Consider the following 248816-nt stretch of genomic DNA (forward strand, 5'->3'; position numbering starts at 1 on the left):
GATGCCCGGCACCAGGTCCAAGGTCAACAGCCGGAACCGGACAAACTCTCTTATAGATATCAATGAGTATGACGCCAAACAGACACCATCTGTAGGCTTCTGTAGAAGGTTGGACTGGTAAATTGGCATCCTGCAGCTTGCCTCTGGTACCCAGGCGCCAAACGTGCCCACCCGGCCGATAGAGGTTTCGCAGTGTGGGGCCCCTGGCTGAGGAACCGATCGGGTGTTGAGTGGCGGAATCTCGGTATTCAAGACTCTCTGCTTGACTGTATATGGGGGGGCATTTGTGCAGGACTAGAAATGGGCATTAATCCGGGACGGGCGGGATGACCTGAAGGCATTGCCGACCGAGAACAGCCTCAGGTGAGACTGTGCAGTCAACTTGAGCTTGCATGTGTGAGCCCTCGGTCTCATCCCCCAACTCAACCTTGATTCACTCGGCCTGCCAGTGGTGGAATCGGCCTTTGTTAGAGTTCAGTCGTCTCATTTGGAAGGGACCAAGATCTTCAGGTCCGTGCCTGCCTGGCAGCTTCCAGGCCGGCGGGCCATCTGTTAGTGACGAGAGTGTGCTCGCCACCTTAATCATGCACGACTGTACCCAAGACCCTATCATCCCCAGATTGGAGCTGCCGCGTGAGGGGCAAACCCTGTTGACAGAGAATTGTGCCTGCTCTTTGTAGTGAGCAGTAGCAGCTGCTGCAGCAGTAGCTGGGGCCGCTCGAGTTCTGGGCGCCTGGAGCGTCGGATCGTCAACCTTCCTCCCGTGATTGAATGACATTGATTTTTTTGCACCCAACTCCTCACCTGGACGAGTCCATCAACACACGACGCAACCCATATCATCCATCGCACAGGTCACCTCCCCTTCCACCCTCACAAGACATCAAAGAGGCTCCCTCTCTTTCATCCAAACTTCTTTCTACGACTCAGATTCCCTCGACCAACCCTAACTCTGGACCCCTCCACCTCCTCCACTGGTGTCCACCATCTCCAACCCTAATCCGCCCAAATTGTTTTGTCACCATTTCTCGAAGCTAGACCAAAGGTCCAGCGCTGTCGGCGAATTCACTTTTGTCCTTCCAACTGAGGATCTACAAGTGAAAAAACATACGGCCCCCTCCCCTCCAGCCTCTGCCCATAGACAGGTATGTCTTCAGTCCTTCACTTCCCTCGCCGCCTGGCAGAACGGCCTTAAGCTAAACTCCACCTGTCCACCCCAGTTTCCTGCCGCACGGTTTCTCCCTGCCCAAGCCGACATCCAGATTTTAGCGGCGCAAAATACACCCAGGACAACTCGAATTCTACGCCCCTCCTGAGCGCCACATATATCCTCCTAGACACAGTCCTACCAACAGAGCACGATGGCAACAAACGGCAACACAAACCACCAGGAGCAATGGCGGGAGTCTGGCGGCGCCCCCTCCGACGCCCCCTCTACTTCTAACGCCGCCGACAGCACCCCATCAAAGGATGAGGTTGGCTGGTACTTCGTCCAACAATACTACACCACCCTGAGCAAGAACCCAGACAAGCTTCACGTGAGTGCAGAGAAAGGGATGCCACCACCTATACGCGGTCCTGCTAACAGTCGCGTAGCTCTTTTACAACAAGCGGTCCCAATTCGTCCAAGGTCTCGAGGCTGAGCTCTCTCCCGTCGCAGTCGGCCGACAGGTCAGTTACCAACCAACCCTGGCTTGCTACCCTTGAAATGGAGGTGGTGACAGTTTGCTAATCTCACTCACTCGCTCAGGCTATCTCGGAGCGCATCAAGGAGCTTGACTTCCACGACTGCAAGGTCCGAGTTTCCAACGTCGACTCTCAAGCCTCATACGACAACATCGTTATCCAGGTCATCGGTGAGATCTGCAACAAGTCCGGCGAGCCCAAGAAGTTTGTCCAGACTTTTGTGCTCGCTCAGCAACCCGCCGGATACTTCCTGCTCAACGACATCCTTCGATATGTGAACGAGGGAGAGGAGGAGGCTACCGAGGGTGCTGTCTCCGAGTCCGCCCCTGCTGTCGAGATGGAAGCCCCCCAGGAGCCTGCTGCTGTTACCGAATCAGCTGCTGCTGCTGCCGCCGCACCAGAGCCCGAGAAGGCCCAAGTGGAGCAGCCTGCTGAGCCCAGCCACGCCACCCTCGATGCTGAGGTCGTTGACAAGAAGCTCGAGGAAGCCAGCTCCACTGCCAAGGACACTCCTTCCACTACCGCGGCCGAGACCCCTGTCGAGGCTGCTCCAGCCGTCGAGGAGGCTCCCGCCAAGACTGAGGAGGCTCAGACCAGTGCGGACCCCGAGAAGACAGCGCAAGAGATCGCCGAAGAGGAAGCGAAGAAGCCAGAGCTCCCTAAGGACCCGAGCCCCACGCCGGCCCCAGCGCGTGCCCCAGCCCCAGAGCCGGAGAAGCCCAAGGGACCTCCCAAGCCCATGTCCTGGGCTAGCCGCGCTGCCGCCGCCGTCGGAGTCCCCGTCAAGCCTGTCGTCCCGCTCCCCAAAGCAGCCCCTGCCGCTGCCGCGCCCGCCCAGCAGCGATCTGCTGCTGCTGCTCCTCCGGCCCAGCCCAAGGCCAGTGCTGCTCCTGCCCAGGCCAGCGAGAACACAGCTCAGCCCGCCGACAAGGATGCTGCTAGTGAGTGGCGGACCGCAGGCGCCGACTCCAAGAGACAGAGCCGACAGCAATCTACCTCTACCCCTCCCGCCGAAAAGGAAGGCACGCTGGCCTATGTCAAGTTCGTGACGGAGAAGGTGAAGGAGGATGACCTGAGGGCTGCTCTTGGCAGCTACGGCGAGATGGTCTACTTCGATATCAACCGCTCCAAGGTATGTTCTGTTGAGCCCCCCACACTACTAAAAGTCTTGAGCTAACTCTCGTCCAGAACTGTGCATTCGTCGAGTACTCTGCCGCGGGTGGCTATCAGGCCGCCATTGGCGCGAGCCCGATCACCGTGAACGGCGAGAACATTGTCGTCGAGCCCCGTCGTCCCAAGGCCGGTGCCTACGGTGGCGCCAACTACAACCAGAACCGGGGCAGCATCTCCGGACGCGGACGCGGCTTTGAGGGCCAGCGATCTGGCAGCCAGGGAGGCGGACGTGGTGGGTACCCCTCTCGGGGCCGAGGCGGCGCTGCCCGTGGGCGTGGCGGCCCCCAAGCCACCAACGCGTGAGGAAGGAAGACCAGCAGATGCCGTGAACCCACTCGTGCCAGCTTTGCGGGAGTGGAGGACCAGCAGAAGGCCTTGACGGCAATTTCATAGAGTATTCCAGGGAGTCTTGGGAGTTCCTTTCTTGGTCGGACGGTGTATCGGTGGTTGCGTAACGTCTTGCTTGCTGAACCGGCGCATCGCGATATCTGCATCCCAAGAGAAAAGTTTCCACGTGGTGTTTTCCTTGCTGCGGAATTTTGTACAGTTGACCGGGCCACAAGCGACAGGGAATCTGGCGGACATGGGGGTCCGCGATTGCGGGTCAGATTCCTCATTCCACATTTTGCATGATCATCAGGGGTGAACGCTGTATATGTAACAAGGCGGGGGACGAATATACATGATCAACGATGGGATTGTGGTAGGCGATGCCACAGGAAGGAAGGAAGGAAAAGGCCAGGGGAGAAGCGAGGTGACGGCGGGAGGTGATGGTGAGAATGTAATGATAAACCCACGAGGACGTGTATACCATTTAACGGAGGAAAAAAGACAGAGAGTCATAGCCAGTCATCAATTGCCTTGGAACTGACCCCATAAGCGACATGCCTCGTGAGTGTCATGTAGTTTCTCTGTTGGAAGCCTGGCTCAGGAATGTCATGGTACGCTAACCGGCTCTTCACAAGTATTGAATCTCGATTCAGTCTGACTCTGGGTGTCGAGAGAGTCTGAATAGCCATGTAAGGTATGTCAAGTTTTGGAAGATCCCTGGATCTTGGTCTTCACTGAGCCGTGGAAACAATGGGTGCCCCGGCTGGCAGCGCGAAGAGAGTGACAGATATCATCTGTCAGCCGGGAGAAACGAGACTGCAGGACGATCCATCAACTGGGGCTTTCAAAGTCGAAGGGCCTTCCGATTCCCAGAATTACCAACTTGAATGGCAAGCACATCAACCCCATGAAGTTTCTCCGATCTAAAATCTATGGCTTGGGTTTCAGCAACTCATGGATATTGTTTGATGATCGGTCGCTGGATGTCTTGCTAGAGCGTCGTGTGCCGGGCCCGTTGCGCAGCGAGCCAGCTTACAACAGGGTACATCTCACACTTTGACAGCCTCACCAACTTGTTGTCGTCGCACCCGAGGAGGCTTTTTCTCGGCTGACGGAAAAATATACTGGAAACTTTTCTACACAGCCGTACCGGTGTCCACACACCGCTCTATTATCGCGGACGCCCTCTCTGTTCACGTATAAGTGCAGCAAGTACCGATACAGTAAGCATCTCATCGCAGCCTGCGGCAGACGAGAAATGCACGGCCGAAGGAAGGCGGCACGGGAAAATTGTTCAGAGCAGACATGTCTCATCGACGAGGCCGACGAGAATGATCCAGACGTGCATCGTATGTATTTACGGCGGCGCAAGGCACGAACCACGGCCCATGGGCGAATCGGGCAGCCAATGCGGGCCACGATAAGCCGGACCTGCACCTACCTTTCTTTACTCGTCATCTCCCCAGCGACCCGCCAGCTGACCATATACTCCTTCCTAAAAAGTGCTGGCACGCCGGACTGAGCAAGGTAGCATGAACCTCAGCAGAGAAGGGATACGCGGGTGATTCCCAATGACGATTGGACTCTTCTGATCGGGCCGGCTATTAATTTCCAAGAAAACCTCGCGCGCGCCCTTGCCTCGAGGGCGTTCGTTATAGCCGGCGGAAACCGTGCGACGGTTTTGACTGGTTGCAACCCCTTTGCGATTGTCGACAAGAAAACGTGGGAGGGCCCATAGGACAGAGATGATAATAAAAACGAACCCCGTCGTCCTTGTGTTGTACTGCTGCTGCTGCTCCACCATTGCAGGCCAGCAGGGAAAGAAGCATTTGCCAAGTGGTCAGGTCGGCGCGGCGCGGCTCACGACTGTGCGGGCCTCGCAACCTGTTGCCCGGTTCAGCTCTAGCACGGGTACATGGTTTGAGGCACAGTAAGCCCGCCCTGCCGCCCATCTCGTTCTCTCCGCCCTTCCAGATGAGTTCCAGAAGATTACGAGAATTGTTCTTTCGCCACCTCTGCTGACGATCCCGGGGGGCGGGGGGGGGGCCAAGACCACTCTACTCGAGGCTGATCGCGTGCTGCGTCGGTCCCGCAGCCAGTCAGACGGCCGGATGGCGCAAGCAGGCTGATATTACACGGCATTGCCCCTTCAGCATGGCTGGGCCGATCAGTGATGGTCGGGGCCGCGCGAGCTTGTGAGACCAGACCTACTAACAGGAACGTCTCCGATGGTTGTTTGCATTGGGAGGAGGAGGACGGGCGGGAGGGGGAGAAGCACCACGACGACCAGGCCAGACAGGGCAGAAGCCGGTTGGCCGCTCCGGAGGGGCAGCACGCAATCCAAAGCCCGTCGCCCCAATACCGCACGGCTGATATAGGGTAGCTAATAAATACCCAGGCCGAGCCAGGCTTGCAAGGCAGGGCCCAGAGGAGGCTGCCCCGCGACATCTGCCCGGCCGTGGTTAAGCACCTACCGTTCCTGGCTAGGCTGCAGGTGGTCAGGAGGGGGGTGAGGACCACCAATATGGACGGGTGCTAGGCCAGAGAAGGAGGGTCGCGTCTCCGAGGACCTTTATGTCTGCTGCGCTGTCTGCTTCTGGGGTTCGTGTCGCCGCCGCTGTGCATCGTGATTCGGCTCTTGCTTCCCGTGGGTAATTCCGTCCCTGCCGGCGTGTGCTGCTGCTCATCTCGAGAGGCCGAATATGGCCCTGCTAATCAGCGTCGAGCCCTCGACCCTCCCTGCACCGCCTCGGATTAATGCTCGAGCTACTGAGGCCAGAGACGGGCTGTCTCGATATATTGAAGTGTAGATCATGATATACTATACAAGAGAAAAGAAAAGATACAAACGCCGGCTTTTGGACGAGGTCTGCAATTTGTAATCGGGCAGGTGCCGCCCCGGGCGTTGCTCAATGTAACGTGTTAGTGAGACTATTCCCAGGTTCCCGTGCCCCCAGCGGAACTGAAGGGCACCTTGGCCCAATAGACTAACAGTTCTGGAACAAGCACCGCGCAGCGCCAGAAGGGAGACATCCTAGCCCCGTTACCAAGTAGCAAAGGTACCTGCCTACACTGGTCCAGGCAGCTCACTCCCGTCCCATGTAGACTACGGATCACGTAGGGTCACGAACAGGGGTCGCGACGGACATGGAGCCGGGATTGTCACTCGCCCGCCTCCAGGGCCATGATGCATGGCATGGCATGGGATGCTTCCACACTCTCACATTCTCACCCTCACCCTCACCCTCACCCTCACTCACACCTCTTGAGCACTCCTTTTTCTCCCCCGTCTCCGCCGCTTCCACGTCGCTTCCCTACTTTTTGCTTCTTGCCCTGTCTTGTCCTGCCATCTCCTGCACCTCACTTTCTCTTGGCTCCCTGCCGCCCCCGCTGGAGCTAGTCGGTGACTTTCCCTCCCACGATCTCTTGTCCTCGTGCAGCCCAGCCCGTCACTTGCGGGAGCCCGCCCGCATCACTTGGCTCTGCTCCATGGCATTGCAGCCTGCATTCAGTTCTCATTGCTGATCATATACTTGCGAAACATTCTTGGCCTTGGAGGCAGATATCGTCGACAGTATTACGGTGCAACCCTGATTCACTAGGGGACAACATTCGATTATTCCGGGAGGACTCGAGGCAGACAGGCAAAGCTTGTCCCGAGGCTTGGAAACGCGGAGGCCAAGGCTGCAAGAGAGGCCACCCCCCCCCCCCCAGGTCCGACCCTCTCTTGTCAGAGGCGAACATGTAGGGTTGCCACTCGGGAGAGCAGGAGCAGGAAGACCAGCCAGGCGAGCGCCATTTTGACGCCTTCGCGGCCAAGACGGAGGAGGGTGGGAAGCAAATCGCCGTCCGAGTCGCCGCGCACCGAGCACCGGCGACACCACCCGGAGATGGACCCAAGTGGTGCGGACGAGGATGATGCCTCAGCAGCCACATTCTTCAACCATGCGGTGGAGCTGGCGCCCATCGACAACCGGCCGGCCAAGGTGCGGCGGCTGTCCATGGAGGAGGACTACCTGTACGAGCAGGTCATGACCTTTGCCCAGCCGCCCAGCCCGCCGGCCTACCACGTCGCCACGCACGGCACGTACCAGGGCCCGTCGCGCAAGGGCAGGGAGGCCGTCCTGGGCGGCGAGGGCTCCCCGGCCGAGGACGAGGACGTGCTGCCGCGCTACTACTGCGACGTGCACATGGAGAACGTCTTCCAGATGAAGATGGAGATCGAGGACGCCGTAAAGAGGGCCGAGTACAGGAACTGGCGCACCATGTTCGTCGTCCTGCACGGCACCGCCCTGCACATCTACGGCGCAAAGGACAAGGGCTGGAGCTGGAGCAAGAGCAGGATGCACGGCCCGGACGTCAAGCCCGACAACCCGCCGTGGCTGAGGAAGGGCGCCCTGGAGCGGAGCTACAGCCTGCAGCACGCCGACGTGGGGATCGCGGCTGATTATCACAAGTATGTTGCGTGGCTGGCTGACATCTCCTGAATATTCGCTTGAGCAGCCTCACTAACGCGCAGCACGCAGACGTCGCTATGTTATCCGTATAAGGGCAGAGACCGACCAGTTCCTCATCTCGTGCGTGGAGCTCGAGACATTCGTCAAGTGGCTCGAGTGCCTCTTCGCCGCCATAGACGTGGCGGCCCCCATCGACGAGCGGGACTTCCCACGGGACCAGAGCATCCCCCGGATCCAGCGGCTGCGGTGGCTCCGCGGGCAGTACTCCGCGCAGGCCACCAGCAACGGCGGCAGCTTTCAGCAGCTGACGGAGTCGCTGGTCTCGATGCCGGAGTCCCATATCGACACGGCCATGCCCGTAGACCCTCCCGCGGACGTCGAGATGTCGCCAGGCGGGCCCCCGGGGGTGGACCTGACCAACGACGCGGCAGCCATCGCCCCCTGGGACTACATCCCTCACAACCCCACACCCAACCCCCGGCAGAGCACCGTGCCCGCCCGGCGGCTGTCGGTGTCGTCGTACCACAACGAGGGCGTCGAGCCCGAGACGGGCAAGTGGCGGCCGCGGCACCTCTGGACGTCGACGCACGACATGGTCTACGCCAAGCTCTGCTACGCCGTCTTGCTCTTCAAGAGCCCGCGCAAGTCCAACTTTGTCATCTTCAAGGGCCAGAGGTGGCACATCGACTGGTCCACGGGCCAGATGTCGCGTATGCAGCCGCCGTCGTACGGGGAGCCCGAGTTCTGGGGGCCTTGGCAGGTCATACACGCGGAGAATCCGCGTTTGTGATCCTTCCTTGCTCACATGTGCCGCAATGGCTTGTGCTTGCTCGGTCGAATGCCTCATCTACTTCTTCTTCATCATCAGCTGGAACATGACATTATCATGGGAGCGAAAAGGGCTGCATCTGTTGCACTTACTGCATTGAGAGGCCATCTTGGCCAGGCGTTCAGAAACGACCAGATGCGTTGTTATTATACCACAATATACCTCCACTTTTGCATTTGGGAAAACAGGATAGCATTGGAGGCATAGTCAGAGAGTGCGTGAGAGGAAGTGTGAGTCAGAGGGGGAAAGTTATCATACGTTTTGAAGCGAGCATTCTAGCAGTACCCCCAGGAAGCTTCCAGCATCTGGCATTGCTGCTTCTAATAAGGGATGTTGACGTTCTGTACATAGGGTTGATAGTCGCGACTTGAAATTGGTATCATATTGCATCCTGCTTGCTATTCCTGATGGTTCTCTTTCCACCAGGATGAGAAACGCCTCCAACGCCTGGTATCTCCGTCGTAATCGTGACACTCATAAGAAGATGCAATTCCAAAAGCAGCCTGCCACGCCGTGCCCGTTCATGGACACCCGTAGTCCTGCGATGAACAGAGAGAATAGTGACTGTCCTGCCATCATGGCCATCCTCGGATCGCCGCACCTCACACATCCGTCATCTCGGCCTCCACAGTCCTCGACTCCCTCGCCAGCTCCTCGGCCGGCACCTCGTCCAAAAGAGCCGCGGCGCCGTCCACGTCGGCCAGCGCCCGCTCCAGCGCCCCCAGCTCATCCACCTCAGCCCGCTGCCTCTGGATCTCCCCCCACAGCGCGACGTTGGCGGCCTGCGTGTTCTGCAGCTTGGCGTTCATCTGGCTCTGCTGGCTCGCCAGGTGCGGCGCGAGGTGGGCAGCGAGGATCGCGTCCGCGGGCAGCAGGTGCGGCGGCGTGGGCTGCTTCCTGGCGTTCTCGTCGTCGTCCTCGCCCTCCCCGGCGGCCCTCTCCTTCCCCTTGCCCTTGCCCTTCCTCCTCGCCGCCGCCTGCGCCTGCGCCCGCCGCCGCCGCTCCGCGTCCGACACCAGGGCCTCGAGCTCGTTCAGCTTGGGCACGACGCTGTACCGCGCCTGCACGCGGCCGAACTCCTGGTTGCACAGGTCCGCGAACCGGTCCACCATGGCGCGCTGCACCTGGCCCAGGACCCCGGGGGCCTGGGCCGCCACCGTCGGGTAGCAGGACGCGAAGTTTTCGGGCGAGATCTTGGTCAGGGTGTGGTTCAGCGCGAGGCCGAACATCTCCTGGAAGCGCTGCGCGCGCGGCCCGGGCGTCGCCGCCGTGTGCCGGGACGGTAGGGGCGGTGAGGCCGGCGCACCCGGTTCTGCGCCATCTGGGGATGATTGCGGTGGTACTTGAGAGGATTCCGGCTGGGGCTGGGTGTTTTCGCCGTTCTCGTCGGCCGGCGTCGAGGTGTTGTCCTCGGCTGGAGGTTGTGATGACCGGCCTTCGGTGGCCATGGTGTCTGTGTGGTTTGGCTCGAGGCGATGGATGCTGTGCTGTTACAGTTCCATTTGGATGTGATCTATCACAGATTGCTAGATGCAGTCGAATGCCGCCGGCTCTCCTACGTCCAAGTAATCAAGGTTGAGAGGAAGTGCGATGTCAAGGCCGAGGGGAGCGGACGCGTTGACGCGTTCCTTACCAAAAGTCGGCATTACGTAATATGCGAGCACATGCAGCAACGAGGTCTCCTGCAGAGAAGGTCTTGAGATTCAACGGACTACCGTGCTGATAATTACATTTGGATAAAGCACAACAAACCAACCAATTGGCAGCACTCTCCTCTCTGCTTTGAGGGCTACCCGTTCACATTCTTCCGGAGATTCGGTCCATTTGTCTTCGGCAATACCCAGCCATCATGTCGCATAGTACGTCCACCCTCCCCAGCCTCGTCTTGGTCCAACACCCCAGTCTAACAACGCAGGCAAAAGGAACACCTCCCGGCCCGTCTTCACCGCGCATGAGCGGGCGATGGCCAAGTCGGCCTGGAGCTCCTCATCCGCCCGTTTGAACAGGGACTCGTTCCTCCCGTTCGGCTCTTGTTCGTTGTGCCTCGAGTCCGCTGTCGACCCCGTGGCCTGTTCCTACGGCGACATATTCTGCCGCGAGTGCGCGCTGAACAACATTCTCGCGCAAAAGAAGGAAATAAAGAGGCTCGAGAAGGCCCGGGAACAAGAGGACAGAGTCGCCGCGGATTCAAAGGCACGGCAGGACGAGGAGGCGCAAGCAAGAGCTGTCAAGGAGTTCGAACTGACCCAGGCCGGTTTCGACGTCGCTGGAAGCAGGGCCGAAAGTAGCTCAGATGTCAGCTCGTCGAGAGAGGCGAAGAGCGGAGACAAACGGAAGTTCTCGCTGGATGAGGACGAGGTGCTGCGCAACGCCGAGGATGACCGAGCGAAGGCACGGAAGAAGATCGAGGATGAAAAGAGCGCCAAGCCCTCGCTCCCCTCGTTCTGGGTCCCCTCAGTAACGCCAATGTCAAACACAAAAGACAAGCTGCACGAAGTCAAGAAGAAGGCCAAGACGACGCCCATCTGCCCGTCATCCCAGGAGAACAGTCCCCACCCGTACTCGTTGCACACGCTGGTGACGATCAACTTCACCGAGGAGGAGTCCAAGGAGACCAAGACCAAGACCAGGATCTGCCCGTCTTGCAAGAAGGGCCTGACGAATTCCTCGAAAGCGATGCTCGCCAAGCCTTGTGGACATGTGCTCTGCAAGGCGTGCGCCAGCCAGTTTATGAAGCCGTCAGGCCATGATCCGCACGCCGACCCGGCAGATGCGAAGCACGCAAATGCGGTGAGGTGTTATGTCTGCGATGAGGATGTCACGGAGAGGCCGGCCAAAAAGGGAGGCGACAAGAAGGAAAAGGACAAGATCCGACCAGGCGTGGTCGAGCTCAAGAGTGACGGAACAGGATTCTCGGCCGGTGGCACGAACGAGGTCAAGAGAAGCGGAAATGCGTTCCAATGCTAAGAGGGACCTGTTTGGCCAGCTTAAGACGAGGTTCACCGCATAAGATCTTGGGTGCGTCCGACGGCATGAAAGCCGCTTCAGCAGGCCCCAATATCTATATTAGGAGTGTAGATGAGCCGGGATACCGAAAATTTCCAGTCAGAAATGCCATGGATTCAATCTTTGGCTTTATTTTTACAGTGTTGGTTCGACAAACTGGCGGAGCTATTTCGTCACAATCAATTTCTGTGTGCGCTCCAACAGGCCCAAAACAAGAGTTCCATCTTTGATCCTCGCGAACCTCTCAGCAAGCTGGATATTCCCCAGCATCTTCAGGTCCTCCCTAGACCGCCGCCGAAGCAGGGCCTGCGCGGTGGGCGAGCTGCGAATCCTAGCCAGGACGAAGAAATACAGCTGAACAATCAACTTGTGCACGATCTCCTTCGATAACATCGTCGTCCCGTGGTTAAAGAACGCCTTGAGCAACTCCCCGCTGATACCGTCGTAAAGCGCCGGGGCTCCTTCGGTCCTCCCTATGTGTAAGACCGTCCCGAAAATGGTGTCATCGGCCAATCTGTGGATACGTCCGGCGAGCGCCTGGGCTTTGCTTTCGACCTTGCCGACATTCTGTTCGACCACGAGCATATCTTCCTCTCCCGCCTCGGTCGAGGCCTCCTTCTTCTCCTCCTCCAGCTCCGGCCTCGGGCTCTCCGGCGCGGAGACCTGCACCCTCGCCTTGGCGATTTGGAAGGGATACGTCACCGCAGTCGCGATGACCTTGCTCAGCGCCGCGACCAAAAACGTAGCACCATTGGACTCGCCCTCCCGGCCCCTGTCGACCAGCGCCTTCTTGAGCGCGTGCTGCAGGTAGAACGTGATGCTCGGGTTGAGCGTCAGCACGAGCGTGGCGCTGTAACCCGCCCACAGTCCTAGCACGCCCTTCTCTGCCCGGATGACGTGCAAGATCTCCGCGAACGACAGGCCGCGCCCGGCCTGGCTCGTCCCGTCGGCGGCACCGGTGTCGCCTTCGTCGGTTATGAGCGACGCCGTCTGCTTCCGCGTGACCACGTTGCCGATCGGCGTCGTGAACAGCCGCGCGCACGCGCCGGCCGCGGCACCCACGGCGAGCTCCTCCCAGGCGGCCAGGCGCCTGCTGTTCCCTTGTGACCTCTTTGTGCGGAACCAGTTGTACTATATAGTATTCGGATCAGTAATCGAAGCACCAAGGGAAGAATTTTACGTGAACATATTAATGCCACATGCTCTTTGCGCCTGGCACTGGCTGCAGCATCCTAGCAGAGGAATGGAAGCAAGCCCACAGCAAGGTAGCACCCAAAATGGTCGACTTATACATCGCAAGTGTGATGGGGACTTACGAAAAGGAAGAACAAGAAGCTATCTGCCACGCCCTTGAAGATGTCTGACCCCAGGCCGGCGTAGAATGCCTTCAACCCGCCCTCGCGCTCGTAGATGCGCGATATAGCGTCCGTGATGCCCGCATACTGCTCCGAGGGCGAGATGGTGCCGTCCTTGCGCAACTGTCGCTGCACCTTCAGCCGCGTGTTGACGAGGTCGAGCGGGTACGTGGCGGTCGTGGAGATGGCCGTCCCGGTCGCGCCGGATACGGCGTGGCCGATGGCCGGGAGGAACTGGTCTGCTGGCATCTTGTGTTGATTGTGTCTGAATGGGAGAGCGTGTGAGTGTGTCCGTGTGTCTGTGTGACCCGAGGTTATCGTCGACCTGGATCAAGAGATACCACGCATAGCCCAGCTCAGTGAAAAGAAGAGGAAATACGAGGGTTGCAGTGAGAATTAGATTACTCCGCCCGTTTGGATATACAAGACCCCAGCGGCATGAACACCCTTGAGTTTAATTCAAATCAGATATGAGGGTATGGTTCTCCCGGACAAAAAAAGGTGTGTACCCAGGTCGACATTGAAAGTCGGATGGATCCTCAAAACGGAAAGAGGGCCCAGCCAGCACATCAATCACCACACGCAACGCAGGTTGGCCGGCCGTCTCCCCAGTGCCGACGTCATCCTCCGTAACTAGCCCACTGCCCCCGGATTTGCACCCGGGCGGACGGGGCCAACCCCCCTGCTCTACCCCACAGTCTCGACCAGACTTCGGGCTGTCGAATCCACTGGCTCGGGAACCCACTGGCACCCCATGCCCCCAAAGACACGCAGGAGGGCCCCTCCCCTCCTGTCGTGGAGAAGCTCAGCTAGGCCCTGGATGGATGCCCGTGAATCTCGAATTTGAGAGTCGATCGCTGCGGAGGTCTCTCGGCAAGTGCGGCGAGAACACCTCCTTCATCTTGGGTGCCTTGTGCCACGAAGCATAAGGTTTGTCAAAGGAGGGGCGAGGTGGAGCACGTCTGGGCCGACTCTGGCGGCTGCCTTGTTATTGTCATCTCGGGTCGGACCCCAAGTTTATGCCATATTGTACCTAGCTTCACGGTGGTATCGTGAACATACCCTCCACCTAAAGCGGAGTATCGCCCGCCCTCCCTAGCTTGACATGATGCCCTGTCCTGGGTAAAATAATTACGAGTACAAAATCGAAACCTCCAACGCCTTGCGAAGTATTTTGTGTTATGACAAGTTTCCTGCCTCCACCTCTTGGCTAGACCACCCCAACTCCGACCGAAAATGCATTGGTAAGGGGGGTAGCTCGATCGTCTATGCCTTTCCTAGAGTCCTGTCCAAGGGCGAAGAGGCCACCGGCCTTTGGTAGACAGCAGTAACAAATAATTTCTCATGTCTTCGGTTGAGAGGCGCATGGGGTGGGAGCGTAAGCCACAAACCAATGCTCCTGTGCCAAGCTGTCTTCATGCGAAGTGTGATGGCTCTTCGGTGCTCGCAGAGGCTCCCAGAAAGTCTCACACATGGAGAGACATGGCTCGTGCTTCCCCAGCCTCTCATTCTTCTGCATCTGTACTGCTGAATGCGTGTGGGACGCCCACAGTTATGCTCGAGCAAGTCGCAGGAGGCTCATCAGGGGCAACCCTGACGACTTCGGCACCGGGACAGCGACGTACCATATGCTGTCTCGCATTGTCCTTGCGTGAATACTTCTTGCCGCAGCCGGTGCACTTGAATGGCTTCTTTCCCAAATGTTCGCCATCCATGTGGCGCTGTAAAAGGTACTTCTGTTTGAAGGACTCTTGGCAAATGTCGCAAGTGAAGTCCTCCGAGGCTGTTCGGGGAGGCTTGCCGACTTTTTTCCCGCCTCTCAGCCTTGGACTGTGCTCCTCTGGTGTTACCTGAGCCTCCTAGGCCGGACCACCAACGGATACTTGTCTCTGAGCCTGCATTGGTGCGAAGGTCGCGCTGCCTGGCATGTTTGGGACATCATCTTCCTCCTCACCGGGAGCGTCCTCTTGGTCTAATACAGGCATGACAGGAATTGGAGGGCGGTGACCTGTGTGACCCGGCGGCAGGCGTTGAGCCCCGTAGCCACTGACTTTGAAGATGTTCTTGCGCCCACCGTCGGTGGCGGCTGCGAGCTGTTGTTGCAGCCGGTTAATTTGATACTCGCGCCGGATGGTGTTGAACACCGGCTGGGCCACAACAGGCTGTGGGTTCCATTTGGCGAGAGCGGCCATGACAGCCGCCGTTTCTTCGTCACTGTCAACAGGGCCAGCGTTGGGGTCGTCGTCTTCCTCGATCGGGGCGTTCGCGTCGAGAGCAGCCTCTGGAGATATTTGTTAGCATCGAACTTGGTGGAGTAAAGAGCGGACCCACTCTGTTGTCGAGCCTGATTCTTCTTCTGATATGCTGCCAGGAGCATGTCATATGGCAAGGACCGCCCCGCGACAGCTCTTTTTGCTCCCATACTGTGAGATTTGCATGTCAAAGATCTGGCACAAGGTTGTCCGTTTGGCAGAATCACACCGCATTGCCGCTCGACGTCGACCGGACCTGCACAAGAGTACATCAGTTAGCAGCGTTCTCAATCTCGAGCTCTCAGGCCGAGAGTGTTCTGTTAGGGGGTGTCATGGTCGGTGGGTCGGCCATGTCGAATCCATCGTAGATGTCCGAACATCCAGAGAGCGCTGAAGAGAACCCGCATGCATATAGACTCACCTTTGGGTTTTGTCTTGGGCTTAGGCTCGTCCTTCTTCTTCTTTTGTTTCGGGCCCTTATCCGCCTCGCCCTCAGCCTTCCTCTTCTTGCCCGAAGGACCGCCTTCTCCCGTCTTCTTGCCGGCGACCTTCTTGGTTGTTTTACCAGGGACCTTCTCCCCATCGTCGTCGTCATCGCCGCTGTCGCCGTCTGCGCCGAGCGTGATTCCCTCTTCTTCTGCCCTGCGCTCTCGTTCCTCTCTCAGCGCGGCCTCCTTCGCGCGCTCTCTGGCCTCTCGTGCGGCCTTTTTCCGGTTTGCCTTCTCCTTCTTGATCTTCAGACAGCCGTTTATGTGTTCAACAGCAGTCGTCATGAGAATGCTCTTCTTGCACCACTTGCACGATGTCAAGGCCGGGGCATCGACCATGGGATAGCCCTTGGTGAAGGTTTCGCGGGGAAGTTCATCGAGTTCGTGGAACGGTTCGCTCGGTGATAGCGCGGTGTTGGCCGTGGCGTTGGCGCTTGCCTTGCTCTTCTTGTCTGTGTATGCATCGTATTAGGGAATGCGCAAGCAGGAGATGGGATGATGTCTCTCATCAACCCGAGCATAGTGGAGTTTCCATACCTTCAAGCACATTGCCATCCTGGCTGCCACCATCCTTCAGCTTGGGAATCTTCTCCTTCAGCTTGAAGCCTCCAAATTTGCCCTTGCCCGTGTTCTTCTTGGACGCGACCTTGATGGTGGCCTCATCATCTGTTAAAGTAACATGAATCAGCAAAGTGTCATTCCAGTTGCGACGCGGCTGTGACGCCTCCCTCACCTTTCCGATCCTCAGCCATGGCGACTTCGAGGGGCTGGCCCCTTTACGCTCGAGGAGCGAGTAGCACAGGTCCCGCCAGCGTTGCGTGATGGTTATGACAGGCACGGCCGGGTTCTGGGAAGGTTCCAACGGCGGACAGCTGCGTGGCTCAATCGCTACGTCGAGGAAGCTTGGGCTCGGGCCGCGGCGTCTCGATTTGATGGGGGTCAACGGCTGAATCGAAATGGCCTCAAGATGCAAGGCTGACCGGGAGGTTACCGATGCCGTGGTGGAAGAATCCAAAAAGAACGGGCCTGGAGGGGCCAGATTGGATGGCGATGAGATGTCGCAAGTCGTCCTCGATGATGAATCGCAGGTGGTCGCGACGGTCCAAGAGTGGTTAGGATGATGCAGGTGGGCCTGGGGGAGAAACCCATGCATCGGAGCCTGGACCGAGACTCCACTACTGGGGTAGACACATATGCACCGATAACAGAAAGACTTATGCAACTAAGAAGAGCTATTCTGTTGGAGGAAATATCAAACTGCGTTTATGTCAGCGTCCTGCCTTCCCAAATCTCGTCTCAACTCACGAGCAGCTATTCAGGCACTTGGCGAAGGAGCTGTCCAGTCAAACTGGAAATATATCATTAATACGCTGAATCTTTGCTAAACATCATGAGCCCACCCCAGGCCTCCTGTCCACCAGACCATTTCTCCCTGTTCCCGTCCAAGAAATACACGTATTGCGCTCGATGAAGGGACCACGCCATCTCTCAGCCACCTGCGCCCATTGCTAGCTATGAGGGGGAAACAGAGTGGATGGGAGATCGCGTGGGCATCGAAGCTCAACTGTGTGATACTATGCAATGCGCAACGCTGTACAGTGCACGAACGACCCAACGTCCTGCTCTGCGTGAGTCTGGAGCTTGCAAGGCTGTTAGATACTAGAACGGGAGCAAAACTCGATTGCGAGTGTGAGGCAGTCATGGCCGCTTGCATGTAGTGATCCTGCCAGAGAGCTGGCTGCACCATTTGCCTCAGCGCCTTCCAACGCCGGGCGATCTAGCAACGGCTACAGGACTCCGTCTGGCCCCAGAAGCGCCCTTGCCTCCGGCGCTAAGGCGAGCGCCTCAGCAATCGCAGTGTTTGTGCCGTTCGGGTAGCTGCCGAAGTGGGCATAAATGAAAGTCTGGGTTTCGGCAGCGGGGGGCTGTCAAACCCTTCATCTGATTCCGATCGGCACCGGCAGCAAAGAGCAGGAGCCTGCTAACCGCTGCCTATCTTCTTCACAGATGCCGTAGAATTTGGGTAATCTCGAGGACCAAGCTCAACTGGCCCATCCTAGTAGTTCTCGTAGCCTTGTGACGGAACACCCTGCGATGGCACTTGCGTATAGGCCCTAGCTTGCGCCTGTGCTTGCATCGCCCGTTGCTGCTGCTGGTGCTGCTGGACTATCAGGTCGCTGAACCAGTGGTGCTGGAGGGCGTCTGCGGCGCTGATTCGGAGCTCTGGGCGCAGCTGGAGCATCTTCTGCAGCAGGTCGATTCCTGCGGCGTCGATCATCGGCAGGATCTGGCGGAGGTCCTGAGTGGCGTACATCTGGAAGTTTGGCTTGTATTCGGGGAACTGAGTGATTCCAGGCCATGTACGCTCCGTTGGCGTGCCCATGATCCTGAAAATCCTTGTGATCTGATCCTCGTTGGTCGTGCCTGGGAACAACGGCCGGCCCGTGTACATCTCCGCCATGATACATCCAGCAGACCAGATGTCGATGCTGGTGTTGTATGTCCGGCTTCCCAGAAGGACGTCGGGGGCTCGATACCACAGTGTGACAACCTCGTTGCTGAAGGTGTTGACTGGGATTCCGAATGCTCTGGCCAGACCGAAATCACCCAGCTTCAGCTGACCCTTACTGTTGATGAGCAGGTTCTGAGGCTTGAGGTCCCTGTGCAGCACCCTGTTCTTGTGGCAGAAATCAATACCCTTCAGCAGCTGGTACATGAAGGACTTGATGAGCATGGGCTGCAGGGCTCCACGATCGCCCTTGGTATCCATGTACTTCTTCAAATCGCCATCCATGTAATCAAACACCAACATAAGCTTGTTCTCCGTGTGGATCACATCGTGTAGCGCGACAATGTTCTCGTGTTTGAGCTCCTTCATAAGCGAGATCTCGCGGATGGCGGTGCTGGGTGTACCTTCCTCGGAATCAAGGTGAATCTCCTTGAGCGCGACGAATTCGCCGGTTTGTCGGTTGCGCCCTTTGAAGACCTGTTGAAGATCGGGTCAGGATGCTGTTTGGAGGCCGGGCGCTTGTGGCATTCGGGTTCATGGACTTACAGTGGCGTATGTTCCCTCTCCAAGCTTCTCCAACTGCTGGAACGACGAGAGATGGCGTTTGCCGTCCATACTAGCTGTCGTTGATGACGCTCGGTCGATAACGAAACGGGGCTTGGGTTCGGGCTGAGGTCGAGATGTAAATCTTGGGTCGAACAGGACGCTGCCGACAGTCTCTATCCCGCGCGAGCGATTCGGAAATGCTGTCACAGGGGGGGAGCTGTTAGACGCCGTGATTGCGGCGACGAGAAAACCGGCAGGATCTGCTTGCCTGGTAGCCAAATATGTTCCAGCTGGACCGTCGGGCTCGATTGCAAGGTGTGGAAAAGGATAGATCGTGACGAGTGTAAGAGGAAGTGGCGGCTGTTGTAGAAGTGGGCAGAGCTCCCTTGGGTGGGCTGAGGCTACCTTGCGCTCTCCGATGCTATTCTTGGGCAGGCATCCTGGTCCAAGCCCGGCCCAGGCCAGTCATCCCGCCCTCCAGCTCTAAGCCCGCCCACCTTGGGGCCTGGCCAGCCAGAGCTCTGGCCCGCTTGAGCTCTGGCCCGCTTGTACTCCGTAAATCCCCTGCACTACAATCAACTTGGCATTGAACAGCGAAATGCATTATGCCGTATCACGTTATTTCGATGGCTTACTGTTTCTTATTGAGCACAGTCTCGTGCATTCAGACGAGCCTGTTGAAAGTTGCTATTCGGATACTGACGGCCTCGAGGAATTTGTTGCTCACGCAATCTCTCTTCTTACATTTGTCAATTATCTGTGCCTCGATGGGAAACCGTGATGGGGGGCATATGTGGTCGCAAGTATGAAGTGCACTTGACTGGGTGCTGTCAGCCGCGTCGGTGCCCGACATTGACTGCGGGAATATCACAAACGTGAGACATTTCACCTGAAGAAACGAAAGTCAAGCACGGTTATTGAAAGTGGACTTAATCCAAGTCAATTCTGGGTATCGCATATGATGATGCCGAAATGCCCCTTTTTCTTATTAATCCCGAACGCCATTTCCCCCACTGCGGCCGAATGCGATGGAATTCCTGGGCATGCAGACTCCAACCCATTGCTGAACGCCGCCCGGCCATGCTCAAAGCAAGAAAAGGTGCTCACTCCTTCTTCTCGTTCTCGTCGTCCTCCTTGTCGCTGGCGTACTTGGTGCCCTCCTCCTTCTCACGCATCCAACGCTCCATCAGCGTGCCAGGACCGCTTCTAGCGGGACTAGGGAGACTGGCTCTGTAGCTCTTAGCGTTGGAGGGGTCGGGTCCGCTTCGTCCGTTGACACTACCGACGAAGAAGGGACGGGCATCCTCAGACTTCGCAATCTTCTCCATCAGCTTCTGGTCCTTGACCGCCGCCATGATGATGGGCTTTCCTCCGTACGAGCCGATAGACATCTTGGGGACGCTTCCCTGGGGCATGGTGGGCACCTTGGGAGGGATGTCCGTGGGCTTCTTGATGGCCATGCCGATGGGAGGCGAGGCCTGGATGGGAGCATTCGGCTTGAACTGGGCCTCGCGCTCATCCGACTCGTCATCGGACTTCTCATCCGCCTTGTCGCCCTCCTCAGGCTCCTCAGGCTCCTCCTCGGCCGGCTCGGGCAGATGCTTCTGGGGAGAGCCGCGGGCGGAGATCGCCTCCTCGAGGGTCTCGTCGTCCTCGCCAGCCTCCAGCTTGAACATGTCGTCCTCATCGTCGTCCTCAGCGGGCTCGACTCGCTTGGCAGAGGCGACCTTGGAAGAGCTGCCCTCGGGGGTCACGGGCTTGGTGTTGGTGGTCGGGATGGACTTGCGTCCAGAGCCTGCAGGCTCAGGCGGGTTGCGCTGAGCAGAGACAGGGTCGGTGGCCTTGGGAGCCTGGGAGTCGGTCGCCCGAAGTCTCTTCTTAAAATCCTTCTTTGATATTATCATAAGGGGATCATCGTCGTCCGAGGACTCATCATCCGCCGCCTGAACGCTCTCAACCACGGTGTCATGCTTCGCATGGCCACCACCCTCCTTCACATCACCCTGGCCTCGTCCGCCACTCTCGGGCTTGATGTGCATAGGAAGCTGCTTAGGAGCCATTTCGTCGCGATCCTCTGCATTCAATGTTGGAACTGTGGATGTCTTTTTGCTGCTCTTATCAGCATCGGCATCAGAAGCTGGATCTTCAGATCCAGGGTTTACGACGGTCCACGTGGTTGGATCATCCAATGGCTCCTTTGAAAGTGCGCGCAGAGCTTGGGATGAGGAAACCTTCCTTGGTGGGGGATCGTCCTCGCCGTCGGTGTCTCCCAATGATGTAACAGGGAGTGCGGCGTTGGCGAGAGCTGTTGAGTTTTCTGAGCTGGCACTGACCACCTCTGCAAGGGCCGTGGTGGATGCCTGGGGCGATGAAGACGGCAAAACCTCCTGGCCTTGGACCTCAAATCGCACACGTCGAGTTTCTCGCGGGCTATCAGGCCCCCTTGATGATGCGGCGGAGGAGCGTCGCAGGGCGCTTTTTCGGATCCTGGCACTGCTGGAGTCGCTTGTTATTGACTCAATGGATGCGTCAGTTGCACGACGCAGTAGACTTGGCCTGGGCCGGTGCTGAGGGCTCTCGGAAGTTTGAGTGCCTTCTGAGGTTGGGGTGGGTTCCGGGACGGCGGTGTCGTCTGGGGTCTGAGGAGCCTCGGAAGTCTGGGTGCCTTCTGAGGTCTGGGTGTTTCTAACGGCGAGCTTGTCGTCGATGTTAGATGTTGGGTCTGCACCGGGTGAGGTGGGTGGTGAGTGGATGGGGCGATCAGCGCTGTCGAGAAGTGGGAGGTATGTGGGGGTAAACAGGCCCTGGAATTCCAATTCGCGCTCGTGGGTGCTTCGATGAGGTTCCTTGGGAGTCCCCGAGGTGTGAGGAAGAATTGGCGGCGGGGAGCCCTTGTTGTGCCAGGAAAAATCATAGGATTCTGTGGGTGACTGCAAGGGCGACATGTGGCCACGATGGCTTCCAGGAGGGAACAGGCGAGGGTAGTTGACCAGAGACTTGTTCACAGCCTGCGAGACTTCGTAGGCAACTTCTTCCGGAACATTCTGGAGCTGCTCCCCCGAGAAGCGATTGAACTCGGCTGCCATCTGCAGCCTATACACAGCAACACGATTGTCCAGCTCGGCGAGCTTGGCCTGGGCCTCCGCGATTAGTTTCGCGGTATCGTCGAGCTCCATTGTGACGCGACAATTGTGTGCATCGAATGACTTATGAATGGCCCCGGAAATCACACAGCATTGACACACGGTTCCTTTGTAGATCAACACACGCGTGACTGCAAGGACTGCTGGTTAAAGGTATGTGGTAGTGGCCATGTCGCCGGTGGAAGAGGAGGTGGTGGTTGTCACACGGCGTCTCGGTCTGCCAAGGTGAGAGGCTGGTGAAAAGTGAGGTTCGAGCCGGGGTTTAGCTTTTGGGGTGACGGCGTCGTAACGAAACGCACCTCAACAACGGGACTCTGCAAGTAATTTACCAGGGTGTGGTCAAGCTCTGGGCCTGGCCTAGGCCTGCCATCCTTGGAAGTGGGGACGCAGCCCGGAAAACCCAATGGGCATGCAAACCCGCCACCACCAGGTGCAAGGACACAAACTCAGCACGAGGCCAAGGGCCAGTGTGGGGGAGGCTCAAGCCCCGAAGGGTGCTCTTGTCTCACTCACACTCGCACCCCAGCGCCGCCGCTTGCAGCATGAACTAGCCCCCATGGTGCCAATCTCTGGACAAAGGAAAATCAAGACATCCCTGACCTGGCATATCTCTGACCATCTGCATCTCATCTCACTGGGCTGGCTCATCTCACTGCTTATCTCATTTCATCTCATGTGGCTTGTGCCCTTCTCGTGTTATGTCATCTGGTCTCTAGTCTCACGAGAACCACCCCGAGCTTAATCAGCCCGGGCCCACAATACGGTGCCGGCCACCCCCGCCCCCAAATTGGTTGATCATGGGCGTGATGCGAAACCCTGGCAACGGAGCATCGTCGGAGGCTCGGGCGATAAGGGGAGCTGGCTCCGAGTCAGGAGTCAGCTTCCTCCGGCGCCGACCTTATTCACCCAGCACGTGCCCCGGAAGCCATGGGATGAACCAGGCTGGTACGGGTCATTTGACCTCGCCGTGTCGCCGCTTTCAATGCGCATTGCCCCTTCCACCGACTTTCCTCATCTCTTTAGGCACCCGCCGTCAGGCATCGTCACTTAAGCCCCAATTCAGTCAATAATCTGTCTTCTGACCGGGCAACTGACGGGTATGGCCGAGCAAGTGCAGCCGTGCCTAAGCGCCCACTGCTAAGCGCGTACAGCTGAGCCTACGAGGCGACTCTCGGATATCGACGCCTCGCTCCTTGGTCAACTCGCTACCTCGTGTCGTGGCTGACGCCCTCGAGCGGCTGATGAGCACCCTTCATTTGTGACAATCATCGGCTCTGAGGAAACCTATTCGAGTCGTCAGCAAAGTCCAAGTCGAATACAACGGAGACGAGGATGTCATGCCAGCGTAGCAGTGTTGGCTTGCACCAACATGTCCTGTCGTGCTCAAAACGGGCTATCCCGCGGAGGGAAGCGAGTCTCGCACTCGGAAGAGAAACTGGAGAGAAGCATAGGGCATGCAGCAGACCAGTTCTGGGAAGGCGACAGTTTCGGTACAGAAGGCCATACTCACTTGTATGAGTATCAAGGTGACAAGGAGTCGAGGGATTCCGGGCATTCTTGGGGAGGTGGATATCAAGTCACTCAGCATGGAAATCCGTTCCAGGAGGACCACCAACCGTGGCATACTCCGGCTAGACTTGGTCAATTTGCAATCATTCCCGTATCCAACATCTGTGGGACCCAGTAAGACTTTCCTATAGATACCCTCCCGTAGGATAACATCCCATAGGATAACCTCCCATGGGACAACCTCTTATGGGATAACCTCTTATAGGATAACCTCCTGTGGGATAACCTCCCGTGGGATAACCTCCTGTGGGATAATTTCCTTCGGGATACCTTCCTCTGGGATACTTCGACTGTTGGTATACCTTCTTATGGGCTGCTTTTGTCTGCGCGGACCTAGAGTGGTTGAGCCTGGGCTGTGTTGTGCTGGACTCTGATGCGGGACCTTTATGAGTAGATTATGTCACAGTTATATTGCGAAGGCCGGCTTGAGTGTTTGGGATGGGGGAATGAGGTATCAATTCGTTTCTCACCATACACTCCACGCTAATCAGATACCATCTCATTTGTGCTCATATCAAAGGCAGTGCGAAAAGCGCTGGTTCCTTTGGGGGCTACTCCTTTCCTATGCCTCCATTTGGGCCCCTTGAAAACGCCGTGCTATGATCAATCCATGCCACCGTTCCCTCAAAATGCTCGCCAGATCGCTCCAGCCCTTGGGGTATCACTCTCGTCGTCATCGCGGTTCATCCTCCTGATCCAAGCCGTCTCCTGCATGAGGGCGTCCCGCTCGATCTGCTCCATCAAATCCAGCTCAGCAAGCATGCCATGCACCTGACTCCGGCACCCAGACAGAAGTCTCGCCAGGCTGGATGATTTCTGATCTCCGCCCTGGTCATCATCAATCACTCCACTCTCAAGCTGTCCCAGCTGCCTACGCCAGGAGTCCAGCTTCCTCGCCATCGACGATACCTCGTCCTTCCAGGCCGGATCCAACTCACTCACAAAACCGACCTCGTCGTCTTCCATGAGAGCGCCCAGCCCGCCGGCAAGCCGTCGCGCCTCCACAGCTCGTCTCGTCTGGTCGACCCACTTCTCGAACTTCCTCACGGCGCGCGTATATCGCCCATTCGGCTCACCAAGGCTCCAGACGCCTGAGAGAATAGTGTCTAGCACCTGAATCTTGCCATCCAGCCCCTTGCCGCCGCCCCATTCCATCAGCGCAGCCAAGTTCCGAGCCTCCTCGACCTCGGCCTCCTCCCTGCTAACCTCGTCGTCCCTCCGAGCCAGCTCGGCGAACCTCTGCCCCAGCCTCTGCCTCGCGCTCGCATGCCAGGAGGAAGTCACGGCATCCGCATCGCGGTGGAGAAGGTGCAGCTGCAGCAGCTCGGTCTGCAGCTTGGCCGTTTCGGAGGAGATGGCGATGTTGGCCGGGAGTTTCGACGGCGAGGGGGGCGCGAGGTAGGACGACGTCAGGGGTTTCGGCGCGAGGTTGCGAGCGGGGCTGTAGTGCTGTTGGAGGGTGTTGAAGGCGGGCTTGAGACGCGGCGCGTCGCCTGGCGCGGTGGGCTTGACGGATCTGGCCGCATTTGTAGATGTTGCCCTGCTCAGGGCTGACGCGTTAGATGCTGGTACGGACGCTTGGCGTAGATGGGTCGATCGCGCAACCGTTGTGTTGGACCGGCCTATTGGCCTCTTGCCCGCAGTGGTCGCTGTAGTGGTCGTCGTAGAACTCGAGGCTACCGACCCAGCTGAAGGCGGCCGTGGTGGGCGGAGGACGGTCGCAGAATTCAGCGCGGTCGCGGATGACTTTGCGCGTATGTGTGTGGTTGTGCGCGGCGATGCTGTCCTTGCCGGGGAGGGTGATGACGTTGTCGTCGGTGGTGTCGCCCTCAAGGGAGAGGGACGCGAGGGAGAGGGCCGGGAGGGCGTGGTAGGCGACGGTTCGGCCGAGGCTGTCGCAGGCTTGGAGGGGGTGGAAATCGATTTCGTGGGTGGACGGATCAGCCTGCTTGTCGCAATGGGAGCTGGCCGGGCCTTCTTTGATGGCTCTGGTTGATCGGGGGCGGCAGCAGCCTGTGTCGTTGGCTTCCTGGCGGCGATGCTGTCGGATCGGCCGAATATGCCTGAAGTCGGTCTGCTCTTGGTCCCTGCAGCAGCAGCCGCCGGGATGCCGCTCGCCTTGCCGGCGGTGCCAGCGCGTGTTCGAGTCGCTATTGAAGAGGCACCAGGGGGCTTTGGAAGCCTGCTCGGGGACGTGTTCCTGGCTGCGCCAGCCGAGGAGGTTGAGGCCGCGGCGACATTGGTGGTGTTGACGACGTTGTTGGGGGTTTCGTCCTTCCTCAGGGCCCTGCTGAGGCCTGCAGTGGGCTGTCGCAGCGACCGCGAGCGGTTGAGTGCTGGAGCCGACGAGGAAGACGACATGTCTCCTTCATACAGTCAACTGCCAAAGGGTGATGTCCGTGTCCCACCTTAGTAACGTCCCTTGACCGCGCTCATACGTTTTGTTTTGATTTGATTCGGTCAAGTCGCACAGACGTGGCCGGCTCCTGAACAGCAACCGGGGGTCGCTCCCGGAGTTGCCAAGAGCTCAACCCGCCAAGCGGCCGCCCAGCGACAGGGTACAGGGTACAGGGGTCCAGACCTGGTATTAGTCGTCCTCCAACGACGGCATATTCCAGTCCTCAGAATACTCGCGACACAGCTGGCAGCACTTATCTACCGTCGTCTCCATACTGACCGTGGATATTCATGTCGATCGATGCCGCGTTTTATACCCCGTTTTCGTTTCGGGCTCCAGTTTTGAGAGCCGCAGGCTTGTGTCCAGCTCCCATGGCGACCACGCAACACCTACCGACGCCTGCCAGATATTGTGTTTGGCCAGCTTCAGGCTCGTGCATGCTCCCACTGATTGTTTTCGCATATAATTCTGGAAGGTCTTCATTACCGGGGATAGTGTTGATCCGGCTGGTCTGGGCCATGATAACCCACTCGGTGTGCCCGTCCCTGGTATGGTGGATGCCGCAAGACTCCAAGCCACTAACCATCTACCCGTGTGAATATCATCGCATCAAACAGCTTCAAGACACAGCTTCAAGACACAGCTTCAAAATTTGCTGAAACACGGCATAACATCATCTATATCATTTTCTTTGAGCCACGGCTTTGGGACAGGCTTTGGCAGACACTGCCTGTCTTATCCTTTGCATACCAGGAACATGATCCTGGATTTCTTGGTCTCTGGCCACGAATAGCGCGATCTGCCTTGAACGACGACATATTGGCAGTAACGGTGAAAAAGAAGAATTGAAACACACCTAGTATCAGGCACGCAAGGGGAACCACTGCTGTGCTTGCCACGCGGCGATATGACGCAACAAATTCAGGTCGCGCTCGACCATTACATTGACGGATAGAGGCTGACGAGCGCACACACGATGCCTTTTTCATCAGAAGACACCAATGGATTCTCCCATGCAACTCAAGAGTTTATCCCAGAGAACATCATCTCAGAGGAGGTATTCCCTCACGTGATGGTCTCAGTGTGTGCAGAAGCATCATCTACAGGCGCCTGGATGTTTTCGATAATCACAACCTCACGCCCGGCGTTGTCGTGTCCAACCAACTCAGCCTTGCACGTGTGCAGGGATCAAGGGCATGGAAGAGTGCGATTGATTAGAAATCATTGGCAACGACTGGGTGTGTCGGGCTTGTAAAGTAACCACTTACCGGCTGGTATTATCTTCGTGACGGTGGTCTGAGCAATATTTTGGACCGGCGCACTCGTGCCAGCGACTCCGTCGATAGCGTTTTTCTCAGCCTAGGAAACGAGCAGTTCGGTCCACGCTGGTATGAATGTCATAGAAACATGGTATCCCGATCTTCATGTACAGAAAGCCACAATCGAGACCACGTAGGGCTTCGAAGCGAAGATCCCTGACGAGATGGTAAAAGAGATGATGACGAGGGAGAAACAGCCCCAAAGTTCGACATGGAACTCGATCCATGGAAAATAAGCTTCCCAGACTGGTGAAGCGGCGGGCAAGCCTTAGCCCGACTTTTTCCCCCTCAAAGATTCATTCCTGCAACATCCAACAGCACGGTCAGCATCATGCCTTTTATGCAAGTGTGAGCCGGCCCGGCGATGCAAGCTGAGTACCACTTACAAAGGGATAATTCTCCAGTGGATGTTTTCCACCAATAATAAATATACTGCGAACCAGTCCTGGCTTACGCCGTGGAGGACAGGGCGACTGCTCAGGCGATCAGGCTCAAGACTGGCCGGACTGCCACAGAGATCGTATGGTATCGTTGTAGGTTTGACGACCCACGCGCCTTTATTCTGTGATTACTTCTATCAACAGGCCTTATTCGCAACAACGTGTTCAGGATATCGTGTCTGTGCAAACAGGCATGCCGCGGGCCTGGTTGGGAAGAGGGCGGTGTGGTGGCCTGGTCAGTCACTGTCAGGAAACCTCGCAAAGCTACACTTTCTGAGCCGCGCAATTCTGGTCTTTCTTGATCGTGGTTGGTCTCAAAATGATAGAAGCATTTTCGTGTTACTTTTGAGGTGTCTCCGAGTCATCTGGAGGTGGCATTCGGCGCGATGGGTAGACAGGACCTAGGTAGTTCGGCCAGTGAACCACTGGGAAGGACGCGGTCACCGTTTTGGATGGGCACAACAGCGTCATGTTGGAGTATGATTAGAGAACCTCCACCCTTCGAATTCATGAACGGATCTCTTGATTTTGGAGACATCGACGACACAGATGAAGAGTGAATGATGCCTTCTCTGACGATAGGTTAAAGCACCAGATGGCGGAATGTTCAGTCCCTCAGACATCAGCTGGGGTTTTCCAATGGCTCAGATGTCTGCGGCTACCCCAGCTGACAAGCCCCTCCATGCCATTGTAACTGCTATGGCTTGGTCCTGGTTCGTTAGAGGGCAATCCCTCAGTTGACGTCGTTGTTCGGGTACTGTTACACCCGGCCCTGTCAGGCTGCTGGACAGCTGACACTTTATAAACCGGAATGGACTGTTTTGGACTGAACCCATGCTGTAAATCCCGTCCCTAGCCGCATTATTTGGTTCCTTGGATCTCGCGGTGTGTTATGGCCGGAAATCCCGGAGCAGTCGCTCCACAAACCATGGCTCGTTGTCAACTTGATTCGGCGGGAACGAGGAGTTGCTTTACTTTCTCCTTTACTTGTGTGGGTTTCTCTTATCACTTCAGTACTCTGAATTCGCACAAATAACATTCCAGCGCGGACAGGTGTCATACTCTGCTGAAGCAGCTTACTCCCGGAAACGTTGAGCAACGGTAGGAAACACAAGGACGCATTGATACTACTGTGTGATCCCCTGAATCTCTACCACGTCAGTGCTGTTCCGCTTCTGGTAGGTATGATACTCAGCCCTCCTGATGCCTATTGTCGGTCGTATAGCTGTAACACTTTGCTTCTCAGTCCGGGTTCAGCTTGCAAGTGCACAGCATTGTCACAGGACCATGATGGTAAGGATTGCTCGACCGTACTGGGTTGACCGTATCCACGAGCCAGATTTTCCACGTGATGCATAATTATTTTGTGTGATAGCAACCCTCGTAAGGCGCACGCAAGCAACGTAGTCGACCAAGTGGCAAGTTCTCGACGAGCCTGGGCCTCGTTTCAACCAAGTTCGGTCCGCAATCATGCGGTATTGCTGGAAAGTGGGTGTGGTCTCGTTTTTAATCTATGTACATGTGCTTCTTAAGCAATACACATCCAGTCCCTTCACATAGTAAAAACGCTTAAACACCCAGTATTGAAAAAAAAAAATATCAATAATAATAAGTTTTAAATATAATTATAGCTTAGGGCTAAGAAAATAATAATAAACTTATAGTAATTATATAAATAAGGCTAGTAAAAACCGCTTTTTGTGAGTGGGCGTATGGGTGAAGGACCCCATTGACTGCACGCATTTACTGAGGCTCTGGGCCCCACACCCCTCAGGCATAAAACCCCTGCCTTGCGATTTCCGTAAGACTTCTTCCTTACATAGAAGGTAGCGCCGTCTTAATCTGAATTAACGTATTGAGGATAGCTGCCTTGTCTCTATATTCCCTCTCGTGACACTTTTAGCGGCGCTATAAATTAAAAAGTTAAATAATTAATTATATAATACAAATCAAAATAATCTTTATAAAATATAATTATCCCATAAATATAATCTTAATTAAAAACTTAATTTCTTTTTATTTTTATTAATATATATTTTATATAACTTTTTAAAAAAACCCTTATTAAATAAATTATTATTATAATTAATATTTAACCTTAAAGCTATTAATTCTAATAAAAGTTAAAATAAAAATTTAATTTCCTTTAAAAAAAAACTTTTATAAATATATTATAAAACTCTTAAGTAAGAATTAAGATAATATTTACAATAAAATAAATAATATAAAGAAATATAATAATGTTATATTTTTTTATTATTTTTATTATTAATAGTAAAATAATCCTTTAAAAAATTCAAAGATATTTAAAAATAAAAGTAAAAAGAGGGATTGCAATATTCCTTCGTTAAAAAAGAATAAGGATATATTTAAAGCTATATGCGACTTTATGCATAAGCTTAGGGCTAAGGGATAGTCGGAAAGCTAAGCAGATAGCAGACAGACCAATGGACAGTTGATTTAAAAAACACAGTGTGGCCGAAGCCATTGCTGGAAAGGGGCAGCTGGGGATCGGAACCATGTTCGGTCCCTCGGGCATGTGAGAACGTCCAGGGCTCCTGTACGATGCATTGGCCCAACAGCATGCCTAGGTAGCTTGGTTGCACGGTCCAGGGTCTAACGCCTCCATGGGTAGTCAGCCAGGACTCAACGTTGATCAGGTCATTGTCAGCAAGCCGAGCCTAGACGACGCCAGGACTAACCAGGGTAGCCATGATTTCTCCCGAGCGCGGATCATGCCGCATGATCTGTGCAGGCACTAGGCGAACGCTGAGAGTCTCATCACATATCGATTTTGCGCAGGTGCAGGTGCAGGTGCCGGAGCTTGTCGTGGGTTTCCTAAGTCCGCGAATGTCAGGGCTTGATCGACCACTAGATCACATGGCTCACGACACCCATCAATGAAATGCGTGAACAGGAGACCTAAGGAGAGGCTGGAGAAAGGAGGCGTACGGGTCACTGGATATGGTTGAGCTTGCCTGTAGCCTGCGCCTCTCGATTTGGGCGGAGCTTGGGGAACTACCAGGGGGGTTCTGTGGCGCTACTGTCAGTTTGGAGGGCATTTCAGCCGTTTTTCGTTTTCTGGGTTTCTCTATGGCAAATAATCCAGCACATTCGCATGAGGTACCTCAAGACTGTGCAGGAGCTTCATAGACTAGATAACACCCAGGTGAGATTGAAGGCAGGTGGACGAATTCAATCCTATGGGTAAATACACAGCTCGTGTGAATCCTGAAACTTCGGGCAAAAAGACATGTATGAACACTGTAATTAACGTATAAAAAAAAAGTACAGATTATCCCTGTAACATGTACGATACCCTGACGGAGGTTCTGGCGAGGTGGTCTTCGCAGTGGAAGGTAATCGATCAACTCCAAGAAAACGGCATCTGGGTCCCTTTAAAGGCGTCCCCGCTGTATATGCCCGTAGTCAGCCGCAACTACAATCTTTGTACCCGAATAGTTCAAAAGGACACGGTCCAGACTCGAGTGATATGGTCAAGGGACCAACGTGGACCGGTTCCAACCTGAAGATCACTCTTATGCAATAGCTTCCAGATAATGTTTCGCTCCTGGAGGCAGCTGTTTCCTGACTGTGTGGTTCTTCCTGTTGCGTCTGGGTGGCTGACCTCATCGAGGGAAAACATGGCCTCCGCACCATCACCAATGGCCAGCAATGACGAGTAGTCAAGCTGTTCGGCTTGATTGCCAGATGGAGTACTGACAGCCGCCACTGTTCTTGATCAAAAGCCGACATGTAGGGTGGGCAGATCATTGCGTTCATCTCATGCATCAGAATCGGCTAGGTTAGCGTCAGTATTGTCGATCATGGTCTCGAACCAAACATTGCATGGAAGATCGTCAAATTGTAGCGTCGAAGAATGTTCTCAGAACAATGAGCATCGTTCGAGACAGCGGTGTCGAGGCTTTTGACCAGGGTGAGTAGCATACGCAACCCCAAATGCCCCTTGGAATTCCGGGGCCCGTGTTCCAGGCGAAGAAGTGTACCCGGCCTCCAGATGTCCAGTTGAGCCAACAGGGTGGGAACATCCCTAGGTCTTTGGTACCCCGGTGATGCAGTCGTGAAACTAGCTCAATAGTCTGTCGAAAGTCTCAGGCAGGTCTTTGTCCACGAGGCTCGAAGTATCTGCCAAGACGGCCGGTAAGCAGCACGCAACGTAGGTGGGAGTGGATGGGCAGGCGAGCAAAGTTTCAGCCGAAGAATCCATGACAACAAGGTCTACTTCCATTGCCTTGCAAACAAGCTTAAATCGAGCGGCATCAGAAGAGTCGAAGAAGCATAAAGATGTGGGGAGAATATGTACCACACGAGTGCTAACCGAGAGCTAACCGTCTGATCTGCTCGCCTCGTGTTAGGTTTATAACTGTATGCAGGCTTGAATCTTTGACTGGTATTTCGCCAAGCAGACAGGCCAACATTGCGACCCAAACAATGGGAGGCAGTTGAGTCAAAACAGTTTTAAAGCTTGGGCGACCAACAAACCAAGCGTTGCCTGGTATTCGGAACATGGGAACATGGGAGAAACCTGGCACAGGCTGAAGGTCGACGGTTGGACCGCTGTTTCGGCTTTGCCTAAATACAGGGAAATCCGGATGGCTGCTGGCGTATTACTGAACCAGACGAGAACCTTGCTTTACTTGCTGTACAATTCCAGGAGTCCCACCGTTGAGCCCGGGGATAACGTCGAACCCTAGCAGTCCAAATGAGATTGCGGCCTCACGTGGCGCACGCAAAGGTCGGCGCGGGTAAGATTCCACGCACAGAGGTAGCGCTGGTTGACCCGACTGACACGGTACGGTAAATGGCTGGCCGGCTTGGTGATCACATTACCACTGATCAACCCTAGCGATTGCGTCGGCTCGTGATCGGGGAAGTGTCGTCTCGGGATTCAGCTGGGCAGGGCTGTGATCCAGGAATCCGGTCGTTGTGAATCGGGCCACGGCTCGTACGCTTCATGATGCCGCCTTGAGCGGGTATCTGATGTGGGGATTCGTCTGCAACCGTCGGCTTTGAACACTGCACTGACCGGCCAGATGAAGATGGCTCGTGTTGGTGAATAGAAGTGGTACTAGTTGGGTGCGCTGCATTATGTATGCTTCACGTGTATTCCCGCATGCAATCATATGTGCTCGGTGGTGAGCCACGACGGTCAGTGGATCCCAGGCATTATTGAGCCTCGGCGGGTGCCACAGTACCACAGTATCTAGATGGCGGTGGATAGCAAATCTCAGATCGGCCGTGCTGCCGACCGATGTTGCGTGGCCTGCGAGACACTCGCGACTGCAACGGTGGGGTTTCGCCACCTTCCTGTCACAGTCACCTCGAAACTACTGTGTAGGTTCTAAGCTTGGCTGGCCACAGGATCTGGTCCCGGGCTGAGGCACGGCCGATCATGGCCCAGACCGGGTGTGAAGGTTGCTGTCGAGCCCGATCGATGACGGGCAGGTGAGTGCAGCGCAGTGCGGTGCAGTGCAGTGCAGTGCAGGACACAAGAAGAGATGGAGTCTGGGCTGTCTGGAAAGGTGGCAGGGTGGACGGCAATCATTCAGAGGTGGGATGGATGGATGGATGGATGGCAGCATACTTCAACAAGTACTGCTAGCAGCATGGATGGCCAGATGGAGTAATTCGGCCAAGTGTGGGCCGGTGGGTCCTTCCCACGGGGCAGTTGGCCCAAGCTCCAGTCGGGAACCCCCCCCCCGGGTCATTCTTGGTAGACACGGTAGGGTATACCTACCTAGTAATACGTGGACTACGTCGACGTTGGCCTGTCACTCTAGACGTCACGTCTGATTTGACACGCAATGGTCCAAAAATTCAGACGGCAGACACATTTCCACCCATACTTCAGGTACCTGGGTCTATTTGCCCGTCTCTCGTCTGTCGTCTGTCGTCTCTCGATATGCTGTTCGATTCTAGCCACGCCTGCCAGCCGTCTTGACATAGGATGCTGTGCCGACAAATTCCCTGCACATGTAACCTCCTAATCTGCACCCCAATGTCCTCTCGGCAAATCGCGTCATTATGCCTATCAAGACAAGGCCACAAGACTGGGGCCGGATGGGCATGGCATGGCCTGCTCCAACTCCAGCTGTCGGCCCTGCCACTGTCTCCTCCGCTCGGCCATCAGACGTCTGCGTGTGTCAGCTAGAGCGCCTCGACGACCAGCATGCGGCCATCCATGCGCTCCTAGGTGCAGACGCAACCACCCTGCTGCAACGCTGACAGGCCGGGCTCAGACCCAAAATTCCGGGTAACCAGAGCACAACGTTCCTGGCCCTGCGCCTTGTGCGCTACGACCGACCGTGGCTGCAGCACCGGTGTTTGCTCCCAGCGAAGCCTCCCTCCGTCTGCCGCCTCCACCTTCCCTCCAAGTCCTGCACTCTCGACTCCCAAAGTCCTGACAGGCTCCGGCCGCCCTTCACTTGGTTACCAGGATGTCGACACCCGTTCCACAATCATGGCCTGCCCACAGGCACATGGAAGCCTGCAGGAGGACGACCGGCTGTCCCGCATCTGTATGTGTCCCGTGATATGCTCTGCGGTCAGGCCATTCCGCGACTCGGAGGGCGGGCTGGAGGCGTTCGAAGTCTGATACGTGACAACCTTGACAGTCCGCAGACCGGAATGGACCGAGGGCTGTCACCTGCTTGTGCACTTTGTCAGACTGAACACTTGCCCGAGACCTGGTTTCTGGGACACCTCTATCGGGCTGACCGGCTCATCGTCGTTGACATCACCGTTGCCATCAGTGAAACGGAAGCAGAACGAAGCGGCAGGTCTACTTCCCTCGGAAACGCAGGCAGCTGCCCAACGTCTCGGTCCCATACTCAGCGCAAATCATCGCATTGGATGGGACCATCGAGTTGAGCCCCATCTTGAGCAATATTACAGTTCCAGCTCGACCATATCGCGGAGAGCATCTCATTCCAAAGATGTATCAGCGTGCACGAGATCTTCGTGTCAAAGCCTCACATGGCTGGCAATGGGCAACCTCTACTGGCCGTAGATGAAGCTTTCTATCAGGAGGGACGGATCCCGGCCCAAGACTCGATTCTTGGCTCGAAACAAGAGCCCAACAGTATAGCAGGGATGCCCTCTGCAGTCAAACTGGCCATACTGAATATTTAAATGAGGTATTTACGTAGGGCAATAATTTGTGAACAGGCTCAAAGCCGGCGCGGGACGAAGGTTGACAGCCGAGCCCCTGACAAAGGTGGTAGGACCCGGAACGTGTGGCTTGCTCGTCTTCTGCCAACGACATGCTTGTCGCTACAACCTCACTGGTGGGTCGAAACCGACGTGCTTCAAGCGGCTTCAGATCCTTAATGCTTTCGAAATTGCACTGTGGCAGACAGGGTGTACTCCGAAACGTGCCGACGTAATACTAGACCTGTCAGCTACTACGACCGCAGAGAGAAGCAAGCTGCCCACGCCACGTGGCTGGAAAGACGAAGACGCACGCGCCGGGTTTCCTACGTTCACCAAGGACTCTGCTCGCTTCAAAACCAGTGCACGTGTTGGATTGGTGAATTGGTGGGCTCGAGACTCGAGACAACTGTTCACTCTCTGAACCAAACCTGCCAAGACTTTGGCCATATGCAAAGAGCTGTGCTCGGGATGAATTGGGGGGTGCTACCTGGGAACGCAGCACTCGACTCCCACTTGGCTTGGATGCAGGTCGCCGAGCTTGCTCAATCTGTCCCATCAGAGAAGCGTTGGCCAGTTCTCACAAGCACACCCTGGTTGCCCGGTACATGGAACGCATAGAAGCTGCAGCTCTGCATGGCATCCTAGTTTGAATCGACGGCAAAGCGAGGAACCGGCAACCCCCCCTTGACCAATACTCCATATTGACCTCCCAGCACACGGCGAACAATTCTTTACAAAAGAAGTGGATGCAGAACAACGAGTAGTGCCTTTGCGTTATACACTTTTATTCACCTTGGGCGGTTGTGCTGCACCTGGACGTTGGACATCAGCGACTGCCATGACCACAACTTTCTCCCTGTTTCTTGTGCGCTCATTAGTGCTTCGGAGGTGATGGGGGATAGTCTATCGGCCAGCGCCTAAGTAAAGGTGGACGTTGCAGGAAGTCCATCCAACTTAAACTCTGTTGTTGGTTACTTTCTATAACACACGCGGTAAGTACCGTTCCATGAGGGACCCTTGTATACCCGAGGTGTGCCATCTCCTGCAGTCTAGCAAACATGCATGTCAATCTTTCCCTAAAGTCGAGCCTGCAGGTCGCCAGATATCAAGACCGTCCCCACTACTGCGCACCTCTGCCTCGAGGCTCGCTGTTTTCCCCCTTCATTCTTTGCAACGACAGCACACCGATGACCTTCCTAGCTGGCCTTGTCTGTATTCCGTTCCACCGGTCGCAGCTTGCAAAGACCAGTCGACCCAAAACAACAACACGCATTGGCTCATATTGTCTGCTCAGCTCCACCGCTCCTGCGCCTAACCGTTTGCTTGTACCACTGTAACCAGCGATCGCAGCTTGGGCTTCTCGGTCAGGGCCAGGGAAGCTGTGCACGATCACACATTCATTCTGCTCTCCGATCTCCGAGACTCTCTGCCTGGAACAGACAACCACTGGCTTGTCGCTGCAGATTCTATGAGGCCGATAGCTGGAGCGTCTTGGTCCAGGTCTTGTGCAAATTCCTACAGGAGCGAAACGAGGTTACACACTACTTCCTCTGCACGCTACATGTGCTACGAGTGATCCAGTGTGAGTGTACACGCACGTCTGTCTTTGCTCTTGGCTCCGCTTGCTAATCGCTCAACGACTAGCTCCCCCATAAAAGCCTCCCACGGCCCTTCGAGGTCCAATGTCTGCGGTTGCCGGTGCTCGGATTACACCACATGATCTTGACATCAATATGGTGGAAACCATGACCAGCCCCTGGAACCAATGGCCTGCGTCTGGCATGCCTAAGCCAGGCTTTTACTCTGACTTCAAGCCAACGAGTCCTAGTGACCGGCGTGTAGCTCGGATAGCGACCTCGCCCAGTTTTGCCCTCAGCAACCCACCGCTGCAACATTCTGCTTCATCGCTCGCGCCCCGCAGGGAGTCATTCCATAGCAGCCACGCGAGCACTCCCTCGCCTCTGGAGTGGCCGTCACCAACCTTTTTACCCAGCTACAATTTCTCCCGCTCACTGGGCACCGCGCCGAGAGGTCCTCAATATGATGTTCACTCCTCCCCGACGCAGCATAGTTCCTTGGTCAGCGAGAGCTCTGAGAGCGCCTTGCCTGGAGTTTCTAGGATACAAGATGTGTGCCCAGTTCCAGGAACAGCTGGTAACTATGTCCCAGCGAGTTTCCCACGATCTTTGGATCACGACGCGGCGGCCAGTCGGGTGGAAGCCGTGACACCGAGCACGAGACCGACCTGGCCAACGCAAGCTCCTCAAGTCCCTGGTTCCTCGGTCAGCGAGTCGCAGACGCCTCGGCAGCAATCGAAGAGCGTGACCGTACGCTCGCTGCTGAACGACGATAGAATGTCCTCAGAGCTCAAGTACGATCTATGCCTACGGCAGCAGCCCGCGAACGCGCGGTCGTGTGGACTGGGCGACAGGGACAGACGGGTCGTCGACCCACCTCCGATCCTGCAGCTGAGGATCGACGCTCCGTGGCTCTCACGTCAGGAAATCAGCCGCAAACTGAGGACACCGTCCTACGTTGTTCACTGCTCGATATGGAGCCCGGACGGGGAGGAGGACATGTCAGGGATGCCTGACGACTATACAAGACAGAAACGATTGATGGGCAACCTCGTCGCATCTCCATTTGTTGGGTTTGACGAGCGCGGCGACGAAGGTTGCTTTTTCTGTTTCCCGGACATCTCATGCCGCACTCCCGGGAGGTACAGGCTCAAGTTCGTGCTTGTCGTCCTAGAGTGGCCCCTGCGGCCGAACGCGAAGTCGATGATCAGAGCCGAGCTACTTTCCGACGTCTTCCAGACGTACAGCGCCAAGGAGTTCCCCGGCATGTTGGAGTCGTCCGCACTCGCCAAGGCCTTGAAGCATCAAGGCTGTAACATACCCACCAAGAAGGGGAATGATAAGACCGGCAAGCGGGACGACAGCGAGGAGAACTCGGGCGGGGAAGACTCCCCTCGCAAGCGAGCAAGGAACGACAGCCTGTGAGAACGCCCTGTTCACTCCTTCGCCCAGCTTGAGTTGTCGCTCATAGGCGGACTTTCAGCAGGATTCGGTGCCGGCTGTGATGCGTTCCTGGTGGACATTATGGGCGGACCTCAGCTTGTCCGTTATCCTTTCTGATGATCACTTCTCTGACTCTCTTTCTTCTCGATATAATATTGGTTTTTCTTTTGTCTAATATCTGGGCCGAGGCACCTCCGTGCGAGACCGACCGAAGCACACGAGCGCAAACCTCCCCTCATAATGGATATCTGCGTGGGGAGGGCTACGATTGGGTGCGCTGCTTGCGCGAACAAGGACAAAAAGGGTATAAAGGGGGCTAGTGGCGTTTGCTGCGTTCTGAGTACAGTGTGACCGCAAGCAATGCGCTGTTACATAGTGGGAATTGGACAAGCTTCGTCTTGTTACGACACTTGTCGGGTAGGCTTATCTGTTATGGCGTTGGAACCGGATTGGGGGTTACTGGGCGAGGTCTAGATGCTCGCATACATGTCAAGGGCGCCCACACTAGATTCGCCTTCAGAACAAAGCACGCGGGTGTTGCACGATGATGAATAGGGAAAGTTTTGGTACGATTTTACGACCGGAGGTTGCTCCACTGGGAGGTCAGCGTGTCGGTTTAAGTTCACCCAGCCATTTGGCTTCGAGGCCCAGGGGCTCTTCCAGGCCCGAGGATACTCTTGAGACGGGGCAGCAGCAACCCGCGGCCCGTACTCAGGGTTGGAATTTCGTGGCCGCTATAGCTTCTTTCGGATGTGATGGCAGATATCACCGAAAATGGCATTCCTTGCGCCCCGACCATCAAGAACGCCATGAAAGCTTGAGAGGCCGGCCAAGATCGCCACTTGACCAATGCTGTAGGCAAAGCAGGTCTGCACATTTGGGGATAGGTGGAAAACCCTAAAGGTATAACGCTGAGGGTCGTGCTCGCTGAGAGGTCCGGACGAAGATGGCCACCCGCCAAGGCAGTCTCAACAAGAGACGTCACACTGGGTGTGGCGATCAGACGAGCATCATTCTCTCCTGGCCAACGCCAGTCCGACACGAGGAGAGGGGGGGAAAACCTGACAACAACATCGCGTCTGGATTCCCCGCGAATATGAACGCGTATTCCTAGCTCCTTGTTTCCAATACCCTGTTTGTTTCGTATCTGTTCTGGACCTAGGGCCATCCGGCCACCCACCATCGCGTGCGTGTGTGATGGGGGGCCCTCGTTGACAGGTCCAAGGCTGAATACTTTGCTGTGTTGGTGTGGGTGGTGTGAAACGGCCCGGCACCGTGCCGAATGGCACTCCCCGGGTTCCGGCCAGCCCTCCCTCCCCCCTCCCCCATCCCCCATCCCCCATGCCATCACATGAAATAAATTCTCCGGCCAAATCTGACTTTTCCGTGTCACCCTAACCGTGCCCTTGGTTGGCGCGATAATCTAGGTTTACTAACTCTGCGCACCCCGGCACACCCCGGCCCAGAATGTCCCCTGTTGGTTGCTTCTGGCCCTGCACGTCACCGCCGGACCGGGTTTCCGCCGGGAGGGGCTGCAGGGAACCCTGCTGAGCTTAATCCTGCGCCGCCTGGACGAGATCGGACGAGATCGGACGACACTTGCGAGGCCCCCAGGTTTTATCCCCGTGTCGATGGGTTGGGGAGGGGGCGGGGGGCACGACCATGTCCAGCATGTTCTTGTCCTTGTTCCTCGGTCCAAAAGGGGCGGGTGAGTGCTTTGCAGTATGACCGAGCCCCAGGTAGAATGAGACGTCTGAATCTGACGACGGCTTGGTGTTCGAGGTTGAGACCACGTCGACGTGGAGGAAGACAACTTGGCCATAAACCTCCGGAACCAAGGACCCTGGGGTACCACACAGCCTCGGACCGTGGTAGACGCGAGCAGCATGCGGGCCAGCGGTTCAACCGATTACCAAAGATCACGCACCACGTCTTGGGAGAAACCGGGACCGTGCCTATCCTGCTGCCCCCAAGGACCTGTTTCTAGGCTCGCCTCTTGTTACCACTCAGATGCTCTAGGCCCGGGGAGCCGGGCTTTGGATGGGTCATTACCATGGCTGCCCTGCCTCGTCCTCTCGCCCAGTGACCCCCCCGGGTGAATCAGTCCCAGATTGGATGGTCTTCGGCACGGTATTCGGTGTGTTTGCCCTGTCCGAGCTCTTCCGTCGTCGTCGACGTTGGATCTGCAGGCCGCAGGAACGCTGCTGTATGTGAGGGCTGAGGTATCGAATATACGGCCATCATCCCAACATACACAAAAAATGAAGGACCAGGTCTTATTCACTAATGTCACATGCAGTGAACCGCCGCGGGTTGGGGTCATCTCCATGGTCATGAAGCGGCAGTACCCAAGATCACTCGTAAGGGAGCTGGCCTCGAGTTTGGTCACGATGCTGATCAGTGGAGTAGCCCCGGTGTCAATACTGCCGTCGTCGAACTTCAGAGCTTACGCTATGACTGCCTGGGGTGATCCCGTGGGAGGTTATCCCACACAAGGCTGTGCAACAGGCGCTGATCCCAAGGAGGTTGGCCCACAGGAGGTTATCCCATAGGAGGCTGGCCCATAGGAGATTAGCCTACAGGTTATCCTACAGAAGGAGAAGGTCATCCTATCTGAGTCCTCCCACTGGCAATGTACTAAATAGGCAAGGTTATGATATCCCCGGCAGTACCTAGGCAAAGAAGAGAATTATGATTATAGAAATGCCTCATCGCATTTACTTTGTAAGAATGAGGCCATAGCTAAAAGTAATTCGCAGCTATACCATGTCACCACAGCACCGGCGGCTATCAAATGGGAAAGCATTGGAATCATGGCTTCATCTCCTGGAGATTGGCCAGCACGGCTTTTGAGCAGTGTTATACAAGCAGCCGTCACTGTACAGCATAACTAAAATGTAAACCAAGCAGTATTCTCAAAATTACCATGGGTGCCGTGGTATCTCTGGTATTTCTCGCATCACCGGTGTAGCAGAGCTACCAGCCACACAGAACGCGTGGATCCACAGCTACCAAGGTTCCATGGCTCCACGTACCCACGTACTGGATCCGTACACGCTCCTCATGGGAGAGCTTCACGTAAGATGGTGCTATAACGTGAATTGATATGCGTGAGGCTATCATCGCTCGTTCTTCATGGTTCTTCTATGTACTCTTGCGTACCTTCACGAGTTTTCGGTGTCCCTACGGAGTGTATGTCAGGACAGATGAGTACTCTGTCAGAGCCACTCCACGAAAGACGTTCCTAAGAACTGCCTATTCTTCATCCTCGTTCTGGATTGACTTCAGGTCTTCCCCGTCAGCAAGTCGGAACCACTCCTGGCACATCATCTCCCGGTCCGCCCTGTCCTTGTCCGCCAGCCCCTGCCTCTCCGCCGCCATCTTCTCGAGCACCCCCATCTCCCGGCACGCCTCCTGCACGCCCGATATGGCTGCCTTGAGCAGGTACGTCCTCCTTTCGGGCGAGTCTCGCGGCCCGTCCATGAGGCACGAGAGGTTCCAGAAGCCCTGCGGGTTGTCGAGCTCGAGTGCCGCCACACGATACAGGTCTCTCGCTTCCTTGGTGCGGTTCTGCTTCTGCAGGATCTTGGCCTGCTCCAGCGTCCAGGTGACCTCCCATTCCCACCTCGGTTCTCGCGGCTCAGGGAGGGTCACGTAGTCTGGGTCGGCCCCTTCCTCGATGCTGAAGCTTCGACTGTCGCTGGCTTTCGACGGTGCGCCGGACTTATCCTTCGCCTCCCAGGCCCTCTCTGCTCTGCGAAATGAATCCAAAGCCAGCCTATCATGGCTCTGAGTCCCTTGTTTTGCAAGAATCATGCCCTGTAGGGTAAGTGCATCGGGGTCTGTGCCCCTCTTGAGTAGTTTTTGGAAGCGAACATCCGCGTCGATGAACATCTTGGACGCGGCTGCCTTCTTCTGCATGGCTGCGGGCACGCTGGAGAAGATGCGCACAAGGGTCAGCGTCGAAGGGTCATATCCCAGCTCCGAGGCCGACCGCAGCATATGAGTGCCGAGCCTCCACCGCGCAGCAGAGTTGTCAGAGATCAGAAGGATTCCCACCCAGTGCAGGAGGGAGACAGGCAAACCGAAATCTGGAGCGTGTCAGTTAGGATGGACGTTTTGGAGGAGAAAGCAGTCTCGAGAGATGTTGTGGAAGACCACAACCGTGACACTGTGCAAGCAGATTATCGCGTCTGAATCGGACTGGGCCTACCTGTCTCGAGTCTTGGTCGCCAGGAGCTCTCATGCTGTGTGGCTGCAGACACGTAACTCTGAGCGGCTTCCATACACTGTAGAGGAGTGAGGTGCTTGGCACCTATGCCTTCGATGCTGTTTGTCCAGTCCTTGATAGGTGGCACATCGGATGTTGAGAATATCCATCTTGGAGCCTCATCGCCCTTTGCCGATAACCTTGGAGATGCCGACGGAGAAGGGGACGGGCGGGCTGGTGGGCGGGCCGGACGGACCCTTTGGGCAAAGCGACGGTTGCTTAGGTTATGTACAGGCTGAGGCAAGAGCATATATGCCGGTCGAAGAGGCTTATGATGTGAAATTGTACAAGGAGAGGCGAATGAGAGTAACAACCTCCTGGCCGATTGGCCGGGAGTGACGATTGAGCTCATGGGCTCATAGGCTCGGATTTGAGTGAGAGTCGGAGGTCGTGCCCAAACTCCTCGTCATTAGAAGTAGTATCCACGGAGACTGAATAGAGTGAGCACAAGTGTGGGTACCCTGCAGATGCTCGATTTCCAGAAATGCCGGTGGTGAAGCCCATCTCAGTCTGTTCCACTCATTGAGACCTCGCACACAATAAGAGGACTGGTCGTCAGACCCGGCTGGCCGTGGTGCAGACAGGCCAGGCGAGTGAAGTGGGTCGGCGCGGCAGCCACACTGATAGACCAATCAAACGTGCAGTAGCACGGCCGTTATCGATAAGGACCCTGGCAGAAAAGTTGGATGGGTTCCAATCTCATCACACCCCCCAAACTCACTCTACAACCAAAACACACTGACTGATCCAACAAGCATTCACCGCGTGTGATCCGAGACAATATAAGACCAAGCATATTCTAACTCCTGTGGACTGCCGGAATCTCTCATTGAAAGGTCAAGATGGCCCCCAAAAAGGCCACAGCCAAGTCGCCAAAACCCAAAGCCACACCAAAACGCCTGGCCAAACCAGAGCTCGTGGTCTCATCAGGCGCAAGCTCAAATTACGACGATGTGCCGGATCCGGATGCGGAGGCAGCACAGGACGAAGTAGGGTCGGGCGAAGACTCCGGGCCAGAGCCAGAAGCGGTGACACCAGCAAGGAAGGGCGGGAAGCGGAAGGCAGCCGACGAGGGCGGAGACGAGAGCCCCGGCGCCAAGAAGCCCAAGGTGTCGTCCTCCGTCAAGATCTCCGAGTCCGTGACGGAGTCGGGCGGGAAGAAGAAGCACGCGCATAGGAGCGTCAAGGTCGAGATCCCTGTTTCGACGACGCCGGCGACGAAACCTGCCGGGAAGCACATCGTCTTCAACGACGACGACGGGCCCGCCGAGTTCTTCACGCCGCAGGAAGCCCCGGCCCAGGAGCTGTTGGACGCGCAACTCTCCGAGGCCGACCGGGGAGGCGGAGCGGATGGCGGTGAGGAGGACGAGGGGAGCGACAGTGACGATGATGCACCGGAGGCCGTCTCAACGCACGCGGCGGCAGCACAGGCTGCGAAGTCCGCCCAGGCGGCCACAAAAGCCGCAGAGAAGTAAGCCAAATATCGTGACGGCGCACAGTGTCAGGCTCAAGACGTTTTGCTGACGCACATGAACTAGACAATTAGAGCTCCAGAAGCGCAAGCGACAGGAGCGCGACGCCCGCCTCAAGCAGCAGGCCGAGACGCGCAAGAAGAACCAGGCCGTGTCTGACAAGGAGGCCGCAGCAGCAGCAGAGGCAGAGGCCTCCCCGGAGCCAGCACAGCCTGCCCCAGGCCGGCGCGACCACCTGCCCAGCGTGTCAGCGGCGCCGACGCGCAAGCGGCTGGACAAGCGGTCGCTGCCCGACGTGCTACCGGACGACTTCCTCGAGGCGGCCTCGGACGACGACAAAAATGACGACGGCTCCGACCAGGACGACGAGGCCGCCGCGCGGAGGCCGAAGAAGCCCAAGTTCAACACCGTCATGAGGCAGGTGGCCAAGGCCGAGTCGCGGCGGCCGCAGGACCAGCGCGTCGGGTCGACCGTGTACCGCGTCGCGGGTCCCCGTGACGACAACCCGAGCCTCGCGCCCAAGCTGGGCAAGTCCTCGCGGAACGCCAAGGAGCTGCTGCTGCGGAGGCAGCGGCCGGCGGCGCGGAGGGGCGGGTTTCTGGTGAAGAAGCGGAGGTAGTACGTGACGGGGCAGGTGGGGTTTTATGGATTAATTGCCATACAATGGGATGGTCGCCTTTCCCAAAGCAAAGTCGATGTACCGCATCATGAACTCGTCCAGCAGCATCTCTGTGTGTTTGTGCAGTCAAGCATATAGGACAAGGAGGACCCACCTGGTGTTGAAAGCTAGCCAGCAGCTCCCAGACATGCTTCCGGTCATACAACGTGGACAGGACCCATGAGGAGGGGGTTATGCAAGCCCTAGCTGCCGACTGCAGAGAAGCGCGTGCCTATGTTCCGGGCTCTGTGAGAACACGTCAAAGACCTGGCCAGGAGACATCGTTCGCCTGCGGGACGAAATTCTGGGAATCCCAGCTGACCGCATATCCTGGTAACAGCGCGTATTCCAGGAGGGGCCGCGTTAAAATAATGACCTAGGTTGGCTGCGACGAAGTGGTGCAACCTGACGAAAGGCCAAGGAAAGGTACGGTTCTGCGCCGTTGACGGCACAGTTCCTGGTCCAGCATACACCGAAGTAGAAGAATTCAAGTCAAACATGCGGCCATTGACCAAACAAATGAGCCACAAGCCATTCTTGGAGTCCGTTTATCATGAACATATCCATTCTGATATATCTCCTGATTATCAATAAAACATGTAAGTATACGTAGCAATATGGCATGTCCCGAAGAACATCAATATGTGCAGTAAAGACCGTACCCAGAAATACGACTGGGTAGGTAACGAGTAAAGCCTAAGAGTGGTCATTTTCCAAAACGCCATGTCCGTGCAAGGTGACCAGAGCCATGGTCTACCCAAACAGCCCAGTATCAATCCGTCCCGAAATTCGTCAGGCCTTCTGAAAACCCAACACGAGCCCAGCCCAAAAGCCCGAGCCTTTTATTTCTCTCACCCAAAGCCGAGAGCCGACCCAGAATCGAAACGCCGTCCAAGAGCTGGACATCCCCTCAGCCCCAACCGCCAAAGTGACGAAGTTCGCAAAAGAATAGAATATAAACAGTAACAGGCGTAGTATGAGGGGTATCAAATCGCTTATATATCCAGTTGTAGTCGTTAAGTAAATCGAATGGATGGCAGACATGCCAATATAAATGAAGTAAAGAGCCGTGACGACCGAAACAGGGGGTGCGGTCATGTTATCATAGGAGCCAACTTGCCGCCATGATCAAGATCGACGAGGGAAGCAGCCATGACGGCCCTCGGCTGAAAGTCGACAACCCGGCGCTGGACACTATGGCCTCAGGCATCGTCGTGTTTGCAAAATTTGGGCCGCATAAAGTGTTGACCTGGTCGGCAGCCGAATCATAGGTATTGGCGATTGGCTGCCTTCGGTTTGCCGTGGCAACCTGATAGATGGCCATCGTGTCCTGTAGACACGAGGCGCAGATGGGCACAGTGCCGCCCGGGAGAGTCGAGTTCAAAGGCAAATAATAGAAATATGTGTCTGTCGGGTTCGTTGCATTTGTCACCGCGTTCCCAAAACAGTAGACAGCCGTGTCCGGGTCCTTCAGGCAGGTGGCGCTGTACACAACTTGGTAAGAGATGAGACCCAGGTAGGCCTCCTTGATCGTCGGATTGTTCGCTTCATAATCAGCGCCACAATTGCTGGAGTCGGTCAAGTTTTTAGCCACTCTTGCAAGGTAGTCGGTGCAGCGAGTGACGTTTGCTTCACACGCATGATCGAGCACTGTCGATATGCTGACAAGCGACTTCTCAGCCTCAAAGAAGGACTGTGAGCTCTGTGGATCAAGTTGTCAGTATGGAGCACTTGGGCTGATAAATCATCGAGAGCGTGACTGAAGCCTTACCTGGAGCATCAGGGAAACCGGATAGCATTCTTGCAGCTCAGGATCGGCAAGCATGCTGTCGAAAAAGGTCGGACAGCTGCTTGAGGTGAAGTTGCTTGATATGCCGCCGTCAAAAGGGCTCGGCAATGGGCTAGCCGAGGTCGTCGAGGTGGCAGTTGCTGACGGTGATATTGTGATCTCGAAGGTGGTGGTGACAGAAGGCGCGGCCGTAGCCCTCCTCCTGAGCTCATTCTCCGCGGGGTCCATCATCGTCCAGCTTCCCTGGTCCAAGACTGGTATGTGCGTGTCCAGCAAGAGTGACTCAGCTAGATATGGAGCCCGTGTCGGCTCTGGCAACTCGTCGATGGTAGTATAGGCCAGCGCAGGCGAGGCGAGCGACAGCACAAGACACAAGGCCGTGGGCCATTGTATCCGTGGTCTGTGATGCCGGGCTGTGGATGAAGCCGCCGCGTTGGCGGCAGCAAGGTGTTCAACGAGAGGACTGTTGAAGATAGCCATGGTTATATCGTGGCTGCACAACACATTTGATTCATGTGAAACATAATCCGGTAACACAAGGGGCCCCGAGGTTCCTCAATGAGTGACTGGTGACCGGCAGAGAGGTCACGTAGGGAGGTGGGTGGAGGATCGCCGTCGGAACGCTGATCTTGGTGGTAAGAGTGGACGATCGTCGCGCGGATGCCCGAATCTGCTCCTTTTCACCTCGTGGCGCGGGATCGGCCCATGCCCTTTTAACGTAGGCGCAAGGGAGTGATAGCACCCAGATAGGGCCGGGAACGAAGACGGCTAGCAGGCTGGCCAAGGTAGGAAAAAAGGGAAGGGAGGGAAAGGCTAATCTTAAGAAGCGTGGCAGGGCGAGGTGGCAGTGGGACAGGATTTATCAAGTCAACCAGTGCGGCGGGCTTGCTCGAGGGCCAGAATAGCTTAGGCGCGGACGGGTAAAATTAAGTCGGTTCCCGTAGAGCGGAAGGCCAAGCCAATAAGACACGCCAGGGCCAGGGCCTACTTGTAGACGAAGAGAAGGGTGCCGTGGTGTAATCTGCACAGTCAGGCAGGCAGCTTGCGCAAGATGCTGGAAAGCTAGTGAGATGAAGCTGGGAAGAAGCGTCTTGTTTGCAGCGAGAAGAAGGGCGAGGCGCGGGTGAACAACTGCGGGGGCGTCAGAGGGAGGCCTGAGGTCGAGTCTGAGGTCGAGGTTCTGACTGAGCAAAAGCCTGGGATGGTGGGTAGAAGCAAGCGTCGTCGATGTCGGACCGTTGAAAGGTTGGGAGAACCTTGACTGTAGGATTCGTCTGGGAGATAAATTTGGAGCGGACGAGCGTGAGGCGTGCACACCTGGCTGGGGCCGGCTCCCAAAATCGGCCGTCGACGACGCGAAGAGGCTCGAAGTGGAAGAGGATGGCTCCTAGCCTGGCCTGGACCGGGGAGAGCACGACGAATACGGACGGGGTCAGACCTTGTTGCTATTACGGGACCCAGAGAAAGACTTGTCGAAGTGGTCGACAACAGGCTGTTGTTGGTGGGGATGGGGAATTAGCAGTACGGAAACAAGAGGAAACAAAACAAGAGAAAAGCCAACAAGCTCAAGGACACGAAGAGACAGGGCAGGGCAATCAGGGAATCGACTGGGAGGGACCCCGGAAGGGGAAGGTGTGTGCGTGCAGGGTACTTCTAGGGGAAGGAACAGGCTGGGACTGGAATGAACAGGCTCGTTTTCTCTGTTGGGGGGGGGGGGGGGGGTGGACCTGCCCGTGTTGGAGACGGAATGCGTGTGTGCATGTAGATACGTACCTCTATACAGACAGTGCTGTCCGTGGCGGTGGGAGGAGTGGGTGTGGGTTGGGTCTCTCTCTCTGTGGGTGAGGGTGTGGGTGCCCCTGCGGGTGGGGGGGTGAGCGCCTGACCCTGGACCTGGCCCAGGCCGAGCTTGGCCATGGATGAACAGGTGTGAACAATCCGAGCTTCGAGGCCTGGGCGACCTTGGAAGGTGGGGCCCGGCAGAGATGGGGTGAGAGCGCGGGATTATTAGAGTGCATCACAGAATTCAATAACTCGTCAAGCCATTCCACTTCCAGAGCGCTGGCATTGGGCAGATGGGCTGAGATACTCGCAGACCGCCGCCGCCTTCTACTATAGTACACTATTTGGTAGGTATGTGTTAAGGTACGTACCTCACCACGGTATCATTACCGTCATGTACCCATGTACCACAGCAGACGGTTGACCAGTTGACCAGTTGGACGCCCAAGACGTTGCAGGAAAAAAGAAAATGGTTGCGTAACGCGTGGTCGGGTGGATGGATTGGCGGACGGCGGATGGCCCACCAACCAGCGAGCACCAGCACCAGCATCAGCACCAGCACTGCAGCTCCAGCAGTCGCGTGAGTGAGTGCGTGAGCGGGCAAAGGGTGTGAGTGCGTGTGAGTGAGTGAGACGATTGCCGATCTCTGCAAGAAATATGCACAGAACAGAGACTGTCGATCGATTCTTCTAGACCTCCAAAGCCACTTCATTCCTCTGCCGAACGAGCACCAGATGTCTGGGAAAGGACCCCACAAACCTTCCAATCCAGTCACGTCGTCTGTCGCCTGTTGCTGTTGGCTGCCCAGGCGGCCCGTCTCTGGGGCCAAGCCCACCCGCCCGCCGGTTGTTGGCTTTTCCCTTCCTTGCACATAGCAGGTGACAGGTGCTGCGTGCAGCCCTGTGTATAATAATAAATTTTTTAACAATGGTACCTAGGTAGTCTCACCGCAGGATCCAGGCACTGACAAGTCCTGACAGGCCCGATCGGTTCCCCAGTTGCCGCCAGGCTCATTTCGGCATGGCGAACGGATTCGGCCCCGTGTCCGGATTTTCCATCCCATCTCTCCACACCAGCACCCTCCGGATCGACGAGCCGAGATCGTCCACCGAGGCCGGTCCACGCCAGAGCCTGCGAGAGCTTGCCCGACAACCCTGACACCCTGGCGCCCCTGGCTCAAGCCTGGGTCCTCAGGTCCTGCAGCTCCTGCTTGCTTGCTCAGCCACATGGTCCCTTGGGCGATGGGGGGGCCCCCAATCACCGCGCCTGGAAATTGCATTCCCAAGCTCCAGCCAGCCGTGCAGACACATTGAAAGGAAAACTGACTCATCACACAGCCTGCTTTGGCTGGTATTCCAGAAGGGTTTTGAGGCCTCGTCCCGCGCTCAAGTGCCAATGTGTGGCCCCCTGAGCACTGCAGGCCCAAATGGTAATAAACGGGAGTGCAGGGACCGTCGTCGCACGGCAACTGTTTTTCTTTCTTTGTAATCTGACCCAAGGCCCCCGGGCCGCCGGGCTGAGACTTCATTAACGAGGGATCCCAGGAAGCTCAGGAACCGCCGCCGCCCATCCTTACACCACCTCGACATTTGTGCCACCGGGGCCTATGCAGCCTCATCCGAAAGTGGGCGCTTGTGTGTCCTGTGCCTGCGCCTGTGCCTGCGCCTGTGCCTGTCGATGTTTATTACCGTCTTTGCTTGCTTTGCTTATTATTCGGCCTGCCCTGTCAGATTGCCTCCACGCCGTCCTCTCGCAGCCCTGTCTCACTCGAAGGAACGCACGCCGCCTCTGCGGAAATCCTCCAGATCAATAGTGGTCTTGTCGGGTCTGGGCCCTGAGGGCGGGCCTTTGACTAACTGCTGACCTACCTATATCTATGTTTGTTGCCAGTCGTGGGCTGTGGAAGAGGTCGACATCATCATGAGGCCACGCCTCTCGATCGTAGGCCTGGCGGACACGACCAAGCTCCACACAGACGGGCGCCACGGAGTCTCGAGCATTGGGTTTGCACGTGGTGAATTGTGTGTATGTGTGCATGTGCAAGCTCGTCACCGGTAACTCACGCCTCAGTGCTCGCCCGGGTGGCACTCGCCAACGAGATGTCCTGATTTGCTGCCGCGCCCGATCTCCCAGGCAAGGGAGCCAGCCGAACAAAACAGCAAGACCATGGAGCCGGGCCTGCCGGGGCGCACCCCACACAGAGCCCACGATCGAAGTGAGTGAGTGTGTGATCGGGAGGTAAGGCAATCGCCCGTCTCGGACACATGAAATCTCAGGCCGTCCCCCCATAGCACCGCATGCGCGACCAGTCTCACTCTGATGCGAGACAACCAGGTATTGTTTCCTCGGAAGGGACCGAGGGCGCGGGCGAGGGCGCGCTCTCAAGGTTCCACATATCAGGACCTTGGATAACGATGCCTTAATGGGGTAGATCGCAAAACCTGGATGGATGAACGACTCGTGTTCATGGTACTGCGCTGGATCTCGTAGCGTGCGATGAATTCTGATGAGAATCTGACCTAAACATCCTTACCCTTGGGACAGCCTGCTGGGAAAGACCTGCCGTTGTATTACTTCTCGTGGGATAGTCTGCCGTGGGATAGTCTGCCGTGGGATAGTCTGCCGTGGGATAGTCTGCCGTGGGATAGTCTGCCGTGGGATAGTCTGCCGTGGGATAGTCTGCCGTGGAACATCGACCTCTCTCTTGAACGGTGACTTCTTTTGGAACAAGCTCCCGTGTTTTGTGAGATGATCACTCGTAGGATAACCTCCCAGGCATGTATCATAGAATTGCCCGTTATAGGTCCACAGTCAGCGCATGAACCTACCACCAACAAGCTCATACGCTCCTGCCATGCATTTTGCTCTAGGTTATCTCCAATAGTGTAAACCTTCACTCTTCAACGAGATACCGTCCCCCCGGCATCTCTCCCGGGAGAGCGGCTGTCTTTCCGGAGGAACGCGACAGCATCACGGAGCATCTCATCATACTTTCCGCAACAGACATCGTCATGACGAAATGCACTAAGCTTTTGAATAGAGTTGCTTATCTACCTCCAATGCCATCCGGTATCGAGACGAGACGAGTGAAATGCAACCACCGCATATCAATCCCCAACGCCATCTCTATGCTTGAGTCTTTGACCTGAGGTCACCCATATACCATGCAGAAACAGACAAATATGCCTCCGCTTACACAAAAACCAAATGCCAACTCCCTTTTTATGATGGGGTGTGCAGGCCCCTGCACCAGGGTCCACCTGATAAACACATGAACGTGAAACTGAGAATCATACGCATAGTCTTCGGAAATGCTGGACATCATGCGGGGGGGGGGGGGAATCAAACAAGACACGGCATGCCCGGTAAAAAAGGGATATCGTCACCCCCAAGCACACTCAGCTCTTCTCCAAGCTCTGCAGCCGCACCAGCTCGGCGTACCTCCCGTTGGCGCGCATGAGGTCCTGGTGCGTGCCCTCCTCGACGACGACGCCCTTCTCAAACACATAGATGCAGTCCGCCTTGGCGATGGTCGACAGCCTGTGCGCGACGGCGATGGTCGTTCGGCCCTTGGCGGCGCGGTCCAGCGCCGCCTGCACGACGTGCTCCGACTCCGAGTCGAGCGCCGACGTCGCCTCGTCCAACAACAAAATCTTGGGGTCGCGGATGAGCGCCCGCGCGATGGCGAGCCGCTGCTTCTGCCCGCCGGAGAGCAGCGTGCCCTTGGAGCCCACGAGCGTGCCGAAGCCGTCGGGAAGCGACATGACGAACTCGTAGATGTTGGCCTCGCGGCACACCGCCTCCACCTGCGCGTCCGTGATGCTGTCCGGGTCCGTCGCCCCCAGCAGGATGTTCTCGCGGATCGTCCCCGCGTACAGCGTCGGCTCCTGGCTCACCAGCGCGATGAAGGACCGGTAGTCGTTGACGTTAAGCGACGAGATCTCGCGCCCGTCCACAAAGACGCCGCCCGCGAGAGGGTTGTAGAACCGCTCCAGCAGCGCGATGGTCGTGCTCTTGCCGCACCCGCTGGGCCCCACGAGCGCGATGTACTGCCCGGGCTGGACCTGGAGGTTCAGGCCCCTGAGGACGGGCACGTCGGGCCGGGTGGGATACCGGAAGTGGACGTCCCGGAACTCGATGGTGCCCTGGATGCTGTCCTTCTCGGTGCGGGACACCCTGTCGCCGTCCTCGGACCAGGTGTCGATCTGGGGCTTCCGATCCGCGAGCTTCTTCAGCTCGCCGGTGGCGTGCTGGGCCTTGCCCATGTCCGGGGCGAAGGAGAAGATGGTACCCGCAGACTGCGCACCGAAGGTGACCTGTGAGAAGACCAGGAAGAACTGGAAGAGCGAGTACTCGCGCTTGGCGATCAGAGTTCCACCGTACCAGAATCCCAGCGCGAAGCACAGGAACATGAATGACTGGCTGGCAGCGTACAGGGACGAGGACCTCAGCACCGACTTCGTGCTGGTCTTCAGCTGGCTAGCGATACTCTCACGGTACTTGGCCAGCACATCTTCCTCACGGGTCAGCGACGCGACAGTCCTGATGGCCGTGACAGCCTCGGAGGCGTAGCTGGCGGACGACGCGTAGGCCCTCTTGGACCGGGTTTGGAATCGTGACAGCATCCAGACACGAAGGAAGCCACAGGCGAGCAGGACAGGCACCGTTGAGATGCAGACAAGGGCCAGCTTCCAGCCGATGGCGAGCGCGACGACGATGCAGGTGACGAGGGTCGAGACGGTCATGAGGATGGTCCCGAGGGTGGCACCGGAAAGTCCTGCCATGTGTGTGGTCTCCGTGCTAAGGAAGGAAGTGAGAGCGCCTGCGGTGTTCTCGTCGCGGTCGAAGAACTCGACGTCCTGGCGCAGCATGGTCCTGAAAGCCCTGTCGCGTGCTCTGTGGATCATCCGCTCTGAGCCAAGAGCGAAGATGACGCCCTGAACCGAGAAACAGATGAGCATGGCCAGACCCAGCATCAGATACATCAAGCACCAAAAGTGGGCGCTGGACTTGATCCCCGGGATGGTCTGAGCATTGACGGGCACACTCAGCTCCGTAATAATGTTGGCAAATATCAGGGACATGACCGGATTGCCACCTCCGGAGAGCGCGGCGAAGATGAGACCGACAACCATCAGTTTCCACTCTTCCCTGTTGAAAGAAGCAATGGTCTTGATGAGTGTCCACACAGAGTACTTGTTCTGTTCCTCGGGCTTGCGTCCCTGGAGGGCAACGCTCGAAAGGGACTTGGACGTGGCCTGGCGATTAAGCCTCGAGGCGACGTTCGCGTCATCGGGATCAGCTTCATAGCCTTCACCCTCGACGGCCGTCTCCCCGTTCGATACCTCCTTCTTAACAGGCCCGTTCTCGTGGTCGGATGATCCATCTTCATCGTCGGTCTCTTCGACCCTCGCGATCTCCTGCGCAGTGACTAGCGCGTAGTATGCACCCCTGTTTTGCGAGGAGGTCATTGTGGTTGCCCTGCTCGACTATACGCCCTTGGCTCATGACGACGATATTGTGAGCGTCTCGAATGGTGGACAGACGGTGAGCGATGGCAATGGTGGTTCGACCTTCCGCGGCCTGTTCCAGAGCCGCTTGCACGACACCTTCACTGCGAGAGTCCACTGGGTAGAGAAGGTCAGCATCATTCAGACAGGCCGGCAAGTGAGATAGAATTCCCTGATCCAGATAGACTTACAAGCTGATGTCGCCTCATCCAGTAGCAATATCTTTGGATCGGACACGATGGCTCTTGAAATGGCGATTCTCTGTTTCTGGCCGCCCGAAAGCAGGAAACCACGCTCGCCAACATTGGTCTGGTAGCCCTCAGGAAGGGCGGTGATGAAATCGTGGGCATACGCTTTCACAGCAGCAGCCTCGATAAGTTCCTTCTGCCTCTCAGGGCTTTCGTGCTCGTGCTTGGTACCGACCAGACCATGGCGGATGTTCTCGTAGATGGTGGTGCCGAACAGCGTCGGCTCCTGGCTGACAAGCGAGATCTGCTGCCGCAACCACCGCAGGTTGAGGTTCGAGGTGTCGTGGCCATCCAGATACACCTTGCCCTGGACCGGGGTGTAGAAGCGCTCGATCAGACCGACGATCGTCGACTTGCCGGATCCTGATGCCCCCACGAGGGCAGTGGTCTTGCCGGCAGGTATCTCGAGGGTCACGTCGTCCATGACTACGACATCGGGGCGGGACGGGTAGACCATCTTGACGTTCTCGAGCCTGATGCTTCCATCCACCTTCTCCAGCTTCTCTCCCTCGGTAGATGAGCTATCCAGGGCTGAAGCACGGTCGATCGTCGTGTAGATCTTTGCGGCGGCACCAAGGGCTGTCGTGAAAGCCTGCACATTGGGCGTGACGTTGCCCAGCGCGAACGAGCCGATCATGACGGCCATGGCGATCGTCAGGACCTTTTGCAGGGGAATGACCCCGTCAACCAGGTAATTGGATCCCATCCAGAAGGCCAGACCATAACTCCAGTTCATCACGAGCATGAGGAACCCGATCATGATAGCAATGGCACTCTTCAGGCGGATGCCGTAGAACTCGGCCTTGATCAGGTGGGTGTCATACAGCTTAGCCAGCCTGTCCTGTGTCCCGAAGGCCACGGCGTTGCGGACGGAGCTGAGAGTCTCTTCGGCAACGGTACCGCCGAGCGCGTAGGAGTTGATGTCTAGTACCTGTTAATCACCTGCTACGGATCCTGAAGTGACATATTCTGGAACATTCCAGAATATGCCGGTCGGGGATCCGTGAAAGGACAAGAGGGGCTTACTCTTTTTGGAGAACTTGACGATAAACTGCGCACCACTGCCCATGATGCACACAATGGCCACAACGACCGAGATGAGGATCAATGTCAGCTTCCAGTACATGACGAATCCGATGATGAAGGCGGCGAGGAAGGACGCCAGGGCGGCCAGGGTCAGGGAGATCTTCTCGCTGATGCCGTCCTGGATCAGGTTGGTGTCGGCTGTGATGCGGGTAACGACCTCGCCGGAGCCAAGGTTGTCGAAGAAGCCAATGTTCTGTCTCAGGCAGCTCTCGAGGTAGTGCTCCCGGATCTTGCCAGCGATGTGCTCGCCGGTGTAGATATACACAACGGTGGCCACATAGGTCGTGACGAACTCGCCGATGCCCAGGTAGACGAAGATGAGGACGAGGTCGGTCATGCCGCCCATGAACTCGTCGTAGGTCTTGGTGCCGTTGAAGAAGCCGGCAAAGGTGCCTTGGAGGGAGCCGAATATAACCGTCATGGCAGGTAGAATGGCGCCGGAGGCGATTGCGCAGATGGACCCAACAACAAGAAGCATGAGATCGACCCGTGTTGCATATCGATACAGCGTGGCCATGCCCATCTTGACATCCGGGGTCTCGACCTGGCGCCGCAGGATTTCGGCCTGCTCCGGGGGCATGCCCTCGTAGGGATCTGCCTTTTTCTCACCCTGGGGCTTGATGACCTTGGAATCCAGCTTCTGCAGGTCGACACGGTCCTCACTGTCGCTCCCTGGTGTTTTGTCGGACAACTTTTCTGGGTCCGTCTTCGTTGTGTCTGGCCTGGCCTCCTTGTCATCCACTGGTGTTTGGTTGCGACTACTGGACGATTCGCTGCCTCCAGTATTAGGCCGGTTGTTGGGCGTTTCCTCGGCCATGATGGCTTGGCTGCGTGCTAGGCGCACAGCAGGTGAGTGTGAAGGCCCGCAAGGTCTCGGTTAGTGCCAAGAAAGCCCCCGTTGTGTATCGTGAGGGTGGTGGTGAATTGGGTGAGCCGGCGACAGTCAGTATTTTGCGCCCGCTGTATTGACGAGTTGGCTCAGCCTTGGGTCCGTCCTCTGTGGGGTGACATCCAATTCAGCGAGCAGAAAAGAAGAAAGGAAGGCGAACGAACACAATTAGCACTTGAGGCGAGAGTGCAGGTCACGCTCAAGGTATTGAGAATAAGAAGGTGGATGGGTAGGCAGACGGACGACTAGGCTGGAAGCGGCAGGGGGGGCGACTGGGGCGAGGAAATATGTACAAAGTCCCGCACGGGAGAGGCAGATACCGAATTCTAGCTGCACAACTCTGACCTGGCCCATCCAGAGTCAGGTAAGGGTCAATTGCAAGCCTGCCTGCACTGACCTGTACACGAATAAGAGGGCGACGGGGGTGGAGGTCTGCAGGCTGGCATCAGACCATTCACCAGTCGAGGGCGGACTTCGCACTTTGTCAGTCCGAAATGTAGGCCTGTGGGCCCCACCCACCCCTGTCCCAGGCCCTGTCGGCTGCCCTTCTAGAATTACTGCGGTGCCTTCTGACTCCACTGCTGACCCGGTTTCCCTCGCATTCGCTGCAGAAGTAAACAGCCATGGCTGCTGATTCATCCTGAGCACGGCAAAGAGTCACCGGCTTGGGCTGCTGCAGGTCTGTGGCGTAAGCTGATGGGTGAGGTCCGGGCGAACATGGGACTCGGCGTTCCGGTTTTGGTGGATTCGGCGTTCCGACTTTGGTGATGACCTCCTCCTCGACGATGACCTCCCGTGGCTTAACCGCCTGCAGGATGATTCACCCCGAATCACCTTGCCCCGTTCGCAGTTGCAGCCGCAGGGTGTTGCACTCCTCTGCATCTCACCGTTCAAACAGGAACCCCACGGTGTCGCCATGGAAAAAGTCGGTGGACGCGCGGATGGGGAGAAGTGGAAGGATTTTAGTGCCGTGCCTTGGGCTACGTACACTAGTCGACTCCGGTGGTGGTCAACGGCTGCCGTTTCTGTCTCGCCGTTGGGCAGCCCATGGCCACGGTATTCGGATGTCGCCTGGCGGGTCCCGGAAGGCTGCCACATTTCATCTCATCTCCGACGCAGACACGGCTACGAACGCCGACCTGCTGCTTGTCCAGAGAGGCCATGTGTGGAATGAATCAGGATAATTGCGATCGCTAGTCCGCCGTCATGAAGGGCAGGTGCGCTCAAGTAGTCACATGTGCAGCTTGCCTCCCATCGAGCGAGCGCAGAGCAAATTGTCTTTCATCTACAACTTCCGCACTCGTCGTCGCCGCCATCGTCGACGAAGGCCAGCTCCAAGAGCAGGGTCGCCCCTTTACGCGCATTCGCATGCACTGACCTTATGTTTGGCCGCCCAGGATCCACTTTGACGGCCGTGAACAGACCCACACGTCTGCAGGATCCCGACCATGCAGCCATGCAACAATAGTACTTACCCGACGTAATATCTCGAGCCGAGTACGCAAAAAAGATCTGGTACATTGGGCGCGGTCGGAGTTCGGATGTCCAGCCAGCCCCCCAATCCCGTGGCCCAAACCTAGAGATTGCCTCCTTAAAACACTTGCGAATTCTCCTCGGGGTGTCGACAGAGACCGAAACTACACTTTTCAGCAGCGATAGACACGTTTCAAAAACAATCCACGGCCATGGGCAAAATCCGGGAGCGCGAGAGGATGACTGTGTCGACAATGCAGCCACGGAAGCTTACATCTGGTGCGACAGTTCGGAATTTACAGAGACCATGTAAGATGATTCATCCCGGGCAACGAGTACGACGAAGGGTGCGCGCGTAAGACGGGCATCGCCTGGCCCGACCCTGTGGCTTGTTGTCTGACAGCAGTCTCACAAAGAAAAGAACCCCGTGAGAGAGGTATCGCAGTCTTAATCAGCTCATTACCACCATGCATTCATCATTATTCTGCGGAGCTTCTGATGCCGTATTTCTATCCGTAAAGAGAGCGTTACTGTGAACGAGCCTGGCCATATGAACACAAGTTTGAAGGTAAAGGATAAGAGGCTTTTATTACTGGGTGTAGTTCCTTAATCAACATTTGATAACGTTGCAAACGATATCTTCTCTATGTATAATCTAAGTTACTGTACTATCGGGACTGCAGTGGTATAGATCGATAAATAGACGAGAATGGGAGTTAGCATGTGTGAGAATCATGTCATAATAACCGGCTGGATCTAGAGAAGAAAGAAGGGGAATTCTTTGGCTTGCGGATCTCAGTCGAACTTGCGGTCATCTCAGGTGACATAAGGGTTGGCAGCAATCCAAGATGCACCGCATTCAATGATTACGAGCCTGATGAAGCTCAGGTTTCATCCAAAACAAAACATTGGTATTTCGGACCAACACTCGTTTCTACCTACCTAGTGCCAAGATACTTCTGCATCAGCAAGTGGTCTTTCTACTCAAGAATGCTTGGGAGACCGTTATACCTCAATCCACCAGCCTGCCGTCGACCCGAATTGTAACAGTGAGGGCCTTGACCAAGTTTGTCAACCGACAATCGCCGTGACATATCAACCCGCGACCACCACTAATACCATCGAGCCAAGGTAAGATTCTCAACGATCGTCTAATAGAGAACAGATATTCGCACCTGCAAGAACGGAAAGTACACCGGTACATCATCAGCACTAAACCAATACCCATACCCAATTCACACACCCAGCACCCACGCACCTAGTACTTACACACCTAGCACCTACACACCCAGAACCCATATACCTAGCACCCACATACCTAATACTTATATACTTAATACCCTATTAAGTACATAAATTATATATATATATATATATTAAGTATGTAAGTATTAGGTATACAGGTATTAGGTGTAGAATTATATGAATAGGCTTAGGTGATGAGCTCTAATTAGGTATAGCTGTGGCAAAAGTGATATATTGGTGTACCATCCGTTTTTACAGGTGCAAATACCCGTTCTCGTCTAATATGTGATCGTCCAACGCCCAGTAGTGAATGGACACAACCAGCCATGCCCTCACCAACGCAAGGAAGACTGCCACCGACCAATGCAGTCTTATCAGAGGTCCCAGGAGCTCTGCTAAAAAACCGGGATCGGTCCCGCGCCCGGACCAGAATTCCGATCGGACTATAAAGCGGACGCACCCAAGGATGATGGAGAGACCCGGGAGGTAATAAAGCTGTCGTTCTAACTCGCCGAATATTTTCTAGGGATCTTCGATCCGGGCTTCCAATGCCTGCGGGCGTGTGGGAGATGAGAACATGCGGAAGCTTGTCGTTGATGGCTGCTCATGCAACTGCAGCTTCTCGAGCGTCCAGGTCCCGATGCGCTGGGCGGCAGAGGTGACCGGGAGGGTGAGTTTCAGGAGCGTTTTTTGTAAAAAAAAAAAATCCATGACTGATACCGGCGCCTATAAATCTGACGTATTTTTGTCTGGTTTGTTGGCCTTTTTGCGGGCGAGGCCGTGCGATTTGGGGGGGGGGGGGGTGGTTTGAGGCGAACAAGGACGTGTCGCCGGTAGCTGACTTAGACGACTTTGTGTGAGACCAGTTGAAGTAGCTCTGTAGCGGTGGCAGATTGCGGGACGACTTGCTCGCTGGATACCCAGGTCAGTACCTATGTTGCATCTAAAACTGAACCACCGCCATTAAATTTGGAAAAAGATTCATGAGTACGACTAGAGAGAAGGACGGAGCATCGCACGCTCTGGTCCTGGAACCTTGACCTTATGACCGTCCTAGGAGGTCAGACCATCTTTGAGGGAGGTATCGTCCTCGTTGATAATGAAGTCTTGTTGTCAGATTAACCAAAGTTCGAAGGTGCGACTCAAGGTGCCCCTGTCACCGCTGCGGGTGTGCTTCCTTAATCGACACAAGATTTCGTCAGAACTCTGTCCAAAGCATCCTTACCTCCACCCTGCACAGTGCCATGCCACTTGTACCGCCAGACGCACGAGTCAGAACACGGAGACAACATATCATAACAATCGCGCGAACTCAGTGTGTAAGCAAAATATAGTTGTTCTTCTTACTACCCTAGAGACAAACCTTCGTACCGCCAGATGCATTCATCCAGTACCCCCCAGATCGAAGTGATCGTGCGGTGGGTGGCCCAGATTCCGCCCAGAGGTTCAAGGTTCGGGTGGAAGCTCTCGAAATTGGGTGACTGGCGGAGATAGCGCACCTCAGAGTATCGTGGCCACTTCCGTAGCAATCTGGTTACTGGTGAGCGCGAAGTCGTCCGTGGCATGAAAGGTGAGCTGGAGCACCCTCTATTTAAATTCGTGGCTGCACGCTGTCATCACAGGGATACACAAAATCAGCGCTGCAGCCAAGCAAGGGTCCCCCGCATACGTCACTCACACTCACCTGGAGCTTTCTCAGCCTCGTCACTGTCCTGGTGGCGTCCGTCTGGGTTCCCAGCTTTGCGAGAACTGTCCTTTTCTCATCCAGCCGAGTCTAGACCAGGACTCCGACCCGGAAAGAGGGTTTGGATTTTGCGACTTTGATCATCTCCGTCTTTTCGACGACAATACTGTAGTAGAAGGTGAACCTCAGGCCGACATTGTATCCAGCATACCTGGAGCTTTACATCGACCTTGAACACCACAAGCATCCCGCCATGCACGCCCTCATCTCCCTCTTGGCGGCCCTCGCCCTCCTGGCCACCTCGGCAGATGCCAAGGCCAAGCCCCGCGACGCCATCCTGCTCTCACAGGTGAGTCCCCAGGTCCAGCAGCCAGGTGCTCTCCGGCGCGCGCAAGGTCGACGCGTCGCCGCCACCACCAATGCCTTACTCACATCCACCGCCTCAGGTCGAATCCCTCACCCTCCGCGCAGACCGGCAGACCAGCCACCGCCGCGTCCCCGCCGTCCCGCAGCTCAAGTGCGTGTCCTCCAAGGGCATCTGCTCAAAGTACCAGATCGACGTGCTTCGCTGCGAGAACAAGGGCTCCGGCTACGACAGCGAGGACATCCAGTGGAGCTGCACCGCCTCGCTCCCGCCAGAGCTGAAGCTCGGGTCCACGGATGTGGTGCGTAACGACAAACCACCTTCTCCTTCATGAGCGAAGGGGCCCTGTGTGAAACTGACGAGAGGAAATTTAGATCTGCGAGGGATACGCCTCCCCGGACGACCCGTACGTCCTGAAGGGCAGCTGCGCCGTGGAGTACCGCATGGCCCTCACTCGCGAGGGCGAGGAGAAGTGGCCTGACCTGGGCGGTGGCGGAGGAGGATACGGCAGCGACGGCGGGGCAGGCCTGGTGGGCTGGGTTTTCTGGGTCATCTTCTTCTCTGTCCTGGCGTTTATCGTCTACAATGCCTTCGTCAACGCCCAAAGAGGCGGCGGCAATGGTCCCCGGCCGAGACAGAACAACGGTGGCGGTTACTGGGGAGGAGGAGGGGGAGGTGGTGGCGGTGACGATTTTGGGAACGACGACCCGCCGCCACCTTACCCCGGCACGAACAACAGCGGGAAGCCCAGGCGCTCAGGAGGAAGCAGTACACAGCGAGGAAACAACGCACAACAGGGTTGGCGGCCGGATTTCTGGAGTGCTGCCGGAGGAGCAGCAGCTGGAGCAGCGGCGGCGTATGGTGCTGGGAGGATGGGTAGGAACAACAACAACAACACCCGCGGGAATGGAGTCGGTTACGGTGGAGGGAACTACGGGAGCACCTGGGGCAGTGGAGGAGGGAGCCCGTCGAGGTCCGGGTCGTCAGGGTCAAGCAGCGGTTCCGGCGTGAGCAGTTCTCGCCACGAGAGCACGGGCTTCGGCTCGACAAGTCGTCGCTAGGTCGCTTGTGTGTTTACTAAGTTGTCAATTGAGTTCAGCGCATGAGCACCCACCCCGATGGAGCTCGACATCCTCACGACCGAAATCTGACTGCGTGCTGTTACGGGCTTCCAGAGACATGATTGCCCAGGGGCCAAGTTTTGAGAACGCCAACGGGAGGTGACCTTGTTAATTAGTCTATGTGCAAATGCATGGCGACATGCAAAACCGCGAGCGCCTCGGAGCATCTAGCAGGATCTCGCCGTCCGATATCCATCTACGTACCCTGAACAGTAGGTCTCCGACTCGGAACGCCTCGTGGTTTCTGCTCCTTTGCCTTCTCCTGGGTATTGTTTCTCTGTACAATAGGGCCTCATCAATCCAAACATCGCGTGTTACTCGTGCCAGTCGCAAATGTACAGCGCAGCTTCGAATTAAAAAGCCACAGCAAAGCCTGTGACGCATCCATGCCTGAGTCGTCATCGCTCAAGTCAGATAGATGGGCATGATATCAGGCCTATCATATGGCTTGCTGCAGTTGGGGCATTTTCTCAGCCGGTTGGTGAGACGTGCCTCCGCGCATTCTTTGCAAAAGATGTGGTTGCAGGTCCTGAGCATGGAGTTCTTCGGGTTCAGCTGGCAAATGGAACAGAGAGCGATTTGCTACGACGCATGTCAGTAATTGACCAAAGATAGGACAGTCGTCGTGGGGCACCTACTCTCAAATCATTCAGCTCGCTTGAAGACTTGCCGAAAGCTTTCTTCTTCCACGTCTCCACGTCCTTTTCGGCATGCTCAAGCCGCACCTTGAGCCTTTCGGACTCCGTCTCGTGGTTGTTCGCCTTTTCCTTCTCTGCGACAGCCACTACGTCCTTTGACTTGACCAAATTCTGCAGCTCGGTGATTTGTGACTTGACGCTGTCGGCCCGTCGGATAGCTTCGGCGCTTGAAACCTTGAGACCTCGACTCTCCTCAAGAACGGCCACATTCGACTGCTTCAGATCCGTGAGTTGCTTCTCCAGATTGCTGATCAGTGTGCGCGCCTGTGTATCATGTTCCTTGAGCGCCGCGATGATCTCGGAGCTCTTGCCGTTTTGCTGCCGAAGGGTTCTTATCTCGTTGTTGCGTATGTCCGCATCTTTCCGGGCGGCAAAATACTTCTGATCGGCCTTGCTCTTCTCCTGTATGAGAACCGCCATCCGCTCCTCCGTCAAGTGCTGATCCATGACCTTCTTTTTAGAAATACCCATGGAACGCTTGTATGCCTTCTCCATAGATGGCAATTCCTGGTTGATCGACTGGAAGTCCTTCTCCAACTTCAGGAACTTCTCCCGCAACTCCTCCACAGTGATCGATTCGAGGTCGGGGCGAGGCTCGGAAGCGGGCGCATCCGAGCTTGGGCGAAGGCGTTCAAGCTCCATTTCCAGCGCAGCAATACGGTCCTCTTTGGCGCCTACCAACTCCTTGAAATTCTCCAAAGATGTTCGTTCCTGCTCCTGCTGGGCCTGGCGGATGCCCTTGTCGGCAAGGAGTTCGTCTCTCTGCGACCTAACACGAGTAAGATCCGTTTCCCTGGTTTGAATTTGCTCTTCAAGATCTGCCGTAACGTTCTGCGCCTCGCGTTCTAGCTGACTGCGAAAGGATGTCCTTTCGGCCTGTAACTTCTCAGCTTCGTGACGCAGCTGCTTGTTGGTGGCCTCCAGATCGTTGACTCGTTTGATGAGATCCTCGTTCTGAGATTTGAAAACTTTGAAGACGTCCGTTCGCACGAACTCTTCATCCGTAACGCTTTCACGCTTGATTTTCAATGTTGAGTTCTCATCCTTGAGCGCCTTGATCTCGGAGATTGCCGACTCCAACTGCTCTTTTTGCTTGGCCATCGTAACAACAGCCTCTTGGTATTTGATGTGCAGATTCTCGTCATGACCGTTGCTGTCGCCTGTGTCGTCGCCATTTTCTGCCGTGGCGGGTACGGCCCGGCTTGTGGAAGAAGCAAGGGCTTGTTGCTCAAGCTTCTGAACTTGTGCGCTTTTGGCGCGATCTAACTTCTTCTCGGCTTTGACAACGCGTAGCATGGCCGCATCCAGATTTGCAGAGAGCTCCTCCTTCTTATGGGCGAGGCTTTCTAACTGCACCTTGTACTCCTTTTGCTCAGCCAAAAGAGATTTGATCTTGGACTCCATTTCAGCAATCTCGGGCTTAACATCACCCCGCTGGGTGGCCAGCCGGTTGAAGAGGGTTTCTAGGATTGACTTGATTGCCTTGCCGTTCTCGGCCAGGTGTCTCTGGAAAAGCTGAACATCTTGGGAGCCAAGTCCGATCGATGGGGACAAATCTGTGAAATATTCCAGTTACGAGGGCACCGGAGGAGGGAAGAGGCTGGTGGGCTTACCGTGGGTTTCGAATTTGTCGGTGAACATGCCTTCGGCGACCAGCTCAACCTCTTGCAATAGCTTCAACGTGTTAGCTGCGCGCAACGGTGGCGGGGTTTGAAGTGCATCTCACCTGCAGCCACCATGCATCGATGGTCCTGAGATGGATATCATAGTGTTCGTACTGCTTCCCAAGCTCCTCGAGACGGGCCTCTAGTTGTGATTTCTCTCTCTTGTACTCGAGCATCTGCCGATATATTGCATCTTTTTGAAATGCCTGGGAGCCCAACAGTCAGCATGTATCCCTTCGATAGCGTCGAGCGGATGGGGAGTGTAGCGACCATTCAGGATGGGGTGGGAGAGGATGCCAGCGGATGGTTGAAGGGCATTTAAGAACCTGAGCGCTCGGCATGCTGCAGCCAGCAAGCCATGCATTAGCACTGAACGAGTGGGCAAATCCTCATGGTATGTTGAACCCTGAGAGACAGATACCGAAGATCAAAAGCCTCCATCCGTGTTTGTAGTGTTGTGCGGCGTGTTTGAGAAGGGCTTTCTTTGGTCACGATGATGAGAGGGGCGGGGGTTGGTGTTGTTGTGATGGATGAACAGAGACCAACGTCACTCACCTCGATCCAAGCCTCGTCCTTCATGTCAAGGGCTTCATCACGAGACTTGCTGCTGCCATTGACCTGATGTCGTTTGCTAGGAGGAGCGAGGTCATCGGCATTGCGGTTGGCAGGTCTCTTCCTGTCTTCCATCTTGACGACGGGAGACGCAGGGAGAATGGCCGAGGGAGAAGTGGCAACAGGCATGAGAGACGTCGGTGAGCAGCAGGCTGCAGGCTAGGGAAGGGCGCGCTGCAGGAAATCAGGTGTTGACTGAAGATAAAGAAGGCATGGACTCCAGATGGATCCTAGAGCCAGGTGATGCCCTGGGTCGAGTGCTTGTTGTGATGGTCATCAAAGGGGGCGTGGAAGGCGGGTGTTGGTGGTGGTCGGGTCGAAGTTGAGGACATTGATTAAAGATGGAGTTTTCACGAGTCACCAAGTGCCAGTAGTCCCGTCTGTTGCAGGTGCAGAGGCGTGTCGGAATGGCGCTAGGGGAGAGGGGGCTAGCACCGATCGAGGGCGAGCCTGCCGCCTGCCACTAAAACTTGCTGTTAGTCAATCAGCCGGTCCATCTACGCTCATCTACGTTTTCGATCCCAACCTGCATTGCCAACCTCGAGCTTTTTACGACCTCCCCTGACTTGGCTCCCACGCCGCGCTTCCTCTACGAGTACCTGATTGACTGCAATGACGAGGCAGCCACCCGACACAAGCGCACAGAGAAGCCTGCACGACGGAGGCTAAGGAAAGAACCGCAGGATGAGTTCGATGCTGAAGAAAGGCGCGGGCGCCTTCAAGCCCAAGGCGCCGATTGCGAGAAGACGACCTGCCCCAGCCGCGCCTGCACCTGTCACTGCTACGGAACCACAGAAAGAGCCACCGTCAGTCGAGGAGACTGCCCCTGATACCACCCGTGACGCCGCGAGCTCGTCTACCGCTGTCGAGTCGAGACTCGAGAGACACCAAGCCAACCCACCTTACCGAACGCTCCGCCCGTGGTGCCCTCGCCATCCAGTGAGCCTCCTGCTTCTACGACGCGCACCAGAAGAACTAGGAGCCCTGAAGCCAGACGCGTCGCAACCGCGACGAAGGGTCTTGCGGTAGCTGAGCCGCAGGTTTCTGCTATCCCCACCACCGTGGAAGCTACGCGCCCCGCCCCAAACGACGCGTCCCACTCAGAACCTTTGGCTCAGGCAGCGGCGACTACCACAGCCCTCCCGGGGCAGACCGAGGATGGATCTGCTCCTACACAAGACCCGTCAGACGCCCCGAGGCCCACTTCTGCGCAAGGAGACGCGGCGGCGGCGGCGGCGAGGACCAAGACGACCTCGCGCAAAGGAGGCCCTTCCGCGCTCAAACCAGCTCGGTCCACACCTGCGAAGAAGGCTAAATCCACCGCCGAGCTCACCGTGCCGTCTCCCGCCCCCACTCCAGAGGTTGCGTCGACACCTTCTGCAAGTACCTCAGCGGCACCATCACTTGACAACGGTGAGGGATCCTCAACGACGTCCACAGCCAAGACTAGGAAACCAGCCGCAAGGCAACCCAGGAAGCGAAAGGCACCTACGGTAACAGCGGAGAGCGAGGCGGATGCTGGCACAGAGACCGCAGGGCCACCTAAGAAGAAGAGGGCGCCACGAAAAAAGAAAACTGCTGCGAATGGCGAAGAAAGCGCAACCCAGGCAAGGGGTGCTGGGAATGATGAGGCTGTGGTACCCAAGAAGCGAGCGCCAAGAAAAAAGAAGACGACAGCCCCAGCTGGCAACGATGAGGGTGGAGGGGAAGCTAATGGGGTGACCCCCGCGGAGACTGAAGGCGAAGAAACGGAGAGGACCAAGAAGGCCCGACGAAAGCGATCCGTGACGCCCGAGGATGCAGAGCAGCAAAAGGTCGATCATGAGCAGATGGTCATGAGCGAGCTGACGAGGGACCTGAGGATTGGCGCCAAATTCAGCAAGTACGATGAGCTGCGCGAGAGGATCCGCAAGAAGCGCGCACGCCAGCGACTCATCAAGCTGGGAAAACTCCAGCCAGGCGAGGAGATGCCGGACGAGCACACGTCCGAGTCCGGGACGCCGGCCCCGGACGCCGCCAAGAAGCCCGCGCAGGCGCCACCGCGGCTAATTGTGGAGGAGGCACCGGCCGACTCGGTCCCACAGCTCGAGATCGTGGACGGGCACATCCGGATCAACGAGGCCTCTATGCAGTACGACCGGCACGCGGCGGCGGACCAGGCGCGCGGCGTGGTGTTCGAGCAGGAGGAGGACGACTTCACGACCCCCGTGACGCAGCGGACGTACATGAGGCGGCAGCCGCAGGGCAACTTCTGGACCGACGCGGAGACGATCAAGTTCTACCACGGGCTGCGCATGTTCGGCACCGACTTCAACATGATCTCCAAGATGTTCGGCGGTGCCAAGAACCGCCGGCAGGTCAAGCTCAAGTTCAACCGCGAGGAGCGGGCCAACCCCGTCGCCGTCAACAGGTGCATCATCGGCGAGAAGGACGTCCCCATGGACCTCGAGGCCGTCGACGGCGCCGACGCCCTCGAGGACTCCCAGGCCATCACCGACGAGCTCGCCCGCCTCAAGGCCGAGCAGGAGGCCGAGACCAGGAGGCAGGAGGAGGAGGAGGCCGCCACCAACCGCCGCAAGAAGGACGAGCTCTTTGGCAGGAGGAAGGGCGACAAGGTCCCGCCGCGCGACCACGACGCGCACGACGGCGGCCTCGCGGGCGACCCGTTCGGCGGTGCCGCCAAACACGACAACCACCCCGGCGGCGCGGACCTCAACCCCGGCGCCCAGTACGGGGTCGGCACCGACCCGGACGTCATCGACGAGACGGACCTGCCCTCTGCGACGACCGCGCGAGGCAGGACGCGCGGCGGAGGCAGAGCCCGCAAGGCGCCCCAGACGTTTGCGGGCGGCATCGGTGGCTGAGCGAGCGGGGCCTGTGTTTATTCTGGGATTTTCTTTCTTCTCCTCACGGCGTACATGCGTGCATAAACTGCGGACTGGTTGATACCCCCCGCTCTCCCGTCATTTCTCTGGAAGGCGTCGACTAAAGGAAAAGGCTTTGCGTTTGTTTATCATTGAGACAAGGGTTCGGGCATGGCTGGTTTATTCAGGTCAGGGCACTATGCAAAGAACGGGCTGAACGCCTCAAGGCGTGGGAGAAGGTAACTGCTGGTCAAGTGTGGTTCGTTTTTAAAGTCTGCAGTCAGGCTTGCCAAGCCTTTTGGAAGTCAAAAGGATTGGCAATTTTGGAATCACAAATGATCCGAGTCTTTCCGTGTTTTATTTCCGCCGACTACCACAAAAAAAGTAACGTGATCACAGCCTTCCTCATCCTTGCTGCCGACCGTCGCCTCACATTGTGCGAGGCCCTCCCACTCAGTGTGCTAACGGTTCGAGGGCTTGAGCAAATCATCGTAGATTTGCATTCTGTAGTGACAACTGTGAGCAAGCAGGCGCGTGGGTAGGCACCATTTAGGCCCATGGGATCAGGCCCATCATTGCGATACTGCTCCTCCTTTCTTGTCGAAGGATCTGCTTCCCATACTGTAATTTCGCGGAGAGCCATTGCTCCCAACTATCAGCTCGCAAAGCTCACAACGCCATCGGTGCCCAAATTGCTCCAGCTTATCTAGCCTCATTCCAAGAACCAATCCAGGACCAGAAAATTCGCCAAATGGTTGAAGCCGATTACTGGGCATTAGGTGGCTCGTCATCATCAGGCTGGTCGAACAGGAAGTTGGCAGCGAGCTCCTCGTTCTTGTCACAGGCGAAATAAGCCTGGATGGCCTGGTCGCGGTCAAAGCCCAGGCGGCAGAGCTGTCTCTTGTTAGTCTCAAATGTTCAGACAGAGAAGAAAACCGGGGAATACGCACTCGCTCAATGGCGTCCCGCTCCTCCTCAGTCACGGCAATAGCCTGAGCTCCAGGAGGCAGGGGCGCATCGTCGTCAGCGTCCTCGCCGAGCAAGCTGAGGAACTGCTCGGGGTTCTGGGCTATCAGCTGGGCGAGCTGAGGGTTGCTAGCGCCAAGCTGTTGCAGGATAGGCTCCAGCATTTGAGGCTGCTGTTGGACGACTTGGCGAAGCTGTTGGAACTGGGGGTTGTGTCGCAGGAAGTCCAGGTTGCCGAGTCCTTGCCCGCCAGCAGCCGCGGCGGCGACGGCGGCAGCGGCTCCCGCCCCGGCAGCGGCGCCAGCCCCACGGGCACCAGCCCCGCCAGGGCCACCTCGTCCCTGTTGTGCGGCCAGGTCGAAAAGATTCACACTGTCATCACCACCTCCGGCAGCCGGAGCTGCGGCAGGGGCAGAGGGCGCGGCAGGCTGGGCGGCTGGTGCGGGCTGCTGCTCTTGTTGCAGGTTTTCTGGGATTCCCTGTGATCTCGTCAGCCACATGTATCCATCACTTGGTTGCATACCTTGTGCTCACGTTCAAGAGGTACTCGACGGCACGATCTGGGTTGTTGAAAGCGGCGCGCATGGCAGCATCGATTTGGGACCGCTCGAAACCCATTGCCTCCATGTTCGCGATGGCCTCGGCACGCTGACCGCCCAAGGCTAAGGCGTTGGGGTCGTTGTAGGCGGCTTCAGAGCCCCGCGCCGCAGGAGTAGGCGTGGCAGGTGCGGCGGCAGCCGGGGCAGAAGTCGTCGCGGCCGGGGCGGCCGGTGGTGCTGGCGTGGAAGATTGAGCAGCTGGGGCGGGTGTCGCGGGGACATTGGAAGAAGATGATGCGGCGGCGGCGGCGGCAGGTTTGGGCTCAGCTTTGGGCTGTAAATTGTCAGCGCCCGAACCTTGTCACAGTGGCTGGCAAATGTGGCGATAGGTGAGGTTTACCTTGTTCACCACGCAGACGACGAATCCTTTCTCTTCGATCTTGTAGGACTCGACGGTGTCCTCATCCTTCAAGATTTTGCCTATCACCTGGTCAACGAGGTGGTTGCGCCGGAAATGGTAGCCAGGGTTTCACAAACCGGCGTGAATCAGCTTCTGCAGCTTGGGCTCCCATCCCTTCTCCTCCGAGATCTTTTGCTTGACAGTGGAGATCTAGATTGTATTCTGGTCAGTTTCGCTCGAGCTCGGTCGCATTGGCAGGGGCGGCGCGCTCGCCGTGGCTGGCCAGAGAGACGCGGGCTGCAGCCTGGAGCAGAATGGCGGCGTACCAGATCAGAGGGTTCGCATTCGATGACGAACTTCTGCTGCTTCAGGTCCTACGGGGTAGACGAAAGTGTCAGTAGGCATTGCCCGAAGAGAGAGGAAACTGTGTGGTTGGATCAATGCGAGCATGTCGTGGAGGTTGGGACATGTCGATTCGCAAAAGTAGAGCTCTACCCGCCGGGCTGGGCACCTGACGCACCTTGAAAGTGACCTTCATGGTGGGCAAGAGTATATCCGGTGTAGACTGCTCTCTGTGGAGGATGCGCGATGATGTCTGTTGATGAGAGAGGGCCCAGAATAGCAGGTCCTACTGGGCAGGCGAGGGTTGGAGGTTGGGAAAGGAAGGTGGACGGGTGGATGATGTCGAGGTTGAGGTCGAGTTGGGGTCCGCCCAAGTCGAAGCCTGTCAGTGGGGGTGGGGTTAGCTGAGCAGCTTGAGAGCGGGCGAGGGAGGCAAGGTCAGCGGCTGGCAGCAAGAGGTCGGGCAATGTGGGGCAGGCTAGCGTGGCTCATGGATGCCTTGAGGTCAGTCAGTCTGTCAGTCCGTCCGCCTCTAGCCTCTTTATCTCGGCGTGTCGGCGCAGCCTAGGTATCCGCCACCCAAGAGCTCTACCTCCACTGGCACCTACTCATAGAGGAGAAGGCCAACGTAGCTTCTCATGTTTTCATCCCAACACGAGACCTGTCGAGCTTGTCCCATGTTTCCCGTCAGCGTATCAGCAGGGTTGTGTCACGGATGTGGGCACCAGATGTTTCTCTGTGGTTCTTGATTGATGTTTCTTTGTTTTCTGTGTCTTCGTCCAGCTTGTTCCAACTGAACCTCAAGCTCATCATGACTTGCACATAGTTCTGACATCTACTCTTCACACGACACCCAGTCTCACTCCCCTCTCCTCCATCTTCATCTCTCCTCTTCCTCCGGCCCCTCCTCCTCCTCTGCACCACCCAAGGTGCTCCAGACATTGTCTCCTCTGAAGGTGTATAAACGCCTCGCTAAAAGAAGTTGAAAAGAAATTTGGTATCAAGATGTTTTTGTATATCCCGCCACCTTCCCAGCCAGGTAGCCTTGCCCCACAGACCCATATGTACTCTCTTTTGTTTGTTGCCCCCACTTCCCTGTTGGTGAACCCGACTGCCCACGGGGCCGTCTCTAATAAACCAGCCCATTGAAACATTATGATAAGGAAAGTTGTGCGTCGATCATGACGCGTGTGATAGATGCCGGATCATACAGCTGTGAAGCGAGGCTGTGTGGCTTTACCAAGCCTCCAGAGCAGCTAGCCCCGGACCGGAAGGGCCTTCTCTGCTCTGCGTCTTCCGTGTTTGGTATGCATGCAGGCTCGTGCTGGATCCGGCGTTGAGGATATAATCAGGGATTGGCGGCGTGACGTTTCGTTCCGGTGCCTCGCCCGCGTCTCCTGAGTCCTCGGACTTGCTGCCGTCGCTTGCCATGCTGAAGCTCTTGTTCGCGTCGCCAAATGTGTCGAACGAGCCTGTCCTTGTCAGCGGGCTCGAGGCCACCGGCAGGCTGTCGCTTCGCATGCGGCTCAAGCTGCGGATGGACTGGCGGTCGGAGATTAAGAGGCCGGCTTGAGGTGCCGCGATGACCACGGTCCCGGGACTTGCCAGTGGTGGCGGGGTCGGCGAATCCGAGCGGAATAGTGGATGGATGTGCGACTCGCTGGCCGACGCCTGTTGAGTAAAGGCCCGCTGTGGCGGCGCCGGGGGTTGAGTGCGCGTGGATGCCGGGCTGAAGCTGCGGCTACGCCTTCTCAGGCGAGGAGGCTCGAGGTCCAGTGGAGTCCCGGGGCTCGGACTCCGACTGGTGGTGGGACTGGCCGGAATCGTCTCCAGGAATCGACCTGGGGTAGCAGGTGACGACGATTCAAGTACGGTCTGGCGGTTCTGTGGGTCGACAGACGATGTATCCCACGAGTCGAAGCTCTCCCCGACGCCACGTTCCGCTGAGCCGCTGGATTCAATGGATTCGAGAGATGGAGCACGGCGTTGGCTGCGTTGGCTCCTTTGACTGCGGAGGCTCCGGCTGCCGGACAACAGCCTCGTCTTTGAAGAAATCGGGCGTACGACGTTGGTCAATGACGAAGCCATAGACGAGATTGTTCCTGTGGCGGAGAACCCGCCGCTGGATGATGGGGGACTTTTGGAGTCGATGGAGACGTTTCGCGTGGCGGACTCGGCCGGGCTCGTTCTCGAATATGGCACAGTTTTCACCCGGCTTGAAGGCGAACGGCGACCAATTTCCAACATGCTGGGCGAGTCTTGCTGGCCCTCCTCTTGCGTGCGATCAGCGATAAAACGTACGACCAGGAAAAGTAGCTGGGCCACAAAGGACAACACCAGCAGTGCGGCCGCTCCACCGAGGAATCCCAACGTGCTGTCTCCGAGTGCTGCGCTGCTGGACAGGGAGATAAGTGTTGCGATTGTCAGTGCAGCCGCGACGACGCAGAGAACAACACAGGAGCCAAACACAAGTCCGTTGACTGTCCTTGAGTTGTCTTTCTTGTTAGAAATGAAGAGGATCCACGATAACAGGGCCAGCACCGCCGACTCCAAAAGGGATGATATTATCGCAGTGATCCGGGTTGGTGATGTGGGGTTCGAGCGAGGTAGTGCGAGGATAATGTGAAGGATCAACAAGATCAACGAGGCTGTCACGGCGACAGCCCCGAGCACGGCTGAGGCTAATGGGCGAGGCATGCTCATAACGTTGATCTTGGTTTTGGATTCATACGTCACAAGTGACGAGTGTTGTGCGTGCCAGGGTCTGAGACAGTCTGGTCGTGGCCAGGCTGTAAGACACACGCGACGGGCCGAGGTGGCGACCAAGCGAGAACGAGTGTGGTGGGTGATCCGTAGATCTTGCGGCAAAATAGGTAAACGAGTGGACGAAGGTCGATCGGCCTCACAGAAGCCAGAACCAAGCAAAACCAGGCGGAGCCTCAAGAACAAGAGCCCAGCTTGTTCTTATTATTGTCCCGTCAGCAAGTGCTGCGCCCCAAGTTCCAGAACAGAACCCAGATCGTCCCCCTGAAGATCGCCCCTCGGCGCCGGGTGGGTAAGGGCGCACCGTGGGTGCCGAAGGCTCAAGCAAAAGGTCGGAAATGATTTTTGGTGGAGACTGCGAGCCGGGGTGCCAGAGGGCGGACGCGAGGTCAAAGGCCGCCTAACAGGTTCTAGAAACCGACCAGGCAGTTCAGTGGGCCTGTTATTGTGGGTATTCGAGACTGGCGATGACGGCACCGAAGCGATGAGGCTGGAGGATGTTGGCAGGTGTTGGCAATGTTTTCCGGAAGTTTGATCAACGTGACGATATGATGCGGGTGTGGGCAGCCCAGCCGAGTTCATCACCGTAGTCTTGGACTAACAGTGTGGGAGGCAAAAAAAACACCACTTCCAAACCGTGGGCAGAAGATCCACTCCTTCAAGGTATGCCCTCAGATGGGTGGAGAGAAGCCACCAAGGAGTGATTGAGGGTTGAATCAAACTCAACAAAGAGATTTGTACTGTGTAAGGAGTAATAACACAGGCCAAAGACGAAGGTTATGATGTGTATGAGACGAGTAGCAAACAAGGTTCTCGCCTCGGGGTGGGCTAGGTCTCGACAACGGGCCGCGTGAGAGTCCGCGTCTTTGAGTTCGCACGACCAGACCAGAAGTTCGGTACGGAAGGGGGTTATGGTACAAACGCACAGCTTTGCAAGGAATCCAAGGAGGAGAGGAGCCAAAACAGAGTTGTGAGGAGATGACGAGGGGGTGCGATGGGGACTGTATATGGGTCTGCGGGCGCTGGGCTCTGAATGCCGGGGTTGGCCCCAGTGCAACGGCAGCACCGGGGAAGGACGCGTTCTGTCGCGTGTGGATCAAGGATGCAGCTGAAAATGTCCGTTCTCTTTTGTTGTGCTGCAACGACAAGGGTATCCGGTGGGGAAGCCGAGCCTTCCAGGGCTAGGCAGGTCGGGCGGGCCTGGGTTTCGCGTGGTGGTCGTTGCCAAGCATGTGGGAATTCTCCGTTTTGGCCAGCCGCTGCTCACCCTCATCAGAGCCAGACAGACTTGCTTCTCTTTCACCTGACCAATCTCGCCTTGCTGTCCCCAGATATTGCTGTCGCGTCGATAATTTATAGATCACGGCCGATGCCCGGCGATTGATGTGGTCGCCCTGAAAAAGTCGGCGGTGCCGCTTCCGTCGATATTGGTGCTCCAGATTTCTGGTGTGTATCAAAAGTCCTGTGATGAGAGCTGTCCGGACGGTGTTGTTGGTCGCTTAATGGGGTCCTTCTGAGCTTCTGAGGGGTAGGATAGTACAGGAATAGGGATCGAGTGTGGACTTTTCGGCCCTTGTATATGAAATGGAGCTGGCCGGGGACCAGAGAGCCTCTGCAGCAGTTGTTGCTGAGCCTGCCTGTCCGTTCTCTTCCTTGATCGATCGTCCTCATCGCATGGTGACCCTTGACTTGGGACTAAATACCCTGACAAGCCATCGCGTGCGACCCTCGCATGTGGTGCGATATCAGGAGCCGTGGTACTGCGTATCGCCTGCGAGTGAGTGAAGGCAACCGAGTAGATTTGAGGAGGCTTCAGGCAGGCAGGCAGGCCAATAGACCGCTTGTCCCCTGCCCAACAAGGTCCAGTGCTGCGAGGTGGACTGACTTTTGCTGACCGCGCGGTATGTGACCTTGGAGTTTAGCTTTGCGGCAACCTTTTTTCCCTCTGCAGTCCGCACATTGTGGCTCACTCCGGTGGCTGGGTGACCCATGTGACAGTAGCGTTAAAAGCCGATGTTATTGACGATGCCGTTGTTTCCAGGTCGCTAACAAGAGGAGGAGCTGCTCGCCCCGGATCCTGTAAACAAATGCATTGACGGCTCCCACCAGCTGGCCCAATCAGGGGTGCTGCTGTTGTGTCTAAGCACGGCCGGCAAACCGAAAACGACGCGGTCGAAGCGAATTGGCTCTTGGAGACTATCATACACCAAGCGAGGCATGTCTTGCGCATGTAACTGGCCTCCGACATGGTGGCAAGTTGTGAGCGAGGACCCTTGCTGGAGGCAGATTGCTCTGGTGTCTGGCATCGTGATCTATCTCGGCGCATGGCACCCAGCCATATGCAGGTACAGCCGCTCTCTGTGCGTGCCCACTCTCAACTCACTGATGTTGGGCTGGGTTGCTGTGGGCGGGAAAAGTCTTCCGAACTCAGTCCATGCTCAGGGTTGTATTCCAACCCCGGCTGGTGTCGTTTCAACGTTTCTCGACCAGGAGCGTCAACATGTGCGGATCTGTCCCCGGTGGCCAAAGCTGTGCCAGGCTGGAGGGCACTGACGAGAGCCACTGGACATAACAAGAGCCGCTGGCAACTTTTGCGGACGTCGGGCGCAATCGGCAGCGCAATTGACTCTTTCTGTCTGGGCTTGGGGCTCGCAAGCCTCGTCCGGCCAGTGGATTCGTCTGTGCAGGCCCGAGATTTTACTGTGAGGGCTCATCCGGCGCCGGGGGCCCCCAGCGTGGTCATTCATGCAGGCTGGACACGCGAGATTTGTCGCAGGCACTCAATTTCAAGCTGTTGACCGGCCGATTACTAAAGGGGAGAGCATCGATTTGGATTGGTGCCCCCACCTGTCATTTGTCAGATCCCTGGGATCTGTGTGAGTGCTTCGGTAATCGTGCCCTTCCTCCCTGTCGGAGGAGCCTCGAGAAAGGCTGAGCGGTCCCTCTCGTTACAGACTCTCAGTACCGTCGCGGTGTGCACGGGCGAGAAGACAATTACCGCGTCAAAACGTTGTTTCTGGGTCCTGCCGTCCTTTTTCATGGCCCAGGCGAAGTCCATTAGCAACGTCGGTCGTCGTGGGTCCATGTCATCGATGCCTGAGCCTCAGGAGAGCAGCGAGTCCCAGCATTTCTTGGGTTGGGCCTGCCGGGCTAAAACATCGTGTCCACATGGGCAGGCGACTGACCACCCTGGACGAACCTCAGCAGTTCGAGGACTGACGGTGGAGCTATCTGCTCATGTCCTCAGAGCTCACAGCTGCCAGTCCGACGGATCTCGCTCGCTCATCACTGGCAGTTGCAGTGTGCGCGAGTGAACCTTGTCCCTGAGGCAAGCCGTGAGGGCCAAGAAAGTTTCCCCGTTCTAGGCCCAAACGGCGGGGCAGGGTCACGACTGATTGACAAGTGTGCCGGTTTATGGTTATGTCAGTGCTAATATATGTCATTTCCATACCCTGCGAACTGTTGCGAGGGTTTTGCCCGCCCCTGATACCGGTCCTCAGGGAAGACGAGCTCCATCAACCAGGAAGGCAGGCGGGCACTTGGTAATAATGACTGGGAACAGCGATGCACAGCAAGGTGCTGCCATTGGCTGGCTGGGCTGTGCTCTCGCTTGGGAGCACTGCAGTGGTCTCGCGAGATGGTGGCCTGGCGGCAGACCAGGAGAGCTCTTTATTAGGTTCAGGTCTTGGGATGCGAGGCGGGGCCGCGGCTGCACTGGGCCGGGATCCAGGCCTCGCTGCAAGTTGGAATGTCGTCAGCAATGGAGCTGCCGGCCCCGGTGACAGCCTGGACTGACTCTGGTTGAAGTGGCTGGGCGGGCGCGCGGGCGGACGGGACGCAACGGCTCCTTCGGGGCCCCAGTCTTGCCAGCACGGTAAGCGTCTCGCTAATTACTGGTTAGGCAGAGTGCCCAGTCTCCATATCCAGTGCGCCTGTGAGCCTGCCTGGCTTGCCAACCACCGAGTGCTCGCACTGGAATACGAGTAGATGTGACTGCTGAGCTGTCCAGTCCCCACTCGTGATCCCGCCTGGCACTGGGCTCGCCCTTTGTGCATTGTGGAATGCCGTGCTGGATGGAAATTTGATGTCATGGTGACAACCTTGGACTGTCAGGGCGGGTGAGGTGAACCTTGATAGACGAGCCAGCCGGATGGCCCCCTCGATCTCGGCGAGTCAGCGGGACCCTTGTCGTGCCCGTACCTGCATGACAGGGCGGGGAGAGTTGGAGAGTCGAGCTGCAGGTACGATGCGGCAATGTTGGGTACATGCACGTGTGCCGTGGCACACACCAAGTACAGACGTACTGTACCGCATCGTGCAGGTGCTGCTTGCGCATCCTGCTGCGCATCCTGCTGCGTGGTCGGTAGCACCGCAGCATTGCGGCCAAGGGACCTACGTGATCCCTACGTGATGGGAATAGAGCTGTGGCTGACTCAACAGAGTTGTCGGTTCCATCGAGCAGCGGAAACATCGCCGGTCGTCATCTCAACCGTCTGCCTCTGCCAAGACCAAACACCGATTCACGACCGATTCACCGGGTCGCGGGAAATGCACTGACTGCACTGCCGTCAGGTTGCGGGAATTAAATACGGCATTTTATTTTCGCAGCACTTATACATAGTAAACCTGCCGTGGGGCCTATACTGTACCGTAGGGGGTTATACAAGCACACAGACGAACTAGTATCCAGGTTTTGTCATCTGCTGGCGGGGCTTGCTGCAGCCAAGTTGACAATTTTTTTTTTTTTTTTTTTTCTCTCGTCTCGCTGCATCTTGTGCGGGAATTTTGCTGCCAGCCAACCTCCAGACCCAACTTCAGGCTCTGAGGGAAAGGCTGATGACGCCGGCGTGCTGCACATGCAATGCACTGCATATGCAGAAGCATGCAGAAACTGTCAAATGTACTGTGCTGTCGAAGGTTGGGAAAAGGCTCAGTCTCCTCCGGAACCCGCTCCAATCAATCAGGACAGGGTTGGCCCACCCACACCATGTGCCAGTCCAGAATTAATGAAGCACTCGAACGTATCCGACTTTCCAAAACTCAATGCCCAGAGCCAGACGAGGTCTACCTTGCCACTTTTACACGCAGCAACTGCATCGGGTCTGCTGGTGTGAGAGCTGTTCCCTTCTCCACAGTTCGCAAGGATCTCAAACCTTGGCTACTTTCTGCAGGTCAACTTCCTTGGGACAATCTCTGGTGTGCACTGTCATAGAAACCTCTTGCAGGCAATATGCCTCATTGGAGAGTGCTTTCCAGAGGACCATAGGATAAGCCAGTGTAGATTACCCTCCCATGGATTGAACTGAGGGACAACCTCCTCGAGGGGATGATCTCCTATGGGATGACCTCCCGTGGGATAACCTCCTGTGGGGATTACCTCCTGGTCTTATGGGCTAACATCCTATAGGATAATCTCTCATGGGGGATAACCTCCTGTGGGATACCCTTTTGTGGTGTAACCTGCTGTGGACAAGCTCTGATATACTTGATGCGTATTCAGTATGGTCTCAATATTTCGCCTGTTATATACAATGTCCCACTCCACAACCCCTTAAATATACTCACTCCTATCCGACCACCCAGGCTGCAACGCACTCCAATCCCTCGAGTACCCATAATCAGTCTGGTACAGCCCGTAGCTGACGAGCTTCACCTCGTCGAGGCGGGCGCCGTCGTCCGTCTGCGCCCAGATGCTGACCGCGATCGAGTTGGACCCCTGGTTGTTGATGATCCCCGGCGGCACGGGGAAGACGGTCTGCGGGCCTATGTGGGGCTCGTACTTGCCATACTGGTACCCGTTGATCCAGAACATGACTCTGGCGACGGTCCCGGCGGGCGAGGAGAGCGACAGCCCCAGGGGCGCGTCCAGGTCGTCCTCGATGTCCAGCGTGAAGTTGGAGACGTAGAAGCGGATGCCTGAGGTGCTCAGCCCGTCGAACGGCGTCGAGTCATCCCAGGTGCCTACTGAGGAGGAGTATGACGACGCGGGCGAGAAGCCCGGAAGATGCCAGCCCAGTCGTTCACCGTATAGACCGCCCTCGTTCATCGGCCCCCGGATGGCGTCGATGTTTGCGCTGCCGCCTGCGTTGCCTTGGATCTTCCAGAGGGTGAATCCCGTGTCCGTCGTCGTCGTGCCTGGCAGCAGCTGAGCGCCGAGGATACCTCGCGGGTTCTCTACGCCCTTAGCCGTCGAGGTCTGGTCGTGCCCGTGGTAATCTACGACGACAGTCAAGACATTGCTCCCATTGCTCTTTTGGAGCGCAGACAGCGGGAGGTCGAGGACCTGTGTCGTGGTCGGGAGCGAGGCATTGCCAGGGTCGCCGCCGATCAGGACGCCGTTCAGCCAGGCATTCCAGCCAAACGCTAGACCACCACTCGCGCTGATGTTGACGGACGTAAAGTTTGACCCGGAGAAGTATCCACGGTAGAGCTTCGCGCCGGTATAGTACCCATAATCAGAGGAGAAGAGCACGGGAAGAGTGTACGCCTTGATAGGGGACAGAGTAGAGGTCTTGTTGCAGATAACCCAGGCGGAATCGTCGAAGTCGGGTTGCGCTTCGGGAAGGGAATCCGCCGAGGTCCACGATTCGAGAGGAGGCAGTGAGACTGAGCGCGCTTCGGTGCCAGGGATTTCCGCAGTATAAGTGCCGTAGGCTGTCTTGCTTGCGCTGAGCTCTTTGCCGTTCCAAACGATGCTTGTGATCGGTGTTGCGCCAACGAGCGCCTCGAGTGTAGTAGCTACATCATTGTCGCCCGATATGTGGAGGGCGCCGTCACTGATCGATGCGCTTCTGACGAGATATGGCCCCAAAACAAAGACCTTGTCGCTGGGCGAGCGGTATACCTCAGCGGCAGTTGATGGGGCCCAGAACGTCCACGCCGTCGGTTGGTCAAGGAGGTAGACCAGCACGCCGTTCGAGAATTTGACGAATGTCGACCCTGATCCTTGAACGTACGTGAAAGTCTGACCGGCTGTTGTGCTGTTCGAAGAGCGGAAGGCAGAACTACCGTGTACATCGTATGTGAGGCTTGGCTCGCCCTTGAGGGCGAATTGGCCAGTCTGTCCCTCCTTGAGATAGAACACTATGGCATCGGCTTCATCGATTGTAGCCCAGGTTGCGACATCAGCCGAGGAATACAGCAGGGTATGATCACCGAAGGCATAGTCCGTGACAAGGATTCGACTCTGCCTGCCAAGCAACGAGACGTCTGGTACTGTGACTGATCCGGAGCTCGTGTTCAATGTGGCAGAGAACGTCACATTCGCTGTGGACTGAGTACTGCTCTGCTGGGTAACGGTGAAGGTAGCACCGGAGTCAGGGTTCCGAAGCACCCAAGTGAAAATATCGCTTGATGAGACCTATCTCGGGTCAGCCTAGTGTCGAGCTTTGGGAGACCAGATTGTACTTACTTGATATCCAGTGCCATTGCCCACCATCTCCGTCTTGAGGAGGTCCGGAGAAGAGCTCGAGAAAAGGTTCACCAACTTTGTCTGGAACAGCTTGTCCCATTGTTGACGAGTTTCCCGGATCGGTGCGCTGAGTAGATTTGGTTAATGCCCAGTGTACCTATATAAGAAGCGGATGAGCTGACCTATAATCGTAGCTAGTATAAACGACCGGTGCAGCCGAATGACCCCAGTTGGTGCCACCGTAGGTCATGTAGATGTTCTGCAGGGTGACTCTTTGGCCGATATTATTCTTGTAGCTGAACGGGGCAGTCAGTCACCGGGATCGCCTCATTCAGATCAACTCGAACAGTCGCGAAAGAGGGATTCCAACATACTAGACATCTGGGAAGGCCGGAGAATGCTCGGATGTGCACGTGTCATAGAAAGAGCCACTGCCCCAAGCACTAAACCATCCTCCTTGGAATTCTGGCATAAACTCGGGCTGAGTGTAGCTATAATTCTGGAACCCTGTGGATATAGTCAGCCCCATTCCCGTGGTGACAAAGTAGGAAACCGGTCTGTTTCAGCTTACATTGGTAGTATGTGCGTACTACCTTGAATCCGGTAGAAGGATTTGTGCAGGATTGTCCACCTGGGTAGGAATCTAAGCCGTAGACATTGACAGCCCCTCCGACGTCCTGATAATCTGTGCTCCACGACTGTCCTCTCATGCCCTTCTCGTTGGACGTGAAAGGAACGACAATGCCGGCGGCGCGGAAGGCCCTTTTCAGCTGTTCCATGTAAATCACAAGTGTGTTGTCCGCCGAATGGACAGACTCCGTCAGCTCGTTCTCAACCTGTGTGAGGATCACAGGACCGCCATTGGTGATCTGGTTAGCCGCAATTATCGACCCAATCTCTTGCACCCAAGGGATCCAAGCCTGATGATACGTCTCGTCGCTCGTCCTCAGGTTGCCCAGACTCCCATCAGAGCCCCACAGGGCCAGGCCGCCCCCCGAGGTTTCAGCGTTGGAATAGGGACTAATGCATGTTAGTCCGATGCTACAGGGCCGAAAGTGACGGTTCTTGAGGGTCCTTCGAGTGATGGCACGGCAACGGAGTAGTGCAGTGTCGTACTCACCCGGGGCGGGCAACAACCCAGAGACCTGCCTCCTTCGCGTAGCCGAACAGCTGCTGAATGTCCTTTCCTGGGCTTTCGAAGTCGAATACTCCCTTGGAAGCAGAGTGGTAAGACCAGAAGAAGTATATGCTCACGGTGTTGAAGCCGTTAGCCTTCAGCCGGTGAAAGATGTCCAGCCAGAGCTCTGGGACGGGCAACCGCTGGTAATGGAACTCTGCCGAGTTGATGTACACTCTCGTGCCGTTGACTGACAGGCTGTATGAGTCCCAAGAAACGAGGTCGGTCAGGCCGTTGTCAGTAGAAATGACGCTGGATACCCAACCCAGAAGGGTGGTGATGAGGAGAAGCGGCCGCATCTTGCACGACACCCCACGATCGAGGGGAATGCTGGCATTAACGACAGGTAGATGTGTCTAGACGGTAGGCATCCTGGGCTGGCCGCATTTTTGTTTTTAAGAAAATGGCGCTTCATCGTATATAACCACATACACCATGGTCAAATGGTGCGATCTTCAACCGCCATGAGAAAGTCTCATGATCCGCATGGTGGTTCCTCGGTTACATCGCCTCTCGGAGGAGTTACCGAAGGCGTTGTATTCCCAGCAATCAAAAGCCAAGCCTGCTCGCTTTTTGTGGCCCTGGCCATGTCTACCACGAGCCCGGCAGCCTCTTTGGGGTAGGCTAGGTAGGGTCAATTTGGAACTCCTGGTTGAAATGGAGAAAGAGCGAGTAAGCGAGGCAAATTGCACTTGTGACGGAGGCGTCTCGATGCATTGTTACGCCGAATGAGCGGATGGTCAGTCGTTGTATGGGGTCGGCCGCCGCTGGGCCGAGCCGTCGAGGGGATGTTGCAGGGATCTCGAAGCTTCGTGCAGGCGCCATGTTCAACAGGAACAGGCTTAGAACCTACCTATGAAATAGTGTGTTCATGAAATTCTATTCGGAGGATGTGAACCAAGGGCAGATGAGATTACCCTGCAGGAGAGTATACATTCGAAGGTCCTGTCGAAAGGGGATCTCCCATGAGCCTTCCCCACATGATATCCCAGTGTTTTGCCCCAGGGATCGTCCCATGGTAGCAGGTTGACGTACAAGAGGTTAACCCATGAGATATCGTCCCATAGAAGGTGATCCCATAGGAGTACGCCGTGTAGGAGGGTATCCCATAGTAGGTTATGCCATCGGCGGTTATCCTAATGGCCTGAGAGATTGCCCGATTGAAGGCTACTGACCTGGGTATGGTGTCACGTAGGGCATCCCACAGGGGGCCGTACTCTTGGTTGGGACTCACTGGCAGCAGTCTGACAGAATGTCGCCACACCACGTTGTACTTTGTGATTGTAGAGAAAGCTAACGAGGTTGATGAAGAACTATATGCCCTGCAGTGACATATGCCTGATCTTGCATGTGATACACCATGTTTGGTCCAAGACCCAACGGCGGATGCGGCTTCCAAGCGCAGCCGCACGAAATACCCACCTGCAAAATCAAAACGGATTCTACACGACCTCCCACGATAAAGGCAAGAAGTGACCTTGCAGCGCCACCAAAGACATACGTGAATAAGCACTCGTAGACTTCAGACCTGTTCTGTTCGCGTCATACAAAACATGTGAAAATTATTACTGTTGGTAGTGTCCCCCGGCAATGAGCTGTCCTTGAGCGCCATTCGCTGCATGCAACCACACCACAGCTCTAGCCGGGCGGCGGGCGACTGGCGAATCGCCTCACTCGGAGGGCTGCTGACCACGGAGCAAAGGCAAAGCAGCGCTTTAGTCTCCGGGCCTATCACGACACTTCCTGACAGGCCACAGAAGAGTCTTGTCCACTCGAGTCAACACTGTCTGGGTGCATACTCCGTCTTGGCTCTCGACAGTTGGGAGATACTAAGCGCTGGCGAACAGCATTAGACAGACCTCTGTGTCTCTCGCCGCACGTCTTGGTAGGCGAGAAATACCGGGCCCTCTTCCTTCATCCAATATTTGCATCTCACACATAATCACTATCCCCGCGGTGGGTTGGTGGACGCATGCATAGGAGCCGGCCGGCCATTTCCGTGAGGTTCTGTCATTCTTGTGCATGTCTTGTGAAGACCAACCGATTTCCCCCGTTCTTATCGAAACAGCAGCCTTACATAGTCCCAGTCATGCTCCTGTCAAGCTGAGTACCAGAAAGACCGATGCCGTCTGTAGGTCCCGTCCCATTCCTCGGAATGTTCTGTGTTGCACACGTACAAAATGAATACAAGTAGCCAACCGCCGAGTCCCTTACGCCAAAAATAAAATCGTCCGTCCGTTCAACACCCCTGAGCCCATGTCCGATACAGAAACTCCACTGTGCCCGTGTTGATCCCCGCCCCGGCCGTGAAATGACAACTGCAAATGCGATATGGACTGCCTGCCTCCAATTGACCTCTCTTGCTGCTGCAGTAATGACTCCGAAGAATGCAAAGATTTGCTGCACACCAGTGAGTGCTGTATATCATGTGTATTTTCACCGGGTTGAAGCCCAGCCCGGCAGACGCAGTGGTTGATGGAGGAAGAATGGAATCCTTTCCGGATCCGAATGGAGCCCAAAGTGACCGAGAAACGCCAGGGGTATCGTCTAAGTCGATAGAAATCGAGGGCAATCTCAGGACCTCAGCGAGGTGCCTGCGACTCCAAACACGAGGTTGTCTGGGTAAGGCGAGTGGCCTATCATGAGGCCTCGAGAGAAACCCCAGCATCCGGTAGTGTTCATAAGAAAGGACCGTACCCAGTTCTGTCCCGATCTAGGAACAATCGACTGGGACTCCCTCGTGTTTCATGCTGAACTCTTGGTGGCGTATTGCCGATTTCCCTGCAACCAGTGCCCGAATGGCGAGTCGTGCGTGGCGAGCCCGACGCACGCCGAGACCATCAAACACCATTTCCAACGAATTACGCCGAATTCGTCACTGGCGGTGCGTCGCGAACCGCAGGCCGCACCAAAGACGTAGGTGAACCGCTGTGCGGCTCCCTCGGCGGGTCGGGTGTGACGAGATTGCCAATGGACGGCGACTTTTCCGATTTCGTTTGCTCCGTGTAGTGTTTTGGAATGCTTCGTGCCATCTCTCCAGCAGCTCCCGTGTTCCCTCCCCCCGTGGATCTCGAATCTGCGGGTCGAGTGGCAGTCTGGTATGCCGTCCTCGTACTTGCATGGCTCGTGACAGGCGTAGTAACCGTAGCTGGCGATATTGCTGGCTTCGGGCTAATAGGAACTGGAGTGCTGGTCGGATAATTGGCGGAATTTGCCCGTGCCTGCGCTTCTTTCTCCGCCTTGGACGGTCTGCCTCGTTTCCGCACGGTGGGATTCGACTGGAAAACACCATAACTATTAGAGGGAGATTTAGATTGAAAGACACCGTATCCTTCCGCGGTCGGCTGTTTGGAATCCGACGAAGGCCGTGGTTGAATTGCGCGTGAAGTTGCGACGGGTTGGTGAAGCTGGGACGGCTGCGGCTGAGGCTGAGGCAGAGGCAGCGGCTGAGGAAGAGGAGGCGGTCGCGGTTGATATTGTATGGGAGTCATCGAAGCTACTCGTTTGGGTACGTGCTCGCTGAAGTCGCTCACAGATTTTCTCTTCAAGTTTGGGAGGCTGGGAAGTTGCAGTTCCCTGTCTAGCAATTGCGATGCCGCGCGCATGCACTGGTGCATGTTCCGGCCTGTGGCAGAGAAGGTTAGGAGTGAATGCACAGTTAGCACACAAGAATCGACCTGCTCACCTCCAGGCAGCTGCATTGCGAACCAGTCAGCCTGCAAATTGTACGTTTCTGAGGAGCAGCGCCGTTAGCATTGTCGCACATCGCGAAGCCGACTGTCAGACCAGACCGGGAGCAGCGGACTCACTGATGAACTCGACAAGCTGGCCAGTCTCAACCTGGCTGGCCTTGATGTATTCGGCGAGCACAAAGCGCTGCAAGACATTATCAGACTTGGGCGCATGACAAGAATGTTGGGGCGCACGAGTGTGTACCTTCTCGTCCTCAGTGAAGGCATCCATCATGCAAGAACCTATGTGTGGTCACAACGAGCGAGTGACATTTCAGGTGGAAGGAGAGTCGGTTGGGGAAGGCCCGCAGTGGCAGGAGGGCGTGGATATCACAGGCAGGAGTGCAAGGCAGCTCTCAGAGAGGGCGGAAGATGTTGGCCGGGCAAGCGGTGGAGCACAGAGAGAGGAAGGAACCGGCACGACATGTAATTGTCGTACTGCCCCCAGAACGAGACCGCCGAATAAGAACGAGTGATTGGCGAGGGGCTTGAGAAACGAAGTCGACTAGAGAGAATGCGCCCCCTTGAGCAGTGGGACAGGTAGGCGCGAGCAGGCGAGCAAGCGCGCGTCTGATCAGAGTGCCGTCGGAGGAGAGGTGGGAGAACCTAGAGGAGCCGCTGCAGCGAGCTGGGCAAATGCAGAAGCATGAGCCGAGATTTGGTTACACAGAGCTGCGGTTGGACCCCTGCTGTCGCTACCTGTGTGCCTGGCTGGGCCCGGGTCGTGGAAAAAAGCTTTCCTGGGTCTTGCTGGCGCTGTGGTCCGTCCGCGTCGCGGGAGGGAGGAGGGTGCCGTGCCTGTGTTGGACTGTCTGGCCTGGTCTGGTCCTGGTCTGTTTTGTGCCGTGCTCTGCCGTGCCGTGTCCCGTGGTCTGCGGGTCTGTGGTCTGTGTTCGAGATAATACTATGTTTCTAGGCAGTCCTCAAAACTGCAACTGCAGATGGTGGGCGTGCGAGGAAGAGAAATAGACGAGGCTGACCTGGGTGGCCGGATGCCCAGGTACCTGGGTACATATGACTGGAAAAGGCAGCAGCAGCAAGGCGTGGGCAATCACCCTGCTGCAGTGCAGGGGCAATACGGCATGCGCCCTGCCTGAGACTTTGAGTACCGTGCCCAGCAGGGAGAGGCGGCGCGAGAGACAGTGAGTCCGGCCAATATGGGCTGTCTACTATCTTCGAGCGCAGGCCAGTCGGGTTGGGTCGTTCGCTCACTGAGTGACTCAGTCCCGGTTGGGTTGGGAGGCCGCTCAGGAGGGGTGTTGTGATTGAATGAAATGCTCGTGAGTCGTAAGAGCAGACAGAGTGAGAGATGCCCACGGGTGGCGTGAAATGAGATGTGGGCTGGAGTGGGTGTGCGATGATTGTTCGGTGCAAGGATCGCGAGCGATTGTCCTCGAGCTCGGCGGTGTGAATCTCGAATGTTGCACAAATTGTCCAGCAAAGAGATGAGCCGGGATCTTCATCATTCGCGAGGACGCCCAGGTCCAATTTGGGCAATTTCCCCAAATCCAGAAGGAAGGAAACGAGACGAGGCGAGGCGACAAGACACACGAGCCAGGACGCTCGGTCCAGCCTTTTCCTTGCTTCGCGGACGGAGATAAAAAGACAGCGTCCAGGGGGTGTGTGTTCGGGTGGTCGAGGCTGAGATCGTCGCCCCGGTCTCCAGTCCCCTTGTCTCTCCCTGCTGGTAGCCATCATCATCACCTCAACTTTCTCCCGTTGTCTCTAATCGCCAGCATCTCGGTCGTGACCCTCATCCATGACACGATACCGACCCGGATTGGGACTGAGATCAAAATCGAAATCGGAGCCAGGCATGCAGCTAAGGCCCGGCCCTGCTGCACGAGATCTAATGCGGTATCAGGGCTCGAGATGCTCTCCCTCTGCCTTGGCTGCAAGCACGTCGCATCCGTGCTGGCACGCATCGCCGACTGCAGATTGTTGCGTCCCGCAGGCCAATGGGCTCCGTCCCAGCCTACCCGCGGGTGCACCTGATACCCCCTTCACCAGCACTCACCGTCTCAGACGTCTGGCCTTTGCGGTGCCCATGTTAGCTGAAAAGTCATCACACAACCACACTGCTCACCACCCGGCACTAGGAGTCCAAGGTGACGAGGAGCCAAGCTGAGAGTCATCTTGAAGGTTGCCCAAATTGGGAATGGCAACTCACAAAGACAGACATGCGGCGGTCGCCTTGCAGCGTCTCACGGCCCAATCAGACCCTCTGCCTCAGACAAGGCCGTCTTTCGTAAGCCAGGGACGGTGGGACAGCATCTCGCTCTGCCTACCGCCTACCGTGTCGCAGCATCTCAGTGGTTGTCTCTCGCAGGCGACGCAGACGACACTCGCCAATGAGAGCCGCCAGGCCGGCCGTCGACGACCATGGCTGCTTGAGCACAAGCCAGCAGTTCCTGTGGTAGGACTGAGCCGCATGCATGGGGCTCGACTTCGAACAAAGAAGTTGACTCTGGGCTCTGCACTCTGCAAATGAAGTGCTTCTCGCTGGGGGCCGGTCGAATGTGGGAACACGCCGGGTTGATATGTTTTATCCTCGATGCTCACCGCTCCGTTCTCCCGACCAAGCTTCTCCACTCTACATCCGACCGGTCAAGTGGTCTGCACAATGCGTTGGCATTGTACCGGCCACGACAGAAGCTTCCGTTCGACTGTCTCGTCCGGCGGTCCAGCCAACGTACCGTCTCTGCATGTCTGTTGTGCCGGCCATCCTCCAGCCGCCACGTCAGTGTACTTGCTTTTGCCCCCGCGGAGCTTGCAAACACTATCTCCCAGCCCACGCTCTCGATGGTAACAAACACGGGCACGCTATATCCCTACTGCTACCGTCACTGATCACGAGCATCACTAGACTGCGTCATGGTACAGAATTCTCCATGATAGTGGATACGCTGAATCAGGCCAGTTTCCAAGGTATTCATTCTCATTGTCTGGTCCCTCTGTGCAGGTCTCTGCACGCCACCAGCAGATCCTGTAAGGTCCAGCCATCATCTCTCTGCCTGCAGGGCCAGTAATCTACAGGGTAGTTGGCTCAAGGGCTTTTACAATTGATGTGTTTTACTGCTACCAAAAGTCTGCAGACTAAATGTTGGCCCTCTGAGAGGGGATACCTGTTTACTGTCTTGGACTGACACTGATTGCTCCAGTGTCCCTCTGATGGAACACTCAAAGAAGCTTGTCAGTCATGTCGCAGGTGCTCCCAGGCCGCCATGCCACAATGTGTTAGATTTTGATACTAGGTCATGCTGTATGTACTCTATGCTTCTCTCATCTGGAGTGGGCCTTGATCATTCTACCTAGCACTGCGTGAGTCCTTTCTTGCATTTGCAATTCAAGATCTGGCCAATTCGGATTCATGTGCTGGAATCGCTGGCAGAGGTGTGTCCTTGTCAACAGCTGCCCTCGGCAGGCAGGCAATGCATTGACTGTCAATTATGAGGGCTTCATGTTCGTGAGGTTATTCAACACGCATCACTGAATCAATTGAGTCGACTAAGGCTGGATTGAGATGGGCTTCGGGATTGTGGGCTACCCAGATCTCCTGGTCCTGACCCCCCTCCCCATGCCCCTCCGCACTTTTTTTTTCACGCTATTCGCTATTCACGCCAACCGGGGCAGTCGGGGCGGCACACTTGTGTCCGGCAGGCACGGATTTGGGGTCCTGCCGCAACATCGACGAGCGAATGCAGGGATCCTTGGATGCTTTAGGAGTGGTGATCTTCTGCGACCTGCGCCAGTCACAGGCGCCCTAAACCCTTCCACCATCCAGACCGCACCCTCTTGCGACCAACAGACCAAAACCAGAGTTGCGATCAGAACCATCAGCGACGGCCTGCAAGGCACAGAGCTGGATCGAGGACACATAACCGTAGTCGAAGAGAGGTTCTGAAGCCAGAACCTGCCATGTCGAAGATACTGGGCCACCAAGTCCGATAGCGAACCCTGCCGTCTCGTCTCTGGTCTCTGCTTAGCCTCGATCTTTCCCTTTCCCTTCCCACTTCCACTTCTGCGCTTCTCGCCTTCGCAATTCGCCCTCGGCCTCCGGTCCTGCTCTCTTCTTTCTGCATCGCGCGTACGCCCACACGTCTATGGACACCGCCAGCATTGATCGAGCCGCCCTTACACCCTCACACCCGTCCCCTTGCCACATTAATCTCGGTCCCAGTCGAATTTGCATACTACTGTAGGACTCCCAGGGCTCGCCCGCGCACGCAGGATGGATGAGGAGGAGCGCAAGGCGGATGCGTCTCCAGCCATCAAGATGGAGGACGGCTTTCGAGAGAATGTGACGGCCCTCAAGGCACGGCGCAGTGCTTCCACCTCACCCAACGAGTCGAAGCCCTCGAGATCTTCGAGTCTGTCGCCAGGAGCAAAGGCAGACAACGAGAGCACCTCAACACCCGAAAACGACCCTGCGCCCAAACTCTCGAGAAAATCGTCCTCCAAAGCTGTCTCGCGCACACCGCTCCTCTTCGGCCACCTTCAAGATGTCACGGAAGAGTCCATGACGTCCTTCCAGGTCATTCCCGACTGCCTGTACGGCTCGAAGAACATGGGATCATCAGAACACGATGCTTTGGATTGTGATTGCGCTGAAGAATGGCGTAAGTCCCCCAAACCAAACCTGCGCAGCTGCCCACTCCCCTATTTGGGCCTTGGTTTTTTGACCTCTGAACAGAGAATGGCCACAATCACGCCTGCGGGGAAGACTCCGACTGTATCAATCGAGCGACCAAGATGGAGTGCGTTGACGGCGACTGCAACTGTGGCTCCGGCTGCCAGAATCAGCGTTTCCAGCGCCGACAGTTCGCAAATGTCTCCGTCATCAAGACCGAGAAGAAGGGCTTCGGCCTCCGGGCAAATGTTGACCTGCAGCCCAATGATTTCGTGTTTGAGTACATCGGCGAAGTCATCAATGAGCCGACTTTCAGACGACGGATGATGCAGTATGACAACGAAGGCATCAAGCACTTTTATTTCATGTCACTGACGAGGACCGAATTTGTTGATGCCACCAAAAAGGGCAACCTGGGTCGGTTCTGCAATCACTCCTGCAACCCAAACTGCTATGTGGACAAGTGGGTGGTTGGCGAAAAATTGCGCATGGGCATTTTTACAGGCCGTGCAGTGAAGGCCGGCGAGGAGCTCGTCTTCAACTACAACGTGGACCGCTATGGCGCTGACCCGCAGCCCTGCTACTGTGGTGAGCCAAATTGCACAGGGTTCATCGGCGGCAAGACCCAGACAGAGCGTGCCACCAAATTGCCCCTTGCGACCATTGAGGCACTCGGTATCGACGATAGCGACAGCTGGGACACCGCTGTTGCTAAGAAACCCCGCAAGAAGAAGCCCACCGAGGACGAGGAAGAGTACGTCAATAGCGTGCAGCTTCGCGGCCTCGATGAGAATGGTGTCACCAAGGTCATGGCCGCCCTGATGCAATGCAAGGAAAAATGGATTGCCGTCAAATTGCTCCAGCGCATCCAGAACGCCGACGACGACCGGGTCCGCAACAGGGTTGTGCAGATGCACGGTTACCAGATCCTCAAAACCACGCTCAACGCCTTCAAAGACGACCACAACATTGTTCTCCAGATTCTGGACATCCTCTACAAATTCCCTCGATTGACCAAGAACAAGATTTCCGATTCCAACATTGAGGCAGTGGTCGAGAGTCTCACCGCGTCGGAGCATGAGGAGGTGGCGGCCGAGTCGAAGCGCCTCATGGAAGAGTGGAGCAAATTGGAGACGGCTTACCGGATTCCTCGAAGGAAATTTGACCCCGCTGCCCAGCCCGCCAACTCTTTCGAGGAACGCCGAAAGCACGACCACAAGGAAGAGACACCATCAAAGCCGGTCATCGCGCCCGGTGTCGTGATTCCAAAGGGCCCGAAGAGCAACATCCCTCAGCGAAATGCAGCATATTTTGTCCCGCGGCCCCGGCGGGTATTCCCCACCGGCAACGCCCTGCCGCAAGGTTGGTTCATGGCCAAAGACCCCGAGGGGAAGGTGTATTACTACTCCCAGGGCGGAACCGTAACCTGGCAACGCCCGACTGTGCCGGCGCATGCGGCCAAGGTACCATCCAAGCAGCAACAGGACCAGAAGGCCGTCATGGACATCATTGAAAACCTGAGCAAGGAGCCTACGCCTAAACCCTCTGCGTCCCTGACCCCACAGCGACAGAGCACTCCCGTTCCAGATGCCAAGAAGGAGAAGTGGCGTTCTCTGCCGGTCGAAAAGCAGATGAGGATCTACGAGAACACGGTATGTCCAGCACCCCACTGCCCTGACCACTCTGTCGGCTGACACGCAGTGAAGCTCTTCCCGCACGTCAAACATGTCTTGGATAAGTTCCGCCACAAGTTACCCAAAGAGGAACTGAAGAGGTTCGCCAAAGACGTCAGCAAGAAGCTGGTGTCTTCAGACTACAAGAACAACCGCGTAGCAGACCCCACCACCATCAGTGAAAAACAGGAGAAGAAGATCCGGAAATATGTTAAAGACTTCCTTGATCGTGCAGTACAGAAGTACCAGGAGCACGAGAAGCGGAAGGCCGAGCGTGCAGCGGGACCGAGTCACGGAAAGTCGAAGGAGCCGAACAACGAAGCCATCGCGTCTGTTGAGACGCCAGGGACCATCGGACCCACTGGTGACGAACCTACCGCCCTGAGTGACGCAGAAGACGGCGCGACAGGTTCTCCAGAGCGCAAGCGAAAGCGAGACGAAGATGATCTCCTGGATGCTAGCCTCACTCCTGACGAGACACCGTCCATGAAGCGTCTGAAGGACGAAGAGACGACCGAGGAACCCAGCCCGCCACCTCCGCCCCCGCCCCCGGAGGAGGCGATGGATGTTGACATGACCCCGACTCAGGCAGCAGAATTCTCACGCGAGCAGGAGCAGGCCCAGCGGCTTGCCGACGAGGCTGAGCAGGATAGGGTCCGCCAGGAAGAGGACCTGCAGCGTGAGAACGAGGAAGCGGAGAAGTGGTTTGAGCTGGAGCAGAAGAGCCAGAAGGTGGCTGCCACTAACGGGGCCTCGACTGAAGATGCCAGCATGAACGGGACATCGCCAGCCGTAGAGGGTGGCGATGCTTCCCATGAGGAAGCCATAAAGCGTGAAAATGAGGGGCTAAAGCAACTGGTTTTGGGGCAGTAATGACAGCTGGTGGGTCCCCACACGAATGAGGGACGGGCAAAAGGGAGGATAGCACACGCGCACAAGAGAGCTGTCCACTTGCTTTCCCCTGGTTGGTTCTAGAGACGTCGATCCTGAGATGCTCTGGGACACCAGTCAAGAGGGACTGTACGATCGCAATCTCATTTCTTTGCAGCAGCAGCATTATTAGGCTCGTTTGTTATTCAACACGGAAGAGCTGCTCGGACCCGACGCTGTTGTATATACGCCGGTCACATTGTGCAAGAAGGAACACAAACGGGCTGTGTCCACATAGGGGGGGGGTGGCAGGGGCGGCAGCTGTGAACGAGTTTTGGACGGTCGGGGGATCAGCCGTCTTGTTCTACGGAGTTATAATGGAAGTCATGATACCAGCGCATCTGCATTTGGAGACGGCGTGCCTTGAGGGGATTTTGCACTTTTGGGGACCGGCGTTTCGGGGGAGGGGGCAAGGGGAGATTGGCCGAAGGGGGGGTTGAAGGACACCCGCTCTCTCTCTTGGATTCGGGAGGGCGACAGGGGAACGAAGGGCGTTGGGCGGGTGCCTCAGCCATGTCGAGACAGACGACCGATGGAACAAGAGAGTGGCGCACAGGCGCTGCTACGGCAAGAGGCCAGGCCTTGGAAGAGGGGACTGGGAAGCTTTCAAGCAGCTCGACTCCTGCAGAAGATGGCATGGACCTGCGGAACCCCGAGGGGCGAGCTTGCGATCGGGAATAGAAGACCAGGGCAAGTGGGATTAAGGGGGTCTGGGGGGGGGGTGTGATCTACGCGGCGCCTCCTGGTCCCAGCAGACCCCCTCCTAAAGCCGCTTCCCCCATGCCATCAAATCCTCATTCGAGGCTTTTCCAAAGCCCAACAAAAATAATCAATTACAGATCATATTCTGCAAGCTATTTCTCATTTGCTCGCAGAGGCTATTGGGGCGATGATACATCCTGTCTGAGTGCCACAACCATCTCGAAACTCATTGGTTGGTTCATAGACTCGGAAGCCAGTGAAAGACCGGCTGCCTATGTTCAGTTCTAAGAGACCACCGAGGCATCTCGAGGGACTCCAATATGCAGTGCAGAAGACCTACATCTGAGGAGATCTCTTATGGCCTCTTAGTCTATACTCACTGCCGAGTGCCTCTGTTGAGCTTGTAAACCCGGCAAGGCCTAGTATGTCATATTTTGCAATGAGTATTTATCCCATGGCCGTCTGCATAGTGGAAGATTTGATTGAAGGTTGTCATTCAAGCTACATGCCTGGGTGCCCACCATTTCTGCAAGGAGAGTATGCTGGTCCCCCACAGCTACCAGTTGGTCCTACAGTGACACAATGACCCTGTATTGCTCATACAAGTCCCAGTAACCTGCGAGGTATGCTGTAAGATGCACTTTAAAGTAATTCGGCTGCCGTGTAAGACGGGTATCGTCGGCGGCTCGGACAACCTCAATCCCAGGAGTCCACCCCCACCGGGAAGGTCCGGGCTCAACAACGCAACGGACCATCTATCAATCTATCTCTTCCATTCCACCCTCATGACTCCGTCACTTCTCGCCTGTCTCCTTCTCTCTCTCTCTCTCTCTCTCTCTCTCTCGCGCGCGCGCAGATTTCCCAGTCAGGCTACGTACACCCCAACTCCGGCATGACGGGCCCCTCGAACGAGAATGTAGCCCCGGAGGCGGAGGCGCCCGTACTGTGGAGGCACCCCAGCCCCTTCGACACGCAGCTGGCCCGGTTCATGCGCCACGTGAGCCGCAAGTACGACCTCAAGCTGGAGACGTACCCCATGCTGTACCAGTGGTCCATCGACAACGTCGCCGAGTTCTGGGGCGAGGTGTGGGCGATCTGCGGCGTCACCTCGTCGCGCCCGTTCGACGCCGTGCTGCCGCTGCCGGGCGCCGGCGCGGGGCCGGAGGCTGCGGCGGCGGCCATGTTCCCGCGGCCCGACTTCTTCTCGGGCGCGCGCCTTAACTTTGCCGAGAACCTGCTGTTCCCTGCCGGCGTGGAGGTTGACCCCTGGGGTGTGGCTGTCATTACTGCCACGGAGCGGCCCGGCGACGTCGTCGAGACCACGTGGGCGGAGCTGAGAGAGGCGGCGCGCCGGTGTGCCGGGGCCCTGCGCGCGGCTGGGCTGAAGCAGGGCGATGTCGTGGCCGGCTACGTGTCGAACCACGTCCAGGCCTTGGTCGCCATGCTGGCCTCGGCATCGCTGGGGGCTGTTTGGTCCGGAATTAGCCCTGATAACGGGGTGTCGGCTGTGCTGGACCGGCTGGCGCAGCTCGGGCCGAGGGTGCTCTTCGCGGACGACGGCATGGTCTACAACGGCAAGGAGTGGTCGAGCACGGCCAAGACCGAGGAGATCGTGGGCGAGCTCAAGAAGAAGGGGCTCGAGCTGGTCGTCGTCGTCAGGAACCTCCCCGGCGCGGACCTCGGGCTCGACGGCCTCAGGGGAAAGGTCGCCCGCGTGGACGAGTACGAGAACTTCCTGGGCGGCTCGCCGGACGAGGAGCTCCGCTTCGAGCAGCTGCCGCCGTCGCACCCGCTGTACATCCTCTTCTCCTCGGGCACGACCGGTCTGCCCAAGGCCATCATCCACACGGCCGCGGGGACGCTCATCCAGCACAAGAAGGAGCACTTCCTCCACTGCTCCGTCTCGCGCGCCTCGCGGATGCTCTACTACACCACCACGAGCTGGATGATGTGGCACTGGAGCGTGTCCGCCCTCGCCGTCGGCGCCTCCCTCGTCCTGTACTCGGGCTCCCCGTTCCGGCCGCACGGGCACCTGTCCCTGCCCAGGCTCCTCTCCGAGCTCGGGGTCACGCACTTCGGCACCTCCGCCGCGTACCTGGTGGCCCTGGAGGCGAGCAACGTCCGGCCCGTCGACGACAGCTCCCTGGACCTCAGCCGCCTCGAGGCCATCTACTCGACCGCGTCGCCCCTGCCGCCCTCGACCTTCAGCTTCGTCTACGAGGCGTTTCCCAAGTCGATTAACCTGGGGTCCATCACTGGCGGCACCGACATCATCTCGCTTTTCGGCACCCCCTGCCCGCTGGTGCCCGTCCGTGTCGGCGAAATCCAGTGTGCCGGGCTGGGGATGGCGATTCAGGTTGTGGACAGCAGCTCGGCGGCCGACGACCCCAGGCCCGTGGACCCTCCCGGTGCGCCTGGTGACCTCGTCTGCGTGAAGCCGTTCCCGTGCCAGCCGCTGACTTTCTACGGTGATAACGGCGACGAGAAGTACCGCGCTGCATAGTATGTCATATTTCTCCCGCCTATACACCATTTAGCTTATACACACTGGCTGCGGGTATATGAATGAGCTAACATTCCGCAGTTTTGAACGATTCCCAGGACTATGGCATCACGGAGACTTTGTCCAAATCACTTCAAATGGCGGCCGTAAGCATACAATGTCCCTGTCCTACCCCTATGAAATGGCCCTAGACCCACGAGACCGGATACCCTTACCAGATAACTAACACAAGTCCCCCGCAAAAACAGTAAAGATGCTCGGCAGGAGCGACGGCGTCCTCAAGCCCGCGGGCGTCCGCTTCGGCTCGGCCGAGATCTACAACATTCTGACTCGCTTCTTCGCGTCCGAGATCGAGGACGCAGTCTGCATCGGGCGGCGGCGGCCCGAGATCGACGCGGACGAGACCGTGTGCCTGTTCGTGGTGATGGCCCCCGGTAAGAAGTTCACGAAGGGCGAGACGGACGCGCGCGTCCGCGACGTGGTTCGGCGCCAGCTCAGCCCGCGCCACGTCCCCGCCGTTGTCGAGGAGTGCGGCCCCGCTGGCGTGCCAAAGACCGGCAACGGCAAGAAGATCGAGGTCGCTGTCAAGCAGATCCTCTCTGGGATGGAGGTCAAGACGAATGCCAGCGTTGCGAATCCGGAGGCGCTGGCGTGGTTTAAGACTTGGGCGGAGGAGCATCCTTGATCAAATTTACTTCCGTCCGGTAGTGAATTTAAAACGGACAGGCGCTGATTACAAGGAACGCTTTCTTAAAATAAAAATAAAAAAAGGTGCGGCGAAGCTAAAAGAAGCATAGTTATGGTTAAGATTCTGTTGGTATTCATGTCTAGATGCTAGATGCCTCAGGGTCTGTTCTGCCCAAGCATACAGTACATCGCATATGGCACTTGCGACAAGGCATTGTGCGTGTGCACACACGCCACACAACTACCAGGTCCTTCCCAAAGTCATCCCAAGTTGACACCTGAACGCCGCAGATGCTCTAATATATAAGATTTACGCAAGAAACTGAAAACTCTACTCACGGTCTAGCCGCTTGGCCCCGCGCCTCCATTGCCGCTTCCCCGTCCCCGGCTGTCGTCGAGCAGCAGATGGGGCTTGATATAGTCCTCGTCCAACTGCCTGAAGAGAGCAGAGGGGTCATCCGAGGTGAGCAGCTGCCTGATCGCGCCCGCCGCTGATTTGGCCCCTTCCGTCAAAGTGGCAGACCTTTCCCGCGTTCCCGAAAGCACTGGTTGAGTGGCTGCTGAGCTCTCACCGGCTGGGACGCTGGTTGGTGGTACGGGGCTCGCCCGCCGCTTTGGAGCGGCAGGCGGCAGGTCGGAGATGTCGACGTCGCTGCCCAGGTCAGAGTCTGTGACGCTGGCAGAGTTACTGCCGAGCAGTTCAGACTGCTCAGGGTCCGGGAAGTTGGCCCTGGACCCCTTCCGGCTTATGCTCGACGGCCGGTCGAGCCCATGTGGGCTTCGGTGGCCGGATGACCAGCTGTGAGGATCGCTGCTGCCGTTGCGCCTCCCATTCGAGGAGGCATCCACCCGACCAAGAGACAAGGTCGAGTCCGTTCGTCGCGGTATATATCCGATCCCGGTGCCCGAGCGCTTGTAGTAGCTGCCACCACCGATGGCCTCGATGTCAAACTCGTCATCCGAGTCGATCTCTTCCACCACACCAGTGCGAATATTCAAGATTTCCAGCATTCGAGCTGTTGTGCCTCCGAAGATGATCACCGTCAACACCACGACCACCAGGACAGTGGCCTTCAACGCAAACCTGTCGTTTCCGGTGATGAGGGCCGCCAGGGCAACTCCCACGGCACCTCGCAATCCAGCCCAAAACAGCATAGCCTGATAATTGTAGGGTAGCTCGTCCGGCTGGTCCATGATCCCACGGCGTCGGGCCTTGTAGCGGATAAACCAATTGATGGCGCGTGACAAGGGAAATACGGCCACCCATCTCGCTGCACACACGGCCAAGACGGTGACAATGGTGAGCAGGGGCTTAAACTCAAGGTCCTCTCCGGTGAAGAGGGACAGGCCTAGGTAAATGAAGATGAAGTTCTCTGACAGTTGCGCCAGGACCTGGAATAGATACTTGGTCGTGAGCTGAGTCCTTCGTGACATGTTGAAGTAGGCGTAGTGCTTCAGAGTGATGCCGCAGAAGAGCAGAGAGACGATTCCTGACATCTTGATGGCCTGAGAGAAGATAAGTCGAATAGGCGATCAAGACGATCAGACAGCTCTCGATCTTGGGAAATCTCCGGACATAGGTGTACTTCAGACACAGCGCAGCACCGATTCCGACAATAACGCCGATAGCCAAGCTGCCGAAGAAGTCGAACAGGAAAGTCCCGATACCGAAGAAGAGGCTTGCCAGCCCGGACTTCTCGGCGGCGCCGTTCTTTGATTTCTGGGCGGCTTCGAATATGACGATCGCAATGGCGTCATTGAGGATTGATTCGCCAAATATGATGGTGTAGAGCTTGGGGTCGACCTTGTAAGAGGTGAAGATGGCGAGGATGGTGACAGGATCCGTAGCAGACAGCGTTGCGCCCACCGCAATGGCATCCGTCCACCCCATGTTCAAACCATCGAGAGGAACCCGTGTATACAGCCAGAGAATAACACCGATGACCAAAGCGGAGAGGAATGTGCCGGCGAAGGCGAAGGTCAAGATGGTTCCAATGTTCCGGAAGAAGTTGGCTTGGTGTAGCTCGTAGCCGGAGGAGAGGATGATGGGCGGCAGGAGCAGGTTGAAGAAGATCTGGTAGTCGAAGCTGACGAGGTTCTGTAGGTTCTCACCACCGGCGACGCGCAGGGTCAACCCGACGACCATACCTGGCCAGTTGTCAGCAACGGGTCCAACATGCATGGGAGGTCGGAGAGGGGGGCGCGGGACGAACCAGCAAAGATGGAAGCGACAGTCTCGTGGATGGCAGTGACCTTCCTCTGCTGGAGCATGTAGCTGGTGAACAGTGCCACTATGAGCAGGACGATGAGGATGAAGAGGGCCCACGAGGCGTAGATCTCCTTCTGGGAGGCGTCTTCGCCGTCCGGGTCGGCATCTTCAGCCGCGCGCCGAGCGATGTCGACGGCGGGGCCGAGGACGTCGGCCAGCATGATCACGATCCAGGCGGGGTCAAGTCAGAGAGAAGGGCGGCGGCAGCGTGAGGGCGAGTCGGAGGAGTGATCAGGAAGTGTTCATGAGAGGCGGCGAAAAGGTGGCGGGCGCCGCATTCGATAGGTGGTTCAGGGAGGTTGAAGGCGAGGGATGAGCGGGAGCGGGAGGGAGCTGAAGCTCCGTATGGGAGTAGCTGAGGGTGAAGCTTGTGTAAGGTCAAGCTCTCGCGAAGGGAGGTCGAGTGCCACAAGGCTAGGCTTTCTCCAGGAAGTGCCAAGACCTGTATCGCAGTATCGCGGCTGCTAGTGTCGTGGGGCTCGATGTGATGCGATGGACGCCCAGCTGGTCTAGAAGAGTTGGTAGTACTTAGTATGTCAGAGCTGCCTATTCTGGGACGCAATCGGGACCGATGCCACCTGTACTTCTGTCCTCTCGGTCCTGTCCGGAGCTTGCTGGGAGGGTAGACCCAGACCAAGGTGATTCGCTGGTGCTACGCAGCAGGTTACGTCGATAGTGTCCAAGTGGAGACTCGGTGGCCTGGTTAGCAAGGGATACGTAATGCTTCACGTGATAACCTACGGGCCTGTTTGATGAGATCTGAACTGTTGCTAACATTGCGCAGGACCGTACGGGACCCACGTGCCACGACCACATATCCAGCTTGTGGAACTGGACTGAAGCTGAGGAAAGACAGTTCTCGGTTGGCTTCGTTTCCACCTGCATCTAGCTCTCAGGCATTGGGAGTGAAAATCGACTGGCCGGCCGGCCGTGGTGCAGGCAGGCCAAGCTCGGATTATATAGTAGGCTGACCACCAGTCACATTCACTTGTACACCTGATCACATGCGAGTGTCACCCAGGCATCATGTTTGCTAGGCTGAACTGCAGGACGGAGGGCCTACCATCGAATTCATTACGTACATTTAGACTACGCTGTGCAGCTACCGAGAGAGAATTCGACAACAGTTGTGGGGACCTGCCGAGATAGGTAAGGAATGAGGTTAGATGGAAACCTGGGGTAAACAGGGACGATTCTGGAATCGACCGCCCAGAGCTCTGCCGGGCCGTGTTGGGTGGGGAAACGGGGGACGTGGGACAACGGAGAACGGAGAACGGAGAAGGGAGTAGCCTACTGTACTGCATCACCGAGGATTAGACTACCCAGACTACCTGGAGTACCTGCAGGTGCTACTCGCGTGGCCGCCCCAGGTGGGCTCTGACGTCTGCTGCCCAGCCAGGCACGCCTCATCAGCTACTAATAATGTCCGTCTGCTGAACTTCTCTTACGTTCCTACCCAGTAGTGCCCGTCCTATTCGTGGTGCCTGACACATCGCAGCTCTGGACCCTGGGAGTCTCGTGGCATCCTCTGACTTGACCTGTCTGGTCGCATGATGGCCCGCCGTCCCGAGCTGAACCTAATCCGCAACGCAACCTTAACCTCTCGACATCACTCCACACCATCCACCAACGTCTTTCCTTTGAACCTCATCTCGTCCTCTTGGACAATATCCTATACTCCCACCCCCTTCATGGATATCATATAGAAACCTGGCAGAACACCCGATCCTCCTCCTTCCAAGGCCTGGTGGTAGCACACCCTTTTGGCGCACCAACCTTGTCGTCGACTCAATTCCACTCGTTCGGCGGCACAGCCGGAAGTGCGCATCTCCCCAGGCGCAAGCAATCTGGCGATTCAGCCCATAGTTGAGCCCGACATCCCGGCCCGTTCCACGACGCTTGTCACGCATGACTTCGTCATTTGCCGAGTCTTCGACTAGAGGTCGCCCCTCCGCCGAGGCCGACGGTCCCAACACCTCCTCCGCGAGCAGTCAAGGTCCCACGACACCCACCCACAGCAGCTCCTCCCTCGACGGCCCCGACCGTAAGGACAACCCCGGCGGCGTAAACGAGCAATCACCCCTCCTCTCCCCCGAGCTGGACGGCAGCGATGGGGGCAGTGAACGGCATGGCTTTCTTGGGCGACACACCTCGGCCCCTGAGCCCGACGAGTTCCAGTCTACAAAGAGCCTGTGGTATCTGCTTGTCTTGACCATTAGCATAGGTGGACTGCAAATCGCGTGGTCGGTTGAGCTCTCCAACGGCTCTCCTTACCTGTTGTCCCTTGGCCTGAGCAAGTCGCTCATGGCGCTGGTATGGATTGCTGGGCCGCTGTCCGGCACTCTGGTGCAGCCGTACGTGGGCATGCTGAGCGACAACTGCAGGGTGTCGTGGGGAAAGCGGAAGCCTTTCATGCTCGGCGGGGCTGCCGCCACAATTGTTTCTCTGATGATCCTGTCCTGGACCAAAGACATGGTCGTCGGTTTTTTGAGCCTCTTCGGGGCTGACCCGGCATCTGAGGGCGTCAAGGTGACCACCATAGTTTTTGCCGTGATTTGGGTCTACATCCTCGACTTCGCTATCAACACAGGTGAGTGGGAACTTCGCGTGCTGCTACTGCTGACGCCCAGTCCGTACCACTGATGCAAAAACCTCGTAGTCCAAGCTGCAATCAGGGCATTCATCGTCGACTGCTGCCCGGCTCATCAGCAAGAGGCTGCCAACTCAATGGCAAGTAGGCTGACTGGGGTCGGGAATATCATTGGCTATATCGCTGGATACGTCAACCTGCCCCAGATCACATGGTGGCTAGGAAATACCCAGTTCAAGGACCTCTGTGCCATAGCCAGTCTAGCCCTAGGATCAACGGTGCTTATGAGCTGTCTGCTCATCAAAGAGAGGAACCCGCAGCTCGACGAGCCCAACGCGAGGAACCGCAAGCAGGCCGGTGTTTTCTCGTTCTTCATCAGCCTTTTTGCGTCCATGAAGAGGCTACCGCCGCAGATCAAGAAGGTCTGTGTCGTACAATTCTGCGCGTGGGTCGGCTTCTTTCCCATGCTATTCTACACGTCGTCCTACATTGGTGAGATATATGTCCAGCCGTTTCTCGAGGAAAACCCGAACATGACGCCCGAGGAGATCGACGAGCTATATGAGAAGGCAACAAGAGTCGGGACGTTTGCGCTATTAATTTTCTCAATTACCAGCCTGCTCACAAATGTCTTTTTGCCATTCTTCATCGCACCGACATACGACAGCCAGCCCATTGGAGAAGCGCCCGGCGAGGGCCCGGTCACCACTCTCCGGGATCATGGTCAAGAGAAGAAGTCATGGACGGATCGCTTGGTCATACCTGGCTTGACGCTCCGTCGTGCTTGGCTGCTCTCTCAGCTGCTCTTCATGGGCAGCATGCTCTGCGCTGTCCTCGTCCGAACCGTGCCGGCAGCCACAGTGCTCGTTGGCTTGGTTGGAATTACCTGGGCTCTGACGCTGTGGGCTCCATGGGCAATCATCAGCGCAGAAATCAGCCGGAGGGATGCCCTTCTTCGCCAGAAAAGAAGAGCTTTCTCGCCACCAGAAGGCGCAGGCTCTTCCTCTAATGCGGCCCCCGGATTTGACGGGTATACCTCCGATCAAGATCACAAACTAGACGGTTCCGAAGACGAAGCCGACCAGGCGGGCGTGATCCTCGGCATTCACAACATGGCCATCGCCGCCGCAGATTATCGCGACGGTCGGCTCGAGCCTTATCTTCAAGATATTCCAGAAGCCTCGGGGGACGCCTGGCGACCACTCGATCGCCATCGTGATGGCTATAGGCGGCGTCGCGGTGGGCGCTTCGGCGTGGTTTATCCACCTCATTAAGGACGAGCCGGCCGGCCTGCCTCTTGATGACGCTGCATCGGACGCAGAGGAAGGCAGCATGTCCCCGCCTGGCTCGCCGAGTGCAAGACGCGGACCTTACGACAGAGTGCGCAGCACCGAGCCACTTCCACGAGCTAGTCTGGAAAGGGCGACGTTAATGAGAAACAAGAGCTTCTCCGGGATGGATTATGCTTAGTCTGCTGTTCACAGCCGTTATCCTTCTGAGAGCGAGCGAGATTGTGCAGCTGGAGGAACCGAGTCGAGCGTTTCGCTTCACAGTGTATCATATGGCCATGGTGTTGGTTGAGTCTTCCGTTGGATTTCGGTTGATCAAGAAGAGACCTGTTTTGATACGGAGAGCTTGGATAGGTTTGTCTTATTGAATTGTTGGTGTTGACGTTACAGTATTAGATGCATCCTATAGCCTATTCAGAAGACTGAGCACAGGCCGACACAGGCGCGTAACCAACGCACCAGATAGGCAAGTCTCACGCAGTGACACACAGGCTGAAAAAGAACGCAGACATAAGCGCGTCCTGTGCAGAAGATAACGCCCGTGTGCAGTCACGCGTTGACGACAGCATCGCCTTATTGCTACCTATACTGAGTCCTGAGCTCGCGTGCTAAACCACCACAAGCAGCACAACAACAATGGCTGAATGTGCGATCTCTAGCCGTCGTAGTCGTGCTCACCCTACACAGTCTTTGTACGAGAGCCGTGTTGGGTCGGTAGTACCGCACGCTGACGTTCAACATCTCATGGATTGGCGGAAGAGCCCCGACACGGCTGTCGAAGCGTTTTTCAACAAAGCTGCGCGCTATTGCGCAACAAGCGCCTGCATAATCGCAATCTTCGGGATTGGGTATTTCCATCTGTTTCTTCAGAAACTGCACAGCTTGCTCCGATAGCCCAACACAACAGTGCATTCTTCATCTGCTCTCCTCGCTTTTCTTTCGCCTTGGTATTAGTGTCGCGGATTTCTCTTCACGGCAAGTGAGGGTCTGTCCTTTGAGTACAGCCCACATGGATCCATCCCCAAGGCTTGTCAGGTGCTCAACGCTGTCGAGGCACATGAGACCCGTCTACATAACCCATCCAGCATTGCCTTACATATGTATCTTATAAATATTCTTCTCACTTACTATACCAACGAGAATCAGCCACTCGCCAAACTTTTGGGATCTATGCGAGCCGTATGCGGCCACGATCCAAAGACTTCGGCTTGTGCCGATGTGCAAATTACATGTGACGGGCGCGAGCACGCCAGCAGGCGTGAAATATAGGACAGTGGCCTTGGCGAGGAACTTTGTTTCATGTTTAGACTCAAGATCGCAGAAGCGCTGATTCAGGACAATTGCTCTCTAAGTCCCAATGCCGGAGTCGTAGCGGGATCGGTACTTCGGCCCCCTGACCTGAGGCTAAAATGTTACTTTCCGCCGACTTACACCAGGGTAAGGCCCACTTCGAACATCCCTCTGCAGATCTCCAAGACAACGGAACGTCCACTCCGCAGTCAGTACATTTTGCACCCGGGCTCCGTAGCCAGGGGTAATTGAATCCACGTAACCCCTGAGGGGCCCCAAATCGAGAATTCGTGGATTAGGTTCCGAACGGCCATGCCGTTGATCAGTATACTTTCTGGGTGGTAATTTTGGGTCATGGGGCCCCCCCCCCTATTCGACCCGGGGCGGCGGGACGGGCAGCCAGCCCACCCGACGAGCAGCCCGAGTGAGGTGATGGCGTCTCTCTGGGGTTGCTCAAATAAAAGACTGCCTGTCCCCCAGGCCCTGTCATCGCTGCCGGAGACTGCTTGGACGCCATTGAATCTCACCAGCCGTCAAGATGCAACTCACCAGCTTCCTCCTCGCCAGTCTGGCCTCCGTCTCCCAGGCCGCCGTCATCTGGTAAGTTGTTCTCGCACTCTTGTCCGATTTAGCATATCGCAACATACAACACGCTATATTTGAGCATTGTATAAGTCTACAAATTTTTGGTTGCGCGTGTCCGAAGCCACTCTGAGGTCCGGGATCCGATAGACAGGTCACGACACACTAACAAGGAAAATAGGGACGGCAGATTCAACGACCTGGAGACTGCTAGCGACCTCAATGACTGTAGGCTATCCTCCTTGCCTTTAATCTCCTAGCCGAGACATATCCAATGCTCGGATGGGATGTCAAGAGGGACTGCTCATACTGATCTTTGATAGGGTCATGGAGCAACCAAGTCGGGCCCTACCAATACTACATCCACGGCTCCGGGACCGTAGATAAATACATAGCCCTCTCGGCCGACTACGTGAACCCGGCCGACACCTCGTCCAAGCAGGGCGCCAAGTTCACCCTCGACAGCACGGCGTACTGGAACGGCCAGAACATGCGGCGGATCGAGCTCATCCCGCAGACGACGGCGCCCATCAACCAGGGCAAGGTGTGGTACCACTTCACCATCTCGCGCAAGGAGGCCAACGCGCCGAGCCAGTTCCGCGAGCACCAGATCAACTTCTTCGAGAGCCACTTCACCGAGCTCAAGTCGGGCTGGATCAGCGGCGAGGCCGGCACCAGCAACCCCAAGCTGCAGTGGATGGTCAGCCAGCAGAGCAAGTGGAGCGTCGACGAGTGGCAGCCTGATGTCTTTTACAACTTTGCCTACGAGATCGTGAGTCTACCTCACCCTTCCCTCTCCTGACTTGGTGGTGGTCGCCCACATCCTCCCCAATGGCGCCCTGGCTGACTCTTGCTGCTGCTGTTAGGACTTCTCCGCCAACACCGTCGGACTCTGGCACTCCACCGGGGCTGACGACCTGACCCAGGTTGTTGCGCCGGTGTCAGCTTCCACCTCGTCAAATGGTGCTGACTGGCACTTGGGTGTCCTTGAGCTGCCGCGCGATGGATATCCTGACGCAAACGAGGACTTCTACTTCTCTGGTGTATACATCGAGTCCGGCTCTATCACTAAGACTGTTGCAGGCCCGGCTTAGACTATGTAGAGTAGCTGGGATGGATCATAACCTTTACGGTCTATTCCGGAAAGGAATCCAGAGCACTGTACATACTGTCTTGCCAAATAAATTTGTCAATATAAGGTCAAAGATTAAAAAGCTGCTGGGATAGTGTACTTTGCCAGAACAGTACGATCGTCACGCCGCTGAACTTTGGATTACCAACAATAACCGACGGTCGAGTGAAGTTAAAAAAGGAGACGAAGTGTGACATCCGTGCCAACTGACCATTGCAGATGGCCATTCCAGAATAGCAGCGAAGCCAAGCCAACACTGACTGTCGTAAGAAGAGAATTATCCAAAACAAAGAAGGAAGGTTGAAGGGTCCAAGCAAGAAACAATCACACACACCCTCTTGGCTACTGTTTGGCCCGCTATGCCCACTTCCCACAGGCGCATCAACCGCGCCAGTCTCAGGCAAGCCGCATCCGATCGCTGCCTGGCCGAAGGGGTGTAACAGCCGGCACGGGCGAGCCACCATCATCAGTCGTCACCTGCGTATTCTGAGTGTATACAGTCTTGGTACACAGTCCGATGGTCGTGAACACCTCGCCCGGGGTTACGATGCCGAAAGAATTGGTACCCGAGATGCCATCCCAGCGCATGCAGCTACACAGATGGTCTTCAGCATTTGCTAGCCACTGACGGGCGTGTTCAAGTGGGAAGGAAGGGCCATGAGGGAAAAGGGGGTGGGGGCGAATGAGAGAGTCACTCACTATGAGGTCCCGTCGTTGGAGCACCACGAATCGTCGCAGCGGACGCTGGTCGAAGTTGCAGGCGGGGCAGTGAGCGTCAGGGTGAACGGCGCCGTGACCGAGTTCGTGACCTCGTCGCCCAAGCTTGGTGGGAGGTTCTCTGAAAGCGTCGGCGCCGCTGGGGCCAGCTCCTCGGAGCTTGGGGCCAAGGCCTCTGAAAAGTGCGTGCCATCATGTGACGACATGATCTGTGTTAGGGCACGTTAGCAGGTGTAGTGGAAGAATAATACGGGAGGCAGGTGTGAGGCAAGCCGGGGCACTTGTGTCACGCGACTCTTCCGTAGTACCCACGGCCCGGAGCGACGTTATTCAAAACAAAACAAAAAAGGAGGGGGGGGGGGACGGTGTACACGTACGAAGGTAACAGTGCTTGATATTGGTGCGCTGAACCCGGTCGTGAGCGTCCGGAGAGTCGAGGGATGTCGATGGCGATTAGTGGTAGTGGACGAGGAAGAAGACAGGTCGGACGAGCTAACGGGAGGGAGCGACTCCGAAGAGGACGGCGGACCAGCTGGCTCGGTGAGTGACTCAGAAGGGATCGGTGCGGTAGACGTCACAGGCGCTGGTGGAGCTGCCAGGGAGGAGGAGGAAGAGTCTACAGACGACGTGGGAGTGGGAGTCGATTCCTCTGAAGAAGCCAATGAAGTTATGGGCGGAGCACCCGACACAGCTGAGGTGCTAGAGGGAGACGGGGAGGCCGATGTGCTCGAGTTAGCCGGACTTGGGGCCTCAGACGAGCTCGAGGAGGCTGTAGTCGTTGCAGCGGTGGCCGAGGATGGTGGTGCCTCTGGTGAGCCCATCGGGGGGCTGGTGAGAGTCTCCGAGGAGGACGAAGCCTCCGTCGTCCCCTCTGGGTTGTCAGGATCCCTCGTGACCGTAACCCAGTCCGTTACGGAAACGGTGCTCCTCTTGGCGAGTTGGATCTTGGACGCTCCGCTATCTGTCGAGTAGACGATATGGGGAATATGGGTGACAGTTGTGGTTGTGAAAGTCGTGCTCGTGCTGGTCCAACTTTCCGACTTGAAATTCAGCCAGGTTGAGTACCCAGGGGTGGTGTAGAGGTGCTCGACGAAGACGACAGTACTGACGGAAATCAAGGCATCCGTAGGCGTGTCGTCTATCGTCTCCCAGGTGGTGGTGGTGGATGTCCATTTGCCTAGTGGCTGCAGGTCCTCGTTATCCAGTTTGGCGACATCATCGTCTCGGCCGCCCCACAACCTAGCCAAGGTTGCCGGGGCCAGCGCCATCACTGTAAGTAGTAATTCGAGCTTCATGGCGAGTGACAGGTTGTTTACTACTGTGATTTTGGTGTGATGAAGTCAGCCTCGCGACGAGAAAGACGTAGGCTGGAGACTCGACGCCAGTGCTGAAGGCAAAGGGCACTCAAAGAGGTCGTCGGGTGCTCGAAGAAGGAATGGTATTTCCCCCTGTGATAGGATGAGGAGCCCAAAGGAAACCACGAGTCTTGATGAGAAGATTTTCAGTCGGGTGGGAAGTCAAGAGGACGGGACAGGAGTCAACGGAGCTCGAAGGGCTTGCGTGTTGCCTTTTAAAATTTCCGAGTCGGACATATCGACAGTGCCTATAACTTGTCCCATCCACTGAAATTCTCCTATTTCCATCGAGAAGCATGCTGAGTCCATTTCTTTCCGTGCATGTGCCGTCTTGCCAGATGCCCCTTGGTTGACGGCTTCTGAAGACCTGGTGCATGGACAGCAGAGTTGTTTGATAGCACAAACCGGGATATGCAGTTTCCCTTTCCCAGGGAACACAGGGAGGGGTGTCAACGCGAGATCGGGGAACACACCCACGGCGGATTGTCGTCTGCTGTACGGCCTGATATACCAAAGGAGTAAGGACGGATGTCACCAAGACAGCGGCCATGAACAAGAAAAGAAAGAGGAGGCATGCCATGCCCACAACACCGCCTTGAGCCTCAGCCTCACTTGTGGCCAATACAACAGGGTATGCAGCGAAGGGTGCCGAACGCGACATAGATCCCCGTAGAAGGGCATCACAGAGAAATTATCCCACAGATATAATACCACGGCAGGTTACCCCACAGGAGGTTATCCTATAGGAAATTGTCTCGCAGTAGGTAGGACTCTTGCCCTGACCATAATTCTCCGATGACGTGAGCCGCCCCGCGTCCCTTGCCAGACGAAACCATCTTGTCATATCGAAAGGGGTATATCACTGGAGCAAAGCCGCATTCGAAGACTGTCAATGACAAAGGTACAAGAACTGTTGCTGCAGTCAGAAGTGCCTCTTATTTGAAGTTCGGCTCACACGACTGCACGAGATCCAATCCTGAAGTCGGACATCGGGATCGAGACGCACAAGATGATTTCTCCTTTCGGGTGAGTTCAATTCGGTGTAATGGAATGGCTCGTCAGTTCCTGGGCAACATCTCCTTGATCTCATAGGGACACCATCTTCTCCCACAAGGCAGAGAACCGATCACTCCCTGCGCGGGCCCGCATCTGACGACAGTGATGACCTGTTGTCGGTAACGAGGCCGACGTAAGCCATACACAAGGTCCAAAGATTAGTCGAGCTGGGGGCACTCGTGTAAGGCGAGGAGCGTCGAACAACAGTTGTGTGGTGACAGAGAGGCCATCCGGAATCGAACCTCGACAATAACAAAAGTCTGACAAAGGGTCACCAGATCGGCCGGTAATCGTGTTCGTGCTAGATTAGAATCTGATGGCCCGCGGGAGAGGATGGGCAACCAGTGAAGTCCATGCTCGGTTCCACATCACCCCGACGTCAGCCTGACTGTGTCGGTAGATCTGCCAAGTCAGTGTTGGACAACATTCTGGTACCCTTCAGAGTCAACAGCAGTGGCCTTCCAGGCCACAGCAGAGACATCGCCATAGTCTTCCACCATAAAGGAATGAACGCCAATATTTGCATTAGGCCTCGGATAAGTCTCGGTAGACATCGCAGCATACTGTTGGCTGTACCTCGCCGCGGCCGAGAGAACCCACATCTTGAGCGGTAGGCCGACGAAGTCGTACGCGATGCGGAGGGCGTACGAGATCCTGTATGGGCCCATGATGCCCCTCCCAACAGACTCGGTAGCCCGAAGGATGTTTCGCGCAAGCTCTTGGTTCTGCTCGTCATACCGACCTTCTTGGCCGTCTTCGTAACACTGGTTCAACGCCTCCTGAAGGATCAGCATCGTCGCCCAGTAGCTGGTTTCTACTGACCCAACCCAAGGATTTGAGAACTCGAGGACGGTGCTGAACGGGGAGGTCGAGTCCGCGGAGGGTACCTCGACGGGCTGTGCGATTGCGCCCCCAGATATCGCCATCTCGTGCCAGGCACAGCATTCAGAGCGTAACGAGCCTGCCTGCTCCGCAAGCAGTTTGACTCGGCTGGGATCGGGCGTGATACCGTGACGCCTCTCTTCGCGAATGCTGTAACCCCAGCTCAGAACCAGTGGCATCTTGGCCAGCAAGGTAAAGTACCCATCTTGATGTCTCACCCAGGGCGGGGTTGGGATACGTGTAAGCTCCAAAGCCTCCTGAGCCCCATTCCCCTCTTCGTCCACGAGGGGTTCAGACAGCCGTGACGAGAGGTTCTGCCACTTTGGCTGGGCGAGGAAGCAGTCCTGGCCAGAAAAGAGACTCTGCATGATCATCAGGGGCCGGAAACAACTCAGCGAAGCCCTCTCGAACCGTGTGGAGAAGGAGCTGGATCCGCGTGCTTGAACGAGCTTGGACACGCCGGCAGCATGCATCATCCAGCTGAGAGGGTTCGTGGTGCCCGCGAACAGCTCGAACAGGCAGCACAGCATTGTCGCGGCCAGCGTCTCGGCTGACTTCCAAGCGACAGGGTGGTTGAGGGCGTGCTGGAGGCCGACCAGCGACCGGCCGTAGACATCACGGCTCCTGCTGACCTGGGCTTGGTCCCCCTTCGCCTTGCCAACCATCTGGAGCAGGTATGCGGACATAGCCATGTCGAGAGGCTGCGATCTGCCGAGATAGTTGATGAGTGAGGAGAACCAAGGGGCGCTGAAGGTCATCTCCTCGCGCGAGTAGATGTTGAAGAGCTCGCCGATTATATTGTGGATGAAGGGGACGGGTGATCCATGCAGTGACCCTGGGATCTGGCTGTGAAGAGGCCCCTGGAGACCGAGACTTGCTGCTCTTTGGCCCCGATCTCGCCAGGCTGGCAATTGGAGCGTATCATTACTTGTACTCGTCGACCTCGGCGGTGAATTTGACGATGAACCAGGCTGAGTTGCAGAGCCCTTTGGCAGGTCCTGGCCTCTTGAGCGGACAGCATGCTTTACAGAGACGAACTTGCGACCTTTCTCATACCCTGGGCACTCCGCTCCATACTTAATGCAGTTTCCACAGACTGTGAAGATAGTTAGCTTCGAGAGTCTTTTGAGCAAGTAAGAATGGAATGTACAGGGGCCCTACATGGGAGGTTCTGGTCACATTTCACCCGCCTCTTGACGCACAATGCGCAACCCTTACTGCGAGGCACTCCGACCATAGCTGTTGATCTTTCGTTAAATCTTCACACCTGGAAGACCACATACCATGTAACGTCGCTATCAGTTTTCTTTTCTTTTCTCACGACCACGGCTTGCCTCTATGACAATCAGCATTTGAGATCCTATAGGTAACACGTCACGAGGCTGAGGAGCTAAGCCACCCTAAGCAGTAAGCCGGCGTGTTTCCCATTGGGTCGATCTTCAATATCCTGTGGGACACTCCTCCATATCCGATAAAATAGCCTCCTGTGGGAAAACCCCCTGTATAGTATGGGATACCTCACTCTGGGATAGCATATGATAGGGGATAGACAGGCTAGAAGGACGCCCAGGTTCTCGGTGGGTATACAGTATCATCATGCTGGATATGAAGTCAGAACTGCTTCCATCAACTATGTCTTACCCTTGAAGAGCCGAGCTAGGGTTTGACGCCCTGCCGCGCCCCTGGCCTTTGTTTTTGAAGGATGCAAATTACGGGAATCCAACGTCTCTCAATATTTCCGCTCCCGCAGCATCCGGAGGGGTGGGAGAAGCCGGCCTGTCCAGCCGGGGTTCAGAATCCGGGCCGCTGCCAGATTACGAACACACCAAGACGAGAGTCGGTCGCCTTACCAACGGCCCACTTGAAACACACTGCATGTGCCCTACCTGTTTAGGCTGGATAGCACATGTCTGCCCTCCCATACCAATCTAGTTGTGCATGGACAGGCTTTCTTGTGACCGACACCTGGCGCTATGTAGGATACGGAACTTACTGTGTTGACACACCTCATTCCGATGGCCTGCAGGCCGAAACGCTCATGTGAGCAAAGTAGGCGAGCAACTTTCGGATCTTTTGACTTTTCTGGCACGATAAGGAATTCCTCGTATTGCACCCGTTGGCTCGGGACAGTGCCCCATTCAACAACGGGCGCCTCGAGTGCGGATTGGACGGCGCCGGAAGCTCGGCCGCGCCGCCTAGGAGTAGCTGCATTCCGCGTACACATCCCACCACACACACATGCAGGTTAGTCGTAACCGGGGCAAGAGGAGAGAGAGAGTTAGTTTTCTGTGTGTGTCCACCCAGTAACCAGCCTCTTAGGACCGTCTTCGGTCTGGCCTCCTCTGGTCCGTCCCAAGTGTCCGGTACGGCGAGTACCAGGTTCCCAGCCAGTTTCGAGGATTTTGCTGAGGCGCTTAGGCAGGAAGCCGTGTCTCGGTATAGAGTGTCAGCGTCCTTTTTTGGCTGCCGGCCGTGGGCGCTCATCACAGGTGTCACTGCCCCAGGTAGACTACTCGCTGGTAGAATGACATGACGACGCCACCTCCACCCCGTGCGTGCACCAGCGACAGACATCAACTGCAATGCGTCCTGCGACAGTCACGGATCGACGGAGGCCGCGTAGCATGCTCGGCACACAAGAGTATAGTACCCAAGCCGGCAGCCAGGCAGGCAGCCAGGCAGGCCTCGCTGTGCGACGGGCGATGTCGGCGCGACCGCTGAGTACAGAAGGGAAACGCAGCCACCGCCTTTTGTTGCAACGTTTTCATGGTCGGGGGTCTCAGATCGGTTGTTGACGCCTGCCAGCCACAGAAGTGGCGATCAGCCACTGGCACCGTCGCGTGTGGTCACACAGATCTCGCGTAGCTCCGCGAAGAATGAATGAAGTGGGATGGGGGTCCGGACCTGGCGATCCTCAGGCTGAGCGATAATAGCTGGTAGTAGGGCAGTGAGGCGGCACGGTGGGGAGTAGTCCAGTAGTCTAGTATGCGGACCTGAAGATCATCTGAGCTGGGCCACTGCCCGAACAGCAAAGCTGACGAGGAGGGCTGCTAGTCTTCTCGCACACACGCACACTGACGCTGAGGCGGTAGCACAGCGACCCTCCTTCAATACACGTGTCGATGGTGTGACCGTGCGGACGTGGGGTGACGACGCCCAAATATCTCCGACTGGCTGCAGCGTGTTGATCTCTCATCCCTCGTCAGACGAAGTCTCAGTCCTGCATCGAGAACTCCCAGGCCGGAATAGAGGGAGCGGGGGCTAGCTCGTCGTACATGGAGCACCTGCGACCGATTGTGATGGTGGGGTCGAGGCTTGATGAGCAGGTAGGGGGCCCTAATCGCAGAAGCGAGCAGTCGTGTAACCCCTCAGGTGCAGCTGGTTGCCTTGGGGACTTGTTCCGAGGGTTCGCGTCGGATGGCGGCATCATAGGGCAGAGGGTCTCCTTGGACAGGCAGAGCCGGTTGACCGAACACCAGATACAACTATAGCGTCTCTGGGAGTGGGGATGTCCATTTGTATAACACTGGACTCTGATGAGAACTCGCAATTGGCCCTCAGTGAGAAGCTGCGTGTTTCCCACGGAAGCATGCGAAGGGTGAATCCAGGGCCGGCAAACCATCGCCGACTGTTCGGGACAGGGAGACCCGATAGCGCAGAATGGAGTGGGCTTTTCTTCCGTCCGATGTCCGGAAGAGCACGGCCGAGCCGGCGCGCCCCTTAGGGCCTTGGTGCCAGAGCAGACATGCAGCTCCATGGACCCGCCTAGAGTGTTGGGCGTGCAGATTGCGACCGGATATGCAGTGCAAATGAAGCTCTGACCGAGCGTCACCACCAGGCACCGCAGCCTATCAGGCGGTGGCCACATCTTGGGTCAATCTCTAGGCGTGTGCTCCTCGACGAGAGTCGGTGACAGCTGCAATGTCGAGGGCGGCACGTTGATAGGCCGCCATGTGCCGACATTACAACATGATGTTGCTGTCTCGTCGCCGACCTGCCCCAGGGGCAAGGGAGGCTGGCCGCTGCGAGCGATTCCGAGGTCGACCCCGCGCCTGCGAATTCCCAATCTCGGCTCCTCATTGCTCAATTAATGGCACCTCTAGGGTTGCATGCAGGTGATGAGTATGACGCGAAGGAATTTGGCCGCGGCTCATCCCAACGGCGCCCCAACTTGGGGACAATTGCAAAGCTGCTGCCGAACCTATTTTCGTACTCATCTCAAACCTTCCCTTGGGTCGGTCTCGGCTCGGTGCACATTCTCCGGCCAGGCGTTGCTCCTGGGAAAAGAGGATTGACCCGGATTAGACTCTGATCCAACGCCGTGGACATGGACCGCCTGCCGATATCAGCCAAGTGCTTGGTATTTATGTGAGCAGGCTGATGTGTGCGTGGTATGGAACAATGCCTCCGTGGCCTTTGAGATCCGGGCATCCCAGGCGTTATTGGCACTGCTGTATAGCACTATAAATTAAACATATGGCGTCTAGCAGGCCGGCAGCGATAGCCCTGCCGGCCTGGCTCAGCTTGGACACAGAGGACCGAGATCTAAGATCGACCCGCACCCCCCTCTGACCCTCCGAAGTCCCTTGCCAGGGCGGGAAGCGGAATGATCGGGGGTTTCGGCTCCATTCCAGGCGAGATTGATGGCGGAAGTTGTAGACAAACCTATGTTTGAAGCCCTCAGTGTGAGAGGGTGCTGCTCGGTTGCTCGCCTGGATCCTTGAGCGGACCGTGTGCCGGCGGGCGACGGGGCGCATTGGAACAATAAAAAGACGGCAATGGCGGTTGTGGTCGCAAAACAAGCCGGAGCAGCCCTGGAGGCCGAAAGTTAATTTGATACTGATTGGCATTTCCAGTATCGCGATTGTCATTTCTCCATCCCGCCGTAGTCTGTTTGAGGTCTTGGTCCTTTCATGTACAATGTGCAGGCTCGCAATTTCGAGCAATAACACCTGTTAGTTATGTGTGATGCAGCATTGGAAGCCATGCGCTGGAAATATTTCCGCGTATACAACAGCCTGGGTGCTGTCTAGGAAGACCTAGATGTGTAGTCCGCTAGTCCAGGGGCCGTGGGTGATAGGGCGGGTACACTGCGCCATGTCTACCTAGGTACGCCCGGGTACCACGCGGCAGTACTGCCTGGCTGCCTGTTTGGAAATCTTACGATGGCGAGGGGGACCCCTGACTGCTAACTCCAGACCATCACCTAGGCGGATTTGGTTTGATTGACTTGACGCGGCGCGCGACGCGGGAGGAATGGGTCTGTGGGGATGGACGGGCGGATGGTGGACACCAGCGAACACTGGACAGTGGACAGTGGGAGGAGACGCTCCTCTGTTGCGAGGCTGCGGGCATTGGCCAATCTTCCCGTACCAGCACGGCGGTGCTCGCATGCGATCGATCAATCCGTGTGTGTGTGTGTGTGTGTGTGTGTGGCCCTGCCTCAGTCTCGAGTCTGGCCAGTCTCGGGTCTCCAGTCTCCAGTCTCAAGGGTCCAGTGTCCATTGTCAGGCGTCGAGTGTCGTCATGTCCAGCCGGGACCCAGGCCAGAACTTGGAGGGCCAGCCTCGTTTCCTCGTGTGCTCTTGGCCTCGAAATAGACGACCACCACCCAGGCTTGTTTTTTGTCTTTCCTTTTGCTGCTCACCGACTGCCGCCTGGCACCTGCACGTCTGGCAAAATAGGGGCGGCTCAACTCAGATGACAGGACAAAGGGCCACTTTACTCCATACCACCAGGCTGTGGGGAATTATTTGCCTGCGATAATGATCAGATTACCAGATTGCCTACCAATACGAGGCTCCCTGCCCGCATCCTGACGGCGCGGGCCCCCTATCCAGATCCAGGATCCCTGTACAGATCACCGGAATGCAAACAGGAAGTTGGCAGATACCGCCGCTCCTCGAGGTTGACGTGCGCGCATTGTCACAAGCCCGCAAGCCTCACCACCTTTCATTTGCCACCCCGCCTGCACTGCACTGCTGCGAGGCTCCCGGTTTTGCGGGTCTCCGGAGCGATGATCTGAGGGGTGGGGAGGGAGTCATGAGGGTGCAGCTCGCGGGTTACTTTGGCCCGTTGAGGAGCGGTAAGTGAGCGAGGCCGAGGGACAATGGGCCGGAGACGAGGCGCCGCCGAGGTGGTCAGGGTCCCATCAGAAGTGTCGATAGCGGCGGACGAGGGAACGAGATGGTAGGGGACTCATTACGCAGTCCGTCAATTCAGGCAGGTGAATCTCCGGCTCCGCGCCTGCTCCCGGAAAGCGGTCTGATCGCTGTGGTGATGTAGACCCTGTACTATGTGTACTGTATGTATGTATGTATGTATGTCTGTCTGTACTCCGTACTGGAGGGCTGGCGAGCTGGCCCGCTGGTGAGGGCTTTATCGCCGCGACAGGGAAGGGAGTGTGGATTGAGGATGATCAAGCGGGGTCGCCAGAAGAGAGGCTGTCGCCAGTCTCGTCTTGTCTCGTCCCGTCTCGTCTTGTCTCCCGTGCGGCAGTCTCCTATCGCACAGGCGCAGAGAAATTGGCAGACCACGATGAAAATCTACTAGGCAACGTCGTCAAGGAAGGCTTGTGAGATGGTGGTGGACGTGCCTGGCTTGGACGTGGCTGCGTGCAACAGACACAGAGGCTGCGAAGCGTGCTGTCTTGTACTCTGCTGTGTGCGGCGCACGCAGTACTCGGCGTACTGCTTTGCTGCTGGGTACTGTGGTACGCACGGAGGAGTGCTTGTCGAGCTTGCAGGGACAGCCTTGCTTAGCGCGGACGGATTCAATGCCACCAGCCAGAGTGCCCAATCACAGCCGGCACTCAATCTCCCATTCGCCCCCCCCCAATCCCATCCCTCTTGGGGTCGCACCCCCGATCAACAACACCTGCGAACCTCTTGTCGCAGGCCGGGCGTAAAACTGAGTGAGTGTGAGTGTGAGCGTGCAGGTGTGGTGGGTTGGTGTTGTGGTTCCTCTAGGAAAGGAACCCTTGGTGGGTGTATTGCCCCTTTTCGGACTGTGTTGCATTCTGGACACACAATCTTGTCTGGTCCTGCGGCCTTGTGACGGAGACAAGAGACGTGTGTGTGCGTGCGTGTGCGTGCGTGCGTGCGTACATGTACTACAGATACCACAATGTCCTGGTGGGCATGGAGGGAGAGATGGGTGCGGATTACACCCAGCAGGGCAGGCCACACAGATAGAACACAGTGTCAGTCCGTAACCATCGTCATTCCTGAACAGAGCAGGCAGGCAGGCAGAGCGAAAAAAAGGGCAGCAGGAAACAGAAAAGGGACAGACCACGCAATGCAATGCACAACATGCTCCAGGAACATGCCACGGTCGGCCGGATTCCCACTGTCACAAATTGGAGCTGCTCATCAATTTACAGTTGCTTTAGCTGGTTTTGGAGTAGCATCTGCTTGTAGGCGTGAGCGCTAAGCCTCGCCCCCCCTTGGACCCCTGGAGGAGAGAAAAAGACTGGATGGACTGCGGATCATGGACTGTGGACGGTGCATTGTGAACTGGACGCGTGCGAGATCATCTAGAGACTGGGAGAGCAGCGCCGCAGAGGGACACACAGAGAGAGGGAGAGGGAGAGTCAGAAGAAGAGATACACGCAGAGAGGTGTGCACAGGAGGTGCAATGTGGAGTAGGGTCCCTTCCTACTGCCCACGTACCTGGGTGGTAGGGTACCTGAGTAGACTCCCAAACTCCCCCAGACGGCCAACTGAGATGACAGAGCTCCTCACAGTTTGGTTGGCTCAACGAAAAGGGTTGCTCTGCGTCGGGCCCCAGTTTGCCCATGCACCCGTTCCTGCTGTTGCCCCTGTTCCTTGCACCTGCTCGTCTTTTCCATGCAGATTTGTCTGCTTTGTACAGCAGCTGCTCTTTCTCGTTCTGGTCCTGGCTCCTCTCAGGGCTCCTGGCTCCTGGCCTCTTTTTCTCCCCTCGCCGACCTCCTTCCACCCATTCCACCTCCTTCTGTACAACACGATACGACACGACACGACAGGTCACTGTGAAGACACCCTCGTCCCGTCTTCTTCCTTGTTGTACTCCCTTCCCTTCATCACCGCCTCTTTTGTCTTTTGTCCTTCTCTCTCTCTTCCTTGTTTTTTTCTTGTGTCTTTCTCCGGTCCAACCTCCGCCCGGCCCAATTTTGTTTCTGGAGACCCGAGTCGAAACCTCTCGCTCCTCCTCACCACCCCTTGCTCGGCTCCTCCTGGCAACTCCAGCACGGCATCACGATCGCGAAGCACCACGCCGCCATCAACAACAAAAACACCACGAGCCCATCGACTGTCCCAACTCGCCTGCTACCGCCTCCGTCTGCCACCCTCTCAGCTCCAATCCAGTACGATTCGCTCGGGAGGCAACTTCCTTTTTGTCTGCGTCGTCTTTGTGTGTGTTATTACAGAGCATCTCTTGCATTGTCTTCACTCCGCCTGCTGCGAGCCCGTCACGTCCGTCTGCTTGGCCCGTTTGTGCCTCGCCTCGCATTTTCTCCAACCAAAGCGTGCATCTCGCGCCAATCTGCCCCCTCAAGAGCGCCCGAGCGGACCTACCACTCCAGCCAATTTCACCACCAGCGACCTTCACTCTCGTGCTCGGACCTTCTCAAGCCCACGACGCTTCTGATCTAACAGAGGCTCCTCATGTCCTCGCCTTAGCCAGCCATCACCGGGTACACGCCTGGGACTCTTGATCCGACATTCAATTGTCCAGCCTTACCTGTGTAGAGAGGTCCTCTGATCTCACAACCTTCCACAGAGTTCACGGTGACAGTGATCTTCAGTTGAAGGCCGTCTACCTTCTCGCACCCAATTTGCTGCAGGCATCCATACACATCACTTCCCCAACTGTCGTTTGCAGTAGCCCTCCTCCACGCCATTTATTTCCCACCTTGCCACCTTGGGGACACCCAATCTCTCTGGCGTCAACGAATTGGCAAGTCTCCGGCCCTTCACCATCGAATACCTCAGGCCTGCCTACTGGGGCCCCCGCATCCCTTGATTTGACGTTACTCATGCTCTGTTCAGGCTCGTCAGGAACTTTGAGGCTAATAGATTAGACTGCAGGAAGCTTGTGCTTGCGAGCCTTGCTCGGGCGGGAAAGGACCTACGCCGATAGACCTTCTACCTTGCTCGACAGCTTTCGATAGGCGTCTCAAGATCGACATCGCGAGAAGACAATGGCCGCGTTGGTTCAAGCGTATCCTCAGCAAACCAGTACCGTTCCAATGATTCAGACAAGGACCGGGTCTAATTCGAGCATGATGCCCCCTCAATCTCAGACGAACCAGCAATACGCCGGTGCTCAACAACAAAGGAACAACTACCACGGAGTAGCTGGAGGTGTCACTGGTCCAGTGGCTTATAGGGGAGCTTCCGCCCCAATTCAGCCGTACTCTTTCACGGCCACCCCAAGCCTCACTCCGAACGGACAGTGGCAGCACTATTCAGCTTATCGGGCCTCGTCTTCCCCCTCTGTTCCGACAATGCAGAGCCTCGATCCGAATACTTCCACGGGGCGGTCACGGCACGCCGCGAATGCTTCCATGCCCAACCTGCCCAACTCGGCGTTAAATGTTGCCTCGATTGGGTCTCGCGATGACTCCGTGATACCTGTGTCTGGTACCAGAAGGGTCAGTCCCGGCCCTCGGCCGCAGTCCGCATTTCTCTCCAATTCCTCAAATCAGTTGTCCTTGGGGTCAACAGCAGCCGCAAAAAGCCAACCCGACCGATATCGACGAAGCGCGGCTCAACGGTCGCCGGAGTCAGGTGCAACACAGGGCTCAGCGACTCCTTCAGGCTCAGGAATGGCGTCTGTTAACCACTTGTACACTCAGCCAAGCCCCAACAAGGAAAGGCGGCCCAGCCCTTCGAACTTGAGCCGGCCGAGCAGTTTCTACGCGAAGGTACCAGGCTCCGTGGATGATATGCAACTCTATAGGCATCATGAGGATTCAAGAAGAATTCGCCGTCGCAGCATGCCCGCTTTGGATACTACCGACCTGCCCAAAACCCCGCAACCAGCGGATCCCAAGCGATCGGAAGATCCATCTGCGGAGCGCTCAGCTGCCAGGGCTAGCAACGATAAAGACCTGATCAAGACTGCGAGGTTGGTGACCATCAGCAGCCCCGTGGCGGGTGCGAAGAACGGTAGCTCTGATAGTCTTGTCTCGAGCCGGAGCAGCAATTCTCGACCCTCTTCGGTGAGTGTCTCCATATGATCCCACCCCCTGAAACACACGATCCAATCACAATGTCTATGCAGGGCCGGGCCCTTGAAGTTTCCACATGCTGACGACTGATGTATCCAGTCTGCCCACCGTAACAACGTTCCGACCCCGACCGGAAACCCCGCCCAGCTCTCTGAGTCCTCAGACCAAAGCTCCACGAACCCAGACTCTCCCAAGCTTGTCAACATCCCACCTAGGAGCTCATCCTCCGATGCTGCCAAGCGGATTGCCAATCCGTCGCCGCTATCAAAGCCGGTGACAATGGAAACCGAGAAGGGATCCAAGGGATCGAAGGGCTCCGCAGCTGCCACCACCAAGCCAGAGGCCCAAACTGGTGCTGCCGAGCCGTCGTCGAGCACTGGGTTTGATAGCCCTGCTGTCAAGCAACTGGCTGCCATCAACCAGAAAGGGGGCAAACTGAAGAGCAAGACCTCGAGACTCCGCCGAGCCTTGTCCTTTGGAAGTGCTGCTGAGCTGAGGCGGGCCGGGGCCGGGGATGCGGGCAAGGACAACGGCGGGTCCTCGGAGGCGACGACAACGCAGCAGAACCCACCTGCTGATGGACTCGACGCGGAGCAGGCCCGCATCGCTGAACTACAGGAGGCGGCGGGCATCGGCAGTAATATCTATGCTGGCTCGAGGCTATTCTCGGGCTCCACTGATAACCTGTCGATTTCCTCCACGGCCTCGTCGGCATCGATCATGATCCGAAAGATGGGACGTGGGATGAAGAAAGGCGGACGCTCCCTGGCTGGCCTGTTTCGGCCGAAGTCCACCATCGGTGTACCCACAGCGGAAATGCCGGAAGGGAGCCAGGCCGCCGTGACCATGGTGACGGTTGAGGCGGAAAGGGAACGTGTCAACGTCAACCCTGATCCAAATCCCAACAACGGCGGCGGTACTGGTTTTCCACGCCTGGAGCGAAATTCCATGGACGCCACCAATGCCGCCGATGGGATGACTCCCGAGAGAGCCGGCAGTTCAGGAACAGACAACTCCAATTCGCGGAAGAGCATCGTCGGTGGGGACAGGGAGCGAGCCGAAGTGCTGGCCGCTGTACGGAAAGGCATTCTGAAACGTAGGCTACTCTATACCGGCTATATGAAGTCATTCAATGCTAACAAAAAACCTAGACAACGGCGCTTCCACTCCTTCGCCCCGAGTCGAGAGGGGTCCCCTCTTTGATTTGCCTGCGGTCCCTCACGTCGCCGACTCTCCAAACTCGAGTGCTCCTAGCACCCCCAATGACGAAGCCAATCACAACCGGAGTGGGTCCGTCACAATTGGCAGCGAGGACTACTTCATGACAGCCCTACGGCTGCGTCAAGAGACCAGAAGCGCTCCAGGCACACCGCAAGGTGGGCAGAGTAAGCGGAACGCGACGTTCAGCCCTCGTATTGTCTTCCACGACACATGGCCAAGCCAGGAGTACGACCGTCGCTCTGAGATTGCAACGTGCAACCGCCTCACACCCATGCTAGCGCAGCAGATCAAGGAGGAGCTCAACAACTTCAAGATGGTACGTTGCACGCGATGACCAGTTGTCATGTGACCAGGTGCTAACGTAAGATTGCAGGAGATGGAAGTGCATGAGAGCTCCAAGATCTACACGCACTTCTTCTGACAATGATAGTTTCCGATGGAATGTTTACCTGCTGGTCATCCGTGGCAAGCAGGCACCCAAACCCCATCGTGTATTGGCAATCTTTTCAACGGCGTTTCGGGACAAGCATTCAAGTAAGGTGTCAGGGCGTTAATCTTGGGACCAGAGCCTGCGGCAATCAGTAGACGATTCTCGACAAAAGGACGACTGAATTAATCTCGAAAAGGCCGTCTGCGGCTGGACACCACCTCAACTCTCGGACGGGCTGGGTGCACGAGGGGGCCAAGGCGAGACCGGCCTGGAGGCCACCCTCGGTCGGCCTCATGACGGCAGGGCTGATGGACTGAAGATGGAGGAGATTGGGGCCAGCAAGAGCCACGGAGGTATCAAACATATTTAATTACTGGGAGGCCTCTGAGAGGTGATCAAAGTGCTTCTTGATTCGGGCCATATTGCATCATTTGTTTTGTTTTGTTTTCCCTCTGTCTATCTTTTGCGTGCACATGGACCGAAATGTGGGAGAAGAGCGATTCGTGCGAAAAGTCACAAGCATTCAAGGAAAGGGTTGTGTTAGCAGACGAGGCAGGCGGGATTTTTCGGTTGAGGTCTCATTACATTTCCTATCACTCAGCGGAGCCTAGATAGACCGAAAGCAACCCCGGAAGCACCTTTTCAAGCCGAGCATTTGACTCTCTCTGTGCGGGGACGACAAGACACCAACCGAAGGCTCGATGCCGTATCGACAGCCTGCATGTTGACAGTAGACTGAAGACAGGACTGGACTCTCTGGAAGCAGCATTTCATTACCAACATATTTCACATGCAAACAGACGACGGATGCAAGCTAGTATGAGAAATACTTTGCCCTGCGATGTTTAACGTGCATGACATGAGTTTCAAGATGATTACGTGCAGACAAGGCATGGGAAACTTTCGGCTTATGCACGATATGTAGTAGGGACGTAGCGACATGGACGAGGCTGGGAGCGAGCAATGTTATTACTCCAGACTGGATACCTAGACCTGGAGTGCAGTACGTGGCAGGAAGGATGTTGGGGAACATGCATGGCCTACTGCCACCCATTTGTGTGGTTGCCAACGGCGGCCAGCCCTTGCTGGGATTTAGCAGCGGACCACAGTCCGAGGGACATCAAGGTACTTGGATCTCGACCAGTCCCAAGTTCTTGACCTCTTATCCCTGTCAATTCGATGGCCCCTGCACGCAAGGCTGAAGTCGCGCCCGACTAACTTGGGAAAAAAATGAAAAAGAAAAAAAAAAATGGTCCCATTTCTCGACCTGACCGGTCGGCTCAGCCTTGCACACACGCAATTTCTCAACGTCCTCTTCGCGAGTGCGAGCGCACATATTCAGAGTCAATTACCGGCCCCCTAACCAGTCTGGCGGTCTTCGCTGGGCGACTTGGGCCGCGGGTGCCTCCGTTGTCGAGTGCCCCACGCAGAGCGTTTGCGAGCGGGTTTGCGACGGCGAAGATCGCGACAATGGCCGGGGACATAGCTGCTGCTGTTGCAGACCCGGCAGTGCGGCCGGCCAAGCTGCATGGTCGCGCATTCTACGAGAGCATCGGGAGCCCCAGGTACATCGTGGCCCCCATGGTGGACCAGTCCGAGTTCGCCTGGAGAATGCTGTCACGATCCTTCCTCCCCGAGTCCGAACGGCGCAGCATCCTCGCATACTCGCCCATGCTCCACGCCCGCCTCTTCATGGACGGCCAGAAGTACCGCGACTCTCATTTCCAGCCCACGCGATCGTCCAAGTCCCAGATCACCTCCAAGCCGCACGCAGGTGCCGCGACCGGCAGCAGCGATTCCGACGATAAGCCGTACCTGGACGGGAACCCGGCCATCGACCGACCCCTCTTTGTGCAGTTCTGCGCCAACGACCCCGAAGCCCTCCTCTCCGCGGCGAAGCTCGTCGCGCCGCACTGCGACGCCGTGGACCTCAACCTCGGCTGCCCACAGGGCATCGCGCGCAAGGGGCACTACGGCGCGTTCTTGCAGGAGGACCAGGAGCTCATACACACCATGATCAAGACGCTGCATGAGAACCTGTCCATCCCCGTGACAGCCAAGATACGCATTCTGGAGACCAAGGAAGCGACGCTGGCGTACGCCAGGAACGTCCTAAGCGCGGGGGCCAGCATCCTGACGGTGCATGGGCGCAGGAGGGAGCAGAAGGGCCACATGACGGGCGTCGCGGACTGGGAGTACATCAGAAACCTCCGCGAGAACCTGCCGCCCGAGACGGTCATCTTCGCCAACGGCAACATGCTGCAGCACGGGGACCTGCGGCGGTGCCTGGACGCCACCGGCGCCGACGGCGTCATGGCCGCCGAGGGAAACCTGAGCGACCCGGCGCTGTTCGCAACGCCGCCGCCGCCGGGCGAGGAGACGAGGGAGTACTGGCGCGGCACGGACGGCCGCGGCGGGTTCCGGGTCGACGCCATCATGCGCCGGTACCTGGATATCATGTACCGGTACGTTCTGGAGCAGGATCCTCCGGCGAGGCTGCCGCTGTTCGTGCCCGGGGATGACGAGTCCTGGCTTCGGGAGCTCCAGAAACGGGATGAGAAGAACGCAACTGAGGCGGAGGAGCCCGCGCGGAAGAAGCGGAGGAAGGACGGCGGCGGCGGAGCCAAGGTCACGTCCATCACGGCCGGCCCCAACTTCGTCGGCATGCAACCGCACCTGTTCCACCTCCTCCGGCACTTCGTCACGAGGCACCACGACGTGCGCGACGCGCTGGCCAAGTCGAGGCTGGGCGACATGGCGGTGTACGAGGGCATCCTGGCCATGGTCGAGAGGAAGGTCGCCGAGGGCCTGCTCGAGTACGAGCGCACGGGCGGCAAGAGCGTCGAGGACGATGGACGGAACGGCGCCTATGAGAAGGGGTCGCGGGACGCCGACGCCGCTGTGGAACAAGCCGTCAAGGGCAACGGCGAGGCCAAGACTGATGCCGAGGACGTCGTCATTGACGACCCGGACAGCTCGGTTGCCACCGTGAAGAGGTGCAAGCGGCCGTGGTGGGTAGCCCAACCCATCGTGAGGCCCCTCCCGGCTGAGGCGCTGGCGAAGGGCGCGATATCGCTCGGGAAGAAGGATAAGAAGGACGCCAAGAAGAAGGCGGACGCCGAGGGACCGCCTGATGCTGTTGCTCCTGCCATCAAAGCGGACGAGAATGGCACTGCCGGACAGGTGGCAGAGTCCCTGGAGAAGACCACGGACTTCCCCGAAAGCAACCTGGTTTCTGGATAGGGTTTGGACATATAAGGCATACCCAGGGATCACGATTGAACGCAGGCGGGACATGTTTGAATGTCCATGGACCGACAGGGCGCTCCACAAATATACCCACGGCATGCGCACGTGGAATGGCCTGCGCCTTGCAAAGGACTAGTTGGGACCACGCCGCCCGATTCCCGGACCGCAGATGGGGGTCCAACCATGGCTCAACTCTTGTCGGCTGCAGCTTATGATCTGAACGGCATGTGTTGCGCTCGGGCCGGATCCGTGAAGGCGGAGAGCGTTGTCGTAACGCCCATCGGGACTGGGGATCATCACACCTTGTTTACGCATGAGACCCAGCTAGGGCAAAAGGGATGCAGTACGGTCGTGCCGGCACTTGGTCGGTCACACGTGCTTGCAGAAGGCCGACGTGCTGTTCACGTCGACGCCGCCACTCACAGCTGGCGATGGTGCTCTGCATGTTGAGCGTCGGCTCAACCGCCTTCCATATCGTTGCCCGGCTAAGACGGCCCCCAGTGGGCCGCCGTTGTCAGTTCCAGTCATGGACGGAGGGGCCGTCTGAACCGCAAGCACATGTATATTGCGCGGGCACTTGGAACAGAAAATTTCTATGTAGTGTTGATGACGGGTATTATTATACACCTCATGATACCATCTCACAGTTTCCCCGAGTTCTCTGCAACAAGCAACAATACAATGTTCAACGGTCGTAGCTTCGTGAATCATTCTCTCGTGCTCATGATAGTCATCACCTCGTTCAGCCCATGTATATATAAAACCTTGGGTGCTCCTAAAAGTTTCCACAGAAGACACGCACGCTTTTGTTTAGCAGTCCGAATCAATATGTTCCGAAGGGTATCTTCTTTCCCTTCCGCTTCTTCCTTCTCTCTCTCTCTCTCTGTCTCTGTCTTTTGCCCGCCCGGCCGCCCGTCGTCTTACTCCACCTTCTCGGGCGCGTGCGTCCACGTCCTGACCTTGCTCATGGTGCGCTGCCGCATCGTCTTCATGATGTTCTTCTCCATGTGCTCGATGTTGGCCTCGAGGTCGTCGTCCTCCTTGGCGTACCGCGCCTCGCGGCTCCGGTCCCAGATCCACCATATTATCACGATGAAGAGCGTGATGGGGATCGCCACCGCCCAGTATATCCAGAACGTCGGCGCCACTACCGGCCCGTCGTCGTTCTCCGTGAGGCCTGGTGTCAACTGTCAGAACCAGAGGTTGTTTTAACTGCATTTCGTGCGTATGAGAGGTCCAACCGCCAGCAGGAAGACGCCCTAGCGGTTTTCTCGAATTGCGTCCCCACGACCAGGCGTGAGTGGATGGTTCTTGGGCTTACCGTTTTGGAAGTTAAAAAATGTCATGCTAAATATCGAGGCGAGGAGCGTCGCGGGCAGGAAGATGGAGCCGAGCAGCGAGATGGTCTTCATCGATGTGCTGTCCCGCTTGCTCGCATACGCCAGCCGCCGCTGGTCACCTGCCATCTGCAGGTTGAGCTTGGACTCCTTCTGTGCGATAATGTTGTAGAGCTGCCCGGGTGGTGGCTGTCAGTCCTCATCGGCTGCAACTTGGGGGGTTCATCTAGTCCGATTTCCCGGGACAAGAGGAAGTGGAAGGGCGCTTACTGCACTCCGCTGGATAGCCAACCGCTCCAGCGTCGTGTGGACGTAGTGCTCTGTGCCCTTTAACTTGTTGTAGTAAAACTCGAGCCTGCTGAGCATGCTCGACTGCTGCTTCCTCAGGTCCCTGTAGCCGTAGAGGTCCCTGCCGCCGTCCTCGAGGGCCAGGGGCCCCCGCTCGGGGGGCAGCATCCTCACGAACTTCTCCATGCCCTCCTCCATGGCCGTGATGATCTCCTGGTAGGCCTGGGGCCGCTTCCACAGGACCTGGGAGTGGCACTCGACGAGGTCGCGGTTGATCTGGTCGAGGTCCATGACGTCGGCCTTGACGTAGCCCTCCTCCTCCTGGATCTCGTTGCGCATGCTGACGGCGTGCTCGAGGCGGCGCAGCCAGTCGCGGGCGTCGCGCTGCTTGGAGTCGGTCTTGGGGCTCAGGTCGTGCGACAGGATGATGACGGGCAGCAGGAAGGGGTGGGCCATGTGGGAGGCGCACTCCTTGAGGTGCTGGATGCTCTCGGTCATGTCGCTCGAGTCGGTGCCCTTGACGTAGCCCGTCGTGACCCCCGTGCGGAAGTGGTGCGACAGCATCAGCTCCCACCCGCGCGTCTTGCCCTTCTTGCGCACGTCCGACTTGCGCATGATGATCTGCTGGTAAGGGTCGTCGTCGTCGTCGCTGTCCTTGGAGCACCAGAAGAAGGGCCCCACCACGGCGGTGCCCTCGATCGCCCGGTACGGCAGGTGGAGCGACCGCACCATGTTCTCGTACTCAGGCCCCGTGAAGGATATCACCTGTGGCGCGAACGTCTCGGGGTGTTTGACTTTGAGCTGGAGGCTGGTTGCGGTGAGGCGTGTGTGAGTGACATGAGTGGCATCTTATCATTGAAAAGGAGGCGTGAGAGGGAGAGGGAGGGGTATCCACGGTCGATTCCGTCGCGAAGACATATATGAGGATGAAGGGTGATGAAGACATACACTATCCTGCAGCCATTGAGCAGTTTCACCCCATCCTTAAGCTTGGGCGGCGCGAATGCGCCCTATGAGAGTGAGATGGCATGTCAGCACGGACTGGTGTGAGATGACAGCCTCGGGGCATGAAGCTGAGAGGCACCGCCCCGAGAGATGCGTACCTTTCGTTTTAAAAAGTTGTCAAACTCATCCATCGTCAATGGGTGCTGCTCGACAGTATTATAGGATGGATCCTGATGTGGTCAGCCCGGAGCGAATACTCCCACTTCCCCGTGTGTGTGTGTGTGTATGTGTGTGTGTGTGTGTGTGCGCGCGCGGGGCGAATTTGTGAGACAGTTCCATACCGAGTAGTTGAAGATCTCCAGGTAGCTCGTGTCCTCGCTGACATTCCTGCATGCCTTGACATGATTCTTGAAGAAATAGTCGTCCATCGTGGCGATTCCCTCCCAGGGCGTTCCCGATCCCGAGGCCTGGTTTTCCTCTATGCGAGCCGTCCCGTCCTAATCCCGCCGCGTCTGGTTGTATCTCACATAGGCCGTTGAGCAGAGAAGCCGTGCATGCATGGTATATGCCCGAAGTCGCCCCTGGCCATTAGCGTCGCATGCTGTAAGTATGCAGTTTTTTTTTTTTTTAAAAAAAAAAAAAAAAAATCAGGTAGGCCCAGGTCAATGCTTCAATCCGTTTTTAATTTACAATTGGGCAGTACGGAGGCAAATGCAGAGAGGGAAGGCGAAGGAAAGAAGAAACGAGTAAATGTCGGTCAGGGAGATATGCGACCAGAGCAGACCATGCACGCTCTTTTCTCTCACACGGCCAAGGCATCTGCGGCCGTCTGCACGTCAGTAGCACATGTGAGAAAACAGAGAACGGAAAAAATAAGCCGCAAAAAGCTCCATGTACCGTGCGTGCAACAGGTTCTAGATCCGGAACGACAGAAGGGGAGTTGAGGGAGAGGCAGCCAGACCAAGAAACCTCGTTTCCCCAAATTTCCAGCCAGGTGTCAAATCTCCCATTCGCTGGATCCCGTCATCAAACTAATCCCGCGATGTGTCGATTCATGAGGAGCCAGGAATCTGTCAATCCCGGTGGCGGGGATCTCTCCTTTTGGGCGTCGGGCTCGGGGGTGCATCTGTGCGGGGCTCACTCAACTCAACTCGACTGAACTCGCAATCGCAATGGTGCCACCCCGTTGGAGAGAGAGATAGAGCCTCTCGACCTTGGGTATATCCACCCCAGTCAGTTATTACACAGTATATTCAGGTGGCCCCCCCCCCCCCCGATCGGAACTCCACGAACCAAGGATCACAGGAGGGGGGCATAGACTACGTAGACTACCATCTGGCCTGGCAGATAGCAACCAACCAAGCTTCCTCTGCCCTGGCTCCTGGGCTGGCCAGCCGTTGGGCCATTTGCCCACACCTCACCCTTGTTTGGTGAGCTGTAGCTCCCGCCCAGAGAACGAGCTAGACCGCCCACGGTGGGGCCCGCCTACCTAGACCCACCCCTGCCTGTTCCTCCTTCTGGGCCAGACAGGGTACCTACCTAATACTCTGGTAATATGGTACCCCGAAGTGCTTGCATACAGCACGGTAGACTACATCCATCTACCTCTATTCCCAATCCATGCATACCTAGGTACATATGCACATCCTCATGCTGACCTTGGCCACACGATGGACCCTAGATCAGTTGCATCAGGCTGTGGCACGAGACTGAGATAGCATTGTTCTCCTATGCCTTATCATCTGGCATGTTGCAAGAAACACACTCGTCTCCCGTATCCCCATCTCTCAGTACTCTCTGGCCCTCTCTATACTCATACCCCTAGTTGTCTTCATGCTTGTGCTTATAGGTATGTTGCTTTCTTGTTTCATCGTAGGTATGCGATACTTGTAGCCATGCTTCTTCTCACCTCGTTCCTGCTGTTGTCTGTCCCCCAACATACCTATCTTGAGAGCATTTCCCAGAACATGTCCATGCATGAGCCCAATGCAACCAGGTCGCCACCTGCTTTTCCGTTTCCAAATTACACGGCACTCGATACACCCAGCGGCGGTCGTGTGTGTACACGTCCCGCCCCTTCAAAACTGACAAGGACCAACCAGAAACCAAGTGTAGTGTTGGCCAGCTGCGCCGCACAACGCCGGTTTTCTTTGCACAGTCGCGACTATTAGTGAAATTCGACACTTATAAGGAAGCCTGCGGCTCCCCATCCATCCGACTTTTTCTCGCTCCTGCGTCTCGGCACATTCTGTGCTCGATATCGACGTCCTTTCCGTTCTCGAGTCCTAAAAGTCGCCGAACATATGTCCGTAGCTGCATTTGCCGTTAGCAAGCCTGTCACATCCTTGCTCCGGCGATCTGAGAACTCGGGCTCCCATGGGATTGGAACTCACTCATCGTGGCCTCCTTGGCCGTAACGCTCAGGGTCCTCGGGATACCTGTCGAACTGGCTGGCATCGCCCGCGCCCGCTTTGACCGGAGGCGTATATGGCGCATCGATATCCTTCCTTGCGAGCCGGTCCCATGTCACCTCGGCGAACCACGCGTGTTGCTTTACATCCTTGGGCCCACCGTACAGGTTGCCCAACCTCTTCGTCAGGTCGGCGGTGATGAGTCTCTCCAGCAGATCCTGGGCGTCCGGGTTGATATAGGCCGGGTACTTTACTTTCCCGCGGAGGATGTTCTCGTAGATCTTCATTGGCGAGCCGCTATCCCAAAATGGCGTGTACCCGCACAGCATTTCGTATATCAGGATTCCTAATGACCACCTGGATCCACCTGTCAGTACTGATCGAGCCTTGTAGGAGGGACAGTTAGCTGTCACGCACCAGTCCACCGACTTGTTGTAACCTTTGTTGGACACCACTTCGGGCGCAAGGTAGTCAGGGGTACCACATAGTGTCCACGTCTTGTCCGGGACCCGCTTCGCAAAGCCAAAGTCCGTGATCTTGAGGTGACCGTGCCGGTCGAGCAGTAAGTTCTCTGGTTTCAGATCGCGGTAGATGATATGTTTCTCGTGTAGGTACTCGAGCGCTAGGGTGACTTCGGCAGCATAGAATTTGGCGACAGGGTTGGGGAAGCGCTAAGGAGCAGGGTGTCAGCGGAGAGTGTTCCGGGTTCATACATTATCCCCTGAGCCTGGTTGGTATAAAAGGAGAGACGTACGCCGGATTTCCTCAGCAGCGAGAACAGCTCACCACCCTCGACAAAGTCCATCACCATGTACAGATTCCTCGAGTCCTGGAACGTCCCCCAGAGTGTGATCAAGAATGGGTGCTTGACCTCGCCCAGCATCTTCCGCTCGTCGTTCGTGTGTTCGACCTGCTTCATCTTGACAACCTGTGCCTTCTTCAGCACCTTGACGGCGTAGAATCGCGAGTTGTGCTTCGACTGGACGAGGTGTACCCTGCCGAAGCTACCGGTTCCAAGGGTCCGTAGTATGTCGAAGTCGACGAGAGAGTATTTCCCCTTGGTCTGCCTCGACTGCTGCTGCTGCTGTTGCTGTTGCTGCTGCTGCTGCACCGCCGCGGCCTGTTGCGCCTGCAGAGCTTGGGCCGGGCCTGGCTGTTGTTGGGCCATGGCGGCTGAGGGTTGTGCGCCGGGCGCGGATTGGCCGTTGGCAGGCGGCTGGGGGAATTGAGCCTGGTTCAGCGATCGCGACTGACCAGAAGGAGGTGCGAAAGCCGATTGTTGGGCGCCGTCATGCTGCTGCGGAGGGTTGATGAGGTTGGCGATGCTCGGTAGGTTCTGCGGGTCGGTTCCCGGGGACGGGGAATGGGCCGGAGGTGCGACATTGTACGGGGCAGCGAGGTGAGCAGTTGCAGGATTCATGGCCACCTTCGCGCCCTCGGATAACGGCCTGGGCGCCGGTGCGACCTTCTGCTGCGGTTCGACGGTCTGCGTTGATGGCGATGTGGGAAGGGTAGAGTTGTCGAAGCTTCTTGCCGTGGTGGTGGGGGTGATTGGACTCGTGGGCTGACTGGCTGTGGCAGAAGGATCGGCCTCCCTTGTCCGCTTCTTCTTGAGGAAACCGAGGCTAGGCATGAGAGCGAATTGCGATTCGGAGGCACAGAAGGTGCGGACGGCCCCAGGAATGGGCAGGAAAAGGGGTGCACGGAGGCACGGCGGGGGGCAGGGACGAGCAGGCTCGGGAAGCGGAAGCAACAGCGTCCCCTGGTCGTGCCCAGGTCGGCCGCAGGTGGGAGGGAAGTGGTGACCTGTGATGAACCTTGAAAGGCTGGAGGAGGGTGTGGACCCCAGCTGATCTGACTGAGGCTGCTTGAGGCGGCTCGTTGGTTGACTGGTCGATGCAAAGCCAAATCACAGACAAGGAAACTCTGGGATGGCTGATTAGAGCCCTTGAAAGTCAGCAATCTGGCTGTATGCTGCTGTCTTTCTCCCTCCTGCCAGCGCCGACAACCCGAGTACGATCTTGGCAGAAAGCGGCAAAGGAAGTTTGGCAGCAGGATGCCAGAAGCAGGGAATGTCTAGGCTGGGCCTGCTGTCCGCCTGCTCCTGTCTGAAGCAAGGAGAAGCAGTGATGCTGTGCCAGGGTTGGACAGATCTGCCAGGTGCACAAGGTTAATCCAATACACACGCAGAGCTTGCCACTGCCTCAGGTGCTGCAGGTCTGTGCCACAAAGGAATGGAGCCAATTTCTAAGATCCGTACCTGTATAGAGTGATAAAGGTTGACCGGAACGACTACCCGTGGGTCATTGGGGGACTTTTGGGGGTTGATGGTGGACGGGATTCCGGGCTGCTTGCTCTCGTCTCTCTTCTCTGGCAAGTCTGCTGCTGCTGCTCGAGGCCGGAAGGGATGCAGACAGATTGCCCCTCCCTTGCTGACCAAGGTGGGTTGACCAAGGCAGGTGGGTTCACTGGCTGGCCGGCTGGCGAGTGGGCTTTGGGCACGAGAACCGAACGCGGCTTCTGCGAGAAGGCTGAGGCCGTGTCGAGGCTGGGTAAGGTACGTAGGGTACGTAGGGTAGGGTACGAGGGCAGCGGCGGCGGTGCTGCTGCTGCTGCTGTTGCTGCTGCTGCTTGGATCTGTGGGATCGGGCTGAGGCAGTTCGAGTCAATTGTCGCTCAATCAGGACATGCCAGCGGGCATCCGAGTCGAGGCTTGGGCAGTCAGGAGTCAATTCGAAAACGCCGCGCAGGTTTGGCCGGCGAGACTGGACGAGCTGGTGAGCCGGGGTCCCAGGTGCCGTGGGGATGCTGAGCTCGAGCTGTGGAGAGTGGAGTGGAGCGCACACGTCTAGGAGGGGTTTGTAGCGCTGCGCATGGGCAGGGGGACCTCAAATCTCGCAAGAGTGGGTTTGGGCACAGCAGGAGAGGGTGGGATGGCAGCTTGGATTGGTGCGACAGCCGTTGCGGGCTGGATTGGCGCCCACGACAGACAGGGTGGTGGTTGATACTCAAAGGGGAACCGACCGATTTGACTCTGGGGTATCGTATACTGACCGCAACGAGTGAAGTATGGGTAGATATGGATGGGTACAGCGCGGGATGGGATAGCAGTATAGTATAGTTATAATGACATAATATAACAAGGTGTTGAGTATATTGGTACCGTGTAGTAGTAGTAGTAGTAGTATTTGTTTCGTGATGCGAGGAAGCTCGAGGGTTGATCGGGCAAGCACAAGGTTGGACTGGGGAGCTGCGCAAGATCAAGGTGAAGCTGGGGCTGGGGCTGGGCCGGGGCTGGAGCTGGAGCTGCTGGGAGGGGACGAGGGGGACGAGGGAAGGGAGGGATGGGAGAGGCAAGGGCCAGAGTCGAGTTGTTAGCCGCGGGGCGCTCAAAGAAAACGGACGGACGGACGACCTTGACAGCACAGCACAGCACAGCAAAAGCTCAACAGAGCTCAGCAGCAGCACAGCGCAAGGACTCGACCTTGGCCTGGTCTGGTCCGACTCGACTTGACTTGACCTGAACTGGCCTGGGCTGGCCTGGGCTGGACTAGAGGAGACGGGGCTGGAATGGGGGATTTTCTCGACGGCCTCTTAGACATCTCTTCATCCCTTGTTTGCCGGTGGCGCCAGCGAGCAGCAAGCCGGTGCCTGAGCCCGGCCATGTCACCCCAGCCGCACCTGCTAGCAGCCGTGCTCTCACCCCTCGAGCCTCGCTATCTCTGGCTTCACGGCTCGATCAGCTCGGGCAGTCGTCAATTGGTGGGCCGGCGCCGCTGATCAACAGGTGTGGATGGAGAGAACATCCAAGCCCACAAAAGCTAGCAGGTCGCCGTCCGCAGAGAGACCGAAACCAGTCGATGTAGCTGCGGCTCGTGGCGCACGGTGGGAGTGTGGCAGTGGGAGATACGGGCAGAGAGCTGGACGGGGCCCCCAACAGTCCCTACCCAGGACCTGCCAGTCAGGCCTGTCAGCCTGTCCAGCCTGTCCGGCCCGGTTCTGCGCAGGATTGGAACGCAGATGTGTCAGGAGAGAAGAAAGTCTGGGGATCGGTGAGAATGGGCCCCATAGATGTGTCTCTCACCAACTACTGGTCTAAGATCTACCCGTCCTGCCGTCCCGCTGCCGCACCCGACATGCAAACACAGCGCTGCCGACCTCGCTTATCTTATCGCCAGACGAGAGCATTAGTCCCGAGGTCTGGCTAGACTACCACAGTATGTACTGTCGTCTGCTGCGGCTGAGATTAAGGCAGATCGATAGATGCAAATGCAGATGTGCATGCACATGCATAGACTACAAAGGGCGGCATGGCTGGCCGGCTTACGGGGCGTCACTTCAGCAAATGCTTGTCTGTCTGGTCGGTGCGTTACACTGGCATCAGCGCCCCAGCAACAAACGGGGTGTTATGTACTTTTCGCTTTCAGATTCCTCCTGAACTCCCAGGACCCGAGGAAATGACTAAATCTGCCTAATTGTCGTCCTCATCCAATATGTAGGTGATCCCCACCTCGTTGACCGCAACCCATCGTCACATTGTCTTGCTAGCCGCATGACCCCTAGAATCGGCTCTTCCGCAGGCTGTTGGCCCTCCATGCAGTATAACCAACATATGCTCCACCAGCCACAAGACAGAATAGGATGATCTTCGTGAAGAACCACGTCCAGCTGCTGCCCTTCTTCCTCTTTGGCCCGCCGCCCTTGCCCTTCCTACGGTTGCTTCCGGGAGTCGACGACGGGTTCGATGCGTACAGGTTCTTGGCGCTGATCGACACGATGTCATGATTGTCGCTCAGCTCGCCCGTCTCGGAGCTGAAGCCCAGGTACGCAACGTTGGGCAGCGACGGCGGCTCGTTGGTCTCGAAGCACAGCACCCAGTCATCCTCGTTCTTGTACTGCAGTTCCAGCTTCAGCTGCTTGTCCTGGAAGTAGGTGAGGCGGAACTTGGTCGGGACGTTGGCGTGCCGGATGCCCCTGGCCGAGCAGCCCGCGAACTCCTGGAGCTTCCCGTCCGTGTTCTTGTCGTACGACGTCTTGCCGTCGCCCACCATCGCCATCACGTATGGGAATACGGTGCCGGGCCGGTTGTTCTTGTACGTGTCGAAGAAGACCCCGAGGCCCTCGAAGTTGTCGGCGCTGCCGAACACGGGGCCCATTTGTGCGCGCTGTTTCGTGAGCCACATGGCAAAGCCGTCGCCAAAGAGCTGATTCTTGCCGTGGATCTTGAATTCGACCTCTATCTCCCAGTTCGTTGCTGTCAAGGGCACTTTGGACCACAGACTACCCATTTGGGACGGCCGGTCGGAGGTCAGTCGGATATAACTAAGTCCAGTGTCAGAAGCGAAAGTTGTCGCCTGCGCGTAGTAGTATGCGGCGCGGAACTCACGCATCCGTCCTCACAACAGCGTCGCCGCCGAAGTCATACCAACGACTTTGCATGTCGGAGTCAAGATAGGGCTGACTGAGTTAGTCCACTGGTAGTCGCGTGATGCCGAGGCATAGAGGTCTCTCACCTGTTGCAGCGTGTGTGTTCGCAACTATGTGCAGCATTGTCAGCGTTTTCGTCCTGTAGATTCCAGTGCACGATGCACAACAGCAGAAGAGTCTTACCCCGATGCTCTTAATGGTGTTTCCTTCATCATCTGTCCTGACTGCTCCCCAGGCGAGTGTAGCCAGCCCCAAGGCTGACAAGCCCGCGCTGAACCACATGGTGAAAGAAAAGGCTCTGCCAGAATCGGTGGAAGAGAAATTCGAGAAAGAAAGCAGAGGATTGGCTCGTCGGGGATGGAGATGCGGGCAGTGGCCGCTCGCTGCTTGGTGGTTGTGTGGTCGGCTGGTGAAAGTCCAGGTCAGACGTGAATCCGACGTTGGTGCGCTCGCCCGCCCAAAGTTGCAGCTTGAATCGCTAGCTGGCCTCTTTTTCTGCAGCATGCGCTACTCGAATCTGGGGTCCGGGATCAGCTGCCTGCCGTTCGGAGCCGCGCCTCACGGCTGACCAGTGCCTAGCTGGAGGAAGCTATGCCCCCTGCAGCAGAATTGGAGACAGGGGGCTGCGGCCGAGAGTCAACCGAAGCCGAAACGCGCACGGCGCAAGCACCGCCACAGCTCTCTTGGATTTTCTCGGACCGCCGATGCCATCATTGATCTCTTGCGGCAGCCTCGCCAACAGCGAAATCATTCCCTCTTTGCGCCTTGCCCATTGAAGCCCATAAGACCCACCATGGACTCCAACACGATCAAGCAGACTGTTATGCGTCAGGTTCAGCTCGAGTCCAACACCTCGAATGCCCGGATGCTCATCGAGGTGCGCCGCTTTGCCCTGGGGACTCCCAGCATCACTTTGCGCCGGCTGACACAACCCGCCAGAAAATGAACGAGGTCTGCTTCGAGAAGTGCCTGCCAAAGCCCGGATCATCCGTCTCGAGCGGCGAGCAAACGTGCTTCACTTCATGCATGGAGGTAAGGGGCGAGATCCAGAATCCTCAACCACCCACACAGCGCTGGCAGCTGGATTCACTTGATTCCACGCCCAGATACTAACGGCGGCCCTAGAAATACATGAGCGCATGGAATCAAGTAAACGCTGCGTACATCCAGAGAATACGACAAGAACAGTCTGGGTTATAAGAGAAACGTTGGAAGTGGATCGGGGGTCCCGGAGGTTGCTGGGGGGAGGGGGGCGATGATAGAGTAGGCATCACAGGCACACGAACAGGGATCGAAGGGATCACAAGTATCTGTGGACAAATTGATCAGTGCACCCTTCGAGTGGGATAGAATTCGGTGGAATGCCTCCGTGGGACAACTTCCGTCGGCTGTGTTTTGGTACCAAGGCATAGGTCAGTGGGTGGCAGTCCTTGGGCATATCTGTGAACCACACGCCATTGGGACAACAGATGGCTATATGCGAAGTTGGAGCAAGGAGGTCTCGTGGGCGCCCTGTTTTTCGAGGCAAATTAGGAGTGTATTACGTTGATACCAGCGTGGTTCAGCGCGGCCTACGAAGCGGCACGCTGCGTGAGATAGACATAGAACATCTCAACACAATCAAAATCCTTCTCAAATCTTGGGTTTCATTCTTGTCCGTCTATGGTCCGTCCTGCTGGCCATTCTTCTTGGCCTCCTCCGCAGCCCTCTTACGCGCAAGGTACCTCTCTTTGGCGCTCGATATATCCGATTCGGTCTTCCTGGATTTTGTCTCCTGCTCGACCTTCTTCCTCTCCTCCTCCTCCTCCTCACGGGCCCTCTTGAGGGACTGCTCCAGCTGCTCCTCGAGCATGCGCGTCTGCCTCTCGCGCATGGCCTGCTTGCCCCCGGAGCCAAAATTGCCCCTCGACTGGTCCCGAGATCTCGAGTCCGACGACGAGCGGCCCTGGTCCTTGGGCGCCTCTGTCTTTTTCTTGGCGCCCAAGTTGAGCCCGCCTTGGAGCAGTTGGCGCTTGTCGACGACCTCGCCGTCCTCGTTGACAATGACGGAGCCCCCTTTCGCGTTGATCTCGCGCGCCGCGTCCGTCTCTGTCCGGTCCTTCTCCTGTTCTTTTCTCTTCAGCTTTGGGGAGACCACCCACAGTAGCCGCCTGAGCAACTATCTTCTCCATCTCCGCCCTGCGCTGGTCCTCGCGCTCCAGCAACTCCTTGTGGAAACCGGTCATGCCGCCAAATTTGTTCTTCTTTTTCTCTTCCTCTTCCCTCTTCTTCTCTTCCTCTTCGGCGATCCTGTCTTCCTCCTGCTTCCGCTTGTACGCCTCTGTGACGAACTTCTCCTTGTCCGCGAACTCGTCGCCCTCTGCCTCCCTTTCCCTCTGAATCTTTTTGAGCTCTGCGATCGAGCGGTCTCTCTCGCGCTGCTCGGCCGCCTTCGTCACATCCGACATGTATCGTGATTTACGCTGCGCATTCTCCTTTTTGACCTCAGCCTCGCGCTGTTTCTTCGCGGCTTCGATGACATCATGCGCAGCATCGTAGTCGTAGACTGAAGGATCCAGAGCCTCGGCCGCTTCAGCGTATTTTTTGGAGGTGAGCGCAGACGACAGGTCGCCAAATTGTCGGCTGGAATCGACTTTCGATTTGAGTTTGGGTGGTTCTTTTGGTATTTTGCCCTTCCTGTGTTTTGAAGATGCCGAACTATCTGTGGTCCTTGTGGGTACTGTTGCGAAGCCGTCAAGCTCTGTGATTGTCTCTTCATTCTTGGACGTATGTTGGGCCTCGTCGTCGGAGTCGTCACCGCCGCCGAACGCAGCTTTTCGTGGAGGAGCGCGGGCCTTGGCTGGGCCTGCCTTTTGGCCCAGACTGAGCCCGAAAGATAGACCGGGCTTGCTCATGGTAACTCTGTAAATGTGTTGTAAATGTAGACAGGAGCAAGAAGTGAGCGTTGATGCAACTATGCTGCGACCTGCGTTTTGGGGAAGCAACGAGTGCACCAGCCATGATTCCCCACATAACCCCTGTCGCCCTTCCTCCCCAGTAATTCCAGGCACATGCTAGACTACATACAGCTCGGATTCCAGACATTCGGGAACAGTGGATATTTCTTGAGGAGCAATTACGTGCGATGATTTACTGCTGCGGGCCAATACATCTTATGCTATGTACCACGATCTGTAGCACTGTGCTCCAGGTAGAGGTTTTCGAGTCGCATCTTAAGACTGCATGCTTTTAAAGTACTTGGCTGCGTTCGGCCCCCGCTACTCAAGGAATCCACCGTTGTCAATCTTTGGATTATAAGTGGGTTTGCTCTGTCATTCTGGACTAATTGAGAACTGACTACAGACTTGCATCCGCTCACAAGACTTCATCTTCAACAAACTTCAAATATACTTGGCCAAAAACTCAGCAACCTGCTTTTATCCCTTCTCATACTCCCTCGCGTTCGTCTCGTCAGACAGGTTGGCACGAGCACCCATCCAGCCGTGAAACATGGGGCGACCGTAGGTCTCGACATGGCCGATCTTACCAGGCTTTGACAGGATCTCCTTGAGTTCAGCAACCGCCTCGGACGGCTCACCAGCAGAGGCGAGGCAGATATGCGGGACAGTCAAAGCCGCACCGTCAGCCGGGTCGAGAGCGCTGTGCAACAGACACTCTACCGTCAGCATCATATCCTCGGGGATATCATCAAGCAGGGAGAATGGCACTCACCCGGGATGCGCCGTCCAGCTAACAGTAAACTTCCTCCCGGCACCCTCATTGCCAGGCCCGCACGCCAGCACGGTGATCTTGCCGCCCCAGCAGAGCCCGGACGTGGTCCTCCACGCCGGGCCACTTCTCCCCGACCTCCTTCCGCACCTTGAGGAGCTTCTCGACCGCCTTCCCCGCGTCGCCCGGCCCCGCCCGGAACTCGGCGAAGAGCTTCTGCTTCTCGGGCGTGTCCGGGGGCAGCCAGTCGGGCTGGACGTAGTTGCCCTCGAGGAGGTCCGGCACGAGCACCAGGCAGTCACCGATGTGCTGCGACAGCCGGTCCGCGCCCTGGATGGTCTGGCTGGCCAGCCCGAAGACGTCGTAGATGTCAATCACGGCGCGGGTTGCGTTGGCGGGGCCCGTCACATCTGGGCGCCCGGGGGATGTGAGAAAATTCCTTGTTGGGGGCTCTCGGGGGTGAGTTATGTTTTGTTCTTGTTTTGTTGCTCACTTACACGTCTTCAACCCGGCGATTGCCTCGTACGTTCCCTTCTCGGTACATTCCGCGGAGACAGGGGGTAGTTCCTCGCACGCCTTGCAAGACATCCTGGGCTTTGGGTTGTTCTTTGTGGTTTTTGTGAAATTGAAAGCAGAATTGAGGGCAATGAGGTTAGTGCAACTCAAATCGGCTCGCAATTGACCAATGTACCATGAGGGTGAGACTCGAGCTATATTTATCTAACACATGAAGCATCGCCCAGCCGTTGGAACTGCCGAAGAAGGCACCGATGAATCGGGGGCTCCGGACTTTATGACCCGTCTGTTAAATCCGGGCCCGTCTTCCGATGCCAAACATTGTCTATCTATCTCGACGATGGCGGAACTGCGCACCAGACGGCTAGATAGATTTCGGTGCCGAAGACGCCTATCTGTACGATGGCGGAAATCCTCACGGGACAGCAAGACCGATATTCGGTACAGAGACTGATTCCTACACTTCCCGTTGGTCCAAAGCAGCGACCCAGAGAAGAGATGTGCAAACCCGAGACGCCAACCACGCCTTTGCAATGCTATGCCGTACATTCCCTCATATATCCTCGCGGTAAGTTTGTCTACAACAACGCCTGGCCCATGAACATGCTCTCCTTGACCTCCGCAACCACATCCCTCCTGTCGTCCTTGCCGACGATGACGATGCCCCTGCCCCCGCGCGTGCCCTTCCTGCCCACCCTGCCCAGCCGGTGGATGAAGTCGATGGTCGTGTGCGGCACGTCGTAGAGCACCACGTGCCTCACGCCGAGGGTGTCGATGCCCCGCGACGCCAGGTCCGTCGCCACGATGACCTTTGTGTTCTGCAGGTGCCTCTTGCCCTTCACCGGGCTGCTCCTCTCGACGTCGTCCATCAGCCTCCTGACGGGCACCGGCGACGTGAACGTGGCCAGCATCTCGCTCTGCCGCTGCTCGGGCGTGTCGCGGTGCAGGGCGACAGCGTCGACGCCCTTCGACACGAGGAAGTCGGCCACCTCCTGCGTCTTCTCCCGCTCGTTGACGAAGACCATGACGCGCTTCACATCGACCTCGCCCGGCACCGCGCCCTCGTGCATCGAGGCGCCTTTGCCGATCGACCAGATCGCGTCCGCGCAGGCCAGGTTCTTGTTGTTGCGGTAGGGGTCCTTGCTCGCGTCGATCACGCCCAGCTGCACCCGCCTGGGGATGGCGTGCAGGTTCGGCGTCGCGATGCGGTTCATCTTGGGGAAGCTGGTGGACAGGTAGTGGTCCAGCCGCTTGGGGATCGTGGCGGAGCACATAATCAGCTGCTTGAGCGAGGGCATGGCCCGGTCCATGATGCTCGTCGTCACGGAGCTGAAGCTGCGGTCAAGCAGCGAGTCGGCCTCGTCGATGATTAGGTGCGACACCCGTGACAGGACGTTGGGGTCCGACTCTGCGATAGATGCCAGCAGGTGAGGCGTGGCGACCACCACGTCCAGCCCCTCGTGCCTGTAGATCCGGCGCTCAATGACCTTGGCGTCGAAGTTGGCTGATATCTTCTCCACCTTGAACTTGACCGAATGTGACAGTTTCTTGGCCACCCCGCCCACCTGGTCGACGAGCTCGGCGGTCGGCACCAATATGATGACTCGTGGCCGGGCTGTAGTAGGATGCGGCTCCAACAAGGACTTGCCCTTATACCTCGGATCAGCACGCAGCGCCTTCTCCTCTTCGAGCCTCTTGTTATACGCCGCGACGTCCTGGTCCTGCGCCTCAGCAATCTTCATGGCGTTAACCGAGGGGAGCAGGTAAGCCAGCGTCTTGCCCGATCCCGTCTCGGCCGCCAGTAAGAACTCCTGCCTTGCTTCGCTGGGAACAGCTTTTGTTTTCGTACGCCTAGGCGCACCGATATGTTGACCCAGGAGAGCTGGGATCGCAAGCCTCTGTACCGGGGTGGGCTGGATCTCGGCCTTGTCCTTGAACATATCCTTCAAGCCACCCTCCTTGATCGCCGGCAACAGGTCAAACTGGTCGAAGCTTTCCACCTCTTTCATGCGATCTTTGAGGTTCATCCTCTGTCCATAGCTGAAGGACGTCAGGGCCCGTTGCATACGCAGGGCTTTGAACCTGGGTTTGGCGTCCTTGCCGTCGCGTTCCGTGCCCGCTTTTTCGTCCTTGTCTCGCCCCCGCGCCTGCGCTATCCGTCGCATGGGATCGATGTTTGCGACCGTTCTGTTCATGCCCGAGAAGGGGCCGTCGACTGCTCTCCGCCGCGGTTTCTTGCTGCCATCGTCGTCTCGTCGGCGCGTAACGTTGTCGGACAGCACCATCCGGGAGGGCGTGGAGCGCTTTTGTCTGTAGCTCGAGGCGAACCGGTAGGCCCATGGCTGAGGGATTGCATTTCGTATCGCTGGCCTCCTCGAGTCGAGCGCGAACCGACAAAGCGGACACACGGCTTCTGAAAGAGCCTTCCCAAACATGATTGACAATGTGGACCAGGAGTCGTGGGTACGAAGGTTAAGAGAAGTAGCAAGAGCCTTGAACTAGACCGAACTGCTGGAAATTTTTGGTCAAGGAGGTATCCCTGCCGCAGATCCCGCGCCACCGAACCAGGGTTCCCCACGCGGGAGTGTGGGCCTGCCTCTGTCAAAAACATCAAACATCACAAGTGGATGAGCACCAGATTGTACCACGTTTCGGGCACCACGAAGCAGCTCTTTTCTCATATCGAAAGCGCAACGCATTCATCACCATCATCGTACATGCCACGTGTTCATACTACCATACTTGACGCCCAATATTTCACCTATGTATGCATCCAAGCGCAGAAGACAAAAGCAACAGTTATCGCAATGTTGGGCGAGCTGCCTCCTTCCCTGCCCAAGAGCATCCCCTGACAAGTTTCACGCGGACTCCCAAATTCAATCTGCTCGCCGTAACAGTCGCCATGCATCTTCCTTGAAATCCATACCCTTGATGTTCCAAAGCCAAGCGGCTCCAATTGCGACCAAGGCCACGCCGGTCGTGACAAGTCTAAGACGAACAACATCAATGGGAGTGTCTTGTCTGTCATGGGGGTGGCTTCTTACGTAGTCTTGCGTCTGCTTCCACACAACCTACTAACGAAACCACCAACCCAGTCGACAAAGATCAGCCTAAAAAAGGCCGAGAACCAGTTTCCGTTCTTGGCCGCCTCCCAATCATTGTCCGGGATCGGTGCTGGCGTGCCGGACCGATCTCTGGAGTCCGACTGAGGAGCAGATCGCTTCTTCAACGAGGAGGACTGGTTATCCTCGATTGCAGAAGACGTGGCGGCCGGCTCGCTTCGTGAGCCAGTCTCATCCTGATCAGCGCTGGAAGAAGGAGCCTCGATGTCCTTGTGCCCGTTGTCGTTGGATGATGGTGCTTCATCAAGCGCTTCTTGAGGCTGTATATCCTCAGCCTCGGACACCACTATCTTTGGACTTGGCGGCACAGGAATAGTCTTCTGCCCGGGTTCTGTCACGGAAGCTGCGTCTTCGACTGGGCTCGCGGTGTTTGGGGCAGGTTCACTCGGGCTGCCAGGCTCCTCTGGCTTGGGAGTCGTTGCTCGCTCCGGCGTCAGATAGCCCGTGTGTCCATTTTCCACGCTCTTGTCCTTGCCCTTGCCATCCTTCATCACCACAGCCTCATCCTCATCACTGACCGGAGAGATCAGGTCGTTGTTGTTCTTGACCGATGGACTTGGGACAGTCACTACTGGCCGCGAGGCAGACTTGGCGGGATCAAGGGCAACATCGCCCTCTGCGTCCTTTGCCACCTTGATGGCCTCATCCGCAGTTTCGGCTTGCTCGACAATTGGTGCAATCTCCTCGGCCGTTGCAGCATCGGCCTCGTCATCCTCGGCGATAGAACCGAGAGAGGCCGCCGAGAGGGAACGCTCGCTCAAGCTCTCCTGGGGTTGTGCCACGGGCAAGGGCAAGTGCTGTAATCCCTTAGAAGATACCGGACTCAGTTCGGGAGAGTGTTGTTCTCCGTGGTCATCACCAGTGCTCCGAGTCCTTGTTCGGAAGACAGGGGATGGCGGCACTCCTTCGTTCAACGTCTGATTGGCATTGAGACCGGTCTCGACCTTTCTGACAGCAGCAAGTATTTCAGTTTTCGATGAAGGGAACCGCTCAAGTGTCGGGTCCTCGAAGTCTTCCTTGGCTTGGCCACGGGTGTTCCCATTCACGATCTCGGCTTGTTGCTCGTCTTCCGGTACACCTGGGATCTCGTCGTCTTCATATAGGCCCGCACATTCATCTGCCACGCGTTAGTCACTCCTGATGAGAATGGAATGAAGAAAGGTGAGTTTTCCCCTAGATGGGGGGCTAATCAGGCGAGCTTATACGTACGAGCAAACAACGGCACTGGCTCAGGCTCATTACTGAACCCAGCGATATCGAGATTGTCCTTCTGAAGGTCCTCTTTGATGTCCGCAATGGTCTTTGGTGCAGGTACGACGGTCTCCGTGTGCTCTTCGGCCTGAGGGGATTATTAGATTCCAAGTCCGGAAGCTAGCGGGATAGATCCCAATGAGTGATGCGGTTCAAGAATGCTCACCAAATCATTGTCAAGATCCTTAGCTGTATCAGCGACCTCAGCGGCCGTATCAGCAGCCTCTTGAGGCGGAGCGGAGGCAACCGCGTCAACGGTCTCGGGCTGGGGAGTTGGCGGGTCGAGCAAGGCAGCTGACTCGGCCACTTCTGCTGCAGTCCTTGCATACTCGGGGGTGCTGGTTGCCGATCGATCGACCTTCCCGGCCTCTTTGAGAGCTTCAAGTCTTGCAACCGGCTTTGGCTGATGGACATGGTTTGTACTCGACAGTTCGTCGTCATTTTTTGTGGCTTGGATTGGCTCCTCTGGTTTGGTCTCTTCCGCAGATGGAGCCTCGATGAAGTTATTTCTATTGCCCGCATCGTCGGTCACTATATGGTGTTAGCGGAGGGTAGGAGGGCAGTGGAGTCGGATAAAATACCAATAGGTGCAGCCTCATCAAGAACCCACCAGTCTCCAGGGCCGACACGGAACTTGTACTGGATTTTTGAGTTTGGTTCAACATCGAAAGCTTTGGAGAAGGTGAACCCTCCATCTTCACCAGTGGTATAATCCATCTCCTGGGGCACCCATTGTGGATGGGAGAAGGTGCCGGCGACGAAGAGTGGAGGCTGAGTTCCGGGTGCTCGGTAAGCGATGGTGATAGGAACTTTGATGTCCGCCATGATGAAGGACGCTCAATTGAATGATGCTAAGGTTGTCGAAGTGATGTACGAGAGAAGACCTCTAGCGATGATAGCGTGCTTCGTAGTAGTGCTTCGAGGAAGCAGAGTCGGAGGGCGGGCTCTGACCAGAGAGCACGAGTGCAGGCGTGCCTAGCTGATAGCTTCGAGTCTGCCGGTCTCCAAAGTCAATCGACCTGGGAGACGATGCAAAGGTAGACGACCAGTCTTCTGATGAAAGTGAAGCGGGAGAGGAAGAGAAAAAATGTCAGTGGTGAATTTTCTGGGTGTTGGGGAGGGTGGAATCTGGGGGGAGGGGGCGGGTGGGCAGTGGCTTGATCAGCTCGTTTGGCAGACGCATGAGCTATGCCCCGAGCTTGTTTCCCGCCTTGGAGTTGATTTGCGGGGCGGGCAGCTTTCCTGGGGAGTGCATGGGGTGGAAAAGTGGCTTTCAAGCTGGGTTTATGGGGCTGCGTGACAAGTACCGCGTTGTACTCGGTACGCAGCAAGCTCAGCCCAGTTGTTACTGATTGAAGAAGCCGGCTGGAGATGGCACTGGAGATGGAGATGGATGGGCGACGAAGGCAAGACAGAGCTCGAGTTTGACCTCCTATGGAGCTTTGTCATGTGTCTTACGGTCCAATGACGGGCAAAACGGTTGAGGCCAAGGTGTGGGCTGAGGCCTGCAGTCTGTTGTGCTGGGTGCCGAATCCTGCACCTAGTGCTCCTGGAGGTGATGCGGCCGGCCGGTGGCAGGATCCCTCTTGTTGTACCTATTTGGGGATGCAAGCTCCAGCAGGACGATAGACCTTGCCTGTCTGTTACACTCATCGGTATCGCAAGGTTCCATGTCACTATTACATCGTCCGGCGGTGATTGGTGCTTCGTACTGCAGGTGGTCAGCCGTTTGCAGCGGAGCTACCGTCGAAAGGTAATTCGGCGACTACCTAACTTGCAGCTACCAAGTACAGACATGCCTGCCCCATTCGTCCCGCCTCGGGTTTGAGTGAGACCGTTGAGACCATGCTACAGTATTGATTTCGCTATCAGAAATACCTAGCCTGTATGCTATTCTGTCGATGAAAAGAAACCACCGTTCTGCTTGAATCTGGCGCAGAGGACAATCCATTCTCATTGTTCAACACTTACGCTACACGCCCGGTGGGCCCCAAACTCACAATCACATGTTAGACCAGAAGTCGAAACTCCCCAAGTCCCGCCCATTGTTGACAATCAAGCATTTGTGGCCCACGAGACGGGGCGAAACCCATCCAGCTGCGTGAGAAATCACCAGGAGACGGCTCTGCTGAGGGCATCATGTTTTCGGCCTCAGATGCAATGGATACCCGTTTACCCAAGTACCTTAGCTCTTGGATACTTCTACAGTACTTGGATGGATCAAATGTGTGCTGTTCTGTGGAGTCAACATGGCTACGTCACCTCGCGAGCAGGGATGCGGATAACGATAAGACAGGGGTCTTGTTGACATACCCTCAAAAAATGACTGAACCACTTTTTTTCAACCCTTGGGAGCCGCAAGCAATCACTTGAACTCACATTCCCTAAGCCTCGACGCATTGCCCCCACCATTCCAACACGAGACTCCCGCCAGTCTTGTTGACTTTTATTACGAATAAGTAATTTCGAGGTACAACACTACGTTTCTGTCGAAAATGTCCATTCCACCTGAGATCATCCAGGTGAAGCGCCTAGTCAAGAAGCGCAAGGCTGCCGATGACGATGATGAAGGCATCGTCGACTACCTTCGTCCGTAACTTCCATCGCATCTTCTGCCTTGCTGTCAGCTTCATCATACTGACTCTCGCAAAAGGTGTCGACGGCGATAGAAAGCGACCCCGTAGCGATGCATACATCTACCAGCGGAGGACCCAAGCTTCCGCCGAAACGAGAGCACTGCAGGTCGCAAGCCACCCAGTAATCCCCTGCCCGTGATCCATGCGTCAAAGCCCGGCGACGAGAAACGCAATGCCGAAAAGATCAACCACTCGCAAGAGGCTAAGCCAGACATCTCGGCGCAAGGCCGTCCCAAAGCGCAAGACCAGGCACCCGCCGCGCCTACTGCCCCAGCAACGGTGCTCAGCGTGTCCAAATCTCAGCCCGCCCCAGAGCCACGTCGATTCCACATGTCCCGGCAATCGCTTGTCCCATCTCCTCTCTTTAGTCCAGGTGTGACCACCGGAAAGAGGTCGCGATATAAGACACCGACGACTGTCTTCGTGGAGCGCGGCCACAAGAGGACGAGGACCGAAGACGTACAAATGACCGACGTGGACAGTTCGCCGACAGCCAAGAGCTCAGTAATAGATGGATTCGCGGAGGACAGCACGCATGCTAGGAAACAAAAGCTACCCGGCTCAGACCGGAAGAGGGCAGAAGGCAGGCACACGCAAGCGGTGAGGAGGGAGGTTCCAGAATCGTTCCAGAAGGAACAGGATGCCGACATGGACGAAATCACTCGAAGCATGAACGAATTTGTCATGCAGCAGATCGGTGAAAACCTAGCCAGAATCGAAGAACGCGACCGTAAGGAGGCGGCGGCAACGGCCAGGAGGGCGCCGACAACCACCTCGCCCCAGCCGTCCAAGTTCAAGCCCAGGGCTCCTGTGAAGCGCTATGCGGAACGTCATCCAGAGATCTCAGTTGCACAGACAGACACTGCGCCAAGTATTCCGACCGCTGAGGGATATGAGAGCCTTAGTGACGATGAGTATATCATCGAGACTTATGTCCGTGTTGCAGCTGGAAGCCTCGACAAGAACCTGGCTCCGGAGAAGGTCGGCTTGCTTGTCTTCGACAACGAGCCTGACGTGGATTTGTTCTTCGGCGAGGAGGGCGATAGCGACGATGAGTGGCCTGAGGACGACGAGGACGAGAACGGTAAGCCTGCGACACGCTTGTTGACCTAACGGGCTTCTCAACACTTGACTTTGCTAATCCTATCACAGCTGAGGATTACTATGCAGCAGACTATCCAGATGAGGAGGTCGACTCTGAGGACGAGTACAACCGAGCTGCATACCAGTACCGTACTGGCAACGCATCTGACCTTGAGGAGTATGACGAGCGAGAGGGCGAGATCGCCCTTGACCACGACGGAGAGAATGACGGAGAGCCCGACCCATTTCGCGCACGCTTTGGGACTCGACCCTCTGCTGCGTTCGGGCGCCCCTGAAAGGCGGACGGTTCGAGGGATCCTGAGCCCAACTGAGAACCCAATTGCGGTCCACTGGGAGAGATGTAGTGATATCTCGTCAGGCAAGGGGCATCCTGTGAACCAGTCAACTGGATTCCAATCCATTTCTTTGTACATACATGTACAGGCACTGCATATAATTCGCTGACCAGCTCTGACCACAGAGTCATTATAGAAATCCAGAATACCCATACCACCGTTACTTGAATTCGACTTTTTGTTCCCCAAAACCCATGTGTCACCTCCCTCTTTCGTAACAGCATCAACGGTTCCCTATTCTTTTCAATTATACCCACAAATATGCCAGTTACTCTGAAGCAAGAAGGGGGTAGAGATCCCAAACTGCGAAGCCACTTCGTACCGGACGAACTCTGGTGGCAGACTGGCACCAGGCAGAAGACTTGTTTTAATCCTCCTCCATTTTAGGGGCCAGCTCGCAAGAGCGCATCAGCTCCGGCAGCGCCTCGTCCGCGTCGCCGTCCTTCGCCTTTGGGGTCTTGGTCTTCGCGTTGGGCGGGTTCGTGTGCCTGACCCTCTCCTCCTCGTTGTCGGGCGCCCACTGCGGCACGCCCTTTTCCCTTCTTTGATCGGGCGCGGATCTCACCTGATTACACAGAATGTCGTTAGCTTCAAATTTCTTTTCTAGGTTCGCATGGCTGGTCGGTCTTGAAAGACGAGGGACACGACTGGAGTCACGTCCCTGATTGGTCCCGTCTTCGTGGCTCCTGGCAGAGGGTGGATGGGGTGTGTGTGAGAGTGTGCATGTGTGGACGAAAGTACTTACAGTTTCTTTTTGCCCGCGCGTAGACCTCGGCGTGCCTCGCCGGCGGCACAAAGTGCTTCACGAACTCGTCCCAGTGGTAGACGACCTCCTCCGGGTACCTGTCGACCATGCCCCTGGGTCTCGCCTCGGCGTCACCCTGGTCCTTGGCCTTGCTGCCTCTCCCGCCGCCCTTCCTCCTCTCCTCGCCCCTGCCCGCCCCCTCGCGGCACTTGGACGGCTCCGTCAGCTCCCAGGAGCGGCCGCCGTGCTCCACGAAGCGCAGCCCACTGCCGTCGGGCGTCAGCGCCGGCATGACCTCGTTCAGCCGGTAGTAGAAGCCGTTGATGCCCGCGACCTCGCGGTTCTCCTCGATCTCGGGCTTGTACCCGCCGCGGTACAGCACCGGGAGCAGGTCCACGCGCCGCCGGTTGATCGCCTTCCACCCCCACCCGCAGTCCTCCTTGTGGTACAGGATAAAGAGCTTGACCGACTTGGGGTACCGGAGGTTGAAGTGCGGCTTCTTCTGCTGCTTGCCCCTGGGCGGTGTGCCGGGCTGGCTGCTGTTGCCGCCGCCGTCGCGGCGTCCTTTGTTGGACGCGACGGTAGAGTATGGCGCATGGCGGGAAGACGGCCTCCGTCCTCGAGCGGACATAAGTCCCCTCTTGTTTTTTTGTTCCAGGCGTTCCAGCTGTTTCGCCAAACAGACCAGAGTGAGTTTGATCTTGAGGTCATCCCCCGGGGCAATTGTGTGGTGCGCCTCAGGAGTTCTTGGGACAAGCCTGGGAGGTGGGCTGGCCGTCGACAGGCGTGAGAGCTCAGGCACGCTGGTGAAGCTTCCCTGGAACGAGGACTCGGAACCAGTGCTAGGCCTCCTGAAGCTGGGTTCAGGCCCCGGAGGGTCGAACCCATAGCTGCGTGGCCGGTCCCCGTCCGCGATGGCGAACAAGCTTTGGATGGAGGGGATTCCGTGTGATTTGGACTCATTTGAAGCCAAGAACGAATTGCCTGGAGCTGGGTGAGTACGGGAATGCGAGCATACATGAGACGCCTGGTTGGATTACACATACCGAAGGTGTACTCGTGGAAGTCGGGGCTTGTGGGAGAGTCGGCAGGGGAGTAGACACCCGGCTCCTGAAGGCAGACGGCGGCGTCTGCAAGCCCGTCAAGTCTGTGGCGGTCCTGTTGAATGTGGCTGAGGGGAGGTAACGTCCTGCCCGTCTCCTGCCTGAGGAAGGGGCTGGCTTGCAATTGGATCATCATGCTGGTGGAGGAATGTCAAGAGCACAGGCCGTGAAATTCACCCAGACAACACAGACATTCGTTGGAGACAAAGGATGAGCAGGAACTGAGATGTGACCGGAAGCGAGATCTCCAGGGTCCCGCCTATATATGAGATCGGGGGAAGCGAGCTTCGCGTATCTACCACTGCTGATCCGATGGTCCTGTCACTTCTGATAGATCTGGGATATTCGACCTGGCCACGGAACAGACTGATCGCCCAGCGACCCTGGGGAGCTGCAAGATGAGTTGCGGCCATCCCTGCGCACCTCGCCGCCATGGGCCCTTGCACATTGGGCCTTGGAGTTGGGCTAAGGCAACCCTCGCGTCAGTGTGAGAGAGTACCTCTCGCGTAACAGCGGTGGTACATGCAGTCGTGCCATGTCGTCGAGGGACCTCGGGGCGCTCTGTTTGTGCGCCAGTGTCGCTTATTACATGGCCGGGAAGGAAAACGTCCCCTAAACTAGGAGGGAACCAGCTAGTGTTGGCAGACAAACCTCATGCTAGCCCTCAACGGTCTGGAACTGGCTGGCGAATCAAGGCAGAAGCATGTCGTTCATCAAAAATGCAGGCAAGGGGCACGCTTTGCTGGTGCTGGTGTTGGGATCTTGGTGCGTCGCACCAAGGTCGACGGAAGATGCCACTCTGTAGCGGTTCTCTGCCGTGTCCATCCTCAAGACGAGGTTTCATCTTCGATCTCTGTAGGGCATCCCGCATTAGGAATAGTATGTGAAATGGCATCTCCGAATAATTCACCTGGGCTCGAGACCCTTGTGACATGGGACTTGATTCAGAGCTGGGCTGTTGGGGACAAGTGAGTTCTGGAGTATACACACTTTTGCGCCGCGACTTTGATCGCTTCGAGAGCCTTGCACCACTGGCCGAAGATCAAAGAGCCAGTATTCGGCCCGCGGAGGTCTCGCTACGCCGCACACGTGCACATTTCCCACGTCAGATGCTCCTGATGTGAACCGAAAAGCACAGCTTCGTCACAAGGCTATTTGCGGTCGTTCGCGAAGCCGGATGACGAAAATACTGCCAGGCCAGTGCTTAGCGTGTTTTTTAAGATCAAAGATGGCCTTCGGTGCCGAGACCGTATTCTCCAGAGCCCGAATGAAAAAGAAGCCGAGTGGAAAAGAAGCTTGAGCTAATTCTGGCATCTGCCAACGCCGTGACAGGTCAGTCTCTGACAGCACTGACAGCCGCCAGGTTGGCTGTGATTGGTCTGTCCCCCAGCCTCTTTCCTCTGAGGTCTGGACCGCGAGATCGTGGGGGTGTATTCCAAGTTTGACACAAGGGTAGTCACGTCCTCTTACAGCTAGGCCAGGTCTGCGCTGGGGTAGTGTCATTGGTTGCCCTCGTCTTCAACAGGCAGTGCTGTCGAGTATCTCTGCCAGATTGGTTACTTTTGGCTCAACCACGGATCCGCAAATGATTATACGATCACAATGACTTGTATTCCATGAGCGCGCTGGTATTCAAGTCACAAATGGAATCAGTGATGATAAGATCTCGTCTCATAATTCCGTTATTTTTTGCCATTATGGGTTGTTCACTAGGGCAACGCCAACCTTCGTGGACCGATGTGTTGCCTGACTCTGGCACCTTGCTTTTTTGCTTCTGGTGCCTGGAAATTTTTACTTCCAACAGTCCTGATCGCCTTCGCCTCCCCGGAATCTCTTTTATGATTGAAATGGTCGGTCCAAGACAGTGTTGATGTTACCGGGCCGATGCGTCATCCGGGTACAAATTGACCCTCTGCGGCAGATTCTGCAGCTCCGTGGTCTTTTCTGAGCCGTCCCTGTTGCTTTTCCCTGTCTCATCGACGCAGATCAATATGCCCGATCTACGCAGCGAAGAGCGGCAAACAGGTATTACTAAATCCCCAGAGCACAAGCGTGGCATCGATGCTTCCAGAGAGATTTCGAGGGACGCGATTGCTTTGTTCACCAGCAAGGGAGCGCGTCATGCGCAATTCCGAGTGCTCACAGCCACTGGCGGGTTGGTCGATTAGACTGCGGCCAGCGGAAAAAAGACCCGTGTCTCAGGGCCTGGGTGACTTGGTCGTTGGTCTGTTGATCCCCACAGACATCCTGGGAGAGGCGTAAACAGTGGTGTCCCTCATCACAGTGAGAGGCTTGTGGCAAAAAACGTCGTGCCGATCTCGAAGGCTCCTTCCGTCGGCCAAGCACCCAAATTCACAGGTTGTGTTACACAACACCCCCGCCCGGTAAGTTGTGGGTGCCTCATCTCTCTCGCAACCGTCGACAAAGACCAGTATTGAGCGTGCAGCGGCCTCAGAACCAGAACCAGGCCCAAATAGCGTGTCTCAGGCGTCTGCATGGAACTAGTGAAAGGTCGAATGATGCGTCCTGTACCTGTGCGCATGCTCCTGCGATTGTGAAGAAGAAAGTCCGACCTAGATGCCTGCGCTGTCTGCTTTCCTGGGGATAGCCCTCGAACAGGGGGCCGGGCTTTACAGTCTGGGGTCACGACTCCTCCCCTCGACAACGACCCCGAGCTCCACTCCTGCGTCTTGCTGCGCGCTATTCTGGCCAGCGTTTGCGAAAGACTCATCCCCAGAAAAGCGCCTGGGTCGTCAGTAAAATGGATCAAGACACGGCAATTCTGTGTGAGAGCGGGAAGTGTGGAGCAGCCACTCACCATCCCCTCTCCTCACCTCCCGAGAGAAAGCTGCAGTCGCCGTTTACTTCGCAAAGCCACCCTCCCCTAACTCCTCTCCCGTCCTTCCAATCCACTTCTGCTGAAGAAGGATCGACCAGGTCCTTACTGTAACCATCAGGGCTTGCAGTAGCCTGTGAAGTTGGCGTCCGAACGTTTCCAAGGGTGCGCGGAGCAGACATGGCAGCGCCTTCGCCGGCGTTGTCGCAGGTTGCAGCTGGACGCCTTCTGAATACAGACAAGCCGCAGGTAAAGGCCCGGAAGTCCTCGGCCTCGACGTTCTCGGGCATGTTCCCGGTCAGAACTCGGCCCAGAGCAATGACAGTAGCCGCGTGCGAGCAGAGCAGCACAGCCCGCACGCCTGCCTCGTCGCATTGCTTGATGAGTGCGTCCATGGTCAAGGCAACACGGTCGTGCAGCTGGGCGATGGACTCGCCCATCCTCGACGGCAACACAGCCGGCGCGTAGGATCTGTCGAAAGCCGGGAACAGCTCGGCCAGCCTGTCGCTGGTGGCAGAGGTTGGGTGCTCGAACGATGCAGAACCGTACCACTCGGACAGGCCAGCCTCACCTAGGATGGCGGGCTTGTTGGCAGCATCAGTCCTGGCAGACTTAGCCCACAAGCCAACAAAGGGCTCGACCGTCTGCAGACAGCGGTAGTAAGGACTGGAGTAGACCCGCTCGACGGGCGGGTCAAGACTCGTCAGGTGAGCAGCGAGCTCATGGGCCTGCTCGACGCCATGTGATGTCAAGGCTGGATCAGTAGCGATGCCGGTAGGTGACTTGAGGTAGGACGAGTAGTTGCCAGAGGCGTCCACAAGCCAATTGGACCTGAACTGCAGAATCGACGCAGCGAGGTCAGCCGGTTTCCGCTGCGGTTGAAGCAGAGGCATCTGCAGGTGACAACCACCGGCTCGCGCTGCGCTGTGGGAGGCGTCTGGACTCTGTATCTGTATCTGGATCTGGATCTGGATCTGGATCTGGAGATATCGCACTTACGCCGTGCCGTGTCACGTAGATAACCTCGAGCGACATGTTCGAGCAGGGTGCCAAGGTTCGGTTGGGTGGAGGATATGTGGCGTGGCGTTGTGCAGGATCGAAACGGCCGATGCAGCAAGAAAGGTTGTGTCTTGGTGAGTGTAACTGGATTCACAACGGACAGGAGAGGATTGATTGTGTGTGTAGAGAATGAGTGGTGTACCGATGTAGGTCCCGGTAGCCGAGCCGAGGTCACCTAGACTACTAACTATCTACCTGGTCAACTAATACCTGGGGGAACGCCCGCGGTGACCCTCCATGTGGTGGTGGCTGAAGAAGGCGCGACTGGGGGTGCGCAGCGCACTTACCCCTGCAGGCAAGCGCGGAACGAGCTCCCTTTGGCTCACCCTACCCCAGGTCTATCGGAAGGATTCCGCCCTTGTATGCATATCAACGACATTAACAACAACATGCACCACACAGCGAATGCTGTGCATGGTATTCGTCGAAGGCCTCACCTTTGCAGATGCAGGCAGACAGGTTGGGCATACTCGAGCCCGCCGACATGCTTTTCCCCAGCACCAGAGGCAGCTGAACAGCTCTCCCAATGTTCCTGCCACGTCCTCCGAGAGTCTCCTCGCTCACCCGGGGGGCTGCTTGACCGGCTGCAAAGAGGAGGGTCACGGGCGCAACACCCCGACAAGATTGTCAACAGGGATCGCTTCATCGTCGACGCTGAGACTGGGAATGAGACCAGCTGAGACAACCGGCCTGTTGCTGCAGCTTCTGCTCGTACAGCATCATCCAGACATACGTGTCAGACACCCTCGTTACGCCCGACGTATCGCGGCGGAAGAAAAGGTCCATGGCCAGGGACACATTCAAGCAGGCTTGTCCTTCACCGGCCCAGTATATGCGCAGGACTTGTTATCTGGCATGGGTCAATATCGAGCCCCATGCTCGCTCATGTTCAGCACTTGCGGGTGAAGATAAGATCTCTGCACCACTCTCGGGCCGTAGATACTTCACGAACGCCTTGCAGGCCGCCCGACTTGCGACTGGGGCTACAAGGCCTCCTTCCCGAGCCGGAAACAAACGCCAGCGCAAAGGTCAAAAAAGCAAGGCGTACCCAGTCACACCACCGTGGGCGGAGCTTGACCAAGTCTAGTGTTCGGTCTGGCCGTGATATGGGACAAGGCAAAATTCGCCTTGTCGCAGGCGCCACCAAGCTGCCTACTTTTTGAAATGCGCATGTCGTCGGAGAGGAAGGAAAAAAGAGGTCTCTGATGAGAGAAGCAGAGGAAACGAGTCAGGGTCTTTCCCCACCCATCTTGGTCCAGAACATGTGGAATCGCGCAGCAGCCCAAGCTTCTTTTTCCCACAACCCTCCCGAGGCTCCACCCCACGATCATTCCGGCATCCACAACCGCGCACACAAAACGCCCCATATAATATCACTGCGCCGGCTGGATTCTTCATCAATCAACCAAAATCAACAGCGCCAGTGGTTTAGCGGTAAAATCCATCGTTGCCATCGATGGGCCCCCGGTTCGACTCCGGGCTGGCGCAGAGATAACATCACAACAGCCTCCAGAGTCTTCTCCAGACGCAGTTGCTTTTTGGACTTCCCACCTAGGCGCCACATGGCAGCTTCTGTGACACTCTTGGTCGAGCTTTCGCGGCTTGGGCGGTCGGGACGGGAAAGAAGTCCCTGTTCCCCTGGTGCTGCCCGGAAGAGACCTCGCTTCCTTCTGCCTTTCGGAAACCTTCTCTAGTATGCTGAGGCGTCTATCCATGTGAAGGTTTCTGTCTTGATGTTTGTACGAGACTGTAACAACCAGTTCTTGACGACGCCGGGTCTGTTAGAGACGTGATCCAAGATGCAGGAAGACCTGATGCTGGACGTAGATTCAATGACAAGGGAAACGCATAACAAACTCAGCCCAGAGCCCTCTGAAATGTGACAGGCGTGGCCCATACAACACGTGAACGAAGCTGAGCCACTGAGAATAGAATATGCGCCTAGGCTGGCCTCCAAAGAAAGAGTCCTCGCTACGAGGGGAAACGTAGAAAATTCCACCTGATGTATGTGGTTATTAGTGGAGGTAGTTCTTGACAAGGAAAAGGTGTGAGCCAGAAATGGCATGAAGGAAGCCTGTGGACAAAGCGTCTTCACGTCCAGTCCACTCGGGCACACACATCCAAGGTGCTCGCAGCAATTGCCCCAGTCTTGGGTGCCCAGGTATGGGGTGGACGACAACATCCGGGCACTGCGCTAACCTCCACTGCGGTTTCTTCAAATCCTAGAGGTTGGATTTCTTCCTATATCCTCACAAGGCACTCACTCAGACACCTGATTCCAAACTCATCACAAGGTGGCCACCAGCACGCCGCAAGCCAGCACGGACGCGGCTGCCTCGCTAATTCTCTAAGCAGAAACCACTGCCCATGGTTGTGTTTGTTGGATATATAATGATATGTATATATGTATAGTTGTCTTCGAGCCGTTCTCGTCACAGATCAGGCTGACCATGCGGTAATCCGGTCCTCGTCCGCGTTCGACTCATCACATGCGCCCTTGCCCCTTTCCCAGGTATCAATCAACCCTCACCTATTCGTTCTATCTTCGTAAGGATCATTATCGCTGTCGAAACGATATTCTCGTCTTGGATTTCGCCAGTCGTTGTGCGTGTGATCCATTGCAAATGTTGAGAAACGTGTGCTTCATCCAGTCTTTGTTTGTCTGCTCGGTCATCATCCTGGCGTTTTCCTTTTCGGATTGTCTTTCCGCAGCAGTCAGCTGGCTTTGAACGTGGAAACACATGAAGCACAGCTCCCCCGGGGCCCCCGCTCTCGCCTGAAAGCTGGCAGCCTCCGCGCCCTCAGCGTTGCTTCTTGCAATAAAAGTGTGCACAGGCTAACGCTCAAGAAGCTGTCGTGCAGGGTTCTAACAAACCTCTTCGTCGCACACGTCAATCACCATACTTCAGTCGTCCCCTACCTGGCACCATGGGTGCTCCAGAACCTGGTTGATATCGTATCTCTGCTCGACGTCGCGATCCAACATGCAGCGAATGAGGTCGATACTCTCGTCGCTGATTGTGTACGGCACACGTAGATCGCGATCCATGATCTCATCGATACTGTAGAACGGGTTTTCCTTGTAGATGATGGTGTAGAGCAAGATGCCCAGAGCCCATACGTCCTGCTCTTTGCCATTATAAGGTTTGCCGGCAAGGACTTCCGGTGCGGCGTAGTCTATCGATGTTTTGTTAGGTGAATACATGCTTTCAAATTGGACGAGGCGAAAACATACCTATAGTGCCCACGAACACGTCAAAGGGACCACTCTTAATGTACGCCGCACTGCCAAAGTCAATGAGCTTGATGTGCCCTTCTCCGTCCAGCACTACGTTCTCGTCCTTGATATCACGGTGAACAACTTTCGCCTTGACGTGCAGGTGGTGGACCGCCCGTGCGACTTGGACGAAGATGCTACGGCACTCATCTTCCTCCATGTTTGTCCGAAGCTCGATGTAGTCGAACAAGTCCATGCCGGGCAGCCCGTGAGGCCCCATTTCAATGTAGTAGTTGACTTCATCTTCGAAGAAGTCCTCCATCTCAACAATGTTGGGATGCCGAAGGCCCTCTCTCCGCAGGTAATTCAAAACGTGTATTTCCAGGGGGACGGTGCCCAGCTTTCGATCCCGAGTCCACGTGTCGACGAGGATCCGCTTCTTTGTGACGTACTTGAGAACCACCTTCTTTCCGCTGTCTTTGTACCTGGCTAGTTTGACCTGGCCATATGCGCCCTGGCCCATCTCTTCGAGGATAGCAAAATCTTCAATGGACTTCTTATGCGATGACTCGGCGGCCTTGGGTGCGGGTGGGTTCTCTTGCTTGTCCTCATCCTGAGCCTTTTCAGGTGCTTTTGCGCCGGTAATCTTTGCGGCAGCGCTCAATGCAGCATCCTTGATCGACCGAGTGAAGTTCGATGCTGGTTTGGGCTCCTTCTTGGGCTCATCAGAGTCCGAGAGGTGCAGCTCTGCAGGCGTCGGGGCAGGAGTCTGGCCCGGACTGGGCTGTCGGAGGGGAGTCGCCGTCCCCGAAAGCAGAGGAGACGCAGCGCCCAGGTTTGACCTGGTGGCGTGGATGTGCCTAGAGTAAGTGATCCACAAGGCGAATACCATCTCTGTCTGCGTGACTGGAAACTCGTCCTCTGTGACGGCGGACTCCCCGTCGCTTGCTTCTGCCAGAGTCTCTTCGTGCAGCATGGTTTGTTTCTCGCTCTTGACAACCCTCATCTGAACATCGACCTTGAGCTCCGTCCCGTCGCGGTGCTTGGCGGGGAGACCTTCCGGCCGCAGGAAGCTGTTGGTAGCGTCCGGCCGACCTTCCCGCAGCCCCAGAAACGCATAAGCCTTTCGGAAACTGTGCTCAGGAACAACAATCCCGTCGACTAAGAGAAGACCGTCTTGCTCGGTCAAAATTCGCAGCACCTTATCAAAACCCGGCAGGAGAGACTTGATGTCCATGCCGTTTGGCTGTTCGTGGCCGAAAAGTGCGCCGCAGAATACTGAGTTGGAGCTCTTGACAGTCAAAGACGCTGGGTCCACGACGATGATGCCTGCGATGTGGGGGAAGCTCGAAATGCGCAACTCCGTCCTTCCTTGCACCTGATTAATCGTTGCCGGAATATTTATCCTATCACTGTTGCGACAGGTATAAAACTTTCGTTTTGCGATTTGCGCATAGTCGATTGCACCATATCTTGGGTCGATTCCTTGACGCGGGATTCGAGGGACCAGCTTGCCGACATCCAGGCCCGGCTTCAAGCTGTCATCGCCCCAGATGGATAGCAGTTCTCCTGTGAGCTTTGTAACGACACCATCCTCATCGAGTGTGACGTAGGCGACATCTTCGTGTATCTCTTCGAGCACCCATATCAGCCCCATCCTCTTCTCCTTGACCCAGAGGCTAGCCGACCCCGTGGCCCCGTTCCGTTTCTGGATAGGTACGACATCCCCACAGAGAAGCACGCCTCTAGATTTGTTGCTCTTGTGGTTGGAGTGGCCCCCGCCACTCACTCTAGGTGGTCGCCAATCGCCACTGTGAAAGGTTTCTGGTCTTTTCACTGGACTCATTCTCGGGGTCTGTGCTCTCGAGCTTGGCTTGCTCAGCAACCTAGCTGTGATGCCACCACCTCGCGCTCCTAGCAGGTTGGACGACACCTTCGCCTTCGCCGGCGGCTGTGTGACCTCAGTTTCCGACTCCGCTCCAGCCTCGCTCTCGAAATCCCCATGTTTCAATTTGTTCTCAAGCCAACCCCTGCGCTCCTTTTGCACGATCTCCAGTATGCTAGTGGATTTAAAATCCGACTTTCGGAACCCGTAGACCAAGCAAGCCAGGTCGTTTGCAGCGAGTATCGTCCATGGGGGCTTAGCTTCGGTGGTGAAAATCGCTTGGGCAGCCGGTACCCATCTGCTGGAGTGGCCATGTACCGACGAGCCCCTCGTGCTCGGCGTGTGCAGTGAAGGGCCGAAAGATTGAGACGACTTCGGCGAAAGGACGCTCTCAGGATTACCTGACTGTCCGGCGACATACGGTTGGGCCATGGCATCCATAAGCTTTTGCTGCATCGAAGCGTGAATGGTGTCAGTGAAAGTCCGTTTTAATACGCTTGGCCTCCTCGACTCTGGGGGCGAAGTCTTCTGAGTCGTTCCGCTCTCGTTTGTCGGTGTTCGGGACGAGTTCTCAGAAGCGTCTCCGTCCCCCGGCGCTGGCGACAGTGAATCTTTGCGAGATATCTGACGTACGTCTGGGGTCGCGCTTTTCCCCTTGTCCTCTTGAACACAGGTATGGAGACCTGAAGGTTCGGTTTCATCCGGAGACACTGAGAGGTCCTCCACAGGCTCTGGGCTTTCGGTTCTGGGTATGAAGTTCTTTTCAAACATATTTTCGCCTGACAAATCTGCCGGCCCCGTGAGAGGGCCAAGAGGGTGTGATGGGTCGCTAACGCCCATCAGCTGCGCCTTTGCCAAAAGCTCCAGCATATTTTGTGTTTCGATGTCCCCGGTCACCCGTGCCTGCACGCTTGCCAGAGCTGGGTTGGAGGTTGCGGAACGGCCAATCCGGTCCTTCATAAACTCGATAGAACGTCTCAGTACATTTTGGCGGTTGTGTATGAACTCCTCGGACTGGTGGGCGAAGGAAAAGGAGTGGAGCGACTCGCTGGGGAAGCGTTCCAAGTCGTCGATGAAGGCGGGCGACGATGGCCCTGAGGCCAGGGGCTGCAACATGGTCATCGAGGTGGACCGCGAGAGACTCAGAGACGGGCTCCGTGAAGTAGGATTGGAAGGCCCAAGTGTGCCGTTTCTACCGGGTTGGGACTGACGTATTCGGCGGAGTCCTGACAGTCCCAGCCCATGGTCGTGGTCTGTCATAATGGGTGATCTGAGATCTCGACAGGTTAGCTGATGAGAAAGGGATGCTCCGGAAAAAGCACCCAAAGCGAGAGCAAGTGGAGACGAGTTGCAGGCAAAGTCATAGTAGATGCATGGAAGCGTTGAAAGAGCACATGGTTGTGATAGAGTGGGTCAGCGAGCCAAGTTGAAGGATCCGGACTGTCCTGTCTTGCGAGCTGCTACACAGTGAACAGTGTGGCAAGCCCTTCGTAGGGACCTACTTGGCCGTGGTAGTATACGGTGTTGACAAGGCTGACGGACCTGACCCTCCCGCCACTTGACCGAGGCACGCGGACATGTCACTTTACCGTGAGGCTTGGTGTTTAGGGTCGGGGCAAGAGGCGCAAACCCCGAGGGACCAAGGGACGGGGGGGCAGCTGGGCTCACCTTGCGAGGATGTCATACTCGGAAGCAGCCGGGCCAGCATCGAAGGACATGCGTACTCGAGCCTTTTCAGAGTTGTCTGGGACTGCGAGGGCCAGGTTGGAGAGGCTCTTATTCTTTGGCATTTGCAAGGGCGGTGAGAGCTTGTCCTTATTTCTGCCTCCATCTTCCCCGCTGTGACCTTGTATGTCGGCGCCTGGGAGGATGGCCACTGGTGTCAGCGTCCGCATCTCACAAGGACGCTGTGTGTCCCAGCAACGTCACATCACTACCGGACCGTACCCACCTGGATCAAGACCCTGCTCTTGTATTCTAGGCATCGTAGGTGTGGAGGTACAGTCGAAGCTGGGGGGCTCGGGAGTGGCTTCGAATCGAGGAGAATGGGGTGGTCGCCGCAGGTTCTGTCGAATGGAGCCTCGGCGGATCGACTGCGCAAGACCCGCGACAGGAGGCCCAGGAGAACAAGTGCTACCAGGATAGATGAGTGTGCCTGAGTATTAAGGAAGCCGGCATCTGGGGCCAGTTCAGAACTCGTGGTGACAGTCAACCGGGCGGAGGGCCGGAATCATGGGACGGCGGAAGAGTAGACGCGGTTGGGCTCGTCGTTCAATGTGGGCCGCGATGGCGGGCTCTCGGGTCCGGGAGAAGGGCGTCTGTCTGTTTCTTGCCTGGAGAGGGCAGGAGGCGGCAGTGGTGATCGTTGACTGCTCACGACGGCAAAGGCGCAAAAACTGGAACACGCGGGAAGGAAACAAGTCAATGCCGGTCTAATGGGTATCTCGATTGCTGCATTGAAGCAGTCATGCAAGCAATGGAAGGCCGTTCGGGCAATCCTGTGATAAAATCTGGTCTATCTCTAGGTCGGCCTGTGCTGGGTGAGGGTGGCCGCGAGGGAGCTGGTGCTGGCGTGGTGCTGCGGCACTCGGGGCGTTGAACAGCCGATGTCTAGTGTCGAGGCCGTGTACAAATAGACAGATCTAAAGTCGTGGGGGGAGCCGCCAGGTCGAAGTTCGCGGGGCGGGCGGACAGGAAGGAGGTGGGCGCAGTGGAAAAGGGAGTAGAGTAGATAGCAACGTAAATTCTTGGGGCGGTCACGGCAGTTTGGACGTGTAGACAAAACTGTATGTGAGGTTTGAGCGAGGGTTTTGGGGAGGCTCGGCCCCTCCACACAAGCAAACCTTGGAAGCGTGGGAGGATGGAAGGCCCAGATGCTGCGTACAGTGCAACAAACCTTGGAGCAAATGCAGGTGGGAAACTCTATTTCAAGCCGTCAACAGACTGAGAAGAGAACCTTTGGGTCTAGCGGCTGCGGTACTGTGTAGTCTATCTTAGCAGCTTGTTGAGGCGACACGCAAAAGGCTTTGCAGTCTCGCGCAGCATAACGCACTGGGTCATAGGTAGCTCCAGGTACCTAGGTAGACAGATCTGGGTAGATGCCTGGCTAGGTAATTAGGTACCTAGGTAGACTACGCGTAGTCTGAGCCCTCTAGAGCTTCTGGAACTTCTGCCCCCAACGGACCTCGGATACAGTACGAGGACAGTGCTAGTCCTGGAACGGGGCCCAGCAGACAGACAGGCCGTCATCCTCCACAGGGCCAAAACCCTGGCAACCCAACGGCTGTCCTTCTCCAGACATGCAACCCGTTTCAAGGAGGGTCTTGGGAGCAAGAGACCACACTTCTGATTTCATCTCTGTGGGACAACGCTATCCATTTCCCACGTTGGTCAGAACAACAATACGAACCAGGGGAGATGAGAGCGGTCTTCGCCCCTTCCTCCTTACTCGCGAACATGCCCAGGTGGTGACAAGAGCTGGCACAGTGCCATTTGCACGTGAAAGAGAGACAAGACAGACCGACAGGTGCACTGCGTCCGATGTCAGGACGGCCTACCAGCGCTGCCTCTGCAGCTGCCAAGACCCTGGGCTTGGTTTCCCTGCCGCAGCCACTTGACCTTGCATGACAAGGCCGATCTTATCACATCCGGTCCCAACCTAGCTCCCATTCTGCTGAAGATCGAGCTGCACCGGCCCTCAGGCTGGCAGCCCGGGCCTATCGTTCATCGATGCTGTCGACATTCCTCAGGACGTCCTTCTCGACCAGGCAATTGCTCGGCCGCAGTGTCACCACCTGTTTACCTAGCTGGTTTCTCCTACACCAAACATCGGGCCCCGACTGTATGCCTGGAGCATCATCAACCGCGAGTGGGCCGGCGAGGGCACTGTTGACGTCGTGCTCGCCACCCACCCCCAAAATCATGTCCATCACCACTGCAAATCATCTGCCAAACAGTGGATAACGGGTTGTGATAATCCCACGAGCGACCTTGTGATCAAGTATCGAGTGTTACATTTGTCTCCGACGCCGGGAAGAGTAACACTACAAAGCAAGCACCCGGTGCCATCTCTTGCTCACACAATGTCAGACGCATCTATGCTTTACCGAGATTTCATGGTCTTAGACAAGCTGTCAAGGGGCCAGACCCTTTCTAGCGTTTGTTGTCTTTGTAAGTCCAGCACTTGTCCCCGGGTAGATAAGAAGTGAGACAGAGTGCCTTGTTACCGAGACTGAGGGGGGTAGTGATGTGGTCATGAGAGACAATTTCTGCCCGTGCGTGCAACTAGACATCTACCTAGGTAGGCTACCATCGCAGATCCTCGATAAGCACGGCAGCGTCAGCAGATCCTGCTCCACGGAAGCAGTCAAGTCTCACACCAGGCAAGATCTCCCAGAGATTTGCATGTTGGTGCTGACCGGCTGACCAGAGGGACGGAAAAGAATGGGCGTCACGGGTCGATCAGTCTCCTCTGGCCGACGCTCGACATCCGGGAAGATCTGCCGGCCGACACGGAGGCCACCCTCATCACAACCCGGCTCCGTGCCGGAGGCAAGACGGAGTATGTTCGTATTGGTCGTCCGAATATTTTGTTATGCGTCTTGGGACCATGCACGACTCATTGTCCACATCCACGTACTGCCCTATGCTCGCTGTTAGTAGCAAAGACTTTCTGCTGGGCTGCTGTAGAATATATATTTCACCGTCGATCCCTCACAGGGGCTTAACAGCAGTTTTCACCAGCGTGTAACTCATAGCAACTTTATTACAGTCTTAGCAACGACAAGCAGCATCGAAAGCTACCGAGACCAAACTCGAAGGATCAAAGGATCCACTGTACAGAGAGAGGATATTCCTGTACTGTACGTGTTCAGGTATCCATAGCCCGACGGTAGTATGCACCCCGCCGTCTTTTTGCCCCACCATGTTCACTGGCGGCGGATCACAGCCCCTCCAAAACCCCGCTGTACCCCGCAGTGTCGCAGCGGCCAAGGTTCTCCTCAGAGCCGGATTCCCCGACGTCCTTGGCCCAGAGCCCCGGGAAGGAAAGTAGACTAGGAAGCAGTCTGCCACCCAGGAAGACGTAATCAACGGCTCAAATCGAGCAATATTTTACTACGCATTACACACCTGGGCATGGGCGAGCGGCACCAGCACCTCGACGGGCGCACAGAGCGGCGTTGCCACGAGTCAGAGACTCTGCTGGAGTCGCCCGCGGTAGGCCTCCTCTGTCATGCTCCAAGGCTCGCCCGCCAGCCATGCCAGGATTACCTGAGGATGTGCAGGCTGCTTGGTCCATGAATGAGGCGAGATGCTCTGCCAATGTTGCCAGGGAAGGCGGGTCGTTCCGGCCACGCTGTCGTGCCTCACCCGGGGGCTGCCCTCGAGATAAAATGCCTCTCTGTCTTATGCCCTGACACCCGCTCAGGGCGGGTGCAGGGGAGCTCCAGGGCAGGTGCGAGGGTTCGTGCTCGAGCACGCGGACCTACTTGTGCCTGCTCGGGACCCCCCAGCTCCCTGGGCCAGCCGAACGCCTCGCCGTGAGGTGCTGCATGATGCCCCGAGCTGGCCCATGATTGTATGCGAACACAAAGTCCTTCATGCCGCTGGTTAAGATAAGGGAAGACCCTGATGCAGTTGTACAGCGTGGCAGCCGTCTTTTGCTTTGCGATATGCAGCAGCCAATGGAGTTGCGGCAGAGGCAGAGGGTCTCGTCCTCTGTGGTCACGGACGGCGGGTTGCAAAGGCCACGGGGACCACACGAGCTGGTCACCTGCAGCTGCGCGTGAGGTGCGGTTGTCAGGCTTGTAAGCGGGACACCGGCGGGTTGGATACGGGCGGCGGCGGCAGCAGGACCACTCGCTCAAGGTTGTGCACCCTGTCTCATTCCTCTTGTTGCCCTGACGGGCCAGCGGGCCTGCCTTCTGCTTGCCCCCCATGCCCGCGTGCTCAGGTGGGCTATGGGGTCGAAGCAAACCGTGGATAGGTGGGAAGGTGACTACGCCAACCCGCACTACTGCATGGGCATCTCTGGCGTCTCCGGCTACTACGAGAATGGACTAAGGAAAGGAGGGCCTGTGCTGTACTGAACGCCAAACCGAGCAATGAATGTGTGTGCGTGCTGGGAAGCTGGGAGAGCTGGTGCGCTGCTGAGCTGGCTGGGCCTGGGGGAAGGATGCAGGGGTGGTCGGGCTAGCACACCCAGGAGGATGGGGGCCATCCATGGATGCCATGCAGCCATCAGCGTCGGTGCAGGACCCTTCTTTTTTAAACTTGTCGAACCCCTCCGGTTAACTTTTTCCCATCTTGCCCCCGGGCTGACTCGATTCCACGTCTGGACCACTACTTTAATTTTTTGTGTCGCTCCCGTCAAATCGTCGTGACGTCTCCTCCTGCTCTCCATCCGTCCACCATCCCACCTGAGCCTGACACGAGCCAGACGAGAGAGAGACAGGCCAAGCTCGCAGCAGCAGCACAACGAGGTAAGAGCCAGGCTCTCAGCGCATACTGCTGGCCCCGGTGTAACCCCACCCTCCTCACCTGAGAGAATGCCATCTCTTATCAGTCCCAAATCCCATGCGCCAAATCCACACTCAGCCCACGCCATCTGTCTGTAAGTGCCTCGCTGACGCTGACGCCCCTTCACCAGAATTGCAACTCTTGCCTCTCATATGTCCAAAGCCAAAGCCTCTGGGCTGCTCAACTGTTCCCGTCGTCCTGCGGCAAACACGCAACAAGCAGCTCTGGCAAACAAACTCGGGAGGAGCAACAGCTCGCACGGGTCCAGCCTCGCCCAGTCCCCTCCACCACCACACCACCCCGCCTTTTTCTCGGATCGGCGCGGAGGAAGCTGGTCGAGCTCTCCCCAAAACCCCTTTGTTCTCAAAAGACGAGACTAGGAACGCCCTCAGGCTCGGGCCTTCCCAGCAACCATTTCGCTTAACAGCTCCAGCTCTTATCTCGAGAGTCTCCGTCCCGCGAAGCCTGACCCACGCCGACTCCGGCCGAGCCGCCTGGCAATGGCGGATTGAGTCGAGCAGAGAGCTCACTCAAGAAGCGCTGTCTGGGCCGTGCTGCTTACAATCGCCTCACCCCATTTAATCTCGCACCTTATTCTTGGATGAGACCACGCCGTGGCGGTGTTGCGCTTACCGTGACCCCACTCCGCGTATACGGGTCAGCTCTCGAACCAGGTAGGCTGGACCCCCAGACGAAGTAGGGGAAAGTCGCCACCTGCTGGTTATTCCCGAGGCCACGCCGAAATTTATAGCACTGAGGGCCATTTTTGTTTTGCGATCTCACGAAACCACTCCTACGGATTGTGTGGTATTTCGGTGGGAGAATGGGCGAATCGCTATCTGCCGCAGCCATGGCGGTCATGGCGATTGATGCTGAGGAAATCGATGCATTCACCAACGATCCGGCTATTTTGGATGCGCCTGCAATCCTCGAGCCTGATTCCACGCCCAGGAAGAAGGGGAATCGCGAAAGGTTACTACGAGGGCTTCAACGCATGTCCTCCTCACCGTCCTTAGCCCGGCCTGGCCGTGCGCGAGCCTCCACCAGCCCCTATCATGGCCCAGGGAGCTTCTCTTGCGTGAGCCTAGCGACCAATCCGTCATCCTTCGGCCAGCCAGGCTCTGGGTATTTCTCTGCATCTTCACATGGTGGGCTGTCGACTGCCCCGACGTCCATTCCTGGTACCCCTGGCCAGGATTGTCGCCTTGACGGCGGCGAGCACGTGCTCGCGACTCGCAGAGTGACGAATATCGACATGGCTGCCTCTTCAACCTTGACCGTGCCGCTGCCAGTGGACCTGAGACCGAAGCGGACTGTCTTCAATATATGGCAGCATCTTCCTCGCGAAATCAAGATCCAGGTGTTGGCCTTCCTACAGCCCAGAGACCTCGTCCTGGCGTCGGCTGTAAGCAGGGAATTCCACGACCTCTGCCACGACGGCCAGCTGTGGACTTCGTTCGATGCTTCCGAATTCTACCAGGATATACCGGCCGAATCTCTGGCCAAGATTATTGTTGCTGCCGGGCCATTCATCAAGGACCTCAACTTGCGAGGCTGTGTCCAAGTGGAGCATTATAAGAGAGCAGAAACTATTGTCAAATCTTGCAGGAACCTTATTAATGCCACCCTGGAAGGCTGCCGGAATCTGCAACGCACGACTCTTCACAGCTTGGTGAGAAGCAACGACAAACTGGCCCACCTCAACCTTACAGGGCTCACTGCAGTGACGAATACGACTTGCAAGCTCATCGCACAGTCCTGTCCGTCTCTGGAACTTCTCAACGTCTCCTGGTGCAAGCACATGGACGCTGAAGGCATCAGGATAGTGGTGGAAGCCTGTCCCAAGCTGAAGGACCTGCGAGCCGGTGAGGTCAAGGGTTTCGACGACTCAAGTGTTGCGTCGGCCATCTTCAAGACGAACAGATTAGAGCGGCTGATCTTGAGTGGATGCAACGATCTTGACGACGTGAGCCTCCAGATCATGGTCCATGGGACCAACCCCCCGATCGACATCTTGACAGACCGACCAATTGTTCCTCCTCGGAAGCTTCGCCATCTCGACCTCAGCCGATGCAAAGCCTTGACCTCGCGTGGTGTGCAGGCGCTCGGCCACTACGTCCCAGATCTTGAGGGGCTGTCAGTCGCCCACTGCGCTAGCCTGACCGATGCGGCCATCGAGCCAGTACTGGCCACTACTCCTCGACTGACACACTTGGATCTGGAAGACTGCCGAGGTATCACCAACCACTTGCTGTCTGAGCATCTGGCCAAGTCTCCCTGCGCAGCAAACCTCGAGCACCTCTGCATCAGCTCCTGCGAGAACCTGGGCGACACCGGCATGCTTCCTGTGATCCGCAACTGCAAGCGCTTGCAGTCGGCGTACCTCGATAACACCCGAGTCTCCGATCTGGTCCTCGCCGAGGCGGCGTCCATGGTCCGCAGGCGCTCCAAGAGGACAAACGACCGCACACAGCGGCCGCAGGTCGGCCTCAGCATGGTCGTCTACGACTGCCAGCACGTCACCTGGACTGGGGTGCGGGAGGTGCTCTGCCGCAACGCGGAGATCAAGAACCCGCTCAACGAGGACGGCGAGAGGCACCAGACCTACCCGACCGAGATCATCGCCCTCAAGGCCTTCTACGGGTGGCAGATGACCATCGACGAGCAGACGAAGCGCGTCCTGCGCGGGGACCTGGCGGCCGCGAACAGGCTCGAGCGCAAGTGGGCCGAGTACATGCAGGCGAACGAGGAGGCCGGCGTCATGGGTGCCGGCGGCAGGAGGAGGCGGAGGCGGGCGAGGGAGGCTCAGATGGCGCATGACGAGGAGGAGGGCGGTGTGGGTGTTGGCGGCCCTGGCGGTGGAAGGAGGAGGGCAAGGACGGCGGCTTGTGTAGTGATGTGAGCAAGGCCTTGGAGGAAACGGGAGGTTGGAATATGTCACCTCAGCTGCGAGTGGATTGTCGCAGGACGCAGCAGCTCGATCGACTTGGCTGTACCCCGTGCAGGGGACATGGGGATGGGCTTGTGCTAATACGACATTATTTCGTTGCTAATTACACGCATAAGGGGCGGGGGTTATCTGGAATGGCACAGGATGGGACGGTTGCCCAGGGGGCATTGCTGTTTTCTTATTTTACCATCTCATTATTTCAGACTCACTGTCAACCTCTCTCACCAAAGTTCATGCCGAGCAGGGCTGGAACACCACGCTAGACTTCCCCCAGATTAAGACTGTTTTCAGAGCAATCTTCTTATGTGCATCTATTCATGTCGTACTCTAACTCTACCGGAAAGTATGTGACTAGGTAGTAGGTAAACACAGCTGCCGTGACGCAACGCAAGCAAATGTACGCCTAGGGCTCAGAGGGAGGGGTGGGATGCAACGGGCATCACACTTGGCCCCTCCCCTACCCTTATCGCAAGCCAAAAATGCAACCAATTGGACATGATATTGTCCGTCTCGCTGAAGAGAAGATGAAACAAAAGAAAGGAAGCGGACGAAAGAAAGGAAACGACTCGTCTATGGCTCCCCTGAAACCCCCTCCCTCTAGCCATCCGACAAGGTGCCCCCAAACAGGTCCTCGTATTTGCCCCTCGCCTTGCTGGGCCGCCTGTGCAGCGGCTCCAAGCCGAAGATGTCCTCCGAGGTGAAGGCCTTTGGTCGCCGCGGCGGCGGCGGCCGACTGGTCTGTGACCTCGCCGAAGAGGAAGGCGTTGCGGTCGCGGCTGACGCTGTCGCGTGGGCTCTTGCGGTAGTTGCTGTGGTGGTTCTGGGTGGGCGTGGCGCCGGCCGACGGCAGGGACGAGGGTGAGTAGGCGGAGGATGCGGAGGGGCTCTGGTCGGGCTCGAGCATCAGGGCGAAGGAGGACTGCGCCATCGTCGACCGCGTCGGGACGGCGGTGGGACGGAGGAGCGGCGGCGCCGGCTGCGTGGGTGACAGCGGGGACGAGTGCTCGTGCTCCACGCCCTCCATCGTCGCCTCGGTCTTGGGCGTGCCAGGTGCCTCCCCCGGGTCGACCATCATCTCGTCCGCTGCCACCATCAGGCTGGGCGAGGCCGCGTCGTTCTTGGTCGCTGGCGGTGGGTTGGTGTCCGCCACTGCGGGGACGGGCAGGGCGTCGTCATCCACTACTATTTGTGGTGGTACTCTATCGTCCTCCCGAGGCTCCTCTGTTGGTAGCTCGAGCGATGGGTTTTCCAAGTAGACCTTGACGAGCTGTGCCTTGGCGGCGGCTAGTTCAACTCCTTCGAGGGCCTTCTCCTTGTCGCCCTCGAGTTTCGAGGCGGACACTTCCTTTAGGCCCGTGATCGCTTCGTCCAGGAAAAGGGCCAGCTGCTTGTTCCTTTGTTCTAGCTCTGCCATCGTCTTTTTCAACTCTTCAACGGGAGAGGCCAAGGTCCCGTTGGAGAAGATGTCATGTCTTCGTGTATTTGAACTGGAGCGGCTGTGTTCGGTGGGTTTATTTCTCGCTTCTTGGAAATCTTGCATGTTCTTTCGTATCTCTCCCATGGCGTCGCGCACGGCCTGGTTAATGCCCAGCTTCTCGCCACGCTCGATAACATTCTTAGCGGCACCCTGGAACAGAGCCTCCACGCCTCGCTGTTGGATGAATCGCGCTGGCGATCTGAGAGGGGATCGCGTGCCGCGAGTCCGGTCCCTAAGCGACAGGCCCTGGAAACGTGCCTCGGGTGTTGAGGGGCTCTGCTCGGAGATTGGCGCTGGTGTCTTGCCCGTGTACTTCATAATGATCGACGAGCCTCCTGCGGCATGGTAGTGATCCTTCAGGTATAGGGCATCGTCGACAAATGTGTGAGGCCCATGTGGTGGTTCAGGGGCGGGGTACTTCAATAATAACTGCAGCGCATTTGTGTAGTCCGCCTCAAGCACTGGTAAAGTTCAGCATTCCGCCATGAGCCCTGGGAGCAAGTGTAACTTACAGGTCCATCGTATTCTCAAAAGCATGGCGACGCATACGAGGTCTATAAGATCCAGAGTCGGGTCGAAGGCAAATATGGTGTCCCAGAGCACAAGCTGCTGCTCGAACGGGAACTCCCTTCCGAATAGTAGACGGATCCACCGACTGGGTGACATGACAGTCAGTATTCAAGTTCAGGACAGGAAGGCAGTGAAACCCACATCAGAAATATCTGGGGCAGGATCTCAATATTCTGGAGATGTTTGGCCAGCTCGGGGTCGATTGTCATGAGCGCCACTTCGTGAATCATCCTGCTCTTCTCGACAATTGCACTTTGTTCCCCCGACAGTGGGCTGCCCGCGTCCACGCTAACCTCATAAAAGGGCTTGGTATGGTCCATAAGCTTGGAAAATAGAGCAAATGTGTCATGCTCGACGAAGTAAGAGTCCAGCATCTCGACCATGTTGGGGTCTGCTATCGCGTCACCGACATTCTTACGATCGGCTGCGTCTCTGTCCACCACGTAGAGCAGCGGGGCCAGCAGCTCGTGCATGCCCTGACGATAACCGCCCAGATCGGTATTCAGCTTAACCCATATGAACAGGATGTCCAAGATGAGCGTTTGCGTGCTCTCCTGGTGGTAGAAGGGCTCATCGGGTAAACGCTGAACATCTTGCAAGATCTCAGCACGGATGGCCTCGTCGTTCCGGACGGCGGTCCATGGTGACTGTAGCTCGAGTTAGACAGGCTCGTGACAATGTACAGTATTGACAAGGAGGAATAGAAAGGCCTGGAGAGGGTTCCTACGTCAGGGTCATCGGCAAGGGGGTCCAGAGGAAGCTGGTTGAGAAGCTCTGGGTGCTTGATGTACTTGAGGTAGTGTTCTCTTAGAGTACTGTATGAGTTTCTGTTCTCAAGCAGAACATGGGACCAGTTGGACGCGTTCACATCCTTGAACAGCAGAAAGGCCTGGGCAACTGTCAATATCGCAGGATCTCAGCTGTGGATGTATGTCGGCCACGGCTCCGGGCTCACCTTCCAGCAGACGGATCGACAGCCAGACATGCACGGGCTACCAGGTCCGTTGAACTTGACAGCCCGCTGCAAGTCCGCGAAACTGGAGCTCTGTTTAAGGGTCTCGTCCCACCGCGTTCTGCAAAGACGGTCATTAGCGCCGATTTGGTTGTGGGTTGGGTCGACCACGGCCGGCGCAGGACGTACTTGGACTCATCCAGGGGTCTCATTGCGATGACGATGTTTGGTCAGGCGGGCAGGAAGGATGCAGATAAGAAGACGGCTCGCTCATGTGGAGGAGAGTCTCTTGGACAGAAATGGCAACTTATGAAGAATCAAGCAAGCTCCCAAAACTATTTCCCCAGCAGTCGCGTCGTCTGCCAGTGCATGGTTTCCAGGTCGAAGGAGTCGTTTTTCTTCATGACCAGGATTCTCCAGTGACCAAGCGACGACGCATGGCGTCGACAGCGACGCGGCTGCAGATCGACACTCGCCAGCCGCAGAAGGTGGGACGAATGCCTGGCACCGGCCGCAGGGGTCAGGATTTGGGCCAGTGGAGTGAGCTGACCAGGCCCAATGAAGGACCACATTTGGAGAGATGCTCTCACTGACCCCGGTCCGTCTGTTCTCCACCCGCAAGCCAGATTCGTCGAGGCTGTGATCCTGGCTGTACAAGCAGCACCAACTCGGCATGGTCCAGTCACTGCTGACCCTTTTTCGCGAACTACCCTGACTGCACACCAACGTTCCTGCGTCCAACATCCACAACCACTCCTTCGCTCGCCTCCCGCATGCCCCTCTAACTCGCATAACCCGCCGCCCGTCCACCGTCAGGGGGAATATGACTCTTTGTGACCTGCGTGTCTTTCTCGTGTCCGGCCCAGCTCTCTCCCTTGGTGCAGCTCCATCGGGACGTGTAGCACCACCCCCTTGACGCCCTCGACATTAGTCGGCCAAGCTTGCAACGTTGAATCTCATGCCTTCACCGACCCCTATTGTACAGGGTGCGACCTACAACCATGTCTGCTGACCTCTTTGCTGAGTTTGGCACATTCAACTCGGCGGCTCCGCAGCAGTCCACCCAGAAGCCGAACTTGTCCAGCCCCGACCCCTTCGCTTTCTTGTCGAGCCCTACGGCGCAGTCTACCTCACCACAGTCCTTCCAGCCGCCGCCGCCGCCGCAGCAGCAGCAGCCATGGTCAAACGTACAGCATCGCCAGAGTGCCACCGCCGGCTGGTCAAGCTTCGGGACACCCAGCCCAACTCCAGTGGTCCCGCAGCAACCAAAGCCCAACGAGACCGCGGACGACGATGATGGATGGGGTGACTTTGAGGAGGCACCGCCCTCTGCGACAACCACGCATCCGCCGGTTCCGATACCCGCCAGCACTCCAACCGTTACTATGGCTGCTGGACATGTGACTGCCTCGAACCCGCCGCCGATGAGGACCCGAATCGCCCGGGTAAATACTTTGGATCTCATGGCAAATAATTGGGGACCGGCGGCGGGTGGGAAGGAGAAGACTGGGCCTGGTTCGCAGCAGACTCGCCCATCGATGGGGCCGACAGCCACGAGTTCGTCGAGCCTGTGGTCAACGCCCCAAGAAACGTATCAAGCAGCACCTCCGATTTCGAAACCCCACGCAAATAAGGCGAAGCCAAAGAACAATGACCCCGACGTACTCTTTGATGCAGACGACTTTGACGGAGAAGCACCGGATGATGACGAGGACGATTTTGGCGATTTTGAGACCGGCGAGGGCGAGACTACGGTCAAAGTGTCGGCCCCTGCCCAACCTGCAATAGCAGACCTGATGTCTCTTGACTTCGGGCCTCCTGCTACACAGCCAGCGCCAGCGCTTGTGCCAGCCCCTGAGCATAAGCAGGGTCGGAAAGAAGCGCCATCACAGCTTTTGTCTACACTGAGCATCGGTGGTCCACCACACTCTCCGACATCTCTTTACCCACAACCGCCCAAATCTCCGGCTTTCTCAGACAGGAATCCTTTTCCAGGCCTGTCTGTGACTACTCCAGTATCTGGATCGTTCCCGCAAGATCTGAAGGACGATGCGAAGAAGTCACCGGATCCTATGACTGCGTGGCCAGACGGCGATTCCGCGACGGAAAAGGAGGACTGGGACGCATTCGCCGACCTCCCACCTGGTGCTTCTAGTGCCACACCAGGAGCTGGTGGACCATCAGCTGTGTCTTCGAGTTGGGACTGGGATGCGGTCGAGGCGCCTCAGGTGACCTGTACATCATCTGCACCAAAAGCCGCTCCGCGCAAGTCATCGGCTTCTGAAAGCATCGGCCCACCCCCGACAAACATCCCTCCTCCCTCCATTCTCCTCTCCATTTTCACTGAGCTGCTCGAAGAAGCGGAGACCAAGCTCTACAAGCCTACCGCCAACCAAACAGCGGCCGTGAAAACGCGGATTTATGCGGATCCTGGAACTCTGGCTTTTCTCAGGGGCTACATTGTTCTCGCCACTGTTGCAGCTCGTATCCTAGTTGGTCGGAGGCTGCGGTGGAATCGTGACAAATTCCTCGCGCAGGGCATGTCCATCTCGGCCGCTGGGTCCAAGGGTGGCATGAAGCTGGCGGGCATAGACAAGGCCCAGTCCGCTCGCGAGAACCGCGAAGCCGCAGACGTAATTGGCGTTTGGCGGGACTACGTGGGGAAACTGAAGACCGCGGTAGCCCAGGCCAATATCGGCATGCAAAAGCAGCCCGTGAAGATGGAGCCGCTCAAGGTTCCTGAGATCAATGATCACATGGCCGTCACCACCGCGAAGATGGTGCCCACCGCGCCCAAGGCGTGTGTCATATGCGGGCTGAAGCGGGAAGAAAGAGTCAAGGGCGTGGACCTTGAGGTCGAGGACAGCTTTGGGGAATGGTGGGTCGACCACTGGGGCCACAGGACATGCCGGAATTTCTGGCTGGGCAATGAGGAGAAATTGCGCTCTCGATGAGCCCGTATGAGGCAGAAGGAGCTGGGGGGGATGTTGCCCTTGTTGAGTAGGGCTGCTTGCTCAGAACCGACATAGCATGGCGTTTTAAGGGTTGTTGAACAACGTAGCCAGCGATTCACTTCACTTAATTGTAGATTATTCCACCAGTGATGTATATAAATATCTGGAGTTATCTCCAGAGCTGAATTCTAGAAATTCGCTCACCTCTGCGTTTCCAAGAAAGCAAAACCGACACACACTCAATGTCCTAGCAAGCACGCGACACTCCACAAGGCTGTTCATATGGCTGTTCATATGGCTGTTCATATGGCTGTTCAAGTTGTTCCGAAGGCTTAATATCAGTGGTGTATCTAATAAATGCCATTCGTGCTCAGAGGCCTGGGCATCACTGGGCGCCTTGGGCTGCATGAGACATGCAGCCCAACACCCATGTGCTCAAGTCTAATCCCTCCTTTGACAGATGGAGGAACCAACAGTACGGACAAGCTTTGCATTGGTTGCAGGGTAGGATGAAGACGAGTTACAAAGTTCAGAAATATTTTGCGCTACAACTATCCCTACCTAGTGATGGCCTTGGTCGCTTGCTTGCGAGGAGGCTGAGAATGATCGACGCGGTGCCAAGTGCCGGACTCTCCCTCCATGTTCTTGGCTGGCCTTCTGGCATGCGACCATGCAGATCCGGATAGATGGGGTCGTCGTGGCCGACTTGTGGTCACTAGTCAGGTTCAATTGGTGTCTAGCACCTGTGATTTATAGTTTACCGGGTTTGTCTTGACTTTTAAGCTTCCGGTCTTCATAAAACACTAATCACTATGATTGTATCTGCACAACACTACTATAGTCCTGTCGAGCTAAGAGGATATATTCGGCGTAGTAGATAATTAATGGTGCGGTGTTCCGCGAGTTTTTGCAAAGCTCCCTCACCAGTAGATGCCGGTGTCCTAGTTGTTTGATAAGCAGAGCACCCGATGCAACTCAAAAGGTACTCAGAACTAGTCAAGACTTGAGAGGTATGGGGCTGGCTATGTTTGAGGCTTGAGGGGAGTGGCCTCCCACATACTCCGCCACCGCATCCGCCTGTGTCCCATTCTTCAGCTCGTTGAAATTTCAGGCTTTGGTCAATCATTTCTATACCGCAAGTATCAACTGATGTGGTTGAATTAATACAGTTCATCTACAACTTAGTGATTGAGCACGGGCAACTCTGAGACTTCGCTGTCCTTAGTGGAATGACTTCATGTCCAAGCTTGTGAAATTTCGAAAAGTGTGACACAGTGACGACAGCCCGGACGCGTGGGCCCCGGTGGTGAGGCAGAGTTAACAGCGTTGAGGAATATGTGATTTTGCGTATATCGTACGTGACATTAGAACCAAGACATAACAATAATTGTGATGACTTCTGGCCGGGTTCGAGGTGTTGTCCTTAGCGGCGAGTTTTGTCCCTACCTTCCTGTATTGGGTGTGTAGAACCATGGAAGCATCTCAGGCAAGTGGTGTCCCCTTCACACACACCAAACGGCGTGAGTTCTAGAGGCACGTAGCTGAATCGCATGTACTAATGTATCTGCTCACATTGGTCACATGTATAATAGATACCGAGGGCGTGTGGAAAGGACGGCTGGCATGAGAAGTGTGTGCGCACCGTACAGCTGCACAGGATTGCGTGAGCATCAGAGATCTCTAACAAAGTGGCTATGTGCGGTATGGCAGCACGATAAGTAGACTCTTTGTGCTCTAGACTATGCCATGTGTTTTCGCTCTGCCCAGGATTCAACGGTGCTGCTTTGCGAGACTTTGGGTTCCGGAAGGTTTGGCCCCCAAGCGGGGCCCAGCAGCATCAGGGTTCTGAGCTGTGTAAGATGATTGGGCGAACCAGCGTGATGTGCCAGGCGTGCCTGGTTCGTCATGCTCTTCTGCCACTCCCCATCAAGCCCCATGCATATTGCAATGCGACCGTCAATGCAGCCATGGATCTTGATGGGGCAACGTATCTGTCTTGATGCACACACCCTTAAACACCAGCATATTTGGTGCCTGACCTTGTGCCTGGACCAATGCCTAGTTGCCGAGGTATAGGCACTTGGACTGGGAGCCCAGGTAGTTTTGCTGCATTGCTATGCTGCATTGCTATGCTGCATTGCTTTTTTTCCTCATCCCATTCTCCTTAGTAATCGAATGCTCCAGTGGGAGAGCCTTGAAAATATGGATCAGATCTCACATGGGTCACTCCACTGGCTCGGCGAGCTGAGCACAGAGAAAGAGAGGAGTGGTGAGAATAGATTGTGCAGGCCGAGTCTGCCCAAGTGACCGCAGCTCCCTGCAGCAGAAACCCCAGCCGACGGGTTGAGGATGCCGGAGTAGGTAGGACTGCGCCGGACCAAGAAGTCGCGGACGACGGCCAAATGAAGGAACGTAGTAGAAAAAAAGCAGCAGCAACTGGGCTCGCCATTTCCTCGATGGGACACAAAGGTGTAAACCGGTGGTTGGCGGTTGGAAACTGTGGGCCTCCCGAACCTCTTACACGAGCTGCAGTCTTGTGTGCAGCGGCCAGACAGCCAGTGATGCTGCCAAAGAAGCAATTGCCAGCAGGCAACCCTAGCCGGCCATGTGAAATAAGTGGCTTGCAGACCACGTTGGCAGAGCCGAGGAAAGTCTGACAGTTGCATTTGCTGTTATCGAACTTTGAGGTGTCGTCGATCAGAGGGTTCGCATCTCGTTGACGCCTTCCCAATCAAGGGCGATGAATGGTCCAGGTTGGGGGCAGCGGCCCAGCGATCGGTCTTTTGTGCGCAAAGTTGAAGATACATAGGATTATTAGCGACGTGGGGCCACGCCGAGGTACTGAATACTTCGTGCTGGGGTGCTCCACCGCAACTGCCATCCCATCCCTACCGTGCCATGCCATACAGACCACACCACACAGCACGGTACGCACCTGCATAACGTGCACGCCTAGGTCTGTCTCTTTTTTTGCACTTGCCCTGACCTCCCCTCCTCTTTCTTCCCGTCTTCTTGTCGCGTCGAAGCAATTCCCATCCCGGCCTGCTTTTGTCTCCCTCCTCCTCTCTTCCTCTCCTCTTCTTCTCCCTTCGTCCAGCTCACCTTTCATCACCCTCCCCCGCCACACATACGCCCCGGAATCCTGCTCCGTCGTCCCTCTTCTCGCCTCCACGGCCGCCGCTCTCAATCACCCACCTCCTCCCTCTACCTCAATACGCGAAAGCCTTCCCCACCTCAACCGCCTCAGTCACATTCACGCCCGCTTTGGACCGCCGCACTCACCACCCAAGGTCTTCGCCCCTCCCATCGCCTCGACTCCTGCCGTGCTTGGATCAGGACCTCTGGTTATCCATCCATCCATCCTCTGCTCTCCGACCCTAGCAGCAGCAGCAGCAGCAGCAGCAGCAACAAGCAGCACGCAGTGCGACTGTGCCTTATCGCTGCTATCTTCCCCGCTCACCAGGGACTCTGGCCCGTCTGTTCACTCGCGCCCGCGCCCGCGAAAAGCACCACCAACCCAGACGATTTTGCCCCGCCGCAAATCCTTACTTGCACGTTACGTACCTTAACGTAGGTCACCCCGCCCCACCAATCAACATCATAGCTACAGTCCATGTCCGTCGAGGGAAGCTTTCTCTGCAAATGCATCCACCCACCCTCTGCCCACCCAATCTCTAAAGCGCACAGATGACCAAGAATCAACTTGAGCTTTCCCTTTGACCACCCTCCGTTCTCCCTTGCGCCAGCTCAATCAGGCATCTTCACTTTCCTCCCAAGCCCTCCACCACCTTATTTTCCGAGCGCAAAACCCCAAAGCTAACCCGGACTGCATCACCAGCTCTGAGCCGTGCTATTCTCCATCGTGCGACCGCCACTTGGATCCAGTCTCATTGAATCGGTTCGCGCCCAGCCCCACCACCACACACCACCAAACATCGACAACCCCAATCCTACCATGTCTGCCAACCAAGACAACCTCTCTCCCAACGGAGACGACCTTTCTGTCGGTCTGGACCGCGTCAAGCTCGAAGATGGCGAGCCCAGACTCGGACCTGATGGAGAACCTGCGCCTCGGACCGACGAGGAGTATGCCCAAGCCCAGCTGACTCTGCGCGCTATTGTGTCCTCCAAAGAAGCCGGTGTAATCATCGGCAAGGGTGGCAAGAATGTCGCAGAGCTGCGCGACGAGACTGGAGTCAAGGCCGGAGTAAGCAAGGTCGTGCAAGGCGTTCACGACCGCGTTCTGACCATCACTGGCGGATGCGACGCCATCTCTAAGGCGTACATGGTTGTCGCCCGCGCATTGTTGGAAGGTGCACCTTCCATGGGCATGGGCGGCGTCCTCTCGGGCAACGGAACGCATCGTACGCACCCACCCCCCTCTTTTCAACCTACTTCGAATCTGCAACAGGTGTGGCTAACATTCTGATCACACAGCTATCAAGCTCCTGATCTCTCACAACCAGATGGGCACCATCATCGGCCGCCAAGGCCTTAAGATCAAGCACATCCAGGATGTGTCAGGCGTACGCATGGTTGCGCAGAAGGAAATGCTGCCACAGTCGACTGAGAGAATCGTGGAGGTGCAAGGAACACCCGAGGGTATCCAGAGGGCCATCTGGGAGATCTGCAAGTGCCTGGTGGATGACTGGGAACGTGGTGCGGGTACCGTGCTATACAACCCCGCTGTGCGCACCGCCCCCACGACTGCCATCGGCGGCCCAAGTGCATATGCCACTGGGCGAGGCGATTACGCCACCCCATCCCGCGCCATCCGCACCGGGAACGGCGCCGACTTCAGCAATGGCGCGACACCCCGCAGCTTCAACCGCCCAAATGCTGAGATCGGTCGCGGCCCACCAACACACGATGAGAATGGCGAGGAGATCCAGACTCAGAACATCAGCATTCCTGCTGACATGGTCGGCTGCATCATTGGACGTGCTGGTAGCAAGATTAGCGAGATCCGCAAGACCTCTGGTGCGCGCATCTCTATCGCGAAAGTAAGTGGACTGCACAGCATACTCCGTATGATTGTTTAGTTACGCCGGAGAACTAACGCAAACCAGGCTCCTCACGATGACACCGGCGAGCGGATGTTCACCATCATGGGAAGCGCGAAGGCCAACGAGACGGCCCTGTTCCTTCTCTACGAGAACCTGGAGGCTGAGAAGGTGCGCCGCAGCCAGGCCCCTCCGCTGGAGTAAGGGCGTCGGCTGGCTAGCGCTCGGGAGGGACCTTGACGGAGGTTTATGTTGAGGTACTCGTACACTTCACTCCAAGTGATCTCATAATTATGGTTGGATTTGGCCACCTCACACTCAAAAACGACTGGGGCTTCTCCAGATCTGACTTGCCGCAAGGCTGAATATTGGGCGTGGAGTGAGGAGCCAGGGCAAAATGATGTTACGACAATTGTTCTTTTTTCCCCTTCGAAAAGCATTTGGCTTTTTTTTCTCAAATTCTTTGGAACTGGTTTCACTCCTTACCTATGCTACGTATTGTTTTGGGGCGGGGCCGGAGGAGGCTACGACGGCAAGCCTGGGTTCTGGCTGAGAGCAGCCGAACGAGACGTTCGCACGAATCGACCGGAACGGACTACTCGCTCCGCAGACCACACCCTTTGACACCCACACGCCCAGGCCCGATCGCATTGGAGTATTTTCCAGCATGGCCTGCAACACATCCAAAATCGACGTCTCCACGAACCAACGAGAAGCGCCATAATCTCGTTTTTGACGACACGATACGACAGGACGGCCCTCCAGGATTCGACTTGTGTCGAGATGTGCAGTTTTGGCCGTCAGAGCAGATCAGATACCCCTTTCCCCAAGGACTCGAGCCTTTTCGAGCCTCTTATGTTATTCTTCCCCCCCTTTCACTCGACACGTCGACCGTTGCCTCGGCGCCCTATTCTCAATGAAACCCACGTCTTTGGCCCAGGCTCAATCACTATCCTATCGACATAATCTCGCAGCAACCCGAAATTTCCGCTCTTCCACAGTTTTAACTCGCTGCTACTCAAAGGCTTTTGACCTCTTTTCTACGACATCCGACTCAGGAGTCCCACGACTCGTTACACCGATGGCTCTCACGGAGCGAGGAAAAATGGATGAGAATATCTAGCGCAGATGACAGAACCATAATGACAAGGCTCGCGAACCAAACAAGTGCAGTGTTGCTTGCTCAAAGTGAATTGACGTGCCGTACAGCAAGTGGACTGGATACGTGCAATGCGCCTCCCTGCACCCCCACGTGGAAGTGCTTGGTGCCTGACTGCCTGCGTAGGTTACTGGGCGTGTTGGTGCTCGGGAGCGAGGACCCTAATGAGTAGCTCCGTGGTGGAGAAGACCCCACCCGAGCTCGGCGTGCATGCTTATCGATAAGTTAATTTCGGGATGCACTGTCGCATATGAATGAGCCTGAATCTCTCTTAGGTCAATTGAAGCCAGCTTGTCAGCTTCGCAACCACGCCGTGTCTTTTTTCTCTCTTTGCGACCGGGCCTCCCCCAGTCCTTTCACTTTCTTTCTCTATTAAACTTCACGCTCGCTGTTTTCATCTGCATACCTCTAATCAGTCCAAGTCGTTCCCTAGGAAGTCGGAAGACTGTTGAGAAGCCGCTTTGCTTGCGCTCACGGCCTCGTTCGAAGTGCCCAGCACCTGCCGTCCCCTCGAGTCGCCGACGAAGCCCGCGTGCATACCGCCGCAAAATGGCCAGGTCTAAGCAAGCCATGCCAGTGAAAAGGGCGACGTCTTCCGAATACATCACCAAACACGATAGATTTCCCAAGAACACCACAGAGCTGGCTGCCAGGGCCAAGGACAATGCGCAGGCGCTGGCAGCGGGGGCCCGAGATGACTCGGGCTCCGGGATGCTCCAGCTGCTGATCTGCGTGGGAGGAATATATGCTTCCTTGTGAGTTGTACACCGTCTGGGCTGCCGCGACATTGCAATTCGCAGATGGAAGATGAAGGCTGACCTGGTCCCTTCCCCCCGGACTGCAGCATTAGCTGGGCATGGCTCCAAGAGGGCGTCACCACGACGCCCTACACCAACCACGACGGCTCGACCGAGATGTGGAAATTTCCCGTCTTCCTCCTCACCGTCCAGTCCATCCTCTCCTCCATCACCGGCTCCCTGTACCTCTGGTGGTCCACGCCCCGCGGCCAGCCCGTCCCGCCCATCATCCCCACGAACCGCATGCTCCCGTCGCTGCTCCTGGTTGCCTTCACGCAGGCGCTGGCCGCGCCCTTCGGCATGGCCTCGCTCGCGCACGTCAACTACATCACCTTCACGCTCGCCAAGTCGTGCAAGCTGCTGCCCGTCATGTTCCTCCACGTAACGCTCTTCAGACGGCGGTACCCCCTGCAGAAGTACCTGATCGTCGCGGCCGTGACGGCGGGCGTGGCCGTCTTCACGCTGCACTCGGGGAGCAAGAAGCACAAGGGCGGCGCGGCCGCGTCTCACAGCGGGCAGACGGCCTGGGGCATGCTGCTGCTCAGCATCAACCTGCTCTTCGACGGGCTCACCAACAGCACCCAGGACTACATCGTCTCCGAGTTCAGGCCCTACCGCGGCCCGCAGATGATGTGCGCCAACAACATGATGAGCTCCGCCCTGTCCGGCGCCTACCTGCTGCTCAGCCCGTACCTCGTCCGCACCTCCCTGGGCGAGTGGTTCGGCATGGCCGACGTCACCGGCGGCGGCGGCGAGCTGTACGCCGCCCTGGGCTTCCTCGCGCGCCACCCGGGCGCCTGGTGGCACGTCCTGGGCTTCGGCCTCTGCGGCGCCGTCGGGCAGGTCTTTATCTGTAAGAGTTCCCACCCCAGCACCCACCTGTCTACATTTTCGCTGACACTCACCTCTTTTCGCGCCACAGTCTATACGGTCGCCAACTTCGGGTCCGTCACGCTCGTCACCGTCACCGTCACTCGCAAGATGCTCACCATGATCCTGTCCGTCGTGTACTACGGCCACAGCCTCAACTACAAGCAGTGGATGGGCGTCGGCCTCGTGTTTGGCGGCATCGGCTTCGAGGCGTACCTGAAGAGGTCGGCCGAGTCCAAGAAGGCCGCCGAGAGGGCCGCGAAGGCGAGGGAGGAGAAGGCGCAATGAGACGGTGTCAGGCGTGCCTTGGTCTCGGGTCGCAGATAAAGCCAGGACTGCTGGCCGCAGTTATTAGAGTAGAACCTGTAGAATTTATCACATAACACACAGCTTAACACCATTTTCCTATCACGTCTAGTGCGTCACTGTGATCTGTCAGATTCAGTAAAAAAGACACTGAGCCAAGGGCAAGCAGGCAGGCACCGGGGCTTTTTGAAATGTTCATGATATTTTTATCTGCACACCGTAGTATGCCTTTCACCCTTTAGACTATCCTCAAGAGTGTGCTTCACTCAAGGGCCGACCCTCTCTAGCTTTCAGAGGTATCTCTGCTCTCCTCATCATATGTTTCGTAAGTCTCACGTCTCGTCCTCCCCTTTCCATCTCGAGCAACCTGAGCAGCGCTCAGTCCCATGATATCTCCACACAACCCTCATATTCCCATCCTCATCCCATCTTATGCCTGGGGAATCATGATTTGAACAAAGCAGGACACAGAACAGGTAGGAAACCAGAATGCTAAGAGCTTTTCCTCATCATACGCCCTTCGCAACCCTGACACCGGAAAGGCCTACCGCCCGTCAAGAGAAGGCCCCTCCTTGAGCGAGCTGTATTGTGATCAAGGCCTTGGCCTCAGCCTCGCCAAACCTTGTCCCAAAACGTTCGGTACGCCTGTCAGAAGTGAAGTCATTGTGGCTCCCTTCCAGATTATACATTTCCATTTAAGAAATAAAGTGACCTTTCTGGCCACTGAGCGATCGGTAACCTCCCAAAAGGAAGAGTAACATTCGACAAAGGAAAGTTGAATTGATTCAATGAAAGCTCCTCGTGGATGCTTGAAGTCTCCAACCCCGGGGGGTTGGTAGTGAATTGCATGTGCCCCAACTCCGATTCGATGCGTGCGGATTGTGATGGATTTATTATCGACGCGCATTGCGAGTCATGACGCGCGATGTTGCGCATTCGGGATGGATGATGCTTCTTGGGTGTGATCGAGTGGACGGACCATCGGGTCTATATGTAATCATCGATGGACCTAATGATCGGAGCCTCGCCTTTGGTGGGTGGGCTTCGAGGATCCGAGACTTGCCGAGGTCGTCCAAAGTGGTTGAATGTGTCTCGTGGGAATGTGGATTCCCGTGGTGAGAATAACGCCTGCTCTTGCGCTGGGCTTGCGGAGAAGCTCTGCTCGCTGGGTGTCGGAGGCACCTCGACGAAACGCAGACCGGTGAACTCAGCGAAGGAATTGTGCACCGGGTTGCTCGTGATGATCTCGGCTCGCGGTGACAGTAGCGCCGCATCCTCGGGTAGAGAGTTTACTACATGGACCTCGCGTTCCGCCTTTGGAAGCTGCTCAACACTTTCAGGCCTCGACAGCGAACCAAAATTCAAAGGAGTAAATCCGAAGCCGCGCTTCTCGCCGAACCTGTGAGCCCCAAACCCAGGCGATGATGGGGGCTTTGGAGATGCATCTGGCAGGAATGACCCAAACGCTGGGGACGGTGGGGGCCTCGGGAAATACCCTGAGTTGTTCGATGATGTGTTTCCAGGCCGGCTCTCTTCTCGAATTGCAGGAGGCGTTTGGAAGATCTGCGAAGGACTAAAGCGCCCGAATTTCCCAGGATTAGCCTCATCCTCCTTCTCCATCCACGAGAAACTCGACGGTGCCGATGACGGGCCGGGAGAAATGGTGATCTGATCCGGTGTAGAGTTGCCGCGGGCGCGCAATGGCGAATTGCTCGGACTAGAGCTTTTTGTTGCGCCATCATCGTCTGGCAAAGGTGCTGTCCTCGGCTCCTTGGGTACGTCGATTGCGTCCACAGAAAGTGTCAAGCGGTGCTTTGATGGGCTCCGACCGCTTCTTGGCTTATAAGCCGAGTTCGGAGGCAGCTTCCTCTTGGAGACCTCCTTCTGGAAATCCTGCAGGCAGTACATCAATCGCATGTTGGGGCTAATCCATTTGCTCTTGCCCTGCGCCGCATAATACGCATCATTGACACTCATCTCCGGGTTCTGGTAGATGCCATAGGCGATGATCAAACTGGCTGACCGACTGGCTCCCTGTTGACAGTGTACCAAGACCTTCTTGCCGGCGAGTGTCTTTCTCTCGATCGTCTCACACAGGAACATCAAATCCGACCCAATGTCCGTGTTATGGTCCCACGGTATGTGAATGTACTCGGGTTCCTTGGGAGAGAATTGCGCCTTCGGGGTTGTTGGGGTCATGTCGTCGGGCTGGAACTCAAAAGCGGTCGCAAAGCTTGAGCTAGTCACGGCCGTGTCTGGGATCGGCGATGTATCCTCCATGGGTTCGTCTTTGTCCAATGCGGCCTTGAATGGATTCGGAACCTCACGAGCGACATTAATAATGACGTCGAATCTGGAAGCTTCCTCAGCAGTTGGCTCCATATACAGGTAGACATCGCTTCCGTAAATGGCAACAGGGCCGTCGGGATATCCCGGAGACTTCTGGTCCTCGTTGCTCTCCTTTTCATGGTAAGGTTCAAAGTCAAATGCGGTACGGTTGGCCATTTGGCTCCTGATAGGCGAGTCTTCCTCCAAAATTGCATCGTCCCTGTCGCGGGGTGAAGGTTCTTTTCCAGGTCTGAGGAAGGACGAGAGGCCAGACTCGTTGCGTTCGAAGACCGTCGGGAAGGTCATACCACCGGCAGGACCAAAAGTCGACGACTTCAGCCCACTCAGCATGTGTGGGGATGAAGTGGAGTGTTTCAGGGCTCTTCTCTGTGCGAGCGCAGGTACGGAGGGACTTTGCGGGACTTCGAGGGTTGAGCGGCCGGCCAAGTCATCCGAGTTTGTTTTCAAGCTGAGCTGACTGGGCTTTCTCTTCATGGCCGGGATTGTTGGTTTTATAAAAGACGGGGAAGATGGCTCAGACATCAGTGATGATGAGGCAGCCGAGGCCGCAAAGGGTGGCTGTATGGAGAGGCCCTTCATATTCCTCGGTCGCCGGGGCGCAGGTGAGGTCATGGGGCGTATCAGGTGGTTCCTAGGTTCGGAAACAGCCAAGGTCGCCATGGACGGCAGGCCCCCAAAATTGGTCGATGGGAAGGCATTCAAGGGAACCAGATTGACTGGAGAATCTGGCGACGAAGAAGGTGAAGGATCGGATAGCGACGAGGAATCTGTGCACGACACAGTCGTCGTCGGAGACGAGTCCGCGGACTCGGATGTTTGCGTTGATGTGCTATCCCGGTGTTGATGGTTTGGTGGGATTGCTGGAGGCTGGAGGAGTTGTGAAGGGTCGGAAGGCAATTGTGGGTTGCATTTTGGTTCGATCCCCACCATTTTGGGATCAACGACGGTGACGGTGTCCTGGTCTTGCATGGCCTGGTCTAGGTCGAATACTGACATGAAGGATGGTATCTGATCCTCGTATAGTCGACGAGCCGACGTTGTATACATGGTCGTCTGGCAGGCTGCAGTGTGTGCTTAGGCAGTGAGGATAGACGATTCTCGTCGACGAGGTAGGTTCTCTTGCTTCAGGAAGACCTCTTCTTGACCCCGTTCGAGCAACTTAACACCGTTCGTGTCGCGCAGCGGTGGGCTACTTTCGAGTAGTTTGTCTCTGTGAGAACAGGCCGCCTGTTGGAAAGGGCAACAGGCCGGGCGGGGATTAGTGACAGATGTCGACGGATGAGGTCGGTAAACGGGACAGCGCTGCTGTATCCTGTGTTACGCGCAACCCAAGTCCTCCTCTTTAGATAAACGAGTTGGCTTCGACCTGTCACGGCCTGCCTTTCTCCACCGAATTGGCCTTGGACAAGATAGGTCTCAGGTACCGGATCTCGGGGACCGGTGAAGGCGCAGTCAGGGGAAGGATTCGTTGACGTGGTGGTTGGTTGTTTGTTTTATTTATGGGATGCGCTGGGAACAATAGGGCTAAGCGGCGGAAAGGAAGGGGAATAAATATTGGATATGCAGAAAAAGATGGAGCAAGAGACAAGATGTCACCACATGTTTGGATCTATCCAGACCGCAACTCCAAGAGAGACAATGATGATGGCCGGTGGGGAGGTGGTGTCGAAGGAGAAGATGAGACGAGAGACCAGTGGTGGGCCGGGTCGGGACGAAATATCGTGAGGTCGTGGGCCTAGTGGTCTTGTCTTTGTCGTCCTTGGAGGCGACTCCCTCTATTCTTGGCCGCTCTTGACTCGACTCGACTTCAGCTCAGCTAGGCTCTGCTCTTCTGCACCGCACCGCGCGGAAAAGGGAGGCTGTCTGTTTTTGTGTTGCGGGCTGCGCTGAGTCGCCGGGAGGATTAATCGGGATGGGGGAAATGGAGAGAAGAGAACGAGGTGACGAGGTCGAAAAGAGGCGTAGAATTGGCTCGACTGGGGGCCCTGGGAGGGGAAGCCAGCGACAACCAGGATGCGGAGGAGAAAAGGGTAAAAAGAGTCGCAGCAGGGGGGTCACCCGGTTCACAGTGTACAGTATGAATTCCAAGGTTGCCTGGGGTGGAATTGGGAATGGAAACGGGGGAGAGGGAGACAGAGAGAAGACCCTTGCCGTGCGCGTGCTTGCCAGGCTTGGGCCCAAGGATCTGGCCTAGTCTTTTCTGATTGCAGCGGTAGGAACAAGCGTCGTCGTGAGCAGGGCTGAATTGACGAGACCCCGGGACTCGTAATTGCGTAGCGTACACGGGCGCCAGATGCTTCGAGGGCGAGGAACGAGCGAGAGAGAAGTTGGAAAGAGGGCAGATCTGGAGTATCGGTCTCAGGCGGGCTTCCCAGGTTAGCTGCCGTCGTGGTGCGTTGCTTGGTGCGGCTGCGGTGCGGTTGGTTGGTTGGTTCAGTCGTCGAGAGCGAGCAAGAGCCTGGACACGGAGGGGGGGGAGAGCAACGCAGGCGCCGAAGTCCACTTTCAAGCGCGGAGTCCAGCAGCCCTCCAGCCACTGATGTGCGAGACGGCAGGAGGGAGCAGGGGTCGCAGGGCAGGGCAGGGGCCCAGAGGTGCCCTTTTCTCGGAGAACAATGGGGACGGCCAGGGAAGCTGCGTCTGGTAGCAGGGTGGGTCCCGCCGCCCCAGCCAATGACCGCTGCCGTGACTGCAGGCGTTAGCCGCTACGGTGCATCTAAAAATAGGCGGGCGTTTCAGTCAACGAGCCAATGGGGGAGGGGCGACTTTGTCGGCCAAATACAAGTACAGTACAGTCACCGTACCGAAGTACCCAAGTACTGGCAGATGGATGTTCTGCCCTGCCTGCCTGCCTGCCTGCTGGGTCTAATGGGTGTTGGGAGTAATGAGCTGTGGTACTTGGTAATTTTAGACTCGCAGTGATCTTCGCCTGTCCAGGGCAAGAGAACAAGAGAGGGAACAAAAAAAGAAAAGAAAGTGTCCGTATCCCAAGCCTGCTCTCCACAATCTGCCGTCTGCGAGTCAATGGGAGTGATTCCTTCCTCTCACCGTAGCGAGGCCTGCGAGGGGCATACTGTGTGTTGTGTGTTGCTGTGGATGCTGTGGGTGTTGCTGTGTGTTGTTGTGCGCTGATCGCCTCCGGGCAAGTTTCAACTTCCGCCCTTGGTTAGGCCTCGTCGCAGGACGGCACCTCGCCGTGCACGCTGTACTGTACTGCACGGTTTATTTTACGCACACAAGCTGCACCTCACCCTGGCCCATCTCCCCCCCCCCCCCCCAGCATACGCCAGTACTGTGTACTGCAGGCTGCATACAAGCATACCAGCCAGTCAGCCACCCAGCCCTGCAAATCCCCAGGTGTCCAGTCCCACCTCGTTGTTGCAACCCGAGCATGCGGCACATGCAGCTTGCATCGCCTCAACCAAAGACGCCAGTGGCCAATGGTCAGCCGAGGTCGGTGGCTTTGTATCGCATCCTCCATCTCATCATCAGCCTGCCAGGCCGGTCCGAAGAGGAATGTTTGGCTTGGTTAGCATAGCGAGCATAGCAATGCAGTGCAGTGCAGAGCAGGCTGGTGCCGTCGGCCATGTCACAGACGCTGGTGGGCTGCGACTTGCTCACGAATGGGGCCTCGTCGCTCAGCCTGGGCAGACCTTCACCGCTCGCTCACGCCTCGGTCCAGGCCCCGTTGTATCCCACGGCTGTGCTCCCCATCTCAGGCTCGTTTAACCTTCAGCCTCATCCTCCGTCGGGCGTCTTACACGGAGGTCGTAACCGAGCAGCAGGGGAAACGAAACACACGGCGGCGGGCGGGAAAACACCAGCAGGACGCTGTGGCGTGTTTGCCCCTCGGTCTGTCTGGACGAATCAAGCTCGGACGGCCCTGCTGACTGCTGACTTGCCCATCCTGCCATCACGGGTCGACTCTCTAACAACCGAGATCTTCAGACGACACCTCTTTTCCTGGTCCCACACCTTACGTCCCAAACCTCCACCGATGGAGGGATCCAAGCCCGGCTTCCGAGTTGTGCTGTGCCCGGCTTTGCTTGCTGTCATCTGTCGCGCCGTCTTATTACTCCCAGACACTGACACCCAGACAGTCAGACCCGACGGCAAAGAGACGGCGCCCTCACGGACTCCCGCGATTATTTCGATCAGCTGCCGCTACAATTTGGCCAGTGGGCACTGTGAATTGCTGATCGATTGCCGAGCACAGTCCGATCACGGGGACATTGCCACTGTCCTGACTGCTTGTTTTCTGATACGACAATTTGAAACGAAGGGGCTTGGGAGGGACCACAACGGAAAAGAAACTCCCAATTTGGCACCTCAGATCCTGCCTGGGGTGGTTCAAATCTTTTGACTCGCAAATGACGAGCCGAGGTTTTCGCGACTGGTTGATGACGACAGGCAATCAATCGCAACACCACGGCCGCTTGGATTGCCAAAATATTCAACCCTCTTTGGGCATCTTTTGGCCAGGCCTGCTCCTTGCTGACAAAAGTGACCGCGCCTGAACCGCGCTTGTTGGACCAATTTTCTTCGCCGTGGCGGCTACGGGCACCCCGACAGTTGATGAGGCTGAGGTGTCTGCTTCGCATCCAATGACGGGGCCCTGTGGGGACGGAGTACTGTTTATTTTGAGCCTCATCGTTTATGCTCACAACGTGGTCTCGTGCCTGCCAACCCTCTGCTCACGGTGATTTTGCCCCCTCTATCGTATCTAAGAATAGTTGGCATTGAATGTTCATCACAGTAGTTAAGAAGATAGCGGCCTTTGTCCGGATTATTTGCTACTTTGTCACCGAGACGTGCGACGGGATGGCCAGCAATCGTCTGTCGGACGACTCGGGAGTTGAGTTGAGAGACGCTAAGCGGAGCTGAGTGGTTGCTTGCGCAGTAGTTCAGGGTCGCCAGAACGCCAAGGTCGCTTGTTTGTTTGGGTGCAGGCTTGGTAGAGCATCGTGACGATGATGCGACAGTAACTGCACCACACTGGAGCTGGGCATGCCGAGGTGGTTGAGCTTGCTCGCGTGAACACAACGCGTGGTCTCCGCCTGACCAGCTGAAAGGTTTTCATTTCCAGACACAATTCACTCGACACTACCTAGGTACTCCTCAATTGGCGAGGCGAAAGCTGACGTGACTGGAAATCGCGTTGGTCTCCTCCACGTCGACTGGATGCCTCAGACAGAGCCGACCCCCAAGGCTACCGGCCCAACTCTCGGCACATCTACACGTTAGTTCTCATTATCTGATCCAGCTGTGCGAATGTATCGTAATGTTGTTGAAACATACGCAATATTACCCTCACCCGCAACTTTGGATATGCAGACCTCGAGACAACGGGTTGGTCTGATCACACAAGGTTCGTCGATCTCACATGGGGCAGACCTGCGGACGCTTGCATAGACGACGCACAGTCCACACACCTGGTTTCTCTGGGGATTCGGATGTTTCGAGCTAAGGCAACAACGAACCTTAAAGGAACGTCGAAGCAAGATCGGGATTCCGGGGGCCGAGGGAGGCAAGAACAAAGTTGCAGGAAAAGCTATGTTGACAGTTCTCTGCTCTCCCAAAGTTCGTCTGAAGTTGAGTGGGCTGGGCTGCGGGAGCAGAGCAACTATCGACGACTCTGGGCTGACACCAAGCGGGAAGAGTGTCCAACAAAAGCTAGCTGGCATCTACCGCAACCTGGAATCGCGTCGCCGTTGTCTAACCCCGGCAGTCTAGCAGTCAGGGCACGGCATTGGTGCCGCAGAAAGACGTTGACTAGGCCCGAACTCGGCGCCTCGAGATCGGGTCCGGCAGCCAGGCCTCGACTAGGAAAGAAAGGCACGGGAGAGGATGCAGGGCGAGCCCCATAGTGGGGACGTTCACATGGAAAATGCCCGGACCATTCTTCATCAATCTCTCGCCAGGTTTCTTGGCCAGGAGCACAAAGGAATTTCAAGGAGAGCTAACCCTGACCAAAACGGTCAGAGCGGAGGGGAACGACAGCCTGGGCAGGTCTTCTTAATCAAACCAAACCAAATCAAGCCAGTTTGGCTGTTGAGGCCTGTCCAAATTGGCGAGCCGCGCTCTGTTCGCTCTGGCCGCCGCAGTGTCTGGTCTTGGCTGCCGGGCTGCTCAGGCTACTGTAGTCCGATACCAAAGGAGCAGTGACTGTCACGGTCCTGACGTACAGGTGGATCCACAACTCGTCGCAACACATTTCTTGAGCCCACCCACCATGCGGCAGCCGTCCAGTCAGCGACGGTGAAGGAAGGCCTTCTAGAGCGGCCACCCTGCCCTGCCCATCACACCTCATCATGCGCGTAATTTAGCCTGATGACCACCCCCGATGCAACTCGAAAGGGGGAGGTGCCGGGAGGAGGCCCTAGCGTCTGCCTCGACGCACAAAGCCGACGAGAGGGTCAGCGTTCTAGGCCCGTTGCGGCGATGGCGGGTGCTCGATGTCGCCCGAGTTGGGTCGACAGTTGCGGCGTCCAACCAGCCCAGCCAGCCAGTGCCAGCCAGTACCAGCAGACCAGCGCATCAGTCATCAAGGGCACCCTCGACGGACGGAGATCTGAGTGCTCGGCGGGCAACGCTCACGCTCACGCTCACGCTCACGCCACCGTCTGCCGGGTTTCAGGTCCCTCCTTTGGTAAGGGGGGGGGGGACCCGCGCGAATTGCGTCTGAGACTTCTTTTTTTGATTTGCGGGACTAGCAAGTGGCCCCGCGTGTGACGACCTGACATGATGATGGTTGATCCCAGCTGCTTGTGAAGTTTGATTGCAAGGACGGAGATCAATCTTTTTACAGCCAAAGTCTCGGCCTTTTTTTTTTTTTTTTTTTTTTTTTTTCACACTCCCTTCGAAATTAATCATAACGAAATGAGATAGATGCTCGGGCTGTCAACGAGCCAGGACCGGTGCCTGCAAATGCATCTCCCAAAAGGGACGAAGATCAGAAGGATCAGGGTCAATCTGCAGACCGGTAGCAGAATGCGTATGCGAGGTTCTGGGGCAGATTTAATGGGGTCCTGCGGCTTGCTTGCGACATCGAGACATGGAACCTTATATCCAGGGCTACCCCTCGCAGATCCTGTGTTGCATCCAAGATCACGACTGCTGTCAGCCTTTGGCCACGGACCGTATGGAGTTTCTGGGTTGCTATAGACATGGGGTGCACTGTGGGGGACCGACCGCCCACAAACAACTTGGAAGTCTCGGGGGGTTACCATCGTCACGTCCCAAGGAACTGCCCCCGGGCTCGTCGAAGGTCTGCAAATTGCAGTCTGGAAATCACCCGTGGCACGGGCGCGCAATACTCGTGGTCGGCGGGGCCCGCAGCCAGTCAGGATGCAGATGGTGGCACACTTGTTCTCCGCTTCCTGTCCCGTCCAGGGCTCTTGCTGGCACCGGTCGGCGGGAACCCTGGCCAGAGTGCTCGTGAACAGACTCTGCAGGTTCCGGTGAGTGCGTGTGATGAGCTTCGACCGAGCCGGCGGCGGTGGCGGCACGGCCAGCAGCAGGATGAGCAGCAAGAGAAGCAGCAGCAAGAGCAGCAAGAGCAGTAAGAGCAGCGCACATCGCAGGCTCGTGCATCTTGCACACTACATGAACTTACAGAATTTGCGTACATAGGAGGCCGTCGATTGCGCTCCGGCCTGCGACCATCGATCGTCAGACAAAGTCCAAGTCCCAGTAGACGTCGACCATCTCCGGGCATCATAGTCTCCTGTCCCTCTTTTGCTCTTTCTTGTCTCTTGTTCGTGTCCTAGATGTCAGTCACCGTGCAACCGTATTCATAATTTCACCCGCCGACCCATATTGTCGCGCAAAGACCTCCAGCAATCTGCTCCCGCCGAACCTTGATCCGAATCTACCGTGTTCCCCTAATCTAAGGTGTGGTTTGCGGGACGCGCACATACACACACACTCACACATACACGACACATTTACATACATACATACACCCAGTAGTACCCCTACCGTTCCTGCCCAAGTAACAGTCAATTTCCACCCAGATCGTCTCGACGGCGACTGCGACTTGAATTACTCCTTCCCCCCCTCCCCCTCCCTACTCAACCAATTGATCGGACGACCCGAGTCAACGACGACCGAGCTGCTTCTGCTGCTGCTCTTGACGTAGCACCGCATCATATTGGCATACTTTGACAATTGGCATTCGACATTGACATTTGACACTGTCTCAATTTCCCCGGCAGGGACATCGGACTCAGACCAAGACCCAGACCCAGACAGATTCCAGGCACAGGCTCAGAGAGACCGGGCTCGCTCAACAGCTACGACAGGGTCTCGGGAACTATCGTCGCCCTTCTGGAATTAATCAATGCTACCAGTGAGAACCGAGGGGCCGCCGCCGGGGTAGACTGGCAGACACGCAAGGGAGCAGCCGATGGGACCCTGACGATAACAGGAGACGGGACAGGCATTCTGGAACAAAGAAAAGCAGAGAAAAAGAGAGCAGTTCGTGTGCAGGCCATGGCTTCCTCGTCAGCGACCGTCGAGGTGTTTGAGGACGTTGGGTCCAGTGACAGGACCGACCAGGAGCTCGAGCTCCAGCTCCAACTCGAAACCGAAACCGCGGCCCCAGCCGCACCAGGTGCTGACCTCCACAGCAGCGACGCCAATCCTGTCGCTCCTGTCGCTCCTGCCGCTCCTGCGCCCGCGCCCGCGCACTCGCCCGCGCAGCCCAGCGACCGTGACAGCGACGGCCATAACGAAGAAGAGCACGAGGTCGCGCACGACGAGCAATTGACATCGACCGCAGACACTCGCCAGAAGCAGCCATCATCCGGGTCTGCAGTGCACGCCCACCGCGTCAATCACAATTCGTCCAAATTGCCTGCATTCCGTCTGAGCGACCGGGCCCGGTCCTTGCTGCCACTACCCGGTTTGCTACAGCGGGACAGCAAGCAACATCCCCCCTCATCTGCAGGGTTGTCCGAGTCCCCACAGCACCAGGACGACCGCCAAAAGGTCACAAATCCAGCGCCAGAGCCAGAAAATAGGCCTGGCACTAATGCTGCTGCTGACGATAACGCTGATGCACAACACCTCCAACACCACCAGAATCACCACCTGCATCGCCCTGTGACCGTGTCCGCGCCCGCGTCCGAACCCCATCCTCCTTCAACCCAGCAGCCGCCTCCGAGCACGCCCCATTCACCCGTGACCCCGAGACAAAAACACAGCCCGGCACGATCACGGGCTAGTACCTATCAGACGGCCTCAACATCCGCCCCTTTCACTCCAACTGCCGCTTCCAAGCGACCCGCTCCATTTCCAGTCGACAGCAGTCCTGGCGACGCCCTCGCTTTTCAATCGCCCACCGACGAATCCCCTTCATTCTGGACACCAGAAACGCGACCGCCCACACAGCCGCTCAACGCCACCCCCGGATCAATCAGCGCCGCCTCCCCGCACGCAAGTCATCATTCACAAGGCATACACACCCCAGAATCCACAACAAAGAAGTGGGCTCAGGGACAGCGAGCCCTCGCATCACCGGCGGCAGTCAACGGCGACAAGCTCCATGACAGCCAGGCCGAGCGGCGAACATCTACGTCACGACCACCAGTGTCATACAAACCCTTCCGCTCTTCCTCAAACCCTAGCCGGCCTGTCATCCCTCCTATCCGCTCGTTTCGCTCGTCAGGCTCGCGCAAGAGCCTCCAGCTAGACATGCACAATTCTTCCTACCGCTCTTACGATGATGGCCACGACTTCAAGGACTCGAACCACAGGGACCAGTCGCTACGGGCGCTTGAAGGCCGGAACAGCGGCGAATGGACAAGAGACATGTCGGCTGCAGATGCAGACGACGAGGTCACTGCGACCATTGAAAGCGAGAGCACGGCCGATATCTTCATGAGAATAGCGCACGAAGACCCCCCCTCATCATCCTCGCGTACAAGAAATGACGGTCGCGATGAGGATGATCGGGCCAGCACAGTGGTGAGCACTCCTTTGCCCTCCGTCTTTATTGCATCAACGCTCCCATGTGCCTGACGCTCTCGGGCGTTGAACATCTGTCCCCACAAGTGGCCCAATTGTGGGATAAAGGGCGATGCCCGGACCCCTGAGTGAGGAGTACCTGCATGTTACGAGTCGTTGTGGAGACTGTAATCCTCAACATACCAATCGTGCGCGGATCCATCCTTGCCCATCCCGACGGTTCATCACCCTTTATCTTTCTTTATGGGCAACGTGTTGCACAACACTCGCCGTCAAGTGGCGCATGTCTCGAATCCCGCATGGAAGCTAATCAGTCCCAGTCTCGGGTCGTGCGATCCGCGCGTCAAAGACCGCTGTCTACCGTCATCCCTTCTTCATTCCAGAACCCTACATCACCCCCTCGGGTTCCACGGCGCCTCTCGGACCAGCAAGACAGGGCGTCCCGCGTGAGGCGAACGACGGAGGACCAGCCGGCACAGCACACCGAAAGGGAAGTGCCTTACCGAGGTAGCACGACCGAGAGGCCCTCCCTGAGCCTCGATGCCACCCGAGCTCGGTCTACAGTGTCGTCCTTGAGACCGTCGCCAATAACCCCTCGGACATACGGTGGTCTGGACAACACCGCTGAGGGCAACTCCATATTTGCTCGGCGACCGGCGACGTCTGAACATCCTCGGAAATCGTCTCACAGGCAACCGAGCGGCCTGTCCAAATCATTCCAATCCTCCCCTCTTGTCCCAAAGAGTAGCGAATCTCACCACCCCCGGGGCGCCTCATCACGAAGCGTCTGAATCGTCGAACTCAACCGCCGCGCCTTCCACAGTCTGGGATGAGCTCGACGAGTTGAAGTCCCGCATCCACCGGCTGGAGTTGACCGGAAAGTTGCCGAAGACATCTGGCGCCGCCATGTCGAGAGCATCCGACGAAAGGCCTCCTACGGCGGGGACTGGCGCGACTACAGTGTCTGGCTCACCAAAGCGCGCTTCCGCAAACGGTGCTGCGCAGACGGAAATACTGAGCATCACCTCTTCGCACCGGGATGCGCAACCAATCTTGAAATCAGCTCTTTCCAAGACAAAGCCATTTGTAAATTCCGACATATATAACGCCGTTGAGGCAGCTGCCAACGATGCGATGTCTCTGTCTCAGATGATGGGTATTGTGGGACAGCCAGGGCCAATTTCGAGCGGCGCAAGCACTATTGGAGGAAGCGGCCAGGCTACCGTCACAGACAGGCTCCTGCGGAAGAAAGTCGACAGCATGTGCCGGAATCTCACCGAGCTGTGCCTGGCTTTGACGGATGAGGGCAGCCAGCGGAAGGCCGCAACTCAGCAACCAAAGCCGGAATCACGGGAAACAGTAAAGCCGAAGGAGCAGGAGCAGCTGAGCAGCCCGCCGCCCATCAAAGTCTTTACTGGCGCACCGCGGCGGGAGACTTCCAAGCCCGACGAGCCTGTTCCGAGTGTTGAGAGTAGCGTCAGCCCTCGCGTGACTAGGCTGGAGAAGCGGGCCACCTTCAACTTCACGGCTCCATCGGTTCCAAGCCCCAGGTACGCACCAAGCGCTTTGGGTGGCGAGGCCACAACCCCCGGGCGAAAGTCATCTCTTGTCGTGGCGCGAACCCGACGGGGCGTGACAGAAGAGCCCGATGACCAAGGCAGGAAGACGTCGCTTCTACGGACCCGGCGCGCGGGCACAGATGAGCCCGAAGAAGGGCGCAAGACCTCTTTCCTGCTTCCCCCGCGCCGCGTCACCACGATTGCTCGCGGCAGTAACATTGATGAGGAGCAAGACTCTCGTTTCAGGGCACCATCGAGGGCCATTACAGAAGTCGCCGGCTTGAGGGTCGATGTACCCTCGCGAGACCGAGAAGATGTAACGCGAGGCTCTTTTCAGATGCAGGAGCCGACATCCGCCAGCTCAGCCTTGCCCCGGCGTCGGTTGATCACCTCAAACCTGCCCTCTGCAAGTGCTGCATCATCTCGTTTTGCGACCCCTACAACTCCCAGCTCCCGTCGGTTCCTGGGGGCTGATAGGTTCGGTCAGGAGAGAGGTGACAGGTTCGACAGGGCGGACAACAACAATGTCACAGAGAGACTGGCCGAGGAGCGAGGACAGCGACAGTACTCGGTTGGTCAGTCAAATAATTCAGTGGTCGGCCGGGAAACTAGCATCAACCGCAAACGACACAGTGGAATTCCCAGCATCTCCGGGAGTGCCTCCAATTTCGGTGGTTACAGATGAGTGCGACCTATCTCGCGCATGTACGATGCTTGACGATTCACGACACAGTAACGGGTGCAACTACACAAGCGTTGTTTTTCTGCATTGAGAAGCATTTTCTGCAAGAAGCCGAGATTCACGCATGCATTACCGGTGTTATTAAGTTTCTTCTTTTTGTTCTCGATTTCGCGTATTCAGCATTACCGGATGACACCGGCAAGTGTCGTGCTGTCTATGGCGCGAAGGGCGGGGCGTGGGCTTTTTCTATTCTTTCGTAGCAGGTGCACGCTCTACACATATTGCGGTACTTCGCTGCATCTCACGATATGGCGGGCAAGTAGAAGGGGTTAGGATGAACAGCAACACACGGCGAAGACGTTTCCTTTGTCGAGAAGTGATGTTCGTACGATTGAGGAAACATCCGTCGGAGATTCTGCGGAGATGGACTCCAACCGACTGCAGACATTTGCGAGGAGTTTGGGCGCGCAGAGCGCAAATATCGATACCCGCTGGTACTGGAAGAAGAGGACAGACAGCCTTTCAGGTGTATATAATGTATTTGTCTTGGTACCTGTACGAGACAGTTGCTATTAATGTATTATATGCATGCGCAGCACATCTTTGCCACATAATTGAGATCGAGAATGCGTCCTCCGCCTCAAGCTTGTGTCTGCCGCTGGGGTCTGTAAAAGTATGCGCAAAATTCATAACAAGTGGATTATATGCGCAATCCAGCTAGGCTAAGCAGCATGTGTTTATGAATGCGGTACGCCTGCGTGGACGTTGGTGGTTTTAATGCGCATCCCCATCAGATCCGGTTGAGTCAGGCCGAAAGCCTGTGGGCGGTTGAGACTCAGAGTAAGCATTTTCCGCAGTGGGAAACCCGGGACCCTTTCAAACAGCTTCCAAGAACAAAAAGACAGCCAAGATACAACAACACCTGCTAAACGGATCCGAAACGTCTCTGAATTCAACTGACTTGTTGATGACTGTCCCTCTGACTTGCTGGACCAGTCTCAAATTCACCAGCCCAGCAACTGCGTCAAGGGTCTTCTTGCGAGGTCCGTTTCGCGGGCGTGGGGCTATACGTTGGCACTCAGGACGAACGCCGCGATATTCACCCTCATCGCCTGCCAGCAAATTGCAAGGCCACCGTGAAGGAAGGAACTTTTCAAAAACCCCTTCAGCCGCTGCTACTGCAAAGAAAGGCTACCCAACGACACGAGACCGCCCACCTCAGCCCACCATGGACGCGGACGAGCTAGCAGCACAGTTCGAGGACAAGGCCTCCGTGCGGGCGGCGGGCAGTGGCAAGACTGGCGGCCGCAAAGCAGGTGGAGGCGGCGGCGGCAAGGCCGGCGACGGGGGCAAGCAGAGGGAGAAGCAGATCTCGATGGCGCTGTCGAGGCTGCTGCGGCACCAGGCGCTCAACGCGGGCATCAAGCTGGACAAGGAGGGGTACGCGCCCCTGGATCGGGTGGTGAGTGCTGTTTGCTCTTGTTCTTTTCCTTCAGGCTTGCTGTTTGACTTTCCCTATGTTCCAATTCCTGGGTGAGACGGTGGCTTCGTGTCAGCGTCTTCATCAGCACATGCTGCGTACCACGTCGATTTCATTTCGACGGGCCCTCTCAGCCCTTTGATCTATCTACCTGCGTGCTCCGTTTCTTTCCCCCAGACCTCCCTGACTAACAAAGGCCCATCCACAGCTCCAATGGGGCGCCCTGCGCACCCTCAACGTCACAGTACAAGAGGTGACCCAGGTCTGCGCCGACAACGAGAAGCAGCGCTTCGCCATGAAGCCCGCAGCCGGCGGCGAGGGGTCCACGGAGACCACCAACCCGGCGCACTGGCTCATCCGTGCCAACCAGGGCCACAGCATCAAGCTCGAGTCGGAGGCGCTGCTGAGGCCCGTCACCCTCGAAGCAGACAATGTTCCCCCTGTGGTCGTGCACGGGACCTACTTCGCCTTCTGGCCGCGCATCGTCGAGTCGGGCGGGCTGCGGCGCATGGGCCGCACACACGTGCACTGCTCCACGGGCTTGCCAGACGACGAGCAGGGCGTCGTCTCGGGCATGCGGAGGGACGCAGAGGTCCTGGTGTACATCGACGTGAAGCGGAGCCTCGAGGACGGGACCATGACCTGGTGGATCAGTGACAACGGCGTCGTTCTCACCGAGGGCGTCGGGGAGGAAGGGCTACTGCCTGCGAGGTACTTCAAGGAGGTCGTCGGGCGTAAGGAGGACATCGGAACGTTGTGGAAGGATGGCGAATGGGTTGCAGATCTGCCTGAGGACCTCAAGAGCCGGCCGCCTCCTGCCAAGGGAGGCAGAGGAAGAGGAGGTGGGCGAGGCGGGAAGGGTGGAAGAGGTCGAGGAAAGAGCGCGTGATAATGTCCTGAAAGGGGAACTTGCATTAGAGATACCATATCCCTTCACCCGCTCTGCTCTGGTCTGCCTGGTTGGAAATCTATCTAAGTATGGTAATCCACCGGTCCTGCAACTGCATATGCGACCATTTCGCATATATAATGCCCAGCCTCAGAGACCCGTTATCAAACTAGTTGTTGATGACTTCCTCTCCAGCACCAAAAAATGCACACCCACACTCCCATAATTACGAGCTACGCACACAGCGACGTCAACACAACGTAGAAGCATGGACACCTTCCTTCCCCCAGCCGGTTTCATGCTCATGCTACGAACCAGTCGATTCTGAAAGCAGCTGCAATTCCGCTTCTCTTTTCTGGTACATGTCACGGAGGTACACCAGCAACTTCTCGGCCATCTCCTGCTTCGCTTTGTTCGTCCCGGCCACACCGGTGATCCGGCCCAGGTCCTCAGGAAAGCTATCGGCGTCATCACCGAAATCTGGGTACCCGTCGAACACGTAGTTCACGCGTGGATCCGTCAGGGTGAGTTCGTAGCGAGGTGGATGCAGGCCCATACTTTGGCAGAGGTTATGGACTCGCTGGGTAGCGGGTAGGCTGTCGTCGTCCGCATCTACAGCGCCAGTGGTACCCTTGGTCTGACGCTTAGGGGGCGGCGAGAGGACGCCGTTGGTACCCTCATTTAGCCGCTTCGCTGGCTGCCCCTGCAGGTCAGGGAGGGCCCGGGCAGAGGGGACCTTCAGGAAGGCGACGTCTCGCAGGTTGGAGGGCATGAGGGACTGCTGGATCAGCCAGTCGATCGCATACTTCGCGGCATCTAAACAGGCGTCAGGCACAGTTTCTCAAACACCAGGAGAGACAGCATACACTGCTTGGCATCCTTCTTCTTTGCAAAGGCGGGGCAATGGCCGGTTGTGTCGAAGCCAAAACCAGCTGCCGGGAATGAGGGGATGGCGGGCTCATGGGTGAGAGCCTCGCTGAGCTCGACCGTGCAGGTCCAGTGGGGGCTCGAGTTGATACCACGGATCCCCTCAGTGAATGCAATATCCTTGCCCGTTGGGTTGGCCTGTCTGTATCCTATATCATCTCTGTCAGCATGTCTAGTGTATTCTTGCTTCTCAGACCGGTGGATACTGACGACATAGCAGGCTGACATAGTCCATCTGGCCGATATCCGGAAGCGGTGATCGCGCTCTGAAGCCCTCAAGGAACATCCGCTGGACGTCGGTCAGCGGGGCAGGTGCCTTGTTCTCCCTCTCGAAGGCCTCCTGCTTTGCGACCCAGTCTTTGACCTTCTGGTATATGGCGTCTGGGAAGGACGGCTCGTGATCGTCAGGTGTCGCCATGGTGAGTGAGCAGTGGAGAGCTTCCGGGAGTACACAGGTCCAGCTAAGTGCCTAGGCATGCGAGATGTTCGGGCAAGAGAAGTAAGGCCCCTCTGGTGAGAGGCCTGTGGAATTTATTGGCGCGGGCAGGTTGCTGGAGCGAGGCCGTTCAAGGGTGAAAAAGATGTCGTTGGTTGATCAAGGAGGCGTGGTCGGTAGGCCTCCCGCAGGGCGAACTGCAATGGGGCGGGGTCTCGGCGGCAGGATGCAGAGACTTGCATCTGCACTCCTCGCGCCTGCACTCTTTGTTCTTTTGTTCTACATGTCGGCTCTTCTTCCCAATGAGCAGGAAGGCGGAAGAGGAAAGTGAGACGAGTTGGGAAGCTGCGGTGTGGGCTGACGTATGCACCCCAAGGTACCTGGGTACTTCGTCACCTGTGGTGTGGAGGAGCGTAGCACCATGTCACTCTGTTGCAGCCATAACTCTCTACGTGTCTAGTTACGCAGTACCTAGGTAGGCTGTAGGCTACTAGTTGCAGCGAGCCTCATGAGCATAGGTATCACAGAAGTTTTCTCCATGGCGTTGGAAATCCCGCGCAAAGCAGCATTGGAAGCTTCTAAGTGCCCTATATGACTGCCGTACGCATGGTGGGTGGGTATCATGCCGAACTGCTCCTCGTGCTCAAGCAAACTGGAACGCCGAAAAGATGCTGAATTACGCAAAGAAATCTTCCCCAGTCTCGCCGCTGCCAGCCGGCCCCTTTTCATTGAAGATACCCTTAGCACGTCTCATCCGGCGATTGCCCTCTACCTTAGGTACAGCTTCTGGTTTCTCCGGCTCCTCTGCTTTGGCCGTGGGCACAGATTTGACGACAGGGCTGGGTTTCGAGGGCCTGATCGGCTTCTCCCTTGCTGCCTTTGGTTTGGGCTTTTCTGGCTGGCGCTCTTGCGACTTTTCCGGTCGGCGCTCTTGCAGCTCCTCCAAAGCGGCCTGGCCGTTCCTCATTGCCTCTTCGACGACTTTCCACATGGGCGGCCGCTCAGAATGAAGGGCCCGGATCGCAGCGGGCCGGCCTTCTGCCTCGTCACCCTTTGAGTCCTCCGATGCGGTGTACAGACTCTCGTACCGTTCCAGGAATGGGAAGTATCTGGTGTAGTGGTAGTCAACGTCGGCGATGTGAAGATCAGCCTCGATGCTGGCCTTCTCCCCCGGGTCGGTGGCCTCATCGGCCTGTTTCTTCAGCTTCTTGCGCAGTCTTTCCGCCTTTTTCCTTTCTACACAGGGCGCGTTAGCTACCGAAATATATGGCGAGGGTAGCAGTCGCGCCGGATACGTACCAAAAAAACGGACCCTGTGATACTTGGAGATCATGTCCTGGCGTCTCTTCTTGTGCGTTATCTCGTCTATCTGCGCCTTGCACTGCACGAGCTCCCGCTCGAGTTTCTGTTTGACGTCTGCTGGGAGATCGTCGCCTTTGGCAAAGCGCCGCTCGATGTTCCGGGCGCGTCTCTTCACCTCGTGAAGGGAAACGCCTAGCTGTGTCGAGTTGCCATGGGTGGCTGGCTTGTGGCTCTGGAAATGGTGTTTCGTTCTCTTGTTCGGTGCATTGTGTCGTGACGATGCGCCATCAACATCGGAATGGGGGCGTTTGGAGCCCATACTGGTGGTATGACAGAGTGTGGTGTGGCGGCAGTGGTAGTGTTGAGAGAAGGAAACGGTAAACCATCTCCAAAGAACTTTAGATCGTCCGCTGCGGCTGTCGAAAGTTTTCAATGGAGACAGGCTTGAACCAGGGACATCTGGGGTCCTTATCTTATCAGTGTCTGGCGTGCACCCGGGGTACCATAGTGGGGTATTGGAGCACACCAGTGCTAGGTAAGCACTGAGCTCCATGTCTCTTTGCTGTAGATGAACTCCTCCACTTATTGCTGCATATCTATTGACCTTTTCCAGTCCTCTTAATCATCACTAGAATGCCCTCGGGCTGCTTGACCCCGATACAATGCCCCATATGCCAGGCTCACGCACACATGGACAGATCTTGACGACCTAAGTGGATGCGTATCCAATCCAAGCTCACGTGAGCTATAGTATACACGGCGGACCGCGCACGTCGCCGTCGTTCGCGGTAGAAGACAGACATTTCTTCTCGCGCAGGGCCGTTCAAAGTCGCAGCGATGGACCGTCCCGAGCCGGGGCTGCTGAAGTGGTCGCCAAATGCCAACCGTGACTCTTTTCTCCACATCAATCTGCAACACAGGGTTGTCCAGCTCTATGAGCCCACAGGCCATGCCCACCGCGGGCGCTTCGACTACCGGAAGGTCTCAAAACACGATGATGTGCCGCCCCTGACCACTTACGACTGGTCGCCTTCGACGCCAGGCTTGGTTGCCGTTGGCACCTCCACCGGTATCGTCAACCTGCTGAGGGTCGACGACAGCTCTAATGCCTACATGGAATTGGGCCTTAAGGTGGCCCGAACCTGCTTGGCTGTTGCTTTCAACACCACCGGCCTGCTTGCTGTCGGACTGGATAGAGTTCGGAATGACCAGTGTCTGCATATCTGGGACGTCAACCGCCTTTCCACCATTCATGCCTCCGGTTCGGGCTTTTCCGCCAGTACAGAGCCGTTCAGAGAACCTTGGAAGCGGCTTGAGCACAATGCTTCCATCTCGAGCATCAAGTTTTTTGAGGACAATCCTCAAACTTTGGTGGTGGGGATCAAGGGCTCTGGCCTGCGGCTCCATGATCTTCGAGGTTCTGCGCCCCTTGCTTCCTATTGCAGGATACTAGCTGATCCAGAGCACAGAGGGGAATGAGGCGGTTGTTACCTTTCAGACCAAAAACAATAACAACCTTGCTATCGACTACGCAGACCAGAACTACTTTGCTTCCTCAGCTTTGGACTCCCCAGGGGTCATGGTGTGGGACCGGAGAGCACTCAGCCGTAATGTTGCCTCTGCGTCGTACCTGGACGCCGTGGACGCGGACGATATGCCTTTCGGCGGTGCTCTGAAGCTTGACAGGGCCGTGGACATAGAAAGTGATCCTCAGGCCAGAACGGACAGGAACTCTTTCATTCGCAAGCTTGCCTACTGCCGCGACCACAGAGGCATGTTAGCTGTGTTGTCTCGTCTAGGCCAGTTAAAAGTGTTTTCCACGCAACCGTCCGAGTATCTATCGACAGACGCGGAATCAGACAGCCCACAACTGCTACAAGTTAGAAAGTCGAACGAGATGGATAATTTCTATTCAGAAGTCGATCGGAAGAATGAGCGCATCGTCTCGTTCGACTGGCTCACCATGCCGTCTGCTGCACTCCGGCCGAGACTCCTGGTGCTCCGCGCAAACGGGGCATTCGAGATCCTTGAGGTGCCAGCTTTTACTAGAACATACCCATATAAGCTGACCCCATGGCAGCCCCCATACAGAGGCTTAACAGGTAAGCTCAATTGCACCCATCAGCGGACTTGGGTTGACGTACTTACCAAGTGACAGAGGGAAGCTCATACCACAGCATCATGAAGTTTGATACGAGTCAAACCATTGACACATTAGGGCCTTTCTTTGTGGAAAACGCGCTTTCCGACATCCCTATCTTCGGCCAGGAGAAAGCCGATGTTGGTGCCATAGCTGAGGATGCCCTGAAGACTTACGCCCCGGAAGATGACCTCTTGGTAGACGAGGCAGCAAGCACAGTCCCTCTTCCTGAGGCTTTTGTGGGTGCAAAGACTGTCGCAGAGAAGCTACAAGCATTGAGAGCATACATTCAGAGTATCGCCCGCTCAAAAGGACCCGACTCTGACACACAATTGGCAAAGCTGAGTAGCATCTCACTGGATCCATCCCCAGGTTCCTCAAACCGGTCTCTCCACGAGAGTCTTCTCCGATCTACGGTGGAACTCACTGGTTTTCCGAAAGCCGCTCAAGTCGTTCTGGACCATGTCATGCTTCTGAGAGCAAAGGAAAAATATCTCTTCGATTGTCGCGTCAATCGTGCTGTTGTCGCAGATGACCCTTGGCTTAAAGGTGTTTGGGGCTGGATAGGAGGTAACTTCGCTTGTGCTGTGTTTTGATGGTCTCAAAATCGCTGACTCCAGCTAAGGTGCCGAGGAAGCCTGTGAAGATAGTGGCATGATGTCGCATCCCTTGGACCTCAGCTACCTGGGTGTCAATACGGTCTGGACGAACAATCTTGGTAGGAATATTTGCTAAAGAAGTGGAAGGTGAAATTGACTGACAAAATCCAGGGGAGAGACCGAGTTCAAGAATTATCGAGGGAGCACCGCATGTTGGCACAACCATCTGGCAGCGTTGCATCAACGGCATATGCAAACGACGTGGGTTGCACAACTTTGACGGTGTCGATACAAAGAAACCTTACCATCGCCAATTGATGCTGGACATATGTTTATGGGGGGTGTCTGCTGTCGCCGAAGACACCGTGGACATGAGTGGCAAGAGCATCGAGAAAGCATCTTTCTGGTATACCAGGATGACTGCTCACGCTCTTTTCAGCGGTGACTCGGAGGGAGCAGTGCGAATCCTCAAAGACGCCAGCAAGACGCATCCCGAGCTTCTTTTCGTTTCACTCGCTCTTCAACTTGCCAGCAAGGGAGACCGGGACGTGGCGGCAGAGAAACTGGACTTTGATGAGGCCGTCGCTGCAAAGACGGACCCCTACCTTCGCGCAATCTCATCCTACATTGCAACTGGCGACTGGGCAACTATAGCGAACCAAAGATCTCTACCCCTGCGCGACCGCACATTCGTAGCTGTGCGCAACTTCGATGACGACCACCTGACTCAATGGCTAGCTGCCGAAGTCGAAGAGGCCATCAGCGAAGGCGATATCGAGGGTATCGTACTGACAGGTATCACGGAGAAGATGGTCGACATCCTGGCCAAATACGTCGAGAAGTTCCACGACACACAGACTGCCACGCTCATCATGTCCTTCTGCGCGCCCCGCTACATAGACGACTACAGGTGCACAGCATGGCGCAACGCGTACCGTGCGTACCTGCAGCGCCACAAGGCCTTCTACCAGCGCACCAAGTTCGAGGTCGAGAGCACTAAGCGCAGCAAGCGTGACGGGCGCCCGACGATCAAGCCGCCCTCGCGACAGATCGCGCTGCGCTGCGTCTACTGCGATGCTGAGACCTCCCTCCTGCGCGCCTCACCGGCCGCGCCCCTCACCGGCGGTCCAGCGTCCGCGTCGATCCCTGGGCCCTTCCACAACGGCCGTGGCGTCGTTCACAACCCGTATACTGAGAAGATGGCGACACCGGGCATTGCCTGCCCCAACTGCAAGAGGCACCTGCCGCGGTGCGTCGTCTGTCTCGAGGTCGTGGGTATTCCCAGGTCAGATACTCCGGCGGCTGCGGCTGACCCCGAGGCGACGAAGCTCGCCTCGCGGTTCCCTACCTTTTGTCTAAAGTGCGAGCATGTCCTGCACCTGGACCACGCGAGGCAATGGTTTGCGCGACACAATGAGTGCCCTGTCCCAGAGTGCCGGTGTCGGTGTAATTTCAGGGCGAACCCGGAGTTGAATTACCGTTGACGACTGAGACAGCAGTTGCAATAGAACGACCAGCTTGCAGGACGTGAACGAATAGGTACAGGGTTCTATATTTTAAATCCACATCTGGTGGAAATTCAAGTCAAGATACCAATTCACAAAGGCGACAGGCGATCAACTGTATGGCTAGTGATGGTGAGACATTGTTCATGGCATCATGTGCCTCCTTCCAGATGCGCCATGAACGGCAGTGTTTTACCCCTCGATGGACGGATGCCATATGGGTTGGATTGGACGGGAATTATGTCTTCAATCACGGTATGTAGCCTTCATGGGTAAGACAGGCGAACATGGATCTTTTGCCTGCCAACGTGATTCGAAACGGGGTGTTCCTTCCAAATATCCCAATATGAAGCAGAGTGGAGGCGGGCAAGACATGTTCGCTTCCTCGAGTCCAAGCCCCAGGGATGAGGTGTATAACCAAGGTGTACCGTGACAGCTTGAAAACAAAATACATTGGTACCAAGCCGTCTACGTGATGTGTACGACCCACAGACCGGAACTATCCGGTGTTTACAATAGCATCGAGATTCGACTCCACGTCGACGTGTTTCAAGAGCTAACCGTTCGCGAGAATCCATTCGCTGTGGGGCACTGCTCAGGGAGCACCACCAACAACCCCCCTGCCATGACCATGGGGTACGGATCAATGGCGGCGGCTTGAGGTGTTCACGTGAGCCTCTGTGCAAGGGAGGATGTCGGCAGGTACCTTGCTGTGAGATGGCTCCCGCAGAGCTCGCGTCAATTTGCCGTATCAAGTCGTCTCGCGTCTATCGTATTTGGGCAGCACTGTCCCGCCACAGATACTGTCTGGAAAACCGTGGGTGCACTTCCTAAGTCTGTTCTTTGAGAAACTGTGCACCGCTCGGTAATACTGTCTCGAATATCATCCTTCGCCGTTGTCTATATATTGCTGCTATATTCCTCCATCGGGATCCCTACTATTCTTATAATATCTGCTTTGGGTGGACCAACTCCTATACCTCCTCCGCATTCGGTCGAATGTATATGAATCCCCCCTTATCCACGAATCTTGGAGTGACTTGAAAGAAACATGTCCACTTGATGGAGGCGATGACAAGGTGCATGCTGAATGTATGTATTTCGTATGTTCTCCGCTCATAACTTTTGGCGTATCCTAATCCTCAACCTTGTCTAGGGGGGGGGAAGGGGGTATCTCGAATTTCCCTTTTATGACATTTGCCTCCCAGCCCAGCGCATGTAAAAATAATAAAAAATATGTAATGTATACCCGACCACGTCCAGCCGGCGCGCTCGCGTGCGTGTGCCTCTCAAGCACATATCCACACAGCCGGGGCCTCTGCTCCTCTCTCTACCCCTCGCTTTCAACGAAACGACCGAAACGACTTGTGCGCCAGGGGTGACGACGCAGACGCAGCAGTCAACGCCGGGGGTCCCATCATCCCGCCACCACCGCCGCCGCCGCCGCCGCCACCGTCACTCTGATTCCTGCCCGTGTATCGCATCCTCCCGCCACGCATGTTGGGCGTGTTGGCGCAGAAGGCACAGATGTATACGTGGGGGACGTCCTGCGGCGTGGGCACGTCCACACAGCGGCCGTGCAGCATGTAGTCGCACGAGTCACTGCGAAACGGGCATGTTAGCATGTTCGAGCTTAAAAACTCTGCGCGCATGACGCTGCTCGAGTAAGGGCCGGAGAGACGACTCCAAAACAGCAGACAAGACAAACAAGTAGACCATGCTAGGGAGAAAAGCGTGAACGTGGCGTCTTGCCCAGATGTGTGGGAGGGGAGACCTAGGCACGGAAAAGACGGCAGATAGGCGTTGGAGGAATGGGAGTATACTCAACGTACCACTTGATCAGATGCAGCAGCCCATCGACTTCCGCCTCAGGCCGGTTGCACACGCACCGCACCTGTCCCTGGCTCTGGTTGTGCGTCGGCGACGGTGTCGCCGAGATAGTCGATGAGCTGCTCCGCTGGCCGGGCGTGAACCGCTGCCGGTGCCCACTGCTGCCTCCGCTGCTTGCCGGTGCCACTTGGGCCGGTGCGCCGGGCCGCTTGCTGGTGCCCGCTTGCATTACTTTCCTCAGCTCTGCCGCGGCGTCTCCTAGGCTGCCGCCCGTGGACGGCCTTGTCGGTGTTGGTGCTTCTTGTTGGTCGATTTCCATCTGGTCCGCGAAGCTGGTGGCTGGATCGTTTCGAGGGTTTCGGCGGAACGAGGTGGAAGAGAAGGAGCTCCGCTCGCTGACTGAGCGCTGCCGCCGGTTCTGCGACATATTGCTTGCGGCAGTGGGCGGCCTTGACATCGAGGAGGCTGAGCTCCGAGGGGGCTCGGGAAAATCAAAGGATGTGTTGCGACTCGGTATTATTATGGGCTCGTCGTCAGATGAAGAGGAGCACTCGTCTTCATCAATGTCGGGCTTGACCGGAAAACCTGTCCAAGAACTGCGCTGGCTACCTGGCTGGTTGCTGCTTGGAAGGACAGGCTCGAGGTCGTCCTCGTCATCGACAACGGTTTCGGTGCGCGCCCGCCCGTCTTCGTCGATGACGAACTTGACGGACGCCAATTTGGCACTCCTCTGCCGAGCTTGTGTCCTAATGGTGTTTTCAGGGATTGACGTGAGGCTGGATAGCCGGTGGTGATGCAATGATTTAACGGGCGATCTCCTGCCGCCGGATCGCACAACTCGCGACTGCGTCAAGGCGTTGCCTTGGTTGGCAGTAGGGGGCAGACTGGGCTGATGCACAGCCACGGGCGCTGGAGCCAACGTGGGCAGGAGGGGACGGCCACTGCCTACTGTGCGCTTGCCGGGTCTGGCACTTTCACTGAAACTACGGGACAAGCCCGGTTTGGCAGCTGAGCTCTTCGTGGGAGAAATCGCAGCCGGTGGGCGGGCCGGCTGATTGCGCTGGCCTTGGGCTCCGGTGCTCTTCGATCGGCGAATGTCGTTTGTGGGCATAGGCGCACTCGACCCATCAAGCCCGGAGCTGACAAGCGGTGCTGAAGACGAAGGCCGCTGTGGTGACGGCTCCAGTGGTATTGACAAGGACGATTGCTGGCTGAACAGCAACCCTGGGTCGACTCCTCCAGGACTAGTGTTGAATGGATCGTCCATGGGCATCTGGAAGGAAGCGAACGAGTAATTCTGACCAGGAGACGCTTGGCTGAACTTCGGGCTCGACGTGTTGACGGTTTTCGGCGCAAGGGGGCGCTCACGCCTTGTCGGCTGGCTTTGCTGGACAGCCTGGACCTGAGACTGCTGCTGCTGCCCAGCCACATTGGTCTGCTGGAAGACCTGGTTTGCGCTCCCCCAATCCAGCGAGTTAACAGTCTGATGCGGCGTCCCCTGCGCCTGGGACGATTGGAAGATTTCTGCCCCGGCAGCCGAGATGTCTACGTCTATGCCCATCCCGGTCGTGTCCATGTCCATCCCCCAGAAGGCCCTCCCGGTTATTGGCGGCGCCGTGGCCGGGGGCCCATTGGGTAGCCAAAGACATCCTCTGGACTACCTGTCACAAACGCCGTGTTGAGCTGAGGATGCTGTGTCGGGGGCGCATTCGAGAAGTCCGGCTGCGCAAAGTTCTGATGTTGCATAGTGTCGGTCTGAAGCTTGGGCGCGAGCTTGCGTCCGCCCCTGGAGGATGGGGGAGGGGTGGCAGTCTGCGCCTGAGGGGCGTCCCTGCTGGTAGCTTCCGACGAGCTGCTCGACCGGTACTTCTTGGCCGACCGCTGGCCAGGCTGCTGCGAGGCTGTCGGCGTGGCGCTCGGGTCGGTCGAGGTGCTGTGTGTGAGTGTTAGGGGATCAGGTGAGGAGGGGAGACGCCGCGCTGGGTCGACCGGCAGGAGATTCTGGGGATTTGTCGAGAAGTGGTTGGCATGGGTCGCGATCTCGAGGGCAACGCCTTCAGCTGACAGTGGTCGCTTCTTTCCCGTTGCTGGAGCCACTGGGCTCAGCGGCGCAAACTCCGGGTGGAATGCGCTCGAGGACCCCCTCAGGTTCCCGGGCGTGGAATTGAAGACGGAATAGTCCTCGGCAAATCGAGGGGTCCAGCCGGAGGCCTCGTCGAAGCGACCCGAGTTCTGCTTGGGCGTCTCGAGCAGAGGACTCGAGAAAGCGGCCGATGTGGCCGAAGTAGGAGTCCGTTGTGGAGTTGGCGGCCGAGCGTTTGGATCACCAAAGCTTGGGGAGAAGTGGTCAGCATCTGCGGGGGTTGCAATGCGTGCCTAGCACGGGAGCGGCGTTGGGCGATAAGAGGCCAAACCATACCTGGGTGCCTGATCGTCGCCACTCATAGCAGCTTTGACTTGTGTGTTTAGCTGCCGTGTCCCTTCCGCAAGGACATCACCGAGTCGTGGTGATTAATGGGATTGTTCTGGGGTCTTGTGCGCAAGACTCGGTGGTGGCATTCGCCCTGCCTAATGCCCCGATATGCCGACAAACGGCGAGGGTATATGCGGATGGATGCTTTCCGGCCGGGCGGTTGAGGTGTGTGGCTGGTAGCTCGCGGCGCGGTATTGGTGGACAGGCGGTGGTGCCAACGTTTCAGACAAAGGATGTGTTGTAGCCTTGCGTGTCATTCATTGCTCATTAGTGAGGTCGTCAATAGTAGTCGTGAAGGCGAGAGCCGGAGGATGGTCATTAGGTGAGGCAGGATATTCTAGACTAGATGCTGAAGCTGGGCCTCGGAGGTCAAGTCAGCCGACGAAACAGGTCATGATCTCGGAGGCGGTCGTGAGAGAGAGTAAAAAAGAAAATTGCACAAGTGATTGAAAGCACTAGAGTTTGTCAGGGCGGAGGACGCAAGAATAGGTCATACAGTAAGGAAACCGTCGTCGTGAGAAGTCGTTTGTCAGAAGAATCCAGGGCCCAGCCGGTATTGCCCTTCCAACAGGCAGCTCCAGATGGCTACAACCAATCCCGGGGCTGGAACGGCAGGGCAAGCGGGATCGCTAATGGAGTTTTGGCTCAGGTTCCGGTAGGTAAAATTTTGGTGGAGTCTGTGAGCCGGATATCTCAAGCTGTGCTGTGCTGTGCTGTGCCGTGCTGTGCTGTGCTGTGCAGTTCAGTGCCGTGCGGTTGCTGTGCGGGCGGTGGGTACTCTCGGTCCAGACCAAGCTTCACGCTGATCATAAGCGCCCGTGTAGACGGTATGTCTCTGGCATGCCAATAAAAGCCCAAAGCGACCCTCTCTCCTGGCCTTGAGGCTACTGACCCGTCTGACAATGGAGCACGAGACCAGACGCAGCGGATGGAAGTGTAACGAGCAGCGTAGGCGGCCTGGCGAGTGAGATGGAGAGCGACAGCGTGCGGCAAGGTACCCGAGCTGAGCACGATGCACCCTACCGGGTTGTGGAGGCGGCTAAATCAAACGATCGTGCGGCTGCAGGAAAAAAGGATAAAACAGATGAACAAGAAAAAAATAATCCCAAAAGCAGCGAACGAATTCGCATGGACGATCTGACCTGTTCACGAGAGTCCTTGTCCAATCCCAGCAGCCCAGGTTCTGCTCAGGGGCATCGAGACTCACTTCGGCACCACCAGGTCTACTTCTACATTCTGTCGCAGGCTAGACCAGCATTCGAGCAAGTGGCCGTTCGTCCCTTGACACCGGCGGAATCCTAGGCGAGGGGTGGAATGGATTGCATGCCCGGACTAGAGCCAGCCACTGCCTGGCATAAACGGACCGACAAATTAGAGGCACGTTACTAGCAAGTCTGGACTGGCTACCCTGTCGCAGTAGACTGGCCTGGGTATGCTGTAGTGCTTGGGACCTTCTCAACGTCGACAGCTTGTTAGTCTAGTCTCACTGCTCACTCGGCAGCTACCAGCGGGTGGGTCGGTGCCTCGAGCTGCTGCTGCATCCTCCCGTTCTGTGCCTGGCGGACCCCGTTGTAACCCAGGCAGAGCTCGCGTGAGCTGTGCTGCATGTGGGTCAGCCAGCCTGGAGCGGAGCAGGAGATCGCCGCCAAGAGCATGCTATGGCAGTAGCAGCAGTTGTTGCCTGTCCTCGACAGGCAATTTGACCCGACTTGAGCATCTCAAGAGCACGGTGCTTGTGCACGCAAGCTCGAGAGCCGCCCGGGCTGCCAGCTCACAACCCAAGCCGCCACCAAATGCACAGCTTGGTCTTGCAGGCGGCAGGAGATGAGTCAAAACGGAGAGTGCGAGGGTGGCATCCTGTGTAAGCCGCAGTGGGGCTTGCAGCCATCTTATGCCGTGGTCTTCCGCCCTGGAACGAGGCTGGAGTCTCCATGCCGGGTATGGCAGCCCGTTCCTTGGTTACCTCAGCTGATGGACCGCGGCGTGGATGGTGCTGCAAAAGGCTCTATATGGCTATATGGCCGAAGCGTGATGGTGATATGCGGTCTTCCGAGCCTATATTGGCAGCACTAGAACGCACTCTCAGCCAACAGCTGGCAGCAAAGCACCTCCTGCACTCTGATGTTCGCAGGTCCTGATCATACGCCATGTTGGATCTGGCATGTCTCAGTCACGCTAAGAGGGCCACGGCTTACGGGACTATGCGCTGGGTTTAACGACTGTCTTTGTGAAGATCCAAGGAGTCTGGTTCAGAGGACAAGCAGCCGCCGGAAATGCTGGTGGCGCCAGGAGCAAGAGCTGGATATGCGGTCAGGTCAAGTTGACCCAAAGAGCTGTTTACGATCAAGTCACTTGGGGCAGAAGGAAGACCAACTTCAGTCCTCTGGAGCCCAACAGATCCTGATTCATTGGTGAGCTTTGCTCGATGTGAGCCAGTAGCCCAGATCAGGGGCTCGCCGTCTCGTCTCATACAGCAAGCCGTGTGGCCCCTAGCTGATCGAAGTTCGAATGATGGGCGAAACAAGGCATTGAGTCTGTCCGCTTGGTAATTTGTCTGCAGCCCGTGTGCCTGCAGCCTGCAAGCCTCTAAGGAGCTGGACAAAGTCGGCGCTGCCTAGTCAGCCAGTAAGCGACCAAAATGCCTACAAGAGGCAGGCGAGACGAAATGAGCCGCTGCATGTTCCTGCGTGAGGGCGCGACGCTACCAGATGCACGTCGGCGGCCGACGGACTGCTTTTTTTGCCTGCGCGACTGGCAGCTTTGGTTCCCTCTGATAAGCCCTCAGACAGACAGAGAGAGAGAGAGAGAGAGGATGGTCCCCAGGCCCCACTCCATTGCAGCAGGCGGTTTAAGTGCTTGCATATGCAGGCCAGCGCCATTGGAGGGCCATGACGTGTGAGATGCAGTTGGCTGGAATGGCTCCATCGCGCTCGCTCTCGCCCGGTGGTGCCATGGCTGATTCGCAATTGGGCGCTGGTCGAGCAATCGATGCCTTCGGGGTCTCGGACAGAGAGGCTGAGCAGTTCTTAGCGCCAACTGCAAGACTATTACACCATAAGGATGACGGATAGCGGGCATGGGAAAGTAGGACATGCTGTATGAGTGACTGAGAAGCGCAGGAGAGTTCATCGAGGTGAAGGCCAGGAAACGGAGTGGGTACGCGCTTGGTTGCTGATTGGCCACCGGTTCTTGGGGAGGCGCATTGGAGAGCCACTCGTGCCCCTCTTTGTTCATGGCCTCAGGTGCCAGAATTGCCCACCGTCTCTGTGCCTGAACTGCCGTCTAGATATCAAGTACATCCATCATCAACCTACTTCTTCAACCATCTGGGCTAAAGGGTAGTGAGACCTGAGGCGGCTTCTCGATCCCAGAACCAGCTGTGCGCACGATCAGCCAAGGAAGGACAGGGCGCATCGAAGCCAAACTGACTGACCGAAGCTCCTCTCTGGAACGCCTACCTTGTCCAGCTTGTGCGTCCGAGGATGCACCCTCCACGCCGACGCAACACATTTCCCGAACGAGTTCGTCGAGCAACCTCAAAGGTGACTCATCCCAAGAACGCGCCAGCTCACACTAGAACGTGTTCTGCCGGGGTCTTGTTTTGAGCCGGATCAGGAACCGTCGTCCTTCGTGCCCTGAGGAACGTCATTGAGCAAGGGCTCCAAGGGCTCCGCATGAATCTGGGAGATGAGAGATGAGACGGCCGAGCCCTCTACCGGGGGCTCCCCAAATCCCAGGAATGCCACGCTCCCGACCTCAACTCTGGCAATCAGGAGTGCGCCGGTGCAGCAGCAAGAAAGAAGCCAGGCAGGATGGGTACGCCTGCACACCACCAACTGGTCGCCGCGCTTTGCTGGGCAGATTTTGGTTTTAAGCTGGTTTGCGATGGTTTGCGACTCGTTTTCGCTGCTGAGGAGCCGTGTTCCGCTCGCGATCGGGAATTCCACCACCGAAAGGTTCAGCGCGCGCCCTGTTCCTTACCTCCCCCCCAACCGTTCCCCCCTACCGAGAATCATCGTCAACACCACTCGCAGCGATCAGACCCCCCCCCCGGGCCAGCTTGTCTTGCGTGTCTAGCCTCAACGCCTGTCAAGTTTTAGCATGCCCGCAGAGCTGCGGCGAGCTGCGGCGAGCTGTCAAACTCCGAGACATTTCCCTATCATCGCGTGCAGACGTCAGTCCCGGGGCCGATCTTGCCCACAGCTCGCTCATTATGCACCCGTTCTTTCTGCCTTCGTCTTCCTTCCATCGAGCTCTAGTGAGCCGCGTTGCCATTCTATGCCGTCGGCCCTAGCTGCTCATGCATGCCTTCCATGGCTCTGATCAGGACCCGCGGATCCGCAATGGGCTGTCTGGCTGGTGGGGACATGGGGGTATATTCTATTTCCCGGATTTCGGTAGATCGACGTCGATGCCACATCCATCACCACCTCCGGGGCCCTGAGCTTGACTGACAGCGCCCCCCCTCTGCCCCTCCCTCCCCTCCTCTGTCCACGTCTTTCTGGTTGCAGCCTCGTCTAGCGACTGTCAAATGGGTTGCTTGTCCTGGGCGGAGTGGGCCTTGGGACCACGGAGAATTAGCAAGAATACGATTGGCATTCCGTCTCAGTCAGGGTGCCCTTACGTATCCTCACACGTCCCTCACAGGGGCCCCTGTGAGACCGGGGGCATGCGGACAAGGCACATGCCTTGCAGCCCAAGTACATACCCTTTGGATGGATCTTTAGGGCTGAAGTTTGGAGATTGGCCCAAGAGTTTCCGTGGGGCTGTCCCGAGGCACGAACCATTTACTACTGAGATCTGGGCTGAAGTACGGCCGAACATCTCGGTCAAGGGATCGCCACGCACGGCAGTTTTACGGCTGCGCTTCAGAGTTGACATCAGACGGGGCTGGGAGACAAACGGCCAGGGGCAGCGCAAAGAGAGGAATCCAACTGCCATGGCATTGAGTCAATTGCTATAGTCCACGTTTGTTTGATAAGCCGGAAGGCGAAGCCTGGGGGCCCGGGTCGGGTTTCTCCTTCAGCCTTTCTCGGATCCCCCGACTCCACCTCCTGTCACCCGGGCTGGCCTTGCCTCGTTCTCCGCCGAGACTGCCGGAGGGGGGGGGGTGGAGGGGGACGTGCAGCCTCGCTGGCAGGATCCCAGGCTTCCCTCCCCTTCCCCATCCATCACCCAAGGCCTAAAGATCCGAGATAACCCCAAGCAGGCTTGACAACTCGGATGAGCCCTGCCAGAACGGAGGTTCTAGGTCGCCGGCCGTTGAAACTAGAAAAGGATGGTAGAAGTTCCCCGGAACCTTCTTCTGGACAGCTCCCTGCATTCGTCATCGGGGGACAGGCTCGTCTTCGGTGTCGGTCCGGTATCACATTCACGATGGGTTGGGGAGCAAAACCTGGCTCGCTGCTGGTGATGATGATTGCCCGCCTCGGACCGAAGGCGCCCCCTCCCCTTCGTGTAGGCGGGGTTCGAAGCACCGCTGGCCTTGGAAAGCCTTGCTGCACGGCCGATAATACGCCTTTTATACGAACATGAGTTTTTGTCATGTCTCTATACTAGAGGCAACTGTGGAGAGCTGCGCTGCGGGTCGCGACCGGTTTGGCACACCGGTTTCTAAATCGGTCACTACGCGAGAATTTCCAAGGGTTCGCTCAACTCAAGCCTTGATCGGCACTTCTCATTTCAAGGTCCGTGTAAACATAGTGCAAACGAATTTTTATTCAGCTACGCTCGCCCAATTGATCGTATGTCCATGGCGCGTGGGAGAAAAAAATGACCCCCAGCTTTGTCCTTTGCCTGTCCTACCATCAGAGATGGTTTTGGGTATCCTCCTCTTTTTGAAATGATCCTAGGAAAACTTGACCAAACATCGCCGTTTTGCGCCTCGCTCCATACCCCCCTCTTCCCTCCAGGAGGGCAGGACCTGGTTGGGTAATAACTATCTAGTATTAGACTGACTACCTAAGGGAAAAATTTGGTAAAGAAGATGCATGAATAAACTGAAAACTGGGATAAGACTGATGAAAGAGTGAAAGAAGATGAACGAAGAGATATCAGCAACGGGAAGAGACGAAGAGGAAAAAGATAAGAAACGCTGCGAGGTGAGGGCTGGGGACTTTTGTTGCCATTCATCCCCTCCCCTGGGACCCTCCATTTTTCGTCAACCTGAAGCATCATATCGTGCTAAATCATCAATGGCCGTAAAAGACAGACTTGGGAACCTGTTGTTGTTGCAAACAGAGGCGTGCGAGTAAAAGGAAATAAAAAGGAAAGAGAGACAGGATGGTATTTTTCTCCCGTTGATTCGAGTGGTTTTCGAGATGCCCAGAGACGTCGAGGGGTAGGTATCCAAGAGCGACTTTGCTGCGGGCTTTTGTTCCGTGTGTTTGCTTGCAGCTCTTGCATGAAGGGACAAGAAAATCGAAAAACAACCCAGAAATCCCAACCAACCCAACCCGTAATGCCAGTCTATGGTATCCCTTGATCCCGGTATCTTCCCCATCACTTCGTGAACTATGTGCGATTTGAAAGATGATTCGATGACTCTAGAGAACTGTGCGTTTGTGAGAAAGAAGGAAAAAGGTCTCGTGACACGTGTCTCGCGCTCGGGTGACTTTGTCTCGCCAGTCATCCTTCGCAAGGAGAATGATGTATCGTTCAGACTGGGAGGTGGCTGTCGCATCTGGAGCCGGGACCATGTCTCACTAGACGGTTCAGATCATGTTCGTGACTCCATCCATAGGCGAGCCCGAGTTTCTCTGATGTCCTGGGGCGGACACTTGAATCTGCATGTGGGCAGGAACGGGCGGAGGAACCATTGGCTGCTGGTACTGATGCTGTTGATAGCTTTGACGCTGCTCCGCTGGCTGTTGCTGTTGTTGGTGATGCTGCTGATGCTGCTGCGGATGAGAGGTGATTTGCGCATGGGTTGGGGTGTTTGACATTGCCATGGAAACAGCAGCCGGTTGTGGCGTCACCGGGGTCTCTTGCTGCAATTTCTGGCCTGGCTCGACTTTGGGTTTTGCCATGGTGGAAGCGGCCAATTTTTGATGGCTGCTCTCCCTACGGCGCTTGGGAGCGTCCTTGATCTTGGGATGGGTGTGGCACTAGGAGATGCGGTCAGTGGACTATCGGGGCTATATCTTTGCCTTTGGATACTTACTTTGTACGCATGTCGGAACCACGTCGTGCCCTTCTTCTTGCTGCTGACCAGTGCTATCCAGTCGTTGCAGCTACCGCAGAGGCCTTCCCAAACATCAGGATTGCCATCCATGCGTCTCGTTTCCTGTGGCTCGTTGAAGGGCTGGCCAGTCGCCGCGCTGATTCCGTGTGTGAAGCTCTTGTCGTACCAGAATGCCGAGTTCTTCAGCACCAGCCACCGACCAGGCTTGCAAATGCCGCACCAGCCCTCGCGCTTGTTGCCGTGGCCGCGCACCCATTTAGGTGTGTACAAGTCTCCGTCGAAGCGTAGCTCCTGCTCGTGAGGTACCAGGTCTGGGTCAGACGGGTTCATGTCCTCGGGAGGCGGTGGTATTTGCTCCTCGTGCAGCGACGCGAACAAGTCGGGCGGGTCTGAGAGATCCGTATAGTGGCCGTGGAGGGAGTGGGGGTCGGCATTGCTCTGAAGCATTCGGAAAAGACCATGAGAGAGCAGTGGTGGCGGATTCTCGAAGTGGTGCGCGTCAGGGTGGAAGCCTTGGGAAGGCAGTTGAGAGGGCAGCAGCATGCTGTTGCGCTGAAATGCGGCCGGATGGGCCTGGCCCATGAAGAACTGCTGCTGCTGGGTTGCTTGTAGATTGCCAAAGCTCAATGGCATCTGGCTAGTCTGGACCGTGGGCGACGAATGCCTGGATGACATGCGCGGGCCAAAGGTCTCAGGGGCGTGTTGATAGACAAAAGGCGACGGCCGTCGATTTGGCATTGTGCCGTAAGACCCCGTCGACCAACGTTTGTTGCTCCGAGAGCTGTCTACAGTGTATGGTGCGGATCGCATTCCTGGTCTTGGAGAGGGCGAGGCGCGGCCCCGGCTCTGTGTCCTCACAAGTTCGGATCGGCTCTGTGGCGTCATGCGTGGTGATGCCACTGGTGAAAGTTGCGTAGAAGACATCATGGAGTTCCTGTTCGATGGTGGAGGATATTCAGAGCTGAACGAGGGTGCATCGGAAAGAGCTGCTGAGAAGTCCTCGTAAGATGTCATGTCTGACAGCCCACCGGACGTGGACATGGTGAACGACGAGCCTGACATACGTCGAGGATTCAAACCGTTATCGAAGTTCATCGCGTCACCTTCTAGAGGTTGTCCGGGGTAGCGCAGGTCGAGGATCGGGACAGCTTCGTCGGTGGTGTATGCCTGACCAATACTCATATCGGTGTCGATGCCGTGCATCTCCAAGTTGTCCTCTACGGGCTTTTGCATCCAGTGACCTGGCCTTGCGGTCAGCTTCTGCGCACGACTGAACAGTGACGATTCCTGACTTACCGTTCTCCAAGGTCGTTGGCGGGTAGAATTCTTGGTGAACTGAGATTGGCCTCGAAGAGACCGTGTCACTGGGCGTGTGTTGCTGCTGCTGCTGGTGCATCGGCAGAGTCGAGGAGTCCCAAGCTGGCAGGCCTTGGTAGCTCTCGTCAACGCAGTACGAAAAGCCCTCGTGAATGGTTGCTGGTCGTGGTCGGATGCCTCCTGAACTTGGTGTGGTCCACACTCCCTGTGGCGTGGTCGCCATGGCTTCAGTCTTGACTGGCATCTCACTTCCGGTCATGTTCATCATGTGGCTGGACCGTGATGAGGGGATATCTCTGCGGTAGTTGTTATGGAGATGGAAGGCGAATGAGGGTGAGGGTATTTGCTGCCTTCTGTGATGGAAGTTGTGTAAGCTAGAAACTCTCTGGACAACTGCTGTGATGTGAGGCGGCCTACAGTTGTGCCTGACTCGAATCCATGGCTGCAGTGTTCCTTGCAAGGGGAGGCCAGAATATAAGTGTGTATTAAGAAAGGCCAGCAGCTAGGTAAAATCCCATGTCATGTTAGCATGAATGAACAGACGGAAGAGCCAAACTAAGAGGGGAGGGATGAGTAGCCGGGGGTTCCACATTGCCAACGTGTCGATGAGTGTATCATCATATATCCTCAGGCGATCTTTGTAACTTACTTGGTAATATAGGCAGGCCGGGAACAGGGCAAGAGAAAATAATGTCCGATATGGCCCAAAGGTCCGCGCTGGTGCTTGGATGTCGCCTCTGAAAAGCTGTCAGGGTAAGGGATGGTGGGTGGTTAAAGTAAGGAACGCGTAGATCTTGGGATCGGATATCGGTCGAGATCTCGAGTCAAGCAACCTCTGTGTGTGAAACAATGGGAAGAAAAGATTGCAGAGCCTCGTGTCGACGGCGGATGGCCGTTGGCCAGTGTTGTTGCTTTCGGGGGTGGACAGGGTTAAAGGAGTGTGATGAATTGTATAAAGTACAACTCGTTGACGACGTGACGGATGGGGCGCAGGCAGTGTGCGAGGAAGAGGGCCAGCTCTTGCTATATTATAGAGCAGCGATCGATAGCGGGGAGGGCGCTATAGGCAGGCTGAGAAAGCAGGAAAAGGAGTGACTGGGCGGCGGGCTGGGAAAAAAGTCCTGGAGGGACAGTGGGCACGACGGGGGGAAGATGGGCAGAGAAAGGCCAGATGGAGGGGCAGTGCACGAGGACCCCAGCAGTATAAAAGAATGTACCGTAGCATCAAGAGGCATCAACCCTGAATAGTCCAATAGTCTGGTAAGGACAGGTTCGGAACGTCGGTAGGTGGTGAGCCGGAATCCCTGATACAAGCCTGCCCTGTCGTCCGTGAAGTCGAGAGAGGGTGGGCAGTAAGAGATCTGCTTGGCCTCGCTCAAATGAGCAAGTCTGGCAAGGATTCAACTTTAAACAGAGTTGACAGGGTTGACAGGGTTGCATCTGGACCTCGATGATGTGTGGGAACTGGACCTCTAGCGTTGCCTCTCAGTGGGGAGCAGAGAAGGCCGACGAGCCAGGGACGGTCCCCGTAGGTTCTTATTTTGGACGTAGGGAGCAAGGGTCCACTGGGTACCTCGTCATGTCTGCCCACGGACTCTGCAACAAGGTCGCGGCTTGCGAGAAGAGCAAGGGCGAGGGCGACCATGGCACACGAGGGACGTGGGGATATTGATCAAGAGAAGAAAGGGAGGCCGGGGCCATCAGACAGCGGACACCGAACAGCACGCCGTCAACGACCTCACGACCGGCTGGCTGCCACGGGCGGGCGCTGTTCAGTGCACCACCTCCGTCGGCTTACTGTACCCAACAGGCAGGGGCGAGAGTGGACAATAACCGGGACAGGAGCGGAATGAATGTTTATCCTCTGCATCGAGGATGAGGATCTAATTCATCCAGTCCATCCATCCGTCCCTCCGTCTGTTCAGCCCTGAGCCCTTGGTAGTGGAGCAGCAAGGCTTGAGGTCGTTGGGAGGGGGGGGGTCGATGGATACCGACGAGGGGGCGCTTGTCTCAGTTCTCATACCCACATCAGATGGAAAGTTCGGCAACTACCAGTGAGCAGGTGGGAGAGGATTGTGCAGAGTTGCTTAGACTGGGCTAGACTGGGCTGGGGAGATTGAACAACGGTCAGGTCGGTGGTTTCAGCCGCAACAAGACGCTGGCGAAGCTGTGGCCCACGGAGAACTCCACGATGCCGTCATACTGGGTGACGTGGTAAGGATGACGAGCGCCAAACCGACCTCGTAAAAGAAGTCCTGATCTAGTCAAAGGCTATTTGGCACAATTTCGCACGATTTGGCATCAGGGAAAACGACCGGCTCTGGACAACGAAGGGGTTTGAGTCTTGGAGACCCGGGCCCAACCATCGTGCTCTCGCCGCGAATCGTGGAATCTTAGCGGTAGCGTCTGGAAGCGGACGACGACGGTGGTATCAACAGCAGATGCTGTGGTGCTGTAGATGCCCTCGGTAGACATGTGCCAGGCGCCTCGAGCAAGGATGGGTCCTGTCGACCGTGAATCTTGATTCCGATATGATGGACGGCCGAACCAGTAGATCAAGGCCGCCAGATTCTGGGCCTCTGGTGATTCGATATCCAGGCTAAGGAGAAGACGAGGCAGGAATTTTGCGATTGGACAGCGTCGAATGACACGGAGGCTGTATTATCAGCCAGCCTGTGCCGGCCCTCTGACTACGGCGAATCTGGCACACAGCACCGCAATTGCACAGCAAAAATAGAGAAGCGCCCGGGAAGGAAGGTACGTAAGCCCACGGCCCGTCTGTGTTGTGGGCGCGGGCGCGGGCGGTGTTGGGGAGGATTGCGAGTGGACCGGTAGATCTGGGGATAATTAGACTCGGCCATCCGAAGCTGGTGCGTCGAGCTTCTGGGGAGGTGACGGGTGGTGGTGAGGCTGGGTTTGAGGTCATGTTGAATCCGGCAAGGTGCCGAGAGACATCAGACAGAAGCGATGATTTGAGGACATGGAGTGGAGGGAATCTGGAACACGGGTCTCTAGCGCAGACTTGACAGCGCGATCCAGGGCAATGACCAGTAGTCGATTCGTCCGAGGCCAGCCTGCCTTTGGCGGGGGGGGGGGGTGTTTCGCTGCACTGGCTAGCCGAGTAATGTTAATTGGAATAAGATGGGCTGATGAAGACTGCCTACGATATCCTCACGGACAGAGTGTGGTGGGATGAGAGTGTGCATCAGCCAGGACACACACACCCACTTTCTTTCTCACTCCCTCTCTCTCTGCACGGCCAGAGCACAGGCTGGGTGAGCGTTGGGGAGTGCTGACGCGACCTGGCATTAGCTGAGCTGACATGACTTGACAAGAAACAAGTCGAAAGAGGGTATATGGGAGGAGGGCGGGTATAGTTGCCGGGCGTGCAGCCGGCGATGTTTTGGCGGAGCGGAACATGTGTCGTTGGAAGAGGCACGAGAGCGGGGGCAGGCTAGAGTTTGAGGTTCATTCTGAGTGGATGAGGCGGACAGGTCGGATTGGCCAGATGCGCCCTGCAGACGCGGAAGGAAGCAAGGCAAGGCAAGGGGTCTGGGTCTTGGGTCCGGGGTCCAGGCAGGAGTGGGCAAGGTGGAAAGGTGGGCAGGTGGGGCGCCTGGGCATCCGATGGGGACATCTGGACCAGTCAGACACATTAGATTCTGACGAGGGCTTGTGCCTGCTGGGCGCAGGCTCCAAGTACCTGGGGTACCTGTCTGCTGGAGATACTGTGTAGGGTAGCATCCAAGTCCACGATGCCGTGCCATAGCACCTCAGAACCTGATGGATGAGTCTGTCAATTGAGACGGATGGGCCGACAGAATTGTAACTCACTTGTGGTTTTGGACTGTGAATGCTGTTCTGCCGCCCGGGTTTCGGTCCCAACAACTGGTAGAAACTCGAAACCAGCCGTGGTCGGGATTTGCCTGATTAATGAGGCGCGCTGTCGGACACACACTGCAGCACGGCCCAGAGAGCCTACACCAACTAAGCCCAACAGTACCTGGGGGGTCGAGGACGGAGGACATCGCGTACAGCGACTGTGTGCAGTGTGCAGCAGCGACACAAACATACATACACCCAGGTACCACAGTGGTTAAAGACCCGTGGTTTACCCCAAGAGGCGTAGGGGCGTAGCGTGTCTAGATTAGATGGACGGGCGACGCGAGGGGGGCTCACTGGCTCACCAGAAAGAGTCTCAGGGGTCGAGGTGTTTCAGGACCTGTGTCAGAGCCTCGGACCCATGCAAATCAGACGCGGCCCACCACCCACATGCAGCCCGCTGCAGACTGCGGACAGCAGACTGCAGTGGCGACCCCACCCCGCCTCCACCCCGCCCACCTCCAACTTGCAAGTTGCCGACCCGCCTGCCAGTCATCAGTCATCAGCTACCACCCCTCCACCCCTCCACCTCCGGCAGAACTCAAGTCGCTGTCTGGTCCTGTCCTGACGCTCGAGCTTGGTGCTTAGGCCCAGACTCGCTCTTGGACCTGGACTGGGACTTGGGCAGACTCCAGATTGACACTGCCAACACCAGCCAGTTGCTGTCAAAGTGCACTCAATCTCAATCCGAATTCGCCTGAACATCACGGCTCGGCTTGACTTGTATGCTTCCAGTCAGCTCCTGTCAAAACCTTCCCCCTCTCCCCTGCCCACCCCGGCCAGCACTGCGCGTCGTCCGCCCAAATAGACTTCTTTAGGGTCCCAGCCTGACCGACGTGTACCGCGGCCTTGCCGCACCTTGCCCGTCTGGGCCTTCCTCCTTCATCGCCAGTTTGGGCCCTGTCACAGTCTGCACAAGTGATACGATGAAAGCGCCTGGTGAATCAGATTCCCTGGAGATCCAATCGGTACCCGGTAACGGCTTTGGTGCTTCGCTTCACCTCTCTGCTCCTGCTCCTGCTCCTGCCACCGCTGCCAGTCTTGTTCTGAGGCTGTCGGGCAGCCGGACTGCGGCAGATCATATCGTCTCGGGATCTGCCTGGTCTTCTGGCGCCTCTTGGCACGTTTGACGTCGCCGAGAGCTACTGAGCGGCTTTGGCAAGTCTCGTGAGGCCGGACGCGTACATCACCACCCTCGAGCGCCATGGCAAGCCTTGACTCGCCTCTATACACTACCAAGTCCTCACTTAGCCTGAGGGTCTCCTGCCATCTACCATGTATTCGCCATGGCTCTCCTCGGCACGAGTAGCACGAGCACGGCACACAACTCCATGTCAACTCCTCTGGCCGATCGATCAAGCTACTAGGCAGGCTTACGAGTTTGCGCTGTGGATGGTGTGCCATCATTCCGACGTAGAATCAGGCTGGCTAGCTTGTCCATCACAGGCCTGGCATCGATGCCGCGCGCAGACTTTTACCTAGTACGAGGCAAATCAGAACCCAACATGCTGATCGCTCCATTCCTTTTTTCCCCTTGACCCAGGCAAAGGCCACAGGCGACGATCCTTAACAGCCATGCCCGTGCCATGGTAGTCAACAGAACGCAGGGGACACGATAAGATGGAATCCGCTGTTGATCAGCCCGCGTATTGCTAGGTGCCGACCTCCCCTCGTGCTCAAAAAGCTCAAGCACGGGCAGGTACATGGGTACCCCATCCTGTCGGCCCTTCAATCGTCGACAACACAGCAATATTGACGTGACTTATAGCCTGATGTGTGCAAGGGACCCCTCGACAAGTCCATTCATGCGCTCTTCTCAACTCCACCGCGGGCTCAAAAGTTTCCCAGGTTTCTGGCCAGTTAAGCATCGACACCAGCGGGTTCAGCACCCTCACCTAATCAAGACGTGCCGCGGCACTCACCATGAACCATAAAGACCCTTTGTCGGCGCCTCCATGAGACCCGCTGTGCCTGAGACTATGGGCTGTACCTGCATGCAACGCATTCCAGTTCGTCAGTCGAACGGCACGGGATCGTGTCCCTCGAGTGTGTGGGGTTGGGACTTGAGGTGGACTGTGATCGAGCCTCGTTGGGTTTCGACCTCAGCCTGAATCCATACCAAAGATGTCAACTCTGGTGTGCCTATCAGGCCCCGCTTACCGTAGGACCATGTTCCGAGCGACATCTTTGGCCTGCAGCCCAGTAGGCAGCTACCGCTTGTCCGGGAAGAGCTTGCGGGCGCACGCTGACGTCTGCAACGTCCGGGCGCTGGGCGCGCCTCCCAACCCGTCATCGCATCTTTCGCAAGCTACCCGCGGCCTGTACGGCGCCGTCTCCTATTCTGAGGCAGTCGGGCGAAGTTTCCCGCCCGGTGGCCCAATAGCCCAGCAGCCCAGCAGCCCAGCAGCCCTAGAGGCCAGGATGTCACTGCGAGACTGGGCCGTTGCCGTTTCGATTTGCTCACCTTACCCAACCAGCCGAGAGCCCAGTGCTTCCATGGCACCTTCGAAGATTTGTTCTTTCTGTGGGTCCACGGACCATCGACACCATCGACCTTCCTCCGGAGGGTCCGTAACAGGGGCCGGCGTGTTTCTCTTCAAGGGCCGTCTGCCAGAGATTAGCGATTTGTCGCATGACAAACCCGGCTGGATTGGGAAGTTGACCGGGATCGCTCGCTAGCAGCCGTCGGCGCCGCGGTCTATATTTCGACTCCTATGGAGATCACAAGGTGTCCAATGGTGACGCGATGCGGCCCTCCGCTGCTGGCTGGGCACATTTCGCAATTCCCCTTGCCCACCACAACCCCTCCCCCACACCTCCCTCACCCAGGTGAGAGAGGCCGCCGGTTTCTTGTCCGGCCCAGCCTGGCTCGCAGCCCTGCCGCGCCGTGCGAGGTTACTCACACCACAGCGTGTCAGGCTACGGCCATCGCGTGTAAGCCCGAGGACTTGATTGGTCGCTCTCGCGCATACTGACGAGTCCTCTCGATCCACCACGCAGAGTGAGCCAGCGCAAATGTGAGCCGTGGGCTACTGCAACGGCAGCATTATCTCACCCTTCCTTTCTTCCTGTCTCTCTCGTCTGTCGAGTGGCTTGCAATTCGTTCATCGCAGCCATGTACCTCGTATCCAATCGAAGCCCATCCTGGCAGAGGCACTGCTTGCGAGAGTGCCGTCCTCTCGCAAGTCTCCCCGCCCGAAACCTTTTCTTTCTTGTCTGCCTAGGTTCAAACCTCGGGGTTGGAAAACAAAACTTTCCAAAACCCCCCCTGAAAGCGTCCCCGCTGCGCCTCTCCCATGGCGACGTTTCCCAAGATCGACGGGTCGACCCCCATTACCGGTAACAACCAACAACCCGCACTATCTTGCTCAGGCGGATCGTTTGATGTCTGGACACAGCCTCACCTCGTCCCGCCCTGTGCGCGCAAAGTAGCCCACCCTCCCATCCATCATCCAACCAGCCAACATGCGTTCTTGGCTTTGAGCACCCTCCACTGCCCGCCCTGCAGGGCAGGTCACGTAGATACTGTAGCAATGGCCCCAATTAAATTGGAACCCAGCGAAGGGATCGACCTGCATGCACAAGGTCTGCTTTTAATCTCCCGCGAGTTTGCTGTAAATAGAAGCGCGCCAGAAAAGGCAAAACGGCGGCAGAAACTTTTTTTCCTCCATCTGTCTTCTCGGGTCACAACCTACTCTATTTACTTGTCGATACCTGCGCTTGTTCCCAGACCGATGACGGAACTGCCGGGCTCGTTGCGCGGGTTTTGTGTCACCCCCCACCCCCCTTCTTCCAGCTCCTGGCTCTGGGCGCCCTCCCCTCCTTCCCCTGGGGGGTGGCTTGGCTCTCTATCGTGCACAGAAACTCCTAGGCTGACCGAGTATATCGAACGGTCATATCCTACCACGAATGGCGCAGTCGTCCGAGGATGCCGAGGCTTTTGGTTCCCCGGAGAGACCTGGCGGTGTCCAGACGAGAAGGGAAGGTTTCTTGATAATTTACTCGCGGACACCTAGCCCGACAGGTAAAGTCATCGAGATGAGCCAGGAGGCGGCTGAGAGGCTCGGTATAGAGGCGCGCGCGGAACGCGCAAGTACTACTGTATTTGCGTGCTTTCTCAACTGCTACGTGCTACTGCTGAATATGATACACCGGGGCGAGCACGCTCTTCCGTCACGTCATGAGTGACCAACCCCCAACAAAACTTCCCCTATTGAACTCTCGCAACCACGAAAGGCCCGACTCCGCCTCCCTTCGCCCCTGACAAACCCTGAAGGACTACCTCGTCACCCCTTGTTCACCCTCTTCCACACCTCGGCCTCGGCGCCTGCCAGCTTCTCCCCGGCCGTCGCCGCGAGCTTCTTCGCGGAGCTCCAGATGCCCTCCCCGTCCGCGCCGTCACCGCCGCCGCCAAGGCTCCCAAAGCTGCCGCTCCTCTCCCGCTCCTCGGCCTCCAGCGCGTCCTGCCGCGCCCGCTGGTACCGGTCCATCTCCCCCGCGTGGACGTTCTGCTGGTAGCCCGGCGGGTGCTCCAGCGGCGAGGCGCCGGCCGCGGGCCGGGGGGGCGAAGGCCGTCGAGGTTCCGCGCTGGGCTGCGGGCGCTGCTGCTGACGAGGTGGAGGACCCCGCGGGCGGGGGGATTGCCATCTGAGGTGGGTAGGGCACGGCTTGCTGCTGCTGCTGTTGTGGGGCGGCGGTTGTCTCCCCGGCCCTGGGCGGGGGTGGAATTGTGGACGTCGCTGTCACCCTGGGGGGTGGGCCGCCTGCTCCGGGCGGCACTGGAACTGCCCCGGGCTGAGGCGGCGGTGGGCCCTGGGTCCCTGGGAGTGGTTGAGTTGGAGTCGGCTGGATCGGTGAGTAATGTCGCTGCGCAGCGCCCGTTGGGGCCGGGATGGCTGGCACAGCTCCTGGCTGCGCTGCTGGGTATCCTGGGCCCGCGGCTGGTGGCCCAGCACTGGCGGCTGCTGTGGTCGTCGGAAGGCTCGAGTCAGGAGGTGCGTTCTGGGCCTTCTCTGCTGCTGCCGTCTCGGGAGACGCTCCGGCGGCCTTGGCCGCGTTGATGGGGCTGTGAGCATAGATGGGAATGGGCGGCATTTTCGCTCAAGGACAAGCTCGACTGTGAGTTGTGGTAGTCGACTGGTGTTTGTCCGGTTTGGGGAGCTGGTAAGCTGATAGGACGGCTTGCTGGCTGGCTGCCCGCCCTGGAATGAATGCTTGATGTGGGTGTTGTTGTCAAGCGCCTTGTTGTCCTCTTGCAGCCTGTGGAGCTCATGCAGCTCTCTTTATCCTGGTCAAAAGGACGGATGGTCAATCATAAGGTAGGATGAAAACACCTGTTGGTCAATGGGATTTTGGAAAAACGATGTTTGCTGAGTGAAGTTGCAGAGTGATGTGTGTTCAGTTGCTAGGCGCCGCGCTGTTTCTGATGGCCGCAAGCAGAATACGTCATCAGTGTCAGGTGACCCCCATCCCATGTTCCGGAGGGAGACTGGAACGCTGTTCAGAATCAGAACATATACTGTAATAAGAGAAGAAATTGTTGACAAGCAATCGGATCAGTATGATTGATGACTTGCTGAGGCCTGGGCCACCTGTGGGACTGGCATTGTGGAGTTTATCCAACTGGAAGTTAATCTTGCGGCAGCTTCTGATGGTAGTATCCACACATGTCTGGGCAGTACCACTTGAAGTCTGTTGTTCTTTGACTTCTTTGACCTGTAACTCTGATTAAACACAGTCATGGGTGGGAATGGCTTGTGACAATTCGTATAACATCAGCCCACTGTCTGTGTGATGGTTTGCTGCCAGCAACTGGCGATGCTCTGTCTTGGCTTTGAAGGGAGTCTTTTCAACTCGTACCACATTGAGGCTTCAAGGTTAGGGCACGCAGGCCGGGATTGTTATCACTTCTAAGAATGAATTCTGTAGAATAAAAGAATACCTATATTGAAGAACGAATATGCGAAAGCTCCAGATACCGTGTGAGCCTTAAGCCAGGCTTATATGCTTCTGACGGAGAACAACAGTCAGTCAGCAGACCTGGTTGTGAGCTTCTCAGTCCTAGTAACCCAAGCATCAAGCCTGGAGAGATTCCTCAAGGCTCTTAGCCCTGATTCAGGGATTGTCTTTGCAAGAAGAGAGAGAGAGAGGGAGAGAGAGAGAGAGAGAGAGAGAGAGAGAGAGAGAGGTGATCTCATTAACTGTAGGGAGACAAGAGACTGTCATCATGACATGTAAAGCCGAGGAGAAGAAACTGATCAACAGTACAGGTTGAGTGAGCCTGGAAGAGTGAATCTTGAGGTGGTGTTGCACTCCTGCACGGCAGACGGCACGGGCCAGCTCTGTGAGGTTGACGGGCGCTAAGCCAAGAATGGACACTAAACTCTGGCCGGACAGCAGCAGCACTGTCACTCCGAGTGCTTCTCGACCAGGGTTCTGTGGTTGCGCGCGATGCTGCAGGCGGCGCAATTGGAGCTCTGGGCCACGAACTGCCAGGCCAACTGGAGATTTTCGAGATGTAATCCGCGCCTTCAGCCCTTCGCCTCCCCAAACCCCACAACCTCACCCTCACGCTCGTCGTCAACTCCATCCCCATCCTCATCGCCGTCCAACCTACCAGCCATACTCCACGATGGTTGGAAAAGTCAGCGAGCGCGTCCTCGCGCGGGAGGGTAAGCATCCCTGAGCACAAGCCGCGACGGGCCACCACATGCTGGTTAGCCCGTCACCGGGCAAAGCATCATGGCTGACACCACGCAGGTCTCGAGCGAACGGACAATGGCATGAAGCAGAGCAGCTGGCCGGACGTTGTCCCAATCAACCAGAAGAACTACTACACGTGAGTCTTTCCCACCTCTACCATGCTTGCGGCCACAGACATATACTGATGGTTCCTTCCCCGTCAGCGAGTATATGAAGCGTGACACACAAATCCTACCATTGCGACTCCAATTCGATGCGAACCTCGACAGAATCGCACAGAATGCCAAGGACAGAGATCGCGAGCGCGCCTTGAATCCTAAGGGGGAGGTCCCGCTGGGTTTGCCGGAAGAGGACGAATATGAAGCCCAGGCCGAAGACGGCAGTGTGCCTGGCAAGAACGCCTCTGATCCCTCACGCATCATCATCATCCACCCTGGCAGCCAAAACCTGCGGATAGGCTTTGCCAGCGATGCACTACCGAAGACGATACCCATGACCCTGGCGACGAGGTTTCCCCAGACAGAGGCCGAGCAGTACGAGGCGCTACCCCGGCGACAATTTGAGGCCAAGACCACCGATGAACAATACGGGGAAGAATGGTCGAAGAAGTACAACAAGATGTGCAGCGACTTGAAGATCGACATGCGCGCCAACAAGCGAAAGGTCCTGCCAAACTCTAAAGAGCTGGTGGTTAATTACAACCGGCGGGCTGACCCCGAGGTCATTCCTGTCCACAATGATCCTCTGCAGGTCGAGTGGACCGACGTCAAGTCCTTGGAGGACCCCAATTCCGTTGCGTCTTGCTTCATCGGCAACGAAGCCCTGCGAGTTCCCGACGATTCAAGCCCCAAGTTCAAGTTGTGGTGGCCAATACAACAAGGATGGATGAATGAAGACGACTACACGGCAGCCGAGCATCTATACGATGACTTCGAGACTCTACTTGATAAATCAATCCGACAAGAACTCGGCTTGACTAAGAATAGCTCTTGGAAACACTACAGTTGCGTCTTTATCATCCCCGACCTATACGACAAGAAATATGTTGAGCAGGCATTGCGGTCGTGTATGAACTGGTTCGAATTCTCAAAGACCTGTTTCATACAAGAGAGCATGGCAGCAACCTTCGGCGCTGGTTACACGCAAGCTTGCGTTGTTGACGTTGGTGCGCAAAAGACCTCGATCACCTGCGTCGAGGACGGGCTCTGCATCGAGGACTCGCGTGTCAACTTGAAGTACGGTGGCTATGACGTGACGGAGACGTTCATCAAGATGATGCTCTACGACAACTTCCCTTATGCAGATATCAACCTCCGGAGGCGGTATGATTTCTTGCTGGCAGAAGAACTGAAGATCAAGCACTGCACCATGACCCAGGCAGACATCTCCGTACAGCTCTTCCAGTTTCACCTCCGCGCTCCCAACCAGCCCACCCGCAAGTATCAATTCAAGACGTACGACGAGGTCATCCTGGCTCCCATGGGTTTCTATGACCCAGAAGTGTTCGACAACTCGACAAAGCTCCGCGGGCGAAGGAAACTCATCGACCGCTCCTACAACGCCTATGATGTGGAAGTGCCAGACGACCCTTTCTCAGCAGCACAGTTGGCTATTTTGTCACTGAACAAGCCTTCGATAAACCAGATACCCAGTGCTATCCCTCCGGGGGCGGAATTCTCCACGCCGATGAAGGAGAAGCCCAACCCATTCAACCACCTCACTCGCGACGGAACCCCACAGGCGTCCAACGCCCCTTCACCCGCACCCGAAGGTGCAAGCACTCCTGTTCCTCCTCCGTTCGTGTTTGGAAAGGACAGCACCAACGGAAACGCCAGTCCATCCCGCAACGGCGGCACACCAGTGCCCCAGACCAACGGCGGCCCTGCCCCGAACAACGTGTCCCAACCCCCCCCGGGCATCTTCGTCGAGCGGGAGGAGCACCCACTGAAGAAGCTCGCCGAGGAGCGGGACGAAGTCATGCCGGTCGTCCCGCTCGACATCGCCATCCTGACCTCGATCCAGAACGCGGGCAAGACGGATGACAAGAAGGTTCGCGACCTGTTGGGCTCGATCATGGTCATTGGCGGCGGCGCCAAGGTCCCGCACTTCACCAGCTACCTCGAGGAGAAGCTGCGCGCCCGGCGGCCCGACATCGCTGACAGGATCCTCGTGTCGCGCAGCGCGAGGGACATGGACGAGCAGGTCGTGGTCTGGAAGGGCGGCAGCGTCTTCGGGAAGCTCTCTATGAACGACTCGTGGATCACGCCGTTCGAGTACGAGAGGCTCGGGCCGAGGGTGCTCCACCACAAGGTCCTCTGGGCGTGGTAGGTCCGCAGATGCAATGGAGGTATCTCATCGGTCGAGGATGAGGGATAATGAGGTGTCCGAGACCGGAGGTGGCCACTTCTGCGCGCGGTCGATAGAGTGAGAGAGAGGTGTAACAACGTGGGAGCATTCGGAGTTCGGAGTCATTCTGGGAGGGAGGGTCCTAAGGTAGATAAGGACACGAAGGGAAAGCGGGATACAAGATATTCCTTAGTTAGGTTCAGGTTGTCGTCGAAAGAACTGGCTCTTGTCAAGATGCGCTGGCGGTACGGCCAAGCGGGACAAGACGGAAATTGAAAATATTTGAATTTGACTGCCTCAAACAATGGACCTTGCTATGTGGAAGTTGACTTAGGATGCTGATTTAGGATGTCGAGTTAAGACACATCGATCCCTAACGCCGATCGCTACCTTGAGATGAACTACTTGATGGAAGCACGTAAGGCCAGAGGCTGCTTAATACACCTTCTTACTAACTTTCACGAGCAGGACGCCATCGGTCTCCTGGCCGTTGGCATCCAGCAGATGCACGAACCTGTAGCCGGTCCGCAGCCGGTCCAGCCGCACGCACGCCCAGGAGGCGAGGTCGTCGCGGCGGAAGGACTCGTCGTCCCGGATGATGAAGCGCACGAAGCTCAGCTCCTCCACCACGCCGGGGATCCCCTTGAGCTCGAGGCTCTCGCCCTTGAAGTCCGGGTCGCACGTTCCCTTGATCGTCGTACTGCGCGCCTTGTACTGGCCCTCCTTGTCCTCGTCGCTTGAGGCAGCCCGCCGGGCCGCCTCCTCGCCCTCGCGCCCCAGGTGCCCGTGCCGCTCGCCGCCCTCCTCGACATGCAGCTCCAGCTTGACGTACGGGTTGAAGGACTTGGCGGACGTCTCATCCAACGGCATGGGAAGACTCTGCCCCGCGAAGAGCTTGACCTCGAGGTCGAGCGTGCGGTGGGTGACGACGGGCTGTGGCTCCGATTCGTGGCCCGGCTTAGCGCAGCGGTATCCTTCTGGTTTGAGGACGTATCCCCCTGTGCCTGCGAACATACCCTCATTCAACCTACGAGGTGATGTTAATGATATGTCTCTTGGAACTTTGCTGGTACTGGCGGTGGTTCACTTACATCATGCCCTCGTCCCAATTTTGCCAATTCAGCGCCACGATCTGGATACCTTTTCTCCAGAACGATGCCGGGTCCAGATTCGACGAACCGATTCTCAGTCCCGATGGGTAGGCCCGCATCATGTATTTACGGTTGTGGTCAAAAAGCTGTATAGCCTCCTTCTCGTGTATCTCCGCGACCGTCTTCTCGGCCAGGGAGAATATGTGCGTCGGCATGGTCGCCTCTGGCTGCGTGAGGGACTTGAACGACACGCCGCGGGTGTAAACTCCAAGGTCACTCAGCGCGTGGATAATCTTGGAGGGCTTCTTTTTCTTCTTCTTCTCGGCGGCCGCGGGGTCGACCGGGCCCGCGTCCTCGTCTGATATGGCAGCTGTGTCTGTCCCCGGGGGCGCGTACTTCACCTTGACAAGGATCTTGTGGCGGTAATCGCCTGGTGGCGGCAGGACGCCTGCGTCCTTGTCGGGAGGTGGTACGAGCAGGCCGTCCCAAACCCGCTTCATAATGTCGACCATGATCTCCTGCTGCTGGGCACCCGCGTGCACTTCGAGGGACACGATCAGCGGGAGGTCTGTCACGGCGAAAGCATGGTCCTTGATGGCCACGCACACGTCTCGGAACGAGACTTCCTTGGTGAGAGTGTACCCGTGCAAGACGCGCGGCTCAGTGGGTGCCACCGGCAGGGAGGGCACCTTTTGGAGCACAGCGGATGATGTTGACTTATCGTCTCCCTTGGCCACTGGCTTGGCTTCCTTTGCCGCCGAGGGTGATGGTGATGCGGGAGAGGCAGCCTTGTGCTCCGTCTTCTTGTCCACATATTTGTCGAGTTTCTTCCCCAGTGACGTCTTCTCCAGCTTTGATAAGATCGACTTGGGGAGCTTCTTCTTGGCCTTCTCTACCTTCTGTTTCCTTTTGGCGTAGATCTCTGCCTTCTTGGGGTCGTCGTCCTCAAGGTCGCTGCTGGAATACTCTGAGTCCGTATCGTCACCGTCCCAGACGTCGATCTCGACGCAGCGACACCCCCTTAGCAGAACATTTTTGAAAGCATCCGTGCTTGACTCGCTATAGAGCTGGTTCCCGGTGAGGTAGGTGTTGTGACTAGAGCTGATGAAGTAGCTGGATAGGGGGTAGGTGAGATCCTGGTCACTGGTTCTGCAGGGCCCGACAATGTTGCTGGCATCTGAGGTCATGTAGTGCAAGAAGTCGTTGAAGTCCAACTGCTCTTTGGTTGCCAGTTCGGCGGGCAGCGCCTCGTGTTGAGACTCAAGGTCGCCTGCTTGGGTGCAGCGGATGAATGTGGCGGCCTGCGCCTTGTGCCATGACTTGTTCTCGTCGGCATGGCAGTTGAAAACGTTGGTAAGATAACGTAAGATGTGCTCGTGGACTGTCTTGACGTGTCCGTGGTGTTCCTCGCCGCTTACACCACCGCCGGCCTGATGCACGGCGTCCTTGGGCGGGGGAGCTTGTGAGGCCTCCTCTGTCATTTTGGACCGTGGATGTCAAACGCAGATCTCGCGCAGGTTGGGGGGGATGTGAGCGAGACCGTGGGCAAATGTCTGCAAGTGTCCACGGAATGGAGAGAGACTCATGTCATTAAAGAACACCTCACCGCTAGAAATAGGTCAGGAGGCTTGGCCGGTCGCTTTGATGAAGTCGAGCCCTGATAAGTGGGTTCGCTTCGAATGACCGTGTCGTAAGTGACCAGGGAGCTTGTACGAGAAGATGAGCTTGCCATACAAAACCCTCTGCGTGTCACTGCCTGCTTGTGCTGTATGCCCCGGTGGGTCTCGGGCCAGCTGGTGACATAGACATGGGCACACCAGACGGACGCACCAGAGAGGGGACACCAGAGGCCAGCGACGGTTTATGCTCAGAACGGCTCACGTATCATGGAAACTTGCGATGTTATGCCGGGGACAAAGGCCATGAGAGACAGCAGCGCGGCTTTTAGGATGGCAGGTGGCGTCACTCGAGTGACAGGTCAGTCGTCAGACAGAGACACATGCAAGGGCGCCAAGGCCTCCAGCTGTGCACCTGCAGCTGTGCACCGGTTGTTGTGGTTCCACACCTGGGGGCCTGGGCACTGGGGCTGCTGGAGCGGCAGCTTCGAATCGTGCTGTGCATGCAGCCCTGCTGCCCTGGAGCTCACCCCACACAGCAAGGTCCAGCTGGGGGCCCGGTTTCAGGGCCCTGGCCCGCCAGCCCGGATCGTGTTGGATGGGCCTCTCAACTGCCAGCCTGCACGCACCAATTCAGGTGTGCGTGCCGGGGAGCTTTCCCCGCACCGTTCCCTGCCTGCGGGCAGGTGCCAAGTTTATTAGAGGCTCACGAGCTCCTGAACACCAACTTCCAAAGTTGGCGCGACTGCGGTAGAGGAGAACAAATTCCCATGGTCAGGTCTTCGCATTCTCTGTGCCGAACTGTTCTCAAGGAGCTGCGTACGTTGTACGAAGGTAGGTAGATGTGTACATCGGTTGTCAAGATGTCCTAGGCCAACCCACGGACACGTTCTACCGTATTCGCTTCCATGTCGAAGAGCCACTCGCCAGTCTCCTCATTCCACGGCGCAGTGGCTTCATCAGAGAGCTCCCAAAATGACGCTTGGCCCATAAGGTCGTCCAGTGCCTCTTCCACGTGGACCCTAGTGCGCGGCTTCCCAGGGACTAGCTCTGCCTTGTCTGTCCCCACGCCGGCCATGGCCAGTGGCCTGGACAAATCGAGCGTGTCGGTGTTGCCAAACACGAAGGACAGGTGCCGCAGCGCCGTCAAATCGGGGACGAAGTATCCGAGTGTGCCCACGTCCTCGTCCATGAGCATGTGCGAGCTCAAGGCAAGATGCGCGATCTCTCGGCAGAAGGGCTTCGTGCCCTCCGGGAGCTCTCCGTTGTACTCGTCGAACTGGGACTTTCGAACGGCCGCAATGAACTCGTCGAAGTACCGGTACGGCACAAAGAAGGCATCCTTCTCTGGCCGGTATGGGCGGCATGGGATGTTGATGTTTCTGACCGTGTCCTCCCTGAATGATAGGCGGCTCTTGGCGTACTCGCGAGACTCGTGGCACACGTGCATGATGGCTGGGAAGGCGACTACGACCTCTCGCTCGACCTCCCAGTCGGATTCGGCCTGGTCCTCCTCGCTCTCCTCCTTGATTCCGAAGTCCTCCGGGTCGAAGAAATACACGCCTGGCATGTCTGCATCGGACAGGCACTCGGCCCAGATTTCGGATCGGATTTCCCCAGGCAAGTCTTTGAATTCAACCATCTTGCAGTTCTTGGCTTCCCAGGCCGTGCGATGCGTTCTGTTGACGATGGTGACCGGTGGGAGGTGAGTGGTTTGCTTTGTGAATTGTGCTGAAACGTTGAAATTATAACAAGAGGCTTGCAAGACGCGTGTTGATCAACTTTAATTGTCGCGTCGATGTGTCCAAGGGAGGCAGGGATCGACCCACCCCTACGTCTTGTGGTATTTTCGACTGCCACCCCGCGTCGCGTTCAACGTGTATCATGTAAAGTACGTAGACGAGATACTGGCGAATTGTCTGGAAGGGGCAGAATTCGATCGATCCCTATGATCGACCTCCCATTTGAGGCTCTTTGCCCGAGACATGTCACAAGTGGGCAGCAGCACGGTGACCCATGAATCCGGAGCTTGGAGCCCGGATCTCTAAATCGGAACCGCAGGCATTCGGCACGGGGGGAGTGCCCCAATGTCACTACCCGTCCGGCTTGCAACTGCGGTTTCGACCGCCTACCTAGACACGTGAGCAAGATTAAGTGTGAGCAATGCGGACTGATCAATTGCCTCGAGTGCTATTCGCCCAGGAGACAAGACAGAATTGCTCCTTGTCCCCGTTTTGTCAAGAGAAAAAGTGGAAGTGGCCCGACAGTGACCCTTTTTCGGCCCCGATCTCGGAAGGTGGGGCTCCTCTCAAAGTGCAAAGCACAGAAAGCAACCGAGGGGCACGCTTTCCTCGTCGATCAACCTTGCCAGCAACTCCAACCACCCCGTCGCTTCCCCTCCTGTTCAAAGCTATCTCAGAAAAGCTCCCACTCAATTCAACATGGCAACCCACGACATTGTTGTTCTCGGTGGTGACCACTGTGGTCCCGAGGTGAGTGCCAATGGCCCACTGCAGGCTGTGCATTGCGATGTGTCCCGCCCGGCAACGAGCTGTTTAAACTTCCGGGTGAAGTCATGAGAATGGGGCGAATGCTAACAGAACTTCGAAACGCAGGTTGTGGCCGAGGCAGTCAAGGTACGCCAAATGGAACTCGGGGGCGGACCTGGCTTGCATGCCACCATCGTCTAGCCTCGAACCGAGCTCCCCGCGAGCTTGGACTCGGTTCAAGTCGTTGACCAGGAGTACTGACCAATTCACAGGTTCTCAGGACGGTCGAGTCTCTGAGCCCTTCGGCTGGCAAGTTCAACCTGCAGGGGCATCTGTTTGGTGGTGTAAGTATCTCTGTCGCTCTGGACGCACCCTCGTAGCTACCCCCACATCAAAGAGGCCGAATGGGTCTGCTGGCATCAAGAGCCATGGGCTACAGTCACGGTCAAAAAAACACAGCTAACCCTGCCTCAGGCTTCCATCAATGCTCACGGCAAGCCTCTCACTGAGGAGACCCTCGATGCCGCGAAAAACGCCAACGCCGTTCTCCTCGGCGCCATTGGCGGTCCCGAATGGGGTCCCTCTTCTCCCGTCCGCCCGGAGCAGGGCATTTTGGCCCTGCGCAAGGAGCTGGGCACCTATGGCAACCTGAGGCCCTGCAGCTTCGCTTCCGACTCTCTTGTAGACAGGTCCCCTCTCAAAGCATAAGTCTGCCGGGGCACCGACTTCGTCGTCGTCCGTGAGCTGACTGGAGGTATCTATTTCGGCGGCCGCAAGACGACGGGTCCGGGTTCGCCCTGGACACGGAGCCCTACAGCAAGGCAGAGATAGAGCGGATCGCTCGTCTGTCTGCTCACCTGGCTCTGGCGCAGAACCCTCCTGCCAAGGTCTGGAATCTCGACAAGGCCAACGTCCTGGCCACCAGCCGTCTGTGGAGGAAGATCGTCACGGAGCTGTTCAAGAACGAGTTCCCCCAGCTCCAGCTCGAGCACCAGCTGATCGACTCGGCCGCCATGTTGATGGTGAAGAGCCCGCGTACGCTGAACGGAATCGTCATGACGAGCAACCTGTTTGGCGATATCATTAGTGACGAGGCCAGTGTCATCCCCGGCAGCATTGGTCTGCTGCCCAGTGCTAGTCTTGGTGGTCTGCCAGATGGCAAGAGCAAGTGCAATGGAATCTACGAGCCAATTCACGGTAAGTTCGCAAATCTCCCAAATCCTAGATGGCTCGTCAAATCCCGAGAGGAATGCAGTGGGCTAACACACCTCACCTCATCTAGGCTCGGCGCCTGACATCTCAGGAAAGGGTATCGTCAACCCTGTCGGCACAATCCTGTCGATTGCAATGATGCTCAGGTACTCCCTTGGTCTGCCTAAGGAGGCGGATGTCGTTGAGCAGGCAGTCAAGAACGCCATCGACAGCGGCGTTGTGACTAAGGACCTTGGTGGTAGTGCTAGCACCAAGGAAGTGGGTGACGCCGTTGTTGCGGAGCTGGAGAAGATCTTGAAGAAATAAGTGGTCAGATAGACAGTCTTGGCCGCCTCTGAGCGAAGGAGCGTTATGTATTGGAAAGTAGACAAAAGCTAATGTGTTCTTTTCCTGCACGAGAACGGCTGAACTTTTCTGCAGGTATATTGCACTGCGCATACCTCGGCGCCTGGATAGTCGCTCGTGGATATCTGCATGTTTGAAGTCGTTGCCCTCTCATTTGCTCGCGTTAACATGTGAGACATGTGTTGGGGCACGCCAAATGCCGTTGTACATGGTATACTAGGTGGAACACTCAACATCTGGTCAGGTTGCGAGGCCAAGTAACTGCCGGCCGATGCCCAAGCCAATCTGACCGAGATCTATGGCTCCATAACCGTGCAGTCTTCGTACGCTGTGGGATCGCCGACCCGGGACGCTATCAACTGGTCCCACGGTGAAATGCAGAAGCTGATGTTGATCGCGGCCACTTGCTTGTACCCGATTACCTAGCCTTTGACGTTTCTCTGGGACCACGTCAATGTGAAGAAGATGCCGAAGCTCGTGGGTCTGTTGATCTAGGCTCGGCGTCAACACTTCACGGCTTGCGGATTGATGACATATTTGTGCCTGTGTTTCATCATATGACCTAAAAAAGGGGAAGGAAAGTAGGTAGTATGATAATCGACAATGCCATTTCGGTCTGCTTGACGGTCCTCAGTCGGAAGCAATGAGTATGCTCATGTCTCCCCTCGCTCGCCACTCCAGATCTGTGACCTGAGCCTATAAGAGCATTCCTATGAAGTAAAACGATGATTTCGACCCTAGGGAAATGCAGGGGGAAAAAACAGGATGTCAGTAGGATCTGCCCACACGTCTATCCCCAAAACTTAGATGCCGAATGCACGCCCAAATGTCTGGAAATGCCCTACTCAAATCTAAAGGTGTGGCCAACCTGTTCCTGTCCGGTTCAACTCTGTGCCCAGATGTGACTCTCTCATCCCCAAATTCCTCATTACGGGCGAAGAAGAGATCAAGAATTCGTACTTCCTCTGCATCCTCAAGCTTCCCCTCGTTGACCACTCGGTCTAATCTACCGTTATCAAATGCAATGCCATGCCAAAGCAATACACCGAGGGTATGGGCGGCCTCAAAATTCTTCCTGAGGTCTTGAGGCCCTGTGTGAGGTCTCAACTCGGATATCTCGGCCTCTAGCCTTAGCCAGAAATGCTCTCGCAGCTCTTGTGCCTCGGGGTAGTAGCCAAAGCGGCCATCGTGAGCAGCCTCGCCCAGCAGGGCCTCGAGACCGTAAATCCCCACGCCGAATGGGAGATATTCGGCCTCGGCCCAGTCCAGAAAGCCAGACAAAATTATCTCTCTTGATGAGGTACCCTGTGATTTTCGAACCATCATATTCGCCGGGACGACATCACCATGCGTCAGAGCCCATGGCAGCGCCTCAATGTCACCCAGCCGCTCCAATATATCTCTCACGGCGGGCTGGAATCGCGCAGGGAGATGAGCTCTCATTTGTTGTAGCCTCCATCTGATAGATCCACCTATCCGGCCGCGGAGACTCGAGACAGCTGGGTCTGATGCCGAACGTGAGGACTTCCAACCGATGGCGATGAACCTGGCAAACTCGCTAACCACGTCTTTTCTCTGCCGCCGTAACTCGGCTTCCGGCGACGGAGACTGTGCCTCGGAGGCGCGTAGCTCGGCTACAGACAGGCCTGGTATCCTCGACAAGGAATAGACGTGGAGTGAAGTGTGAGACTTGTGGCAGCCATCGTCGATCACGACTGCCTCGTCCACGGGCTGTCGGTGTAAATTCCCACCAACATCATCAGGCGAGCATGAGGTGGAAACGTCTATAACTTCGAGAAATTTGGTCTGCGGCGCAAGGCTTCCATAGATGGTTTTAGCAGCGTCCGTCACCCTGACATCGAGCTTGTGGACTGTAGGTCGGAACTGAACAATAGTGTCACGTCCAACGCAGAGCGTGTAGGAGCAATACCCTTGAGGTTCAATCTCCTTGATTTCTTCGTTGGGAAATATACGGCGGGAAAGATCCAAACATTTTGATCGAGTATTTCGAGGGAGCCCGCAACGCTCGAAGAAGTCACTCACATCATCGTCGACAGAAGACTGACATGGGGCCATTTGCACAGGAAAAGATTATGGATAAATTTGTTCTGGCGAGGAACCACGAACCACACATGGCCGAGATGAAGCTCGATGAAAACAGAAAGTGGAGGTCGACATGCGAGGTGGGATGATGTCCTTGTGGTCCGCTGCCCCGGCTGATCTCATGCAACCCCCACGTTTGGTTGGGCATGCCCGCCACACCTCACCATCGCACTCACGACTCATCCGTCTTGCCCGATTAGGTAAATCCCGCTTCATTCCTTGGCTTTGGGGTCAGGAAATATCTACGTGCCGCATCTGAGACGTTGATTTCGATTCAGCAAAGGCATTGCACTGCGTGATTTTGAGTAGTTGATTTGGTGACATCGTCGAGGGTATTCCAACAGTATCTAGCGGGCGACCGGATGGTGATATAATCGATTGAAGATGCTTCATAAGTCAGGCAAAGAAGACGCCTGCTGAATAAATTGTAAGCAGGCAGGATAATCTTCTGTCAACATGGGCAGACCTGGTATGCATACTATGCAGTGCTTGCTGCTGAGTGTATGTCTTCCAACGGAATCTCTCTTGCCCATCTCACTTTTTCAAGCTTGGCGAATTTGGATGCTTTTCTGCTCAAGAATTTGCTCTGCAAGTACCATCATTTCGATTCACAGCGCGAAGAGAGACTCCAACAATCGACGGTTGCCTGAAACTCAATAGACGTTGTTGAAGATGACATGTCTTTCACCGTTTCCTCCAATATTCACCGGTGCGCCGCCTCGATAATGTCCAATGACCAGCGCACGCACTGTGATCAGTGTAATAAGCCAGAGAATGAATACAGTCGCTCCTTCGACAAGGCTGAAAAGTTTCTCTGTCTACAACTTGGGTTCCGACGGCGAATGGTTCATGGTGCCATGGTTTCTAGGATGAAAGATACGACAACTCGTGACTGCTTCCTCTTCGAACCAATGTCCTTAACACAGCCTTGAGGTTTGTTGACCAATTTACTGTTCCGAAAGTTATTTATGTGGGAGCAGACACACGGTCATAAAATGTGAACCTCTCACAGTGGGTGGCAAGTGGATGTTGGGTAGGAACAAACTGCGAGTTGCACCTTCTTGAGAATTAACAGTAGCACATCCTTCAAGTACCTTGCTGAGAGGAGTTCGGCATGGTGGCTCCTGCTGTACGGTCGTTCTAGCTCAATCGACATTGTTTTGCGTCGTCTCCCGCCTGTTTCTCAAGACAAGAACACAGCCTGGACAACAAGCAGATCCCTCTGATTTTGAAATTGGTCGAACAGCAATTCCTTGAATCTCTACAGAATTCCTAGGTATCCAACAACCACCGGCATACTCGAGGCACATTCAAGCTAGCTTTCCAGGATGAGTTCCGGAAGACGCCAGAGCAGTGCCGCCGCCGCCGCTCCCCCCTCTGCTCGCCAGAAGAAACGACTCATCGTCTGCTGCGATGGAACCTGGATGAACTCGGACAAAGGTTGGGAAAAGGGCAAGCCGCAGCCCCCATCCAACGTTACTCGTCTAGCCCGGTCCTTCAACCGTGGTTGCTCGGATGGCTCGGTTCAGGTCATCAACTACCAATCTGGCGTTGGGACCGGAAGCACCATGGCGGACGCCTTCTCTGGCGGCGCCTTTGGCAACGGTGTAGCAGAGGTGAGCGCTCTTCCTGGCGACACTCCACTTCTCCGCCATGTCTGATACAGTATCCAGCACATACGCGAGAGCTATGCATTCATATGCGGCAACTACGTCGACGGCGACGAAATCATCCTCATCGGCTTCTCTCGTGGCGCCTTCACCGCTCGAAGCATCGCCGGCATCATTGGAAGTCTTGGCCTCCTCACTCGCGAAGGCATGGAATTCTTCTACCCTATCTTCAAAGACATGCAGAACTGGCAAACCAAGAACTACAAGGATCCTTACCCAGGTGTTCCTTTTGAAAACAAGCCCAGGGGTGAAAACGCGGCCGAGGACTACCGGCGCGTGCTCATCGAGAAGGGTCTCACGCGGGTCTTCGAAGGCGGTGGCTCCGGCAAACTCATCACCATCAAGGCAGTCGCAGTCTTTGATACCGTGGGCAGTCTTGGAGTCCCCTCGATCGCGTGGATGAAAAAGCTCGGCATCGACCACACGACCTCGGAGCTTCGCTTCTACGACACGAAATTGTCGGACCGCATCCAGAATGCCTTCCAGGCTTTGGCCCTGGACGAGCCACGACCGCCCTTCAGCCCTTCGATCTGGGAGCGTCCTGCTTCCAACAAGGGTGTCACCAATCTGAAGCAGGTCTGGTTTCCTGGAAACCATGGCAACGTCGGTGGTGGCTGGCCTGACCAGGGCATCGCCAACATGACCATGGCTTGTAAGCAACATGCCCCATCCTCTAAGGGACCTACCAACGGCTCCGTGTTTCTTTCCACTTGGAAGATGTCTGACTGCCTCTATCAGGGATGATGGATCAACTCGTCAGTATGGGCGTCGAGTTTGACAGCGGCTCCCTCCGTCGGGCCCTAGCAGACACGGAGAGATATTACCGCGACCATCCCTCAGCAGCTGCACTTCCAACCAAAGAAGCCCCAAAAGCAAAGGGAAAGCCCCCGAAAATCATCGCAATGGCCACTAGAGTCGTACCAGACAGCCTGAAGGCATCCGCCGCAAAAGTCTCAAAGGTGACCCCCCCAACATTTTACAAGTGGGCCGTTGACCCCATCCTCGAAGGTAATCACCCCTTGCGGCCATGGAGCACGGGTGCTATCCTCAGAGCTCACAGTCCAATGTACACTCTTGCGGGTACCATCACCCGCTCTCCTGGCATGTACCACAAGCTCAACTCGTACAACGGAAAAGAGTTGCCCGAGTATCTAGAGGATACAGGCGAGCAGGTTCACCCTTCCGTGCGAATCCGCCTCGCAATCAAAGGCTTGGGCTACGATGACAAGAAACAATGGAATGCAGCCGCGCTCACCAACGCCGACTGGGAGCTTGCGAAGAAGACGGATGGAAGTTGGGTTTGGGTATACGAGGGCAAGGAGGACCTCCCAAAGAAGATCCTCGAGGAGTCAGAGCTGGGTAATTACGAAAAGAAGATGTTGGACCTGGCGGGCGGATTTCCGGACATTCTAGAGTTTGTCGACAACATGACCCTGGAGGAATTTCAAGACATCACGAGGAGGAAGACCTCTGTGATTCCAGTGCCGGTAGAGCCATCAAACACCTCATGAACATGCCTCCCCATGAGTCTGTTTTACCAAGATCACTCACGGAAGTTATGAACGTTTCGGTGGAAGGTTGAGAATGTGTATTTAGACTTTTGTTCGCGCACTGGATACCCGCATTACCTATAGAGCCTCCTGCAAGAGACACAGACTGTCTCTAATACCCCCTCATTTCAATCGCGAGTGCGGATTCCAGGGTTTCGGGGTAGGAATATGTCCCGCAGGGTGCCTAAATAATACCGTCTCGAAATACAAGCATACGAGAATATTGTGAATGTCCCGGTGTGGTCTGACATTATTTGTGCAATTGGCCCATATACTAGGCAAACATATGAAACGTGAGTCCCTCAACAAATTTGAATAGACATCTGGCCATTTCAGCATCGAATTACTCGGCTTTTCAGCAGACGACATGCTACTGGAACTTCAATCCACTGCGCATTGATGGAACTCGGAACAGAATCGAAGAAATGAAGCTATCACTTGAGCGTTGGGGAGATGAGAACTGTAATTGGACCTCTCTCCCCGCGCTGTTATCATCCAGTCGCCCAGCCGACTAGCAGGATTCAGTATACTCGACAAGGTCGAGCCAGATTTAAATGGTTAGAGATGGTGGATAATCCAGGTATGTGTGATATGGCCAAGTTGACAATGATTTGATAGTCCCCGTGTCCGACACCACAGCAAACGACATTCCCCAATAGAATGTCCCTAGGTAAATGATTGCAACTGGCCATGAGATATGAATGTATCCAAGAAAGCACTATAATCTGAGATGAGGCCATGTACTTGCAAGTACCTGCTGTGGTAAACGTGACCACTGGGATCACCTCGATGACGACAAAAGAGCAGCTTTTAAACATGACTTTCGTGTTTATTGCCTCTATGCGGAAGTCTCTGACGACTAGGAAAATAAATATTGGAGCTGAAACGGTGAGAAGAAGGCTATAGGACATTCCGTGAGAAAAGATCAAATCAACCGTAATGAGTTGGTATCGTTCGAGTATGTTATCCTGACCATCAGGTGCTTTCCTACCATCAGATATTCGTGTCGCGCCATGACTGCAAAACAGTGCGATACGAGACACGGTCAAACCGGCTCGAGCTCCCTCGGCTCTATTGACACCGGCCAAAGCGCATAAATAATTTCGCCATCGATCAACTCAGGACCAAACTCTGATCCGACCGGTATGACAACTAGTGGTATACTCTAGTAATCCACAGTGGCAGTTGTGCTCTAGGCTGTGCTGACCGATCTTCGGAGGCAGTCACAAAATCTTGGAGGCATGTATCCCGAACATCCACGACGATATGTGCTCGGACTCTTTACTCAAGGGAGAGCGAGCTATGAATCGCCTGTGTAAGCGCTGGTGGAGTGTGTGTGTGTGTGCAGAAAGACAAGGACCCAACGCTCAACACTCTCGATCAAGTTCCATTCTCCTTGGCGAAGGCGTGCTGGCTTCTCAATGGGCGTTTCCCTGAAAACGGGCCCTGTCCTACGTCAGTATAGGTGATTCTTAGTGATCAAGTGCTGACAGTAGCGATTGCGAAGCCGCTGTTTGATGATGACTGTAATTCACACAGTGATGACCACCCCTCCAAGTGCACACAAGTGATCGTTGGACAGCCAACGGCGCGTATCCTAGTCTTTGCCGTCGACTCGCGCTTTCGAGGAAGAGCGAGCTCGTCGATAGGCCGTCCGGCCGTCAAGGTCCCTTCGTCAACCCCTGTCGCGAACAGACTCCCCGTCCTCGGTCGCCTGCCCGAGCGTGCATTTTCCTTTTTTCCGCATGGGCGATAAGTTTCGAGGTTGAGTGATTGTCTGTACGACGTCACATCGCGTGGGAGACCCGAGCCTCCGGGCCCAGCCCCCCCGCCTCGTTAGGCTCGCGGCCCCACACCGTCGCATGTTTTGCTTTCGAGAAGGTCAGTGACAAGGCTCGGGACACCACCCTGGGAACACGAGGAGCTGGGCTTTGCTATCTTCCCCTTTTCCATCTCTTTTTCGAAGCTACTTCCCCCTAGCCTTGTCTGCTCATGGCGGACGTGCCTGAGCTATTGGGGGCGTCTTCCATAGGCCCGGGTTTGAAGCCTGGAAGACGAGAAGCTTGGTCCATCTGACCATTGTTGGGACGAACAAGAACTCGTCAAGCTCACTTGCGGTCCAAGTGACGTGAGATCTGCAGCAGGGATTACTAGCCTGTGGGTCCGAGCATCGATTGGGCCCTACGGATCTTGGGTCTCGCTAAAGAGCACAACCCTGTTTTTGCCCTCGCAACCAACAACCCGGCCCACCTACCTCCCCCCCTGTCGAATTTTCGACAGGCCTTCCCCAGAGAGGAGCTCCACCGCGGCAGCAACGGCACGGGACCCAGAACCTCTTCTTCCCTCACCGGCGGCACGTTCGGCCAAACGCCCAGCCCTGCCAGCCCAGGAACACACAAGAGATACTGAATACGAGGAGGAACCGGTCACATGGTCCGACCGAGAGAGAGAGAGCATGATGCTACTCGCTCACTCACTCACCTAACCTCGCCCGAGTCATTCCTGGGCTATCCATCCCCGCCTACTGTCAGGTACAGGATCCACCAGCGCACCTCTGACAGCTCATCGCCGATGCGGGCCAACCTTGGCCCACCCTGCCCTTTACAGTAGGCAGAAGCAGATCGACAGCTCCAGCTCCAGCTCCAGCTCCAGCTCCAGCTCCGGCTCCAGCTCCGGCTCCAGTGCTGCTAGGTCTCTGCCTGTCTGCCCCTCTATTCATAGAACGAGTCAAGGATGGCCAGGCGACTCGCCCTTAGCTCGCCCGCCGTCTTGGGAGGCTCCATGCTGGACCATGAACGTGAGATTCGGGATGCCCAAATCTGTCATGGTGTGTTGACTCCTGTTGAGGCACATCAGCCCGTGCGCGCCAGGTCACTCTCTCACAGGCATCTCGCGGCGTTGTGATCTCGATGTCTATCTCCTTGGAATTAATCAATACTACTAGGTAGTAGAGGTCTAGTCAGAGAGCACCTTCATTACAGCCAGCCGAGCAAATTCCCACGGTATTTGCCCTACCGTGTTGGTCCCTGCTCCCGCCTGTTGGCCTTCCCAACCCGCGCATCTGCGAAACAGAAAAATAAGAATAAAAAGCAAGGCGATTGCCTCTCCGCCGATATGCTTTCATTCCATTAACCATCTCCCTTGCCGAAAATCCCCAAATTTTGCCGCCTTTTAAAGTCCCAGGGTATACCGCTTCATGATATCGTAAAGGAATGTGAGAGGCCGTGAACTCATGAATAACCGTCATGACCGACCTATATGCTATGCGCCCCTGAATGTGCAAGGAATGTAGAGAAGTGTAAAAGAAAAAGTAAAGAGTCGTCACACGTTAGTGGATGGTGCTTAGACGAGCGCCACGAGACCGATGAAGCCAGCGAACAGGGCGGCCGCCGGGCCACTCTGGGAGTTGGCACCGGCTGTCACAACCGGCGCCGACGTTGCTGCTGTTGATGCAGTCACCAGGTTGGATGTCGTGGCGGTCGTCGGCACCTGGACCGTGGTCGGCTGCAGCGACCTGGTCGAGTAGACAGTGCCGTTCTGGGTCACCAGGTAGGTGGTGTACTGTGAGACGGTCTCCGCAGAGCCCACAGTGGTCTCGATGGTTGTTTCCGCGTGCTTTGTCTGGGTCACGGCAATGACCTCCGTGGTCGTGTGGACCTGCGTCACCGAGATGTACTTGGTTCCGGTCTGCGTGACGACTGTTGTGGATCCCTCGATGACAGTCGTGTAAGAGTACTCCGGGTGAGTAACTGTCACAAGCACATCCGTGGTCTCGTCTTTATTGAACAGCCATGTTAGCCAATCTCCGTTTTTGTTGACGCAAATACCTCATCCAGCGAGTTGCCTGGATCAGTCGGGGAAATTACTTACAAGCAGTGGTCAGAGAAGTAGTGTAAGCGGTCTCCTTGATGGTCGTTGGCACCTTTGTGACGATGGTCTGTTGGGAGTTAGCGGCCGCGTTGCGAGACAAACTTTGAGCAGTTGGAGCGTACCTCGGTGCTAGTCTTCACAGTCGTGTAGGTGCTGCCTCCCTTTGTCACGGTTTCCGTGTAGGGGCAGAGCGAAGTGAGAGTAGTGTAATCAGTAACTTCCGCTGTCTTGGTCTTGTCTGGCAGGTGTGTCGTTTCATAGACCTTGGTAGGGGCCTGAGTCACAATGGTCTACTCGGGGTCAGCAACAGTCCAAAACTCATGGCTTCGCAAAGAACCTACTGAAGTGGACGTCCATGTGACCTCGTAGGTGCTTCCACCTTCCGTCTTGGTCTCCGTGACTGGGCAGTAAGAAGTGATGGTTGTGTAATCCACAACACTACAGGTTGAGCAGTCAGCCGTCAAAGTCCTCAGCATCATTGTCGATAATAGAAGTCGCTTACCCTGTTGTCTCGTAGTGGGTGGGTCCTGGAACTGTCTCGTAGTAGGTTGTTGGCACAACCGTCTTCACGACTGAGGTAGTCTCATAAGTCTTGGTGTAAGTTGTTCCGGGACCGGTGACTGTCTCCGTAACTGGGCAAACGGTAGTGTAGGTGCTACTCCAGAGTCAGATACTGCTCGACCGCGACCTAATCAGGGTAGGGCACAAGGCTTACATTTCGACATCCGTAGTGGTAGTGTATTTAGTTGGACCAGGCACAGTGACCACACCGCCACACTCTCCTCCAGGGCAACTGGTGACAGTTTGCGTGGAGGTAGTCCAGTACGTGTACTCCTTGGTAGTACCATGATCCGTGGTTGTCTCAGTGACAGGGCAAACCGTGGCTAAGCTTCACGTCAGTACACGCCATGTCTGGGTGGAGCTTGGCCAAAGAACTGAATAGACAGGCCTGGGACCTTAGATAGACTAGGGTTGGACTTGGAATGGGGGAGGGGGCTTCTTCCCAGCCGTAGGTAACAATCAATGAGACAGAAAATCAAAATCTGTATCATACGTACTTGTAGTGTAAGTGACTTTAGTCGTCTTGTCACCATAACCCCAGTCGCCGCCGCCGCCGCCACCACCTCCACGGGCAAGCAATTCCTCCGCGAACGCCGGGGCCACCAAGGCAAGTAGTGCAAAGGCCTTCATGTTTGCGGTCGTAGTCAACAACAGGCCAGGCTCTCGGTCCAGTGAATGTGTTGTAGTGTGATGAGGTGGTCAACGAAGGAAGTTTGGCAACGATGAGTGATGAGATTGGGCAGCGAGGGTATAAGTAACCTGAGCGAGATGGTTACAAAGTCCTATGGGAACGAGCAGGCTGGTGAACCAAAGACGGTGTGGAGGAGAGGGAAAAGAGGAGGCTGAAGGACCGGTAACGGGAAGCAGGCGACTTATATGGTACTATCGTGGGAGGACTGCATGCGCCGTCGAGAGAGCAGGCGTAGATGTGATGACATGGTAGGATCTAGGGATCCTGATTTGTCGCAGCAGCTCGGCTGCATGGCCCTAAGGCGTCCTCTCACCATCCCGACAAGATACCAAGGAACACATGACTGTAGCCGTGGTTGAGTCGAACACGCGGTGGTACGGCACAGACATCGCAGTGTCGAGCTTCCCAACTGGCGTGGGCCCCAGAGGAGGTTGGGGTTGGTCGACCGCGGCCACGTCGGCCTCGCAGAGAATAGCTCAAGCCAGGATCCTGAGCTCATGCACCCTGGCCGATCCTGGGCCGATCTCATGTAAGCTTGAACTCCATCCTGTCTGTGTCGAGTGGGATCCATGACCAACAGGATCATCCTCTGAGTGCATAGCTCCCATGCCCTGTCCGCAAGAATGGACGACCTTCGGCTGCTGCAGTCTGCTGCGAATAATACACATGGCTGGTACCCGTCAGCCGCCGTGCAGCACGGTGACGAATAGGA

At 56.6% G+C, this 248816-nt stretch overlaps 66 protein-coding genes and 1 non-coding gene across 67 annotated transcripts; 28 read left to right on the top strand and 39 right to left on the bottom strand.

The window, feature by feature from the left end:
- Positions 1–1361: 1361 nt before the first annotated feature.
- On the top strand, positions 1362–3162 carry INS49_006732 (uncharacterized protein; the record flags this gene model as incomplete). Its single annotated transcript, XM_043167501.1, has 4 exons — positions 1362–1538; positions 1597–1671; positions 1751–2818; positions 2875–3162. The coding sequence occupies 4 exons, from the start codon at positions 1362–1364 to the stop codon at positions 3160–3162; spliced, it is 1608 nt and encodes a 535-aa protein (XP_043028645.1).
- A 3917-nt stretch (positions 3163–7079) lies between these two features.
- On the top strand, positions 7080–8436 carry INS49_006733 (uncharacterized protein; the record flags this gene model as incomplete). The annotated part of the gene is made up of 2 exons (XM_043167502.1): positions 7080–7645; positions 7716–8436. The coding sequence occupies 2 exons, from the start codon at positions 7080–7082 to the stop codon at positions 8434–8436; spliced, it is 1287 nt and encodes a 428-aa protein (XP_043028646.1).
- A 641-nt stretch (positions 8437–9077) lies between these two features.
- On the bottom strand, positions 9078–9923 carry INS49_006734 (uncharacterized protein; the record flags this gene model as incomplete). The annotated part of the gene is made up of 1 exon (XM_043167503.1): positions 9078–9923. The coding sequence occupies one exon, from the start codon at positions 9921–9923 to the stop codon at positions 9078–9080; it is 846 nt and encodes a 281-aa protein (XP_043028647.1).
- Positions 9924–10324: 401 nt separating this feature from the next.
- Positions 10325–11442, top strand: INS49_006735 (uncharacterized protein; the record flags this gene model as incomplete). The annotated part of the gene is made up of 2 exons (XM_043167504.1): positions 10325–10334; positions 10391–11442. The coding sequence occupies 2 exons, from the start codon at positions 10325–10327 to the stop codon at positions 11440–11442; spliced, it is 1062 nt and encodes a 353-aa protein (XP_043028648.1).
- A 204-nt stretch (positions 11443–11646) lies between these two features.
- Positions 11647–13085, bottom strand: INS49_006736 (uncharacterized protein; the record flags this gene model as incomplete). The annotated part of the gene is made up of 2 exons (XM_043167505.1): positions 11647–12612; positions 12798–13085. 2 exons carry the CDS (start codon positions 13083–13085, stop codon positions 11647–11649), a joined length of 1254 nt encoding a protein of 417 aa, XP_043028649.1.
- A 1610-nt stretch (positions 13086–14695) lies between these two features.
- INS49_006737 (uncharacterized protein) lies at positions 14696–16328 on the bottom strand (the record flags this gene model as incomplete). The annotated part of the gene is made up of 4 exons (XM_043167506.1): positions 14696–15117; positions 15510–16028; positions 16114–16242; positions 16310–16328. 4 exons carry the CDS (start codon positions 16326–16328, stop codon positions 14696–14698), a joined length of 1089 nt encoding a protein of 362 aa, XP_043028650.1.
- A 1304-nt stretch (positions 16329–17632) lies between these two features.
- Positions 17633–18700, bottom strand: INS49_006738 (uncharacterized protein; the record flags this gene model as incomplete). The annotated part of the gene is made up of 2 exons (XM_043167507.1): positions 17633–18562; positions 18632–18700. The coding sequence occupies 2 exons, from the start codon at positions 18698–18700 to the stop codon at positions 17633–17635; spliced, it is 999 nt and encodes a 332-aa protein (XP_043028651.1).
- A 1034-nt stretch (positions 18701–19734) lies between these two features.
- Positions 19735–21807, bottom strand: INS49_006739 (uncharacterized protein; the record flags this gene model as incomplete). Its single annotated transcript, XM_043167508.1, has 1 exon — positions 19735–21807. The coding sequence occupies one exon, from the start codon at positions 21805–21807 to the stop codon at positions 19735–19737; it is 2073 nt and encodes a 690-aa protein (XP_043028652.1).
- A 2160-nt stretch (positions 21808–23967) lies between these two features.
- INS49_006740 (uncharacterized protein) lies at positions 23968–26033 on the bottom strand (the record flags this gene model as incomplete). The annotated part of the gene is made up of 4 exons (XM_043167509.1): positions 23968–24893; positions 24949–25331; positions 25538–25679; positions 26021–26033. 4 exons carry the CDS (start codon positions 26031–26033, stop codon positions 23968–23970), a joined length of 1464 nt encoding a protein of 487 aa, XP_043028653.1.
- A 7512-nt stretch (positions 26034–33545) lies between these two features.
- INS49_006741 (uncharacterized protein) lies at positions 33546–34116 on the top strand (the record flags this gene model as incomplete). The annotated part of the gene is made up of 2 exons (XM_043167510.1): positions 33546–33714; positions 33761–34116. The coding sequence occupies 2 exons, from the start codon at positions 33546–33548 to the stop codon at positions 34114–34116; spliced, it is 525 nt and encodes a 174-aa protein (XP_043028654.1).
- Positions 34117–37027: 2911 nt separating this feature from the next.
- INS49_006742 (uncharacterized protein) lies at positions 37028–37675 on the top strand (the record flags this gene model as incomplete). Its single annotated transcript, XM_043167511.1, has 1 exon — positions 37028–37675. The coding sequence occupies one exon, from the start codon at positions 37028–37030 to the stop codon at positions 37673–37675; it is 648 nt and encodes a 215-aa protein (XP_043028655.1).
- A 3273-nt stretch (positions 37676–40948) lies between these two features.
- On the bottom strand, positions 40949–41979 carry INS49_006743 (uncharacterized protein; the record flags this gene model as incomplete). The annotated part of the gene is made up of 2 exons (XM_043167512.1): positions 40949–41784; positions 41907–41979. 2 exons carry the CDS (start codon positions 41977–41979, stop codon positions 40949–40951), a joined length of 909 nt encoding a protein of 302 aa, XP_043028656.1.
- An 826-nt stretch (positions 41980–42805) lies between these two features.
- On the top strand, positions 42806–44054 carry INS49_006744 (uncharacterized protein; the record flags this gene model as incomplete). The annotated part of the gene is made up of 2 exons (XM_043167513.1): positions 42806–43434; positions 43502–44054. 2 exons carry the CDS (start codon positions 42806–42808, stop codon positions 44052–44054), a joined length of 1182 nt encoding a protein of 393 aa, XP_043028657.1.
- Positions 44055–45195: 1141 nt separating this feature from the next.
- Positions 45196–46362, bottom strand: INS49_006745 (uncharacterized protein; the record flags this gene model as incomplete). The annotated part of the gene is made up of 2 exons (XM_043167514.1): positions 45196–45795; positions 45865–46362. 2 exons carry the CDS (start codon positions 46360–46362, stop codon positions 45196–45198), a joined length of 1098 nt encoding a protein of 365 aa, XP_043028658.1.
- A 4700-nt stretch (positions 46363–51062) lies between these two features.
- On the bottom strand, positions 51063–55325 carry INS49_006746 (uncharacterized protein; the record flags this gene model as incomplete). Its single annotated transcript, XM_043167515.1, has 4 exons — positions 51063–53115; positions 53207–53291; positions 53366–54346; positions 54449–55325. 4 exons carry the CDS (start codon positions 55323–55325, stop codon positions 51063–51065), a joined length of 3996 nt encoding a protein of 1331 aa, XP_043028659.1.
- A 4727-nt stretch (positions 55326–60052) lies between these two features.
- INS49_006747 (uncharacterized protein) lies at positions 60053–61224 on the top strand (the record flags this gene model as incomplete). Its single annotated transcript, XM_043167516.1, has 3 exons — positions 60053–60148; positions 60246–60464; positions 60538–61224. 3 exons carry the CDS (start codon positions 60053–60055, stop codon positions 61222–61224), a joined length of 1002 nt encoding a protein of 333 aa, XP_043028660.1.
- Positions 61225–61689: 465 nt separating this feature from the next.
- INS49_006748 (uncharacterized protein) lies at positions 61690–64387 on the bottom strand (the record flags this gene model as incomplete). The annotated part of the gene is made up of 5 exons (XM_043167517.1): positions 61690–61866; positions 61923–63538; positions 63596–63656; positions 63709–63852; positions 64202–64387. The coding sequence occupies 5 exons, from the start codon at positions 64385–64387 to the stop codon at positions 61690–61692; spliced, it is 2184 nt and encodes a 727-aa protein (XP_043028661.1).
- Positions 64388–64942: 555 nt separating this feature from the next.
- INS49_006749 (uncharacterized protein) lies at positions 64943–67122 on the top strand (the record flags this gene model as incomplete). Its single annotated transcript, XM_043167518.1, has 2 exons — positions 64943–65181; positions 65238–67122. 2 exons carry the CDS (start codon positions 64943–64945, stop codon positions 67120–67122), a joined length of 2124 nt encoding a protein of 707 aa, XP_043028662.1.
- A 765-nt stretch (positions 67123–67887) lies between these two features.
- INS49_006750 (uncharacterized protein) lies at positions 67888–69565 on the bottom strand (the record flags this gene model as incomplete). Its single annotated transcript, XM_043167519.1, has 7 exons — positions 67888–68016; positions 68073–68567; positions 68623–68961; positions 69028–69107; positions 69165–69237; positions 69354–69401; positions 69548–69565. The coding sequence occupies 7 exons, from the start codon at positions 69563–69565 to the stop codon at positions 67888–67890; spliced, it is 1182 nt and encodes a 393-aa protein (XP_043028663.1).
- Positions 69566–70605: 1040 nt separating this feature from the next.
- On the bottom strand, positions 70606–72066 carry INS49_006751 (uncharacterized protein; the record flags this gene model as incomplete). The annotated part of the gene is made up of 1 exon (XM_043167520.1): positions 70606–72066. One exon carries the CDS (start codon positions 72064–72066, stop codon positions 70606–70608), a length of 1461 nt encoding a protein of 486 aa, XP_043028664.1.
- Positions 72067–77683: 5617 nt separating this feature from the next.
- Positions 77684–81019, bottom strand: INS49_006752 (uncharacterized protein; the record flags this gene model as incomplete). The annotated part of the gene is made up of 6 exons (XM_043167521.1): positions 77684–79492; positions 79544–79670; positions 79726–79839; positions 79918–80050; positions 80115–80563; positions 80664–81019. 6 exons carry the CDS (start codon positions 81017–81019, stop codon positions 77684–77686), a joined length of 2988 nt encoding a protein of 995 aa, XP_043028665.1.
- Positions 81020–83581: 2562 nt separating this feature from the next.
- On the bottom strand, positions 83582–84683 carry INS49_006753 (uncharacterized protein; the record flags this gene model as incomplete). Its single annotated transcript, XM_043167522.1, has 4 exons — positions 83582–84345; positions 84406–84453; positions 84530–84596; positions 84657–84683. 4 exons carry the CDS (start codon positions 84681–84683, stop codon positions 83582–83584), a joined length of 906 nt encoding a protein of 301 aa, XP_043028666.1.
- A 3999-nt stretch (positions 84684–88682) lies between these two features.
- INS49_006754 (uncharacterized protein) lies at positions 88683–91627 on the top strand (the record flags this gene model as incomplete). Its single annotated transcript, XM_043167523.1, has 3 exons — positions 88683–89070; positions 89145–90733; positions 90788–91627. 3 exons carry the CDS (start codon positions 88683–88685, stop codon positions 91625–91627), a joined length of 2817 nt encoding a protein of 938 aa, XP_043028667.1.
- A 1651-nt stretch (positions 91628–93278) lies between these two features.
- On the top strand, positions 93279–95574 carry INS49_006755 (uncharacterized protein; the record flags this gene model as incomplete). Its single annotated transcript, XM_043167524.1, has 3 exons — positions 93279–94888; positions 94971–95035; positions 95138–95574. 3 exons carry the CDS (start codon positions 93279–93281, stop codon positions 95572–95574), a joined length of 2112 nt encoding a protein of 703 aa, XP_043028668.1.
- A 344-nt stretch (positions 95575–95918) lies between these two features.
- On the bottom strand, positions 95919–98006 carry INS49_006756 (uncharacterized protein; the record flags this gene model as incomplete). Its single annotated transcript, XM_043167525.1, has 3 exons — positions 95919–97082; positions 97153–97724; positions 97790–98006. The coding sequence occupies 3 exons, from the start codon at positions 98004–98006 to the stop codon at positions 95919–95921; spliced, it is 1953 nt and encodes a 650-aa protein (XP_043028669.1).
- Positions 98007–99753: 1747 nt separating this feature from the next.
- On the top strand, positions 99754–101709 carry INS49_006757 (uncharacterized protein; the record flags this gene model as incomplete). Its single annotated transcript, XM_043167526.1, has 2 exons — positions 99754–100435; positions 100505–101709. The coding sequence occupies 2 exons, from the start codon at positions 99754–99756 to the stop codon at positions 101707–101709; spliced, it is 1887 nt and encodes a 628-aa protein (XP_043028670.1).
- Positions 101710–103552: 1843 nt separating this feature from the next.
- Positions 103553–104690, top strand: INS49_006758 (uncharacterized protein; the record flags this gene model as incomplete). The annotated part of the gene is made up of 4 exons (XM_043167527.1): positions 103553–103614; positions 103778–103824; positions 103920–104368; positions 104463–104690. 4 exons carry the CDS (start codon positions 103553–103555, stop codon positions 104688–104690), a joined length of 786 nt encoding a protein of 261 aa, XP_043028671.1.
- A 434-nt stretch (positions 104691–105124) lies between these two features.
- INS49_006759 (uncharacterized protein) lies at positions 105125–106740 on the bottom strand (the record flags this gene model as incomplete). The annotated part of the gene is made up of 3 exons (XM_043167528.1): positions 105125–105320; positions 105428–105654; positions 105823–106740. The coding sequence occupies 3 exons, from the start codon at positions 106738–106740 to the stop codon at positions 105125–105127; spliced, it is 1341 nt and encodes a 446-aa protein (XP_043028672.1).
- A 1526-nt stretch (positions 106741–108266) lies between these two features.
- INS49_006760 (uncharacterized protein) lies at positions 108267–110024 on the bottom strand (the record flags this gene model as incomplete). The annotated part of the gene is made up of 4 exons (XM_043167529.1): positions 108267–109584; positions 109667–109736; positions 109795–109834; positions 110022–110024. The coding sequence occupies 4 exons, from the start codon at positions 110022–110024 to the stop codon at positions 108267–108269; spliced, it is 1431 nt and encodes a 476-aa protein (XP_043028673.1).
- An 8696-nt stretch (positions 110025–118720) lies between these two features.
- Positions 118721–120596, top strand: INS49_006761 (uncharacterized protein; the record flags this gene model as incomplete). The annotated part of the gene is made up of 4 exons (XM_043167530.1): positions 118721–118945; positions 119054–120050; positions 120106–120491; positions 120549–120596. The coding sequence occupies 4 exons, from the start codon at positions 118721–118723 to the stop codon at positions 120594–120596; spliced, it is 1656 nt and encodes a 551-aa protein (XP_043028674.1).
- Positions 120597–122075: 1479 nt separating this feature from the next.
- INS49_006762 (uncharacterized protein) lies at positions 122076–123848 on the top strand (the record flags this gene model as incomplete). The annotated part of the gene is made up of 1 exon (XM_043167531.1): positions 122076–123848. One exon carries the CDS (start codon positions 122076–122078, stop codon positions 123846–123848), a length of 1773 nt encoding a protein of 590 aa, XP_043028675.1.
- A 926-nt stretch (positions 123849–124774) lies between these two features.
- Positions 124775–126852, bottom strand: INS49_006763 (uncharacterized protein; the record flags this gene model as incomplete). The annotated part of the gene is made up of 6 exons (XM_043167532.1): positions 124775–125031; positions 125176–125365; positions 125462–126287; positions 126428–126489; positions 126583–126654; positions 126766–126852. 6 exons carry the CDS (start codon positions 126850–126852, stop codon positions 124775–124777), a joined length of 1494 nt encoding a protein of 497 aa, XP_043028676.1.
- Positions 126853–128709: 1857 nt separating this feature from the next.
- On the bottom strand, positions 128710–130468 carry INS49_006764 (uncharacterized protein; the record flags this gene model as incomplete). The annotated part of the gene is made up of 4 exons (XM_043167533.1): positions 128710–128737; positions 128818–129192; positions 129253–129506; positions 129590–130468. The coding sequence occupies 4 exons, from the start codon at positions 130466–130468 to the stop codon at positions 128710–128712; spliced, it is 1536 nt and encodes a 511-aa protein (XP_043028677.1).
- A 2926-nt stretch (positions 130469–133394) lies between these two features.
- On the bottom strand, positions 133395–134544 carry INS49_006765 (uncharacterized protein; the record flags this gene model as incomplete). The annotated part of the gene is made up of 4 exons (XM_043167534.1): positions 133395–134157; positions 134222–134292; positions 134349–134372; positions 134446–134544. The coding sequence occupies 4 exons, from the start codon at positions 134542–134544 to the stop codon at positions 133395–133397; spliced, it is 957 nt and encodes a 318-aa protein (XP_043028678.1).
- A 511-nt stretch (positions 134545–135055) lies between these two features.
- On the top strand, positions 135056–135462 carry INS49_006766 (uncharacterized protein; the record flags this gene model as incomplete). Its single annotated transcript, XM_043167535.1, has 3 exons — positions 135056–135139; positions 135202–135294; positions 135388–135462. The coding sequence occupies 3 exons, from the start codon at positions 135056–135058 to the stop codon at positions 135460–135462; spliced, it is 252 nt and encodes an 83-aa protein (XP_043028679.1).
- Positions 135463–135922: 460 nt separating this feature from the next.
- INS49_006767 (uncharacterized protein) lies at positions 135923–137156 on the bottom strand (the record flags this gene model as incomplete). The annotated part of the gene is made up of 2 exons (XM_043167536.1): positions 135923–136366; positions 136404–137156. The coding sequence occupies 2 exons, from the start codon at positions 137154–137156 to the stop codon at positions 135923–135925; spliced, it is 1197 nt and encodes a 398-aa protein (XP_043028680.1).
- Positions 137157–137678: 522 nt separating this feature from the next.
- Positions 137679–138558, bottom strand: INS49_006768 (uncharacterized protein; the record flags this gene model as incomplete). The annotated part of the gene is made up of 3 exons (XM_043167537.1): positions 137679–137917; positions 138045–138380; positions 138468–138558. 3 exons carry the CDS (start codon positions 138556–138558, stop codon positions 137679–137681), a joined length of 666 nt encoding a protein of 221 aa, XP_043028681.1.
- Positions 138559–139064: 506 nt separating this feature from the next.
- On the bottom strand, positions 139065–140921 carry INS49_006769 (uncharacterized protein; the record flags this gene model as incomplete). Its single annotated transcript, XM_043167538.1, has 1 exon — positions 139065–140921. The coding sequence occupies one exon, from the start codon at positions 140919–140921 to the stop codon at positions 139065–139067; it is 1857 nt and encodes a 618-aa protein (XP_043028682.1).
- A 605-nt stretch (positions 140922–141526) lies between these two features.
- On the bottom strand, positions 141527–143684 carry INS49_006770 (uncharacterized protein; the record flags this gene model as incomplete). The annotated part of the gene is made up of 4 exons (XM_043167539.1): positions 141527–142725; positions 142818–142947; positions 143026–143390; positions 143441–143684. The coding sequence occupies 4 exons, from the start codon at positions 143682–143684 to the stop codon at positions 141527–141529; spliced, it is 1938 nt and encodes a 645-aa protein (XP_043028683.1).
- Positions 143685–145354: 1670 nt separating this feature from the next.
- On the top strand, positions 145355–146874 carry INS49_006771 (uncharacterized protein; the record flags this gene model as incomplete). The annotated part of the gene is made up of 3 exons (XM_043167540.1): positions 145355–145448; positions 145563–146579; positions 146648–146874. The coding sequence occupies 3 exons, from the start codon at positions 145355–145357 to the stop codon at positions 146872–146874; spliced, it is 1338 nt and encodes a 445-aa protein (XP_043028684.1).
- A 427-nt stretch (positions 146875–147301) lies between these two features.
- On the bottom strand, positions 147302–148918 carry INS49_006772 (uncharacterized protein; the record flags this gene model as incomplete). Its single annotated transcript, XM_043167541.1, has 3 exons — positions 147302–147499; positions 147705–148663; positions 148726–148918. The coding sequence occupies 3 exons, from the start codon at positions 148916–148918 to the stop codon at positions 147302–147304; spliced, it is 1350 nt and encodes a 449-aa protein (XP_043028685.1).
- Positions 148919–151412: 2494 nt separating this feature from the next.
- On the bottom strand, positions 151413–152653 carry INS49_006773 (uncharacterized protein; the record flags this gene model as incomplete). The annotated part of the gene is made up of 3 exons (XM_043167542.1): positions 151413–151527; positions 151601–152511; positions 152618–152653. 3 exons carry the CDS (start codon positions 152651–152653, stop codon positions 151413–151415), a joined length of 1062 nt encoding a protein of 353 aa, XP_043028686.1.
- A 1441-nt stretch (positions 152654–154094) lies between these two features.
- On the top strand, positions 154095–154165 carry INS49_006774. Its single transcript has one exon. It is a non-coding gene; the product is annotated as a tRNA-Gly (tRNA).
- A 1417-nt stretch (positions 154166–155582) lies between these two features.
- On the bottom strand, positions 155583–159674 carry INS49_006775 (uncharacterized protein; the record flags this gene model as incomplete). Its single annotated transcript, XM_043167543.1, has 4 exons — positions 155583–155854; positions 155913–158886; positions 159282–159336; positions 159448–159674. 4 exons carry the CDS (start codon positions 159672–159674, stop codon positions 155583–155585), a joined length of 3528 nt encoding a protein of 1175 aa, XP_043028687.1.
- A 5879-nt stretch (positions 159675–165553) lies between these two features.
- Positions 165554–167200, top strand: INS49_006776 (uncharacterized protein; the record flags this gene model as incomplete). The annotated part of the gene is made up of 1 exon (XM_043167544.1): positions 165554–167200. One exon carries the CDS (start codon positions 165554–165556, stop codon positions 167198–167200), a length of 1647 nt encoding a protein of 548 aa, XP_043028688.1.
- A 645-nt stretch (positions 167201–167845) lies between these two features.
- INS49_006777 (uncharacterized protein) lies at positions 167846–170459 on the bottom strand (the record flags this gene model as incomplete). Its single annotated transcript, XM_043167545.1, has 7 exons — positions 167846–167909; positions 167983–169186; positions 169238–169380; positions 169437–169942; positions 170023–170192; positions 170292–170368; positions 170437–170459. The coding sequence occupies 7 exons, from the start codon at positions 170457–170459 to the stop codon at positions 167846–167848; spliced, it is 2187 nt and encodes a 728-aa protein (XP_043028689.1).
- A 789-nt stretch (positions 170460–171248) lies between these two features.
- Positions 171249–173201, top strand: INS49_006778 (uncharacterized protein; the record flags this gene model as incomplete). Its single annotated transcript, XM_043167546.1, has 1 exon — positions 171249–173201. The coding sequence occupies one exon, from the start codon at positions 171249–171251 to the stop codon at positions 173199–173201; it is 1953 nt and encodes a 650-aa protein (XP_043028690.1).
- Positions 173202–177156: 3955 nt separating this feature from the next.
- On the top strand, positions 177157–178408 carry INS49_006779 (uncharacterized protein; the record flags this gene model as incomplete). Its single annotated transcript, XM_043167547.1, has 3 exons — positions 177157–177565; positions 177639–178204; positions 178271–178408. The coding sequence occupies 3 exons, from the start codon at positions 177157–177159 to the stop codon at positions 178406–178408; spliced, it is 1113 nt and encodes a 370-aa protein (XP_043028691.1).
- Positions 178409–179912: 1504 nt separating this feature from the next.
- On the top strand, positions 179913–181318 carry INS49_006780 (uncharacterized protein; the record flags this gene model as incomplete). Its single annotated transcript, XM_043167548.1, has 3 exons — positions 179913–180118; positions 180208–181013; positions 181083–181318. 3 exons carry the CDS (start codon positions 179913–179915, stop codon positions 181316–181318), a joined length of 1248 nt encoding a protein of 415 aa, XP_043028692.1.
- Positions 181319–182323: 1005 nt separating this feature from the next.
- On the bottom strand, positions 182324–184732 carry INS49_006781 (uncharacterized protein; the record flags this gene model as incomplete). Its single annotated transcript, XM_043167549.1, has 1 exon — positions 182324–184732. The coding sequence occupies one exon, from the start codon at positions 184730–184732 to the stop codon at positions 182324–182326; it is 2409 nt and encodes an 802-aa protein (XP_043028693.1).
- A 7446-nt stretch (positions 184733–192178) lies between these two features.
- Positions 192179–195949, top strand: INS49_006782 (uncharacterized protein; the record flags this gene model as incomplete). Its single annotated transcript, XM_043167550.1, has 4 exons — positions 192179–193654; positions 193975–194398; positions 194478–195784; positions 195947–195949. The coding sequence occupies 4 exons, from the start codon at positions 192179–192181 to the stop codon at positions 195947–195949; spliced, it is 3210 nt and encodes a 1069-aa protein (XP_043028694.1).
- Positions 195950–197123: 1174 nt separating this feature from the next.
- Positions 197124–198264, top strand: INS49_006783 (uncharacterized protein; the record flags this gene model as incomplete). The annotated part of the gene is made up of 2 exons (XM_043167551.1): positions 197124–197357; positions 197584–198264. 2 exons carry the CDS (start codon positions 197124–197126, stop codon positions 198262–198264), a joined length of 915 nt encoding a protein of 304 aa, XP_043028695.1.
- Positions 198265–198571: 307 nt separating this feature from the next.
- INS49_006784 (uncharacterized protein) lies at positions 198572–199609 on the bottom strand (the record flags this gene model as incomplete). The annotated part of the gene is made up of 3 exons (XM_043167552.1): positions 198572–199080; positions 199131–199340; positions 199402–199609. 3 exons carry the CDS (start codon positions 199607–199609, stop codon positions 198572–198574), a joined length of 927 nt encoding a protein of 308 aa, XP_043028696.1.
- Positions 199610–200303: 694 nt separating this feature from the next.
- Positions 200304–201248, bottom strand: INS49_006785 (uncharacterized protein; the record flags this gene model as incomplete). Its single annotated transcript, XM_043167553.1, has 2 exons — positions 200304–200863; positions 200927–201248. 2 exons carry the CDS (start codon positions 201246–201248, stop codon positions 200304–200306), a joined length of 882 nt encoding a protein of 293 aa, XP_043028697.1.
- A 518-nt stretch (positions 201249–201766) lies between these two features.
- On the top strand, positions 201767–203665 carry INS49_006786 (uncharacterized protein; the record flags this gene model as incomplete). The annotated part of the gene is made up of 3 exons (XM_043167554.1): positions 201767–202346; positions 202399–203031; positions 203088–203665. The coding sequence occupies 3 exons, from the start codon at positions 201767–201769 to the stop codon at positions 203663–203665; spliced, it is 1791 nt and encodes a 596-aa protein (XP_043028698.1).
- A 320-nt stretch (positions 203666–203985) lies between these two features.
- INS49_006787 (uncharacterized protein) lies at positions 203986–205152 on the top strand (the record flags this gene model as incomplete). Its single annotated transcript, XM_043167555.1, has 1 exon — positions 203986–205152. One exon carries the CDS (start codon positions 203986–203988, stop codon positions 205150–205152), a length of 1167 nt encoding a protein of 388 aa, XP_043028699.1.
- A 1364-nt stretch (positions 205153–206516) lies between these two features.
- INS49_006788 (uncharacterized protein) lies at positions 206517–208579 on the bottom strand (the record flags this gene model as incomplete). The annotated part of the gene is made up of 2 exons (XM_043167556.1): positions 206517–206775; positions 207006–208579. 2 exons carry the CDS (start codon positions 208577–208579, stop codon positions 206517–206519), a joined length of 1833 nt encoding a protein of 610 aa, XP_043028700.1.
- Positions 208580–208605: 26 nt separating this feature from the next.
- On the bottom strand, positions 208606–209448 carry INS49_006789 (uncharacterized protein; the record flags this gene model as incomplete). The annotated part of the gene is made up of 2 exons (XM_043167557.1): positions 208606–209335; positions 209423–209448. 2 exons carry the CDS (start codon positions 209446–209448, stop codon positions 208606–208608), a joined length of 756 nt encoding a protein of 251 aa, XP_043028701.1.
- A 6741-nt stretch (positions 209449–216189) lies between these two features.
- INS49_006790 (uncharacterized protein) lies at positions 216190–218416 on the bottom strand (the record flags this gene model as incomplete). Its single annotated transcript, XM_043167558.1, has 4 exons — positions 216190–216582; positions 216639–217900; positions 217956–218329; positions 218394–218416. 4 exons carry the CDS (start codon positions 218414–218416, stop codon positions 216190–216192), a joined length of 2052 nt encoding a protein of 683 aa, XP_043028702.1.
- Positions 218417–226144: 7728 nt separating this feature from the next.
- INS49_006791 (uncharacterized protein) lies at positions 226145–226952 on the bottom strand (the record flags this gene model as incomplete). The annotated part of the gene is made up of 2 exons (XM_043167559.1): positions 226145–226465; positions 226524–226952. 2 exons carry the CDS (start codon positions 226950–226952, stop codon positions 226145–226147), a joined length of 750 nt encoding a protein of 249 aa, XP_043028703.1.
- A 1537-nt stretch (positions 226953–228489) lies between these two features.
- INS49_006792 (uncharacterized protein) lies at positions 228490–230888 on the top strand (the record flags this gene model as incomplete). The annotated part of the gene is made up of 3 exons (XM_043167560.1): positions 228490–228529; positions 228618–228696; positions 228764–230888. 3 exons carry the CDS (start codon positions 228490–228492, stop codon positions 230886–230888), a joined length of 2244 nt encoding a protein of 747 aa, XP_043028704.1.
- Positions 230889–231341: 453 nt separating this feature from the next.
- Positions 231342–233478, bottom strand: INS49_006793 (uncharacterized protein; the record flags this gene model as incomplete). The annotated part of the gene is made up of 2 exons (XM_043167561.1): positions 231342–231933; positions 231998–233478. 2 exons carry the CDS (start codon positions 233476–233478, stop codon positions 231342–231344), a joined length of 2073 nt encoding a protein of 690 aa, XP_043028705.1.
- A 1003-nt stretch (positions 233479–234481) lies between these two features.
- Positions 234482–235255, bottom strand: INS49_006794 (uncharacterized protein; the record flags this gene model as incomplete). Its single annotated transcript, XM_043167562.1, has 1 exon — positions 234482–235255. The coding sequence occupies one exon, from the start codon at positions 235253–235255 to the stop codon at positions 234482–234484; it is 774 nt and encodes a 257-aa protein (XP_043028706.1).
- A 799-nt stretch (positions 235256–236054) lies between these two features.
- On the top strand, positions 236055–237620 carry INS49_006795 (uncharacterized protein; the record flags this gene model as incomplete). The annotated part of the gene is made up of 6 exons (XM_043167563.1): positions 236055–236105; positions 236229–236249; positions 236375–236446; positions 236577–236791; positions 236857–237299; positions 237385–237620. The coding sequence occupies 6 exons, from the start codon at positions 236055–236057 to the stop codon at positions 237618–237620; spliced, it is 1038 nt and encodes a 345-aa protein (XP_043028707.1).
- An 884-nt stretch (positions 237621–238504) lies between these two features.
- On the bottom strand, positions 238505–239735 carry INS49_006796 (uncharacterized protein; the record flags this gene model as incomplete). The annotated part of the gene is made up of 2 exons (XM_043167564.1): positions 238505–238510; positions 238566–239735. 2 exons carry the CDS (start codon positions 239733–239735, stop codon positions 238505–238507), a joined length of 1176 nt encoding a protein of 391 aa, XP_043028708.1.
- A 1355-nt stretch (positions 239736–241090) lies between these two features.
- Positions 241091–242943, top strand: INS49_006797 (uncharacterized protein; the record flags this gene model as incomplete). Its single annotated transcript, XM_043167565.1, has 3 exons — positions 241091–241378; positions 241436–242084; positions 242171–242943. The coding sequence occupies 3 exons, from the start codon at positions 241091–241093 to the stop codon at positions 242941–242943; spliced, it is 1710 nt and encodes a 569-aa protein (XP_043028709.1).
- Positions 242944–246324: 3381 nt separating this feature from the next.
- INS49_006798 (uncharacterized protein) lies at positions 246325–248043 on the bottom strand (the record flags this gene model as incomplete). Its single annotated transcript, XM_043167566.1, has 7 exons — positions 246325–246758; positions 246853–246919; positions 246975–247142; positions 247194–247290; positions 247355–247507; positions 247568–247736; positions 247911–248043. 7 exons carry the CDS (start codon positions 248041–248043, stop codon positions 246325–246327), a joined length of 1221 nt encoding a protein of 406 aa, XP_043028710.1.
- Positions 248044–248816: the final 773 nt, after the last annotated feature.

The sequence above is a fragment of the Diaporthe citri genome (assembly GCF_014595645.1).
Source record: "Diaporthe citri strain NFHF-8-4 chromosome Unknown scaffold_2, whole genome shotgun sequence".
NCBI lineage: Eukaryota > Fungi > Ascomycota > Sordariomycetes > Diaporthales > Diaporthaceae > Diaporthe > Diaporthe citri.